The 288,358-nt window shown below is 35.7% G+C and overlaps 1 pseudogene; it reads right to left on the bottom strand.

Annotated features, from left to right (window-relative positions):
- Positions 1-63,552: 63,552 nt before the first annotated feature.
- Positions 63,553-212,197, bottom strand: LOC112922485 (small ribosomal subunit protein uS11-like; annotated as a pseudogene).
- Positions 212,198-288,358: the final 76,161 nt, after the last annotated feature.

Consider the following 288,358-nt stretch of genomic DNA (forward strand, 5'->3'; position numbering starts at 1 on the left):
CTTTATTTCATTTTTATGTGTATACCCTTGGCATCCTGAAATTGACTAAAAAATATCCTGACCTAGATGATTTCCTTTGCCAGCACCACTTAAAAGAATAATTGTCTAATAAGATAGAGGAATCTGAAACTTTTTATAAGAAGGCATCCAAACTGCACAGTAATAGAACCCCTAGACTCTTATAAAAACATTAATAGAAAAATAACAATAACAAATATACTCTTGCGGGTCTATATTATAATCCTATCCTATTTTCATTTTTATTATTTATTTAGGGAGGGGAGAGAGAGAAATATGGGGAGAAGGGATGGAGTGGAGTGGGGAGAGAGAGAGAGAGAGAGAGAGAGAGAGAATATCTTAGCAGGCTCCACACCTTGTGTGGAGCCCAACATGGGGCTCCCTCTCACAACCCTGAGATCATGCATGACCTGAGCTGAAATCAAGATTCAAATGCTTAATTGACTGAGCCACCCAGGTGCCCAAAATTAAAGTTCTATTTTAGTTACTTATTTTCTTGGCAATTTAATTATTTTTCTTCTACCACAAAAAGCTTCACTAATGAACACCACAGATACTGAACAACATCAGGTAGAACTATAATGACAATTCGTTAATTCTAGTTTTCCAAAATTATTTACAAATATTAGGAATATTACAAAATTGATACCAAAAATCATCAAAAACTTTTAAAATTTTCACTCCAAAGATTCATGTAGACCCATTTTAGTAGGTTCATAAAGTTACATCTTGGAGCCACATATAAGAATCAGAATATCTGGACCCCCCCCAAAAAAAAATCCTAGAAATATAAAAACTAAAATATCCTTTATATTATAAAAACTTCCTTCAGATGTTGTTATTTGCCTGTGCTCTAGTGACAAAGCAACCTTAGACATCGATTTTTGTGACTTTGGTTCATCATCTGCTTCTAGCACAAACTACTACATCTTTCTACTATATTTAAGATTTTATAATGAACTACATCTATTGGGTTCCAGCATCTTTCTTAACTATTCCTACATCCTCTATGCAAATCATAGGCCCTGACAAATTTAGTTTTCTCATTTTTTCCCAACTGTGCCTGTGATTCCCTACCTCTATGTTTTTCACATAGATCTTTCATCAGATGGCCTCTCCTGAAGTCTATGCCTGTTTGAAGAGCTGATGCAAATAAACCATTCTCCTTAAAGATGTCCCTGTTCTTCCCAACTGGAAATGATCTTCCTCTGCTGTTGTATGTGCTACGTATTACTTACTATTCACTGTCTATTCCACTTGTTCCCCTTCCTAATAGATTTTAAACTCTTTGGCCACAAAAGTTAATTTGGTATACCATGCATGGCATTCTAGGTGATGAATAGGAATAAACTTAGGTTTTATTTCCTGACAATAGAACCATAAGTAGTGAAGAGGTTGCATGGAATCAGGCCCCCACATCCAGTTTCAGCTCTACTCTTTGGAAAAGTCACCTTCTCTGATGTCAGTGTTCTCAGCTCTGAAAGGAATGGAATGAACTAAATAAATTTTTAGGACTCTTCTTGCTCCAAAATTACTTCACTTGGTAATAACTTTCTCTTACTCTTTACAAATGAAAATGCACTTTGATTGCTCATCATGAACTGTTTTAAATTTGAAAAATATTTTGCATGAATCATTTTTCATTTGACAAGAAATTATTGTTAGCAACTGAAAACAACTATATAGGGAGATATATTTAAAAATATTTGGATTTCTTACAAAAGGATTTAGTTATCAGAAGTATGACAAGAATTTCATTTTATTGTCATCTGTTCCTAAGACCTCAAAGATGCTGGTTTAGAAAATAATCTCCCAAACATTTAAAATATATATTAAAGGCCTATAACTTAGGTTTAGTTGCTTTGAAATATGACTAAAGAAAGAAATGTTCATCTAGCCTATTAATTTAAAGAAGTATAAAATATTCCTTTGATATCTTCCCAAAGTTTGTCAGCTATGTCTTTAAAAAGAAAGATTAAATTTAATTTCTGGTAGACTCTTACTTTTTTTTTTCCTTTTGCAATTGGAATATATTTTAGCTCACATGTTCAAAAAATCAAGCAAGGAAATGTAAAATTATGTTGATTTTTAATAACATCTTAAGACTTCACCATATCTGAATTGCTTACTTTTATACAAATTTAATTCTAAATCAGAGAAGTCACCTTAATTGCAATTAAATAGAATCTTAGCTCTTAATGAATATAACATTGAAGATATGTTACCTAAATTACTTCATTTTCACAGAAATTAACATTTCAATGTGTCCTGCTCTGAAATGAAAATATCTTTGAAGAAAACAATTATTGATGAATCAAAACATCTGGTGGAGTTGACTCAGATTCTCTGTAGAAACAGACACCTTTATAATCAACAGTTCTGGCAAACAGTTTTGATGAAACACTGACTCAAATAAAGATTTTTAATATGCCACAAGGTTTTTTTTTTTTTTTCTTCCCCAGTGTTTTTTCCAGGCTCCTATTACCACCAAGAGCTTGAACTGATAGTATGAATTTCTTCTTTAATGACATGAAACATTCTCAGGAAACATTATAAATATATATATGTATATATACATATACATATATGTATACATTACATATATGTAATGTTATTTATGACATTATAAATAAATATATATTTATATATTTCCCCCCATAAACTAGTAACCTCAAAAGTTCTTGTTTTCTAATGAGCTGAATTTGTTTCTTTAGTTTACGTGGAAATGTAAAACCAATTCATTCCTCTTAGAAGGGAAACCATCACTGCTTGTGGGCTCAGCTCCATCCCTACCTTGTCATGAGGTTTAGAAAAGATTTTACAGCTCATTCTATTTTAGCTTGATGGGGAGAGATCTCTCATTTAGCCTGAGGGATTGGTAATGTCCAACAGTCCACTCTGGTTTGCTATTGAATGAATTTCAGGTTTTATGTTAAAGGTTTTCTCAACCCTGGTACTACTGACATGTTATTTTGGATAATTCTTTGTTATAGAGGCTATTCTCTGTATTATTGTAGAGAGGTTAGCAGAACCCTGGCCCCTATCCTCTAAATGCCAATAGCACACATCCCTTTGCCCCTCAGTCTGACAAACAAAAATGTCTCCAGACATTGTTAATATTTCCTGAAGGGTGGGGTCAAAGTTACCCCTGGCTGAGATTACCATCTTAAAGTACTACCATAGGGCTAATTCTGAAGACAGAGTATTCACACACACACACACACACACACACACACACACACATGAATTTGAAGTTCCCCCTGTCTGGGAAGGTGATCAAAAAGACTTGCCATGGATCAACTGGCTTTTATCTCGTCCCAGGCACTTGGAGGTTCCTTGCCTCATCCTTGTCCTTGGAATGTGAATTCCACTAGCCTTTCCCACTCTCAGAGGCTGCTCCCAAGACAAAGCCTTGAAATAGTGATGTGATCTTGAAAACACCTGCATGGTATATGTGATTGAGCCCAGGTAGGGCCTCTTGATAAGCTTTTAAGATTTGGAGAGTGGTTTCAGAGATGCATCTTGCTGCTGAAGACAAATCTGGTAGGTAAATTCCTTTTTCTATTACTAAAACTACCACTTAACTAATCTGGAGTAGCCTCTCTCTTGTCTCTTCCTGCCCTTCCCTCTATGGGTGGAGGGGCAGGATCAGAGGTTTCAGATTACACCAGGAAATTTTCCGGGGGTGGGCTGTGGATGTACCCTGTCCCCTTCACAAATTTGAAGCCCTGCTCCTATACTTAACTAACAATGTGGCCTTGAGCAGGTTCATTAACCTCTCTGAGCCTCACGGTCTTCATCTGTAAAATAAGTAAAATAATTACTTACCTCCTGGGGTCATTATCAGGATTAAATGAGATGCTGCACAGAACCACTTAAAAGAGTGCCTAGAACATTGTACACCCTTCAACAGCATTGGAAATTATTTTTATTATAATCCCCAGAGCCTTTGACTAAAACTTTAATTTTCGAGGTAATGCAAGATTTAAAGGTTTTCTTACCAACTCTGAAAGTTATATAATTGATACTAATTAGTAGATATTTTTTCTTTTTAATCCGAGTTAAAATAATGGCATAGACAATTAATTTCTCTAACTAATTTTCAAAAAGGGACATGTGCCATAAGCCTCCCTAGGATGATATATTGCCCAACATCCTGAGGATAGAATACAGAATGCATTAAAGGAAAGCATTTAATTTTTTAATCACAGGCATGCTCAAGAAGGTCTAGTGGGCCAAACTTTCACTTTAATAGTAATTGATACAAATGTTAATAGCTCAACATCCCTAGATTTTAAAACACAGCAGTAGTTGAGACTGCATTTAAAATCTCAGCAGGACCTGCTCTTATGCTTCCCATAAAACCTGAAGGTTATAATAGAAATAGGTGTGATTAAGACCAGTGCTCAATAACACCGTGGGCAGCCTTGGGTTTGGAAGTGGCAACTGAACCCTTTCTTTAAATTTGAGCTTAAAAGAGTCACCTGATATCTTATCAAGATAAGATAACCTGTGTTTATAGGTTGGAATTTAAGAAAATATGGCCCTAATGGTGCTGAGATGTTAAGGGAATACTTAAATCATCTCTTTTGATCTCATTATAAATTGCATTAAAATACAGACACTAGCCTTCACCCTCTGACATTTTGATTCAGTAATTTCCGAGGTACAGCTCTGGAATTAGATGGTTATGAAGCTCTCCAGGTGATTCTCAGATTTTCAAACAGATTTGGAAGATACTGCTGAAAGAAATACCTATAGAACTCAAGTAAATGTCGCTGAATAAAATAAAATTTCCCTGGTGAATCTGATCATCAATCGAATGATTAATTTATCCATTTATTTCACATATATTTATTGAGAACCTACCACATGGCAAAAACTGAGCTAGCCAGAGGTAGCTCAGTCACGAATAAAATAGGTCTGGTTTCTGCCCTCATGGAGATTATTATTTATGCAGATGGCCTTAACATGCCTGCAACCTGACTAAACTTTAGGTAGATTTTTTTCCTGATTATGGGCCGCTGACATCACTTTTATTAGAGCATTTATTTCAGAAAATTCGCAGTAGTACATTGTTTTTCTGTCCCTTTGATATGAAACCTTCTACAACCATGAAATGTCTTTCTCAATGAGCTGGGGGCCATCCTTTTGAAACATAATCATCAAGAAAGAATTCGCTCTCCCAGTTTCTGTGGGATGGTGGGAGGCTAACTTGGGTAAATGCCAATAAGCAAACACAGATGGCTTGATCACATTGACCAATCTCCTTCTTAATGTTCTCTAGTACTTTTCCAGAGCTTACCCCAGCATTTAAAAAACTTCCTGCCTTTTTCTTCAGCACAGTTGAGCTCCATCTTTGTCTTCTATTGCAATAGTCTTGAATGAAATCTTCCTTGTTTTTTCTTTTACATTATCTATGTCATTGATTTTTATCCTTGTTGTTCATGAGAATTATCTAGTTTGTTAATCTAGTAGGTTTGGGTATAAACAAGGAATCTGTAGTTGTAAGCCCCTAGATGATATGAAGAGGGCATAGAGAGACCAGATACTGAGAAATATTGTGCCAATAGTCCCACCATACATTAAGGAACATGCCATCTTGGGGGCCAGATGCCAGCTTCAAGCATCAACGAAGGTCAACTCTTAGACGTTTTGACCACAAAATAACTAAATATAATAACAAATTCAGAAATGTTAAACAAAATGGAAATCTATGAGTATATACTTATTATAAATAAGTGAGCAAATAATTAGGGAGGAGGAAGGGTGGCTCTTGATTATAGAAGAAGGCAGAGTGATGACTGTCATTGTGCAGAGAATGCTGGAGTTTAAAAATCATCATTTTGCAACCATCACAGTAAAGTTCGGAAGGATCATCAGAGAATGACAAATCAAGGGGGAAATTTTTGATGCAGAGCAGGATAGATGCATAGTTTTAAAGTGTCTCTCTACAGATTGCTTGTTAATTATAAGAGAAAAAATAAGTACACAATAGTGTAACTGGACCATATCTTGGTCAGGTGACCAAAGTTAACATCAGCAATGAAGGGCAGATAGACATAATGTCCTTCATATGTAACACCCTAGGACGGACATAAAATTACTTGCATAATCTTTATACTAAGAATGTTAATCTAATCATGATGGAACATGAGAAAAATCCCAAAATGATAATCTTATATTAAGAAAGGAAGAGGGAAAGGATGTACTGTTCAAAGATGTCAATGTCAAAGACCAAAGATCTATTTTGGATTAAAGGAGGCTCACAAAGCCTGAAATTAAATGCACTTTGTGATTTTAGTCTAGATCTTGTACTGAAAAAAAAAAAAAATGCTACATAGGCCTTTGTTCTGTTTATTGGTAAAGTTGCAGTATAGTTGGTAGATCACTAAAAGATAAAAATTATATAATGATTATGTAAGAGAATGTTCTAATACTTAGAAAATACCTGTTGAACATTGAGGGTAAAGGGTCATGTTATATGTAACTTATACTCAAGCAGTTCTGATAAAATGTATAGATAGCAAATAACAGAGGTAAAGCAAATGGGGTGAAATGCTAACAATGGGTGAAATCTGTATCAAATAGTTACAAGTATTTGCTACACTATTCTTGTAACTTTCCTGCATGGTCATTAAAATACGCCATTTTTTTCTGAAAAACGTGCTTATGTAATTTGAAAACCAATAATTCCATAAAGCAAGTCATTGCATGGCCTTAACCCAGCTGCAACTAAATTAGCCTTTATAGAGGATAGATTGAGGAAGTGATTTTTGAATATTACTTAGCCTATTTATTTTTTTGAAAATCTATGCATTTCTCTAAGGCCGTAGAACAAGGGAAGAGCTTAGTTAACTTTAATGGAGGAAAACCCAATAAATTAGTTAGACTTTCTTTTCTTCACCAAGAGGGCCTTTAGCCTTGACTATTTGGAGCCAACTTTGCTACGTCACAGTACTTCTTTTCAGCCAAGCTTTGCTGGAACAAGAGATGGCATCTTTTATCAAACACCTGTTTTCTTCTTATTTTTGTTTTAAGATTTTTATTTATTTATTCATGAGAGACAGAGAGAGAGAGAGGCAGAGACACAGGCAGAGGGAGAAACAAGCTCCATGCAGAGAGCCCGACGTGGGACTCAATCCTGGGTCTCCAGGATCAGGCCCTGGGCTGAAGGTGGTGCTAAACAGCTGAGCCACCTTCTTATTTGTTTATGTATTTTCTTCATGTTAAAGTCTATACTAATGGGCTTCAACTTTTTGAATGACATTTTGGCAGTTAAATGGTGAAACAGTTGCATTATAAATAAATGTAAAATTGGAAACACTGCTGAAATTTTAAAAAATGCAATTTTTTAAAAAATTAAAAAAATAATAAAAAATAATAAAAAAAATAACTAGGCTGGTCCTCTGGAAGTTAAAGGCAACTTTCAGATGTTACTCAAATTCTGAAATCTGGGGAGCTTTCTGAGGGGTATACTTCAAATAGCTATGTCCTTCCCCACTCTCCCCATTGTGGTCATTATCATTTTATCCTGCTTTATCTAACAGCTTAGAATTTGTCACCAACTTTCTACATGTATTTTTATGTATTATCTGTCTTCCTCTAGAACATAAATTCTATGTTCATAAATTCAGCAAGAATTTTGTCTGTCTTTTGCTTACTGCGAATGTTTCAAAAATAAATGAATGGGAGAGAGAGAGAGAGACAGAGACAAAGTTGTATGTTCCTATAAATTCATTCTCCGTTTTTTAATTTAAGAACCAAAGTAAAGTTTCCCATCATATCACAATTTTTATCTCTGTAACAAGGTATAAATATTCAATATACACATGCACATATATGTGTCTATATATGTGATTTACAAGGCAGGAATTATCTACTTCCTCATCCTTACCCACAAAGGGACAGCAATTGAAGAACTCTGCTTGTGCATGTATTATTATTATACTTATTTATTTTACAGAAAAACTCCCTAGGCCTTAAGGAAGGAGAAAATATCTGAGTCTAATGATCTGTTTAAAGCCCATTTTGTTGTTGATGTTGTTTTTGTTTTGTTTTGTGGCTAGTGAAACAGGACAATGGAGGGAATATGAAAAAGAACAAGATAAAGAAGAAGAGGAGCAGGAACACAAAAGGCTTCAAAGCTCCAGGTGTGAACAGAGAAGGAGGCTGTTGTCTGGGAAATGCTGAGCAGAAGCACGTAAAGAAGGAGGAAGGGTGTACAAGTCACAAGTCATCAAAAGCCCTGTTGGCTACGAGTCCTCACCAGCTAATGACCCGGTCTGTTGACTGCCCAGGTATGTGGGAGTAGAGCATAGAGAATGAGGGAAAGAGGAAGGGACAAGAGGCTTACAGTTAGACGGTGTGTATTGTGATGGGATTATTTGTCATGCGGAGGATTTGGGGTTTTATCCTGTGGGGAGTCACTGAAGAATTTTAAGCAAAGGAATCCTGCAAACACATTGTCAATTAAAAAAGTTGGGGAGATGGATATGTTAATTAGCTTGACTATGGTAATTACTTCACGGTGCATATGAAGATCAAAGTAGCAAGTATATACCTTAAAATATAGAACTTTTATTTTTCAGGTATATCTCAATAAAGCTGAGTAGGGGGTGGGAGATTGAAGGAAGCTATCTGGTGGCAGGATGGAGACCAGGTTGGAGCAAAAGAAGACCAGAGGCAGGGAAACCAGGCTATTGATAAAAGCTCAGGGCATTTTAGCCATGGCAGCCCTTTTCCATGCACATGACTGAATTTTCTGAATTAAAAAAAAATTATAGAAAAGATAAGTAGATACAGATTTTCTCTAAGTGAAAAACATTCTTGTTTTTTAAAAATTAATCATGTTCACATCTCTGTAAGTGTTGGGTTTATTTAGAGTTTTTTTGTTGTTATTGTTTCTATCCATGGATCATTAAAATAACCAAATTTATTTTTAATTCCTTAATGTATAGGGTACTAATCTCTTCTGCCAAGCTACTGATAAATTTGTTTTTAGATCCTTTGCCATTTCAATTGATGGTATGATAAAATGATGAAATATCAGGCTGTGGCTGTTATTTTCTTCTGAAGAGTTAATCCATTTTGTTATTTGCTCTGAAGTAGTGGATCTATAGCTATAATACTTCATTGTTCTGTTGATGGTGACAGCCACATTCATTATAAGCAGCCAGGAATCCTGTGATGCTTCCTTCAGCTCAAGTTCATCAGGCACCATTCTGGTTTGTAGCAAGAAGCCATGTTAAATGAGAACACAGATGCATCAGTTGAAAATTTGACTATTTTTGTAACAGAATTCAGAGCAAGCAAACAGAACTGGGACACACTGCCCAGTATATTATTAGGCAGTGACAGAGTATACACCAACTAAGGAACCTAAGCATGATGTGAGGGGAAGAGAGAGACTTTCCAAAATGAATGGTCAGCAAACTCCAAAGGTAGTTATGGACATCTCTCTAGTCAGTGCATGATAATGATCTCAGGATGCCTACTCTTGTCTGTATTTGAAGCTTTTACCATTTTCTCTCTGAAAAGAAAAAAAAAAGTCAGTTTGTTGAAGCTAAGAAGTCTCAAATCTAACAAATGGGGAGGGGTTAAATAACACTGAGATAGTTACTTTCAAGACTTTTCTTCACTTATCATGAATACTAAGTGCCTCTTGCTCCTTCCAGCCCTTGTCTTAGGTTATTAACTTGTTTATACAGTTGATTCTTGAGCAACACAGTGGTTAGGGCATTGACATCACACAGTTGAAAATCTGCCTGTAACTCTTGACTCCCCCAAAACTTACTAATAGCCTACTGTTGGTCGGAAGCCTTACTGATAACATAAACAGCTGATTAACACATATTGTATATGTTATATGTGTTATATACTGTATTCTTACAGTAAAGAAAGCTAGAGAGAAGAAAATGTTCTTAAGAAAATTATAAGGAATAGAAAATATGTATTGAAAAAATCTGCATATGAGTGGACTTACACAGGTGGAATCTGTGTATTACACATGATTGCGTCTTAAGAGTGTTTCTTGTCTTTACAACTACTAATCTATACATTAATTGTGCTTGGTGTACCCTATGGGTTTTATCTGCCCCATTTGATTTTCTTATCCTCTGTGTCAAAATTGAAATTTTAAATAATGTAGCAAATATGCATCGCAGTAGTTACTCAAAATGAGATTTCTGATCATGTTATTATAATTATGGACTGAGTCATAGCAGCAGTGACTAATAAATCTAAGCAATTTAGATAATAAACCAAAAAGGGAGAATTATGGGATGAAAAAAGTACCCTTTTAACAAGATTTAAAAATTACTTACTTTTATGCGATTTCCCTTACTTAACATGAAGCTGGCCTTATTATTTTTTCAATCTATTTCTTTAGTTTGTTTTAGTTGGAACTAAGCCTGAGTGACAGTGAATACTCAAAATGACAGGGGCCTAAATAAAGTAAAAGTTTATTTCTTTGTCGTGTGTTTGAAGAAAGTTTTCTAGCCAGCAGAAACAAGGGAAGAAAAAAGGAGGGTGAAGCCTTTTCTAGGAAGTCAAGCACAATGTATAGGGCATTAGCTAGAACTTAGTCATATGACATACTTAACTCAAGGGATGCTGAGAAATGTTGTCTTTCGTTGGTTATGAGGCTAGCTAAAAATCAGGGCTTAGGGAAAAAAGAGATGACTATGTCACAAAAGTCTCTGAACAAAAACAAAGTGCAAAAATGTGATTGACCTGAAAATAGGATGAATGTCCTGCCACTTTATGATCTCTGTGATCTAGAACTCAGAGTAAATCCAAATCTATGTTATTACAACTACTCCTAAAAAGTGCATAATTATGATCACGTTAGCATATGATTAAACATTTTTCTCTAAGACTTTAGATTCAAAACAACCAATAATTATCTTGTGCAGCACACTTAGCAAATGCATCTTATTACCATAATAATATCAAGATCATATCATTAAACCAAATATAAACCTTTGAAAACAATTAAAAATGAACCCAACACTCCCTAAACAAGTGCGTGCTTTTCTTCTGTATGTCTAAAGAACCCCACTCTTTTCTATTTCCTTATTTCCTTGGGTTGTTTCTCCCCCAAACTTTATATTTTCAGAAAAGTACATTACTCATCTGTCTTTAAACATGGGCAGAGTAATTGTTGAAAGCTAGAAATTTATATTTCTCTTCTAATCATTGGCTCTAGTCAATTTAAGGTGGTTGACCTCTAAATTTCCTTTTATCTTCTTTAGTAAGAAATAGCCTCCATAGTCCTTTTAATTGGTTTCTACATGAAATCTGCACTCATTGAAGTTTCCCTACAAATAAAATTCCTGGCACTTTCTAACTTCTCGATTGACAATACCTACTCCACCTGCTTTGGGAGAAAAGATCTAAGGGGGCTGTGCAGGGGAGCTGTAGAGCTGTCTTCATTGTACCCAATAACCCCTGACGTCCACAGGGAGGGATCTAACATTCATTGAAACAATGATTCATTGCTGGGCACTACATATTAAAGTTTTATTTGGTATACATTAGTGGAATTTTCTGAAATAATCATACCCATTTTTTGTTAATCTTATTCTTGGGTATTTTATGATTAGTTGTCATTGAGGTCTATTTTCCATTATATTTTACAGTTGATTATTCCTGGAATTTAGGATAGCTATTGACTTTTACATATTAATGTTGTAGCTAGCTATCATATATACCTTCTTACTGCTTTAAGTAATTTTTTCACTTGATTCTCTTGGGTTTTCCAAATATACAGTAGCATGATCTTCAAAGATTTGTGTCTCATATTTTATTCTCATACTTATTTTGTTTTAGAAATTTACTGCTGATTCCCATGGGGAAATAAAGCTCCTGGTTTATAACTTCTGACCCCATCTGAGATGTTAGGAACTTTATCCTCATTTGCTGAATGAAGTTCCACAACTACTTACAAAGTAGGTATTGTCCACATTTCAGGAAGAGAAAATTGCCTAAGGTCACAAAAGTAAATAAGGAAAGTAAATGTTTTTACTTTCCAGATTTGTTCTCAAATGTCATGTATTTTCTACTGTTTCACAAAGTAATCCCAAAAGAAAAAAATATATATATATATATAAGATTCAGTGAAAAGATAACATTTATTCTCCAGCTAATGCTGGAGATTTTCATCATGGGAAAATCATAAATCAGAAAAGTACCTGTTCCAGTTATATATTGCTGTTTAATATGTAACTCCAAACTGAGTAGTCTAAGACTTACATACACTTTATTATACTCATGGATTCTGCAGGGCAGATATTGGACAGGGCATAGTGAGGATGATTTGTCTCTCCATAGGGTACCACCCAGGATTCCATGTTCTGTAAAAAACACTGTTTGCTTACTGCTGATGTTCTAGACTTGGCTATGGACGTGGCAAAATAGGGTTAGACAGAAAGTGAGGTGATAGACTTTGGAGGGTCTTGCCTAGTAGGCCAAAAACTCAGTATGCTATCCTGTAGGCATCCTTTAAAGGAATGTGAGAAAATTGGCATTTCAGTTTATTCTAGCAGCATTGGAAAGCTCTATGGGAAGGCATTGAAGCAAGAGGCAGGAGAGTATGTTAGGAGAAATGATGAAAGATTTTACTGGGCCAGAGCAATGAAAATGGTCATGACCTACTGGTGGATTACAGATGGAAGTTTGGGAGAGGGTGAGTCCAAGAAGATTCCCGGGTTTCAGAATTGAATTTCCTAGTGCATGGTGATGCATGCAGGAGGCCGGAACAACACCGAGGAAAAGCAGAATGACATGGAGGGGGCCATGATGGATTTCATTTAAAAACATTCAATTTGAATGTTCTGTGAGAAATTTCCCTCCCATTATAACCAGGGGAATGGCCAGGTAGGTAGTTGGATTTCTGAGTCTAACACTCATGGGATTAGCTTGAGGAGTCAACCAGCGTACATATGGAAGCTGAAGTCCCACGTGTGGATGCGGTGGTGAGGAGAGGCTTTAGAGTAATAATGAAAAAGGAATAAGGACAAAGCACCCTGGAAAGTATCAATATTTCCATCTGGGGTAGGCCAGAAAGGTAAAAGAAGAAGAACCAGGAGAAAGTGGTATCCATAAGATCATTAAAGGAAGATTTTAAGGAATTTGGTCTAGTTTCACTTGAACTTTATTAAGACTGAAGCAAAAATATTCTCTGTATAATCCTAAGGACAAGGTTCCTTAAGTCATCAGAGAAAGACTTTTTCAGTGATGACAAAGGATGTAGTTAGTGGTTCTTGCTTTTGTCTGCCCATCCTTTTTCCTTCTGGCAACCTGACTGGCTGCATGAGTAGAACTGTGACCTGGGCTGAGTCAATCATAGGAATCTCTCTTCCTGGCTAGAGTGACTGATTCACAGTATATGGGTGGGAGAAATATTCTGAGAAAATTGAGTCTTGAGAGGCAGAAAGTGGGTAGAACTAAATCGTTTTTGGCAGTACCCAGAAAGAAGTTTGAAAATGTTTTACTGCTAAGACTTCTAGACCTGCCCTTGTTCTTGTCCTTCCAAAGTACTTTTTTTTTTTTCTGTGAGCTACCCTTTTTTTTCACTTAATTCCACCCCCCCGCCCCCTCCAGTTTCCTCCCTTTCTGGAGTTGTTTCCTTTCGCTTGCAATTAGAGTTGCTATTGGCTGGAGTTTTAAAAATATGATCTGTTCCATTTGGTTAGCTGTTGAATATGTTGACTGTGACCCCTGTTGCCACCAACACATGTTACCTGATTCAGATGTTTTGGCTAACTGTAAAACAGTCTGATCTGAAAGGAAGCTGAAAAACACACAACAGGGAACCCCTCACTTATGATCCAATTATTTTCTGGAAATACTGTTCAAAGGTGAAGTTTTGTAAGTTGGAAAATGCTTGATATTTCCCGGGTTTTTGCATCTGAAGGGCAAATGAGTGAACAGGTTGAGGGTGTGGTCCAGGGAATTGTTGAAGTGATGTTTTAGGAAGGAAGTAGAGTCAGATAGGGGCTCTTTGATTTCAAGACAAATGTGGGGTCAAGACACTTGAGGTCTCTTGGGGCCGTAGTATGAGGGCTAGAGTGCTAGTATTTAAAATGTCTAGCAACCCTAGTTGATGGTAAGTTCTAGGATGGAAATAAGGATTGAGTTAATGAAATGGCATGAAGTAGAAGCTCACAGTGACTAGTAGAGGAGAAACAGTGAGGACAGGACTTTGTATGACTTTGCTATACGGATGCCCAACAGCTTTTAGGTGTCATTCGGAGAAAATTGAAATGAAATGGGTATGTGTGAATTAAGAAATATGCATCATTACTATTGCATTCTCTCTCACTATATCTTTACAGATTAGATTTCAATTTGTTTAAAAATATTTCCTTGACTCCTAGCTTTCTTGAGGATGGGTCTAAATATCTAGTTCCTCACTTATTCATATTATTAAGTTTATATTAATGGGACAAATATAATGTGAATCTTGATGGTCAGATATTTTATAGATGAACATGCTTTTTCAAGACTGAAGTTTAATGTTTCTGAATTTGTAATATGTTATAACAATATTCCCTCCAAAACAAAAGTGAGTGGATTGCCTTGATGAATTATTTCCTCTTCAATATATAGTTTTCCATTTTTCTGGTCTCACTTACTTGAATCATTTTACATTGTTAATGGAATAATAGTGGAAGTATTTATAAGTTATGGACATAGCCACCTTGTTTTGAAATGTACTTATAAATCAATGTGTTGAAGTGCTAAATTTTCCTAATTTAAATAATGACATCAGCATTTATTCGGGAAATATTGATTTAAAATGAGGAGGCAATTACAGTTGCCACTGAAAGAATAAGAGTACAAAATGGAAAGATGGTAATTCAGAGATAACTGGTAAATGCCCATTGTAAACCAAGCATACTGACACAATGTTTGAGACTGACCAAAGAAAATCCAAAAATGTTTGAGTCTTCACTCTAATGTTCTTTTTAATGAAAGCAGTTTGTCATAAAATTCATAGCTTCCTGTATGTATTAATAAACTCTCAAGAGGTCATATACTTTTATGTTCCTGTTTTCAGGCTCAACACTGCATTTTTTTTCTCAAAATATTACCAGGAAGAAATTCTGAAATATTTATCAAGTATTTTCCCATTTCCTCATAAGGAATTCTTCTCAGATTCTAATTCAAAGTTTCTGGTGTCTTTAAAGAAAGGAGTTACATGGATTTAGTGTTTGCTGTGGGAATAGCTTCTTTGAAATCTGGATAACTCATGATACTGATTCAAAAAACTAAGCAAAAATATTGAGTTTGCCTTTTGGTCCCTAAAAGGATAGCAAATGAAGTCACTTATCTGGGTTTCTGATGAGCTGGGTGAAAAAGATGGAAAAGACCTGGGGCATGCACTATAGAGCTGTAGGTCTTTATCTGAATAATGCTCTTCTTCCAACAACTTGTATCTCTGCTCTGTAAACTCAGAGCACAAATGTCTATACTCTATCAAGTATTCATTCATTCACTTCCCTAGACCACTTCATCTCCTTGCACACATCTTTTCATATATATGCGTATGTGACCCATATGTGCTGTAATTATTTATTTAACGTCTTTCAGACCATCTGGATAGTAAGGTTTCTCCGGAGTCCTTTGTGTCTAGTTCAGTACTGGAAAAGTTAGATTCATAATAAAACACTTATTATCATTAGAATGGTTATTTAATTCAACACATTAAAGCAGCCAAGACAGCATACTTTCTTCCAGTGGTAAAAGGATGTGGATAAAATTAGACATTAAAGAAATTAGATCTTCTTTACTGTAATGACTTTTAGTCCACCTGTCAGAATAAGGCAAGAGTGGGAGCCATCAACTGACTCAAATGATTGAGATTTAGGACTTCCAGAAGTCACAGGGAGAGAGATAGGAATGGGCTGAAGATGTACAATATTGGCCACTTTTTATAAAGGAGTGATAATCTGGGAGGCATTTCTGACAGCTTCCTGAAGTTAGGGATCAACTCAACTGTATATGCTATGGTACTGGTATATGCTATGGTACATTGCAAGGTAACGCTGTTAACATTTTAGAAAGTGCTTTTGTGGATGAAAATTCTCACTATTTTTCAAGATTCTAAAGTGCATTGTCATTTTTACTATGACCAGTGTTTCCTTTAGCTCTCATGTTATGTAAGCACAGCAGTACTAGCCAACTTAGTCACCCTGGCCTTCAGGTCATGCTGGCAAGTCATCCTGGCCAGCAAGAATCCTGTTAGGTCAGTTGAGCAAGAATTTCCCCTGCCACCAATGTCTCTTCTTGGTAATAGTCCAACCACTGGCCCCTCATTCTTTTCCTTGACTATAAATCCTTATTTTTGTGTGTGTGTGTGTGTATTTAGAACTAGGCTTAGTTCTATACTGCAGTATCTTTTCTCCTAATCTTTTTTTTTTTTTTTACTGCTTAACTACTTTTCAGCTTTGATTCTCTTTAACAATATATAAATGTTAAATCTATTTTTGTGCCCACAGAATGTTGCTCACCACAGTACCTACTGTGCTTACCACATGTGTACATTTTTATGAGTAAGTAATCCAGAGAAGGTGACTTCTTCAGAGTTCTGTGTGTGGGCATTTTAAAACACCTCAAAATATTTAATTCTATTTTTTGAAACTGCCTCCCCCATGATCTCAGTGCTTCTGAATGGTAAGAATAAAGTTTTCCTAGAAGTCTGTTTTTTTTTTTTAAATGCATTCTCTTGTGTCCCCCATTCCACAGCCCCTGGCAAATACTTTTGCACTGCCTGTTTCTATGAGTTCGACTTTCTTTTTTAGTTTCCACATATAAATGGTATCATTTAGTATTTTTTTTTCTGTCTGGCTTATTTCACTTATCATCATGGCCTCAAGGTCTTTCCATGTTGTTGCAAAGGGCAGGATTTCTATCTTCTTCGTGGCTGAATAATATCCTATCATATATATTTATCCGTTGATTGACTGACACTTTGGCTATTTCCATATTTTGGCTATTGTCAATAGTGCTGCAATGAACATAGTGGTATAGGTGTCACCTTGATATCCTGTTTTTATTTCCTTTAGATACATATCCGGAAATAAGACTGCTGAATCATATGAGAGTTATATTTTTAACATTTTGAAGAACTTCCATCCTATTTTCCATAGTGGATACACCAACTTACATTCCCACAAGGATTCCATTTTATCTATGTTCTTGTCATAGACTTGATGTCTCTTCTCTTTTTGATGATAGGTTTTCTAACAAGTGTGAGGTAATATCTCATTGTGATTTTGATTTTCATTTCCCTGATGATTAAGGATGTTGAGCACCCTTGCATGTACCTGTGCCATTGTATGTCTTCTTTGGAGAAATGTGTATTTAGTTAGTCTGCTTATTTTTTAGTCAGTTTTTTTTTTCTAATGAATTCTTCATATATTTTGGAGATTAACTCCTTATCAGATATATGATTTGCAAATATTTTTTTTCCAATTCCACAAGTTATGTTTTCATTTTGTTGGTGGTTTCCTTTGCTGTGCAGAAACTTTTTTGTTTGATGTAGTTCTACTCATTGGCTTGTTTGTTTAAAAATTGCCAAGGTTTAGATCAAGAAATTTATCCCCTATACTTTCTTCTAGGAATTTTATGGCTTCAGATCTTATGTTCAAATCTTTAATTAATTTTGAGTTGATTTTTGTGCATGGTTTAAAATAAGAGTCCAGTTTTATTCTTTTGCATATAGCTGTCCAGTTTTCCCAATATCCTTTATTGAAAATTAACCATCCTTTCCCCATTGTATATCCTTACTTCCTTTGTCATAAATTAATTCATATATGCATGAATTTATATCTGGGCTATCTATTCTGTTCCATTGGTTTATTTTTTGTGTTTATGCCAATATCATGCTGTTTTGATTACTATAGCTTTGGAATATAGTTTATAGAAGTCTTTGTGGGACACTAGGCCAAGTGCCATTGCAATTTGTAATATAATATCTGACAGTCCTTCAAACAGTGTATGTTCTCATTCATTTGGGGAATATGAATAATAGTGAAAGGGAATATAAAGGAAGGGAAAATAAATGTTGGGAAATATCAGGAAGGGAGACAGAACATAAAGACTCCTAACTCGGGGAAACGAACTAGGGGTGGTGGAAGGGGAGGAGGGTGGGTGTTGGAGGGGAATGGGTGACGGGCACTGAGGTGGACACTTGACGGGATGAGCACTGGGTGTTTTTCTGTATGTTGGTAAATTGAACACCAATAAAAATTAATTTAAAAAAAAAAAAAACAGTTAACCCCCCCCCAAAAAAATCTGACAGTCCTTTATATATATTCTTGAACATGATATATTCTTTATAAAAAAAAAACTTTTTGATTGGTAAGTGATAGCATATCAAGTTCAATGCCAAAGAGAAATTTGTTGAGTCATGTAACTTATAAGTACCTGGCTAAGGTCAACTTCAGACAGAATTTTATCTAGAAATTCAAAAATATGAGCAGCTTTCCATTTTTCTTTGTCTTTGGCTCTATTAGTGTTATTTTCATACCCAGGCTCTGCATGATGGCTTCCAGCTGTTCTGGGCTCACATCTCATCATAACTACTGGCACTCCCATTGAAGAAAGGAGAATATCTCTTATTGGTAATCCTCACACAAGTCCAGTGATTTACCATGACAGGGTCCTTTTGAGTTACTTACTCATTACTGTAAGGGAATATGAACCTTTAATTGATCAAGCCTAGGATATATGTACCATTCCTAGTCTGAGATACATTGATGAAGAATAGGAAGAAGTGGTTTTCTAAAGGAAATAAGTGGTTTTCTAAAGGAATTATATGGTATCATCATCAGAAGAGGGAATGAATCTTAGGTGGTGAAAAAAAAAACAAGAAAGAAACAAACAAAACTTATTTCTTAAAATTCTTTTGTGTCTCTGGGACTGTTCTTTCCTTATTTTCTAGAAATATCTTCTCTACTGTCTTTCTGATGACTTCCTGTATATCCTTTAGAACCAAGTCAAATGTCTGAATCTACTTAAATATTACCTTATCAAGGAGTCTTTACTAACTGCCCTGTTGTAAGTTTTTATTTCTATGCTCATTTTTTTTATTCTACACAGTACTTGTTGCTACTTGACATTATATATATATATAAAATTCTCCCTACTAGAATGTTAGCTAACAAGGGCAGAAATATTTTATTCTGTTGGTCACCATTGTATCACAGTGCCCATGAATAGTACCTGGTACCTAATGGGTGCTCAGTAAATATCTGTTGAATGAATGAATGAATGAATTCCTCTCTTACCCTCTTAGTGAAAAGTTGGCATGTCATTTCTCTATGTCCTGTTAATACTTTGTAAACATTTCTATTCTAGTCCTAGCATATCATACTCTATAGGAATATATGTGTCCCTGGCTGGACTCATCAAACATCTGTTTAATTGTGCCAATCCCTCTCTACTATTGGGACTTTAAGCCTTCATGAATTGTGCCTTCACTGCATATTAAGGCAACTGTCTTATTTTCAAGATCAACTTTCTTAATTGGCATCATTAGTCTGACTATCAGCTTCTGGAAATGTTGACATTTTTCAATTACCCCATTAATATATTCATGTTCAGCTGGTATTTATTGAGGCTATATTAGAATGTTGGAAGAGTATAGAAGCTTAGATTACAAAAGAGAAGGAAAAATTTGTAGCCATGGTATATAATTGCAATACTTACATGTATTTTGGATTTTATTCTATTCTCACATTAAAAATCAACCACCATGACAAGGTGATTATTAGCTTAATTTTCTGAGACAATTGTTTTTCTACCATCAACTGTGCTATATATTTAGCCAAAAAAACGGTGGCAGGAGGATGACTAAGAAGGCAGAAGACTTGCATTTTAGTATGGATTCTACTATGAATTAGTTTCATGGCATAAAATAAATCACTTTACTTGCTGAGTTTTCAGGTGATTTCCACCTCATTCTGCACAGCCCCTTATGCTTCCTCTTCTTTATTCCATATAATCCTTTCATCCATCTGTTTCTCTACCTCCTAATTTTTGCATCCTCTGTAGTCAACTCACCTGTACTATCAATCTATTCTTTAAATGCTTACCAGATCTTCCAGCCTTAAGCTAGCATTTAGGAGACACCATTTCCCCAAGAAGGTGAAGTCTTCTTACTTTCTAATTCTATTTCTGAATCATTTCTCTTTCATCCATTTAAAAACATCCTTCTCTTGAGACTTATGGCATTTGGCACTCAAAACCTCTGACTTGCTTCTGTGCCTTCATTAGATGCCATCTGCCATCTGTCAACTGATCAGTATCTTCTTTTGATTTATGGGAGAAAATGATTCAGAACAATCTCCATCACCAAGTTTGATGTTACCACCATTCTGGATGAGCTCATCATCCATATGGAAATCTTCCTTGACATGTCTTTACTGTATGATTCATCTATTCATTCAGTCGAAAATATGTACTGATGGCCAGCCCTGGTGGTGCAGCGGTTTAGTGCCGCCTGCAACCCGGGGTGTGATCCTGGAGACCCAGGATCAAGTCCCACGTTGGGCTTCCTGCATGGAGCCTGCTTCTCCCTCTGCCTGTGTCTCTGCCTCTCTCTCTCTCTGAATAAATAAATAAATCTTAAAAAAATATGTACTGATAAGTTCTGGGATACTGCAATATACAAGATAGATAAAATCTTCAACCTCAAAGAACTTATATTCTAGTGGAGAAGACAATTATCAAATCATCATAGAAATAAATGTAATATTGCTATTGCGATAAACACACAGAGTATGTGGTGATACAGGAACTGATAACATATCAATTTGGCCTGGTCAGGGAAGTTAGAAATAGTTTTTTCTGGAAAAGTGATGCCAGAACTGAGATGTTGTAGGATAGAAGTAAATTCAGGGAAGAGGAGAGGACGAGTATTTCAGGTGGAGGCAATGACATGAGAAATTATTGTGTGAGTACATGTGTGTGTGATTGGGAAGAGAGCATGATGAGCACACAGAATTAAAAGAATGCCATGATAGCTTCTTATTTCTTGACTTTGTTTCCTCAGATGGGTTCTTCCTGCAGAGTTGCAAGATGGTTTCCAGTAAGTCCCAGGTAATAATATTCCTCTTTTGCATCTAGTTGGTAGAGTCAATTCTTGGTCTTCTAAGACAAGGAGGCTGTTCTTTCCCAGAAGTCCACCAAACTTTCCTTAAGTCATTTGATTTATGTGAGATTATGTGTTCTGAAGGTAAAATAGACTGATTACCAGAATTAGTAGTGGATATGGTATCAAGTATTCACTATTTGAGAGGTTGCCATGTATGGGAGGAACACTGTGCCTGTGTGATTGTCAAAGATGTAACAAAGACCAATAGGTAGTAATTTCACAGAAGCAAATTTTGACTCATTATAATTAAGAATTTTCTCATATTCCAAGCTGTCAACAATGTAATGGGACCTCAGGAAATTGTGAAGTCTGTAAAACTGGAAGTGTTTATGTATTAATGTCAGATAATTACATAGAAGCTGTTGGAGAAGGATTTTATGCCTCACATGAGGACTAGCAGCTAATGTGTTTGTTATTGCCCTCTCGACACTGACTTCTAACTAATCACTATGGTGGCCTCTGTGTAATGCTCTTCTCAAAAGTTCTTTTTCTTCCATTGTTCAACAATAAGCCACTTACCTTCCCTACTTTTGATCTTTTTATCCCCTGCAGCTTTCATTTGATCTTCAAAATTTTGACCGTTTTTGCTTGTTGTATTCTTTTTTCAGACCTTGTGTTTGGAGAATATAACCACTTGAAAATTTATAAATATATTAAACAAAATTCATTGTCCATTTTAGCAAAGACATGTGGCATAAAATCCACGGTTAAGTTATAAGTGATGGATTCTTGCTAGCCCAGAATACATTATTTTCAATGGAGGGGCTGCATGCTGCCATGATTTTATAACATTCTGTTCTTTATTTTATTTATAAATATCATTAACTTAGCAAGAATAGTGTCCTTCTAGATATGCTGCATTGGAAAAATTTCTAAAAAGAGTTCACAGGCATATTTGGAAGCTTTTGAAATGAATCAAAAAGTGTATTGCCTTAGGGCTTGTATTAGCTTTAAGTTAGAGCCATTTCTTTTGTTATTTCTAGCAAATGATTAGCCCACAAATATTTGTTGAACTTCTGCTATAGGTGAGGGACTTTAGGGGATGCATAGCAAATAAAAACACTTAGGGAATTTATATCCTAGCTGTCGAGAAAAGGAAGACAAGTAGAAATTTGAAAAATGCATATATTTAGCCTCATTTAAAAATATCTTTTGCTTTTTCTTCTGACTAATGTAAAAAGAAGCTATCTGGCTTTCGTCAGTTTGGAAGTATTACAAAGACCAGGCCAGACTAAACTATCTGTACTGGTGTTTGACATATGCTGCTGTGTGTCTTTATTTGTCTTTATTAGTGTAATTGGAAAGCAATGTGTATCTAAGTTGGAGATTGATTTGCCCCAAAACTTATTTTGTAATACCTTGGGAAACACATATTGCTCAACCCATTGGTAAATACCAGCAAATGAGCTTTGGGGGTTCTGATTATGTTTAAAACATCCATCCTGCTGACATCCATCAACTAGCAGAGGAAGGTATTTTTGCTCAACCTCTGACAAATTTTAAAAAGAGACTGATTTTCTTCTCTGTTGATCTGTCATTCTTCAATTTATCAGCTAGCTCACACTTGACAGAAAAAATGATGTCCATTTTTTTAGATTGAGGATTTCCTGTTTCCATCTCACACACACACACACACACACAAACACAAAATAATAAAAAGTGAACTTTCTAAGTGTCTAAGCCAACATCAGTTTTTCTTACATTTTTGGAAGGAAAAAAAATCTCAAGACAACATGTGCTCTGGAATAAAACAAATTCAGAAACACTAGCAAGGATTTAATATGGCCCCTTTAGAGGCTTTGTTATTAACAAGTCTTTTACAAGGGGTTCACTTGGTCTTAATGAATGTATACCAAATTATCAATTTCAGATGTAGCATAAACAAAATACTACCATGATTATATATAAATCAAACAGCTCCCTCCTCCATAGAACTCCAAGTTCATCAGTTAGAATCCAGTACTACATAGGATGTGCTTTGGGATTGCTCAAACTAACTCCGTTCTTGAGCAACTGAAGACATGGTTCAGTCCAAACATGGAAGAATCCAAAGAAGATGGTGTCTCTCAGATTAAGAGCCTATATTATGAGCTGTGGCCCATAAGAGTCTGGATCCATAAAGATATATAATTGTCATTTGAGCAATTAAAATTTTGACCAACATTAAAAATCAGGATTTTTAAACACAAAAATCTAGATTCAAGGGTATCTTGGAAATCAGTAACATCTAGCTCATCAAGGCCATTTGTTATAGAAACTTTCCTGTTGGTGTAATTTTAAACAACTCACACAATGTATGCACATGCTTCTACATCTAGCCTTTGGTGGGCATTTAGGAATGTGACCCCTGCCTTGGGATTTGGGATTAGGGAGGATGTCTAGCATATTGCACATAATGCTATAGGACTGTTCATCTTGCCAATGCTTCTGTGGGTGGAGATGGTTCTCTAGGATAGTTATAGTTGTTTTGGAATCATCTAGATAGGTTTGTGAAGTTATGGATTTTTAAGTCTGGCTCCCAGAAATTCAGACAGTGGATACATTTGAAATGGTGGTGGTAGGAGGTAAGGAGTGTAGATAGGATCTGAACTGCTTGGATTCTCTCCAGGCCTATCTAATAATTATTTAGATTGAGAAGCTACTTTGTATTCAGCAATCTCAGCATTTTGTTATGCCTTAACTTGCATAGGGAGGTCAGAGACTATAGAGAAAGCCTATGAATGGGAACGGGGCTTTCTGGGCTTTAGGTCATTGTTTATTATTTATTATTTGTGGGAGTTTGGCCAATTATAGGAGTTAAGCTTCAGTAATTACACTTGTAAAATAAAGTCAGAAATGTAATTGTGTTTTACAATGTTCCTAAAATTTCTATGAAAATAATAAAACTTTAGGAATGCAATGAAAATAAATTGAAAGTTATCTGTAGGAAAAACATACCAAGAGTTTTTGAACAAAAATTGACATTTTCTTGTTTTAAAAGTTCTCTAAAGCCATAACATAACATAAAAATTCAATTGAAAATATTTCTCTTGACTGATCTGTTTAAATGATTCTGGAATTGTAAAGATTACTAAAAGATCTGATATGACTCCCTCTTATATCTTTTTCTCCTGCAACTTTATATCAGGGAACATGATCAAATTGCACTTTAGCAGATTAGCATAGAAGCAAATACAATTGAAGGGAAAGACAAGCAAAGAAACTGTCATCATGTCAACATACATTTTAAAATCAATAGCATTAAGAGATTTAAAATGTCTCTGGAAAGATTCATAGGCTCTGCAAATACATGATTTGTTTAAATTAACCAAAGGCAAAAGCAAGTATTGAAGACAGAAAAATATAGTCAAGCCACAAGAACAAGAAGAAAAATACGACTAAATCTGAGAGGATTAAAATGTATTAATCCTTCCTTGTTAACATTGCCAAGTGCAATGATATAGAAAATTATGAGTCACTCAGGGACACACAGTCACTTAGGCAGAATAATGCAGTGCCCTTAATTCCCTTTCTTTTTTGGAATTGAGAGCAGTTATAGGTAGAGACATGTGCGTATCATGCCATATGCATTCGTTTTTAATTATTTAGATATTCTCCATTTTTAAACATCATACTATAAACTACATTAAGAATGAGCAAGCTACAACAGTAATACTTAAAAAAAAAAAAAAACCTTGAACCCAAAAGTTCGGCATATAATTTATTTAAATGTAAATAAGATGGAATTTATTAATACCTTCTAAATAAAAGTATGCTTAAGATCAATGATGATGCTCTTAAATTCCATATATACAAAAGAAAACAGGAAAAAAATTCCAGGTGTCCTGGTAGTGAAACAATGTGTTTTTTGATTAAGAAAACATAAATTTGCAATTTCAACCTTGCTGGTTATTAGATATGTAACTTTGAACATGCTGTTCACTCCCTCTGAGGCTCAATGGGGAGCAAACAGTTTTGAGGCAGCCTGACAAAGAAGGACAAATAGAATTGGTGGTAACTATGATTATGAACTTAAGAGGCAGAAATAAGCCAGAAATATGTTCTTACTCTGCTTTGGCATGTGTTTTTCTTCTATGAGACTTTTTGGGAAGAACTTAAAACATTTACAAATATATTGCGTTTCTCTTATGTATGAATTGTGAAAATTGCATTCCTTTTTGTCTTAGAGTATTATTAATAAATAGTAAAAATTGTTCAACCTGAGCTCTAGATCTTTATCTATTATTAACTATTAGTAGGACTGGGCAAATCACAGATAACTAAATTATCCATAATTTTGTATCTTGGACAAAAAGTGATGCAGACACTCATGGATATTTAGCAGGAATATACATCTGGAAACTTCTTTGGTCCTCTCACATTGTTTCTGTAGCCTGGAACATACCAGTAGTCAATAAAAAGAAATTACTGCTGAATGAAACACGTGAGAACAGATTGCTGAACTGGATGCAAACACTGAAATTGCAGGCATACATACCTTCTCATTTGTGATAATGTGAGTTGTTAGAGTAGCCAGAGATGTGTCCAAAGTGAAAAGAAATTCAGTAATTTGACTAAGAGTATACATTATATAAACCTCAGTCAAAATAAGCCTTGAGAAAATATACTAACACATTTTACATTGCCCAAGGGGATCAAGAGGCTAATAATTTTTTCCAGAGATAATGTAAGTTAGAATGTTTTTAGTGATTATATATATTATGGGTATAGAGAATACTATTTATCCTCACATATACATTTTCCCATAGTAGTAAAACCCCTCATTTTTGACTGGGTTCATGACTACCAAAGTAAAGACATTCCTTAGCCAATGGAAAAAAGTTGTGGAATCTAAATGGAAGTGTTGCCTGGTAATTTCCAATTAAAAAAACCCAATCTTATAAGCAGATCCATATACACGGAGAACAAACTGATGGTTGTCAGAGGGGAGAGGGGATAGGGGTGGAAAAATGGGTAAGGGGGAATGGGAGATACAGGCCTCCAGTTATGAAATGAACAAGTTATGAGGATAAAAGGTTCAGCATAGACAATATAGTCAGTGGTATTGTAATAGCACTGTACAGTGACGGATGGTAACTACACTTGTGGTGAGCACACCATATTGTATAGCCTTGTTGAATCCCTATGATGTACACCTGAAACTAATGTAACATTGTGTGTCAAGTCTGCTTCAATAAAAAAAAAAAAGAAAGAAAAAGGAAAAAGATAATCAAGAACACCAGCAATCAAGTAGATGCGCTTTTAAGTGGACTACAGATTTCGCCATAAAGAAAATAAATGCTAATGGAAATCTTTAAATAACAAGTCTGTTCAATAGGAGTCTCTATAGAAGCTCTACATGTGAGGGAAGCAATATGAATGTGATCCCATGGGTAAAAATAGAAATATGAGTTTCTGAAGGTGACCAAGTAGGCATGGCCAGACAGGTGTAATTATTCTCTTCTCAGAATAAATATTAGTGGGCCTATGAAATTCCTTTATTATTTGCAATGCCCTTGCAAAGTTTTCTAAAGAAAACTCATTTCCAATAGCACCAAAAAGAATAAAGAACTTAGGGATAAATTTAACGAAGAAAGTAAAAGATCTATACACAACTGATGCAAGAAATTGAAGAAGACACAAATAAATGGGAAGGTTTTCCATGCTTATGGTTTCTAATAATTAATGGAACTCCTAAAGACCCTAAAGAAAGGAAGCAATCTTGAGAAAGAAGAGCAAACCTGAAGACATCACACTTCCCGATTTCAAACTATGCTATATCACTAAAATAATCAAAATGGTATGGACTTAACACATAGATGATGGAACATATAGATCAATGGAACAGATTTTTAATTTATTATACTTTTATATCAATTTAACACTTCCATATTTTTAGTAAATATATATATACATATATATGTGTGTGTGTGTGTATATATATATATATATATATATATATATATATATATATCAGTGTTCTTGAAGTTAGTGTTTTCATTTTTTCCTGGTTTTTATTGCTTTTTAATAGCGCAATATTTAGGGGCTCTCAGGTGGCTCAATCTGTTAAGCATCTGATTCTTGATTTCAGTTCAGGTAGTGATCTCAGGGCCTGAGGATCTAGCCAGCATCAGGCTCCTTGCTCAGTGGGGAGTCTACTCAAAGATTTCTCTCTCTCTACCCCTCTCCCCACATATATATTCTATCTCTCTCTCTCAATTAAATTTAAAAAAATAATGTGATATTTATGGATTTTCTATTAATAATGGCCTTGGCTGTGTCCCCATACATTTTGATAATTTGTTTTGTTATTTTCTAAATAGATGTATTTGGTTTTAGTTCCTCTATGATCTAAGAGTGCGGTAACTTTTCATCCACAATTTGGATTACCATTTTTTGTACAAGTGTGTCCATGTTTTTGCACTGTGTTGCTCTACAAGGTGAGATCCTTTTCCTTTTTCTGGCCTCCCTGACCTTCTTTGACCATGCCCCACCTCCCCTCCATGTCTTCCCATCTGATTCCTTTTTATTCCTTCCTCTTATGGCATATCTCTATTTCTTTTACTACTTTACTATCCTCGTGCTGTTTTTATTTTATATTGTGATTATTTATATGGGTCTCCAAGTCCTAGCTTATAAATTCTTTTGGTGCAGGATAAATTTTTGATTTGCCTTGAATTTTACGGAATAAAAACTTGGTAAATACATATGTGCTGAACAAATGCCTGTTTTTGAGTGACAGAGAAATACAGGATACTCAAACCAGCTGAACTGACCCAGGAATTCAGTAGAAAGAAATCCCAACTTAACATGTGGGGAGTAGCTCCAGAAAGTAATCAATGCCAAATTGGAACCAGAATGCAGTAGGCTTCAAGGGTGCCTTCAGAAAGATGAATGGGGAATCCAAGCAATAAACAGAATGACAAATGAGTTGGATGATAGTAGCGACACAGTGAAGAAAGCATATGCTTCTTCTCTCAAAAATAAGAAATGAGACAAATAGAAAGTCCAGGAAAAATAACAGCTAAATGTGGCTGAGAAAGTCATTGTCCAAATGTGGGATAAACTACATAAGGCATGTTTGAGCAAATAGTGAAGTATAATTAGGGAAAGTTCACTTGACCTGGATGCTTAGGACCATTACACATTGATTAGTGGTACAAGGGTGGTGATATTGGATCTACCGTGAAGGAAATAGAGTCTTAGCATATTAGTTGGCTCTCCATTGAGTATTTATGTAGTCATTATATTGTAACTGCTGTTAGTTTTCAACCCTCAAAACACCTCTATAGACAAGGCATGAAGATTTAATTATGATTATAGAACAGAACCTAAGTTAATAATCCTTATCATGTAAAGCTAATTATTTTTCTGATGCAAGGTAGAAGGTAAAGGGGACATATAGGTGAGAGCTCATTAGAAGAGGGTCAAGTAATTAAAGTCTGAGAATTAAATAGAGGATTGAGTATATTTTTTAGTTCAGAAAGTTTACCAAAATGAAAACTAGAAATTATAGAACTAATCTTTTTGTTTACAAGGGGGCTTAATAAGTAACACTTCTCATCCTCACATGGGTTCTTGGGTAATTGAAAAAAATAAGGAGCTGCATGGAGAAGGAAAAATACCACTTTGGTTACTGGTGCAAAATGTATGAGTCTAAATAGGCTTGCAAAGTGAACCTGAGTGATGGACAGACTAACCATCCTTCAATGCAGGGCTACAATAGGTCCATACTCACAGTAAAGAATAGCAGAGAGCTTTTGGAGAAGTCCAGAAAAAGAAGCAAAGGATTAGGAGAGAACCATGCTTAGTTTATTGTTTCTAATTTTACCAATTAGATACTCCTTCAATATTCTTCAACTCCTACGGCATGGAGTAAAGACACAGAGAATGATCAGGAAAGTTGAAGTCAGTGGAGCCACAAGAACACAGTGAATTACCTAAAGTGGGAGCTAAGATTGCTTCCATACCACCACTACTATCACTATCCCCACGGTGATCACCACCATCACCACCACCACCACCACCACCACCACCACTACAAACTTGAGGGGAGTGGGGTGAGGCTAGTGGGGTGAGGTTAGTGTAAATGAATTGATTGTCTTTTGTAGTTGGCTCTCGGTAGCTATCATCTAAAATGAATAAAACAAGAAAAAGCAGATTTTCTATTTAGCAGTGAACAAGTTTCCTCAGAAGAACTGGATATTTAAGCAAATTAAATTTACTCTATATATTATAAACTCTTCCACTTGAGTTTTTTTTTTTTTAGCACTATGTATGTCTTATTGTGGTTACAAAAGGACAATAAAGTGTTATATTCTTATAATTAAAGTTTAGAATAACATTCTCCATGATAGTAATATTTTGTTTGTTTGCTTGTTTGCTTGCTTGATTATTTATCTATTTATGTATGTATGTATGCATTTATTTATTTATTTTTAAAGTAGTCTCCAGGCCCAATGTAGGGCTTGCAATCACAATCCTGAGATCAAGACCTGACCTGAGATCAAGAGTTGGATGCTCCAACTGACTGAGCCAACCAGGGGCTCCCATATTAGTAATATGTTAGGATTAATAATAGAATTTTATCTGATCAAAGTTCACTTTCCTTCTCATTTCACCTTCCAAGGTTAAAGACAAATATATAATGCTCTAATTATCATGCTACTTTTATAAAAATGAAAAATCCTAACATTTGTTGTATGCTACACTGTGTGTGAAGAGATTTTTGTGAAGGAGATTTCTATTAATCTAGACAACACTGCCACGTCACAGATGAGGGATGAGGTGACTTGCCCAAGTCACAGTGCGTGAGTGCCACAGCAGGGAATTCAGCTCAGTCTGACACCCCAGCGTGCAATCTAAAACACGTCACTACACAGACCATATTCCATCCAGACAACCCCAGCAATGTTTGTGGGGATATACTTACTGTGGAGAATAATTGAATTAAACTGAACATTTTCTTTTCAATGGCTTTATTGGGGTTTAATTTATATGTCAGGAAGTTCACTCACCTGCTTTAAGTGTGTGAGGTTATCTGCTGCTACAGATGACCTGTGAGTGGAGGTGAATGTCTCAAGATTAACTAAATGGCCCATGCTCAAAGTGTTTACAGTTTAGTTGGGGACACGGGAATGAGTACAACCAATAAAGATATAATTGCACAGATATAATTACAATTGAGATGAAAAATTCACTCTGTCAATGCTAGAGTGAAATTTCAAAATTAACACTGCGGATCCTACTAAGTATTGAATGAGTAACTAGGTTGCAATTTTAATTTTCAATTAGGAGTCATCTCTCTCTTTAAGAGAGAGTAAATAAATCTCAGCTTAAATAAAGGACTAATTCCACTCTTAAAATTACCCACAGGAAAGCAAGAGTAATGAACATAAATGTCTTTTCCTTAGAACAATTATATTAAATTTTACAAATATTTTCCCACAGGCACTAAAATCACAAATTGGAAGAATAATATTTTATGCAAATTTTCTGGTAAAGAGAGAAACTCCTTTGGCATATATTGACTCAAAATGACTCAAAATGAGGAAATGAATCCTAGGATGATTTTGAAATAATCCTCCTGGAGAATTGAAACAAAATCTACATACAGAATAAGAGGATGAAGGCTTAATGAATCCATGTGATTAGAACTTACGTAAATGTGCTGAATGCATGTATTTACTATTTAGTATTAAACACTTGGTTTTGCTGGGATTTTTTGAGGAAGAAGATCACATGTAGTATCTCTATTTTGGGAATTGATACCAAACCATATGAAATATACTATAGTCCACAGAAAACTAATTTTTAAGGAAACTTATTCCAATATTTAGCATTTTTTTTTTTTTTGGTAATTTTGGTTCAGACTGAATGACAGCTCATCCTGAAATGATTGTTATTGAAGAGGTATTATGTTTAGAATATTTTCTGGTATTAAAGTTACATAATGAAGCTAATTTAGTCACTAGTGGTATATGATGAAAGTGGTAATTCTTGATACAAAGTGTGAACATCTACCGTTAAAAAAACTTAACAAACTATAAAAAGAAAAAAATTGCTATTCTCAATACTTCCCCTTAGTGGCACACTGTGCTTTGATTCGTACATATCATCTCATTTAACTATCACCGTAACATTCTAGTGACATATTTATGTTTCCATTTTACACATGAGAAAACTAAGGCTCTATGTAGTGAATAAACATTCCTAAATTCCCATTACTAATATGAGGCAGAGGCAATCTGCAAACAGATTTGCCAGCCCTGGAGCCCACAGTCCTAATCCCTGTGCCACATTGCTTGGGTACATCCTGATTGGAATATTTGGAATTCTATTAGCATTTTATAATTTATGGTATATATTCTTTCTGTGCAAGAGTCCCCTGGGTCTCTGGATGATGTTTGATGGCATTCTAATTTCCCTTGAAATTTACATGTGATGGCAGTTGCAGAAATCTATCCCTTAAAATAGGGGGATTATGAACAATTTAACACATACAGTGAATTCAAAGGGAATGTGTTTTTCCTCACCAAGGACATCAGGGAATTCCCCTAGGTCTTGAATGTGTATATTTTTGCCAAAGCACAGCAGTAGGTGCTTAGTACCAGTGGGATGTATCAACATCCTACCAGGTGACTGCATGTTTTGTAGTCAACCTCCTAGTTCAAATGTGAAACAAGCCCAGGCAATGTGGAAGTCAGGGCACTGCTAGAGCAGGTTGTGAAAGAAAGGCACTTTTCTGGTTAAGATTTAATTTGTATATTTGCAAGGGAGAGAGAGAGAGAGAGAGAGAGAGAGAGAGAGCAGGAACGGTGGGAGGGAAAGCAGACTCCCGGCTGAGTGGGGAGCCTGAGGCAGGGCTCAATTCTAGGACACTCAGATCATGACCCAAGCCAAAGTCAAAAGTCAGATGCTTAACCAGCTGAGTGACCCAGGCACCCCAGAAAGGCATGTTTTAGTAAGAGCTGCTGCTTCCTCAACCGAAGCTCCTTCTCCTCCTCCCACCCCAAGCTCCCTCTAGGCTCTCTCTCTTTGATGTTAAAACCTGGTTAATGCCTTTTCCTCTGGGTTGTTCTGAGGATTAAAAGAGATCATCTGTGTGAAATGATCACTCCAGTACCTGACACATAATAAGAACTCAAGAACTGCTAGTCATTTTTGTAATTACATGTGCTTTGCAAACTACTTTTATACGGTCTCCTTTAATCCTGATTATCATTCAGTGAGGTAAGCATTCTCATCCCCATTTTTCAAATAAGAAACTTGAGGCTCAGTGATGCTAGCTAGCTATTAGCTATTTCGACACAGCCAAGCCTAAAACCACCATCTTTTAACCCAATCTTGCATTTTTTCCTGCCATATCACAAACATTCTAAAAAAGACACCAATCCTTTTCTGGTTAAATTCTCATACCTTTTAAAATTAAATGAAATTTCATTTTATTTTTAAAAATTTATTTATTTTTATTTGAGTACAATTGGCACAAAAAGTTAATTAGTTTCAGATGGACAATTTAGTGATTTGACAAGTTTATATGTTATGCTATGTTTACCACATCATCACCAACACTTTTTATTTCTTGCTATTTTCATTTTAGCCATTCTAACTGATGTGAGGTGATTTCTCATTATGGCTTTGATGTGCACTTCTCTGATAATTAGTGATGTGAAGCATATTTTCATGAGTCTGTTGGCCATGTGTATGCCTTCTTTGGAAAAATGTTTGTTCAGGTTCTCTGCCTATTTTTAATTTACATTCTCTGCCCATCAGATTGTTTGGGCTTTTTGTTTTTTGTTTTGTTTTGTTTTGGTGTTGAATTGTGTTAAGTTCTTTATATATTTTGAATATTAACCTCTAAAGGGATGTATCATTTGCATATATCTTCTCTCATTCAGTATATTGTTTTGTTTTGTTTTGTTGATGGTTTCTGGTTCTTTTTTTTTTTTTTTTTTTGTTTCCGGTTCTATGTAAAGCCTTTTTATTTTAATGTAGTCCCAATAGTTTGTTTTTGCTTTTGTTTGTCTTACTTTACTAGACATATCTAGAAAAATGTTGCTGTGGCCAATGTCAAAGAATTTACTGCCTATATTCTCTTCTATGACTTTTGTAGTGTCAGGTCTTACATTTAGGTCTTTTAATCCATTTTGAGTTTATTTTTTTGTCTGATGCTAGAAAGTGGTCCAGGTTTAGTGTTTTACATGTAGCTTTCCAGTTACCCTATACCATTTATTGAAAAGACTGTCTTTTCCCCATTGTATATTCTTTCCTCCTTTGTCATAGATTAATTGGCCGTCTAATTGTAGGGTTACTTCTGGGTTTTCTAGTGTATTGTCGTGATCTATGTGTCTAGTTTTGTGCCAATACCATAGTGTTTTGATCACTATAACTTTCTAGGGTATTTTGAAATCTGGCATTGTGGTATCTCCAGCTTTTTTGTTCTTTCTCAAGATTGCTTTGGCTATTTGGGGTTCTGTGTGGTCCTATACAAATTTTAGCATTATTTGTTCTTGTTTTGTGAAGCTATTAGTATTTTGGTAGGGATTGCATTAATCTGTAGATTGCCTTCGATAGTATAGACATTTCAACAATGTTAATTCTTCTAATCCATGAGCATGGAATATCTTTGCAATTTTGGTGTCATCTTCACTTTATAGCACTTCACTATAGCAGTGTTTTACAGTTTTTGGAGTACAGATATTTCACCTCATTGACTAAGTTTATTCCTATGTGTTTTATTGTCTTTGGTGCAATTGTAAATAGTATTTAAAAAAAATTTCTCTTCCTGTTACTTCACTATCAGTGAATAGAAATGCTACATATTTCTGGGTGTTTGTATCCTGCCACTTCACTGAATTTGTTTATTATTTCTAGCAGTTTTTTTGGTGCAGTCTTCAGGATTTTCTATATAGAGCATCAGGTAGCAAATAGTGACGTTAACTTCTCCTTTATCAATCAATACCAATGCCTCTTATTTCTTTTTCTTTATGATTGCTGTGGCTAGGACTTCCTATACTATGAGGTGGTGAGAGTGGACATCTCCTTGTCTTGTTCCCCACCTTACAGAGAGTTCCCAGTTTTTTACCATCGAATATGTTAGCTGTGGGTTTTTCATACGTGGTCTTTTATTATGTTGAGGTATGTTTCTTCTAAACCCACTTTGCTGAAATTTTTTTTTTGTCATGAATGGATGTTGAATCTTGTCAAATGCATTTTCTACATCTACTGATATGATTATATGATTCCTATTTTTCATTTTGTTCAAGTGGTATATCATCTTGATTGATAGGCGAATATTGCACCATCTTTGCATCCCTGGAATCATTGTGAATCATCTTTCTTTTTTTTTCATCTTTCAAATGCATTGTTATATATGGTTTGCTAATATTTTGTTGAGGATTTTTGTATCTATGTTCATCAGGGATGTTGGCCTTTAGTTTCTTGTGGTGTCTTTGTCTGGTTTTGGTATCAGGGTCATGTTGGCTCATAGAATGTATTTGGAGGCTTTCCTTCTTTTCTATATTTTGAAATAGTTTGAGGAGGATGGGTATTAACTCTCCTTTAAATGTCTAGTAGATTCTGGTCCTGGAATTTTATTTTTTTGGTAGTTTTCTGATTACTGATTCAATTCTGTTATCTGTAATCAGTCTATTCAGATTTTCTATTTCTTCCTGGTCCAGTTTCAGAAATTTATCTATTTCTTTTAGGTTTTCCAAATTTTTGGCATGTAATTTTTCATAGTATTCTCATTCTTTGTATTTCTGTGGTGTCAGTTACTTCTCTCTCAGTTCTGATTTTATTTGTTTGAGTTGCTTCTCTCTCTCTCTCTCTCTCTCTCTCTCTCTCTTTTGAGTTTGGCTAAGAGTTTGTCAATTTTCTATATCTTTTCAAACAACCAGCTCTTGATTTCATTGTTTTTTTCTCTATTTTTCTTAAATCTCTGTTTTTTTCTGCTCTGATCTTTATTATTTCCTTTCTTCTATTCACCTTGGGCTTAGTTTGTTCTTTTTAAAGTTCCTTTAGTTGTGAGATTAAATTGTTTACTTGAGCTTTTTAAGAATTCTTGTGGTAAGCCTGTGTTGCGATATGCTTCTCTCTTAGAACTGCTCTTGCTTATATCTCAAAGAATTTGGTCATTGTGTTTCATTTTCATTTGTCTTCATATATTTTTAAATTTCTTTTTTGATTGATTTGTTGATTCAATGGTTGTTTAGTATCATGTTATTTTCTCTTCATGTGTTTGTGTTTTTCTAGTTTTTTTTTTCTTATGACTTATTTCTGGTTTCATACTGTTATGATAGGAAAAGATCCATAATATGTTTTTAATCCTCTTAAATTTATTGAGGCTTGTTTTATGGCCTAGCATATGATCTATTCTGGAGAATGTTCATAAGCACTTAAAAAGAATGTATATTCTGTTTTGGGATGGAACTTTCTGTAAATATCTGTTATGTCCATCTGTCTAATGTGTCATTCAAAGACATTATTTCCTTATTGGTTTTCTGTCTGGATGATCTATGCATTGGTATTAGTGGTGTGTTAAAGTTCCCTACTGTTATTGTAGTTCTATTGATTACTTGTTTTACTTTGTTGATAGCTACTTTATGTATTTGGGTGCTCCCATGTTAGGTGCATAAATACTTTTTTAAAGATTTTATTTATTTATTCATGAGAGACAGAGAGAGAGAGAGAGAGAGAGAGAGAGGCAGAGACACAGGCAGAGGGAGAAGCAGGCTCCATGCAGTAGCCTGATAGCCAGACATGGAACTCGATCCCAGGTCTCTAGGATCACACCCTGGGCTAAAGGCAGCACTAAACCACTGAGCCACCTGGGCTGCCTGGTGCATAAATATTTACAATTTTTATAACCTTCTGTTGGATCGATCCCCTTATCATTATGACATACCTTTCTTTGTGTCTTGTTTAGTCTTTGTTTTAAAGTCTACTTTTTCTCATGTAAGTACTGCCACTCTGGCTTTTTTTTTTTTTTTTCTGCTTCCATTTTCACGATGAATGTTTTTCCATTCCTTCACTTTCAGTCTATATGAGTCTTTAGATCTGAGGTGAGTCTCTTATAGGCCACATATAGATGGTCTTATTTTTTATCCATTCTATTACCCCATATCTTTTGATTGGAATATTTAGGCATTTATATTTAAAGTAATTATTGTCAGGTATGTATCTGTTGCCATTTTAAAATTTGTTTTCTGGTTGTTGGGTAGTTCTCAGTTCCTTCCTTCTCTTGCTCTCTTTCTCTCTGATTGATGAGTTTCTTAAGTGTTCTGTTTGGCTTTCTTTCTTTTTTATTTTTTGTGTATTATCATAGGTTTTAGTTTGCTGCTTATCATGAGGGTCACAGGTAATCCTAAGTAAATAGCAGTTTATCATAATTTGATGGTCATTTAAATTTAAACATATTCTAGATAAAACAAAACAAACCAGAAAAAAAAACTTCTTTCATTTTCTCTTCCCTTTTTATTCCTTTCTGTACATTTTATGTATGTTATCATATTTTACATATCTTTTTATTCATAATTTTCTTATGTCTAATTGCAGACATTTCTTTTTCACTTAAAATGAACATTATTAAGTGAACATAAAGTGTCCCTTTAACATTTCTTGCTAAACTGGTTTAGTGGTGATAAATTCCTTTGTCTTTTGTTTTTCTGGGAAACCCTTTATCTTTCCTTTAAATCTGAGTGATAATCTTGTCTGGTAAAGTATTCCTGGTAGTGAATTTTTTTCCCTTCAGCACTTTGAATATATACGTTCTGGCCTGCAACTTTTCTGCTACAAAACCACCTGGTAGCTTTGTAGGTTTTCCTTCCACGGGTAATTTTTTGTTTCTCTCTTGTTGCTTTCAAGATTCTCTCTTTATTTTTAAACTTTGGCATTTTAATAATTATGTGCCATGTTGTGAATCTCCTTGGGTTTTTCTTGGTTAGAGCTATTTGTATTTCTGGGACTTCAATGTTTATTTCCTTTTGATGCTGGGAAGGTATTCAGTTTTTATTTCTTCAAATAATTTTTCTTCACTTTTCTCCTGGGACCCCATATATTGCAAATGTTTGTTTGCTTGACGTTGTCCAAAAGATCTTTTAATGTATCTTTATTAAAAGAATTCTTTTCTTTTTGTTTTTCAACTTGTGTGTTTCCCATTACCCTGTCTTCCAGATTGTGGATAAACACTTCTGTATCCTCTAATCTACTGTGGATAACCTCTAGTGTGCTTTTTATTTCAATTATTCATTTTTTAACTTTGAATGGTTCTTTTTAATATTTTCCATCTCTTTATTGAATAAAATTCTCACTGAATTTTTCCACTTTTTTCTCCAGACCAGTGAGTATATTTACGGTCATTACCTTAACTTCTTTATTAAGCATATTGCTTATCTCTGCTACATTTATCTCTTTCTGAAGTTTTCTCTTTTAAAGTATATTCTTCTGCTTCCCCATTTTTATTGGCTTTTGTTTTGTTTCTGTAAGTTAGGTGGAAGAGCAACTCCTCTGAAACATGAAAGAATTATCTTGTATGTTTTCCCTATACAACCTGTGTGTACTTGGTGACTTTTGGTGGCTGGCTAGAGCTATGACTGTAGAGCTTTTCAACTGTAGCTTTTTACAGAAAGAAGAAAAAAGAATAAAAGAAAAAATGAAAAAAATTTAAAAAGAAAAACAAAACAAAACAAAAAAGAACAAAAATAAAACCAAACAAGGCAAATTAAAAAGCATCTTAGTTAAAAACAAACAAACAAACAAACAAATCAACCAACACTAAGCTCAAGGACCATGGAGGCTGGTATGGGCTTATGGTCTTTGGGCTTGCTGAGGTTGCAAGTTCCCTGTGATGATTGGACCTGCCTATTACAGTATTAGGACCCACCAGTTGTGGTATCTGGACCCTATTCTGGTCTGAGTTCTTAAGGTAGAGGGGGAGTGAGCATTCCCACAGTTCCTCAGCCCTTTTACACTCTGGATTTTTTTTTTTTTTCTGTGCTCTAGCTCATCTGGAGCTAGTGTAGGCCTACAGACCCTCAGCTTGCTGAAGTCGCAAGCTCACTGTGAGGACTGGACCTGCTCATTACAGTGTCCAGACCCTGCTGTGGTCTAGACTTTTAAGGTGGGTTGGGAACGTAAACTGTGTTCTCTAGTTCCTCTGACCGGGAGAGCATTCCCACATTTCCTCCACCACTTGAGAGGGTTCTAATGTTGTCTCTTTTATATGATAGTTGCCCTTTTAAACCTTGGGGTTTTTTTGTTTTTTGTTTTTTTTTTTTCTGTGCCCAAGGAGAGAGGAACCTATTCTTGGTCCCTCAGTACTATTCTTTCCCACTGAAGTCTGCAGTGTTATCTTTATTACCTTTTCTCCTACTCTTGTGCTGTTCTTTTTATCTTTGATTGTACAGTAATTGTTCAGTTCTTCAGGAGGGATTGGTCTGTTAATAGATATAATTTTGTGTTTTCCATGGAGGTGAGTTTGGGATCTTCCTATGTTGCCATCTGGGACTGATATCTCTTAAATCTGTTGTATTCCACTGTGCATTACTTCAACTCTCCTCTCTGGCTATGCTGTGTCTAGAGGGAAAGCTTACTCTGTAGAACTACCAAGGAATTGATGTTATTATCAGTTTTCATTGAGCTATGAAGACACTTTTGTCCTTTCACTTTAGTATTGGTATTGTTTCATATTTTCCAGTTAGTCTTTTATCTCTTTATTTATATTTGAAATTCTCTCAAATTAGTGACTATATCTAACAATTATTTGATTCTTCCACCATATCTTAGATTCAGTCATTCAGCCAACCATTCAAATATGCTTATTTATTTCCCGTATGCCAAAGATATATTTCTGGATAGAGCAAACATATTCTCTGCTCTTATCCTAGTGTACAAAGGAGAGATTAAGAGTAAACACACTTGTAATGTATTTGAAAATATTTAAATTCTGACTGAAAGTGAAGGGATGGAAAAAGACATTTCGTGCAAATGGAAGCCAAAAGAAAGCTATGATAAGTATTCTTATATCAGATGAAATAGACTTTAAAAGAGACAATAATAAGAGACAAAGATAAATATTACATAATGATGAAGGAGTCAATCTGACAAGGGGATCAAACATTTGCAAGTATTTATGCACTACACATAGAAACACATAAGCATATAAAGTAAATGTTAACATATCCAAAGGGAGAAATAGGCAGGAATATAATAATAATAGAGAATAACAGCCAGAAAATCAGTAAGGAAATATTGGTCTTAAATGACACATTAGAGCAGATGGATTTAATAGATATATACAGTACATTCTATCTAAACACAACAAAATAGGGGCATTTGGGTGGCTCAGTTGGTTAAGCATCTGCCTTTGGCTCAGGTCATGATCCCAAGGCTTGGGCTCGAGCCCCATGTCAGGTTCCTTGCCCAGTGGGGAGTCTGCTTCTCCCTCTCCCTCTGCTCTCCCCCTGCTTGTGCTCTCTCTCTCTCTCTGTCAAATAATTAAGTAAAATATTAAAATAAAATAAAATGAAATAAAAGCAATAGAATACACATTGTTCTCAAGTGAACATCAAACATTTTTTAGGATAGATCTGTTGTTGGGCCACAAAACAAGTCTTAAATTTTAGAGGATTGAAATCATATTAAGCTTCCTTTCTGACCTCAATGGTATGAAACTTGAAATTAATTACATGAAGGAAACTGGAAAATTCATAAGATGTGTGGAGATTAAATTTTATGCTACTGAACAACTATGCGCCAAAAAAGTTAAAAGAGAAATAAAAAATGCCTTGAGATGAAGAAAAATGGAAATACACCAAAATTTATGGGATGCAGCAAAAGCAGTTTTAAGAAGGAAGTTCATAGGGGTAAATACCTATCTTAAGAAACAAGAAAGTCTCGTATAAACAACCTAATTTTACACTTCACACAATGAGAAAAAGAAGAACAAACAAAACTAAAAGTTAATAGAAGGAAGGAAATAACAAAAATTAAAGCAGACATAAAAAGATTAAAAAGATAAGGGAGAAATTCAATGAAAGTAAGAGCTTGTTCTTTGAAAACATAAACTCACCAAGAAGAAAAAGAGAGGACTCAAATAAAATCAGAAATAAATATTACAACTAGTATCACAGAAATACAAAGGATCATACGACACTACAATGAATCATGAACTACCATTATCAAGTGGGATTTATTCCAGTAATGCAAAGATAGTTGGATATGTGCTAATCAATCAATGCGAGACACCACATTAACAAAATGATGGATAAAAATCATGAGATCATCTCAGTAGATGCAGAAAAAACACTTGAGAAAAAAATTCTACATCTATTTATTATAAAAACTCTCAACAAAGTGAGTATAGAGGGAATATATCTCACCATAATGAAGGTCATATATATGACAAGCCCATAGGCATCATACTCAATGGTGAAATGCTGAAAGTTTTTCCTCTAAAATCAGAAACAAGATAAGTATGCCTACTTTTTCTACAATGTAGTATTGGAACTCCTAGCCAGAGTAATTAGACAAGAAAAAGAAATAAAATTTACCCAAATTGGAAAGGAAGAGTAAAACTATCACTATTTGTAGATGGCATGAATTATATGAACAAACCCTACAGACTCTATTAGAAAACTGTGAGAACTAATAAATGAATTCAGTGAAGTTACAGAATATAAAATCAGTACAGAAAATTCTGTTGCATTTCTGTACACTAATTACAAACTATCAGAAAAAATAATTTTAAAAATCCCGTTTATAATTGCATCAAAAAGAATAGAGTACCTAGGGATAAATTTAATCAGTGAGGTGAAAGATCAGTATATTAAAAACTACAAGATATTAATGAAAGAAATTGAGGAAGACAGAAATAAATGGAGAGATTTTCTGTGGTCATAGATTAGAAGATTCAATATTGTTAAAATATCCATACTACCCACCAACTACAGATTCAAAGCAATCTGTACATTCCATGCAATCCTTTAAAAAATTCCAATGGCAGTTTTCACAGAGCAAATAATTCCCAAATTTTTATGGAATCACAAAAGACTCTGGATAGCCAAAGCAATCTTGAGAAAAAAGAACAAAACTGGAAACATCATGCTCCCTGATTTCAAACTTTATTACCAAGTGATAGTAATTAAAATAGTATGGTATTGGCATAAAAATAAATACAAAGATCAATGGAACAGAATATGTGGTCAATTAACTTATTACAAAGAAGTCAAGAATATACAATTGGAAAGGACAACCTCAATGAATGATGTTGAAAAAACTGGATAGCTACATGAAAAAGAATGAAACTGGACCAGAATCTTACATCATTCACAAATATTAACATAAAATGAATTAGAGACCTACATGTAGGCTCTGAAACCATAAAACTTTTGGAAGAAAACATATGTGGTAAGCTTTTTAAAAGAGGTCTTGGCAAAGATTTTTTGAATCTGATACCAAAAACTAAAACAACAAAACCAAAAATAAACAGGTACACCAAACTGAAAAGCTTCTAAACAGTGAAGAAATCATCAACAAAATGAAAATGCAACCTACTGAATGGAATAAAATATCTGCAAATCATAAATCTGATAAAGAGCTAATATTAAAAATATATAAAGAACTCGTACAGCTAAATAGCAAGAATACAATCTGATTAAAAAATACATAGAAGATTTGAATAAACGTTTTTCTCAAAAAGACATACAGATGACCAGCAAATATGTGAAAACATGCTCTACATCATTAATCATCAGGAAATTGCAAATCAAAACCACAATGAGATGCCACTTCACACCTGTTAGAATAGTTAGTATCAAATAGAAATAATGAGGGTCGACAAAGATGTGAATATAAAAGGAAACCTTTGTGCTCTGTTGGTAGGAATGTAAATTGATGCAGCCATCATGGAAAACAGTATGAAGATTTAATTTTCAAAAAATTAAAATACAATTACCATATGATCTAGCGGTTCCACTTCTGGGTATTTATCTGAAGAAAATAAAAAGAATAACGTGAAAAGACATACACTCTTCATATTCATTACAGCATTATTTACAACAATTAAGATATAGAAATAGCCTAAGAATCTACTGATGGATGAATGAATAAAAAAAATTGTAGTGTGTGTGTGTGTGTGTGTGTGTATGAATATTAGCCATAAAAAAACAAATCTTGCCATATGTGACAATATGGATGGATCTTGAGGATATTATCTTAAATGAAATGTCAAAGAGAGAAAGACAAATACTAGGTGGTTTCACTTATACATGAAATCTAAAGAACAAAACAAACAAAACAAAATAAAAACTAGACTCATAGATACAGAAAATAGCTTTCCTGTTGCCAGAATGGAATGGGGTTCAAGGGACAAAATGAATGAAGGCAAACAAGAACTACAAACTACCAGTATAAGATAAATAAGTCATGGCGATGTAATGTGGAATGGGGAATGTAGTCAATAATATATTAACTTTATATAGTGACAAGTGGTAACTAGACTTATTGTGGTAATCATTTTGCAATGTATACAAATGTCCAATCACTGTGTTGTACACCTGAAACTAATATCTATGTCAGTTATATTTCAATTAACAAAAAAGACACGGCAAATACTTCTGATTTTTCAAAAACTCTTATTTAAGCAATTTTCTGCCAAATACTCACAACTTAAAATTATTTAAGACCTCTTTTATGCACATAGTTCACATAATTTAAGGACCATAATGTATCCTCTCACACCTTAATTTAAAAAACAAATAAAATATCTTTCATGTAGGGAGGTATGAGCTCAGCACGATAATTTTATGTCTTATTCAGTTGCTAAAAGTGATGTATTATTTGTATTTAGTTTTGTGTGTTATTTACCAAAATAAATATTCAAGATGCCCTTCTGAACAGCTCTTTTCTGTGATAATAATAGGTAATGATCTCAAGTGAACAGATTTCTAGGCAGTGTTGCAAAATCATAAAAATACATTTCACACAAATCGGTAAATAATTTAAACAAGGCTAATAGTGCTCATAGTTACCTTAAGTCATTTCTCAAAATAAATATGAAGAATTTTTAAAAAGATATAAATAATATGCAAATAGTTCTTCCTTCTGGCATGTGTTAGAGGCAAGAAGCTTCAGGGAAGTTTTCAAACATTAACCATTCATTTGGCCCAACTCAAGGTTCTGGCACCAAAGTGATATTCATAATAGAATAAAGGTGAAAAGTTATGTTCTTATGTAATTTGCGAGTTTGAAGGCATTTTCCAAAGGATACACAAAGAAGGAATACATATGACTTTAAATAAATGAAAACCATAGCTCAAACAATGAGTGTATTTATCTCACTCAATGAGAAGTCACTCATTGAGCGACTCATTGACTTCTTCACTCAATGAGAAGTAAGCCATCAGTGACTGGAGCAGTATTCCTGCTATATTGTCAAAGACTTAGCATTTTTCTAACTTCTTGCTCCACTATCCCAAGAACGAAGCATTCATGATCATGGTTGCAATATGGTTGCCCCATTATGGAGTATTTAGGATAGGTTGTCACAGTGTATGGCAAAGTAGTGATCAAACCCTATCCCAATACAGGTCATAGTAATACCTGGGACCTGATGGTAATGTTAACTAGCTCTCTGTGAGCTCAGGGTATTCACTTGTGTTTTGTTCAAACATTGCTGCACACTAGGGGTGGTAGTAGACACTGGAGAGGCAAAGACTACTATCATACTGGAGGATGGGCAAAGATTTTAGCTAATATGTTAGTTAGATTTGTTATAAATTTGACACAGTTGTATTTACCCAATTGTATTCTATATTAACTACTTCTGATTGGTGGTTTTCCTTCCTACAAAGAACATAACTTAAATGTGTTAAAAAGCATAATTTTATGTGCTAGTTAATACATTCAACTCAATAAAACAAACAAATATACAAAAAGAGACACTATGACAGTAAATATTAAGTTTTCAATGAGATTTTTGGGCATCATGAAATTCACACTGTTTCTAAAATCTGATAGTCCTTCTTAGCCCTAGAAACTTTACTGCTTTCCTGTAAAGGCCATTGATAAAGACCTGCTTTTCCTATTTGACTTTGGAATGGTTGGTTTCCCATGTCTCTTTCATTTCTTCCTCTTGGTGATCTTTTTTTGTTTTTGTTTTTTTTTTTTTTTAATCTATGATAGTCATACAGAGAGAGAGAGAGAGGCAGAGACACAGGCAGAGGGAGAAGCAGGCTCCATGCACCGGGAGCCCGATGTGGGACTCAATCCCAGGTCTCCAGGATCACGCCCTGGGCCAAAGGCAGGCGCCAAACCGCTGGGCCACCCAGGGATCCCCTCTTAGTGATATATTGCACTGAGTCACCATCCAAAGATCTGTTTTTTGTTGTTGTTGTTCTTTGTTGTTGTTGTTGCTGTTGTTTTAATAAGGTGGTCTCCACTGTCATACTTCTGTGTACCTTTATCAGGCTGCAGTTCATCTACTCAGTTTGGGAATAGAGGAATCCTTTGGGAAATATAGAAGTAATAGATGTTTTGGTTGGCCAGTGATTTGTTTCATAAGGGAAAATTGATGTCCACAATGGCCCGTAAGATAAAACACTGCATTACCACAAGGACAACATCTTAAAATTTCTGTAATCCAAAGGCTTAAATCACCTTATTATGGCAGAGCAGTTACATCATTCCTGTGACCCTCTTTTTATAAAAATTCATAATTTTCTTCTAATACTTACAAGTTTTAGAAAAATAGTTGAACAAATACCTTGTTCCTATTCTTTAGTGAAAACAGAAGGAAGAACTTAGTTTTTGTTTATTCTTTCTGTCTCTTCTGGTTTGATTTTTAACAGAGGATATGACTCATTTTGGAGTTGAAATTATACAAACCAAATTTACTGGTATTTTAATACTTTCTCATATGGAATAAGAAAACAATTTTATGACTGTGTATTGTATGAAGTGCTTGGAAACTCCGAGAGACATCAAATGGCTTGTTTTCAGTGTGCACCATTTTGCTTCCTGGTGGCACTTAGAAATAAGTTACTTCCCTTTGCATCCCACACCCTGGAGATTGAATCTTAAGATTGAACCTCAGGCTACTTTAAGATGGTTAGAGCCAGCAATTTGGTCACATCCAGCATTTTTTTCAACCAGGGGAAAATTCTCCTCAAATAACCATCATTATAAATAAATTGTTTTATGACTTTCTTGAAATTATTAGAACTGAGCAAATTTCAAGAAGTTGTGGGCTTTTGTAACTGTCCTTGTTCACAAGAAATTTGCCTGGATGTCTCCTGATGAGAGCATATTGTCTAAGCTTCTCTGACCTCATGTTCCTGGAGCTGGCTCTTGGGTCTTCAACTTTTGGCAGGAGTTTAATACATGTATTGATCTGCAGCATTATTTTCAGCAATTATCTTAGATTAAGCATGATTCATTAACGCTAACTTCAGATAGCATCAGAGATTTGACAAACGTGAATAGGCCTGATACTCCTACTGTGCCATGTACCTGTAAGTCTTATCCCTTAAATGATTTCTGAGATATCAAGCTTCTAACAGAGGAATTAAAGAAAGATAAATCATGCCATCTATGGCTTTCTGCAACAAAACATGTGAGTTTCATGTTTAATGATCCTTTGTCCTTTCAGAACAGGTTGCAGGATAGTTTCATACTTCTTATCTGGTTGCCTCTGATTCAAAATGGCCTTTTGGGGCAGCCCCAGTGGCCCAGTGATTTGGCGCAACCTTAGGCCCGGGGTGTGATCCTGGAGACCTGTGATCCAGTCCCATGTCAGGCTCCCTGCATGGAGCCTGCTTCTCTCCCTCTCCCTCTGCCTGTGTCTCAGCCTCTCTCTCTCTCTCTCTCTGCCTCTCATGAATAAATAAATAAAATATTTTTAAAAAATGGCCTTTTGCCAGTCTTCTTGATGCATTCCTCTTTTCTCCATTCCCATAGCACTTTATTTATATTGCTATCCCAACATTTCATCTTAAATTATGGTGATTGGTTTACATGGCCTATATTCCTCATTGGTCTAGGTTTCTAAGAGCAGAAATGCAGTCTAGAGTGCGGCCCTGCAGTGCCTGAGGCTTAAAAAGTATTCTATAAAGTTGTGCTAAATCCATATTGGGCTTCTTCTCAGTGGTCTAGTTATTTCTTTTTATTTTTTTAAGGATTTATTTACTTTAGAGACAGAGTGAGATAGAATGATTTGCGGGAGGGACAGGGGGAGAGAATCTTTAAGCAGACTCCCCACTGAGGCTCCATCCCACAACACATGAGATCACCACCTGAACTGAAACCAAGAGTCAGATGCTCAACTAACTGAGCCACCCAAGTGACCTGTTATTGATTTTTAAAGAGACTGAACTGTAAAAGAAAAATTTGAGAGTAATTTCCTTATAATATACCTTTTTTGTCATAATGAAAAAGATAAATACAATATAATTTAAAACTTGATACATACTTAATAGTATTTAAAAACAAGTATATATTTTAAAATCCAACATTAATATAGAGACCATCATTTCTCTTTATTAGCAAGAATTGGAAGCATAAAAGTTGGTTTTAGTCAGCAGTTCAAATAACTTCAGAGGTACTGGTGTGTGTAATTATTTAAAAATCTAAAATAGTGACTTTGTTCATTTGGCATTTGCATTCACAATATTTCAGGGAAACCTAAACAGAAGAATAGAATCTCAACCCTGGAAGAAACTTCAAGGAATGGTTAGTCAAATGACAGGTGTTCATTTCTGTATGCACCCATGAACCATCACAGAGATAACATGGAAGGGTGAGGATCAATAACCAAATGATGGGTCTTAGGAGATAATGAGGTAGATGTGGTAAATGTCTATAGAAAGATGTAGCAGACTAGAAGGTGTGCAGTTCAGATGTTTCTTCAAGAAAGCCCTTGCTGTCCTGCTGCAAGGAGTGTGTTTTGCAGACAGTCTCTAGCTATTGATTCCTAGTTTGTTCCTGCTTTAAGTTTTGGACCAACGTCTCACTCTTTCATGGTAATTTTGGAAAAATGATCGGACAAGGTGGTGGCATAAGGATCATTTACACCCATAATGGAACTCCTGGAACGAATAATCTTCATCCCAGAACTCCCCACTGGGCTGGCAGAGACCAGGTCAGCTCTGCATGACCATCTGCTGGCTCCTCTTGCCCAAGCTGGCTTCTGCCTCTTTTCTTCTATGGGGGTTACTCCCTAGTGGACTTTGTGCATTTCTAACTAGGTCTCAGGGCCTGCCCCTTGGAGAATTCAATCTGCCTTCTTCACTCAGTTTCAGTATTTTCTTCCCAGAAAACTCCAGGCTGCAACAGAGTATAATAATACCATATGCAAAAGACCCAACCTGTCCCCTAGAGGCAGCTGGGCCATCTAGTGATTGCTTCGTGTAGACAGCACAAATGGCTGGCCCAGTCTGCTTACCTCAATTAATGTAACTTTGAAGCACCATCCCACTTCCAGAGCTCCCTGTAGGAAAGAATAAGGCCTCTGTTGTAACTGCATCACAGTGATGCTTTCCTCACCTGTCTTAGCTATAGTTTCTGAGAACATTCCACAGTCACCTCTTGCAGAGAATCAGCCTCAGAATCTGTTTCTTGGGGAACTGCAATATTAGTAGTACTTTCAAATGTTAACACTACCCAAGAGTGTAAATATACAGTAAGTTGTAGATAAACATGTATCCCAGTATCTATAATGAGTTGTTGCAAGGTAGGTCACAAAAATATATCACCGTCCCTCCCCATGATTTTGTGCCCTCCTATGTACAGATCCTATGCTTTGTAATAGTCCAACTGAATTCCTTGTTGTTCCCCAAGGTTTTATGCCATTGACTCTACTTTTAGACATTGGTTTATGTAGTTTTCTGTTTTTGCATGAATCTTCCTGTCTACCTGGAGAACTCTTCCTCTTCCTGCAAGACACAATTCGAACATCATTAAAGCTTTCTTTAATGCCCTGAAAAGAATTTGATCATTTCTGTTTTCCACCACAGTACACCTGGTATATGCTTCTGACTTTGTAATTAATCACTCAAAAACCAGGAAGTCAGAGGACACAACAATTTTTAGAAAGCAAGTATAATAATTATTTTTTAAGCATCTTCAATTTCAAGAGACATCTAAGTGCATATGTTTAGAAGGCTGTTGAAAATGAGAAGCCCAATATACTGGTTCAAGTATCATTGCTTGTTAGCACTTAAAGATCATTATAGAAGGCATAATTGGAGTTTAATCCATTGTGAAATATATGTTGGAAGCAACAGCATTATAAATAGACTCTATGCATGGTTAAGTGATTAAGATGAACTGAAAGTTGGAAACATCTAGCTCTGTTACTTGAATCTAGTGACTAGTCGCCTAGAAACAGGAATCATGATTGACATTACTAGGCAACTCTCCTTTGAGATTACTTTTAATAATCCAACTAAATTTGCAAATGAGTTTCTTTGAGGAGGAGATAGTTAAGGTTGAGAAATCCTAAAATCATAAATGATTTCAGGCTGGGAATCATTTAAAGCAAGAGGCATAATTGTGAATCAGCCAAGGAAGTAAGAAAAAGGAGACATGTGCTAACCGCTTTATATATATTTTCATTCTATCCCACACAAACCTATGAGGAAATATAACCAGCTTAATGAATGAGGTCAGCTTGATAGAGGCAAGCAGAAAGCAACTTTATTCTTTCTCCTGTCTCCTCAAATTTGCTGTCTTTCTCTATTAATAGCCTTGTGGAAGTATAATAGATATACAATAAACAAACTGTATATATTTAAAGTGTACAATTTGATAAGTTTTAGTATATGTCACATACTTGTGAAACCACCATTGTGATAAAAATAATGAATATATTCATCACCCTCAAGTTTCCAATTGCTCCTTGCTAGTTTATAGAAATGTAGCTGATTTTCTATATTTAATTTTTTACCCTACAATCTTAAATATTAGTTCTAGTGGAATTTTAATAGATTCTAGAGAATGCTTATAGAGACAATCATGTCATATCTGAAAACAGACCTGTTTTACTTTTTCTTTTCCCCATCTGGATACCTTTTATTTATTTTTTCTGGCCTTACAGTACTGGCTAGAACTTTTAGTGCATTGAACATAAGTGTTGGCAGTGGATATCCTTATCTTGCTTTCAATCTTAGGACAAAGCATCCAGTCTTTTACCATTAAGTGACATTAGCTATAGGTCATGGTAGATGACCTATAGATACAGATAGATATCTGTATAGATACAGATATCAGATTTTATAGATACAGATATCAGATTGAGAAACTTTCTATTTTTAGTTTGCTGAGTGTTTTAATTAGGAATGGATTTTTTTTCAAGTGTTTTTCTGTGTTGACTGAGATGATCAAAATTGTTTCTTTGGTAGTCTTTTAGTAAGCTGAATTACATGGATCCTCATATGTTAAATGTGTCTTAATTGCTTGCAATTCTATGCTGAAGACTGAACATCTTGAGGGTGGGGAGAAAGGGAACCCTCTTACACTGTTGGGATTGCAAACTGGTATAGCCACTCTGGAAAGCAGTATGGAGGTTCCTTCAAAAGTTAAAAATAGAACTACTCTATGAACTACTAGGTATTTAACCAGAGGATGCAAACAGTGATTTGAAGGGGAATATGTACCCCAGTGTTTATAGTAGCAATGTCCACAATAGCCAAAATATGGAAAGAGCCTAAGTCCATTGACAGATGAATTGATAAAGAAGATACACATCCATATAGATAATAAAATATAATATATAATTATATATAATATATATATATATATAATATATATAATTCACCCATCAAAAAGAATGAAATCTTGCCATTTGCAATGATGTGGTTGGAACTAAAGGGTATTATACTAAATGAAATAAGTTAGTCAGAGAAAGACAAATATATGATTTAACTCATATGTGGAATTTAAGAAACAAAACAGATGAACATAAGGGAAGGAAAGGGAAAATAAAATAAGACAAAATCAGAGAGGAAAAGAAACCATAAGACTCTTAACTATAGGAAACAAACTGAAGGTTACCAGAGGGGATGTGTGTAGGGGGATAGGGTAATTGGGTGATGGGCCTTAAGGAGGGATGTGGTGTGATGAGCACTAGGTGTTATGTGCAATTGATGAACTACTAAATTCTACCTCTGAAATTAATAATACACTATATGCTAATTAAATTGAATTTAAATAATTTTTAAAAAGAGTGAACATCTATTACTATGTCAATTCATGTACTATTTTGTTCATGCTTCCTAAAAATCATGTACTATTATAGATGTTGAGATGGATAGTGAATGGAATAGAACAAAGAGGAGAGGGAGACCATATACTAGTTGGGTAAATAGTTGATAAGTAAACAGTTATACACTATGTAAAGTACTAATGGGTTTTATTAAGAATAATATGGAAGAACCACCTTGCTCTTTTCCACAGTGAGTATACCAATTTACATCCTACCAACAATGCACGAGGTCTCCTTTTTCTCCATATCCTTGTCAATTCTTGTTGTTTCTTGTCTTCTTGATTTTAGCCATTTTAACAGGTGTAAAATGTCATCTCATTGTGGTTTCGGTTTGCATTTCCCTGATGATGAGTGATGTTGAGCATCTTTTCATATGCCTATTGGCCATCTGTACGTGTTCTTTGGAAAATGTCTATTCAAGTCCTCTGCCCATTTTCTAATCAGATTGTTTATATTTTGGCATTGAGTTGTATAATTTTTTTATATATTTTTGATACTAACCTATTATCAGATGTATCACTTGCAAATATCTTCTCCCATTCACCAGGGAAAATAAAAACACTAACTTGAAAAGATAGATATATGCACCCTTATGTTTGCTGTAGCGTTATTTACAATAGCCGAGACATGGAAGTAACCTAAGTGTCCATCAATAGATGAGTGGATAAAGAAGATGTGATACACACACACACACACACACACACACACACACACGCAGATATTATACAGCCATAAAAAAGGGTGAGATTGTACCATTTGAGACATCAGGGATGGATGTAAAGGGTATTATGCTAAGTGAAATAAGACTGAGAAAGACAACTACTCTATGACTCCACTTATAAACGGAATCTAAAGGAATGAATAAACAAACAAAAAGCAGAACAAGGATTATGAATGCAGAGAACTTACGGTTGCCAGAAGGGATGGGGGGTAGTGGGTTGGTTAAAATGGTTGAAAGGGAGAGGAAGATATGGGCCTTGAGTTATGGAATGAGTAAGTCATGAGAATAAAAAGCACAACACAAGCAATACTATTAATGATACTGTAATAATGACATAATGGGACAGATGGTCGCTTTACTCATGGTGAGCATAGCATAATATATAAATTTCTCAAATCACTAAGTTGTACACCTGAAACTAATGTAACATGTTTGTCAACTGTATGCAAATAAATAAAAAGGAAAATGTATAAGAGTAAATGAATGAGTACATTAGAAGTGAGGCAGGTGGTGTGCTCTTTTTATAGTAGATATTGTTAGACCTCTCTTACAATGTGACATTTGGGCAAATATCAGCACAAAATGAGAGCAACCATTCAGACACCTGGAGGGAGGGGATTTCAGTCAGAAGTAACAGTAAGTGCTAAGGTGGAAGGTGTTTGGCATGTCTATAAAACTACAAAGAGATCACTGTAGCTGGATTGGTGTGTGGAAACATACCTCTCCATTAATAAATTCAAGTAAAAATTGAAGATAGAAGACAAGCTAACTAGATTAAAAATTCAAAGTGATATTATTTGCTGAAATTCCAGTGAAATATTCAAATTGGTGATACAAATATATTAGCATATATTTAGTGCTTCTTCCTTACTTTGACCTCATCCTTTTTAAATCTAAAACTGAGACATAAGAAGCAGAATTTAATAACATTAATATATTTTTATATCTGGACCAGTCTTAGTCACACATCACTATTTAATCTCTAATAATATTTTATTATGAAAATTTTCCGTGTGAACATTTAGTTTTACTTATCTGACATTATATGTTACTTAACAGATTTGATGCTTCAAATTTTAACTACCAAGGCTACTGGAGATATTGCTTTGAAGAAAGATTGCAAATTGATGGTCATTCTTCTCATATAATCTTTCTCCAGAAGGAATTATTTACACTGAAAATTTTTTGGAGAATAGAAAAAGCTTCTGAGGACAAATGAATAGAAGTAAATGTTGGTTAAAGAAGAAAGCTAATTATTTTTCTTAGCTGTGGAACTTTTAGGTGTTTATGAAATGCTAATATAGGTTGTGAATCTTTAAGAGGATGACATCCTATTGACAAAAGAAAATCTACCAACCGCTCAAGAAAGCTGTGTGCGCCAGAGAAAATTTTGCAAAAATCTTTCCTGGAAAAAGGAAGGACATTTCAATCTGTTGAGTTTTTCTTGACGTTGATGGGAATGGTAAACAGCTGGGGTCTGGATGGCACACCATGGGATCACAATCAAAAGGTCGAAAATGATACCATTAAAAAATTATAAGCAGAAGCTTATAAATTTTTATTACTCACTGCTTTTAATTAACCTTTAAAAACTATTCATGTAGGTCTTGGCTTTTGAAGAAAGCAAGGTTTAATATAGCTGTGTTTTCTAATGAGGACCCATGGATGCATTTCTTCCAATGTGGCTATGACATTTCAAGTTTCAATAATACCATGCCTAGTCAAAGTACCACTAACTGAGTTTCAAGATGGGCACCAGGTAGAAAATGGCATTTTGCTTTCTTAATCATGTTTCCTTTGCTCTCAGACATTTCAAAAGATTACTAATTATTTTTAAGATAGGATCAGTATAATTGCATAATCAGACAGTTCAGTTCCAAACTCTATCAAGTTTCCCATGAACTTATAGATTAAATCTTTAATAATGAGCTGTACAACTTATCTTTAGGGAAATAAACAACTAAGAAAGGACAATGTATTAGTTTTCTATTGCTGCATAAGAAATCACCACAAGCATACCAGTTGAGAGCAACACATATTTATTATCTACTGGTTTCTTGGGTCAAGAGTCCAGGCAGAGCTTAGCTGGAACCTGGGCTTAGGGCCTTACCAGGCTATAATTAAGGTGTTGGCTAGGGTGGTTTCTCATCTGGAAGCTGGACTGGGAAGAACCTCTTCCAAGTTCACCTTGGCTGTTGAGAGAATTTATTCCCAATCTGTATTTATTCTCAATCTGTAGGATTGAGACCCCTGGCTTCTTGCTGGCAGTCAGTTGGAGGCTACCTTCTACTCCTAGAGGGTTACATGGCCCTCAAATCTGGAAAGAAAGTCTCCAGACTTTCTTTATATAAAGAAACTTAATTAACACTCTATCTAACACTTGATAAACTTAGTTAACACTCTTGGCTCACATTTTAAAAGTCACTTTCATGTTCACTGAGCGTATTGTAGGAGATAAAATGAAAACAGTAACTTTGCCTATATACACATAAACTTAAAAGCACATACCCCAAATGGCTTGGCCATAAGATGTATCACAGGTAGCAGGACACCAGGATCCATCAACCTAGTAGCCATGACCCTGGAAAAAACAGTGTTTCCTACAAGAGGTTGAATGCTGGTGTGGCTCACAGGCACTTTTTTAGTATTCCTCCTAGGTTTTTAGTTTTACCGATAACCTGGCATCTGCAGTGCCATGGGAGCCTGTCAAGGTCCCTGACAAGGCTTGACTCAGACAGGAAAAACCTCACAAAGAGTTTCATAAAACCTATCATCTTATATTCCAGGGTCTCTGCCCGATTCTTCCTCTTTCCATAACCATGGCAATGCCTATTAAAATTGGGCCAAGAGAGATTTTTATAATTTTTCGTTCCTGGGATCCCTAGCTCATCCCTACAACTAGACGGGGCATACCCAGACTCCAAACTATCCCACATCAATATTATACAATCTAAATCACCTCGACTTTATATGCCAGGTTGGTGAAGCAATTTTTCCTTTTCCTTATCTTCACCTTATTCACATAAACTGAAGCTGGCTGAACAGAAAGTTAAATAAACACCCAAACACTAGTCTCAATCACCTTCTAAAGTGATTAATTAGGGAAAAAATGAAATCCTCTAGGTAGGCCAGCAGTCTCTTGGCTTAACAGAGATTGCGAATGGACACTAAATCCTACCATCTCAATTCACTTTGCTTCTGTTGAAGATTAGTCTATTGTAATACCAGGCTCCTGCAAGTTTAACATTTTAATATTTTCCATAACATAAAGTAGATTGAATTCTTGAGTCAGAAATATAAAATGCCTGTTGTCTTAGCCAAAATTTTACATTAGTTTTGTGTATACACTCTGCATGGTATATTTAAAGGGTGACTGTATGGTACATGCTGAAGGCTGCTTTGTACCAACATACTCTGAATGTCCCTGTGATTACAACCTTGGGAGTGCAGAGATCCTGTCCTTCCTCTATGTTCCCATCAAGCAGACTGTGTAGAAGAAAGTGTTTAGCATTCAAGGTCAGGGGCTTGGGAGTGGCCAACCTAGAGTATTTCCCTTGTAATGAAGAATGTCCACTTGGCAGGCCTTGATCTCCTTGGACCCCTGGCAGGGCAAGGAGGGAAGGGCTACAGATAGTTGCTAGGCTGAGTTGCTATACTATAAAAGTTTGCTGCATATAGATCCCAGGAGCAGATGCTTTGTCCAGTTGGCTGCTCCTGGACTCCCTGTAGGTAGTTCCCCCCAATAAACCTGTATCTTGATTGCTGTCTCTGGGTCTTTTTTTTTTTTTTTGGTCTCACTAGACCATCATCCACTCTTGGCTTAGAGTCTGCTGGGGTGTGGCTGTACAGTGACTCTTAGGCAAGGTGGCTGTTTACCCACCAGAGGAGCACACGTGCTTCCTGGTGGGTAGTGCCTCATGTGGGATAGCCATCCCTAGGAAGACTGCCATGGGATGAAATATATTCCAGAGTCTAGTTCTGCATGTCCTCAATGGTGCAAAAGCTTAATAGTATAAAAGGGGATTTGGTATTTCAGAGTTTGTTTTTTTTAAAGATTTATTTATTTATTTATGATAGACATAGAGAGAGAGAGAGAGAGAGAGGCAGAGACACAGGAGGAGGGAGAAGCAGGCTCCATGCCAGGAGCCTGATGTGTGGAATCCGGGATTCCAGGATCCGCCCTGGGCCAAAGGCAGGCACTAAACCACTGAGCCACCCAGGGATCCCCTAGGGATTTGGTATTTGTAAACGACTGAAGAACATTGATTCAGAGCCATTTTTTTTTTTTATTCAGAGCCATTTTAATTAAATAAGTGACCATGGGAAAGAACACTATGTGTGGCTGATATGGAAATAAGAGTTTGATGTGAAAATGATGGTCATATTTTGCTTTTAAACTCTCGCTGAAGGCAAATACCAAAAATGAACTACATATAAATTTTCATCAATGACAGCAGTACAGGAGCATGGTCTATCCCTAGTACTCTTTCTAGGAGACAGTACTTACTGTATAATCTAGATGTATATGCTAAAAGCATATTTCATTACTTACAGATACTTTTATGCTATCTGTTGGGCATAGTGTTCTGTGATAGTTTCCTGCTTGCTTGCTTTCTTATTAGAATCATACACACAATCTAGCAGTAGTCCTTTTTATGAAGAAAACTATATTCCATATGTCCAAAGGTTAAGAAATGAATAAAGTCTTTTCAAAGAGAATAAGTAAATCAACATATAATTGATTTACAATATGAATTAGGGTTCATTAAATTAGTATATATGAGCAATTTATGTAATTGCATAATTGTGGTTCTTGCTTTCTAAAATGAAGGAAATATGAAAGATTTTTATAGTCAACTCAAGAAAAATTACATTTTCTTATTCCTTTTTTTTTTTTTTTTTACTATTTTAAGTCCATCATAAAGCTTAATTGCTTTACATTTTCTTATGAACTCCTGGATATTGATATTTTTAGAAAATTCAGAAACCTGTTCTGTTTCTACCTTCATATATTATTTTAAATTGGTTTTAAAGTTGTTAATAATGAAAATATTTAAAATAAGTAAGTATAAATTTGTTAACAATATGCCTTTGTGCACAACGCATTTGGCATTCAGTTATTAACAAAATATTCATATAATGTTGTGTAAAATTACCAGAAGTCTTTCTGATGACTTTTCTCATTTTATCTTATATCAGCATTATAATCTCTACATTAAAGTTGAGGAAAATAATGCTCTACAGAGTTCAGTGATACTGAAGGTCTTGAGGCCAGTTAACAATGGAGTCTAGACTACACTTAGGTGCAGTTCTGGATACTGGCTTATGTTTTAGAGCATTCTTTACTGACTCCCTCAACATCCATAGGAGCCTCCTGTCTTCTTCCTGCCACGACCAAGTAAATAAACTAAGTATAATCCAAGCTTGATGGTTATTTTTTATTTATTCCCTGGATCTACCTAAAAAATAATTTGATATGATGGTCAATGTGTAAAAATTAAAAAAAATAGAAGAGGGCCAGGAAATTGGGTAAAAAGAAAGGAATAGAAAAAATAAGATTTTACATTGGTGTAAAATGCAGGTCCTAAAACTATTCCATCTCATGAACTTGACAGAGTACGGGTTGGAAATCAATCTCTGAACATCCTAGCAACCATTGAGAGAATCAAGCCATAGTCCTTTATACAAATTTTAGTACTTGTAAGGTGAAAAACAAACCGGGGACAAGGAGAAGCACAAGTATCCCTAATAGGAAAAACTAAACATTTTTTTCCCTGTGGAAGTAAGAATCTGCCATGCTTGCAACTAGTGATGGTCCTAACCCAAACCAAGCATCCTTGCAGACAAAGCCTGCGGAAAGTTTCTAACCAAACATAGACAAGACTGTACTACAACCATAAAATGAATTACACTCCATTCTTGCGTTATCTCTGCTTCCTTACAATGACAAGACATTCTTTGTTCCCACAATTATCATTGTCCTGCTTCAGGGGTGAAAAAAAGGAAATCATTGAGATATCCAATCACTGAATTGCCTCTGCTTCCTCATAGCATCCAACCCACTCTCCTAATCTGTCCTCAGAATTGCCCAGCCCATGGCCAAATTCTATAAGAAGCCCCTCCAGTCTTCCCTCTGCTAAGATGCTCCTAACAGTCCCCTGGCTGCCTTTTCTCTGCTAGGGCAGGCTAAATAAAGCAACTGTGTAATTTGTACTTTTACAAAAGTACTTTGCACATCTGTGTGATTATAGGTGTTTACTTGGTATCATTTGATTAGCGAGTTTTGACAGATGTCAAAAATACAAGACTGTTTAATGAAGTCGAAAATATATTCAACAATATAACCAGAGGAAATGAAATAAATTTCACATGCCATTTCCTTACACAATTCCTTAATTTAGGCCAGCATCATTATACCAAAGGGCAGTATCACGTTAATAATAATAATGTGGTATAGAGCAAAGCAGTTTTCAGACGGCCTGACCTAATCCAGAGAAGCATCTGATATCCATGCCTAAAATGTTTTTAAAGAAAATGCAAGGAAACCTGATGGATCTTAGATTTATTCACAATATTTTTAGGAGAGTTTTTATAGCTTGAAACATATCAGCCTTAAAACTTTCTCCTCGTAACTGAGTAACCGACTTTTCATATAGTTATAACCTGGTAACGATCATTTCACAGTGGGCTTAAATCACACTCAGATTTTCAGTATATACTGAGACTAGAGGATTTCTTCCAAGGCCTTTGCTGAGATAATATATTTTTAGAGTCAGAAAAACATCCGTATAATTCCTAGACCAAAAAAATGATTTTGAAATGGAAGCCATTCAATTCATATCATAGGGAAACAAAAATTCTCATGCCTCATGCCTCATCCCCCCTGAAATTCAGAGAGTTAATTGCTTCTTTAAGGCTGTATATAAGGCTGGTTTTTAACTAAAGCTTATTTTTATTTTTAAAATGGTAAACCGTAATATTTGCCATATTGTAGGAAGTGAAAACCAGTATAAGTTTTTTTAATGAGTTTCTCTAAAATCCAGATATATTTCTCCTCTCTACTATTGACAGAATTTCATTTTTATTATGTAGTTAATAAGTTCTACCCCCAAAGAAAGAACTTTTTTTTTTTTTAAATCTGAGTTAGCCACCTATAACAAAGACTTTTATTTTCACAAGAATACTACTCATATCATTGATTTAAACAATTCACCATTCTGTTTGGGACTGTAAGCAGAGGGTGAAACAGCACAAAGTAAAGAAACCTTGGGAAAATGTAAAGACTTGTTAATTACCCAGAGACTGAAGCTGAAACGGAAGTAATGGACATTTGGTTTTTAATTTTTTGGAAATGATTCCCATTTCTCAAACATGCTTTCTGCTTTCCATAAAACACTTGCTAGAGTTTTCCATCTGCCTGTCCTTGTATCTATCCATGATTTTCTAAATATGAATTTTCTGGCTTTAAAGACCAAGATTCAATGTCAAAGCTATTTTCTACAAACACATTCCAACGTTTTCCGGTATCATGTTAGTGCTTTATGTATTTCTGCGATCTCTTCAGAGGGAATGTAACACAAATATTATATTCTCATTTCAGAACTGAATTCTCAAAAATATTTCTCACCTATTTGGGTGAGAAATCAATCCCTGGATAAATGTTTATTTAGTCAAACTGTATATATCGATACTCAAAAGTTGGAAGTCAGTCTTACCTCCAACTTTTAGAAAACAAGATGAAAATTTTGTTTTGGCATGAAGATGGTGTTATAACTGGGGATCCAGAAATACCCAAATCCTGTATCTGACCAAGCCACACTTTCTGACAAAACCTCTGGAGGGAAATTAGGCACAAGTAACAATGTGCAAAGAAAATAAAGGTAACTCTTTATTGATTTCCAGACTGGAGACACAAATTCCAGTGCAGTAAATCTTAGTAGCTGTTGATTGGACATCCTCTTGAGAGCTTCTCAGGTGTAATCTCAAACTACTCCCATAGGAGGAGGGCAGGGAGAGACTAGAAAAGGGGTGGGCCACTCCAGGTTGGTAAGTGGCAGTTTTAATAAACAAAGGAACATACATTTGAAACTTGTCTTGGGCAGAAGCTAGACTTGGTCGCGCATCTGCCCACCAATCTTAAAAGTCTATATTGAGACCTTACCTGGGTTCAGCCATATATAACCATGCAGGCATTTCCAACACAGCATCATTATCTCAAGGCTATGATCCTGGAACAGCCTCTGGGAGCAAGAAGGTAAATATTCTAAGGACAGGGGAAGACATGAGGAGCCTCTGATCACCAGGGTCCAGCTCACAAGTCAACTGGCAGTCACATCTTTTTGATGACCTTCCACAATAGTAACCCAGGCCAAAAGACATAGAACATCTCTTTTTCCAAGCTTTCAGCTTTTCAGCAAGTATCTGATGGCACCTGACAGCATCAGGAGAAAAGTAAGTTTGGATATTCATTCATTAGCAATGTAAAGAATGTTACTTATAAGATTTGGTCTGGAGATTCAGTATTGTAAGATTCAGTATAAGATTCAGTATCTTCCCACAGGGAGATCAGGGAGTAGCTACCAGGAAATGGGTAAATGGATAATAGAGGAGCAAAGCAACAGTTGGAAAAATCACCAGTTGAGCCAAGTTGGAACAGAATGTACATCTCAGGACTCAACTTAATAATGCTCACTGCACTTTGTTACTCTGCTGCTTCAGAGAAAATTCTAAAAACTCTGATGAAATTTGAACATCTTATGAAAATACTTGAAAAAAATTCACATCTAATTTCTCATTTTGTGGGATCTAGCATCATTTGGGGCCTCCAGAAAATTCTATGTGATGATAACAGAAAATCACCATATACAAAGTGGCTGGATTCTCTCTCTTCTGAATTTCTACTATAGCTAGAATACTTTTGAATTTCTTGTAATTATTCAGATAAAATTTAATATTGTTTTGTGTCTCTAAAAAGAGAAGGACTTTTTAAAATGCTTTAAATCCTTAGAAGGATCTCTGGATTAATAATTTCTAAGGCATATTTCCCTTTTATTAACATTTTATAATACAGAACGTATTACCATGGAGTATACCACATAGGTTGATATTTATTTGGATAATAACCATTTGAAGACAATGTGTTCAGCAAAGTGTTCAATGACATTCAAAAACTTTTTCAGATCAATTTGACTACCTTGAGTAACTTGATAATTCAACCTGTTGAAATAAATGGTCTATTGAAAGTCAAAATGTTTGTGTACATAGACATGGTCAATATGGAATGGTGAGAGCAAGAGGACCATATATTAATTTATGCTGCTGTGCTTCATTATTGCTTCATGACATTCAAGTGTACATGCGTGTGTTGCTCACGTATTTACCTATTCAAATAGGAAGGATTTGAGAACTCTGTAAGAATATAACTTACATATATAGGACCTTTAATTCGCATACTTAGAAGAGCTTTGCATTGGCTTTTCCTGTTTTATTGTCTGGTAAATTACCCCTTATAACTCTTCTTTTAAATATTCCTGACTCTCAATTCACATATAACCTCTGTCCTGCCACCTTTTGCGTTCTCTAATGAAGACTCATTTTTGTATCATTCTATTTTCACAGTGAGACGTGACTTTTATTAGTTTGAGAACACTGAGTAAATTGGAATGCAATTCTAATATATATAAAGCCATCTACAACAACAGGATGACACGAATCTGATTAAATAAGAAACTACAAGGTCAGTCACAGTAAAAGTCAGAGTTGGTAAATAAAAACACAATAATTCTCAGAAATAAAAAAGAAACAAAAAAAGAATATAATAATATTAAGCCCAAATGAAAGGAGCAGGAAATGCATATAAAGAAGATATTTTAATGAGGAGAAATTAGAAATAAAATTCTGGTAGCAAGGCAGCCCGAGTGGCTCAGCGGTTTAGCACCACCTTCGTCCCAGGGCATGATCCTGGGGACCCGGGATCGAGTCCAACGTCAGGCTCCCTGCATGGAGCCTGCTTCTCCCTCTGCCTGTGACTCTGCCTCTCTCTTTGTGTCTTTCATGAATAAATAAATAAAATCTTTTAAAAAAAATTCTGGTATCAATTACACTGTTTTGTCAGGAAGACTAAATGAATGCCTAAGGAAGATTATAGCTGCGTTGTCAAACTAACAAGAAGACGACTGGGGAGATTTTTGTAGTTAATAATAGTTATAATTCACGCCTAGGATACTTAATTAATATCAACACTGATTAATGCTAGATAATCTTTAAAATTTAGCAGCTGAAATAAAGCATGAATATGAAGTAATCTGGAAAAATAGCCAAAAAAAATCAAGATAGACTAAGAAATGAAAGAAGTAATAGGTGAATTTCAAACACAGCTCTATATTGTAATGTAGAAAAAAATCTAAACAATTAGGGACATTAAAAAGCACATACAGAAAGCACATAAAACAGAAATATACAGAACTAAGAGATTTAAGAGAAAGCCAATATCCTCCCATACTCCAGAGAAAATCATAATTACAAAGAGAAAAAAAAAAGAAAAAAGAAAGAAAGAAACTGCTGACATCAGGGACGAAATCTTGGGTGAAGGTAACTTCCACTTGGAAAGCAAAATAGCAACGTACACAAAACAATGAACATTGTCAGAATGAACATTGTAATTTACCAATGAGCTCCATATCACTAAATGTAATGGCTGGTTTTCTTCTCTTTTTTTTCTAAGATTTTATTTATTTATTCATGAGAGACACAGAGGGGCAGAGACACAGTCAGAGGGAGAAGCAGGCTCCCTGCGGGGAGCCTGATGTGGGACTTGATCCCACAACCTCGGGATCACGACCTGAGCCAAAGGCAGATGCTCAACCACTGAGCCACCCAGGTGCTCCAATGGCTGGTTTTCCAAGCTCATTTCACTTGACCCATCATAGGGTTTTTGTTTTTGTTTATAAAGAGTTTATTTATTTATTCATGAGAGACACAGAGAGACAGAGACATAGGCAGAGGGAGAAGCAGAGAGCCGGATTGGGACTCGATCCCAGACCCTGGGATCACAGCCTGAGCCGAAGACAAATGCTCAACCACTGAGCCACCCAAGTGCCCCCCATCATAGGTGATAACCAAGGTGATAATTATTCCTTGATGCACTTTCCTCACTTGGATTCTAAGAACACCTACCATCCACAGATTCGTTCCTAGCTCTCTGGTTGCTCTTCTTGGGCACCTTAGTTGACGCTCTTTATCCTGACCTCCTCATGGTAGGCCAGGCTTGGCTGTTGGTCCACATACTAGCTCTTGGTCTCATCCAGACTCGTGGCTTGCAGTACCATCTGCATGCTGATAACCTCCAGTCTAGACTTTTCACATGAACTCCAGGCTCATATATCCAACAGTTCATTTGTGTCCATCCTAGATAGGCTTAATGTCCAAAGCCACTCCTGATCTTCCTCCTCTAAACCCCTTTATGTAGTTTTCCTCATTTAACTGTGGGAAATTCCATCCTCGTAAGTTCCCAGGCCAAACCTTTTGGGGTCATTGTTGGTCCTCCTCTCTGGCATGTATCTTTCTTAAATCCACTGAGAAGTCCCTTTGTTCTGACTTCAAACTATATCCAGAATTTGTCCACTTTTCAGCCCCTCTCCACCAATTTTCACCCTGATCTGAGCCACCATCAGCTGTCATTGCATTACTGCAATGGTGCCCTCATTGGTCACTCTGCATTTATCCTCATCTCCCTACAGTGTCCTCCATACAGCAGTGGAGTGATCCATTTGAAACTCACATCTGAGTAAATTTTTTCTCTGCTTGGAATTCTGCAACGACTCTTCATTATACTCCGTAAAAGCTAAAGCTCATGCAATCATCTGTCAGGCTCTATGCTATCTAGTCTGCTCCCCCATTACCTTTTCAACCTGAATTCCTACAGCTCTTCCCTGCTGGGACTACTTCAAAGAGCCACATTTATCCACTTGTTTTCCCAGAACACCAAAGGTACGCTCTTACCTTGGGACCTTTGCTCTGGATGTTGCCTCTGCCTGGAATGCTCTTCTCTTATTCAGCTGCTTGGCCAACTTTTCCAACCCCTCAAATCTTTGCTCAAATTTCATCTTGATGAGTCTTACCTTGACCACTCCTTTTAATATTGCAACTTGACAACAGAACACACCCAAGCCATTCAAAATTTCAAATTGTCTTATTTTGCTCTGCTTTTCATTTTGTTCCATAGCATTTATAGTTTTCTTCCATAATACACAATATTTTACTATATCTATTACTGGTTGTATCCTCCTGCCGAGATATAAGAGAGGGGAAGTTTGGGCTTTTTTTAAGCCTACAAGAAGAAGTCAATTTATTAATAGAAAACAGTAATTTGAGGAGTCCTGTTCACAGAGAGTGACCACAGTGACCCCCCTACTTCCTGCAGGTGTTATTGGAGGGCAGGGGGGTGACATACTCAATCTTCCTGGATCATCATCCCTGAGGAGGAAAGGGCTCTGAGGGCTGACTGAGACTCAAGCCCAGGGTCGTGGTTCCCTTTCATCGTGTGGCCTGGAGTTTGATGTGGAGGGCAATGATGCCCAGCTATGGTCCATATCCTGGATGGCCAACAAGGCAGCATATGGAGAAGATTCACCTTAACCAGCCTTCACCTTCATCCTACCAGTCACATGGGCAGATGGCTTCCTTGCCAGAAAGATCAGTGCCATAGACAAAGTGTCATCGAAAGATACAAAGGTGTGGTGGACACCAAATACTTTTTCTCCTTCAGCCACCTGAGGTCTGAGATTGATGATTTGTTCTTTCTTCTTTTCCTTCCCCTTTGCAAGGTGCTGTTTCTGTACAATCTTCTTCAGACTCCATCACCAGAAAGAGCGAGAGTAGAGGGTTTTTACTGTTTTGTTCCCTGACACACTAAAGTGCACTGGATTGAATTACTAGCCAAATCAAGTGAATTTATCTTCATGTAATGAACTTTAAGGGCTATAATCTACATACATATGTTTTTTAATACCACTGGGGATGCCGCAAAACATCCTCCAAATAACATGCATATTCAATACGGGTTAAAGGCTCATCTCTGTCATTGCTTACATAGTACTCAGTGCTAGATTCCAAATAAAAGATCAACACTTAGATATGCCATTACATTTGCAAGAATATATTTAGTAAATAATAGATTCAAAACTGCGTGTTGTGAAAAACACAATAATGTAAAAACATAGTCTCTAGAGATTTACTATTCAGGAGGGAAAAAGAACATAATTTACATATTTATCTAATGGCTGAATTTCTTCCCAGCTATAATCCTCCATTGTAAAACCAAATAAAATAGTATCTTTTTTTTTAGGAGTTTAGACAAAAAAATTTATTCTCCCTATTTTTTCTAAGGCTCTTTAGAACTAGTAGTAAATGAAATGTCTGGTTACCTGGTTAACTCTTCCCTGGATGCTAATAGGATTACAAATTCATTTAAATTTGGCTTTTTAAGGAGTTCCCTGGAGGCCAGGCTAGCATGCTGAGCTCAAGTAATAGACTTTCAGCATCACAATCTAGGTATACACTTTTTTTAATGCCACAGGGACCTTAAAATGGTTTAAAGTAGATGAAATATTGTCATTATGTTCTTATGTGATGTTCTGTAGTGCTGGGATATTTTTAAAATGTTTGAGTGGTATTTTAAACAAAGTAATAAAATACACAATCTGTCCCTGGTTGGTACAACTGAAACTATATCTATGGAAACGGAACTCAGTGACCATGAATGTTAATCCATCTGCAATTTCACAAAGAGGTACAAAATGAAAATCTCAATTCCAACCACGGTTTTTTGCAAATGCATTCTCTTTTTAATCTAGTGGGTGACTTGATGTATTTGATATGCAAGAATAATGTTTTCTCCCTAAGGTGTGGATATTAATGTCCTATCTTTTTCAATCTTTTAAAATCTAGGGGGCTGGCCTTACTCTTAATGAGTAGACAGTTAATAATAATATAATTTTGGCCCCTGGTTGAGGACTTATGTAATACCCCAATGCTCACACTTGTGTTGTGAAGTTTGTTTTAAACAGAAAAGTAATGACCTCATTACCCAAATACCTGGTCGTTATTACCTATCAATCTGAGTCACTGATTTTATTTTGTCATGCTGTTTCAAATTCCTTTGACCAAAATATACATTTCTTCCTAAAGCTGCTTTTAAGATGAACTTCTATGACAGCACTTTCTGATACTACTAGATGATAGCTAGGAAAAGGAAAGGACAGATGCCTAGGAAAAGGAGAGTTTTAACTGAGAAGGGAATAGAGAGAAGTCCATGTATAAAATGGTGTAGGGTACTAGTGACATATGTGTATGCCCATGTCTATGCCCATGCCCATGCCCAGGTCTTTGCATATACCTGTGCCTGTGTCCATGCCTATACTCATGCCTATGTCCATCCCTATGCCTTTGCCCATGCTTATGCCTATACCCATGCTTATGCCTATGCTTATGCCTATGCCCATCCCCATGCCTATGCCCATCCCCATGCCTATGCCCATGCCTTTACCCATGTCTATGTCTACGCCTATACTCATGCCTTTACCCAGATCCATGCCCATGCCCATATTCATGCCTGTGCTTATGCCTATACATATGCCCATGCCCATGCCCATGTCTATGCCTATACTCATGCCTAAACCCAAGTCCATGCCCTTGCCTATGCCTATATTCATGCCCATGCCTATGCCCTTGCCTGTGCCTATACCATGCTTATACCCATGCCTATGACTATGCCCATGCCCTCACCCATGCCAGTGTCTATATCTATGTCTATACTCATGCCTATACCCATGCCCACGGTTATGCCTAGACCTATACACATACTTATGCCTATGCCTATAGCCTATCTATACCTGTGTCTATGTCCTTGCCTGTATCTATACCCAGGCCTATGCCTATGCTTATACCTATACCTGTACTTATACCTGCTTCTGCATCTTCATCTGAATCTCTATTTGAATGAAAGCCAATTAAAAAATATAAACATTCTTAGGGACCACATTTTTTCCATTCAAGATACAAGTAGTTAATTTTTTTTTTTATTTATGATAGTCACAGAAAGAGAGAGAGAGAGAGAGGCAGAGACACAGGTAGAGACAGAAGCAGGCTCCACGCACCAGGAGCCCAATGTGGGATTCGATCCCAGGTCTCCAGGGTCACGCCCTGGGCCAAAGGCAGGTGCCAAACCCCTGCACCACCCAGGGATCCCCAAGATACAAGTAGTTAATATGGAGTTCCATGGAGGAAAATGGATATTTTTACAAATTATACATTATTTTATAGAATATGATGATTTATTTTATTGAATAGAAGAATGCCAATGAGAAACTTGATACCATTTTCTAGCCATCAATATCTTAGCATCCTTTGGGCACATTTGAGAATCTTGTAATCTTGAGTCTTTTCTTGCGAACCAAAATGTGATTTAGAGTAGGCTAGACAGGTGGGATCACCAGACACTGTGCATGAGATTGAACTGGGGAGCTGGAAAACAGCATGGACAGGTCCCGGAGTGGAGGGGTGAAGGCTCCAGAAGCTGGAGGGGATGATGAGAGGGTTTCACACACAGTTCTCAGCTATTTCATAATTTTTCCAGTGTCCCACACATCATCCATATTCTTTTTTTTATGATTTTATTTATTTATTCACGAGAGAGAGAGGGAGAGAGAGAGAGAAAGAGAGAGAGAGAGAAAGGCAGAGACATAGGCAGAGGGAGAAGCAGGCTCCATGCAGGGAGCCCAATGTGGTACTTGATCCAAAGTCTCCAGAATCAGGCCCTGAGCTGAAGGTGACACTAAACCTCTGAGCCACTCAGGTTGCCCAATTTCTTTTGTTTTAATATGTAATCTTGGTCTTGAATTTCTCCCTTATAAAATTGCTTAATATAGGCTTCACAATATACATAACTAAAATGGAAAAATTTCTAAGAAGTAAAATGTAGTTTCTCCACCTTTAAAAATATAATTGCAACATTTACAACTCACCTTTCAGCTTAGCAAGCATATTTAGAAATTCATATTACTCACTCTTCTTGTTTTTTTGCCCAAAACAGCTGGAAAATGGGACATCTTACTTTAGGAGGGTTCAGTGTCACACTCAGTAAAGTTAGAAAACAGGTCAAAGGTAGTTTTTTGGGGTAGTTTGCTGTTGCGCATGTGAATTATTGTTTTTAGGGAAATGAGTTTCTGTAATTTTGGCTAATCTGTGATGATAGCTATTTCTATTGACAGGTGGTCTAAAACTGTGAATAATAAATCATCTTGCAAAAGAAGAAAAACTGTTGTGGGTTAATAAAATATCCCATAATCAATATTTGATCATCTCATACTCAGGTTGCCAGCAAAAAAATGTATGATATATGTATGCTATTGCTGACTTATTTTGGGGTCATAGTATTTTGTAGAATGAAATGATTACAGGTAAAAAATGTGGTGCATAAAATACTTATGTTTTTTAATTGGCCCAATACCAATCTCTGTCTCTATTTCTACCTCTATAAATCTATAGTAGCATATATCTATATCTATATTGATGTATGTTCCTAATCTATATCTCTATTGGTATAGATGATAATACAGAGATAGGTATAGATATAAGTATTAGGTAAGGGTATAAGTGTTGATATAGATGATTTTCATAGTTTACCCAGGTTGCTATAACAAGGTACCGTAGACTGGGTGGCTTATAAACAACATAAATTGATTTCTCACTGTCTGAAGCTGTAAGCCCAAGATCAGGAAGCTACATGTTTGGGTTCTGGTGAGATCCTTTTTTTGACTTGCAGACTGCTAACTTCTCATTGTATAGTCATGTGGCAGAAAGGGGGTGAGACAGTGGTTTGGAGCCCATTTGTGAAGGCACTAATCACATTCAAGAGATCTGCACCCTCATGAAATAATTAGCTACCAAAGGGCTTACCTCTTAAAACCATGACACTGGGGACTAGGATTTCAATATATGAATTTTGAGGACACATAGACATTCAGTTCACGGCAATCACCATTATCCTAAACCATTCTACATGTAAATCAAAGTAACTGGAACTGCTTTCCTCATGCTATGGGTGTAGTGTAGTAGCAGTGAAAAATATGTATCAGTCACCTTTGTCTCCTCTAAGTTGCACAACTGTAGTTTTGAAGTCTTATAATTTGAATTCTGAATCTTCCAAAATCTGCAGCTTATTTTTGTCAAAGCTGGCAATTTTCACTGACTTATTCACCAAACACATAATGAGCTCTCACTCTTTACGAGGCATTGTACTAGATGCTGAGAATACAGAAAACAGGACTTGGTCCATACCTTTATTTGTTTTCTGGTAGGAAAAAGGCAAATGTACTAGTAAACATAAAATTAAAACACATGATATAAATGAGGTGCCATAGTAGGAAAATAAGGGACATGAACCTAAACCTGACTTTTACAAAGAAACTCAGGTTTATCAAATGGTAGGGCCTGGAATTTCTCTGTGTGGCATAAGCTTGATATGCTAGGAAAAACCCTTACTATTTGGGATTCAAGATTTACCTTTCCTCTATCTTTCCTTTACCTTTCCTCTATCTGAGGAAGAAGGGGATGAAAGCACAGACTGCAGGGATTCATTTTTTTTCTTGAATATGTTTAATGATTCATTCATCTTTTGAGTATAAAGCTGGGCTCTGTTTAGCCTCCTTGCTCCTAAGGTACCTTTTCCCCAGGTACTGGGCTCTGTTCCTCAAATCTAATCAGAGTCTGGGAATCTGAAGGACTGCAGGCTTCAACAGAGAAGGGAAGAAACTTCTTTCCTTTCTGAATTTGTAGGGTTTGCACAGCAGGCACTCACATATCATAAGCCAGAGATTTCTAATACGATAGGATCTCCAGAACAACTCTGAATGGTACCACTTCCTGGAATCCTTTTCATCTTTTCTCATGCCAGACTGGGTGGTGACCCTAGTTGAATTTTCTCAAGTTAGCTATGCCCCTTGACCAGGATGAGACAGTCTATAAAATTTAAGAGGCACTGTGTTAACTGCCATCCCCTCCCTCAAACTATCAACTTCACTATTTCTCTGCTTGTTAGCACTAAAAGTTAAGTGTAGGATAAAAAAAAATGTTGAAACGTTTATTATTTGATTTACTTATGGGGCTCCTTTGGTAAAAGGCCAAGTAGGGGGAAAATGTTAAAATTACTGTTAATAACTGTCTTTGCAAGTCAGCTCACACTAGCAAAATAAGTTACAACTACCATGTAGCCCAAATTTCTACCATGTTAAAATGTCACTTTTTGCTTCTGATACCTTATATTTTCAAGTTTTGCAGTCGAACAACTTACTTTCCATAGCCCTAACCCATAGTTCTAATGCATTATCAAGTCGATAAAATATTCTTAGGTCAGTTTTTGTGAAGACATTCATTTTTTACTGATTATGAGAAATTATCACAGTATAACCTATTTTTTAAATGAGCGTGGTTGGCAGTTACAGAGTAGATCGAGAATGTAGCTTTCTTTAATTTAGAACATGTGTGAATTATCATATTTTTACTTGGAATTTCTTTATTTAGCCTCCCCCTATTAGCCTGTTCCTTGTCTAAGCTCCATCTTTACCCAGAACCCAAGAGATTTGTATTCTCAATTTATTTATTTGAATTTCCATCCTTGGACTACCTGAGAGTTATAACCCCTTCTGATACTCTGGTTCTATTGAACATTTTCTTTTTCTGTTCTCTGCCTCCAACCAAACTACCTTGAGTTGCTCTTTTTTTATGGTGATTTTGGGGTCCTGGAACCTTTTCTCTTTTTATTTCCCCACTAACAACAAACCTTGAATGGTGAAACTGATTACTCAAGAGTCAATGTAGTTGAAGTGGATATGAACACAAAGATTTGTGTTAGACTGCATGTGTTCATACTCCAACTGTACCCCTTACTGGTTATGTGACTTGGGCAAAATTACTTAGGCTTTCTGGTCCTTAGTTTTCTAGGCTGCAAAATGTCAATAATAATAGTATCTACCACATTTAGTTGTAAAGTTTAAATGAGTTGATATATTTACTGCATCCCGTGGTACATAGTAGGCACTGTATAGTGTTAGTTATTATTATTTGGTTTTGGACCTAATCATAGCCACTGTTCTAAAATAAGATCTTAATAATTTATATCTGTGAAATCTGAGTCTCAAATTAAAATTTGACTTACATCTTATTATCCATACCATGATCATTGACCACCCTTAGCAGGATCAAATCTATAGTTTCTTTTCCCAGGTACTTTTAGAAGGATCATTCTGAGTCTTTGCCAGAATTGCCATTTCAAACACTTTGTTCTTTTTCACTCACAATTACATTTATAATTATTAGGCATCTCATCTCAATTTTTATTTAAGAGAGTACAATTATATTTAAATAGATGAACATAAGTGTGAGGTAATTGTCAGCAGAGTTACTTCTTTGCTACTTTTTTGTAGCCCATCACTACCTTAATGATTTGATCTTTAACTTTACTATCATGCTCTTCTGAGAATAATCAAAATAGGGAAAATTTGGTTGATAGCCAAGATTTACACTAGACAAACATATATTTAAAAAATGCAATTCTTCCTTTGATTAAAAAGTATCAAGTTATTGATAAATCACATGATACAATAGTTAAAATATTATAAGACTTAATAATGAAATATATCCATTCCCTGCCATATTCCTTTCTATCAATGAAGTCCTCTTCTTAATGTCTTATATCTATCCCTTTATATTTCTAAATAATAAACTTATACCAGTGTTTCTAGATTTATCAGTTTTAGAGTTTCTTGACTTCCTGCCAGGAACAGAAGAATCCACTACTCTGATTATTTATTTCCTGTTTATTTCTTTAAAGATGTAATTAGATTGAAAATCATTCACACACACACACACACACACACACACACACACACCACACACACATCCTAGTACAAGCATACCTTAAAGAGATTGCTGGTTCTGTTCCAGACCAGCACAATAGAGGAGTATTATAAGTGAGTCATGAATTTTGGTTTCCTACTGCATATAAAAGTTATCCTTAGGGGTGCCTGCGTGGCTCAGTCAGTTAAGTGTCTGACTCTTGGTTTGGGCTCAGGTCATGGGTGTGAGATGGAGCCCCACATGGGGCTTCCTGCTCAGTGAGGAGTCTGCTTGAGATTCTCTCTCTGCCCCTCCCCCCATGTGCATGCTTTCTGTCTCTCTAAAGTAAATAATATTTAAAAAAGTTATCTGAACACTGTATTGCAGTCTATTAAGTAAGCAATGATATTATGTCTAAAGAAACAATGTACATATCTTAGTTTTTAAAATGCTTTGTTACTGGGGCACCTGGGTGGCTCAGTGGTTGAGTGTCTGCCTTTGTCTCAGGTTGTGATCCCAGGGTCTTGGGATCCAGTTCCACATCAGACTCCCCACAGGGAGCCTGCTTCTCCCTCCACCTATGTCTCTGCCTCTCTCTCTCTCTCTCTCTCTCTCTCTGTGTCTTTCATGAATAAATAAGTAAAATCTTTTAAAAAATGATAAAATAAAATCCTTTGTTACTAAAGGTATGCTAACCATCATCTGAGTTTTCAGTGAGTTGTAATCTTTTTGCTTGTGAAGGACCTGCTTCAATGCTGATGGCTGCTGACTAATCAGAGTGGTGGTTGTTGAAGGTTAAGGGGGCTGTGGCAATTTCTTTTTTTTTCTTTTTATTTGATTTTAAAATAATAGGATTTCATCCATTTATTCATGAGAGAGACAGAGAGAGAGAGAGGCAGAGACATAGGAAGAGGGAGAAGCAGGCTCCATGCAGGGAGCCCAATGTGGGACTCGATCTGGGGACTCCAGGATCACGCCCTGAGCCAAAGGCAGATGCTTAACCGCTGAGCCACCCGGGTGTCCCTGATTTTTTAAAATTTAACTTCAATTTGCTAGCATATAGTAGAACACCCAGTGCTCATCACATCACATGCCCTCCTTAAGGCCCTTCACCCAGTTACTCCATTCCCCCAGGAAACCTCCCCTTCAGCAACCCTTAGTTTGTTTCCAAGAGTTAAGAGTCTCTCATGGTTTGTCTTCCTCTCTGATGTTTCTCCATTCAGTTCCCCCTCCTTCCCTTATGGTCCCTTGTACCATTTCTTATATTCTACATATGAGTGAAACCATATGATAAGTGTCTTTCTTCAAGTGACTAATTTCACTTAACATTATACCCTCCAGTTCCATCCACATCGATGTAAATGGTAGGTACTTATCCTTTCTGATGGCTGAGTAATATTACATTGTATATATCTACACCACATCTTCTTTATCCATTCACCTGTCAAAGGACATCTCAGCTCTTTCCACAATTTGGCCATTGTGGACATTGCTGCTATAAACCTTGGGGTGCAGGTGCCCCTTCATTTCCTTACATCTGTATTTTTGGGGTAAATACCCAGTAGGGAAATTGCTGGCTTGTAAGTTTGCTCTATTTTTAACTTTTTGAGGAACCTTCATACTGTTTTCCAAAGTGGTTACACCAGCAATTTCTTAAAATAAGACAACAATGAAGTTTGCTGCATCAATGGACTCTTCGTTTCACAAACAATTTCTCTGCAGCATGCAGTGCTCTTTCATAGCATTTTACCCACAGTAGAACTTCTTTCAGAACTGGAGTCAATCTTCTCAAATGCTGCTACTGCTTTATCAACTAAGTTCATCTCATATTACGAATCCTTTGTTGTCATTTCAGCAATCTTCACAGCATCTTCACCAGGAGTAAATTGCATTTCAAGAAACCACTTTGTTTTCCATAAGATGCAACTCCTTCTGCATTAAAATTTTACTATGAGATTACAGCAATTCAGTCCCTTCTATAGGTTCCACTTATCTTTTTAGTTCTACTGATTCTATCCCCGTCTGTAGTTATTTCCTCTGCTGAAGTCTTAAACCCCTCAAAGTCATCCATGAGGGTTGGAATCCACTTCTTCTGAATTCCTGTTAGTGTTGATTATTTTGACTCTTCCCACGAATCACAAATGTTCTTAATGGCATCTAGAATGGTGAATCCTTTCCAGAGGTTTTTTATTTACTTTACCCAGATCCATCAAAGTAATAACTACCTATGGCAGCTATAGCCTTGCAAAAGGTATTTCATAAATAATAAAACTTGCAAGTAAAAATGTCTTCTTGATCCATGGGCTGCAAAATGGATGTTATGTTAGTAAGGCATGAAAACAACATAAATCTTGTACATTAGAGCCCTTGGGTGGTCAGGTGCATTGTCAGTGAGCAGTCACTTATATTTTTAAGTTTTTTGAAATTTATGTGGAAGAATGAGGGCATGTGAGTGCATGAGTAAGGAGAGGAGCAGAGGGAGAGGAAGAAGTAGACTCCCCACTAATCGGGGAGCCTGACCTGGAGCTCGATCTGAGGAATCTGCGATCATGACCTGAGCTGAAGTCAGATGCTTAACTGACTGAGCTACAAAGGTTCCCCAAGCAATCATATTTTGAAGGGAACCTTTTGTTTTGTTTTTGTTTTTGTTTTTTTGTCTCTGAGCAAATTTCGACAGTAGCCTTAAAATTTGGTAAACCATGTTGTAAATAGAAGTGTTGTCATCTAGCTTCCATTGTTCCATTTATAAAGCATAGGCTGAGTAGATGTAGCATACTTCTTCAGGGCCCTAGGATTTTCAGGATGGTCAATGAGTATTGGCTTCAACTTCAAGTCACCAGCTGCATTAGCCTCTAGCAAGAGAGTCAGCCTGTCCTTTAAAATTTTGAAGTCAGGCTTTGACTTCTTCTCTCTAGCTATGAAAGTCCTAAATGACTTCTTCCAATAGAAGGCTGTTTTGTCTACCTGGAAAATCTGTTATTGAGTGCAGCCACCTTAATTAATGATCTTAGATCTTCTGGATAACTTACTGCAGCTTCTACATCGACACCTGATGCTTCATATTGCACTTTTATATTGTGGTGACAGCTTCTCTCCTTAAACTCCCTGAACCAACCTCTGCTATCCTCAAACTTCTGCAGCTTCCTCACCTCTTTCAGCCTTCATGGAATTGAAGAGAGTTCAGGCCTTGCTCTAGATTGGGCTTTGGTTTAAGGTAATGTTGTGGCTGGCTTGGTCTTCTATCCAGAGCACTTAAACTTTCTCCATATCAACAATAAGTCTGTTTCACTTTCTTATCATCCATGTATTCACTAAAGTAGCACTTTTAATTTCCTTTAAGAAATTTTCTTTTGCATTCACGGCATGGCTGATTGGCTCAAGAAGCCTGCCTTTAGACTATCTCAACTTTTGACATGTTCCTCACTGAGCTTAATCATTTTAGCTTTTGATTTAGTGAGAGATATACAACTCTTCCTTTCACTTGGACATTTAAAGGCCATTGTAGGGTTTTTAACTGGCTTAATTTCAATTTTTTGGTGTCTTTTGGAATAAAAGGGCCTGAGGAGAGGGAGATATAGGGGATGGGCCATTGGTGGAGCAGTGAAAACACACACACCGGTTATCAATTGAGTTCACCATCCTATATGGACATGATCATGACACCCCCAAGACAATTACAGTACTAACATCCAACACCATAGATCACAGATCATTATAACAAATACGATAATAATGACAAAGTTTGAAATATTGTAAGAATTACCAAAAGAAACAGACATGAAATGAACCAGTGCTGTTTGAAAAATTGGACTGATAGATGTGCTTGATTCAGTATTGCCACAAACCTTCAGTTTGTTAAAATAATATCTGTGAAGTGCAATAAAGTGAACAGAATGAGTGAACCATGAGTGCACCATCTATTATGTAGAAACAGATAAACTGGTTTAAAGAGTAATTGGGTTAAGGAGGCATATCTGATGTGCCTATATGGTGAAATCACTTGGTGGTAGGCATTCGAGAAGGTGAGGCCAGAGGGTGAGGCCATGGGCAGCAGCTGCTTGCTCACCAGTAGAGATATATCTCAACATTTTAATGAACTATACAGCTGTCCTCATGTATGCAGGATGAATGTCAGCCATAGAATCAGTATATTGAACTTGGATTTATTTCTTTTGTGGCTTATTAGTACAAGCTTCATTAGAAACAAATCTTTAGGTAGATTTCAAATCTGTATTTTTTAAAAGTATGTATTTTTTTCATTTTTTATTAAATCCAATTTACTGATATGAAGTAAATAGGGGATATTAATAAATAATAATGGGGTGGGTGAGGGCAGACTGCTGCCTAGAGTTGCCAGGGCAGGTTCTTCTGGAAATGAGGCATTAAAACTGAGACTTGGAGGTCAGAGGCTGAAATGCTGGGAAGAGTAAAGGGAATGCTATCTTAGGTAGAGGGAATGGCAAATTCCAAGTCTCTTTGACAGCAAAGAATTTGGTATTTCCGAAGAATTGACACAAAGACAGAATGCGATTTTTTAAAAGATTTTATTTATTCACGAGAGACACAGAGAGTCATAGGCAGAGGGAGAAGCAGGCTCCCTGCAGGGAGCCTGATGTGGGACTTGATCCTAGGACCCCAAGACCACGACCTGAGCCAAAGGCAGATACTCAACCACTGAACCACCCAGGTGCTCCTGAATATGATTAATAAAATTTTCAAGATCAGAGTTCTATGCAGCAATAGCATCACATATAAGAAGGTTATATAAAACTGTATAAAATTATTTGCACAATGTGGATCAAATACATTCATGGAGAATCTTTTCTAAGGGGCATAATGTACTCTGATGGGTATAGTTGCCAGATATCTCCAGTTTTCCCTGATATCTCTGATTTAAAATATCTTAATAAGTTGAAAACTTATGTCACACAAAAACCTAACACACAGATATTTATACCAACTTTATTCTCAATTGTCAGAACTTGAAAGCAACCAATATGTCCTTCAATAGGTGAAGGGATAAATAAGCTGTGATACATCCAGATAATAGAATATTATCCAGCACTCTAAAGAAATGAGCTACTAAGCCATGAACAGACATGAAAGAACCATAAGTGCTTATTACTAAATGAAAGAAGAAGCTTAAAAAATCTACATACTGTATGGTTCCAGTTGTATGGCACTCTGGAAAAGGCAAAACTATGGGGACAGTAAAGAGATCAGTGTTTGCCAGGGGTTGGGGAAGAAGGAGGGAAGAGTAGTGGGGCTCAGAGGATTTTTAGTTCAGTGAAACTATTCTATACATGTCGTTATACCATTGGTCCAAACCAAAAGAATGTACAAGCCCAACAGCAAACCCTAATGTAAACTATGGATTCCAGGTGAAGAAAATGTGTCAGTGTAGGTTCATGGTTGGTAACAAATGTACCATGCTGGTAGAGGATGTTGTTAGTGGGGGAGGCTGTGTGTGTGGAGGGCCAGGGAAGTATGTGGCATTCCCCTCAGTTTGGCAGTGAACCAAAACAATTCTAATAAAGTATATTTTTTCCTAAAAATTAGTTTCTTTTTCTTCATAATTACAAAAGATAGATCATGGTCCATGAATGAATGTTGCTCTGGACAAATGATTCCTGTTTATATAGGTCATACCTAAAATGAACTGGGTAGATGTTCACACTGGCTAATGCTGAAGTTATCTAAGGATATTTTCTATCAAGTCAGTCTAGACTGACTGCCCAGACTTCTGGGCATTTCTCAAACCTTCTCAAATGGCGAATGAGTTAATTAAATCTGCCACCTACAATTACCACTCACAAGCATATCAGATTCATAAGAGAAAAAATACACAACATCACTTGAGGATAAAAAGCTACATGCAGGAGTGCCAGTAGAATACATTCTACCCTGGTCTATATTTTGCCAAAACAAATGGTTATTTGTAAATTCATGGGAAAAAAAAATTTGTTGACACTCTACATTTAAAATGGCTCCTTTGCCATTTTAGACATATTACCAGGAAAGGCTGAGTTCTGATAAATGTAATAAAATTCCTGAATGGGTAAAATAATAGTGCCCTTCGTGCTTTCATTTGATGAATGCCTCATCATGAGTAAGTAACTAATGTGAAAGCTACCTGAAAGCTATCAGATGCCAGAGAACTGTATGTCAAACACCTGTGCCAGGGCATCCTGCCAATGCTTCTTCAGGTAGTTAATTCATCAAATAAACCCTTTAACAAAAGCAAAGGTGTGTTGGTAAATGTGTAACAACCAGCTTCCTAATGCTTTGACTTGTAGCATTTCATAATTTCTGGGGTGTAAATACAGTAGTCTCCCCTTACCTGCAGTTTCTCTTTCTGTAGTTTCAATTGCCAGAGGTCAACTACCATCTGGAAGCTGATGATCCTCCTTTAGAGGAATCGGTGGAAGGTCAATAGTAACCTAACACTACATCAGAGTGCGTACATCATTCATTTTGCTTCATCTCATCATGTAGGTGTTTTATCATCTCATATCATCACAAGAAAAGTGAGTAGAGTACAATGAGATATTTTGAAAGAGAAACCATATGCACATATTTTCATTTCAGTATATAATTATAATTGCTCTATTTTACTACTAGCTATTGTTGTTAATCTCCTACTATGCCTAATTTATAAATTGAACTTTATCATAGGTGCATATGTATAGAGGAAAATATAGTGTTATATAGGGTTCTGTACTATCTACAGCTTCTGGCATTCACTGGGGTGTGGGGGGTGTCTCAGAACCCTCCAGATAAGGGGGACTACTGTACTCCCACCATGTGGATTTGCAGTAACAAATGTGATGGCACTGAACATAGAGTTAGGAAGAGATGCACACAGTTGGCTTCCCTGATCAAGTACAACCCGGCTCCAACACTCTACTGGTCCAGAGGATCCTTTTTCTCAGTTCCAGAAATAGGAAGGGGCTACTCATTATTTTGTTTTGTAGAAACCACCTCGTTTTGCCTTTATGGGTTGCAAATTCTTCTTTATTGGCTTAAAAAAACTGATTTTTTTTATACTCCTTGAAGTGTATCTTCCCAGGAAATCCACATACTACCTTCCTCTGGTGTATCTCTCTCTTCCCCTGATGCAATGACCTGCATAATCTTATGTCTTCTGCTATTTTGAATGTGTAATTCAGCTGTGAAGTGGCTAATTGGAGCCAGTCTAATTGTGCCTGTGCTATACATGTAGCATTGAGTAGAGGGCCAGAGCAGTATTGATTTGGAAGAAAGGCAAATTCCCTGATGCACTGGCAGTGGCTACACTGTATCTAAGAATATGTCATTGATCCATTGAGTCAGATGGGAGAAAAACAACTCTTACAGTGTCATGAACACCATGTATCTAGTGAGACAATTAATATCTGTATTAATATATTAATATCTGGGCAGCCCAGGTGGCTCAGTGGTTTAGCACTGCCTTCAGTCTAGGGCGTGATCCTGGGGATCCAGGATCGAGTCCCACGTTGGGCTCCCTGCATGGAGTCTGCTTCTCCCTCTGCCTCTGTCTCTGCCTCTGTCTGTCTGTCATGAATAAATAAATAAAATTAAATTTAAAAATACATTACAATTATTAAAATATATATATTAATATCTGCCATGTATATTATTTAATGCAAAAAAGTAACTTATTTTTACAACATTAAAAACTCAGGTTTCTATCTGCCAATAATTGTAGCAGAGTATGAACAATAGGTGATGGATATGGTTTAAGATGAATAGAGGTTGAAATCAGACTTGTCCATTCTCTTCCAGTAAACTAGTGACATATTTCAGAGGGAAGAATTTCCTTGAGGAATGGTGAAATTCAGATGCTGTACTGTGGAGGAAAAAAGAGAATCCTGGGATCATAATATAGATAATGAATATCTATTGTTTAGGAAGTTTTCCTATTTCTCCCCACAATCTCCATTTGATTCTGCAGACCATAACTCTAAGTGTTGGTTCTATATATTCTAAGCTTGGAAATGATAGCCCTCTTAAAAATCAGCTGAACATATTTACTTCTTCCAAGTGCATATTTTTTCTTGAAACAGGGTTAAGTTTGCCTCAAAAAGCTTTAACACATATTTCAGAGTCTCAAAACTGGTTATGAATAATAGATATGCACTTCATAGCAAAAATATAGGATCATTTCAAAATGGTATGATTTAGTGTTCATTATTCTCAGATGCATATTTTGCTTTTTAGGGAGATAGAAAGCAAGAGAGAAAGTGCGTGTGATAGCGAGTAAGCTATTTAAGCATGTAGCTAGAGATATTTAAGAAACTTTAAAACCTTTAGACTTTTGAAACTTTAAAAATGTCACAGCAGAACTGTATAAATGACTCAAGTAGAAAAACATTTCTTTTGTTAAAAAGTACATAGTTTCAATGTTTATTAATTGGATTTTGTAATGGTGATGAAATGCTCTCAACATATTTCAGCATCACCATTTCCCCCTCCTAGAATTCTACTAAACACTATAAAAATGGCTCCTTAGAATCTTTAGAAAACTGGAAAATTTCAAATAAAAAACAACTTTCCTCTTCACCATGTCTAATGGATGGGATTAATAAGTGATAAACAAGATTCATCGAAAAACTGAAAGGTCTATAAATTATGAGAAAATATAAAATTCCTTCTGCATAAAATCACATTTCTGGTAATTATTGTAAAATGAATTCAGCAGTTGATTAGAAGGCAAATCTATAAGCAAATAAAACTTTGATAAAAGAAAACTTTTTTTCCCTTTATAATTGCTCTTTCCATGTTAATCATGATGACAAATGGATTCATTATTTGGTTCAGATGAACACATTTCCAACATGAGTTCTTATTGACCTTACCCAGTCAACTTTCAGGAAGGCACAAGGCTTAGTTCTAATGAATATTTATGTCCTGCACAATCTCATGGGGTGACTATGTCATTAGTGAGATCATGTAACTTTCTTTGGCTTCCAGGGTAAATGTCAATAAAAGTAACAGCCCCATGAAATTGGAAGGCGCATTAACTGCTTTCCTGGAGGAGGCATATGAGAGGTCATCCTGGGAGAGCAGTAGCTCTACAGTGGCTTGCACATAATTCAAAGAAAGTATGAAAGTTTGGACCGCCCTTGTAGGAGAGCACATCAATATTTCATTGAAACTAAAGATTGAATCTGTTGTTATAAAGGAAAACCAGAGTGAGAGACAGGGCAGCAGGTATCTGTGGCCTGGGGAAGAAAGTGGTAATGAAAACAAAGTGTGAGGGTCAGGAGGACTGTTAGGCATGACCCTTATTTTCTAGCACTTGCCACTACTTTTAACCCAAGCCTCCGATAGTCTATTTGGGGAAGGCCAGCTGTATTGCTTTCTCTGCTCCATCCGAAGCTGGTTTGCTATAAAACAGACTTCCTTATGAGGCAAGCCATGACATTCTTTCAATTCTTCAAGGTCTCAATGAAGTAGCATTGTCAGTTGGAATATAGCCGTCTTGATTCCCTCTCAGCAATTTATTTACTAGACCAGTGTGTGGTTCAGGGTCCTGGGAAAGCAGTGCTCAGGACAGGAATTGACTCAGATTTGGGCTAGTGCATGAAGAAGACAGAACCAAGAGTCAGGGTATGAAACAGGGAGGAGAAACAGAGGGTACTAGTGTGCAGGTCATCAGCGTGGACCCCAGGGATCAACTCTTCAGGGGACCTTCTAGGAGAATGGGAGCCTGGGCATATCCTTTTTTTCTTTTTCTCATTTCCTGAGTGTTGCTTGTAGGGCCATTACCTTCCTGGCACTTCCACCTTGCATCTGAGTGCAGGGTGGAAGCTCCTGAGGTTCTGGAGAGAGCTCTCAGGCAGAGAGAACAAGCTCTCATGGTGGGAAACCATCATTCAGCTGGGAACTGTCAGCAGCCCTTAGAGAACTCAGGCAGACAGAGGGGCTGTGAAGTTTCAGCCATTCTCATAAAGTTTAAGCATGACTAGAAGTAACATTATGTAATTTCCCCACTGCTCTTGTTTCGACTATCTGGCAAACGATCAGTATTGTACCCCTAATATACATTGCTTGCCTTTAATGGCTCTGTGATACATTTAATTTTTTCAATTTTCTCATCTGTGTCATGGAGATATTAATATACAAAATAGGGCTGCCAGGTAAATTACAGGATATCCAGAGAAATTTGATTTTCATACAAATAACAAATATTTTTTAAAAAAATTCAAATATTTTTCAAATAATTTTCAAATACTTTTTAAAATTTGAAACTTCACTGGATGTTTTTTATCTAATTTGCTAAATCTGACAACTCTATAAAAATCATGCTATAGGGGATCCCTGGGTGGCGCAGCCGTTTAGCGCCTGTCTTTGGCCCAGGGCGCGATCCCGGAGACCCGGGATCGAATCCCACATCGGGCTCCCGGTGCATGGAGCCTGCTTCTCCCTCTGCCTGTGTCTCTGCCCCGCTCTCTCTCTCTCTCTCTCTCTCTGTGACTATCATAAATAAATAAATAAAAATTAACACTTAAAAAAATCATGCTATAAATAATAATGATATATAATAATATATAATAATGCTATAAACAATGATATTATAATAGAATTAGTGTTAACACACTTCAAGTACATTGCTTTTCTTTTAATAGGTCTGGCCCATTCTTTTCTATGCTACACTATTGTCTGTTAAATGAAGATAAAAAATGAGTATTGGGAGTTTATTTGCTAGTTTGTATAAAACTTTTAGCATAATATAAGAGCATAGTGGACACTAGATATTGTTATTGAGTGTCTGGTTCATAGCCAGCATGGAAGCCATCCTACAAAAAACAATTCAGTCTGTGTTTCTAATTTTCAAATATTTTTGAAGGTGTGGATTGGGTTGGAGGAGAGACTATGATTATAACTAATAAAAACTTTAGGACAAAGCTATCCTACTCCACCAAAAGGGAGAAGGATTATGTTAAGTGTTTCTTTCTGCTTTCAGTAGAAACAGATCATATCAGGTTAGTAGTTCAAGTGGATTTGTGTTGATTTTCACTTGGTGGTTGAGAAAGTAAGAGTTGGAGAACAGAATTTTTCTTATTTTCCTTTGTCAAATATAGTTACCTGCCTACAAATTAATGATCAATTTATTTCCTAGCTAGATGAATAATTTTAATAAAAATTGGTTGGACTTAGTGGTTCTGATAAAATTAATAGGCATAGATGAGTAAAAGCAAATTTGCAGCATGGCTTTTGGGTTAAATTTTGTGCAATTATGGATTCCCAGGTCAAGGCCCTATAATATCTATGTTTATAACTGCATGCTCAGTTTTTACAGAAGAGTTCCTAATTTTCATAATAGTTAATGCTTTGAGCCAATCTAAAACACTGCCTGTCGTTCTTATACCCTCCTCTTCCTGAGTCGTTCTTTAACCATGTCACTAGTATGTTCTTCATGCATAAGCATCGTGCAGAATTTATGCTGGAGACTTTACACAGTTCTGAAATGCTGAGCAAGGACTTCAGTGGCAGAACTTGGTGACAGCAGGCAAACGTCAGATAGCAGATATGCCCACCTGGATCAGAGGCTGACATGAAACTCATTGCACTTAATTCTGCTTTCACTACAAAATAGGACAGCAATGCAAAAGGAAACAAAAAACAAACTAGGCTTTTAGCTCTGATGTATAAAGAACTTGGGAGTCATCACTCTCTTTTATAAGAAGAAAAATCTGTATATACTGAAAAGTCAATGAGTTTTCTTGGACATAAAACTGAGATCAAAAACTTCAATATGAAAAGTGGGGAAAAAATAACTTCATAGTGGAGAAACGCAATAAGCACTACCTCAGATCAAGATCAACACTGAGAATGTTAAATCATGTTGATAGTGTGCACCTTTGACATAATGTAATGAGAATGTCACTTTCCTTTCGTGGTCTTCCTCCTCCAAACCTATAACGTCGTTCTAATCATGAGAGAAACATCTGACAAACCTCAAATACCTGACCAGTACTCCTACAAACTGTCAAGGTCATCAAAACTCAGGAGATTCTAAGAAACTAATCTAGTCAAGAGAAACCCAAGGAGATATTACTAATACATGAAATGTGATGTCCTGACTAGGATCCTAGGAAGGAAAAAGGGCATTAGGGAAATGCTGAGAAAATCTAAATAAGGTATGGACTTTAGTTAATAATAATGTATTGGTTCATTAGTTGTGACAAATGTATCAGAGAAAACTGCTGTGGGATATATGAGAACTCTATATTATCTTCATGATGTGTTTGTAAATCTTAAATTGCTCTAAAATACGAAGATTTATTTAAAATATTAAAAACAAATGAAGAAGTGAAGCAAATGAAGAAAAAATATACACGAGTGAAATTTAGTGGAAAAAAATAATCAGGGGATCCCTGAGTGGCTCAGCGGTTGAGCGCCTGCCTTCAGCCCAGGGCGCGATCCTGGAGTCATGGGATCAAGTCCCACATCGGGCTCTTTGCATGGAGCCTGCTTCTCCCTCTGCCTGTGTCTCTGCCTCTCTCTCTCTCTCTCTCTCTGTGTGTGTCTCTCATGAATAAATAAATAAAATCTTAAAAAAAAAGAAAAAATAAACAGCAGTTTTGGAATCTCAAATAAAACCAGTTATATTTAACTGGTTTTTAAAAGATAATATTTTAAAAACAAAAGTAATATTTTAAAAACAGATAATATTATTTAATATTTTAAAAACAAAAGTAAGAGAATGAAATAAATAATCACCAAAAAGAAGAGAGCAGATTTTTTTTAAGTACAGATAAGTACTTTTAGAAAAATAAAATGTGATTATTGAAATTAGGAACTTTTTGGGTGCATTTCGTAGCATATGAGGCAAAGCTAAAGAAAGAAATTCTGAATTGGAAGACATAACTCAAGAAATTTTCCAGAATCCAGGTCAGGTAGACAAGAAAATTGAAAAGAAGAAGTTGAGATAGGGATAAGAGATTAAGAATGCAACATACAGCTACTCTGATTTCCAGAAGCACAGAAGAGACTTACTGTTCTAAAGGAAATATTTAAGGAGTTAATGGTTTACATAAAAATTGTATCACCTTTTATTTTTTTTTTGTATCACCTTTTAAAGCATTAACTAGATCCATCTATTAATGGATATAATCAGTATCAAGCTTTCTTTATATTACTGCTAGACCTAACTACAACTACCATGTATTTCTTTTGTAAATATAACACAGAATCATCAATACTACTGGAACCAGTTGACTTAAAGATATGCAAAAAAATTAATGCTTAGCACTTGTGAAAATGACACTTGTTTGTGCAAGAAGTTATTGCATTTATGCCATTTAACCTGTTAATTAATGTGTCTTTTCTCTTTAAAAAACGTGTTAACAGACTGGCTAAGTTTAGGTCTCTCTGAATGGACTACATTGCATGGTCCACAGTCTTCACTGATAACTGATTAAAATGAGAAATTGCTCCAAAATGTCAATTTAATGGTTCTTGACAGTGAGCAATTTACCTGGAGGAAGAGTCAGAAAGATGTTTCCCCCTTATACTTTCAGCATGTAATACTATTAAATGGAGGCTGCACAGATACCACTTACTGGTCTCTTGTCAGGCCCAGATTAAAGAAGAAACAATTGAAGAATTAAGATCAAAACCCATGAAGAAAAGCTAAAGTGTGGCTAAAGCAAGTCCTAAGCAAAACTGAAATAGAAGCTATTATACTAGGGGAAATTGGGAATATTGTTCTTGTGCACTGTTCACCAACCATTCATCGTGTCCAGTGTTCAAGGAGGAATCACCTGTATCTTCCTACCAATGCACCTGCATTTGAACAATCACCTTCTATAAAATGTTGCCTTTCTCATCCTTCTAAGGTGCAATTCTGTGAGGATCGATTTCAGACAGCACAAATGGAATTGCTAACTAGGCCTGCAGGGTTAGCTCAGCTATGCAGTTTACGCATACTTCTGAAGGCACTCTTTGGAAGGTGAAGAAAGAAGTAAGGTAAGCAGAAGCATTTTTCATTAAGTGTCCTCATTGAAACAAACAAACAAACAAAAGGAGTAGTTTGTGGAATTTTTTTTTTCAAGGAAAAGCTGAGTTAATTAATTATATTAATTGAATATTTCTGATAAGAAATACCCTGCAAATGGAATAACCAGGGAGCTAGTATCTTTATAAACATTGCTGAGATTATTTCCCCACTAAGGACACAATGTGAGGTAATGAATTGAATGTCCCATTGTTCTTCTTGAAGCCTAAACAAAAACAAAACTGAAACACAAACAAAAACTGGAAAGAAAAAAAGAAAACTGAAGTATGATTCATCTCTTCATAGTTCACAAGTCATAAAAGTTCTACAAATTGTCCAACAGGAAGGGATTGTGAGACTAGACACTTGGAGTTCCATGCAAGGTTTTAGGAGAGCAACTGTGGTTTCAGTTTTAATCATGCAGCTGACTTTTAGCAATTGATACAACAAAGCATAAACACAAAACTACCCCATTTACTCAAAAGCGTCTGCATTCTAATTTTTCAGCGGTAGTTTGAAGGAAAATAGTTTGATAGTTTGAAAGTTGAAGGAAAGGTTAGGTTTATTCACATTTACTTAATACACACTTAAAGAGAATGTGTTTTGTGCCAAGCATTGTGGGCATTGGACTTATAAGGACAATTAAAAACTCTTCTACTCTCAAAGAATTCGTAGTGGAAGAGATTGGCTGAGTGACAGATAAGGTAGCAAATGCATGTGAGACATTAGCATAAGGGGTTTAGTGAGTTGAGGGAGGTGATTCCAGAGCTGTGATGAAAGAATAAGTGGCAAGTAGCTAAGGGGAGCTCTGGCAGCAGGAGAGAGGACCTTCCAGGCTATTTGACCTCTAAAGGTCCTTTCTGGCCCTGCGCTTCTAAGCACATCAACATAATTAATTCATTTCACTATTCCCCAAAGTCCTACTGTTTAATAAGAAAAGTTGGAAAAAATTTGAAACAATCAATTAACAGCTAGAGAACTCAAAACCTAAATTAGCAAAAGACTATTAATAGATGTATGCCTCATTTAGCTAACTTCTTTGGAGAATAATATATACTGTACAAATGAAATTTCCAACTAAATGAACCCTTGAAATATCAGCACTTTTAACATTTAAATATATTTATTATAATATATTTTTAAAACTTATAGCTTGACTTCTTGCCTTATGTGGAAGGTATTTGAAGGTATTTCTCTCTAGCTTTTGTGAATGTCCCAGGATCGTAATTATGAACTCCTGCTCAGTTTCCTAGCATGGATGCAGCTCTGGCCCTTCTCTCAGTAGCAGAACATTGCTTATCTCTACTTCTGTTGGGTTAGTTGGCTCTCAAAGCTCTTCCAACACCTTTTCCAGTTTGCTGCTTCCGATTTGTGGTGGGGCTGTAACACTGGCTAAGCCATCAATTTCAAGTTCATAATGTTTGGTATTATATAAAAAGGTCTCACATTAGGAAGGATGAGGGAGAAAGGAGTACTGACACAGATATCTCTTGGGTATCTGATATGTGCCAGGCCTTCTGCTTAGTACTTGTGTCTCAGTCTGCTCAGGCTGCCGTAACAAAATGCCCTGGTAAAGGGGGCTTACACAACAGAAATCTGTTACTGTTCTGGCAGGTGCAAGTTCCAGGCCCAGGTCCCACGGGCTCAGTTTATGGTGAGAGTTCTCTTTCTGGCTTGCAGATGGCTGTCTTCTAGTTGTGTCCTAACATAATAGAGAGAGTGGGGTCTTTGGTTTCTTTTCCTATAATGACACTAATCTTATTGGATCAAGGCCCCATCTTTATTCTCTCATTTAATTAAAACATTCTTTAAATGGATATTTATTTATTTACTTACTTATTTATCATTTACCTAGTTACTTCTATAAAAGTCCTATCTCCAAATACAGTCACATTGGCAGTAGGCGCTTCTACATGAATTGTGGGGGAATACAAACATTCAGTCCATAGCGCCTTCTTATTTCACCTAAGCCTTGCCTTAGTCCTGAGATTCAGACATTATTATCTGTATATTCAGGTGAGGTTCAGAAAGGTGAGAGGCTTGCATATAGCTTAAGACCTCGTATGTGTCAAAGCTGGGAATTCAATCCAGGTGTTTCAACTCCTGATCTGTCTCTTGCTTTGCCATTGATTGCGACCTCCATAAATAATATCAACGCTTCCAGTTGTTTACGCCACTAACCTCAGGCTTATTTTGAACTTCTCTCTGTCACTTAATACCCTCCTCTCCAATCTCAATCCATTCATATCAGAAATTCTCTCTCTTTTTTTTTAAAGATTTATTTATTTAATTGAGAGGGAGAGAAAAAGTATGTGAGAGCATGAGTGGGAAGCACAGAGGAAGAGGGCAAAAGAATCTCAAGCAGACTCTGCACTGAGTGTAGAGCCCAATGAGGGGCCAGATCTCACAGCCCTGAGATCGTGACCTGAGCTGAAACCAAGAGTCAGATGTTTAACTGACTACACCACCCAGGCACCCCACAAATTTTACCTTCTACATATCTCTCAAGTTAAACCCATCTTTCTAGATCTATTAGTTACCTTAACTAAGCCCTATTTTTTGTGCATTATTACGAAAGCATTACAACTGATCTTGCCACCTTCCATCTTCCCCACTTCCTATTATCCTCATACCTGTAGCCAAACTGATCTTCCTAAAATGCGAATAATGGAATCATTCCCCCTAAACACTCCTTGATGAAGCAATACCTTTAAAATAAAGGTAAGATCCCTTATTTGGCATGTAAGACTCTTTATGATCTTGCTCTCAAGCTCTATCAATTATGGATATTTGTACATGCTACTTCTGCTTTCTAGAAACTCTCTTTCATGTTCTTCATTTAGATAGCTTCCATTTAGGTAGGTGTCCTAACAGACATCTTCAATGTCTGTTCTAAAAGTCTTCCCTAAACTTGGCTAGATTAGAAACCTCTCCTCTGTATTCTTTGATTTCATTGTCATAACAATTTCTATACTATATAGAAATAATGTTTAACTGACTGATCTCCAAATTTTAACACTGTGATATAGAGCACCTATTTTTATAATACTTAGGTTTTGTTCTCACTCTGTGTAATAGAAAAACACCCCCAAATATTAAAAAAGGAAGAAAGGGATTTCTTATCATATAAAATATATGTGGAGGTTAGGACATCTTAAGTTTATATACTATCCTTTCCATTGTCAAAATGTAAACTTTCAAATTCTTACCTTGCTCTCTTTTTTCATGGATTGGTGAAATAGTACCCATTGGGCAGCTACCTGTTTTATAAATAAAGTTTTATTGTAAATGTTCAGTTCTAATAGGCATTGTCTGTGGCCGCTTTTTTTTGCTATAATGGAAGAATTGACTAATTATAATAGAGACCATGTGGCCCATGAAGCCTAATGCTATTGATTGGCTTCCTTTTTTAGTATCTTAGAGAATGGTTTTATTGGCCTTCATTCCTCTTCGTATTCCAAAATGGCTGCTACTACTCCAGCTACTTTTATATAATTGAAAGCAGGAAGAAGGAAATGGAGAAATGTGTAGCTTTTCCTTTTTAAGGAAAGGGTTTCTCAGGAGTTCCCCATCGAAGTCCCCTTATATCTCATTGGGTATAATTCAGTAACATGGCCATCCCAAGAGGCAAGGGAGTCTGGGAAATGTAATCTCTTTTATAGGCAGTGATGTGTTCATTAAATGTTGGAAGAAAGTGTTGGAAGGATGGTGTAGTAAACAACTACAGTTTCTGGTACAATCTTCTTAAACATTTCTCATCAGCATCAAGTACTTGCTAAGTATTCAATAAATTTGTGATGAATTAGACTTGTCTGTAAAGTACTTAGTGAGGAATATTGTTTCCTGTGCTCAAGTCAGTGACTTCTGGTTTATGCTATAGAAAGCCAAATTGCCAAAAAGTTCGCCTCGGGTTAAGTATATTGTGGCAGCCCTGAAAAAAATTTTTAGTAACTCTAACATTTCAGTTTGTCTTTTTATGTGGTACGTTATTTTGTTAGTGACTTATTAAAATCAAGATGCCTGGATGGCACAGTCAGTTAAGTGTCCAACTCTTGGTTTCAGCTCAGGGTCATGAGATCCAGCCCTGAGTGGAGCTCTGTGCTTGGTGTGGAGTCTGCTTGAGATTCTCTCTTGCTCTCCCTGCAGCCCTCCCTCTCATGATTCTCTCTGTCTCCCAAAAATAGATAAATAAATCTTTAAAATCATATATTTCAGCCAGTAGTCTAAAATTTAGTGATACAAAATTTAATATCATTACTTATTTGCTTCAATGAGAATCTCTTTTTCTTTCTCCTCTAAGTAGATCATGTGAGTTGAGTTTAGCAAAAGGTAATGTTTCTGGGTTAGGCATACAGAAGTCAGAAAGGACCAGCTAATGATTGTTTTCTCTAATCCATTGTGGAAGCACAAGTACTGAAGAGTAGGAAGATGTCTCGCTCTTGTAGGTCTTGTGGTTTCTAGAGTCCTCAGTGCTCCTCTGATGCTTTCTATAGATGTTTAAGGTGGCTTTGGTCTTAAATGCAAGCAGTGTATGGTCAGCAATCAACTCTCATAGAGGGACATAAAACTGTGGGTTGTGAGCAAGGCTGTGATCCTACAGACATCTCCCACTCTTTTATTTTTATGTCTCCTTTTCACTCATCCATCCTCTTTCTCTTCAGCATTCTTCTTTCATAACTTTGTGTGGGTCCACATTCTGGGACAGTAGTGAGTGGACCAAAAAGAGACATTGCATGTGATTTTGTCTGAGGCTCCCCTACCTTCATGGGTTCCTGTTGTCCACAGACAAGCACTCAGCTATATCTTTACCACCAGTTGGTTTTTGGTATACAACACTTCGTGTAATGATTGCCTGTCCCCACAGGACATCTTGCAGTGACTAGAGGGGAGAATTAGTCTTCTTTCTTCATATTACTTCATGAATGCAGTAAAGGTCATGCTAGTCAAACAAACAGTTGAACAAAAGAGTGAGTAGTGCTGGGCCAGCTAATCTAGTTTGGCTGTGGATAGGAAACAGCCTGCCAATTCATTCTTTTCTTGCTCTAACTGCACTGCATTGAAATTTTCTTTTCCACATTTGTAGCTTCTAATTAGCTTTGAAATGATTCTGTGGTTCCGTTTAAAGTCTGCCTTCCCCCTTCAGTGATTCCTTTGGGACTGGTTGTTCATTTTTTGAAAAAAAAAGAACATTTTGCATTTTTATAGTTCTGTGTGCTGGACCATGGAGGGGCAGCAGATGTTGCTTGAATGCTCCCACCCACGCATCCAAATGCGAATAATCTTGGTGCTCCTGGCAAACTTCTACCTCATGTAGCATTACTCTTCTAGCATTGGCAAAGACTTCATCCTACAAAATGTTCATGAAGAACAAATTCAAACACTAACATTTAAGGGTGATATGTATAATAGGTAGCTGAAGGAGCTTTCCACTTGAAATTGGGCAATCCTTGATCTGCTAGATAAGCTCTAAGACCTTAGGTAAATTTTAAATTCTTTTTTCGCCTACATTTTCTTATATGTAAACTCAGTTTCACATTTTTGAAGTGACTCCAAACACTTTGCATGTTCTAATCAAACACAAAAGTTAATTGTTGAGTGCCAAGTATGTGTCAAGCACAATCTTACACTGTGAATAGCATTATCTTGAGTTTACACATTTGATATTGTGATATTGTGATTCAGAGTAAGAGCTTTGTATTTGCTCTCCATCCCTATTTCTGGCACAGAGCTCCTAAAACCCTTGGAATTTCCTAAGTAAGGAGAGCAATAAAGAGGTCTTTTGTTATGTTAATGAGGTGACTTTTGGATAGCATCTACAGTTGGGGCTGGGTGTCAGTGGAGTCAACCAGGTGATGAGGTTAGAACTTTCAGCCTCACCTCCTGACCTCTGGAGAGAGGGGAGGGCTAGAGATTGAATTTGATCACTAATGGCCCATGAATTAATCCATCATATCTGTGTAATGAAACCTCTACAAAACCCCAAAAGGGCGTGGTTCAGAGAACTTGCAGGTAGGTGAACGTCTGGAGATTCAAGGAGAGTGACATGCCCAGAGAGATCATGGAAGCTCCATACCTTGTCCTTTCCCCATATACCTTGCCATATACATCTCTTCCATCTGGCTGTTTCTGAATTAAGCCTTTTATAATAAACTGAGAATCTAGTAAAAAAAAAAAAAAAAACATTTTTGAGTTCTGTGAGCCACTCTAGCAAATTAATAAAACTGAAAGATGGGGTTTGTTGGAACCTCTAATCTATAGCCAGTTGGTCAAAAGCACAAATGATAACCTAGTTTGTGGATTGGCCTCTGAAATGTGTGTGTGTGTATAGGGGGGTGGGACAGTCTTGTAGGACTGAGCCCTTAACTGTAGGATCTGATGGGTTAAATTGTAGGATATCCAGGTGGTGTTGGAAAACTGTTTGTATATGTGGGGAAATTCCTCCCTCCACACATCTGAATTGGGTCCAGAACCCCTTAGTTATTAATAACTTTCTCTCCTCAATACTTCATTCACTTTTGACTTTTGGGGCAGTAGTCTTTTATCCTCTTGTTGATACTCTAACGTTTTAATTTCCTTTAAATAATCCTTTAACAGAGTATTCCTCATATTTCTATCTATATACACATCCTTATTATATTTATAATAATTTATTGATTTTCTTCCTTTTGGCTATTTCAGTATTTCCTAGATAGGTGTTGTGGGTAAAACATAGGTAACTTAAATATGAGTCCTGTCTCCCAGAATACTGATGCTGCTGATAATTCTACTTATCATGTTCTAGGAATTTATATGCATGACTTTGTTTAATCCTTCCACTATCTATTTAAAAAACTACTTATAAGGGGGCACCTGGATGGCTCAGTGGTTGAGTGTGCCTTTGGCTCAAGGCATGATGCCATAGTCCTGGGACTGAGTCCCACATCAGGCTTCCTGCATGGATCCTGCTTCTCCCTCTGCCTGTGTCTCTGCCCCTCTCTCTCTCTCTCTTTCTCTGTGTCTGTCATGAATAAATATATAAAATCTTAAAAAAAGAAAGTACTCATAAGTATTTGTTCAAGTCCGCATTAGTGGCCTAGTGAATAAGTAGAAGGGTAAACTCAAGACCCAAGTCTGAGTTTTTCAACAACAAACTCTTATAGTCTTAAGCATTGCACGATAGGACCCTTAATCTTTTCTTCTGTGTTTTGTGGAAAATCTTATATTTCAATGATTCAGATGATTTCTATATATATTTTCTATCTTGATCTTTTTAAACATCCTTTTGCTAGTCTATATTTTTCCTTCAGATTCTTATATAATTTATCCTTAGCCAACTTTAATTCCTAAAACCCATTTCAACTTTTAAAATTTTCATCTTGAATTCTCTAGTACTGGACATTTTCATTGTAAAATAGGATCAAGATTTTTAAATTTTTTCCATCATACTTTGATTCCTCACTTAAACCTTCAAACTTTTAAACTTTTCCTTCTATCTCAACTTCTGTGGGAATTCTAGCCCTTTGGCATTGTCTCTACCATTGCACACCTTGATCACTGATAACTTGCTTCTATCTTAATTGCAATCCATCTCCTGATTTTTGCTGAAACAGCTTGTGCCAGGACATTTAGAAATATCTTTCATCTGCCACTCTGCCACCCTGCATATAACTCATAATTTACCTCAATTGTTTTCAGGAATTCCTGCTATATTTCTTATTGTAATATTTGGGCCTCACGTGTTGGGTTGAAGTTTTCATATTCTTCAGTTCATGGTAATCTATCATCATTGGTCTATGCCTCTTTTTAATTTTACTCATGTTTTTTTCTTTTCTTTTTATATTCTGACTCTCATTTCCTTCACACTACAAAATATATTCTAATTGTATATTAGAAATGGGTGTTCATCTAGAACAACAGGACATCTCATTCATTGCTGATGGGAATGCAAAATGGTATACCGCATTTTGGAAGATGATTTGGAATATCTTAAAAAATTCAACAGTATGCTTCTAGGTGTCTTCACAATTGAATTGAAAACTTATGTACACACAAAAACTTGCACACAAATATTTATAGTAGCTTTATTTATAACCTCCTAAACTGGAAACAACCAAGATGTTCTCTAACAGTTAAATGGATAAACAAATTGTTTCTATACCCATACAGTGGAATATTATTCAGTGCTAAAAAGAAATAAGCTACCAAGCCATGAAAAAAACATAGAATAACATTAAATGCATATGGCTAAGTGAAAAAATCTACATATTGTATGATTCCAGCTATATGACATTCTAGAAAAGGCAAAACTCTAGAGACAGTAAAATAATCAGTGATTGCAAGAGTTCAATGGTTAGGGCAGAAGGAAGAAAAGATGAAGTACAGGGGATTCTTAGAGCAGTGAAATTATTCTGTTTGGTACTATAAAGGTTATCAAATGACATATTCATTTTCCAAAACCATAGAACTCACAACACACAGCGAACTTTAATGTAGGCTGTGGATTTTAGCTCATAACAATGTTTCAACATTGATTGACTAATTGTAATAAATGTACTATAATAATGCAAGATGTTAATAATAAGGGAAATTGTATATGCAGGGAGAGGGTATATGGGAATTACCTATACTATCTGCTCAATTTTCCTGTAAATCAAATATAAAGTAAATGTGATATCTAAAACAAAGCCAAAAAAAGTTATCTAGATTATACAAGAAATTCCCAAAAATAAAGATGAAAAATCAGAAAGTATAATAGAAAAATTGGGAAGGTTACAAACTGACATTTCATAGAAGGGGAACTCCTTAAGGTAAGGGAACAAATATATAATGATACTTAATTTTGCTAGTATTAAAAGTAATGCAAATTAAAACATCAAGGAAATAATTCTGTATACCCGATAGGCAAAAATTAGAAAATCAGATACTATCCCAATTTTAAGGTTGTGAGAGAACTATAAAACATTTATGTAAATTAAAAATACATAAATATACAAAACAACATATATATTTAAGGATATATACATATGCAAAGACATTTAATATACAATTAATTAATTAATATATATATCTTATTTGGTGGAAAATCTGCTTAGATTTTTGACCATTTTCTTGTTAGATTGTTTCCTTTCTTGTTATTGACTTGTAAGTGCTCTTTGTATATTTTGGATACAGGTCTTTTATTAGGTATGTGTTTTGCAAATATTTTCTCCAGGCCCATGTCTTATATTTTCATCCACTTAAGAGTATCTTTCATACACCAAATATTTTTAATTTTATAAAATCCAATTTATCATTTTTTTTTCTTTCATGAACCATACTTGTGATGTATCTAAAAAGTCATCAACAAAACCAAGGTTATCTGTATTTTCTTCTATGCTATTTTTTAGATATTTGCAGTTTTGCACTTTACATTTAGTTTTAGGACTTATTTAAGGTTTATGGCTTAAATTTTGTGATACATGTAAAGTCTGTGTGTAAATTTTTCTTTTCATATGGCTATGTAATTATTCCAGCTCCATTTATTGAAATGCTTTTGTTACATTGTCAGGGGTCATTTGTATATGCTTACATGGGTCAGTTCTGGGGTCTCTGTTCTGTTCCATTGATCTATGTGTTTATTCTCTAGCCAATGCCACTTACTTTATCTCTATATTAAGTCTTTTGTCAGTTAGCTTGTGTCCACTGACCTTGTTCTTCTTCAGAATTGTGTTAACTATCTTCGGGTTTTTACTTTTCCCTGTAATCTTTAGAATCAGTTTGTCAATATCCACAAAATAACTTGCTAGGATTTCTATTACATTAAATCTATAGACCAAATTGGGAAAAATTGGCATCTTAACAATATCAAGTCTTCTTATCAATGAACGTGGATATCTCCCCATTATCTAGATCTTTTAAAAATCTTGTTTTAATTATGTATGATGACAAATGATAACTAGAGTTACTGTGGTAATCATTTTGTAATATATACATACATCAAATCATTATGTTGTATACCTGAAGCCAGTATATTGTTTGTTAGTAATACTTCAATTAAAAATTGTTTCATCAGGGCACCTGGGTGGCTCAGTGGTTGGGTGTTCACCTTTGGCTCAGGTCATGGTCCTGGGGTCTTGGGATTGAGTGCTGCATTGGGCTCCTTGCAAGGAGCCTGCTTCTCCCTTTGCCTATGTCTCTGCTTCTCTCTGTGTCTCTCATGAATAAATAAATAAATCTTAAAAGAATAAAAATTCTTTCATCAAAAAGTTTTGTTGTTTTCCTCACATATGTATTTTGATAGATTTATGGCTATGATTTATATCTATTTCACTTTTTTCTGTGTTAATGTAAATAGTAAATTTGTATATTTAATATCAAATTTCAGTTGTTCATTGCTGGCATGTAGGAAAGTAATTGACTCTTTTATATGTATCCTGCATTCTTTCTGTAATTGTTTATTAGTTCCAGTAGGTTTTGTTGTTATTATTTCTATCATTGATTCTTTAGGATTTTATACATAGACAATCATATCATCTCTGAACAAAGAGTATTATTTCTTCCTTTGAAATTTGTAAACATTTATTTTCTTTTTTGTATTCTTGCATTAGCCAGGACTTCCAGTACTACGCTGAATAGGAATAAAGAGAGGAGGCATTCTTGCCTTGTTCCCATAGGGGGAAACCACATAATTTCTCAGTAGAAGGTCTGATTTTATTTGTAGATTTTTAATTTTTTTTAATTTAATTTAATTTTTTTTGTTTGTTTTATTTGTAGATTTTTTATAGATGTTTCTTTCAAGTTTCTGGTTTGCTGAGAGTTTTTATCATGAATAATTATTGGATTTCTCAATTGTTTTTCTGCATCAATGATATGATCATGTAGTTTTTCTTTAACCTGTTGAAGTGACAGATTATATTAATTAATTTTCAAATGTTTAACCCGGCTTGCATACTTGGAATAAATTCCAGTTGGCCATGATATATAATTTTTATATATATTATTGGAATAAATTTGCTAGTATTTCATGGAGGATTCTTGCATTTATGTCCATGAGAAATTTTGGCCTTGAATTTTCCTCTCTTTTCATGTCTTTGTCCAGTATTAGGGTACTACTACCTTCATAGAATGAATTATTTAATAAGAATGAGTGGAAGTGTTCCCTCTGGTTCCATTTTCTGGAAGAGTTTGTAGAGAAGTTATACCATTTCTTCCTTCCTTAAATATTTGGTAGAATTAAACAATGAAATCATCTAGACATGGTACTTTCTTCTTTGGAAGATTATTAATTTATTGAATTTTGATTCAATTTCTTTAAAGGATATAAGCTTTTCAGATTGTATTTTTCTCTATTATGAGCATTAGGAATTTTGTTTTTTAAGGAATCAGTCCATTTCACCAAGTTATCAAATTATTTTTTATTATCTTTTTAATGTCCATAGCAGCAATAATGATGACTCCTATTCTATTTCTGACATTAATAAATTGTGTCTTCTCTATTTTTTCTTGGTTAGCTTTGTTTAAAGTTTATCAATTTTACTGTTCTTTTCAAAGAAGCTGTTGGCTTCATTAATTTTATTGTTTCTCTGTTTTTAATTTCATTGATTTCTGATATAATTTTTATTATTTCTTTTCTTTTGCTTGCTTTAAGCTTACATAGCTGTTATTTCTCTAGTTTCCTAATGAGGAAGCTTAGATTATTCTTTTGAAATATGTGTGTATTCAATGCACAATCAGCCAAAGAATAACAGATTTATGTCATTTGACTAACTTAGATGAACTCAGTAGAATTGTTTTCTAGACAATTATATAGCATCTGATCCTAAAGTTAATCACAGAAACCTATTTTCACCTAAAGATATTGCATCTACTACATTGATAAACCTTAGGTTTTGAAGTGTTTAGGTCATATTTTTACCATAATCTGATAGCTGATTTGCTTTATTGCTTGAGTTTAATTACATTATTGGTACTTCCGTGATGGTGTGGATTATGTGGAACTCAGTACCTTTCTTTTATTCTTCCTTTTTGATATTTGATTTATGACTAATGGTCCACCAGTATTAATAGAATTATTTATTTTTTTTAAAGATCTTATTTATTTATTTATTTATTCATGAGAGACACAGAGAAGGACAGAGACATAGGCAGAGGGAGAAGCATGCTCCCTCTGGGGAGCCCAATGTGGGTCTTGCTCCCAGGACCCCAAGATCATGACCTGAGCCAAAGGCAGATGCTCAACCACTGAGCACCCACGTGCCCCTATAATAGAATTCTATAACAACTCTTTGATTTCTATTCTAGGACTATTCTTAACTTTGCACAATTGAAGTAACTATAGAAATAATAAATTTTATTTGAGACTGCAATTCAGGTTGCTAATCTTGGTTTAATGAATGACTCTAAATAACCTGCCATTTGCCAAGTACTATTATTAAAATCTATAATTAAAAATAATATGTTATTTTCAACTGGTGGTGTGTGCATGCATGTTTGTGTAATATGTGTATATTAATTTTGACTTAGTACATAACATAAATGTAGGTAAACTATTTCACGCAAACAGAAATATTTTCTCCCATTATTAACAGTGGTATGTATTTTTCAAATGAGATTCTTTTAGGTGATAATATAACAATTGATTGAAATGTACAACTTGAAAAAATTTGATGGAAGTTCATTAGCTATATATTTTTCTTCTTAGGCAAAACTCCTTGGGAATTAATTCTTCATTCAATGAGCAAGAGATATATTTACTTAAGGAAAGAGTCTTACGAGATAAGTGCCTTGTAATTCTAAGATCAGGCTCAGTTGATCATTTTTCCAGTGTTGATTTAATGGCAAATCACAGGTACAGAATGAACCAAAATCCTCCCAATTTTTCTGGGCTCAATGTGTTGATTATGAAGTTTGCGTGATAAGAGTAGCTGGAAAATAGGACATGTTAGAAAGGTTGATGCAAGAAATCATCCTCTGAATCACAGGGGCATCAACCTGAGAAGGCTCAAGGGGAATACTAATTAGAATAAGCAGTAGCTGCCTCTTGAATTACACTGTTGTTTTCTGCAAGATTTTGTGAGCATATGCGATCAGACTACCCTTTCTCCCTTCTTTGGGGAAATGCCTTCTAATAAGAAACACAGGTGGCAGATGTATAAAAAGCATCCTAAATCTGTTCACAGGGTGACTAGAAGATCAAAACTGATTATCCTACTAGGAAGTATAACCTTGTGCAGAAAATGTCTGAACATTCTCTCAACTAATTTATTTTGTCAAATACATGAATACATTCTATCTAATTTACATTTACTCCTGATAGATTTTGTCAATGGTCATTGGAAATGACATCATTGATTTACCATGTGCACAGTGTCTGGAAGGGTGGGAAAGTATACTTATTGTCAAAAAATATATAATTGTGTAGGAAGTCAATTATAAACATACAGAAATTTTTAGTGGTTGGTGTAAAGTTTTTGGTGTTTTGGTGGTAATATTTCAGTCAACACTGAGTCACTTTGGTTGGATGCTTGGTTCTTTGGAGTTTCTTTATTCTCTGGCCTCCCATAATCTCTCTTTTCTATTACCCCTCTCTACGTATCTGCTCTCTGGAATGTCTGCTCCATCCTGAAGATTGTCCTTCCTGATTTGGTATGGCAGCAGTGGATCTCTTTGGACAATACTAATCACAATCATCTATAGCACTAGATTGTTTAGAGCATCTCTGAGACAAATTGTCATTTGCCAGTGTTTAATGCCTTTCATAGGGATACCATTAACAAAATTTTGCACAGAGACTCCACTTTCATCAGGGGTTAGGAGAAAAGAAATAAGGGGTGAGAGATATAAAAAAATTCTCTTCTGTTGCATTAAAAAAAAAAAAGCCCTTGGAAAGAAGGTTGTCATTACAAACCACAGCTTTTAAAAGATTAGCATATAAGGCATTTGTCAAGGTATGGGTTTGTGGAACAACGGAGATATCCTATATTAGGCTTTTGACCCAATAATGTATGAAATCCAGCATGTTCCCAGGAGCTAGATTTCATAGAGGAGTAAAAAGAGTAAAAAAGAATAGTATAAGGAGGCAGGAATGAAAGAGACTGTGCATTTTTAAAACTGTTTTACATGAATAGCATATTTCAGAAGTACAATAAATTGTACTGGTAATTCCTATACATAAAATCCTTCAACAACAAGATCCTTTTTGATACGTTAGTTATTTTTTATTGAAGTGTAGTTGGCGGGGATCCCCGGGTGGCTCAGCGGTTCAGCGCCTGCCTTTGGCCCGGGTCCTGATCCTGGAGACCCGGGATCGAGCCCGTGTTGGGCTCCCTGCATGGAGTCTGTTTTTCCCTTAGCCTGTGTCTCTGCCTCTCTCTCTCTCTCTCTCTCTCTCTGTGTCTATCATGAATAAATAAATAAAATCTTAAAAAAAAAATGAAGTGTAGTTGGCATACAATGTTATATTAGTTTCAGGTGTCCAACAGTGACTCACCGATTACATACATTATGAAATGTTCATGATAAATGTAGTTACTGTCTGTTACTATACAAAATTATTGCAATATTATTGGTTATATAAGCACAGCACTTTTCTATGATAGAATATGCTAGCCTCCCCCATTCATTTTTTTCTGAGTAGTGTTGATATACATATTCTAAAACACATGAATATTTTAACTCAAGATACATTTTTTCTGAGAACAAATTTATGAGCCAATGCATGTGACTTGCCAGAGATGACTTCCTTACATAAAGAAAGATAGTGTGTCTTTAGTTTTGTTAGCAACCATTGGGTTTAACTGCTTTTTGACTCTAAAGGAGCATATATAGAGGAGAAATATAGAAAAAATTGAGTGGGGGAGTGGGGAGGAGGCAAGTGGGAAAGATTTTACAATTAATTTAAAATGAATTTTATTATCTCTTTTTAAATATAGCAAACCTTTCTCATACCAAATAACAATATAGTAACTATGAGACAAATTATTATGATATACTTAAAAGTTAGAGATAAGAAAGCATAAGCAATGAAGGCCCTCCTTAGCTAAATAGTTAATTCATTTAACTGCTGAAGAGGCAGTTTGCTAATGAGTAGCTGAGATTTGAGAAGTAGCTGCATAAATCCTAATCTTCTTGGTATGTACAGCTGATAATCTCATTAAGAAATGGTCTCACAGGGTTAAAGAGGTGACTTTATGAGCTAACTCCAGGAGTTCACCAGGATTTTCATACACAGTGCATGTCAAAACAGTATGAGTAAGTGGGTTCATTGCCTAATTAATATTTGTGGGAAGGAGAATGGAATTATGATGGCTTGTATTAGAAAATCTAGGATACTTTAGAAAGAGCTTCAGAACTGTAATGGCAGTCTTCCTAAGGAACAATTCAATAATAGTTTGTTGGTTAAGCAGTTAAAAGTGCCAAGTCATTCAGTAAGTCATTAAAATTAAGTCTTAGAATAGTCCCTCTTGTGCTGTTAGACTAGCAGGCATCTCACTTCTTAAGATTGCAATGAGGTTGAGTTTACTACTTAGGAAAACATGGTAGTGAGAAAAATCCCATTGGAGAGATCCTCCTGTACATAAATGACCTTAGAGTTGGCTGTGAGTTGGTAGGTGTTATTTATACCGATTCTCACTACTTAAGGATAGAGATTTGAGAACTAATTAACTCTGGCATGGCAGAGACAAGCTAATTGTTAATTGAAAACTATTATTATTTCCTCTTTGGTACACAGCCCACCTACTTTTCCCAACTTTTTTTGTTACTAAGTGGGGCCATGTGATGGAGGACCAACCAATGAAATGTAGGTGCAAGTGATCATACCACATCCAGGCGTGACCCATTCAAACCTCTCATGGTTTTCCTCCATTCTCACTCTTCCTCCTCCTAGCTAGATGTGGACTCTGAGGAAAGAAGACGCTGGAATTTATATGAAACTTGGTCTCTGAATAGAACATGCATTGTCACATATTGAGCTTCCTATGAATTAAAAAAGAAAAGTATACTGTACTAGGCCATTGGAATTTTTTTCATATAGATCATACATTTACCCTAATATAACTGGAATCTCTACCATCTCCTTTACTTACTACCTTTCATTCACACATGTATTGAAGTATTTATTGAATCTACTCTATGTGTCACAGACATTGCCAGCAACTAGAATATGAACAAGAAGGTGGCAAACAGAGGTAGATAACTAATATTAGAGCTTAGATATTTCTGTAATGTCTTCAGGACCCAGAATGTTGTTCTGAGGCAGTTTTGTTAAGCCAAAGGCTTTGTTTCCTTTGTATTCAAAGACAATGGAATACTTCTGTCCTATCTAGATTTAGTATTTTTACTACTGATATGTACCAAAATCGGTAAGTTCTGAGTTTCTTATAGTCAGAGAATATTGATTTGCAACAGTTATTTGTTTTCAGCTTAGGTAAATATCAACTAAAGATTTTGCCTCTTGTAAAATTCACAATATAGAGAACTCTTTTTTTTTTCTTGTCCTAGAGGTTGTCTTTCCTTGCACAATTTTATTAACCAGAAATAATTAATGCTTTTTATTATTAACCTAGAATCACAGAGTTATAAATGGCTGTCAGTTCATCCTTATTCACTTTCATTCAGCTTCATTTCTTCTCTTGCTATAATTTCTCTGTGCAAAGACTGCCACATATCAAAGGAGACCTAGAATATTGTCAGTGGGATAGTGCCTGAAGAAATATTATGGGTGATTTGAAAGGAGAAGCTGGGATAAACAAATAACAGGTATGAAATAGAGGGTGTATTTCCTAATCAGAAATTTAGCTATTTCCTGTCCTTGGTATGGATTTTACATTCAGCTGATAGAACATTTAGAACCAGACTTCTGATATTAGGTTGATGATGAATGTGCATGGCATTTTACTTGAGAAACAGGTGATAATTTAGGAAATGAAAAACTTATGATTAAAAAGCTGCACAGACATTTTAAAGACTACTTCTTCTCATCAAGCAAATGACCTGCTGTCCTGACCATGGTAAATGAAGCCTCCAATAGAATTAATCAATTATAATTAGATGGATAACTTTGATTTCTTTAGTCCAGTGATCCTTAAATTTGGGAGGGAGATAGGAGTTATATGAAAATCTGATAAGCTAAAGAGCTTCACCCCAGAAAAATAGTGAAACTCCTCATTTTATATATAGTTTAGGGGATTCTTAATCTTCCAAACTTAGCCCAAGGTAATACAGAATTACTGCTTTTGTACATGCATAAAATTCATCTAGAGAAGATTAAAAAGAAAAGATGGATTTGGGGCTGCATTTCAAGAGATTTTGATTGAGTCATTCTGAATGAAACTAGGAATCTGCATTTGAAATAATCTTACTGATTCTTATGAGGATTGAGGATTGCATATGGGCCACATTTTGAGAAACACTATCTTGGAAGTTCTTCAAACCACTGGCCAGCAAAAGAACCATCTCTCACCATACTACCCTTGGAACTCCTGTGTGTCCCACTTCATACTAAGAGCTTACTTGGGCTGAATACTTCAACATTGAACAAAGCACAGTTTTGTTTTTCACTCTTCCACAGTGAACAAAATATAATGTCTCAGCAGAGTGTCCTTAAGTAGCTAACTCTTCTGGGTGACCTTAGTCTGCCATTGTCAATAATTATAGAAGAAATCATTCCTGATCGTCCTGATAAGTTTCCTAATATCATAACTATCAATCATTGGAAGAACTTTCATCAATGTTTGAAAGAACTAGATGGCACCAATTAATGGGCATTATGACAAAACCTCTAGGGGGACATGGAAAGATGAATCTAGTCCTCTCCTACATTACTGTTTCTTCCCTTTTCCACATGTTTCTTTGGGGTAAGAATTGCATAAAGAAAAAAATCAATATTTAAACATGGTGAGAAAATGTCCACAGCTAAAGTAATAGTTTTCATTTTACCTTCAAATATAATTTAGAATTTCTACCTTCCAACAAAAGTTTCTCTCCAATAATTAGATCTCAGTATTCTGGGTCCACGAGAGTGTACATTATGTCCTTAGGTCTGTCTTTTGAATAATAATAGTAATATCATTAATATGATTATTATATTAACTATTATTATTATATATAATATAAAAATAACAATGCAATACTATATTATGTAGTATTACAGTATTCTAAACATTAATATATTACAAATGCATTGATAATACTTTTAACATATTAATAAATACATTAACGTTCTTCCTACCTTACTTGTTTCATTTATTATCTTATTAAAGAGATTTATAAAAGAGTTTCCTCGAGGGTGCCTGTGTGGCTCCATTGGTTAAGTGTCTGCCTTCAGCTTATGACCTGATACCAGGGTCCTGGCATTGAGCCTCATGTTGGCTCCCTGCTCAGCGGGAAGTTTGCTTCTTCCTCTTTCTCTGTCCCTCCCCTCACCCATGCTGTCTCTCAAGTAAATAAATAAAATATTAAAAAAAAAGTTTCCTCAAAATAAAAACAGCATATAAAGCAGATAGTTCGTAAGTGTCTAGAGTTGAAACCACAGTGTTCTTTTACTTGACAGAGAGCTTCTTCATAATTTCTTGCTCTTCCTAAGGAATTAATTTGCCCAAAAATTTTCATCTGATAAGTCCTCCATCAAAATCTAATAGTATCTTGATTGTTTAAATGCATGAGCTGCGTGACTGTGAAATAAACAAAACTTGCTTTCTACATTTCATTATGTTCAATATGCACAAAATAATCAAATCTTATTAATAATCAAAGGGAAAAGAAAGTTTGCCTTATGAAAAAATATCTTTTTTGCTAAGCATAAATGATGTAAAACCTCCAGAAGTTGAAAAGGTCTTCAGTAGAAATATTGAAACACAGCTCAGAGGCAGTGTTTGGTAAACTAGTCTGGATAAAAGCTAACAAACATGGCCACTTAGGGGACGTACAATCTCAAAATTGTAATGTTCACGGATGCTATTATACTCCAACAGCAGAACAGAGTTGAATAGTCCCGAAAGGAGCTAAATGAACCTCAAAGCCTATATAGTTACTGGCCTTTTATATGAAATGTTTGCTGACTCCTGATCTAGAATTGACAGGATTTTCAGTTTTTGGAAGTAATGTAAGTAAAACAAATAGTCTCAGGTTAACTTATTTGAAACCTATACCTTTTTAAAGTTTCAATATAGTCAATTATACACATCTACCTAGAATTTTATTCCTGAAAATTTTAGAGTAACATAACACTACCTATGTTTTTTTGCTAAGTATTTATCTTGATATACCTGTATTGATGTCTTGGGGGAGTGTTCATTTCTTCCAGGGAGATGGAATCACAACAGCCTCTAAATATGCATGTCATGCATGTGGAATGAAAACCTTGATCACTGGATAAGTAAAAGTCCTATTTCTCTGGATGGGCAGCAGCTATTTGAATTTGGTATGTCTGCCTTTGAAACAAATCTAAGTTTAAAGTAGTGATTTTTAGGTGATTCAACATTTGATGACTCAAATAATGCAATCTTTGTAAGTAAATAGAGACACAGGGAGATTTGTTTTGGTGGAGAAGGGGAAGGATTCTAATCAAGCAATGGTATTTGCAAAGGATTAGAGGAAGAAATGAACAAATCTCATGCAAGAGACAGCAAACAGCCTATTTGGCAGGATCAACACCCTGCTCCAGGGCTTTTAGTTAGAGGGACATGTTATTTTGTCCCTTTCATTTCTGGGGGGATGATTTTCACTGCCCTCCCCAGCAGAGGACATATTGAGAGAACATTACTGGCCCTCCCTTCTTTAGAGGTTCTCTCCATAGGGGGTGAAGTGATTGATCTGATGACTGGGATTAAGGAAAAGGGGCTGTGGTCCAATTGAACTGTCCCTTCTTGCCTGCCATTTGTTCTGCTTCCAGACTACCTATCTGTAGGCTGAATATGTTCTCTGTATCCTGTCTCCTGTGCATTAAGCACAGGAAAGCATCCCAAGAAGTACAAGGAGGGGTATGAGAGTCCAAAGTAAACTTTAGCCTCTTCCTTAAATTACAGTCTCCAGTTAGTTTTGTGAACAATCAAGCTTGTGTTTTGAATCTTGTCTGAATCTACTATTATTCAAATGATTTTGAATTCAAAGATGAGGCTGATTAATTGCCTTCTCAAATCCTCAACACTTATTATTAAGACTGTAGGTTATAGTTGAATGATGACACCTAGTTTTATGCAGATCTGTAGAGATTTATCTGGGCCTGTACTACTTATTTTTAAATCTAAGGCCAGGAAAGGATTGGCTCTGACTGTCTCACAGTAGAAAATCTTCCCCCAGTGTCTGACCTTCAAAATACAACCAAGATTTCAAATGACGTCCTGAGTCTGGAATGATGATCTACAACCAATAAGACATCACTGAATAAAAATTAATGCTCTGTGTTTAGGCACAAGAATTAAATCACCATCAACAGTAACAACAAAATCACTAGCTCAGAGATAGAAATGGATAAACCTGACATGAGAAAAGTTTATATGAAAAATAAAGACACGAACTCAATATAAGACAAGAATATTATATTAATGTTACCAAGGCTGATTAAACCTTCAGGCAGCCTTAATAATAGAAGATTATCTGAATTAATGGAGGTAATTATTTCAATGTACTTTACCAATTAGGCTGATTTAAATTATTTGCAGTTTTTTTTTTTTTTTATAAGAACTCCATATACCTTGAGTGTTCACAGGGATGACCAAGATGAGGGATTAAATAAACCGCCCTTGGCAAATGATTGAAAAGACTTTTAGAAGGACAGACTAACTCTTCTCTAATGTTTGACAGGTTATTGTGGGACAAGATTGTTTTATTTTCTTCTTTTCTAGATTAAATGATTTAAGAAGTATATTTCAAGTCAGATGATTTTGTAAAAGTTAAAACAGTTCAACTAATGAAATAGCTGATTTTTGAAGTAATATGATCCTGACCCATGTTTGGGTAAAAGGCTGAATAAACCTTTTAAAGGAGATATTGCTGAAGTGATTCCTTCTTAGAAGATTCCTGAACAGGATGTTCATTCAAGACACAACTGCTTCTTCAAGTGAAGATTCCATGTACTTCATCTTGACTATACCACTGAGGAGTGGTAACCTTACCATTCAGCTCCTCTAGGCTTCAGTTCTTGCATTTTTAGAATGCGAAGCATGTTACCTGCTCATGCTCACAAGATTAGTATAAATGTTAAATGAGAAAAAGGAATATTAAAGTGTTTTGGAAAGAATCTGTCTGTATAGAGGCAGTCTACTTTTTAGAGTGGAGACTAAAGTAGCAAATTATAAAAAGATAAGTGGAAAGTGAGGTAGAATAGAATTTCTTAAGCGATAAAGTACAGACAGATGTCCTGTGGAATCTTTAAATACAGACTCTATGTCAACAGTTCAAAAGTATCCCGTGAGGGTGTACATCTCTTTTAAGTGCCAAGGTGAAGATGATGCTGTTCCATGGACTAGTCTTTGCTTGGCAGAGATAGAAGACTAGGGTCATGCCCTTGCATGCCCATCTAAGTAGCTCTCAGCCCACTCAATCTTTTAGCAATTCTATCCTGGCAAAATTCTCAATGAAGCAATAAACAAAATTTATAATTCTAGAATAGGCTGACAGTGAGGAGGTTGCAAACACACCCACTTACTGTATATTTTCCTTTTCAGAATGACTCTATTATGACTATTCTGGCTTAAGTAGCTGTTTGCTATGATAACGTATATGTGAAGCAACAGTTCCTGACATTCAAGTGTGAGAGCTATTTGTACAAGGAATACGATGATTTAGAAGAAAAGTGAGTTTTAAGATGCAAGAAAAACATATAGGTGTGGTTACAATTACTTGCAAGAGGACAATAAAAATAGACTGGGTAATTTAACTGGAAAGAGAATTTGTTACATACAGATGAGGATTCTTAAATTAGGCTGAAGACAGACTAGGAGTTACAGGTTTTAAAAGTGAGAAATACTCAGTAGTCATTATTACAGCGAATACACTGCAGCCCTTTCTTCTGTCCTTCAGTCATTAAAGTCAAAAGCCAAACTCGCAGGAATGAACATTTGACCCAGCTTAGGTCATGTGTTTACTTCCTGATATAGTGGAACACGGAGGCGAAGTATCTGGTATCCTGCCGCAAGCAGAATAGGGGACATGGGGCTGCTCCAAGGGAAGGAACTACTGATGCTAAGAAGCCAAATATTGATATGAATATAACTCACTGAAATATATATATATATATGTGTGTGTGTCTTTAAACATATAAACATACATACATATATATATCAATGTAAATGTACAATGTATATCAAGTGATTTTACATCTTGTAAATAAATATTTTAGAAATTCAACACCAAAAAATGAGTTATTATTTCATGTTTGTTTATAATGTTGGTTCCTCTTTTATGAAACATTTATGTTTTTCCTATTTACCTATTAAAGTTCAGTAGTTTCCCTATCACTTCCCATTGGTTCTTTATATAGTAAATCATTAAAGCTTTCAAAATAGAACTAATCATTTGTAAATTCTAAAAGGTAGGACCTGTTACTAATTATTATTATTATTGTTATTATTATTTTTTGCTTTTGGAAGGGAAGAAGTGATTGGAAGGACTGTTGGAAACCATTGCTTTGGAAGTTACCAGTGTAACCCAGAAGTAATGGATGGTTTATGTTGTAGGATGTCTTAATCACAGAAACAGTAGTCAGACAGAAAAAAATATTATTAAAATATGTTTAAATCTCTGTTAGGTATCTCAAGAAAACATCAAAGTTGAGAGGGAGTGGGGTTTGAGTATTTATAATAAACTCTTAATGTTTAGAAAACATCTAAAAATTTCTCTTTCCACATCAAACATTTTCTGTTTCCAACCGAAACTACTCTCCAACATATAGATATATAGCTACTGTGTGTTTTTCTCTAAACTTACACACTTACAATATTGCAAAAACAGAAACATTCCTTTTGATTTATCCACACAGTTCCATTGCTGGTCTCCTGGTCCTGTTACCTCCAACCTAACCACCATATATTGCATATCAAAACAGAACCCAACTCCATGTGCTTGACCCCAAGGGAGTGTGGGGTGGTCTCCAGCTCTACTTTCTCCTGACCACTCATCTGCATAACAAAGACTGGCCTACAGTTGACCCAACAGTCTAGAAAGCAGGAGTATGGAACAGAGAAGTTCTGTATATTCATTTTTCTGTTGTCTATTGCATCCTTGAGATTATCTTAAGAGCTGAGAAAGTCAACATAATATGTTAAATTAATTAAACTTCTAATGGCTTTGAATGTCTCTAATGGCTTCTCCAGGGTTTGAGCATATCCACTGTGGGCAGATGAATTTGCCTAGCTTTAAAAGAGAAAAGGAGCATGGGTCTTTTTAGAGACATTTTCATATTAGTGTTATTGGTGAAAGTGTGTCTTTTTTATTGGTTGAGTTAACTTTAGTCTTTGGAAAAGAGGGCAAAGTTTTAATTTTGTTAACTCTCAGACAAGAGAGAAGACCCCCTGAGAGCCATGCACCTAAATCTCAGTGATGTCCCTGCCTGTCTGGGGCATAGTACCCACAACATTCTTCCTTTCAGAGATCCCTTTCCTTTTCTGTTGCTGAAGAAAGAAGGTCATATCCTGTCAGCTGCAAACTTCACTAATTGCTTAGAGCAGAAGAGACGTATTGTCTTCACAATCTCCTAAGGGGAAAAGAATTTTGAATCTAGGCAAAATAAATTATATTTAATACTAATACACAGGTAAATAGTATTTTTATTTAGAGAAGATATATTTTGTGGATAAATAAAATATGTGTAGTGTCTACATTATGCTCTATTTTCCTTCCAGCTGAATGAAAGATGAGTTGAGTTAGAGTTGTCTGGAGTTAGTTAATTTACTCTTTTTTTCCAGCATTACACTCTGAAGTAGAAGGTACTAAAGTTCAATTAGCTATTTACAATCACTGTACAGTTATTTCCAAAGAACAGGTAACCTAGAAAGTTGCCTGAGTTGCAGGAAAGAAAGAAAGAAAGAAGAAAGAAAGAAAGAAAGAAAGAAAGAAAGAAAGAAAGAAAGAAAGAAAGAAAGAAAAAGAAAGAAAGAGAAAGAAAAAGAAAGAAAAGAACAGAAAAGAAAAGAAATACCACAAAGGCTTGTAAACATAGGGATTGTAATTAATGAAAACAATTGTCATAAAAAATACGGTCAATTGCAGATACCTGGCAAAGTCATTCTAAAGACTGAGGCTATTAGAAAAAAAAAAAAAAAGGTATTTGGACCAAGTTTATATCTAATTGAATTTCCCCTCCTCTACTGAGATAAATTTGGTTTAAGCTAATCCACATGATTTAGGATACAGGTTTCTTCAAAGCCATGGTCAGTGTGTATGGAGTGGGCTCTGTGCATGGGTCTCTGGGATACTTTTACCTCCTCAGAAAATCTCTGCTATATAGTCTTAGGCTACTGAATTCCCTGGCAGAGTGGAAAAAAAGAGATTTTGATTTCAGGAGAAAAGTTACCTTCATGAGACTTAGACAATAATGGTTAAGAATCTGGGCTTTGGAGTTAGGTCCAAATCAAAGCTTCACCATCTACTTATTGTATGGCAATGTGGAGGCCACAGTGTTCTCAGCTGTAATAAGAGACTAATACTAATACTAGACTTAGTCCTCATAAAACATGTAATATGGTTCTTGGAAATGAGCCAGCATGCAATAAATGGTAGCCATCAATATCATTGTATATTGTTATTCAATTCCTTCCACCTTTCTCTTTAATGCTTCTCTCTGCTCTTTTCCTGCGGAAATGTAGTGACACCTGTCCTCATCCCTATGCCTGCAAACAACAGGCACCATATATGCAATCCCTATCTGACACAGTGGTGAACTACACGCCATCTGTTGTTTGTCTCAGAGACAATCCCATAGCTTTTGACAAGTTTCCATCCTAAGGGATTTGGTTGAACTGTGCATATTAAATTTCTCTTCTGTGGAGGTATTACAGATGTGTTGCATTAGTGATTCACCAGGCCCATTTTATGAAAGAGATATAGAGCTGAAAGATGTTTTTCTGAAATGGATAACATTAGAGGAGGAGCAGAAATGAGAAATAACAGGGATGAGAGGATTTCTTCAAAATGTACACAAAAGGATTTCATCACTTGCACAGATACAAGTTATAATACAGAGACTTAGGTGGTAAGGTTTGGCAAAGTTTCTTGTTTCCTGCTATGGATAGGACTGTTCCCTGGATGTGCAAATGTCTGGTTGCAAAATCAGATATGGTTGGGGAGCAGAATCTGGTAACTGATCAAGTATGTCTCTTATTATTTTTAATGACTCACAAATCCACTGGGAGTAGTTTGGGTTTGTAATGAGAACAATTTATCAGACTCCAGAGGACATGTCATATTTCAGACTGACATTTTCCTCTATGGTGGTTTCTCTCATACAGCCCTAATGCTTGTGTGGGTTTTGAAAAGCCATTTGGGGAATTTTATTTAAAATTGTTCATATTTTTTATTGTAATATTGTAGAACATTGCTGAAGTCCAAAAGAAATAGCGCCAAGCTGGTTTTTAGCAATTTGCTATAGAAACTTGGACATATTTTTCATCCTCTTCCTACCTTTGATCTTCATATTTAGAAAAGGGAGATCATACACACACATACACACACACACTTATATGTATGTATGTATGTATATATGTGTGCATATATATGAGTATATGCATATGTGTATATATTTGTATATGTGTATGCACACATACATTGCTACTGCTTTTGAGGGAGGGATAGAGAGATTGTTATGCTAAATTTTGCTAATTTTTTCACTACTAGCAGAGTTTCTGATATATATTAAAACATAATATATCCATTAGTGATAATAAAAATCACTGACATTTATTAAACATTTACTCTATATAATGTCTTGGACATGATTATAGCAAAGCAACCATTATCAAATGAATAATGGAATGAGTGCACTATGAGAAGCCATTTATTTGCATGCCATCAACTAGTCTTCATAAAAACAAAAACAAATCAAATTAAAATTGTACTGGGTAGGTAATAATATTGTGATGCCCATTTTACAGATGAGAAAACCGAGACTGAGAGAGGTTAAGGCCAGGGGCCCAGGATAACACAGGTAAAATATTATAGAATTGGACTTAGAATCCATATTTGTCTAATTTAGATGAGGATAGGATGGTGAGATGGAGAGAAAGGATAAAAATAAACAAATTTATATAACAACTGGAAACCAGCAGCAATAATAGTGCAGTAGGCATAGAGCACATGTGAGACATTTTTTTACTCCCAAACAGATCTCCTCTCTTATAAATTTTCCTTGACTGGCATCATGATGACTGACAGATGAGTCTATGTAATATCCAATTCACAACCCAAGTTAATGGTAGCTGCCAAAGAGATTTGTAGCAGAGTATCACTTCTAAAAGGAATTATTGGAAACTAGAGCAAGCAATTTAATTATCTTCCAAGCTGACCCAACATCAGAAGTATCACTGCTTTATCTCTGTGCCCTAAGTGATAGACTGTCCATGATCTGCAAGGAGACACTTGGACATGAGTCTATAACTGAAAAGAGGGAGAAGTACCTTGGAGTGTGAGATATAGCAGAATAGGAATAAGATTGGCTAAGAATTCTTCAGTGAGCTGTTCAGTGTGTGTGTCCATTATGTGTGTGCGTGCATGTGTGTGTGCATGCACGGGCATTTCATATTAGGCAATGATTCCAAAATAGTCAAGATGTCTATTCTAATGCTAATGATGTTTAGATACCTAGAAGATTGATATCAGGACTCAGGGATGATGAGAGAATTTGAGGAAAATGAGAGTACTCCTATCTGGCAACAATGACAACATGATACTTTTTGCCAAACTACAAAGGTTGTTAATAAAACATCTATTTGCTAAGTATCAGTTTATTTATCCTACTTCAGGGCTGTGAATTGGATACATATTTTAAAAATAATCAGACTATTTATTTAAATGTATTCATTCATGATAGACACACACACACACAGAGAGAGAGAGAGAGAGAGAGAGAGAGAGAGAGAGACACAGGCAGAGGAAGAAGCAGGCTCCATGCAGGGTCTCCAGGATCACGCCCTGAGCCAAAGGCAGATGCTCAACCGCTGAGACACCCAGGCATCCTGTAATCAGACTCTTTAATGATGAATTCAGATATTCCACTATGTAGGACCTGTGCTATATTTTTAAAGTTGGTAAAACTACAAGGTGTTGTGAAGCATGGAAACTTGAGTCTTAGGTGGTTTGGAAAGGGTTCCCAATTCCTTCTTTGGCATGTATAGACCCTATTTTTATAGGAAATGCAGATCACAAGCACTTTATCTCAGTTGAAGCCTTTTCTCCTCCTCCTCTCCTCCTCCTCCTCTCCTCCTTCTCCTCTCCTCCTCCTCTCCTCCTCTCCTCCTCCTCCTCCTCCTCCTCCTCCTCCTCCTCCTCCTCCTTCTTCTTCTTCTTCTTCTTCTTCTTCTTCTTCTTCTTCTTCTTCTTTTCTTCTTCTTCTTCCAGTTGTTTGCCTCCCTGGCCTGCCTCCTCCATCTAATCTACCTGATGGCAGATTTGTTCATTCATTGTTCATTCACGGATGTATCCCAAGTGCCTAAAATACTGTTTGAACACAGGGGCTCTTAAAAATATTTATAGAGTGCATAAATGAATCTCAATTTTTACTTTTATTTTATATTTGTTAATTGTTTTTTTAAATTCCAGTTAGTTAACATACAGTGCAATATTAGTTTTAGGTGTACAATATAGTGATTTAGCACTTCTATTTAACACCCAGTGCTGATCACAAGTGCACTCCTTAAATCCCATCACCTGTTTAACCCATCCTCCCATCCACCTCCCCTTGGTAACCATTGGTTTGTTCTCTGTGGTCAAATGTCCATCTGTTTGCCTCTCTCTTCCCCACCCCTTTGCTCATTTGTTTTGTTTTTTAAATTCCACATATGAGTGAAATCATATGGTATTTGTCTTTCTCTGATTTATTTTGCTTAGCCTTATATTTTCTAGCTCCATCCATGTCATTGCAAATGGCAAGATTTCATTTTTTATAGGTGAGTAATATTCCATTATATACATATACCCATCTTCTTTATTTATTCATCTGTTGAAGATATTTGCAAATTACAAAGCCTGATAGTATGCAAAATATATAAGGGACTTATAAAACTCAACACTCAAGAAATAATCCAATTACAAGAAGACATGAACAGACAGACATTTTTCCAAAGAAGACATCCAGATGGCCAACAGACACATGAAAAGATGCTCAATATCACTCATCATTAGGGAAATGAAAATCAAAACCACCATGAGATATCACCTCACACCTGTCAGAATGGCTAAAACCAATAACACAAGAAACAACAGGTGTTGGGCAGGATGTGGAGGAAGGGGAACCCTCTTGCACTGTTGGTGGGAATGCAAACTGGTACAGTCACTCTTGATTTTTACTTTCATACTGCAAATGCTTATGTTACATTACAAATTCCATATTCTTCATTTCCTATTCTCCTCTTCAATTATTTTCTCCCAAATATTTCATTATTCTTTCCTAAACATTTTCTCTTTTCTGTTTACAATATTATGTTTCAGCTGTCTTGATTTCTGCTTGTTCTACCTTAGAGTTTTATGTTCTCAGTCTGCAAAGAATTTCTAGGGCTTTTCCTGCCTACACAGTGGAGGATGTTGCAGCTGCTTGTCAAGCTACACCCTGGTTTCTTAAAGTACTATCTGAGTTTATGTTTGCTGGTGGCACCAGATCCTCTGTTCTCAGGGTGTGGCTCCATTCTGATCTCTTTGTATCAGGAATACTAGGTAAAGCAATATATCTCAATTTGGCTGATGGTATCTGAAAGTTGCTAATAGTGTTCTTACTCTAGGGTTGAAGGCATCCTTTAGCCTTTAGAATAGTCAAATTTTTAATCTTTTTTTTTAACGATTTTTTAAATTTATTTATTCATGAGAGACGGAGAGACAGAGACAGAGACACAGGCAGAGGGAGAAGCAGGCTCCATGCAGGGAGCCCAACGTGGGACTCGATCCCGGGTCTCCAGGATCACAACCTGGGCCGAAGGCAGGCGCTAAACCGCTGAGCCACCTGGGCTGCCCTAGAATAGTCAACTTTTATTTTGAAAAAAAAATAATAAAAATTTCCTTTAAGTTTCAAAAAAAAGTCTATTGTTTTTGGAAAAGCTATGATTGAAACGAATGAGAAAACTGTCCTGTTTAAGTATAGCAGTAAAGTCATGTAAATTGGGTGACCTTTAGCAGATCTGTGTATTTGCAGCAAAATAAAATATTACATATTTCTTCTAAATATTGATTTTGACTGAATTTTCCCTGAAAATGATTCTCTATACTTTGTATCCATGAGGTTACATTTCCCCAGGGAAGATATATATATACACATATATATGCCTAATGTTCCCTGTGTCTCCTCCTGTAGAAAAAGTTATGAAAGAAACATATAGGGCTGGCACAGGCTCCCTGGTCTGCAATACTACTGTCCTATTCATGGCCTTATATTAGCCCACATAAGCCATTGTTTGGTCAATGGAGTCTTGGGTGCGCTGGTTTAGGCCAGGTGGGTAAGTCTACACCAATGTGAGGTGATTAAAGTTTATGCTTCCACTATCAACTACGGGTTTGAAGAATGAGGTGAACTTACACTGAGAGATGGAAACTTTTTTTATCTTCTCTTAGAGCTCAAAACACAGCTGTGGGACCAGGACTCTGAAGTACAGAAATACAGTACAAGTTCTGTGTGTGTGTGTGTGTGTGTGAGAGAGAGAGAGAGAGAGAGAGAGAGATTGAGCTGGACCATCATGGAGCAGCCATTAATAGCCATTTCTTAGTGCAAGTGAGCCACTCACTGTGTCAAACTTTTATCATCCACATGGTTGTCATAAAGGGACATCTGGGGGACCATTAGTCAGAGAGTGAAAAGTCTTCCTGTGTTTGGAATTGACTTTCTTTAAAGTACCTCTGCTAATGATGATAATCAGGGTCAAAGGAAAAAAATCCAACCTTTGAATTCCAATCTTGCAGGCAAGATTGGTGAGTGTGTGCAAAATATGTAGCCTCATTTGTTTTGTGTGTGTTTCTGTTCCTCTTTTGCTCTCTCTTGCATATTTCTTTTTTTCCTTTCCTTCCCAATGGTTCCCTTTCCTTTTTCTCTGTTATTTTCTTTTCCCTGCCCCCACCAACATCCCCCTGCATATTCCTTTCCTTCTGTGTCAATTTGGGTCTTCTGAGAAGACAAAATTAGATGTGCAAGACATGTATTAAGAGAAACATCTGTGAAGAATAAAGTGGAAAAGGAGTAGAATTTGTAGGAACACCTTCAGAAAGCCGTATCAGGAGAGAGGGAAAGGAGGAGGAGGGATGGGAGGACGAAGCCTTAGACTGTAGCAGGTGTGTGGAAAGGCCTTGGCCAGGCTAATGGAGAGCCTAGAGCAAAATCTCCCCAGTAGAGGAGTCTTGTAGTCTTGTACAGGGGTAGGAATGGCCCTGCTGTCAGATCCCCACAGTACTTAATCATTGGCTGGGGATGGCTGAGGGTGCGTGGCCTGTGTGGACAATGCAGCAGATCCAGGAGTGCTGCAGTTAGAGGCTGGCAGCCAACTGCCCTCTTTGTAGCAGGTTCTCTTGAGAGGAGACCTGAGCAGCACAGTTTCATGACTGCCATGTCATCTTTCTTTCCTCCACACCTCCCTCCCTCCTTCTTTCTTCTGACCTTCTTATCTTGATTAAACGTTGAGCAGATTTCTTCCTGACTCTAGGCTCCTGACCTTTTCTTAGAGCACTTACTTTAGAAAACTTCTAACTGTAAATTAGTTCTCTGTCCCTGTGAAATGTATTTTTAAAAATTTCTTTCTAGTTTTACAACCCAGGAATGCCTTTTTCAGGGACTTGGGAACCATTTCTTTGTTGTTGTTGTTTTCACTTTTCCCATCTACTTATTTATTCTTTCTTTTTTTTCCCCAAATTTTTATTTAAAATCTAGTTAGTTAACATATAGTAGAATTTAGTGATTCATCATTTACATGTAAGACCCAGTACTCATCACAGTAAGTGCCCTCCTTAATGCCCATCCCCCACTTACCCCATCCCTCCTGCCCACCTCCCCTCCAGCATTCCTCAATTTGTTCTCTATAGTTAAGAGTCTCTTATGGTTTACTTCCCTCTCTTTTTTGAGCTCCTTCCCCTTTGTTCATTTGTTTCGTTTCTTAAATTTCATATATGAGTGAAATCATATATGTATATGTTTATGTTTGACTTATTTTGCTTAGCATAATGTGCTTTAGCTCCAACCATGTCATTGAAAACGGCAAGATTTTGTCCTTTTTGATGGCTGAGCAATATTCTGTTCAGCATATATAATACACCACATCTTCTTTATCCATTCATCAATTGAGAGATATTTGGGCTCTTTCCCATAATTTGGCTATTATTGATAATGCTGGTATAAACATTAGGATGCATGTGTCCCTTCAGATCAGTGTTTTGTATCCTTTGGATAAATACCTTGTAGTGTAATTGCTGGGTCTCTGTCTCTGCAAGAAGATAGGAGTCCTAAATTCATGGGGCCCCTTGCTCTAAACTGTAAAACTACCTCCAATCATAAATATAGGAGATCATGTACTTTTCTTTTGGATAAAGACAATTAGAAAAATATCAGTCCCCCATGCTAGCTCTTAAAACTACTCCAGCCCTTTTTTGTTTCAGTGGAGCTGAGTTTTAGCCTCTCTTGATCCTATTACAATAGCTTTGAATAGAATTTTCCTTGTGTGTTTAACTTTGGTACAACTGCTTTGATCATTCATTCCTTCCTTTCTTCTGTCCCTTCTTTCTTTCCACTAAATATTTTTGAGTGCCAACCGTGTGCCAGGAATGCACCAGGTATACTGATGAAAAAGGTAGTCATAGTCAAGTTCTTTAGGCTATATAGAAAATAAGTGAGTAAACAAATAAATGCAAATTTTGTAATGTAAATTTCCTTTATAAAAGGAGATCAAGTTTGTGGTGTGAAAATGAGAAGGGGGCTTTCTTGGCAAAAGATATTCAGGGCACTCAGAGACCTAGCCTTTTTTCAGGGTAGAGCCAATATTCTGGGGTATAGCAGTTTATTAATATAGTACATAAATTATCATCTGCAGTCATGATTCTAGGTCTACAAATATCATTTTTCTCAGCTATAAAATTAAGATAATAGTAATAATTGTTTCATGGAATTATTTGGAGAATTAAATAAGGTAGTGCATTGAACACTTATTATACTGCCTGGGTGGGATCCCTGGGTGGAGCAGCGGTTTGGCGCCTGCCTTTGGCTCAGGGCGTGATCCTGGAGACCCGAGATTGAATCCCACGTCGGGCTCCCGGTGCATGAAGCCTGCTTCTCCCTCTGCCTGTGTTTCTGCCTCTGTCTCTCTCTCTCTCTCTCTCTCTCTCTGTGACTATCATAAAATATATATATATATATATATATATATATATATATATATATACTGCCTGGGTACCATAAATGTTTGATAATACTGCTATTGGTGAAATAATTTGCAAAGATAGTATTCAAGAAGGAGAAATTGCATGGCTTTCCAATATATTTGATACCAGAACATTTGAAAAAAAGGAACTCCTTTTAAAGATTTCTTGGAACACAGTTTAGGGAATTCTGGTTTATAATCTTCATTTGGGCACTTACTCATATGCTTCCCAGAATTCTGATTTAACAGTTTAACATTTACATGTCTCACTTCTCTCATGAAATTATAGTTTCTTCAAAAGTATTGATGATGACTTACATGCTTTCTATGTTCCAACAGCACTTAGTACATATATTAAGCACATAGAAGGTACACAATAAAAGCTTATAGTATTGAATTTCACAGTAACAGGGAAAAATATTTATTGTGTGAGTTACTAATTCAGAGTTCTTTCTGTTCCTATAAGTGTTTTTTTTTTTTTTCTCTTTGAAAGAAAACAATGTGGTTTTAGGAATATTGGTTGAAATTAATTCTAGGAAAAACACTTTTTTCTTTTTATAATAAAAGATTGACATTTAGAATTTAAATAAAACACAAAGAGCTTGAGAATTAATTAAGAACATTTTTCATATTCCAAAACCATAATACAAAATGTTTCATACTGGTGAGGGGTTATGTGAAGCACAGAATAGAGAAATTTATTCTGTTAGATAATTTCACACTTCTTTGTCTAGGGTGGCTCTAATTCTTCTTGATTCTGGAATATGAGACCCTGTGCTCCTTATTGTCTTATTTCTAAAAACAGATATTGGTTTAACTAAGCTGTCCCAAACAGTATTCTATGTTTTTGCTTTCTGGTTTCTTGCTGAAGTTGCTCTCTCTGGAACAATGTTCATCTTCTAAGGGCAGTATATTAGAAATTCACCATAGGCCATGGAGTAAGCCTGATTGGGTTAGAGTCCCAGTATTTTGTCCTTGAACAAATCACCCACTTCCCTTTGTCATTTATAAAATGGAAATGGTAATAGTTTCATCCTTATGGGGTTGTTGTGAGAGTTGGTAGGTTACACACGTAAGAGTAGCAGCAAATGACTCACATAGAACACCCAGCTTATAGGAAACACTCTAAACATACTGCACTTCCATTATTTTTCCTATTGTAGATGGCACAGTGTGTAGTCAATTTGCTTTCTGTCCTGTCTTCCCATAAACATAATTTATTGCGTACATTTTGCCTAAATATAAACCAGGTCCTGTGTATTTGGCCATTTAGAATCTAGGATCAGTATGGTAGTAAAATTACTGATTATCTGTTACCTGTCTTTTTATACTTAAAGAGGTCAGTTGATTTAATTTAAATATCTTCCATATATTTCAAGAGACTTTTGTCATCTTTCTCCAGGTATTGGGCCTTAAGACTTTAAATTATCCTTCTTTCCATGATGTGCTCTGATGAATAACATCTTTTTGTTTACTGGAAACTGACCCTTACAGCTCCTTCACTGGGAGAGTGAGATGTAGACAGACTTTTATCAGCATATGTCATCATCAATTTCCGATTAATTTTATTGCCCTCTTTTTAGGAGCCAGGTCCCTTTAGGTCATCTGAACTCCCTACTTCCTGATTGCTTTCCTTATGAAAGCTTGATTTTTCCCATATCTTTTCTTAAAAGCATTTTTCCTACCAAGGCTCCGAGTTAAAAAAAATGATGTGGTAAAATGTTTGGAAAATGTTGTTTCTATGTTATCCTTGTGGCAATTTGTTTTAACAGAAACAGTGTGATGTACAGGTGTGTAAATTTTAATCTAACCTCTAGAGTTGGCTCATCAGCATGGACCTACTCTGGTCAGGACCCCACACTCCAGTGGTGGCTTGACAATTAGCATAAGATGTACTGTTAATAAGTTTTCATTCATGAATTTAAAAATCTTCTAGACCTTCTAGACTTTCTAGACCTTTGAACTAGACCTTCAAAGCGAAACTCGAGATTAAGAGATTTAGTTCCATGTACTCCTACTTCAGAAAGATCTCTACTGACAGATCTGATTTAGTGGTCTCTGAAGCTATGAAAGCTCATTTGGTCAGCTTACAAATAAACATCTATGTGTTTGGCAGAATTTTGTCTAAAACTTGCATTTCTTGTAATTTTCCTCTTGACATTAAGGCGGTAACGAAGGAATGTGTATTGGCCCACTTACCTCTAATAACTGATTTTTATCAAAAGAACCCTAAAGAGGGGATCCCTGGGGGGACTCAGTGTTTAGCGCCTGCCTTTGGCACAGGGCACGATCCTGGAGTCCAGGGATCCAGTCCCGAGTCGGGCTCCCAGTATGGAGCCTGCTTCTCCCTCCTCCTGTGTCTCTGCCTCTCTCTCTCTTTCTCATAAATAAATAAATAAATAAATAAATAAATAAATAAATAAATCTTTTTTTTTTAAATAAATAAATCTTGAAAAAAAAAAAAAAAAAAACTAAAGATTTCCAAGCAGCCAGTATGGCAGAGCTTAGTGAACAATAGCTGCAAAATACATACCTTCTTTGGGAATTCATAATGTATATGAGAATGTCTCAGTAAAAAATAAAAATAAAAAATAAATTGTTTTAATTTATTTCTTGTTTCTTGGTTAAAATTTTCTTTCAAAGCTTATTTTAGCACAGATTTCTTTTTTCTTTGGTAAATGTCTATTTTTTTAAAAATATTTTATTTATTTATTCATGAGCAGCAGAGAGAGAGGCAGAGACATAGCCAGAGAAGAAGCAGGCTCTATGCAAGGAGCCCGATGTGGGACTTGATCCCAGGACTTGGGGATCATACCCTGAGCCAAAAGCAGATGCTCAACTGGTGAGCCACCCAGGTGTCCCAGTAAATGTCTATTTATCTTGAGTGACAAGTCTATTGTCAAGTCTATTATCTTGAGTGACAGTGTGGTACCCATGATCAAAATTTGGAAAATGTTATTTTAAGCCTATCCTCTCTTCCCTTTTTTTCATCAAAATTCACTTGTAGTCTTCCTTCCTTTCTGAGATCATTTACTCTCAGAGAACCCAACTGCCATGTCATGAAGAAACTCTACAAGCCTTGTGGAGAGGCTCATTTGGCAAGGAACAGAGACTTCCTGCCAACAGCCATGTGGGTCAGCCAACTTGGAAGTGGATTTTCCAGCCCCAGTCAAACCTTCATTAGCTGCAGCCCCAGCTGACATCTTGACTGAAACCACCCTGCAAAACCCTCTCAAAGACTCACACAGACAGTGAGACAATAAATGCCTTACTTAAGCCACTAAGTTGGAAGTAATTTCCTATGCAGCAATAGATAACTGAAACAGATTTTAATGGTTTTAATAAAACATCAGATAAGTTATATCCAAGAGTCCTAATGATAGTGATTCTATTTTGTCTCCTAGGAATATCTGCTTTTTAGCTGTGGTATACTCTGTAAAAATGCATAATTTAAAGAGAATTTTCAGACTGGAGAATCAGTGAGTCTTCAAAATATGTCATAAAGTTGGCTGGCTAGTCTGTTCTCAACTAAGGCTGCCCTGCTAATTGCCCTGAATTCCACTTTCTTGTCATCCTTCCTCCAACTCAACTATATACCATTCCTTCCAGCCTTCTTTGCTCCAATTCCTAGTGGAAATATTATCAAATAATACTACAAATAAGTTTTCATGTCTTTGAACAACTCAAAAGAGAAAAAAAGAATATATAGTTGGTAAATATATTTTTGTTGCCTAAAATGAAAGAATGATTATGAATCTGATGTACTAAAATCAAAGACAGGTATGTGGGATTGAAAGAAGAGCTAGGAATGATTAAGCCCCTCCATTATCTCGATCAGCCCCCACTAGGCCATTTCAATAAACATACCATCCTTGTGATACATATACATCTTTTAGGTGCTTCTTATACAAATGAAGCCTCAAAACAAATATTCTAGCCTATATTCCAAAGGGAATTGCAACCCCTAACTGTTTAGTTGTGGAAATTCCATGCTATCGTTAGCCATAATCATACCTATTATTTAAAGGTATTACTAAAATCAGCACAAGTGCTGGAATATTTATTAATAAGTTAATAGGATGTTCAGTTTCAGATAGTCATTAATATTTTGACCAACGTAGTTGCTAGGTCGATGATACATTTAATTATCTTTGATCAATTAAATTGACTAATACAAGAATCATCCTCCAAGTTTAGCAGTAAAATGTGATTTAAAATAATTAATGTACAAGGATGGCTTATTTCCAAGGAACTTCAATGATTTGAATCTCTTTAAAAGTTTTGCTTTTGAATTATGAATTAATTGGCATCTAACCTTCAGTTATACAGAATCAAATAGAAGATATTAATTATGCAGCTATGACATAATTTATAATACAAAGTCACCATCACTGAATATTTCTTTATGATATAAAACCCAAATGCTAGGCCAAATGAGTAAATGATAAATATTAAAAAGGGCTATAATTTCTGTTGGCTATTTATCAGGATTTATTTCCATGTACCTAAGTAATTCTCATAGGACTTAAAAATTTTTACTTTGATGTTAAGTACTACCTGCTGAATCTTCTCATTAATAAGTTTTCAGGCAATTAATTCTATCACAAATGGAAAGTATTGACTGAGTTAAAGGCCATTTCCAGAATTAGACAATCGTAATTAATTTCCTGGTTTCTGTGTTAATAACTTACCATATATTGTTTGGCAGACATTGATTAGAGTCTGTATCAGCCATGCAAATTAACACAAGTCTTGGCCTCCCTGTTGGAAAAGGTGAGGCTGAGCTTTAAAAGGAGAAAGACAGGAGATCAAATCAGAGCCAGCTACGTTGTTGGGGAGGCTATATTTTCTCATTCCCAAAGATATATCATTATTAAAGACTGTCAAAACCCTTTCCAGGTCTCCACAAATTCAGTGTAGAATATTTTCTTGGCTGCTCTGAATTAAACCAAGCGTAATCACATTTCTAGTTTAATTGCAACAAGTGTAATATTAAGCATGAGGGATTTTTATGCCTTGGGAAATTTTTATACTCTGAAATAGAAAAGTTATTGCTATTAGAATAAAATATAATATCAAAGTATTTGAATTACATTTTATAAAATATAAAATATAAATTTATTTTTAAATTATATTCACTAATATAGGCACTGTTGTATAATTTATTAATTTTTTCAGCCAGTTTTGTATTTTTGCCAACTCAATGTGTGTCTTTGTGGTATATATATATATACACATATATATGTATATAGTATATATACATGTGTATGTATATGTGGATATTAACATAAGATTAAGTATGTGTGTATAAATGTGTGTATGTATCTATCATCTATCTAGTCCTATGTCCTATAACAGACTTTAATTTTTTTGTATATGCTTTTATAGGAGTTCAATTTGCCAACCTATAGCATAACACCCAGTGCTCATCCCGTCAAGTGCCCCCCATCAGTGGCCGTCACCCAGTCACTCCATCCCCCCACTCACCTCTCTTTCCACTATATAACAGACTTTTAAAGTATTATCAATCCAATGACTATCATGTTTTTTATTTTGTATTTTCAATAATGAATTTTAGCATCTTTTTTTAGTGTTTATTGAATATTAATTCTGTTCATCTGTGTGACTTGACTGTTCATTTCTCTTTGCCCATTTTTTAAATAGGGTTGTTTTTATTATTGGTTTGTAGTAGAGCTTTATATGTTCTAAGGCAGATGCTTAACTGACTGAGCCACCCAGATGCCCCTTGACAGATTTTTTTAAATTATATTTTGTAATTAGTTATTACTGGTATGTGTGAATACTATTAATTTCTGCATATTGATGTTGTATTCAGCAATCTTGCTGAACTTTCTTATTAGTTCTAAGAATTTCTCTTTGGAGGTTTTTTGGTTTTCTATGTAGGCAATCATCATATCTGCAAATAACAATAATTTTGCTTCTTGATTTTCAGTTGCAGTTTACTTATAAGAAAGGTATTAAATAAACTTTGTTAATAAGATCAGGTTTTGGGAAATTGAGAGGATGGTACTTGCTGAAATTTTAGTGCTGGAAGCTACCATATACTAAATATATATATATATATATATATATATATATATATATATATATATATATATGTGTGTGTGTGTGTGTGTGTGTATATATATACACTAAAGTTTTCCACTAACTAGTGGAAATATATAGTATTAGTATATTTATATATACTAATACTATTAGTATATATATACTAATTAGTATATATATACTATTTATATATACTAATACTATTAGTATATATATACTAAAGTTTTCCACTAACTTCCATCCACCCTACTATTATTAAGCCTCTTCCTTGTCATCTTGTGTTAGGTATTTTACTTCAAACATTATTTTACAGTATTTTTTTAGATGAAAATATATTAAGATAGCCTATGAGAATCAGTGCTAATGTGTCAAAGATCCACCTTACTTTTCAGAGGACCTCCGTTGTAGGCTATTCACATAGTGAATGTGATTACTGGGGAGTGAGAGGTTGGATTTTATCCCTCTGTAGCAACTCCAGAGTCTCCTCCAGGCCAGACTGTGATTCACTTTTTTTAAATGTCCTGAAACAAAATAGAAATTAAGTAATATTTTTGGTAAATTGCCCAAATATCTCCCTTTGTTTGTCTATCAAGTCTTGAAATGTCACTGTTAGAAACTCATTCCTATGTGATTTAGGGTTTATTAGTTTTTAAAGATTTTTCCAGAAAAAGTAAACATTCTTAGTACATTTTATTTTAATTTACTGTCCCTATTCACCATACCTCATTCCTCCTTCCTATTCTATCCCAGTACTGGCACAGAACATTTGGTAAGTTGTGCCTAAGTTTTGTCATCTACTTAATTGGCATAAAAAAGTACTTTAAGTGTTGTCATGAAAATTCAATGAAAGCATATAAAATTTTAGGGCAATGTCTGGTCTATAGTAAGCAATAAATAACTGGTACTTTTATTAACAAGTCATCATTATCACTGACCTCAAATGCTTGGGGGGGAGGTAATTTCTGACTCTACATTTGCCTTTCATTTATATCAAGTACACTATAATATCAAGACAAGTAATTTTCCTATAAAATAAGAATGAGATAGCACTCTGTACAAATAAGAATAACATAATAACATAAACACACATAAAATATCAACTGCTTTTTAAAAGCTACACTTAAAATATTTATGTAAAATAATAGATTTCCATCTATGGCTCATTAGCTTGAATCAGAATGGTTCTTCTGAAAATAAGAAACTAGAAAAGATGAACAAATTTTAAAAGATATATTTGAAGAAATTAGAGTGCTACCAAGACAGCCCAGTATTAGAGAACCTAAGATTTTGGAGAGAAGAGAAAAGCAATGAAATGAGTCTGACATTTTACACTAATTTGCTCTGCAACAATTTTGCCTATTTTTGAGTGTCAAGTCTGAGAGAATGAGAGAATAAGCAGGAAGGGACAGGTAAAGGTCTAAGAATCTGAGTAGAATTTTCACCATTACAGGACTTAAAAAAAAAAAAGAAATTTAAGATTCAGGAGTGAAAAGGCAACCAGTATTTATAGCAGAATAAAATTCTGAAGAGAAAGAATGTAAGAAGAAGCGAGCCCACATTTGGGCTAATTTTTAATGGAGGTATTTTTTTTTTTTTTTGATTCTTAAGTAGAGCAGAGCAAAAGTCAAGAATTCAACAAAAAGCAGAATGTAAGCAGATGAGAAGCTCAACTAACATTTTAGAAGTCTCACGGGGTTGGAAAGAATAAATTTATAGTCTAATATCCACTAATGAAAACAGACACTTGCAAATATCCTAAGCTTTCAACTGAGATACTGAATAGCTAAATTACGTGGCTATGAGCAAACCAAAAATAACCCCTCATAAAACTAACACCACCATATGAAATCATTTCAATTTGAGGTCAAAAGGATCGGCTCGCACCTTTATTTTGTATCATTTTTAAAAATATTTATTTATTTATTTATTCATGAGAGACAGAGACATAGGCAGAGGGAAAAGCAGGCTGCATGCAGGAGCCCAATGTGGGACTCAATCCTGGGACTCCAGGATTATGCCCTGAGTTGGAAGGCAGATGCTCAACTGCTGAGCCACCCAGGTGTCCCTGCTCCTATCTTTATTTTTTTATTTATTTTATTTATTTTATTTTTATTTTTTTTCCTGCTCCTATCTTTAATGTTCTCTTGAAGCAACACTAAATTCTCATTAAAGGAAAATAATGTTACCCAAATCTTCCGAAGTTTTTCATATATCCAGCAGGCTGTAAAAAATTACATGCCAAGACACAAAACCAAGAGAACAAATGGGCACTAGGAAGAGACTCACAGATATAGATATATACAAAGTTGCATATACAGACTAGCCTATGCAATAAATAAATGTCTAGATGAAGAATTTCAAGACAGAACAAAATAGATCTATGAAAATATCTTATGGAAATCTTAGGACTTAAAAATATAATAAAACCTCAGGAGAAGTTTTATGACAGATCAAAAGAGCTATATGGAGAACTATTGATCTACTTACAAAATATATCAGAAGAAAATAATAGTGTAAAGCATGAAGTAAAAAAAAAAGGAAGGAAATACAGACTAGTGAGTAGGAGACAAATGGGACATGGTAAAAATGTCTTAGATATGTATAACTTGAGTCCTAGAAGAAGCAAGAAAGAAAAAATGAGGGCGGCTTGGTGGCATAATTGCTTAAGCATCTGCCTCTTGGTTTCAGCTCAGGTCATGATCTCAAGGTTGGAAGACTAAGCCCTCATAGGGCTCTGCACTTGGTGCAGTCTGCTTGGGACTCTCTCTCCCTCTGCCCCTCCCCTCTGTTCTCTCTCTCTCTAAAATAAACAAATAAATGCTAAAAAAGAAAAAAAGAGAGAGAGAGAGAGAAAATGATAGAGGCTATATTTTGGAAGATGATGGCCAAAAATTTAATTAAGTAAAATCTCAATTCACAGGATCAAGACATATTATAAATTGGAAGCAAGGTAAATACAAAAAAAAAAATCTAGGCATACCATAATAAACATTTTTAGATAATACAACATATATTTGTAGTTTGGCATTCAGCATCTATTTTTCCAAAAATGCGTTATGAAAGGTCTTCTATTCTTAAACTAGATATATTTGATATATAGTTTATTTGAAGTAAACAATATTCAATTTGGGAGCAATCTTGTTGTTATGCAATTAAATATGCTCATTGTATCTATGATGACACTGAGGTCCAGAAAACTTGTGTGACTTATCTAAAAGTATTTCAATATGGAAAGCAACATTTTAAAAATAGTAATTTTTTAAATATTGAAAACACTGCAATATAATGAGAATATTTAAAATTTAATTCAAATCCTAGTTATCTTCAGAGAGTTAGAACAAATTATTTTAAGATTTGTGTGGAATCAGAAAAGACCCCGAATAGCCAGGGGAATTTTAAAAAAGAAAACCATAGCTGGGGGCATCACAATGCCAGATTTCAGGTTGTACTACAAAGCTGTGGTCATCAAGACAGTGTGGTACTGGCACAAAAACAGACACATAGATCAATGGAACAGAATAGAGAACCCAGAAGTGGACCCTGAAATGTATGGTCATTTAATATTCGATAAAGGAGGAAAGACTATCCATTGGAAGAAAGACAGTCTCTTCAATAAATGGTGCTGGGAAAATTGGACATCCACATGCAGAAGAATGAAACTGGACCACTCTCTTTCACCATACACAAAGATAAACTCAAAATGGATGAGAGATCTAAATGTGAGACAAGATTCCATCAAAATCATAGAAGAGAACACAGGCAACACCCTTTTTGATCTCGCCACAGTAACTTCTTGCAAGATACATCCACAAAGGCAAAAGAAACAAAAGCAAAAATGAACTATTGGGACTTCATCAAGATAAGAAGCTTTTGCACAGCAAAGGATACAGTCAACAAAACTAAAAGACAACCTACAGAATGGGAGAAGATATTTGCAAATGACATATCAGAGAAAGGGCTAGTTTCCAAAATCTATAAAGAACTTATTAAACTCAACACCAAAGAAACAAACAATCCAATCATGAAATGGGCAAAAGACATGAAGAGAAATCTCACAGAGGAAGACATGGACATGGCCAACATGCACATGAGAAAATGCTCTGGAATACTTGCCATCAGGGAAATACAAATCAAAACCACAATGAGATACCACCTCACACCAATGAGAATGGAGAAAATTAACAAGGCAGGAAACCACAAACGTGGGAGAGGATGCGGAGAAAAGGGAACCCTCTTGCACTGTTGGTGGGAATGTGAACTGGTGCAGCCACTCTGGAAAACTGTGTAGAGGTTCCTCAAAGAGTTAAAAATAGACCTGCCCTACGACCCAGCAATTGCACTGTTGGGGATTTACCCCAAAGATTCAGATGCAATGAAACGTCAGGACACCTGCACCCCGATGTTTCTATCAGCAATGGTCACAATAGCCAAACTGTGGACGGAGCCTCGGTGTCCATCGAAAGATGAATGGATAAAGAAGATGTGGTCTATGTATACAATGGAATATTACTCAGCAATTAGAAACGACAAATACCCACCGTTTGCTTCAACATGGATGGAACTGGAGGGTATTATGCTGAGTGAAGTAAGTCAATCGGAGAAGGACAAGCAGTGTATGTTCTCATTCATTTGGGGAATATGAATAATAGTGAAAGGGAATATAAAGGAAGGGAAAAGAAATGTTGGGAAATATCAGGAAGGGAGACAGAACATAAAGACTCCAAACTCGGGGAAACGAACTAGGGGTGGTGGAAGGGGAGGAGGGCGGGTGTTGGAGGGGAATGGGTGACGGGCACTGAGGTGGACACTTGACGGGATGAGCACTGGGTGTTTTTCTGTATGTTGGTAAATTGAACACCAATAAAAATTAATTAAAAAAAAAACAAATCCTAGTTATCACAGAAACCATTATTTCTTTACCAAAATATCCATTCCAATCTTCATACTAGTAGGGCTCTGATTTTTGTGTGTATTCAACTGTTGGAAGACAATTGTCTATGAATATTTTTATGTCTCTGCATTATTGGAGATTTCTGAGTAATCCACTGACAAAGTTTGTTAAAGGAAGATCAAAGAGCTTATATGTCTTGAAAGCTAGCAATAGTTTTACCTCTTAAGAGAGATTTAGAGATTATCTTCCCAGAGATAATCACTTACATTCCAGGGCAAGAAACCCAGGGATATTTAACTCATTTCTCCCCTCCCCAGAGAATGTTTTTTTTTTATATATATATATTCTAGAGTAAAAATCTAATTCTCTTTGGAGGTGAAGATGGGTAATTTGTGAGAATTCTCTATATAAATGTTGAGCCTCATGATTTTGGTGTTCCTTTCCTGTGATGCAAATACACTGTATATTTAGATTTTTTTTTCATATTTAGATATTATCTCAATTCCTAGTCATATTGTCTTGTGAGGAACTGGGTCCTGGGGAACTGAGACTGAGTAATTAACTGTCTTAAATTACAATACAGAAATCTTGTAGCTCCTGTCAGTACTTAAATATAAAACTTTGGCAAGATTACTTGCTAGCTTGTAAATATGGCAAATTTTTCATCATTTTAATTTAACAGTGCAAATGCCTAACTAAAATACTGTTTCCTAGCCTTCCTTGTGGTTAAAAGTAGCCAAACAACTAAATTCTAAGCAAATGATATGAAAGCAAAAGTTGGTGTTTGGGACTTCCAGAACATGCTCTAGGTATCTATATCTATCTATCTATCTATCTATCTATCTATCTATCTATCTATCTATCTATCAAGATTTTTTTGAGCAAAAGAACGCCTGAATTTGTAATCTCAGATGCAATATGTACCACAAGTATTATTTTAAAACTATCTAATTTTTATTATAGAATTTGGGAATTTGACAAAAAAATCTTGTAAACTTAGAACTCTAGTGTGAAAATGATCCGTCAAACCACTAGTTAAAAAGTAAGATACACTGTTTAAAGATTCAATAAAGTGCACTTTAACAATAAGTGAGGAGTCATAAGGTACATTGGCCTTTGGGAGGATACTCTAATCAATGGATGAAGTAATGGGGCTCAGCAGGTACTTAGAAAACTAGAATTTCATTGTGGTGCATTACATTGAAGTTAGCATGCAAATCAAGTTGGATTCTTTCAGTGCCCATTTTAACTGATACTAAATATGTATCCCAAAGGAGAAATTGTCAGCTAACTAGAAGTTTCATATTCCAGACTCCTAAATGTTCTGCTTTTACTTAATCCTAATTTTTTTTTAACTTCTTTGCTTGATATAACCTTGAATAGAATGCAAGGATGTTGTTTACCTGTGTAGCATACCCGGATGTTCAAGATCAGTGATTCCCTAGCGTCCAAGCCAACCAGAAACAAGCCTAATTGAATGCTTTTCTTTATTCCCTGACTAGTTTTCACAGCTTGATGTACCATTAATTTCAAGATTCTTCTAAATTTAGAAAATGAGTTTGACCATAACTTGGCATTGATGAGATCCTTTCCCTTTAGTTTCTGGAAACATGACTACTGAAGCAAATAAAGTACTATCCTATTTGCTTCTAAAAAGAGATAGGAAATGAGGGGAAAGTACATTGACTATTTTGCTTCCTCAAAAATATACTCTCTTGGGGTAATCATTGTGCTGTCTGCTAATGAATCTGAAAGCCTAATCTGACATTGATGTTCTTTATGCATCATTTAATTGTTTCATGTTTAATTGCATTACAACAAAGCCAACATCTGTGGCAATGAAGATATAAAGGATATTTTGTAAACTCAGAAAAGTGGAATGGAGTCACAGAGCAGACCTCACCCTTAAGGAAAATTTCCATGGATTAGACTAACCATCTTGATTATATTAAAGACAGAGCAGGTCATAAGAAAACAAAAACCAGGAATTAGTAAAATATAGAGAATTTTAGAACCAGCAATGGATCTCAATTGATTAGCAACATAAAACATTAATTTCTTTTGTTTTAGAATAAGAACAGGGTTAAAATTTTATCCTCATTTCTTCTATCATATGTGGTTGTATTAGACAGTATAGATATAGTATTAATGTACCACAAAAATTTCAGGTAATAAAATGCAATAAAGTGAAAACTTGTTGATGTCCAATTATTTCTTCTATCATATGTGATAGTATTTGATAGTATAGGTATAGTATTAATGAAGTACCACAAAAATTTCAGGTAATAAAATGCAATAAAGTGAACAACTTGTTGATGTTCATTCTTGGAGGTTATAGTAGTTTAATTTCTCCTTCATGAAACAAGTAATTCATTTTTAGATGACATACAAATGGCAATTCTAACATTAATATATACATTTTCACCACATGGAAATGATTTTTATTAAGATTTATGGAAAGAAAATATTTGATGTGAGTAGAAAGATGATATATGTTTCATAAGTGGAAAAAATAAACTAATAAATTGTCTTAGAGATTGGCATGGGGTATGTAAAGAATATACTAGACCAAGATACTGAATTTGAAAAGAAGCATGTAATCCTGAAAGTCAAATTTTTATTACTTATATTTTTACAAAGACAAGAGATCTTATGAAATTTCTTCTTGAAGAGCTAGGGGAGCCCCAGGGAGCAGATTTTAGAGTAAAGAAGTGATTAAATTGAAATCTCTTAGACATAGCTTCTATTTCTGTGGGCTTAGAAAATATAATCTCATATGAACACACTTCCATTGGTGGATCCTATAAGTTGTTATTGCATTTTTAACATCTAAATTTCTATAATATCATGAAACCAATTTATTTGAAGTTTCTCCTGTGGTGCATAGAAGCAAGAATTCTTCCAATTTTACCATCCTTTTGATTAAACAATTGAACAGATATTGTTGAAAAAACACAACAAAATTGTATTATGAGTGGCCATTCTGGTAGGTAAGCAAATACAGAATTCCTCTCTAGAGGTAGTTTACAAGCTAAAGCAAAAGACAGATGTGGAATAGAATTCACAGTGTGCTGAGTATATAGTGCTATCGGATACATGATTAACCTGGCCTGGGCATTTGTGAGAATTCCTTGAGAATGACTTAAAAAAAAAAATGAGCAAGAGTTAACTAGGAAAGAACAGAGGAGAAAATGGGTTTAGGCAGAAAGAAGAGCAAGGCAAAGATCTGGAGGCAGGAACATGGCATATCCATGTATTCCCATGCTGGGAAGTCCAGCATGCCACATATTTTGATGTGCAAGAGGGAGACTGGAAGGAAATGAAATAAGCAAGGGAAGGCCACTGCCTCATACAACACTATTAAATGAAGATTACAAAGCTCATAGCATTGCATGATTCCCTTGAAATGATCTCAGAATGAGTTATGTCAGTGGACATCAGTGTCCAGTCAAAAATCTACTTTCTCTCTTGCTTTCTTCTTCTGGGAAGATCTATACTACACCTTCCCACCACACTTGTAGCTACGTTGTGCATAGCTCTGGGCAGTGAGATATTTGGAAAGTCTTGGTGGAGGATGTCAGTTGAACAAAGCCTCATTAGAAGGATTTTTTTTCATTCCACTTGTATTTCCCTGTTTTTGCCATCTGGAAAGTAGATATGAGGTCTGGAGATGCACCAACCATGTCAGGACCAGTTCCTGCATGTTGAGGATGGTGATGCCCAAATCAGAAAAAGCCTGAGACTAGGTGATGGAGGATTGGATTTATTTTGCAGTTAATGTCACTGGTAGCTGCTAGTACTATGCAATGTGTAGCATATGTGGCCCCATGCAGATGCCTTGTCTGGATTCCCAATAGTAAATGCCCTTGAATCTCCTTATCAAAACTGAGCTGTCTACTCCTACACTTATTTTTATGTGAGACAAATAAACTCCTATCTATTTAAGCCATCTAGGTTGATTTTTCTGGTCACTGCTGCCAGTCATATTTCTAACTTTCAACAATGTTCCATTTTACCTATTTATGGGTCAGATATCTTTGCTGAAAGCCTGTATATTGCCTGAGGAAAAATATTTTTGACAGTCTGCTCTTGCCCTCTATGTGAATAGATAATTACTGTCCTGGAGTACTACTTCCTCCCCCAGGCAATGTTCTTCTAAACAACTCAAATGTCACCCTCATAGAGTCTCCTCCCTGTTTTCTCCAGGCAAAATTAGCCATTTCTAGGGCTTCTTAAGAAATCCTACCCATTGACCACTTATCACGCCATCTTATAAATCTTTGTTTATATATCCATCTTCCCCATCATTTTGTGAGCTCCACAAAGGAATCATTCTTAATTCTTATCATCTGTATTTTCTATCCCTATTGCTAGAATATTATACTACTAACTTAGAATATTAGTGCCAGTAAATGTTTTTTGTTGTTTTTGTTTTTAAAGTAGGTTCCATGCCCAGCATGGGCTTGAACTCCTGACCTTGAGATCAAGACCTGAGCTGAGATCAAGAGTCAAACACTTAACTGACTGAGCCACTCAGGTGCCCCTATGCCAGCAAATGTTTTTATTCTCCAAATTACATTTAAATTTTAGTTTAATAAGCATTTATATAGTGCTGACCATATTCCAGACACTATTTAAATAATTATATTATTTAATGAATTTAATATTCATAACCACCCTTTGATGTAGACACTATTATCCCCATTTTATAGAAGAGGAAACCAAGGCCTGGAGGCATCCCAAGCTCACTGATCTAGTAAGTGAATGGTGGAGCTTGGATTAGAACCTAGGAAAAGATGTTCATGTTTGAAATAGAATCTCAAGGTCAAATTTCAGATAGAGGGAACCTTAGAAATAATCTACTCTCCTTTCATATACAAGGAAATATCGTATAGTAGAGAGACATGGAGGGACTGGGTGACTTATTGAGTATCAGAACATAAACTGATGTAAGAGCTGGGACTTGTCAGCAAATCTAAAGTGAGGCCCTTATGACATAATCTCAATTCAACGACCAAATCAAAGGTATGGTTGAAATAGTATTTGAAAGAAGCTGGGAAGAATTTAAGAGCATATTTTACTAAATATTCTTTTAATTGGGAAAAAAAAACTTCCATTAAAACTAAAGACATAGTCACATAAAAACCCCAGGGGTCCAAAATACCTACAGAAAGAGGTATGCTTAAAAAACAACTGTGGCGGATATTTTGGCACATATCATTGACTAGAATCAAACATGTTGAGAGCTATGTTTGAGACACAAACTTTTGAGAGAGCTGTGGTGGCAAAACCTTTGCCAGCCTAAACTAAGACAATCAGAGATGTATTAGAGTTGCAGAAGGATCTCTTATTCCCACCAAAAAAGCATATGTTCTCCATGTTCTCTGCACAAGTAGATGTCTAAAATGATTAAAAAAAAAAAAAGAAGAAGAAGGAGAGTAGAGCCAAGAATTATGGGAACAATGGACCAGGGAGCTCTTTCCCGCAGAGTAACTGGTGCCAAATGAAGAAAAATTACCCACCCCATGGTAGAAGAAACAACATTTTCCAGCAGTACCTCAGAAATTTTGGGGAGTGGAGGCTGCTATGTGCCAGGAAGTCATCTGCTTTTTGAATGGAAAATATTATTATAGTTATTCTGTCCTTCCATACTGGATGTTGAGATTGTAGGGATCTATCACTTGCCCTTTTTGTTTCTGTGTCTCTGAATCAAGAGGAATTGAATTTGGATTTTAAATATATAGATTTCCAAAAAAGTGTGTGTGTGTGTGTGTGTGTGTGTATCTCACAGCATTTTTGGACTTGAGGTCTGATGCCATATTGGATTGTGACATTTGGGGTGTCTTTTCCTTTACTTTGCTCCAGAGTGATCTTTTGCATGGGGAAGGCACCTACATATTTTTGAACAAGAAAGTGGAGTGTGGTAGATTAGATTATTTAGCAAATACTTTCTCCAGAAGTATCTTCCCCGGCTGTACCGCTATTGGACTTGGCATTATAACTTAACTTAGCCAATAGAATGTAAGGAAAAGGTGGTAGTGTACCGGTTATAGGCCTAGACTTTAGGAGGCATCAAATGTTTCTGCCTGTCCCTGGAGGAGCTCTGGAACTTTCCAATAGGAAGAAAATGGCCCGGAGTGGCAGTTGTTCCTTCAGCCTAGATCCTTAACGAGTTAGATCAACTAGTAACCTAAATACTTAATTAATGCTTAATGTTTTATATGTAGATTCAAAACAATAATAGAAACTGTGTATTCATCCAATGAATACTATTAAGTATATAGGAGTAAAGGACCTCGATGCATGCAACCAGCTCTCAAAGGTTAAAAATAATGTGTATATATGCAGGTGTATGACAGGGAAAGGGAGAGGTTGAATTTTGACCACCTAAATCTTTATTGTTACCAGCGCATCTCTCAATGTGTGACCGTCTCGAGGTGGGTAGGGAAGAAGAACAATAAGGTACAAGGAACTAGAAAATAAAAAGTTATAAAATTGTAAACCGGGAAATATACTTGTAGTTACATTTGGAGCAACTTAAAAGGGTCCTCATCTTTGTATACCTTGGAATGGGGAGAAGTACACAGATTAAATCTGTTCTGCCTTCTTTTGTTAATGTTGTTAGTGTACTTCCTGAACAGGAGGAAAAATTTCTATCTCTTCTTGTCATGTTGACAGCTTTTGCTACATAAATAGATAGCTATGTAGGCAGATACCAAGGTGTGAACCTCCCCCATGCATTTTAATTGGATGTTTGAAATGTGGGATTGAGTGTTTAAATGGTAAGGGTGCCCATCAAATGAAGTCCAGATATGTACTTTAAGTCAGTGAAGTGGCCACTGCATAGTTAACAGTGGGACTAGTTTCTTGCACATTAGTAACTAGCTTAGAGATCCCAGAAGCAGCCCTAAGGAGGGGTGTTTCTGTGATTTACGGAGAAAATACATCTCCTCACATCATTTTTCCCTTAAATCATCCCTGGAAAGGAGCACTTTAGAAAATGAACTCTAGACATCAAGTTTTCTGCAGACCAGAAACAAAGCGCTTTAATTAAATTTTCCCCTAGAAGCTTTTTTTTTTTTTATTTTGGCACTTATGAAATATTAGTGTTAATTGACTTGTGATTAATTAATTGAGTAATTGATGAACAAATATTTACTTAGCATTTACAATGTTATAAGCACTGGAGTCATCAGGTAAAAAGCACAGAAGTGGTCACTGCTATCCTGAAGTTTATATTTGAAAAATCAATAAATTAGTAAAAGAAGAAATATATGAAATGTTTGTAAATTGTAATATTTTATAGAAATAAGAGATTACAATAACAAGCCAAAGAAGTCTTCCCTGAAAAGGTGAAATTGAAGCCAAGACCTGAAGTGAGAGAAAGGAGCAGGCATGTGCATATAGAGGGCAAAACATTTCATTAGAAAGTGGGGAAAAACATGTCTCCAAGGAAGAGCAAAGAAAATGATGACTGGGTGCCCAAGGACAGGATGATAAGAATTAAGGCGGTGTTAACAGCCGGGGGCTAGGTCAAACAAAACCTCATTTGTGATAGTAAGTTTTATTCAATGCGTAATAGAAGGTTGGGCAATGACAGGATTGCATTGTGTTTTAAGATAGTTTTGGCTAGTGTGTGGAAAATGTATTGGTAGGTCAAGAATGAAAACGGGGAGACCAGTTAAAAGGGTGGCCTCTAGGTCAGTTAAAGGGGGTGGTGACCAGATTAAGGTGGGGAGAATGGAACAGAAGAGACATGGATTCCAGGTAAGTTTTAGAGGTAGATCTGATGGAACCAACTGATGGATTATTTATCAAGGGTAAAAGATAGAAAAAAAATATGCCTTATGCCTTATGGATTTTTTGATTTGGGCAATTACTGAAATGGAAATTATAAAGAGCAAAGGTCAAAATTTCCATTTTAAAATGTCTGTGAAGCATCTAAGTATTAAAGTCAAATAGTTGTGTGTTTCTCTTGGGAATTCCAAGAAGATTGTACTGGAGATTTAAATGTGGTAGATATCACCATGAATGTGTGTATTTAAAGTTGTGCACTGGTAGAGTCAGGAGAGTAAAGAGGTAAGAGGTAAGAGAATGCCTGTGACAGGGCCCTGATGAACCCGGATGTTAATACTTTGGCTTTACAGTGATACACTAGCGGTGGAGATGACATTGTTAGTGTAGGAAAAGGAGGGTAGTGATCAAATGCACTCATTCCTTTAAAAGAGTAAACTCATGAGCTGGGGAGAAGTTCCTACATTCACAGAGCAGACACAGGGAACAACAAATGCCCTTTGAAACATAGATTCTGGCCTCAAAGAATAACTTCTTAAAGCTTTACCTTGGCATTAAATGTCTTCAGCAATCTCCCTAAGATATTTCTTTTCATGTCCACATGTAAAACTTTTCCTTTCTAAGCCTTCTTCTTCTATTGTGAAGAGAAACATAGAAAGAAAGGTCTTTGGTAGGGTGATCATAAAATTTATGGACCAAATTAGGACGTTTCTGAGAGTGAAAAGGGAGTTAATAATAATTAAAACAGGTGCAAACCTGGAATGTCCTGCACAAACCTAGATTTGTGCCCACACAAATCTTTGGCAATATTTACATAGGGTATTTGTTGTCTGTATTGCCCTCTTCACTTACTTTTCCACATTCCAGTTCTTGTTAGGGTGCTACCCCAAACTCTGAGAGTTTAGTTTCCCTCTTCTGGATTATGGAAAACTATTTTAGAAGAACAGTTGTGCCAGTTGCCCTCAAACATCTCTTATGTGTGTACTGAGATATAATTGACATACATTAGTTTCGAGTATACAACATAATGATTGGATATTCATATATATTGCAAAATGATCACCACAACAAGTCTAGTTAACATTTGTCACCATACATAGTTATATAACTTTTTTTCTTGTGATGAGAACTTTTAAGATCTGTTCTTAGAACTTTCAGATATGTAATACATATTAAGTACAGTTACCATACTGTACATGACATCTTCATGATTTATTGATTTTTAACTGAAGTTTTCTATATTTTGACACCTTCACTCATTTCCTACATTGCTTAAGTTTCTAAATTTTATTTTGTTTATTTTCTTAAATTTTTTATTTTTTTAAATTTAATTTTATTTTTTTGCTCTTTTAAAAAAATATTTTATTTATTTATTTATCTATTTATTTATTTATCTATTTATTTATTTATTCATGAGAGACACACAGAGAGAGAGAGAGAGGCAGAGACACAGGTAGAGGGAGAAGCGGGCTCCATGCAGGGAGCCTGATGTGGGACTCAATCTTGGGTCTCCAGGATCATGCCCAGGGCTAAAGGCGGCGCTGAACCGCTGAGCCACTGCGCTGCCCTAAATTTTTTATTTAAAAAAATATTTTATTTATTACTTCTTTGGAGAGAGAGTGTGCAAGCAGAGAGAGGCACAGAGGCAGAGGGACAAGAAGACTCTGTGCTGAGCATGGAGCCCAACATGGGGCTTGTTCCCGTTACCTCAGGATCATGATCTGAGCTCAAATCAAGAGTTAGATGCTTAATCGACTGAGCCACCCAGGCACCCCTATTTATTTATTTATTTATTTATTTATTTATTTATTTATTTTATTTATTTAGAGAGGATAAGAAAGATCAGAGGGAGAGGGAGAGATAGAATCTTAGGAGATTTACACCCAGCGTGACTGATTCAACAGGTGCCCCTCCAATTTTATAAATCAAATTGTTTATACTCAAGTACACACTAACATGTGATTACCAATTGGCTTATAGTGTGTATATATATATGTATTTAATAATAAAATTTGTATTATAGAGAGGATATTCAGAAATAATGCATTTAATACAGGGCATTATTCATTGTGAAATATTCAGGCATTGAAAAAGACAGAAGATAATTTTGAGCATCCGGGTCTTCTCATGCTTCATTATTTCTACTGTAGAGTTTGCTGCCTATTAAATGTTCTGATAGTTCCAGCTCTGGGCTACATTAAATTTAGATGAGACATTAAAAATGTCAAATTTCTTAAAGATGTCTTTAAGCACATTGAAATCAAACTCTATTCTTCAAGAAGCTGGATCATTTACTTATTGCAGGAAATATTTCTCTATTTCTTGTTCCATAGAGATAGGGAACCCTTAGAGACAAAAGTATCCATGCCTACTGTAAAGGTCTAACCTTCCACAACAGGACATAGAGATAATTGCATGGCCTTTTCACTGTTTCAGTCTATCCTGTGCTTCTCATTGTTGGCTATTGTCTGCCATTCCCTTATGTGGTGCTGCCTAATCCAAAGACTAAGGCTAAAGCCATTGTCTGGAAGCAACTTAAACAATTTAATTCCTTTTTTTTTTTTTTTTTTTTTATTCTTAGAATTTGCCCAAGCTTCTCTCCTGATAGGCACTTTTTTTTTTCTTATATTTCCTTTTGAAACAGCTGACTCTTGGTTTCTTATTTATTGTCAATTTATTCTATACTCATTCTGTTTTCCTCCTACTCAAGGGGGAAACATTCTTAAAGTCCAGGAAAGAAACAAAACCCAATGAAGTTCTATAGTTAAAAATCTCTAGGGTCCAATGATAATAGTTTAGATTTGAGATGAGGATGTAACAATAAAGTTTGGATTGGGGCTTGTATATTATGCACATGGAATAAAAGATTATCAGCTGTTTTTTTTCAAACAGTTCTCTAAAACACATGCCAAGTGATTAGACAAAACTCTTGCATTTGTTCATTGTCACTAACTTTCCAGAATAGAATAAGATTAATTAATGTGTAGGCAAACAAGTAGGAATGATGAGAGAGATTGTAAAGTAGGTTAGAAGAAAATCCTTAACAACTCCCTTTGTCACTTGAATCCATTCTGAACCTCATTGTTGTTGTTGTTGTCTTTTAATTGTCCCTTTTTGGATTGAGAAAATAAATTAAAGTAGTATCAATTGTGCACTAGTTTCCCTTTCTCTGTCTATCTTTGGTCCACAGTAATAGTGACCATGCCAAAAAGGGATATATTATTAGAAAGAAAGTTCATAAATCAAAAGAGCTGACTCTAGAATTTGCTAATAAGATGGTAAAAACTCAGTTGAAGCAATGTCCTGGAACTGAGTGTCACATTAAGGAAATGGAAGTGCATAATTATGAAAAGCAGAGAAGATAGAACTTTTGGAAAGATACATCTCCACTTGAGAGGGTCTCAGGAATGCTCTTAAAGAGAGAATGTGAAACCAGATGACAAGTTCTATGTGAATTGGGTTACAAAACACACTGCAAAGTCAGCAAGCCCTCCTGTCAGCAAAAGTCTACAGAGTGAATGCATGCTCATAAAAATGGAATTGAGAAAAGAATATCTAATGGTGGCTAATTAAGTGAACCAAGAGTGGAAAGAATACAAGTTCCAGATTTAAAAATGTAAATCCTCCCTCTAAGCCACAAATTTCTGATACATGGTTAAGTTTAGAGGTCAAAAAAGGAGCCAGCAATTGTGTCACTATATATGTGATACTTTATTTTTTGGAGCAGAGGTCTATAGCTGTTTTCAGATTCTCAAAGAATTTTTGTGATGTCAAAAAGATTTGAAGTCTCTTTGAGCCCTATAAATGCATATACTTTTAAAATTTTGTGGAATTTAGGAAATATTTTGTGTCATTGCAATTTCCCTATTGCTTAAAAACAAATTACTTCAGGGATAGAGCTTCTATTACTCTATTCTCGGAGGGGTATGTCAACTAAGAGGAGCGATTAGATTAGACACGATTTACTTTGGGTAAGAAGAGAAATTAATATCTATATGCTACTGATTTGGAAGATACTCACAGCCAGAACTTCTAAAAGTCCTCTACTGTCTGTATATGTACCCCCTAGGCCGCTCTCTTGCTCTGGTGTTCATTGGTAATTACAGAAGGCAAAGAGCATTTCACATTTGTTTACGCCTTCTCTTTATTGTATTACCAAATGACCCATAGATAGGAATGTGTAATTGAGCCCCATTAGGTCATTGAAACCAGATTTTGCTTGTAAGCAAATGCCTCCTCTGGAAAATATGACTGACCTAGAATAACTTGGCTTTGGTCCCTTTTTCCTTCCTACGCATAATGCCTTAGGGATGACCCTTTATCAGTTAATCATTTAAATTCTCATATTCAGGAACTTTTAATGAAGGGCGAACTCTACATTGCATTTTCATCTTGCTGCATGTTATGGTACAGATAGTCTTGTTTTATAAATGTTTATCAAAACTGTCAGATACTAGAGATTGAAATTGGCATTTCTATTCTTTCCTACCCAGTGACTCATAGAAACTTATCCTTTGACTCATCCATACACTTAAAATCTTTTCACACATTAAAAAAAATGTTCTGGAAATAAAAATGTAGGCTATTTGTGTTCTTTCCAAAATTAGTCCGAGGAGTAGGTACAATAAAGCTGCATGTATCAGCACTCTCCAGATGGTAAAAGGAAAATAAAGTGCTAGATCTGCATTCTCTCCTTCTTCTCCCTTTTCTGAATATACAGTATAATTATGGTTATTGATCTGAAAGTCAACAACATTTCATTAGCCTTTAAGCTGTACTAAAAACAAGAATTAAATTAAAAATATTAGTTTTAACCAGTTTTTGTTCAGAAAATATCTGTTTTTTCCCTGTGTGGCAAACCCATCCATACTTTAATTACTTCCTATAGGGCAACAAGTTCCAAATTTTGTTGCAAACTGCCTTCTCTTTTTGAGTTGTAGGACAATACACCCAACTCCTTTCCTGATAGCCATATTATAGTTAGAGTGATCTTGTAAAACTGCAAATTAAATTATACCACTTAAAGTCATCCATTCACTTCCTATTTTTTTAGGTATAATACAACATACTAGTGGACTATAAGACTTTGTATCATGTCATACCTCCTTAGCTCTCTGGCCTTAGCTTTTCTCTTTCTTCTCTCTTTGTAGTGAAGACTGTGTAGATATGCACCTTTTCTAAGCATAAAAGGAAGATTGTATTTCTCATTCGCTTTTGCAGCTAATTGGGAACAAATGAACAGATTCCATCAATGGAATGTGAATGGGAGTGAGGTACCCCACTTGAATGCCAACTTTTCCCATGTGGTCTACTTTGTCCCTTGGGAGAGAATTCTGAAATAACAAACATACCCAAGGGAAAGAGTCTGTATGTCTGAATCACCACTTGGAGCTTAGATACCTGCAGCAATAATAAACACTAATTCATTAGGTTAAGTTGTTGAAACTTTGTGCTATTTATGAGAGTATTTGGGTTTTTAAATTCTAATTAATAAGCTTCCATTATAAGATTTCTTAACAGTTTCTTGATCACGTCAAACTCTTTCTTGCTATAGTATCTTTGTACACATGAATCTCACTACTAAGGGATGCTCATTCATCTACTCCTCATTGATTAATTACTGCTTAATTTTCAGTTATCAGCTTAAATCTGAAATCTCGGGAATTACATTTCCCTAGGACACTAAAAATATGTATTTTTCTTTTGTAAAACTCATTAAAATTTGCATTGCATATTTCCTGTATTTAAATAGAAAACTATAAGCCTCCGTTTTCTTTGGTTTAGCCCTACTTAGTAAAAATTCTGCTGATGCCAGAGATTGCAACCTTAAATTAGTAGTTGTTCATAAAGACATTGGGGCAAAGAAAGAGTTGTTGACTCAGCTACAGTGGGGAGATTTGATTCTGAGATAAAGAAACATTTATAGACAGTTGACAAAATGAAGGCTGAGCTCTCAAAGCCCTTTGATTTAGATGTTAAGACTATACATCCTTTTCCTGTATTGAAGTCCTCTTCATATCAAACATATAACTATTCTGTATCTTGTAATCATAAACATGTGCTAGGTAGATTTTAAGAAGTCCACTTGAGACATCTGGACTTTATAAGTTGAATGTTATTTTCTGTGAAATATCAATATGCACCAAATGGTTATATTGGAATAAAATCTGCGCTTAGCCAATCAGCTGTAATTTCACATATATAAGCAATTTTGATTATTTTATTGAGTGGAAAAATATAAACTACTTAGGAATGTCTTCAGGATTATAATAACAATAACAATAACAACAATAATAATAATAATAATAATAATAATTTAATTCAACATAAAACAGTATGGGATTTTTTTTTTCCCTAACAGGGGTTCCTTTGACCATAGATTTCTAAAGTTTCAGCAGAAGGGAGTCAAGATCAAAACTTCTCCAATTGAAACATATATTCATATGTAAGGAGACAGCCAAAGCCACATATAGGCTTCTGTGAGAAGGATTTTTTTTTTTAATATTTTATTTATTTATATAGGAGAGACACAGAGAGAGAGGCAGAGACATAGGCAGAGAGAGAAGCAGGCTCCTCGTAAGGAGCCCGATGTGGGACTCAATCCTGGACCCTGGATCATGCCCTGAGCTGAAGATAGATGCCCAACCCGTGAGCCACCCAGGCATCCCATATCAGAAGCATTCTAATCTTTTGTCCCTCTCCTGTTGGGCATCATATCAGTGTGAGACTGCTTTTCCCTTGGGAATCATTTTTAGTCATTAAATCAGTGAAGAAAATATGCTTCTGCCTTGGAAATGGCAGAGAAATACTTCCCCTTGGAATGGCTTAGAAGTACTGTCCACAAATGCCTTGCATTGTTTTTAACATAATGGGGAAAAATTGGTCCATCCTTCCAGTGTGGCTACTTTCTTTCTATTAAGTATTGTTGGGTCCAATGATATTATCTGATTGATTCAAAGGGACTGTGGAAAGTCTTTTGTTATTGAGTGAGTTGGGGTACAAAGCTTATAAACCAAGGTAGAAGGAAAAATCTTCAGGTTCTAAGGGATGATCCATGTTCCAAGCGTGGCTATTTATCCTCTAAAGGGAATCCTGCCTTTGAGAATAAATTTCCAAATAAAGATTATGATGTACAGGGAATACACAGGAATTGACGTTCTAAATGTGTATATTTTTCCTAAGATTCAGTTAAAGAAGGGGCATAGAAGAGAACATTCTCTTTGATTGGAGTGAAATACCTGAATATGAGTAGAAGTTTCTTTGGTTAGAGTTAAATTTAAATATATACAAATCGGAGCCAGTTCATGAAATATAAAAGGTAAAGTATGCTTAGAAAAGAATGATCACTTCTTCAAAAGCTGACCCTGAATTGTGACCTAGAAAATATCAGTTTATTGGGCTGAGTTCATGGAATAGTCTTCTAACCTATCATTCATTCATTCATTCATTCATTCATTCATTCATTTAATTAGTGCATATTGAGTAACTCCAGGTATTGCTTTATGCATTACATATACAATAGTGTACAAAGCAGACAAAGTCTTCTGCTTTTATTCTATTATTCTAGTGGCCCTATTATTCTAGTAGTGGAAGACCAACAATAAACAAAATAAAATGAATAAATTATGACTAAGTTAGGAGGTAATAAGTGCCATAATAAAAATAAAAATAAAAATAAAAAGGAAGCAATAATATAATATAGATTTGTTGGAGGATTTACATGTGAAATTTTAAATATTATGGCCAGGGAAGGTCACACTAAAAAATAACATATGAGCAAGACTTGAAAGGGGTGAGGAGGTCACATGTATAGGTATCTGGGAAAAGATAAAACCAGTAGGTAGAGGGAATAGGAAGTGCAAAATCCTGTCGAGGATCCAAATTTCTTTTCTTTTCTTTTCTTTTCTTTTCTTTTCTTTTCTTTTCTTTTCTTTTCTTTTCTTTTCTTTTTTTCTTTTCTTTATTTTCTTTTCTTCTTTTCTTTTCTTTCTTTTCTTGAGAAGGAAAAAAATCCTTTTCTTTCTTTTTTTGAAAGAAAATTCTTGAGTGTAGTTTTTTCCTCATTAATTTCACACATAGAGTTTTAAAAATATTGTGGATGTTCCTATTCATAAATTGGTTATGGAATCATGGTTGTTCATGTTACTACTACCCTACTACCCTTTATTAATTATGGGTATGCATATGTTCTATTGCCTGTGTGCCATATATATATATATATAAATAGCACACTCACATATCACACTCACACACATTTCTGTCTAATGCTGGATGCTAACCCAATATCCCCGATACTATAAAATACAAGTTTATTCTTTGCTCATGTAACAGTTTAATCAGTGTTCCTAGTTAGGGAGTAGTTTTTCTTTCCATAATAACTCAAGGACACTCTTTCCATCTTAGAGGTCTGCCTTGGCGGAAAGGGAGAGAACTGAGGCTCATTTGAGGATTTTTTAAAAAGATGCCAATGTTTTATTTAAATTGTTAAATGTATGGTACATACAAAAAAGTGTATATAAGATGTATATAATTAATTTAAAGATGAATGAAATAAATATCCATATACTCTTTATGCAGTTAAAGAATCAATTATTACTGTGGCCTTCAAGTTGCACCCCAAAAACATAGCCTTTCACTCCAGAATAAATCATCCTCCTAAATGTTCTGGTAATCATTTTTTTGCCTCTCTTCTGGAATTTGCCACATTCATGACTGTCTCTACTCAGTATACAATTTCATTCTTTCCTATTTTTAACTGATATAGTTGGAATGTGATTGTGTATAGTCATCTCTGATTTGGTTCTTTCATTCAATATTGTTTTATAATTCATCCATGTTGATATTGTTATAAATAATTTATTTCACAACTACTTTTTATTCCACTGTGTGAATATACCATGATATATGTTTTTATTTCTCCTTAGAAGGACATTATTTCACTTTTTTTCCTCTAGTTTTGAACTTTTTTTGTGTGTGTTCAATCTTTTATTTCAATTCTTATTAGTTAACATATATGGTGAAATTGGTTTCACGTATAGAATTTAGGGATTCATCACTTACATATAACACCCAGTGCCCATCACAAGTACCCTCCTTAATACCTATCAGTCATTTAGCCCATCCCCCACCCACTTCCCTCCATCAGCCCTCAGTTTGTTCTCCAACGTCTCTTATGGTTTGCTTCCCTCTCTCTCTTGTTTTTCTCCCTTCCCCTATGTTCATTTGTTCTGTTTCTTAAATTCCACATATAAGTGAAATCACATTATTTGTCTTTCCCTAACTTATTTCACTTAGCAGAATACACTCTACCTCCATCCATGTCATTGCAATAGGAAGATTTCATTCTTTTTAATGGCTGAATAATATTCCATTTTATGTGTGCATGTGTGCACACGTGCACGCACACACACATACCACTTATCACTTCTTCTTTACCCATTCATCAGTCAATGAACACTTGAGCTCTTTCCATAATTTGGCTATTGTTGATAATGCTGCTGTAAACGGTGCATGTGCCCCTTCAAATTAGTATTTTTGTGTCCTTTGGGTAAATGCCTGTTAGTGCAATTACTGGGTCATAGGTAGTTCTATTTTTAACTTTTTTGAGGAACCTCCATACTGTTTTCCAGAGTGGCTGTACCAGTTGGCATTCCTACCAACTGTGTGAGAGGGTTCCCCTATCTCTGCATCCTGGCCAACATCTGTTTCTTACGTTGTTAATTTTAGCCATTCTTATAGGTGTGAGGTAGTATCTCATTGTGATTTTGATTTGTTTTTCCCTGATGCTGAGTGATGTTGAGCATCTTTTCATATTAGCCATCTGTACGTCTTCTTTGGAAAAATACCTGTTTGTGTCTTCTGTCCATTTCTTTGCTGGATTATTTATTTTTGGGGTATTGAGTTTGATTAGTTCTTTCTAGATTTTGGATACTAACCCTTTATTAGATACGTCATTTGCAAATATCTTCTCTTATTCAATAGGCTGTCTCTTAATTTTATTGACTTTTTCCTTTGCTGTGCGGAGACCTTTTGTCTTGATGAAGTCCCACAATAGTTTAAGTTTGTTTTTGTTTCCCTTGCCTCCAGAAATGTGTCTTGTAAGAAGTTGCTGCAGCTGAAGTCAGAGAGGTTGCTGCCTGTGTTCTCCTTTAGGATTTTGATGATTTCCTGTCTCATATGTAGGTCTTTTATCAATTTTGAATTTATTTTTGTGTGAGGTATAAGAAAGTGGCCCACTTTCATTCTTCTGCATGTGTCTGTGCAATTTTCCCAGCACCATTTGGTGAAGATACACTTTTCTTCCATTGAATATTCTTTCCTGCCTTGTTGAAGATTAGTTCACAGTATAGTTGTGGGTCCATTTCTGTATTTTCTATTCTGTTCTACTGATCTATGTATCTGTTTTGATGCCAGTACTATATTGTCTTGATAATTACAGTGTAATATAGCTTGAAGTCTGGAATTGTGATGCCTCCCACTTTGTTTTTCTTTTTTCAAGATTGCTATGTCTATTTGGGGTTTTTGTGGTTCTGGACAAATTTTAGGATTGTTTGTTCTAGTTCTGTGAAAAATGCTGGTGGTATTTTGGCAGAGATTACATTAAATGTATAGATTGCATTTCTATACCAACTAACGAAGGAACAGAAAGAGAAATCAAGGAATTGCACCCATTTACAATTGCACCAAAAGTGATGATACCTAAGAATAAACCTAACCAAAGAGGTAAAAGATCTGTACTCTGAAAACTATAGAATACTTACAAAAGAAATTAAGGAAGACACAAAGAAATGGAAAAACATTTCATGCTCATGGATTGGAAGAACAAATGTTGAACTGTCTTTTGTTACTGTGTGTAGTGATTTTCTAGGGTACTCTTTTGGGCATCTCTTATACACTTCTTCAAGTTCTTTTAATTTCATGTGTATCTCCAGCATCTTATGAACCCAAGTTGTTGCCAAGCCTGACACGTTTTCTTGATCAGCCACACACCTGAATTCTCTGGCTCTTCCTGGTACTTCCCTAGGCTTGAATGAAGTGACTGTCACAGAGCAAGGAATCCAGCTTCCCAAGGTTCAGTGAAAGGTTCAGTGAAACAATGTAAAGCAAGACTGAGTGGACTCATGGGGCAAACTTTGACCAAAGAAAGAAAGGAAATAAAAAGGAATGAATGGATAAATTCCTGTCCCTTTCTGCATCCAGTAAATTATTCTAATGCATATTTTCTTCTCTAGAGCCTCTTCATAATCATCCCACATGACCACGTAGGATGCAGCAGTACAAAATTAGCCTTTGCTCATTCTCAGCTCATTCTGAAGCAGTGGCCAGTGGAGTAACTCATCACTTTGTATTACTTTCCATCTTTCCCTGTCTCACTTTTATTTTCCCTCACACTCTTTGTCCTGGGATTGCAACTCTCAAATTAACCACTGGTATTAAGGTTCTACTTTTCAATCCAGGTGAAGACAGTTATACCTAGACAGTAATTTTAGAATCTTGGGTTATTAACCTGTTTTCCAAAATGGTTGTCCCAACAGCAATGGATAAACGTTCCCAGTTGTTTCACATTAGGAATTGTGGGAATTGGCCAACTTTTATACTTTAGGGGTTTGAAATTATATCTCACTGAATCTTAACTTGTACAACCATCTTCCATTACTGTTCTAATAAATTGGAGATCAATTAGGTAAAGTATCGAGCTGTCTGCCTACATCTTAGGTACTCAGTGGTAATTAGTTTCTCCTGCTTTCCCAGTCAGTTCTTATTGCCATAACCCTTTTGAAAAGTTGATGACCTGAATTTATACCTCACTACTGAGACGTTTTTACCTAACGTCAAAGAGGGTCTGACAATACAATAGTCCCCAAACAAGCTAATCATTTACTGTGGGCTGTATCCCCTTAATTGTGCTTCCCCTCATCCCTCTAAGTTGGTTAACTTCTAGTCATCTAAGATAGAGCTGATACTTTACCTTTCTTTCCACATATTCACATCTATTTTATGAGTAAAACTCATTTATCAAATTTTATAATAGGATTCACAATTCCATGTTTATTCTATTGTTTAAGAAACTTATTTTTTTTCCATATATGATCTATTCCCTGAAACTTCTTGAGAATAGAGAGATATCATTTACATTTATATTTGAACCTGGGGGACTGGAGCTGGAAGAAAAAGGCTTATATGATCCATGATGAAGAAATTTCTAAAAGAGTAGCTCCCTTTAATTACTTTTCTTGCCTTTCTTTTTCTCACATTTGTGCCTGTAATGACTTTTCACTATGGTCTTAACCACACTAAACTTCTGTATAAAGTTCTGTATAGTAGCCCATACACTTTTAAAAAAAAGTACATCTGCATCACTTATTAAGTTCTGATTTTGAATGGAAAATATCTAGAATACTGAATTAGTACTTAATATAGAAAATTAACATCACCCTTCCTTCATATTTGTAAAGACTCAAGTTCTTTTATGTGAACAATGCTATCTTCCTTTGTTAAATATTTCTGATCCAATTTGTGCCCTCATTTCCGCCTTTTTGCATTGCACTGATTCTCTTCCCCTAAATTTATTTTTCTCTTTATCCAACTTACTTAAACATTTTCAGCTTTTCTTTTTTTTTAAAAAAAAAATATTTTATTTATTTATTCAGGAGAGACACAGAGAGAGGTAGCGACATAGGCCGAGAGAGACGCAGGATCCTCACCAGGACCCCGATGTGGGACTCGATCCCAGACCCCAGGATCACAACCTGAGCCAAAGGCAGATGCTCAACCACTGAGCCACCCAGGGGCCCCCATTTTCAGCTTTTCAATGATAATAAAAAACTTGTACATCATCATGGAGAAATTTTTATCTTGGAAAATGACCTTAACATTTTGACTTGTGATTGTCTGCCACTCCATTCGATCGTAATCTTTATATTAATCATTACTGTAAGGAAAAAAATGTTTAGATTTCAAAAGCTCAGAAAGAAATGTGAGCAGTTTCTTTTCACTTTTGGTGCTGACAGAAGCTGCAACACAAGCTGCCTTTGTTGCAGGTAATTTAAATCACAGACACCTACCGTGTTTAAATTTTGCTCTGAATAGCAGTTTGTATTTTGCAACTATTTATAGCATGCAATTTCATTCCTGGGATTACCACCGCAGAGGACAAAATGCCAGGAGAGGAAATGTGTTTAAGAGGGTAAAATATGAGAGAACAATGAAGCTGGATGGACTCAAATGGCTAGATTATTTAGCCTTGATTTAAGCAAACACCTAAATCACCCAGATCGATGTTGAACTTCAACCTTTTTGTCCTCACAGCCTCCCCAGATGAGGTGAAATGTTAATCATGCTGCTGGTGAGGCTGCCCATGTTTGAACAAAAATCAACTATTTTTACTCTTTTTTTTTTTTTTTTACTATTTTGACTCTTGTGCACCAGAAACTGACATTATTTTTCTCCCTTTCAATTATTTGGGGGAGCTAGAGAAAAAATGCAGTCATTATCAGATTCATTTAAAAAAAATTTTTCACATTCATTTTTCCAGGATTTGAAATTGTTGGCACTTTCGAAATCTTGATTTGCTGCTCTCTAGACAACCTCCAGGCCTTTCATATGCTCATTCTAATCTAGACACTAAGTTTTATGCAATCCTTTAGAGGAGAAATGATGTACAGTATAAAGAATTCTTTATATGCCTTGATGTTGCTTAGTCTGGTCACATCATATCACTTTTCTATTTTTTTAAATGTTTTCCAAAAGAAGTATCAAGTTATTCACTTAATAAAGTTATAGGTTCCAAACTATTGTGGCCCCTTCTCAAGTCAACTGAAAAATATCCTTAAATATTTGTAAAATATCAAGGCCTAGTAATCAATAATGTAAATCACTGACTAAAAATTTAGTCATTTTAACCCAAATGAGATTGAAGATTCAGCCAGCCTCTCTGGAGGATTAATTAAGATGGCTAAAACTTCAGTTCAGCCAACCAGCCTACTTGAACTGAAATGTGAACATAAATTGCTTTTTAATTGAGTTACCTGGTATATATATAGACACACACACACATACAAAGGCATAGACACACATCTATATGCACGTACACAATCCATAAATATAAATATTTAAACTATGTAGCATTGCCAGTAGAATTTTTGCATTCTACCCATTCCTGAGATCTATTCATTTTTTTTCTTTTTAGGATTTTATTTATTTTTAGAGAGAGAGAGAGAGAGAGAAGAAAGCATGCGTGTGAGTGGGGAGTGGCAGAGGGAGAGGGAGAAAGAATCTGAAGCAGACTCCTCACTGAGTTCAGAGCCCAACAGTGGGGCTCAATCCCACAACCATGAGACTATGACCTAGGCAGAAACCAAGAGTTGGGTGCTTAACCGACTGAGCCACCCATGTGCCCCTACTGGAATCTATTCTTGATGGAGCTAGAAATTAATTTCAGAAGTTTGTTATCAGATTGATGAAGTTTGGGAATATAGGTGATGTCCAGAGCCAATGACCAAGAAAGAATTCTTGAGAGGTCTTTGGTGCAAGATGGTGGTTTTATTAAAGCACAGGGACAAGACCCAGGGACAGGAAGAGCTGCTGCCCCAATCCTGTGAGGGGTGGCTGATTATATACCTGGGAGTTGGGAGGGGTTTGAGGATAACATACTCTCTAAGGAAATTTGGAAGCAAGGTCCCCAGGACCTTGAAGGGGGCTAGCTATTGTTGGAAAAAGTCACTTATTACCATCTAATAAAACCTGAGTCATGAGACCCTTCAGATGTGTATTGGTGGGCCATGTACTTGGAGGATGATTGCCAACATGTATCTTGGGGGTTGATAAAGGAGATTTCTTTCTTTCTTTTTTTTTTAAGATTTATTTATTTATTCATGAGAGATACAGAGAGGCAGAGACATAGGCAGAGGGAGAAGCAGGCTCCTCACAAGGAGCCTGATATGGGACTTGATCCCGGACCCAAGGATCATGACCTAAGCCAAAGGCAGATGCTCAATCACTGAGCCACCCAGGTTTCCCAATAATAAAGGAAATTTCTAAAGGAATTTTTATATGTTAAAGTAGACAGGCTTCTGGGGTCAGGCTAAGATTGCCTTCTGCCCTTAGCAAAGTATGAACATTGAGGCAGTTGAGTCCGTAGAGGAATGTCCCTTTGCCTGTTTCAAGGACTTGTTAATGTTAATGTGCTACCCCAAGCTTCTGCCTTGTCCTCAGCCAGCCTGTGTTCCCCCATCAAGATAACTTACATTTGAATAAAGTTAATGCCAAACACAGCTTTGAATAGTTACTCTAAATGATGATGAACTATAAGATTACTTAAGTAAACTCAGAAATCTAAGTTTTAATTTTTTAGTTTTGCATGTGCTAATAATATGTGAAATTATGGCAAGGCCCACATTTGAGACACATCCTACATATTCCACCTCTATGTTCTCAGCAAAGTCACTGAACATATCTGTGTTTCAGTGCTTTTACTCTTAAAATAAGGAAATTAGACTACATGATGTAAGTTTTTTTCTAATCTTATGTCTTATACCACTTATCAAATTTAGGAGTGTCTGAAATATTGGGCTTTATATCATGAAATGATAAACCATAGCATGTTTGAAATGAATGTGCAAAGCAAATGAAAGTATCTTCAAGGTATAGTATTAAATGAAAAAAACAGTTATTACCTACTTATTGCATTCCATCATATTTTTATATACTTTCTCAAATGTCACCTCACCAAATTGTTCCTGACTACCCTATAGTAAATATTCCAACTCCTTGACCCAAGTCATTTTCTAGCACCACTCCTTGTCTTCTCTTTCTTCATAGTGAGTACCGTACAACTTGATGTCATATTAAATATTTGCCTTTTCTTTATTTCTACTTTTCCACAAAAATAAGTTTCTTATGAAAAAGAAAAGTTCCAAGAGGCCAGAATATTTGCACTGTTCCCTGATGAATTCCTAGAATTTAAAAACAGTGCTGTGCATAAAATATATGCTTGTTGTGTATATATATATATATATATATATATACATGATGATTTTTAGGAACAATAAATAAAAGTTGTTTACCATTTATAGTTTGATAAAAAGTAAAGGGGCTTAATGAGAAAGAAGGAAGCTTTTCATGTTATATCCTTTGTACCATTTGAATTTGTCATATGCCTGCATTGTATTAATAATAAAATAAACATGAATGAAAGCCATTAGACACATCACCGAAACCCTGAGAACTAATGAAAATCTCAGAGGTGATGTTTCTAACCCATGGACCTTGTAGAGGACCTCAAGAGTAGAAATTAGATCCTTAATTTCTAAAGCCAAGAAGGTGATATGTTTAAAAAGTAAGGTAACAATAAAAATTAGAGATAAAATTCTAAATACAAAATGCTTGTTTTCTCATGCTAGAGGTGGTTTAGGTTTACCATTTGCACCACATTGATAATCTGGATAAGCTTTGCCGCTAAAGCAAAAATATGAAATGGTTTTGCTTTCTTGTATTTTTAAATGTACTCTCCAAATTTTCTGTAAAAATCAGTGCAGAGTTTGCAATTATTTAGGGCTGCAAAAAATAAAACTTACCTCAACCCCCCAAATAAGCAAAAAGCATAATAGCTTAAACACAGTAGGGATGTTTGTTTGTTTGTTATTTGTTTTAGTCTAATGTAATAATTTGGAGATGCAGGATATGGAAGCTGATATAATGGTTTCAGGAAGTCTTTAGGGACTCAGGATGCTTCTAACCCAGTCCACAGTCCTTTGCAGAGGCTGCTATAGCTCCAGCTGTCACATCCAAATTTCAAGCAACAGTAACGAAGTAGAGGGAAAAGAAAAAAGAACACACCTCCGTGAAGAATCAGCTTGAACCTTCATGGAGGCATCCGCAGTTTACCTCAAAACTCTCTTTTTACATCATTGTCATTTTTGTCAGACCTTAGTCTCATGGCTATATCAGATAAGAATAGTCGAGTAATGTATTCTTGTGAATGGTCATATTATGATCCGAATTAGTTTAATATAATTACAATGAAGAAAAACGGTCATTTAAGAGGCATAGGGTCTCTGTCATAATCAACTATTGTTTTGCAATCAGAAATATGATATACATATTTATGTGAGAAAAATCAAAGCAAAGTAAAACAAACACCTGATGACAATCTGCTTTCTGGAAATTAATTTTTTCCTCAGATATCCATTGTTAGCCATGAAAACAGGCTTTTCTACAAGGAAAGTAGAAGGTGATAATTGGGACAGTGGGATCTTGTAGTGAATTCTCTGTTTTGTTTTTAAAGGTTTTATTTATTGATTCATGAGAGACATAGAAAGAGAGGCAGAGATACAGGCAGAGGGAGAAGTGGACTCTTCACAGGAAGCCCAAAGCAGGACTGGATCCCTGGACCTGGGATCACATGCTGAGCTGAAGGCAGACACTCAACCACTGAATCACCCAGGCATCCCAAGTTCTCTGCTTTTTAATTAATTAATTTATTTATTTATTTATTTATTGTTTTTATTTTTATTTTTAGTTCTCTGCTTTTTAAAGCAGGAAAGCTTTTTGTTTATCTCTCTTTATATTTTACAAGAAAAAACAAAAAAGAAGAAGAAGAAAGAAATTATGGTCCTAAGATGGACAGGGAATGCTTTATATCTATGGAAACCCAGGATGTTTGAAAGACAGCTGTCAATTTTCTCAATACTTTATCATAAAGCCACTAAGAGAAGAAGCAATGAGTTTAAGGCAGAATAAGGTAGAGGTCTTGGAATGGGGAAGGTGACCATGAATGATGAGAGGATTTCACACTTGATGTTTTCAATTTTTCACATGCAACTCAAATATGTCATGTTTACAATATTATTTTGTTTAATTATATCTTCATATAAATCATGCTTAGAATTTTTTGAGCTGAAGTCTTCAAGGGAGACAATTCTCTTATATTTCTGTATGTCTTGCGAGCAAAGACACCACTTGACTTTTTTTGCTGAACTGTCCTCCAGAGATGTTTGTCTAGTGAGCAACCTTGGAAGACGGAGACTCTTTCTCTCTGGAGCAAAGTTCAGCTTTATTTGCTGTTCAGCATTGTCTTAGTCTGTTCAGGCTGTTGTAACAAACTATTCCAGACTGGGTGGCTTATAAACAACAGAAATTTATTCTCACAGTTCTAGAGGCTGAAAGTCTAAGATCAGGGTGCTTTTGTCATCTGGTGATGGCCTTCTTGTATGTCACAACATTCTCACCATATGCTCACACGGTGGAAGGAGTGAGCAATCTCTGTATGGTCTCCCTTATAACGGTCTCTACCCTCAGGACCAAGCATCTCCCAGAGATTCCATCTCTTGATACTATCATATTGGGCATTAGGATTTCAACATACGATTTGGGGGAGCACACACATTAAGACCATAGTAAGTATAATAAAGGTCATGTCTCCTTCTGGGGAAAAGTTCAGGCAAGCTTACAGTCCATTTAAAGAGATTCCGGCTCCCTAAGCTTGAAGATTCCTCTTGCACAGGTGTCACCTTGCACTCTTCCTGTTGCCCTGTGAAAATTGTGGCTTGGCAAAGAGGTACGCAATGATGATTCTCTGGCTACTGCTACCACGGTAAATAGTAAACTATCCATTGTCTCTGACTCATAAATCTCTTATATTCTGCTGGCAACCATGAAACTATGGCAGGCTAATCTATTAGTTGGGAGTAGATCCTTTATAATTAGTTCTTGAGAATCATTGAAAGGGGACTCTGGGTTCACAATGCTTGCAACTCCCATAAGGAAAGCTAATGATGTGACCACTCCTTAGTGGTGGCTAGAAGCAGGAATGGATTTGTGCCCATGAGCAGCCACACATAAACAGCCATGGACTTGTAAAATTATGACATGGGTCGATATGGGAAGGCTGTCAGAGTTCCTTTGACCTAATCTGATCCTCTCTGTTGGGGGCCTGAGAACACCAGTGGTTGGGAGTGGTGCATATGCTAACAGATGTCCCGGATAAGCTTTAGAATTAGGAGGCAGAGCCACATATTTTTAAAGTCACATTCTTCAACAAGGATACCACAGCTGCTCTTGGACACCTGGGGAAACTGCTAATTCCTGCCAGCAGTAATACTTGTTTCTAGGGTGTGTGACTTGCTTCTCTGTGTTTATTTTTGATATCTCTCTCTGACTGAAAGTAACCAGAATGTGCTTCTGCTTCATTTAACTGGAAAGAGACAAGCTAACAAAGGGGAGAAAAATGATGACTTCCCCAAATTAAACCTGAACTCTGAAGATAAAGATTTATCAGACACAAGCTTTAAGTAAACCATGCTTCTAGTATTTTCTGGATGAAAGGATTTAGAAATCCTGATCTGACAATCAGGTATTAAATCTGCCAGTAACAGATGCTGCTAAAACATGAATTTAAACAGCTTATTTGTGTTGGTACAACATTAGGATCATTTCAGAATAACTGATTATAATGTGCTGTAGATTTTCTACCTATTGTGTTATAACACCTGTCTTGAGAATTAGAAGTGGTATCCCTGACAATTGATTAGGTAAAGTGGAACAACCTCAGAAGTCTTCAAAGAGGGATCCAAGAGGGGATGCCTAGTTGGCTCAGTGGTTGAGTACCTGCCTTCGGCTCGGGGTGTGATCCGGGAGTCCCGGGATTGAGTCCCATATCACAGGGAGCCTGCTCCTCTCTCTGCCTGTGTCTCTGCCTCTCTCTCTGTGTGTGTCTCTCATGAAAAAATAAATAAAATCTTTAAAAAAAAGAGGGATCCAAGAAAGCAAAATGTTCATTGTTTTATATAACTTAAAGTTTTTCAGGTGCAATGAACTCAGATTAAAAACCAAAGAATCAAAAAATGTGGGTTTTGGCAATAACTCCTACTTTGGTCACCTACATATTTCTAGAAAATATTTTACTCAGACAAAACACTAGCAAAAATTCATAAATGATAGTCTACACTGGGAAATGAATACTACAGCTTCTGATTCTCTGTGCTAAAGTGAACATTAAGCTGGAGCAAGCAGGGAGGAAAACTTATTTAGCTTTACTCAACTAATGTTAACAAAATTTAGACCACCTTGCTATAACCAATAGTCTTCATATGTCATGTGCAAGACAATTTCCAGGGAGAAAATACAATCTCACTATTTTACTATTTAGCACAAAATGAATATATAATGCAGAATTAGTGGAATAAGATTGCCAGCTCTGGTGATTTTTGCTAAATATTAGTAAGTAATTTTATAATACATCCAAAGAGGTAAAGATCTTTCTCTCTTACTCTCTCTCTCTCCCCCCCGCCGTGTGTGTGTGTGTGTGTGTGTGTGTGTGTGTGTGTGAATAACTATACCTCGATATCCTCGATCCAGATCTCCTGACTCTATGTTTAATAATCATAGAGATTCCTTATATTGAGCCAAACCATTGTTTCCCAAAGAGTGTTTTTTTTGAAATACTAATTATATTAAATGGAAAATTTAGTATGGAAAATTTACCATGTAAAAATGTTTAGAAATAGTACATTTCAAAACTTGACATATATAATCTGTTCTCATAGACTCCCAATGCTAATGACCCTAATGTAATGTAAGTTTCTGAGAATTTGTGCACCATAGAAACCTGTTTAATTTTTAAAGTCATATTTCCAGTCTTATATAGCAAGGAAATATTTTTGAATAATATTTATTAACCTCTCATAGAACTTGTGTTCTCTATAACTGCTGCTTGCAATTGAACACTCTATAAATTGGGGTGTACAGAAAGTTTCTCTATTTTCTTTTCTTTCTTTCTTTTTTTTTTTTGTAAACAGTTGTTTTAATCGCCACCATAATCACTGTGCTTTGCTAGATGGAGGGATGTGATGAGGTAAGGATCCAATTTAAAAGTGCCAATTTGCTGTACCTGAGACCTTTCCAGTTCAAATAATTTCTGGCAAACATAGACTCTTTTTAGTAAATACTCAGAAGATAAGAGACTCTTCTTGCCTCCAGTTGCAATCCTTTTTTTTTGTTTTTAAAGATTTTTATTTATCCATTCATGAGAGACACACAGAGAGAGAGAGGCAGAGTCACAGGCAGAGGGAGAAGCAGGCTCCATGCAGAGAGCCCGATGTGGGACTCAATCCCAGGTCCCCAGAATCAGGCCCTGGGCTGAAGGCAGGCGCTAAACCGCTGAGCCACCCAAGGATCCCCTCCGGTTGCAATCCTACATGAACCTCTAATCGAGTGAGAATTTACTGCTGCCCATGATGCTTAGATATGGGGATTGTGGCCGGCCTCAGACCTGTAAGTAATGTTGAACCGTTGTCTTGACTGCCTTGTTTGAAGCTTGTCCACTGAACTGTCTGCTGGAATTTACTGTTGGGATCTGCCCTGGTGTACCCATGGCCTGTCCTACTGGCATGGTCAAAATCCTTGATTGAGCAAGGATTGACTTGGCCTCACTTTGGTTTTCATCAACATTCCAGATCTCTGGGTTTCAGCTGGATCTGGCTTACTAACACTTGTGTCAGAGCAGTCCAATGACTGTATTCTGAATTCTCAACTCAGCTGGCTTTCTCTTCCCCTCCAGTACATGCAAGAATTCCTGGTTTGATTTCACACCACAGAGAAGTATAACATAAGCTCTCTCTATGCCTAAACATCAATGACACCATTCGCCCACTGTGGCTGTCCGTGAGTGCACAGGGACACTTGTTTCAGATGATCTTTCAGATTTCTAAGCATGAAACCAGATGTATGACCTCAACAGCTTTTGGCAGCTTCTAACTTTCTCTGAAACCTTTCGGGTATCATGGACCACCCCACCATCCAATTTCCTAACTTTTACCTGAAATTTGACCCTGTGGAGATGAAATTGTTTGAAGTGAGGAAAACCGAAGTCTCTGTAGAATAACAGAGGCAGTAGAGTGTAGTTTCAAAAGCATCAGCTTTGGACCTAGCATTCTTGAGTTTGACTCTACCCTCTACACCTTAAAGCTGTGTTAACTTGGACAAATTAATTACTTAAAGCCTCTTAGTTTCCATATTTCCTTATCTGTAGAAAGATAACACCAGAAAGTTGTTGTAAAGATTGGATAGATAATGTGTATTAAGCACTGAAAAAGTACCTGGCACAGGGAGCTGCTCAATCAAAGCTCTCTGCTCAATCAAAGCTCTCTGTTGACATTATTTCTCTTCCTTTTCCTGCCCAAAGCCCTGTTTCTTCTGTTTGTACAAGGATGTGACTTCATATGTGAAATTCTCTCTAAGCACTTTTTATAGTAAACTTCTGTAACAGGTTAGCCTGACCTAGCTTCAAGGCTGTTGTATTACTTTGGAAAAATAACAGCAATAGTTCCAACAAACTATCTAAATTGAGAATCAAAAATGACCAATGACTTTATTGTTCGACCTAATAGCTACCATTCTCCTGAAATCTTGAAAACCATTGATTTAACCATATTAATAACCACCAACCATCACCATTTAAGTGAAATTTTAAAATCCATGGATCAATATTATCAAAACTACATCTATTATATGTGGAACACATATTGGGAAATGCTGAATTAAACTAATATTTGAATATGGAGTGGGAACATACCACTTGGTCCTGCTTTTCTGTCTCAGTCTTCCAAGAAGCCCCTACCCCTCTGCTCACCAACCTCTCTAACTCTTCTGCCAAGGAAGAAAAAGTTGCAGGTCGAGTCACTGGATCTCATATCAGTGGGCGGGGCTACCATGGCTTACACAAAGAAATCAATTCCATTTTAAGTGCAACCTGGGTATGGATGGCCTTCCTGAAGCTGTTCTATTATCCCTGAGCGCTCTGTTTCAGCTTCTCCATGATTGGTGGGTAAGGTGGTCATGTCATACACAGTCACATAGACTGCCCAGGAAGTAGATTCAGAGTCTGCTCCGCTAACATGGCCTCTGCATTCAAAGAAGTAGAGAATAGTTTGTAAGGCTGCTGCTCCTATAGGAAGAGCCATCAACCACATGTTGGAAGAGCCTCAGGGCAGGAAACCAAAGAGAGAAATAAAAAAAGGGACTTCCTGTGTGTTTTTTTTCCCTTCATTTTTAACCAACTCAGGGACTTAGTACAAAGTCATATTATGCGAAAGGGCATGGATTCATTACTCTTAGAAGTTTAAAATTCTGAAAAGCTAAAAGTGACCTGATTTTACCAATGATGAATCTGGCCCTAAGGAGACTGCTTGGAAAAGGAGAATTTCTTATAGCAGGTGGCTACATTTATTTTCAATATAAATGTAAGGGATTTTCTTCCATTTTTAGCTCCAAGAGTAGCTTCCTATGTTAATTTTTTCTCTAAAGTTTTACTTTCTTAACCAACCTCAAGGTGAATTTTAATGGTATAGTTGACCTAATTATGAGTTTCAGAGAAATGAATGTTATTTAAGGCAATCCCTTAATGGTAAGCCTATTTGCATGCCACTTAAGTCAGTGATTCCTGTCTTTTTAGAACTACAACATGCTCTCATGCTTTGGCATAATTTTAAAAACTGCTAATGTGGTCACCTCTCTTTTTAAATGTTTATTCTAATTTAAAATTGAATGCATTGTATTCTCTGTTTAAAATCTTTCTCTTCCTTCTTCAAATTAAAACATCCAACTTTTTAAGGGAATACATTCTTAGTAAGCACATTATTTTATTACTGTAATTGCTTTGAAAAAGGCTGAATGTCAGACAGAAGGATTCTCAAGAAAAGCAGAAATCAAATCTGAAGAATGTCTATTTTTTTTTTTATATCTACTTTTCCAGTTTCAGGGTTTATGCCAGAAAAAAAGGAATGATCGATGCTAGCATACCTCGGCAGCACCTTTTCTCTTAAAAGCTTCTATAAATAACTTTTCATAAAATGGAATTACTGCATTCAACATGGAATGACAGAACAATTTTGAGGTGAAAAATGGTCAGTTTCATCTCTAAGTTGCCCTTTCCCTTGTGTGGAGGCCACAAAGATAGTTTAGCACTGCCTTCTGTTAAACTTTATTTAGGAAATTAGCCTCATGGACTCAATTCTGACAGTAGCCACAAAATGCACACATTGTAGTGACCACAAGAAAAGAAGGGAAATGGAGAACTTGGTCAAATACCTACTGGGATAAATCTGTGTAAAGACAGGGATTCAATATATCTTCATAGTGGTCATTTGAAGGTGATATTGTAAGATCTTTAAAAAATTCCTATTCTGAAATTTCTGCTTTCATTTATCGCATTGGTTATTGAGAACATTCTCTGTGCAAGCTCCATGCTGGGCACGGGGTAAGAGTGATGGAGAAATAGAATTGGGAAAGGGCATGGAACAGTTTTATAACACTGTGAAGCAACAACTGTTTGTGTCAATTTAAGGTAAACAGCAGAAATTCAGAGATGGGAGAACTATAAATCAAGAATAGGTGGCGTACAACGTAAATCACCTCCCTCCTTCCATCCTTTTCTTCCACCTTGATACCAAACATCCGCTGCTCATCTTACTTTTGATTATACATCACTACTGTCATTTATTCTAGATTATCTTCCTTAACTTGTTCTCTTCACTGAAGAGTTAGATGCCCTTTCAAAGTTTGATATTCTTTAACTCTGCAAGATAGTTGAGGCCCACATTACAGATGTTCTCTGGAGGCAGGCAATTTATCTCACATTTCATTTATCCTGAAAGTAGATAGTCACGTCTACTATGTAGTAGGAGGTCTCCAATTGGCTGGAATGAATAGAAATGACTTTTTGATGAAGTGGGACTTGAGATAAATCTGAGAGAGTAATGTGGTGGGAACTTTACTAAATGCTCTAATGGATCTCCGTCACTTGCTCTTAGGACTATGAAAATGAATCATATCAAAACACTGCATTAGATCATTCAAGCAGAAATATTGGAGGATATAAATTCTGTTCTTCTGTGGAGAAACACTGATGACTATCATTAAACAAATATTCATAAAATCTTCCCTAAAATATATTGAGTATTCATCACTTTCTGTTATTTGTCCTTATTAGGACTGATACTTGTAGGTCCTTGACATCATTTGTTTTGTTCAAATAAGTTATTGTAAATAGTGTGCTCAAAAATGTTGGTGGAAATATTCAGTTGTTTTCCAGGACTGGTAAATGTGCTGTTAGGCCTGTTCACTATTGTGTTAATGACGAATCAACTGTTGGTTTAAAAATGGTTTGGTGCCAGATAAGTTAGGTAATTCATCACAGTAGGTTATTTGTGTAGACTTGTATTAGTTGTGTCTATTAACAACTGGTTAATTCAGGAAAAGAGCCAGTCAATCACATAGACTCTGACTAGCTGAATCAGCGGACATCAACAGATGATTTTTTTTTCCAATCTCTTTGCCATTACATCATTTAGACTTGGGTTTAGGAATGTGCATATTAGTAAAATGTCAAACAATTAAAAGAATTCATGTGTGAAATAATGTATCTGTTTTATAATGAGTAGAAAATTGTGTTGGCAAAGAACAGGATTTAAACACCTTTCAAGATTATTACTAAGGTAACAAAAGAGCCAAAAATAGATTGCGGCAAACTAATGTAGTCATTTCTTTTTTCTTTGTTCTTTTTCATAATACTTTATCATCAACTCAGAACTATTCAATCTTCAAAGCATGAGTAAGAAAAAAGTTCTAGCCACCCTTTAAACTTATTGAAGTGTCTATTCCTCTTCTTCTTCCTCTTTTTAAGATTTTATTTATCTATTCATGAGACACACACACACACACACACACAGAGAGAGAGAGAGAGAAAGAGAAAGAGAGAGAGAGAGAGACATAGGCAAACAGAGAAGCAGGCTCCATGCTGGAAGCCTGACATGGGACTCAATCCTGGAACCCCAGGATCATGCCCTGAACCAAAGGCAGATGCTTAAATGCTGAGCCACCCAGGTGCCCTTATATTCCTCTACAAATGATTATCATTGGCTTAACCCATATAGGTCCTACCTTAATTTGGAGTTTACCTTTTAATTAAAACATCTTGTAAGTAGTGGTGATGAATTGTGTGTTTGGGGAAACTCATTTTCCTTACTACTGTCTTCAAAATAACACATCACTAATCAATTTGTCTTTATATTCTTTCCTTTTTGGAAAAACAAAAGTAGATCTTGTGTCCTTCAATAATTCTGCTTTTGGATTTTGAGTTGATTCCATCTAAGAGCATGATTTTTTTTTTCCCCTTCATTTTCCATGTCATCTTTAAAACAGATAGGGGCCATTTTCAAGGAATGCGGAGGGTGATATAGGGGGAAAATAGATATCCAATAAAGGAAACTATTTCTATTTCTACACTTTCTTCTTTCTATATACTGATTGGGATTTTTAATGAATTGTCATGCTCTGGGTTTGAGTTAGCCAAAATGTGTGTCAAGGAATGATCATCGAAAGATCAGCACTTCCTTCTGGATTCCAGTTATAACCACATGGAAGTTTTATAGTTTCCATATTATTTTTACATTTACCTACTTTGAGTAAGTCAGGGTCACACAAAACCTCTGTGAATTAAATGTAAACATCCCAATTTTACAGATGAGAAATCTGATTGTTGGAGAGAAAGTGACTCAGTTTAGGTCACCCAACCAGTCATCTCTGACAGGATTTTAACTCAAATCTTTTGATTCCGTAGTCTTTTTAGGATTTGTATTCTATTTTATTTTCTTGGTGTACCACAAATCTGCATTAGAATGTAATTGCTTTGTGTATGAAATGTTTTTTTTTTTTTTAGATTTTATTTATTTACTCATGAGAGACACACAGAGAGAGGTAAGGATAGGCAGAGGGAGAAGCAGGCTCCTTCCCACTGGAAGCCCAATGTGTGACTTGATCCCAGGAATCCAGGATCATGACCTGAGCCCAAGGCAGATGCTCAACTACTGAGGCACGGAGGTGCCACATGTATGAAATGTTTTATTGGATTAGCTGGACTCAGTAGGGTGCAAGCAGAAAGCAACCCACCCTCCCCCAACACCACCACACCCACATCACTGCTCTGTTGTTTCTTCCTCATCCAACCCTGGCAATATCTTGGAATTGCACAATCTTTTCTGTTACATTCATGTAAAGTAGTAAATTCAATTTCAGGCATTAAAAACTGATTATAATCTATTGCCAAAGTTCCTATTTTTTGTTCAGTTAAAGCTTTGTATCTCAAATAGGAAGGCTACAGAAGAGGGAATTTAACATAAAACAAAACAACCCCCCCCCACACACACACACACACAACCTAGTTACATGGCAGGCACATACTAAGAGTTAGAGATACTGTAGTGATCTAAACTGAGATCCTGCCCATGGGGAGTTTATGTTCAGCTCACATGTCATGGAAAACAGAAAAAGCTGAGCAGAGTAAGAGAGAGCATACATACGCAGCCTGATGGTGAGTGAGTGTCAGATTGCAGAATTAAATAGGGCGATCTCGGCAGGGCTTTGAGAGAAGTAGACAATTTTTAAAAGTCTTGAATAATGTGAAGGAGTTCATCATGCTAATATCTGGGAGGAGAGCATTCTAGGCGGGGGGGGGGGGGGGGCTCAAAGAGTGGATTGACATATTTAAGACATAATAAGGTGGCCAGGGAGGGTAATGCAGAGTGAGTGAGATAGAGAGTAGGGGAGATAAGGTCATAGAAGCATCAAGAGCCAGATCACAAAATAAAAAAGAGTAAGATCACATCCAGTTTGAATCCCCCAGTATGCAGATGATGAGATAGTTATGAGTGTAAGAAGTTTGTTACCATGGAGGGAGAGCAGGATCCTATGAAAGAAAAAGGAAATGAGGAGATAATTTGTTAGGGAAAGCCTTCAGACTGTAATGCAAATCTATTATCTGTGGGAGGCAAGAGGAAAAGAGAGAATTGGACAGGGGCTATCTTAACTGTGATTCATATTTGACATAGTCTTAGCCAAAACAATGGTTGAGAGCAAAGATTGCCTATAAGAGGAGACATTGGCAGGAACAGCTGGGTGGAGGACCCTCACTGCTTAGTAGGACATTGGCTGGGGACTCCCTGGAAAGGGATTGTGCACAAATGCTACAGCAGAGAGTGAGGTGCTACAAGAAGCCATCAGCTAACTGTACTCTGAGCACCTGGGTTCCAACTTATTTTTTTTAATACTTTATTTATTTGAGAGAAAGATAGAGAGTACATACAAGCTGGGGGAGGGAGGAACAGAGGGAGCAGGAGAGGGAGAAGTCAGAAGCCGGGCTCAATCCCAGGACCCTGAGATCATGATCTAAGCTGAAGGAAGATGCTTAACCAACTAAGCCACGTGGGTACCCCTTAACTTACTTTTTGAAGGAAGATATGAGCAGCACACCCTCATGTCTGTTCCAGGTCTGTAGGTCATTGTTCGGTTTTGATTTTCAATGTGAAAGAAAGGAGGTCTGAGCAGAGGAATACATGGTTTGACTTAATTTCCAAAAAAAAGTCACTTTGGTTGTGTTGAGAAAAGACTTGTGTGGGATACGAGCAAGGATACAAGCAGCAGGGAGCCTGATGCAATAATCCAAAACTGTTCATGGAAGCCTGGTCCAGGGCAGTAGTAATAGAGGGGATAAGATATGGTCACATTTCGGGGATCCCTGGGTGGCTCAGTGGTTTAGCGCCTGCCTTTGGCCCAGGGCATGATCCTGGAGTCCTGGGATCGAGTCCCGCGTCAGGCTCCTGGCATGGAGCCTGCTTCTCCCTCCTCCTGTGTCTCTGCCTCTCTCTCTCTATGTGTCTATCATAAATAATAAATAAATAAATAAATAAATATTAAAAAAAAGATATGGTCATATTTCAAATGCAAAATGTCAGCTAACTGCTCACTGTCTGTTTTTTTCAATACTTACCTTTGCTCATCTATTCTGTTACTCATCCTCAATCATTTCACCTTTTCAGATCCTTGAGTATTGGACCTAAGAGACAAAAGATACAGAAAAGTAAGAAAAATGTTACATGCCTGCTAGAAGTGTGATCTGGTGTGCTGTGCTCTGTGGGTGACAGATATCAATGCTCAAACTCTATACCAGGGATTTTTATTCACTTGGTTGTTATTCTTCTAAGATCCAAGTATTAGGTTCCTCCAACTATAGTTTTCAAGTGGTGCCAAAACCCTCTGCTCTCTGGCTACTTATATTTTCCCCTCTGCTCCTATTTTCCAGCAGCCTGCTCAACAACAGACTTGCCTGAAGGAGGTCTGTGGAGAGAGACATTTCAATGTAACTCAGCCCAACTCTGCAGGGTTTACATGAATCCCCCAGGAAACAAGAATATTTCCCCCACACATATGATCGTAGAGCTTTCTTTCTCTTCCTGTAGCCTTGGTTTTAGTCTTGTCGTCTCTAAGTCATATGCCAGACTCTGAACTGACATCATTTCAAAAGATACAGGACAAGCTCTTCAGGTGGTTCTCCCAGAGTATGCTTCACGTGGTAGGGTAAAGCACAGAATGTCTTAAATTCTCCATCTATTCCTGTACTCACATCCTTGCAATGTGACTTTGTAGCTCCCCTCATCAATGGGTGGAGTCCACTTTCTCTACTCTTAATTGCAAACTTAATCTGGGTTGGCAAAAAGCAATGCTGGACCTATCCCAAGGCTCTGACTCAAAAGGCCTTGCACATTTGTACTCTCCCACTTGGCACCCTCTTCCTCCTCTGCCGCGTGAGCAAGCATAGGCTAACCTGCTGAAAGATGAGAGGCCACATGGAACCTAAATGAGCCATCTCAGTTGAAGTCCCACTTCAGATAAATTAGCCATCTGCCTCTGACCAGACAGCTGAATGCAGAAGCATGAGCCCAGCAGTCCACTAATTGCACTACCAGGTATTCACCAAAGGATACAAAAACACTAATTCAAAGGGATACATGCACTCATATGTTTAAAGCAGCATTATTTTCAATAACAAAGATATAGAAGCAGCCTATGTGTCCATTGACTGATGAATGGATAAAGAGATGAATTGCTTTAGTGGATTGTAGGGTAGTTCTATTTTTCAACTTTTTGAGGAACCTCCATACTGTTTTCTAGAGTGGCTGCACCAGTTTGCATTCCCAACAGTGTCAGAAGGTTCCTTTTTGTTCACATCCTTGCCAACACCTATTGTTTCTTGTGTTATTGATTTTAGCCATTCTGACTGGTGTGAGGGGGTGTCCCATGGTGGTTTTGATTTGCATTTGCCTGATGATCAATGATGATGAGCATCTTTTCATGTGTCTATTGGCCATCTGGATGCCTTCTTTGAAGAAATATCTGTTCCTGTCCTCTGCCTATTTTTTAATTGGGTTATTTGTTTCCAGGTATGGAGTTTTACAAGCTCCTTATATATTTTGGATGCTAACCCTTGATCAGATATGTCATTTGCAAATATCTTCTCCCGTTCTCTAGGTTGCCTTTTAGTTTTGTTGATTGTTTCCTTTGCTGTGCAACACCTTTTTATCTTGATGTAGTCTTAGTAGTTTATTTTGCTTTGATTTCCCTTGCCTCAAAGAACATATCTAGATAAAAATTGCTATAGTTGATGTCAGAAAAATTACTGCCTGTGCTCTTTTCTAGGATATTTACGGTTTCAGATCTCACATTTAGGTTTTTAACACATTCTGAATTTTTTTGTGTGTCTGGTATAAGAAAGTCATCCAGTTTCATTCTTTTGTACTTTGTTGCTGTCCAGTTTTCCCAGCATTATTTGTCGGAGAGACGTTTATTTTCCCTTGGATATTCTTTCCTGCTTTGTTGAAGATTAATTGACCCTATAATTGTGGGTTTATTGCTGAATTTTCTATTCTGTTCTATTGATCTATGTGTTTATTTTTATTCCAGTACCATACTGTTTTGATTGCCATAGCTTTGCAATATGACCTGAAGTCCAGAATTGTGATACCTCCCACTTTGCTCTTCTTTTTCAAGATTGCTTTGACTATTCAGAGTCTTTTGCAATTCCATATAAATTTTAGAATTGCTTTATCTAGTTCTTTGAAAAATGCTGTTGGTAGTTTGATAGTGATTGCATTAAATGTTTAGATTGCTTTGGGTAATATAGACATTTTAATGATATTTTCTCTTCCAACCCATGAGTGTGGCATGTCTTTCCATTTCTTTGTGTCATCTTCAATTTCTTTCATCAGCCAAGACCAGTGTTTTATAGTTTTCAGAGCATAATTTTCATTATTAGTGTTTAGAAGTGCAACAGATTTCTGTACATTGATTTTGTATCCTGCAACTTTACTGAATTTGTTTATCAGTTCTAGCAGGTTTTTGGCAGAGTCTTGGGTTTTCTATATATAGTATCATATCATCTGCAGATCGTGAACTTTTACTTCTTCCTTACTGATTTGGATGACTTTTATTTCTTTTTATTGTCTGATTGCTGTGGCTAAGACTTCCAGTACTATATTGAATAAAAGTAGTGAAAGTGGATATCCTTCTCTTATTCCTGATCTTAGGGGAAACGGATGTTAGGTTCTCCACGTGTGGATGATATGAGCTTTGTTTTTTTCATATATGGCCTTTATTATGTTGAGGTATGTTCCCTCTACTTTGTTGAGGGTTTTTATCATGAATGGATATTGTACTTTTTCAAATGCTTTTTCCATGTCTATCAAAATGATCATATTGTTCTTAAGTTTTCTCTTATTGATGTGATGTATTATGTTGATTGATAATGAATGCTTATTTTAAGCTACTAAATTTTGTGGTGATCTGTTATATGGCAAAAAATTGAATTAATATCCCAAGATTACACTTGAAGGAAGTAATCACACCATATTATGTAGTAGGAAAGAGAAAGACACTACAATCTAAAAGAACTCTTCATTCTAAAGAACTGTTTATTTTCCTATTCAATATTCAAGTCTTTCCTTAAATACCTTCAAGGTCAGTGATAGCTTAATGGTCATCAACCTGAGTTTTAGTGGTTATCACTTAATAAACTCTCTGAGGATGGTGTACTCTATCTAGAATGTTCAGGAATTAAATAAACATTATTAGCTTTGAGGATTCACCCAAAAGTGGGAAAAGGGTAAGTCTTATTTCAGGATCATTTTTAAAGTATAAAGACCATGTATTCTTCAGCTCATAAGAGGTGATAAGTAGTGGTGACATGTATGACTTCAAAGTCTGAGTTAGAAACAAGAGTCCTCACTTCATAGATAACCCAGGCAAATTAGTCAGCTTCTCTGCTACTCAGTTTCCATATAGAGAAATTGGAGTAAAATTGTACCTATTTCATGTGTTGTGTGGACCAAATTAGATACGTCGGAAACAAAGTAGTGTTAGAACAGAATACCATGTATCATGATACTACATATCATTAGTATACTGTATATTATAGTATAGTATAGCATATGTACCATATAGCATATACGGTGTAGTATAGCACACTGATAGATATGACAAGGGTACAATAAAAATATATTGAAAGACTCAGCTTTCTGTAATTACTATGTAATTTCATGTAGCTGTAGAGTTCTATATAATTCTACATAGTTACTATGCAATTTCCATTTGCAGTCATTAGCAACATTGGGTGTCTAAGATGGTGTATGGCTTAAGAATCATTTAATATACAATATCAAATAAATGTAGCCAAATTTATAAGAAATTATTGATGCCACTTGAAATATAACTCCATCAGTGACACCAAGCTTGAGGCTCTGAGTCTTGGCTTTAAATTCTGCAAATGACTGGCTGAAAGCTTCCAACAGTAATTTCTTTCTATTGTACCTTGTTTTCAATTCCCAAAGTAAACTATATATAAAATCAACTTTTTTTGTGGTCAGAAATTTTAATAAATTAAAATGTGGTAAGTAAAATAAATAAATAAATAAATAAATAAATAAATAAATAAATAAATAAAATGTGGTAAGTGAAGATTGTAAGCATCTCTATCCCTATTTATACTTGTTAGTTTGTAGGGTTTTTTAAAAATATTTATTTATTTATTTATTTATTTATTTATTTATTTATTTATTCATGAGAGACACAGAAAGAGAGAGAGAAAGGCAGAGACACAGGCAGAGGGAGAAGCAGGCTCTATGTAGAAAGCCTGATGTGGGACTCAATCCTGGGTCTCCAGGATCATACCCTGGGCTGCAGCTGGCGCTAAACTGCTGCGCCACTGGGGCTGCCCTAGTTTGTAGTTTTTATTAATTATTTTAATTGAGGATTTTAGGTTTCCTACCAGATCTAATACTGATGCTGTTCTACATCAACAATTTTCAATTAATGGCACCTGCCATCCAATACTATAGACGTAATTATTTCAGTGATTACCCAGACCTGTGTCCATAGGATAGAGAGTAAGATAATGCCTACAAAGTATGAATAATTGAATTTTACTTTTGAATGTCTAAGCAGTTTTAAAACATTTTTAAATCAAATACTCCAAGGAGTGATCCTTGCAACTACCACATTAACAGTTTTTAAGTGGAAAAAAAAATCATATGGGAACTCTCTCATTAAATAATCTTTGATTAGCAAAGCACTTAACCATCCATTGTCAAAAACTTATAAGTTGCCAAAGAATAAACTTTTCAGTTACAACTCTGTCATCTGCATGTCTGTAGCACAGTTAGAAAAGCATGGCAAGAATGACAATTTTTCTTTTCATAAAATGTTCTTCCAATGTGAACACGGAATTCCTCTTGTCATTGTTTTCCTCATATAATTTTTCCCATATAATTTTGCATCTTATTACTGCAGATGTGTGACAGAGCCAGTATTATCCTTGGCAGCATCTTATCATTGATTAGTCTTAGGATTGGATAAAGGCTTCAATAAAGCATGAAAGGCACAACCATTCAGACAATACTTACTAAGCTTGTTTAAGTGTTTCCATATACTTCTGAAAGCCTTTTATGTTAAGACACAGGGTAAAACCCTTGCTGTTTTGACACCCTTTTACTTTCCCATTCGGAGTAACTGTCTCAGCTTCAACGTGCCAAAGCTCTGATATACTATGAAAATTGATGCCATCGTCACAGTGGATCAGGAAGCATGCAGACTGTTTTCTTGACAAACTGATGACCTGCTTCTGTAGCACTTCCTATTGGTTATCTTCCAGGCCCCAATGGCAGAGGTTAGTAAGTCAGTAAAGAATTCATGTCATTGTTGAAAGACTCTCATTGATATAACTGTTTGTTGTTGTTGTTTTGTTTGTCTTTAGTTAACCAAAAATCTGTCACTATATAACTCTGGTAGGCAATAAATGTAATTTCCTTTATTTTTCTTTAACTGAACTAAATTTCTACCACAAACTCTCGCTATGTCAAGTGGCAGAAACTATCTGAATCCATTCAGTATCCTCACTGGTTTGTTTCTCTGTGTTGTGAGGGGCGTAAGGATTGTGAAGGCTCTGGAAGTTGGGTTGCCCATACTGATGCCCAAAGACACCTTTTTATTCCTTTGGGGTGTTTGGTTCAGTAATCTTAATGTTACATCCATTTCATCTCAACTGCAAGTGGCCTTCAAGTGCCCTAGGTCTCTGGGGCATCACTATTCTAAAAGAAGAAAATATTTCAATCTTCCATGAGTCCTGCTCATAAGACAGGTATTTTATGATACTGACCTAAACCCCTTTCTTAGAATCTCAAGTATATATCTTCTATTCTTGAAAGAACTATGCAAATAATTGAAAAATTTTTGTCTTGCCACCTTTCTGGACTCTACTCAAAAAAGAGGGATAGAAGTCCCTATGTCTGTATTTCCCAAATTTTTTCAGTAGATTCAACATTTCTGTTCTTTACGTCCATCTGCTCTCCTCAGTTATATATTTTTTTATGTAATGTGTAATATCTTGATATTTATTGATGCTTACAAATCTATATTCTTTTATACTAAGAGAATTGCATTTTCAGATTATCTGTGATTCTAATCCTCTCTTGCTTTAATAGATAGTTCTAAGTCTAGTCTAATTTGATGAATGACTAGAACTTCCAGATGAAATACTAAGAATTAATTTCAAACTTAATCAATTTATTGCATTGATTTTTTTGAGCCCATAACTATGTATAAGTAACATTATGCCTATTATTTTCTCCAGATAATTGTTATATAGGTTAGCCAAGGATAGCAATTAGTCTGTTGGTTTTTAATGTTTTCTCAATTTTCCCTAAGTCAGTCTTTCCCTTAAATTTTGGTTTGAAATTCTTTTTATAAGTATATGTCAAATGTGTACTTCCAGTTCTCCAGAGGACCTCTTAGGTTCTTGCCAAGATTCTGCTCAGGTAGGAATTACTGCAATTAAATATGTCCAATGTAGAGGGGTCAAGATGAAAGAGACACATAGGTACTTCTAAAAAAAAAATATTAGCCTTGTATTAACAAATAAATGATTTTAAAGTGAAAGCTATGAAACTGGGAACCAGATTATAAGTGCTTTGTGGGCCATGGTGTGGGATTTGTATTTATTGTGAAGACTAGAGAGTCCTTTGAGCGATTTTAGTAGTGGAATATTGAATACCCATTATATGTTATTTTATGTATTGTTCACATGCATGATACAAAGAAATTGATAATCAGCAAGGCTAGGAAACTTGTTTCAAAGCCAGATATTTCTTCCATTGTGTCTCTTTGACACTGGTCAAAATAAAGTAGCAATAAGAGGAATAGAAATACAAAGTAAGTAACAACAGGATAGACAGAGAATTCAATAATTATGGATGGAGAAGATAGACTATGTTTTAGACATCTCGAATTTGAAATCCTTGAGGGATATCTACACAGAGACATAAATTAAGAAGTTGGCTATATGATTTGTTGTCCAGGAATTGAAATCTGGGGTAAAGATACAGATTTGGAAGAATAGGTCCTGGCTGATGACATGAGAATGAATGAAAGCACTCATACAAGTTTTCAATGTAAGAACAAGAGAGGGATAAATATATGCCCCAAGGAACACTAGAATGTAAAGAATGTGTCCAAAACTAAGCCTGAAAAAACATCATGAAGAAGTAGCAAGAGAGGCAGGACTTAGACCAAGTCATGTTGATGTTAGGGAAACCCAGAAAGGAGGGAAGATACTGCTACTGATTTGGGCAAAGGAAGACTACATGTCTCTGCCTTGTGTAATAAAGGAAAGTTGTTACTGTGGTGCAAGATGAGAAATTTCAATGGTGTGAGTAACAATCACTAGAAGAACCTCTTCTATGGCATTCTCTGGGGATGAAAACCATACCGAGGACAATGCCCCAGTTCACAGGTGAGACATGAGTGAGGTTTGAGGAAATGGAAAGGATGAACATTATTACTTGGAGGACACCAAAGAGAGGGGAATTAGGAATTTAAATGTTTTCTTTGCACTTAAGCATGAGGAAGACTGCGTGCTTCTCTAGCCCAAGAAAGGAGTGCTAGCACAGGAGAGATGGCTGTACAGAAATGTGAGAGAGGAAATATTTGATTGAGTGAGGTGGATGAGGAGGAAGAATGAGTTAGGAATGAGAGAGTAAGACTTAGAAAAATCATTATCCAGCCTGACAAGTTTTGTTTGGCTTACTGCCATATTTTAAATTCACACTCTAAGAATGAACTGCCCATATGGTAGCTATTGGCCACATGTGGCTCTCGAGCACTTAAGTGGCTGGTACCAATTGAAATGTACTGAACTTATAAAACACACAGTTTTTAAAAATATCTCTGATAATTTTCTATTGAATACATATGGAAATGGAATCATTTTAGATAGTTTGGGTCAAATAGTTTTATGAAAATTAGTTTTGCCTATTTCTTTCTGGTGTGGCTGTTAAAATTTTTAAATTGACTATATATCTCATGATAAATTTATTTTGAGCAGTGTTGCTGTAGCAAGACCCTGTACCTCCAATTAGAACCTATGACCTTCCTTGGCTGCAAAGCATGTGCTCAGCAAGCTATCAGTAACCATCACCACACCTACATTACTCCAAAGTCTGGGTCCAGATTTCTCCTGTGAATCCTTCTTTTTATTTTGTGGGTGCCTCTTTAGGAGATCAAGTCTGACATAGTAAGGTCAGGATAGAGGTCTCTTCTGTTATTTAAATATCCAGGGACATGTGTTTCTTTTTCTTTCTCACATGTCATATTCTTTTCCTGGTTCTAATTTTATTTTGCTCCTAAGCAATTTTTTTGTTGTTGTTGGTGGTGTGATGTCTTTTATTTTTATCCTTTCTTGAGGTCTTTTCTTGTCTAATAATTTGCTCAAGCTCTTTCTCTTCCTCTCAAGCAAAGAGATTGATCATTTTTAGAGCAAAAACAATTCATCCCAGGCCCAAGTAGGAAGACAAATGCAGCCGATTCTACAAATGATTAGATTAGTATCTTCAAAGGGCAAAGGAAGACTACATGTGTCACTGCCTTGTGTGATAAAGGCTAGTTGTTACTGTGGTTCAAGAAGAGAAATTTCAATGGTGTAACAACCACCAGGAGAACCTCTCCTATGGCATTCTCTGGGGATGAAGACCGATTGGTCCACTTTCCTTTGCCTCTCACCATGAACATGTTTCCTGTAAACTGCTGGCCTTTTTGCTGTACCTGTTAATCCTTGGCCAAGAAAAAACTCTTAGCAATTCTTATTTGCAGACTGTTGGCACACTGTTCTCTTCCACCATGCTGCCCCCACTCATAGGCCTCATAGCCCCTGCATACCTGTTGTGAGTTAGGATTTATCAATCATTCCTACCAGCTAGGGGTCATCCTTGTCCAGAAAACAAAACACAAACCATGGACAAAATTCTAAATTTCTTGCTTATCATTCCTTGTCCCTTCTGGGCCTGTTAACTGAGATTTGATGTTAAAAAATACTCTATTTTATCTTGTCTACTGAAGAGCCAATGAAAGTTAAGAAGATTACATGAATATCTATAGTTTAACTTCAGTCACCATAACCTGCTATGGTATCAGTCTTGGTGTTCAATCTCGGTGCTAATCCAAAGATTTTAAATGTAAACTCAAGGTCCTTCTGAGGCTCTGTGTGGAGTCTAAAAACTAGGTCTAAGTTTTAGTGAAGGTAGTTTTTATCTTGTGTGATACAATTCATTTACTACAATGAAACTTTAATTAGAAACTCTCTTTAGTTCCAAATTTTCAATGCTCCCCTCAACAATATTCTTAGCCATAAGAAATGATATTTTGGGCAACCCGGGTGGCTTAGCGGTTTAGCACCACTTTCAGCCTGGGGTGTGATCCTGGAGATCTGGGATCGAGTCCCATGTCGGGTTCCCTGTGTAAAGCCTGTTTCTCCCTCTGTCTGTGTCTCTGCCTCTCTCTCTCTCTCTCTCTCTCTCTCTCTGTGTGTGTCTTATGAATAAATAAAATCTTAAAAAAAGAAATTATATGTTTATTAGTATTAACTAGAAGACAATATATAGCCTTAGTTAAATTCTTTCACGAAAAGATTGGTGTTGCTGTATATGCTCTTTTCCTCCATTCCCTTTTATTATATGATATTCATTGCTAATATATCCCACTTCTATAAGTTTCCTGTATGTTCTGAAAGAAAGGAATGGTTGTCTAAATACCTCTTCGCTTGCCTTTTAGAACAGAAAGAAAACTTGAGGAAGACAACATTTTCCTTTCAGCTGGTTTTTAATTAGAAATCCTTTCAAGATATTATTTTTTCTCCAAACTAGAATTTATATTTGTGCAATTACATGGAGATTTCAATTCCAGATTGCCCATACCATTCACTCATTTGAGAATTGATAAAAAATCTAAATGAAAACATAAAAGTTAATAATTTTTAAGCAGATCTTTTATTGGTGAGTGCTATAACATATACAGGTTTGAAAATCTCAGAGTTTGGCAATGATTCTTCAAATATATATTATAATATATTATGTATAAATATTATATATAATTGGATTTAATTGATCTATAATTATGTAAGCTTAAGGTATACAAAGTGTTGATTTAATAAATTTATATATTACAATATGATTACTGCCATAGCATTAGCTAACACCTCTGTCATGTCTTATAATTATTATTTCTTTTTTTGTGGTGACAACATTTAAGGTCTGGTCTCTTAGCAACTTTGAAGTACATATCACAGTATTGGTGACTCTAATTACAATGCTATGTGTTAGATCTTCAGAACTTATCCATCTTCTAGTTGCAAATTTGATTTTACTATCCACATGTTCAACAAATTATGCTCCACTTTCCAGAGACCTCTAGCTACTCAGTTATGAATGATTTCAGTGTTCAGGCAATCTTTCTACCTGTCATATTTTCATTGAAAACCGATATACGTGTTTCACAAACTGGGACTGTTCTGAAATGCATTAGCTATTGGCCATTAATAGCAAAAAAACTAAAAAAGTGAAAATAGATTAATGCTATTAAAAATGCATCAGCAAATTATTTTTCAATAGCTGCCTTTAAAGTAGAAATGGCCTCAAATGGCTTTCTCTCTTACAAAAAGGCCACTGTCTCTTCTGTAGCAAGCTGTGGCCAGTTCTAGTTCTAACCCTGGCACAAAGATCCCCGAGGGTTACTGAGCTGCATGTGCAAACGCATTCTTTGTCATTCCAAATCAACAATTGTAAAGAAAATTTAAAGCTAGATATCTTATACTATTCTGGTCAGGGAGGTTGTTCAAAGAAGATAGGGGTGGGACGAGGAGAAATTCGTTGGTGCCAAATGTGGATTCTCGAGTGCTGATTATGCCTGTACCAGTGCTAAGATCATAACGTTGTGGTCACCTACCCCTGAGAAGAGAGGGGAGTTCAGCTCAGTTGCTACAGAAAGCATGAAGGAATAATGCCTTTCAGACAATAATTGTCTCTAACAATTAATGAGTTAATTCTAAGCAAATATCCCTGCTCTATAACTCTAGAAATAGCCAAAGGATGTAGACATCAATATTGGAACACAAGGCTCTCTGCTTTATGTAACAGAGGAGGTCTACTGGAAACATCAAGAATTTCTTGGATCATAGACCATTACCTATGCTTTCCTTTGCCATGCTATTGCCAAGAGCAGCAGGTTTCTGAGAAGTTGGTGTTAAAAGGAAGATAAAGGTATGTTTACCTACATTTCAGTTTCAGTGAAAGCCAAGAACAATACAGCAGGTTTCAAGTATTCTAGATCTCATGGCAAAGGTGCTTGAAATATCAAAGTGGACCATGCTAGCATATGTGAAATGAGTTGTACCAGTATTGACTTGTCAGCCGCCTCAAGGCTCCTCCAAGAGAAGATTATAGATTTATTAGGACATTCAGGAGGGCAAGAATATGAATTTCTTTGGAGTAGTGTGCTGTTCATTTCTACATGGGGAGAGAGGATGAGAGTGCTTCTCCACCACTTTGAGTCTAGTGACAGAAACTTAGCAAAAGCTTGACAAGGGTAATAGGTGCTGCTAGAATCCTGCTCAGGCCCCTGTAACCAGCTGTGGAAGACTCGGCCCTTAGCTGAGACTGCCTGCAGCTGACGACAACTGGTACAAAATGTGTGTCTCCTTTGCTTTACATTGATTCCAATTCTGTTCTTGCTCCAGAGGGCCTCACGGGATCAGCTGAAATGAAACCTCAGTTATGATTATGACCTTTCTTATACTATCCTGCTTAACTTTTACTCCCTTTCTTCTGAGAGTCTCCCTGAATAATTTAAGCGTTCTCAACTCCACTTCAAGCTTTGGTTTAGGGAACCCAGCCTAAGAAATAGGTATCTGTAACCTATGAGACATAGGGTCTGGTACCTGATTTATACTTAGAGAAGTCTCAGTGGCGAGGCTGTCATTTGGACAGCAGGGAGTCATACACAGACCCCACACAAGTGAACCAGCTACAGGTTGTCTTGGAAAAGACCTTTCCTGACCAGGCATTTTTTTAAGAAGTGAAACAACCTCTATTGGGATGCTCAGGTGTCCAAGAAGAGAAAGCATCAAAGGGATCAGATACACAGGGTCACATTGTCGTTGGGGATAAATATCCCTAAGGGACTCATAATGATATTCCTTGTGTGAAAGAACCAAGATTGAAAATATGTTACACCCAGATGGTACTACTCTGAGATCATAATTCCAAAGGTAAGATTTAGTTTATGATTATTCTTTCCCATCCTCTGTCTGCTCCTATGCTAGATGGACCTGTCAGTAGCTACTGAGGAGAAGGAAGTAAAGAAGTAGGAAAGAAAACTTCCCCAATCCTTTCTCCTCACGGCAGGTTTCCTTCACTTTTCCTTCAAGGCAGGTCTAAACTGAGTAACTAAAGACATTTCATGCAGAGATAGTGTAAGAAAGGACATAATCATAACTGAAGTTTCATTTCAACTGATCCCATGAGGACCTGTGAAGCAAGAACAGAATTGGTATCAATGTAAATGCTTTATCATTTGAGAGTTAGTTGGAAACTTTGAAATTCTTACAAAAGACAGAGGAGGACAGATTCCCATAGGAGGATATGTAATAAAGTTACCCTTTGTTTGCACCTTACGGATTCTGGCTTGTTCCTGAAACCTGTGGCTTACCTTTATATGCACACCAGATACAAATGAGGCCCTCTTTGCAACTTGCTAATGAGGGAATTACCTTGAGGCCTCAATTCTGTTACCTGAGTGTCTACAAAGTCCTGTCCAAGATTTCCATAGATTCCCAAAAGGATGTACATTCTCATGGTCACATTTGTCTCTGGCAAACTCCATTTCATTCAGGTCAACATTCTTTTCATATGTGTCTTCAACAAAATTAACTCCATGTCAGAAAGGTCTAATGGACATTTCTATACATTGTCCAGGGTATGATTTCTTTCCTTCATTGATGAAAAGTTTGATTCTCCTCTTTTCGTTTTTCCAGCATTTTGGGGAGCTTACTTTAGCTTTATACTATGGGCAGTATAAAGGATAGGTTTGCCCTATCAGTTGTAGCTAACACTGGAGCTAGTGGTATAAAGAAGTAGAGTCAGTGGAGAAATCCTTTATCTTGTGAGTGATGGTAGAAACACCTAGCCACAGGCCTAACGTTATCGTTATGATTGATGTGGCTATTATGTATATATAATGGTTATTATGGCTATTATATTATCATTATGACTGATGTGATTCAAAATTATAATACATATAATGGTTATTTTGGTATATTTAGGTGTATGTTAGCCAAAATTCAGACAAACCAATTCAGTGATTTAAATTTCAGAGAGTGATTTGCTTATCTACAAACAAGTGTTGTTGTTTTTTTTTACATGATACATAGATTCAAAACTTAAACAAGTTATATCAAAAAAAGCCAGAAGACATTTAGAGCCTAGAGATTACTACAAAAAGTAAATTAACTATCTGGTAGTAATCGCTAAAATCGATTGAGAGCTTACTATGTACAACATACATTTCTAAGTGTTCAACATGTATTAGCTTGCTTTTGGGATGTCCAGGACATCCTATAAAGTAAGCAGTGTTATTACTCCCATTCTAAAGATAAGAAGACTGAGGCACTGCATTGATATTTTCAGGCTCATACATCTGGAAGGTTGCAGAGCCAGTTTTCACATCTAGGCTGTCTGACTCAGGAGTGCATGTTTATCAGCCATGAGCAGTGGTGCTTCATGAAGCAAAGTGGCATCAGTACCATACAAGACATAGAGTAAGAATGTGGAAACTGTGTTTTCCTTATTCTTTTGTATCCTTGGACAAAGTTTTATAATTACCACATATATCATGTGTTATCAATTATGTAAGCTTGAAGTAACATCAACTTTCTTTTTTTTTTAAGATTTATTTATTTATTTGAGAGAGAGAGAGAGAGAGCTCAAGTGGGGGGAGGGATACAGGGAGAAGCAGACTCCTGCCTGAGCAGGGAGCCTGATGTAGGACTCAATCCCAGGACCCTGCCCCAGAGGCAGACACTTAACTTACTGAGCCACCCAGGCACCACTAACATCAGCTTTCTTCAACCCAGAATATAATGATACAAGCCATGTGACCACACTGCAAATGTTAGATGGCTTTCAAATACTTGTAATTTCCAAGATTCTAAGCTTACAGTATTACCTGGTCTCCTGATAGCAACACTATTGACTTAGTTTCCATTTCTCTATCATTCACTACATTTTCACCAAGAATTACAGAGTCCCTTCTCCCACAAATACAGTGAAATGCTCATGATAATATTTTAGCCCTTTTGAGTGTCTTTCTTGTCATCCTCAGTCTTGCAGAAACATTTTCACTCTTCCTTCTAGATTCTTTTCTTCCCTAAGTCTATATACTCCCAAATCTTTCAACTCATTCAGTACTCCTCTCATCTATCTTACGTATTTGCTTCTTGTGCTTTCATTTCCTGAACATCCTTAAAAATTTGGTCATTGAACCCATACCCCTGCCTCTCCTTCCAGCTTCCTTTCCTGGTCTCCTCTGTTGTTCTCACACTATTTCCTCACTAGTAAGTATCTTCAGCCCCCATTTTACCTCAGTTATGTTTACAACAAAAGTTGCCCAAGGATACACAACTGGAATGGCCCAGGTGAGAGCTGAACCCCTTCCTGTCTGCCTTCTCAGTCTACAGTCTTAAACTTTATTTCATTAGTTTCCAATCTGATTTACAAGCCTCCTCCCCTGGGATAATCTGCAGTCTCTTTAAATGTAACAAATTTGTCCTTACTTGATTTTTATCTCCCTTTATAAAATGCACTTCACTTTTCTGCATTTTCCCTTAGTATGTAAAATATTATACTCCACATTTTTTCCTGTGACAATTCTTTTAATTTTTCACTGTCCCCACGTGATCTAAGAACTTGCTATCCCAAGCCCAAAGCAAAGAGCTCAGTTTACTTACTCAGTCTTGCAACCCACAATAGTAGAGAGCTGTGCTTTAAAAAATAAATAAATAAAAATAAGGTTTATTTATTTATCTTATAAAGGGAGAGAGAGAGAGAGAGCACAAGTGGGAGAGGCAGATGGAGAGAGAGAGAGAATCTCAAGTAGACTCCATGCTGAATGTGCAGATTCCTGCACCCTGAGATCATGACCTGGGCTGAAATGAAGAGCCCAACACTTAACTGATTGTGCCCCCCGGGGCCCCAGAACTGTTTTTTTTTATTTGATTTACATCTTTGTTATTTTTTATTGAAATGTATTTGATGTATAATACTGTGTAAGTCTTAAATGTACAATGTATTGATTTGGTACATTTATATATTGCAATATAATTATCACTGTAGAGTTAGCTAGCACCTCTATCATGTCACATAGCTATAATTTCTTCTTTGTGGTAAAAATAATTAAGAGCTAGTCTCTTAGCAACTTTAGAGTTTATTTTTATTTTTTTTAATAAATTAATTTTTATTGGTATTCAATTTACCAACATACAGAATAACACCCAGTGCTCATCCCGTCAAGTGTCCCCCTCAGTGCCCGTCACCCATTCCCCCCCACCCCCTTCCCTCCTCCCCTTCCACCACCCCTAGTTCGTTTCCCAGAGTTAGGAGTCTTTATGTTCTGTCTCCCTTCCTGATATTTCCCACACATTTCTTCTCCCTTCCTTTATATTCCCTTTCACTATTATTTATATTCCCCAAATGAATGAGAACATACACTGTTTGTCCTTCTCCGATTGACTTATTTCACTCAGCATAATACCCTCCAGTTCCATCCACGTTGAAGCAAATGGTGGTTATTTGTAACTTTAGAGTTTATAATACAGTATTGTTGACTATAACCACTATACTGTGGTTATGTGTATACAGTTGAATATTACTCAGCAGTGAGAAAGAAGGAAATCCTGCCATTTGTGACAACATGCATGGCCCTTGAAGGCATTATGTTATGTGAGATAAGTCAGACAGAAAAAAGACAAATACTGTATGATATTTGTATTTATAGGTAGAATTCTAAAAAGCTAAACTCATAATAACAAGAGAGCAGAATTATAGTTACTAGTTCCTGGGGATGAGCTGGGGAATTGGGGAGATGTTGTTTAAAGGCACAAACTAGAGTACCTTGGTTCAGTTGTCTGACTCTTGGTTTTGGCTCAGGTCATGATCTCATAGGTCATGAGATTGAGCCCCGCATCAGGCTTCAGGCTCTGTGTGGAGACTGCTTGGGATTCTCTCTCTCTGCTCTCCACACCCCCTTAAAGTAAATCAATAAATCTTTAAGGGAATAGACCTGCAACTAGTAGATAAATAAGTTCTGGAGGGCTTGGTTCCTCAAACGCAACTTTCTTGATGTCACACCCTTTCTTAAGAATTCATTATCTATTACTTGTATGCCTAATTTTCACAGTAGTGTATCTAACAATCTTTTCTTAATGACTCTATTTTATTTAACCAAAATTTTCAGAATATTTCTAACATGGATCCTCTACAGAATGGAGACAGTTTTTTTTTTTCCCCCTTCCTTTCATTTCCAGGCTCATTTCTATTTCTTTGACTTTCTTGCAGTCTACACTTCAGTTCATGTCTATTTTAAATAAAATGGTCTTCTCCTTTTCTGATACCTTACATTATACTACATATTTGATGAAAAATTGATTTGTGCTATTCTCTTTTTTCTTCAACAAAAATATAAAAAGATTGGATGTGAGACTACAGTTGGAAGAAACTTAGGAACCATATGACCTTAGAGGTCACAGAGTTAGGTTGCTCTATTTTATGGATAAGGAAATACGGTTAATATAGGTTCTTTTGAATCTTGAATCCTTAAGGGAACATGATGCTCTTTTTTGGTATTCATCAAAGAAAACTTGATCTCAGGATATGCTGAATAAAATGTGTTGGGTTTATTTTTACTTAGAAATAAGAAGAATGTCTTGGTAAAATTTCACTGGGAAATTTAATTTTCACTGGGACTACTTAGGCAAACTCATTTCAAACCAGCCTCTGGGAACTTTAAAACAGCAGAGTAATGACTCATTACTCTACCTTCCACATTTTGCTAGTATACAGTTTATGACTTTGGCAAATAGCTTTCAATACCACTGATACCATCTGTTACTCTTTCTGGTTGAGTCATCCAACATTGTACTTCTCCAAAAGGTAATATGAACCCAATCAGGACATTTCAGGCTCAGGCCTGAATGAAAAGGGCAAGAGGTATACTAAATTAAAATTACTTACTATAATGAATATTACAGTAAACTTCATATTTTAATTTTAACAAATTGAGTTTCCTAGCCTTGGCAGTATGTATTTTCGTTCTTTGCATATTCTAGTGTTTGGTTTCTAAATCACATTTTCTAAAACACATATTCCTAAAATGAATATTATTCAGGAACAACACCAGGTAATAGCAGACTTGATTTCTATTTGCTTGTACTCATATAAGAGATAAGCTTCTCTATTGATAAAATATTATTCATCATTTCAAAATTCTCTCTCATGTCTTTAAGGGTGCCTGTTAGATAAAACTAGTATATCTTCTACATGTCATGTTACATTATTCTATCATGTCATAGATAATTTCAAATATATCTAAAATATAAATTCCTTGAGATCAGGGACTGTGACTTATTCAACTTCTTTATACATTTACTCCACATTATACAGAGCAGGCATTCAACAAATGTATAACTGACTTGTTTCGTCATTGAATTTGTGGCAAATCAGTGGCCTCCCATACAGTATATAACACCTATAATCTTAACTGTACAGAAAAACCTGCAGACTTTCCAGTGTTCTAGTCTGTGCTCTCTGTTACTTTTTACACCAAGATTATCCTATCTTAATTACTGGCATTTTAGAGTATGTCTTGAAGTCTTGAAATAATACATGTCCTCCGATTGTTCTTCATGAACATGTTGACTACTCTAGGTTCTCTGTACTTTTTGTATGCATTTTGGAGTCAGGGTATGAATTTTGACAAAATGGCTTGCTGTGATTTTGTTTTGATTGCTTTGCATCTTGACATGGAGAATTTTGCAATTACTGTCGGAGTGGTAGGCATCTTAATATCAATTTTTTCAATCCATAAATATGGGACAACTCGCCCTTTAATTATGTTTCCTTTTTATTTCACTCAGCAATGTCTTACAGTTTTCTGTCTCAAAATATTTCACATATTTTTTAGAGATTTGTGACTTGATTTTGGGGGATGTGCTTATATATAGCAGTTGTTTATTTTATTTCCTGATTCTTCCTGAAATACAGAAATAACACTGAATTATGCATCTGTTGACTACCATACCATGTTACTAAATCAAATATTTTATAGAATTTTGAATTCTCTATGTACGCAATCACATACTCTGAGAATAAGGACTTTATTTTTCCCTTTCTAATTGTGCCTTTTATTTCTGTTTCTTGCATTATTGCACTGACCAGGACTTATAGTACAATGTTGAGAGAAGTCACAACAGTGGCATCCTATTCTATGCCTGATCTCAAAAAAGAGTGTTCAGAGTTTTATCATTAAGTATGGTGTTAGTGTAGGTTTTTTATTTTTTCCAATGCCTAGTTCTTCATGAACATTTACTTTTACCAAATACTTGTTCTGTATCTATTGAGAAAATCATATTTTTTCCTCCTTTTGGCTAAATATTTATTATTTCTTACATTCTGCTTTCATTGACCTTAAATTACTTTTATTTTCTTGGCTTTCTAGATGGAAACTTTGATCACTGGTTTTAAAACATTTGTATTTCCTAATATATAACGAAATACATGCTTATTCTCTCTTGACTGAACATTCTATGGCCACTGACAGAGCTTTATTACTCTTTCTTGGGATATCTTAAATCCATTCTTTTAGTCACAGTTCTGAATAATATTAAATAAGATATTTCACTTTCTTTGGAATGATAAAGAAAGAAGTGAAGAGTAAAAAGGAAGACAAAGAATGAAAAATATAGGAAAGACAGTTTTACTAAAACCTTCCTAAAATTTCTTCTGATGCTAAAATTATGACTCCAGATAGCCAGAATAACTTTACTCCATTCTTTCCAATCCTTTTCCTACATAAAATATACAGCCACTGTGAACTCAGTGTGCAAATGGCTTTTACATCTGGAAAGGACAGGTGAACTGCTCAAAGCCTGGCAGAGGACAGCCAGGAGGCTAGGTGTTTATTTTAGAGGTGAAATCAATCACCTGTCTCTTTGGATGGGTATTGTTCTATAGGTGGTAAAATTTACGTATATTCAGCTCCTTGAAGGAGCCGTATTCCTAAAGTCTTAACCTGAAATTTTGCTTCACATTTTCTATGTTGAATCTCATGTACTTTGATCAGAACCTTTCTGACTCAATAATATATATTTTCTTCTGGCATAAATTCAAGGTCATAAGTTCAAATGCCTATGGGGAATATGGGGATAAATGACTGACTTCATCGAGTATAATGGTTGTGATATTTCAATAGCATTATTTGTTTAGTTTTTCATATTGCAACTGAAACTTAGCCTTGGTGTAGATGAGACAGTGAGAAGTGGAAGGGACTTCAGAGACACTAGAGAACATCTAACCCTCTGTTGAAAAAGGATGGAAGCTACTCTGCTTGAGTAAATAGATGGCTGCCATGCAGGAAGATGGACTTATGGCAACACGATATTCCAATTTCTTAAGAAGTTAAGATTTTGATAGGATATTATCAGATTATTTTATTTCTTGCACATTTCAGTAACTATCAGTTAAAATTCACATTTGTTGATATGTGCAATTGTCAGATTAATTTCTTCTCGGGATCAGAGATGAAAAGGAATGAGATAATCTTTTCTTTTATTAGTTCATTAAGTCATTCAGCAAATATTCACTGAACATCTAGTAAGTATCAGGCAGCCATGATAAATACTGGAGATAAAATGGTAAACAAAACCAGACAGGGGTCTCTGCACTCATGGTACTTTTGGTTGAGTGGGGGATATAAGCAGTGGTGAAATAATCATGTACAAAGCATAAAATTACCAGTATGAGAAGTGCTGTGTCAGGGCATGCAAGCCAGGGAGGAGCTTCAACTAATTCCTCCGACCTTGTTCTAGAGAAGAAATGCTATAAACACATCTTTCATGCTCGCCAGCTTTAACGAAAAGTTAGAATTCATAATTTGCCTCCCTTCTAGAGAGGTTTTAAAACAGCATTCTCTTTATATGGAGTTTTATGCAACTCCCTCCTAGGACCCTGGGGAGCAGTGGGCTGTAGGTTGAATTTGGGTTATCTTGAGGAAGCTTTTCAAATAGCCAGTCGTGTTCTTATCTCTGCTTCTTCATAACAGGTCCCTTAACATCTTCTATTTGCTGGAGGAGGGGTGGGATGGGGTAGGAATTTATGTCTACCTCTCTTATGCTCCAGTTCTGTATAAGACTTCTCTCCGTCTTCCTTGAGAGAAAAAAGAAAAGTTTATAATGCATGCAGAAGCCATGAGAGCAAACAAAATACATACAGGATCTAGACTTTAGCACTACATGTCTAACCTAGTTGTCAGGAGAACCTCCCTAGGACTATCCCCTTGGGTTGAGTGACATGCAGGTACTTTTCTTGATTATCATCTATTATTCTGATCCAATCAACTACAAATAGTTGCATTCATATACCTGATTTTTTTTATTGTCCTGTTACTATGTGTCAGATATTGTTCTAAATGTCTCATATACATTAGTTTATGTCATAAGACTTCTGAAGATAGGTGCTACTGTTAATTCCATTGCACAGACTGAAAAACTGAGGAGAGAAATTTAGCCCCTTAGCAAAATCAGGTAGATAATAAGTTCTAAACCTGAAATTGAATTCAGGCTTTTGACTTCCAATTGACGGCAATAATACTTTACTGCTCAATATTACTTATCTTACCTTTTCAGTGTTTTTCCTTAAATTAAGTTTGATTCCTACCTATATTTGGTCCCATTCTCTACAACCTATAATATTACAAATAACTGGCTAATGCTTCCCCAAATATTTTTACTCCTCTGAGACTTTTAATTTCTATTTGATAATGATCTAGGCAAAGAAGAATTTGAGTTACATTAAACAATTAGTGTTGCATAGGGAGCTCTTACCTAGAATAAATAAAGTTGCCCAGAACTGTAATAACAGTATCAGAGTCTTTTATGCTTTTGTTTCTTTAGTCAGGAAGAATGAATTTCTGACTCTTGGAAAAGTAACCCAAGGTAAGAAAAGAGATTTGAAAAGTAGTTGGTTGGTTGAGTAAATTTATGTCTCCTCGCCCACATAAATTATACAGGAGAGACAGGGATTTGAAATGGGAGGTTTAAACATGCTAAAAAAATAGAGATTGCTTTTTCCCCATGCCTCCCAGCTCTTGAGAAGTACTTCCTTATATTGACTCATCCTCTAGTCCTTTCTCTCCTAAGTTCTTTTGATCCAATTGAGGCAGATGTAGAAATCCTAAGATTACTTAACAGGTACCTATGAGTGCCACCTTCAGGTGAATTTCTAGACACATGTCTCAATTGTGATGGGAACTTCAGGTAGTTTAGTCCCTTTGGCAGAAGGAGATGAGCGGGCTTTGGAAGTCAGAGGATCAGGCTCTCCCATTTATTGTCCAGTAAAATGCACTACAAAAGTGCCTTCTTTACCAGTCTATGCTGATAACTAAATGAACCAATATATGTAAAAAGTATTATGACCATATTACCTTTGTCATTAAGACATTAAGAGATCAGGTCTTTTACCATTTATTCACTTTAACCAAAATATTCTAGGGACCCAAATGACCTGCATAGGGAAATTAATTTTTTTATATAAAATGAAGATTTCTAAATGACAATTACTAAATGTTAATATACCAAAAAGTACTCTGCTTTGGAAAAACAAAAACAAAAAACAACACAAACAAAACAGGGCACTGGATTCGTAGCACACTGTAGTTGAAATTGCACTTCTATTATTTAATGTGTGACCTTAGGCAACTGAGAAACAAAGATAGGAGATTATTATTGTTTATTATATTATCTGTAAAAGTTGTATTCCATTGTCTTGAATACTGGAGTCTTTTGTAGCGAAAGTTTCACTTTTGCTGGAATATTTTTGATAAGCCTCTTGGGTGGTAGACTCGAGCCACAGGCATGTAAGGGATGGTGCCCAGACTTTAGGGAAGAGGAGCTCTTTAGCCACATGGATACAGCAGTTTGTGAGGTGAGAAAAGGAAAAGGGAGAAAAAACGAGATGGAGGAGGGGCAAACATTTTGAGAGAATAAGTATATATATGAATGCAATGTGACATCCCTTTTAATTTCTAAATTTAATTCTAAATCAGCAGTAAACTCTCTATTGTTTAGTGATACTTTGTTTCAGAGAATGTATATGTGTGAGTGCATGTCTTTGCATATACCCTGTATTCCATCATTTAAAAGATATGAGACTAAAAATGGTTGATTTAGGTAGAGAAGTGTCTGGATGTCATCTGTATGTTACATCCTCAGTGTTGATCCATGTGTTCTTTGATAAGAATGATAGAATTTGGCATCGGGGTGATAAAATTGGTGGTGAAAGGCTAGGCTACCAATTTGAGTCCATAATTGTTAAATAACCTTGGCATTCCAATTTAATTATCTTCAGGATCTTCTATGTATAACATGTAATTATAGTTAACAGATGCTCACAAAACCCACTGGGATTACCCATCAAGGTATCTATGGTTTTATAACAGTGTAGCAGAGATGCCACAGCTAACAACAACCAAATCAAGAGAGGAATTGGATAAACTCCCTGGCATCTTATAAAGGCTCTCTAAAAATGATCCCAATGATTATTCATGTTTAAAAAAATCTTTCTCTCATAAAGAAAGCTATGAAAGCTTTTCTTATCTCTATATAAATATATAAAACAAAGCAAATTTCACATTATTTTCTACTTTTTGTATATTTTTCTAATCTGTTTACACCCACTTTCTTACCTATCAATCTGTTCTGCCTCCACTTTGCCTGTTTCTTCCTAGCAACAAAGTACCTTGCTCTTCTAGATCCAGTGATTGAAAATCTGGTAGGTCAAAGGCCTGTAGAAGATACAAAGATGACTTAGATTTTGATTCCGTTTTTGAAGTAGACCTGTTGTTTGTGTCTGGCAGGCTCTTCTCCTTGGGGAGCTCCCCTTTCAGGATACAGAGTGAACATGTGACCATAGCTAGGGCCAAGGATGGGTACTGAAGCCAAGCAAGGTCAGAGCCTTGTGATTCACATGGGAAAAAAAGCAAGCATTTTCTGCTGTGTCTGTTAAACTAAGATTATGTGAGCCTACAGCTGCTGACAGCCATCCTGCCTGCCAACTCGACTTCATACAAAATGAATTCAAGTCAAGAATTTCATTGTTAAAGTGTCCACTTCTAGAATTCACAGTAATATTTGGCAATAAATTTTCTTTTAGCTTAAGCTACTTAGAATTGGTTTTCTATCACTAGCAATCCAAAGTGCCCTAATGAACATAGCCTTCCAAGAGTTTATGGTCTAATAAAAAAATACAGCTGGAGTGACAAAATTGTCCTGAGGTGACCAAGTTGAACAGTACAAGTATTTTCTCTTGTGACTGAAAATAATAGCAGTATTGCAATGAGTTATTACCTATTGCACTAGCCTTGTTTCACCTAGATTTGTAGGGTCCAAAGTTTCAAGGGTATCCCCTCGTTTTCGTGGTGGTGCTCAGGTTATATACGTGGGCTGAGGAGAATAAAGTTGAAGCCCTTTTTCCCAGGAACCTCAACTACACCATGATCTCTGTTAGGCTTCCTACACTGCACATTAGCATATGGCCTATGTGAAAATTCATAAAGTTAACTAAAACAGTATGATAACTATATACACAGAATGCCAGCCCCCTAACTGTTCTTTCCAACTGAATTGCCACCCTAAAGCTCTATTTATTTCTGGAGCTACACTTGCTGCATTAACTAAGAACCAGTTTTATACTAAGATCCTCATACCTACCTTTGGACTCTTATTTGTAATATGAAGAGATGATAGCAAATTGTGAAAAGGCTACTTTTTATTTCTACAATATTTAGCTTCCTTCTTTCAAAAAATGCCTTTTTAAGTTATAATTGTAAGTGGCAAGTGTCACTCTTTTAAATTCTATTTTAGAATGTTGATAATAATAAAGATAAAATGATAAAGTTTGATGAGTACAAATTAGGAGAATGCTTTATTGACAAAAGATGACAAATTATAATTTTCTTCCTACTCAAGAATTGAGTTTTCTACCTGTAAATATCATCTTACAGAGTACTGTATTGGTTCGAAATGAACTCTTCAGGTAGAAAAACAAACTGAAAAGCTTCTATAATTGAAGCTTCTATAATTGAAGCAATATGAAGGCAGGGAGGCCGGGCCACTTGGTGAGCGGCTCAGCCCTGAGACACAGGGGACTGGGCTCCATGGGGGACGGAAAGAGGGGACCTCCCCGGGGAAAGGTGGAGGGACCGAGGGAGCCAGAGCAGACTCGAGATTCCCAGTGACTGACTGTTCCTGATGGTGGACGGCCCAGGGGGCTTCAGGAAATGAGGACAGGCCTGCGAGCTGGCCCAGGGGTCTTTGGGGCCATCCGCATCCCGACCGGAGGCCAGCCAGGGCAGATCGGACGGCACTGCAGGGAGTCGTGGCCCTGAGGGAGCCCCACAGGCTTGTATAGGAATAGACAGACTGACCAATAAAATGGAACGGAAAGAATACAAACTAATCCAACCACATTTGGAAAACTAGAATATCAGAAAGGCAGAGTATCAAATCACTGGGGGAAAATGGGTTCTTTAATAAATAATGTTGGGAAAACTGTAGTCTTGTTATGAAAAAGATAAAATTAAATCCATTTCCTACACCATTAAAAATAATAAAGTCCAAAGAGAACTAAATGTAAAAAATGTAAATGTGAATATTAAAGCTGTAGACAAGGGAGCTAAAAGTAAAAAAAAAAAAAAAAAAAAAAATGAAACTGTACAAATACTACAAGAAAATACGGGGAGGGCAGCCCTGGTGGCTCAGTTGTTTGGCGCCTGCCTTTGGCCCAGGGCGCAATCCTGGAGGCCCGGGATCGAGTCCCACGTCGGGCTCCCAGTGCATGGAGCCTGCTTCTCCCTCTGCCTGTGTCTCTGCCTCTCTCTCTCTCTCTCTGTGACTATCATAAATAAATAAAAATTTAAAAAGGCATAGAAACTTGACCATATAACTTACAAAGAACTTTTTTTTTTTTTTTTTTAATTTTATTTATTTATGATAGTCATACAGAGAGAAAGAGAGAGGCAGAGACACAGGCAGAGGGAGAAGCAGGCTCCATGCGCCGGGAGCCTGATGTGGGATTCGATCCCGGGTCTCCAGGATCGCGCCCTGGGCCAAAGGCAGGCGCCAAACCGCTGCGCCACCCAGGGATCCCTACAAAGAACTTTTGTATGAAAAAAATATTCTAAAAAGTCTATAGACAGAGCATATGATAATACATTTTGATAATAACATTGCCATACATTGTTGAGAGCATAGAAACTGATGTATACTGAGTGCTTACTGGGAGCCAGGTACTTCGTAGGTTATCTAGCTATACATTCACATTTAATCCTTATATGTACCCACTTTACAGAGAAGAAAACTGAGACTAAAGAAATGAAATGCATTTCCTAAAGTTCCAAAGCTTTTATTATAAGAATCAGAATATTAATCAAAGCCTTCTGTTGTCCACCACTCCATTCTGAAAATTAAATGATGAAAGAGGTATAAAACACTTTATAATCTGTAAGATACTTATGTAAACAGAATAGATTATTGTAATAAAAGGAGATAAAACAAATACATAAGACAATGATAACCAAATGATACTGATATGATAGCAAGTGCAGTTGGAGTTGGGGGTTAGGGAGGAATCCTATTGATCAGTGTGAAATGGATTGTAGGAGGCTCATGAAAGGGATGAGACTTGAGTAGGGCTTGAAGAACAGAAAGCATTTTGACAAATGGTAATAAGTAGAGAGGGCATTCTACGTAGGCAGAATGGCATGATTAAAGGTGCACTGGAAGGTGCATGTGCTGGAGTGTATAAGGTATTTGCAAAAAATACAAATGAATAGGTCAATTTGGCCAGGTTCAAGAAAGCATAAAATAATTTGCTAGACTGTTCTTTAAAACCAGACTTTTGATTATCTTCCTTTGTGACTTAGAATCATGATGCATCTAAATGTTCATTAAAATTTTGCTGACCTCTCTGCACTGGAAGTAATTTCCCTAATGAATATTGGTGCACTTGGCCCTGTGAGCTTTATAGAGATGAATGTCTATGCAGCCAACAGTAAAGGTCAGTGGGAATTCTGCTTACTAAAAAGCTGTGGAACCAGGCCTTTAACAAAGCATTTTTTATTAGTGAGACCAAGGAAAGGATAGAAAAAAGCTGTTTGATGATGGATTTTATGAAACATAAAATGATAGATTTGCATTTTGAAGTTATGTAAACAATGTCAAAAATAAAGCCCCGCTGCCCCTGTTTAAAAAATATTTAAAGTTTGTGCTTATTATGTCATATATCATACCCCATCCTTATTATATTATATCTTTATTTAATATTTCTCTCTTTAGATAAAATTTTCAGATTAGAGGGTTTTTTCAGCTCTCCAAGGATATATGCTCTTCTCTAGTTTGAGATTTTTAGGGTGCTATATTTTTTAAAATCTGTGTGTAGTAGCTCAGTTTACCACATGGGATAAAGAACTATATTATACACCATATATTTTTCCTTAATTGGGCCAGAAATTTCCAACATAGTACCTAAAACTATGTTGCCAAAAATCTGGAGAAGAATACGTTGACCAGCCATATATATTACATTGCATGTTTTTAAAATGCTGTTTTAGTGAGTAATTACAAAAGGCATAAACATACAATTGCAGTGATTGAAAATTTTCTCAACATAGATGAAGGACACTAAGCTACAGATTTTAAAAAATACTTAGAACCTCAAATAAAGATTGAAAAATCTGGGGGACCTGGGTAGCTCAGTTGGTTAAGTGTCTGACTCAATCTCAGCTCAGATCTTGATCTCAGGATCATGAATTCAAACCCCTCACATTCCAGTGTGGAGCCTATTTGAAACAAAACAAAACAAATCTGAAAGAATGTATGGCCAGTAGACTTGCCTTATAGGAAATACTAAAGGAAATCCTTCAGGCTGATAAGAAACAATTCCAGATGGTAACTGAATTCCAGAGGAAGAAATGAAGAACACCAGGCATGGCAACTATGTATGCTAACATAAAAGACTCTATAAGATATTTCGCATTATCTCTTAATCTCCTTAAAAGACAGAAGACTGTTTAAAGCCATAATTATAAAATTGTATTCTTGGGTTTATAATATACATATAAATGTAACATCTACAATAGTAATAGTGCAAGAATGGAAGAGAAAGCTATATTGAAGCAAAGTCCTAAATTTTGCTGAAACTAACTAGAATTAATTTGAAGTAGATTGTGACAGTTAAGATTCATAGGGTAATCCCTGGAATAAACAAACACTTAGAAGATAACTCATAAAATATAGTTTTAAAAAAGTGAATTTAAATGGTACACTAAAGAATATTTAACACCAAAGAATGGAGGAGAGAAAGAGGATGAGGAAAGACTGAATTCATATAGAAAATATATAATAAAGTGGCAAATATGAAGCTGACTATATCAATAATTATATTAAATATAAATTTTTTCAATAACCCAACAAAGCAGAAATTGTCAAAATGGATATAAAAAGCAGCATCCAACTCTACGAAGCCCATAAGACACACACCCTAAATGCAAAGACTTAAATAGATTGAAAGTAAAAGAATGCAAAAAAATATATATCCTGTAAACAGTAACCGAAAGAGCTGGAGTGGCTATTTTAATACCTGACAAAATAGACTTTCAGACAAGAAATACCACTAGATGAGTTAAAGAAGAAAAGAGATGGGAAATTGGAAAATAATTTGAACTCAATGAAAGTGAAAACACAACATATAAAAATGTGTGGGATGTGACTAGAATATTAATTAGAGGGAAATTTATAGATTTCAAAACCAATATCAGAAAATAAGTAGTCTCCAATCAATAACCTAATCTTCCATCTTAAGAAACCAGAAAAAAAGGAAAAACAAAATCCAAAGTAAGAAGGAAGAATGAAATAGTAATGATTACAGAAGAAATTGATGAAAGAGAAAATAGAAAACTATAGAAAATCAATAAAATTTAGAGTTAATTCCTCAGAAAGATCAACAAAATTGATAAACCTTTAATCATACTGACAAATAAAAAAGAAAGAAATAACAAAATACCAAATTAAAGTGAAAGAGGAAACATTACTAGACTCTACTGAAATGAAAAGGATTGTAAAGATATATTATAAACAGTTTAAAATCAACAAAATAAACAGTTCAAGTAAAATGGAAAAATTCTAAAAAGGAGCAAATTGTCAAAATTGACTCAAGAAAAAGATAGAGAATCTGAATAGATATAAAATGAGTAAAGGAATTAAAATTTAAATTCTTCCCCCAAAGAAAGCCCAGACCAGTTGACATTTATGGTAAATTCTAGAAAACATTTGAAGAACCAACACCATTCATTCCTTTATGAAACTCTTTCAGAAAAGAGTGTATGTGTGTGGGGGGAGGGGGGGAGGGAGTAATTTTTCACCTCCATTTATAATGCCAGTAACAAAGCCAAAGATAATATAAGAAAATAAAACTATAAACCAATACTTATATCCCTCATGATCATAGATGCAAATATCCTTAACAAAATGCTAGCAAATCAAATCCAGAAAAGAATTAAACACTGGGATTTATAGCAGAAATGCAAAATTGTTTTAATATATAAAAATCAATTAATGAAATGACTACTTTAATAAATTAAAGAACAAAAACCACATGATTCAGTCATTAGATACAACACAAGTATTTGACAAAACTCACCACCCTTTTCCAATAAAAACTCTGACCAAACTAGGAATAGTAGGGAACTTCTACAACCTGATAAAGGTTATCTGTCAGAAATTAAACCAAAACCAAATCACAACAAGCAAGCAAAAAAACACAGTTAGCATTATACTTAATAGTGAAAAAATAAGTTCCTTCCCTCTAAGATGGGGAACAAGGCAAGGGTGTCTACTCTAGCTACTTCTATGGCACAATGCAATAGGTACAAAAGATGTATCTAGGTGTGGATTTTACACTGAGGGGAGGTATCCCCTATTTGATTTCATATCTTATGAATGCCTTGGGTTTGTATAAATTAAGAATACAATGAGATGATATTCCACATACAACAGATTGGCAACAATGAAAAAGTTGCAATGACAATTGCAAGTGTTAATTGCAATGACTATTTTGAATTCTGGTGGGAAGCAATGTGCTAATGGTTTTATATATTGGAACAACCAATTTAGAAACCAGTTTGTCCTTCTCTAGTAAAATTAAAGAAATACATTTTCTATGATACCAGCAATTACAACTCCTACATATATACCCTGAAGAAACTCTTGCATATGTGTACCAAGCTATAAACATAATGTTTATAGAAGCATTGCAGGCTAAATACTGGGAATAATCCAAATGTCCATTAACACTAAAATGAATAAACAAATTGTGGTGCGGTTACACTTCAATGAAAATGAGAAAACCAAAACAAAACTGTAACACAAAGATAAATCTCACAAATATTAAGATGAGACAAGGAATCAAAACTCAAGAGTATACATGATACATGTTCAATTTACAGGTTTTAAAATAAATCATATTACTTTGGGATGAATACATGGATGGTGAAACTTACCAGTGGGAGAGTCTGCGTGTGTGAATCCAAGTGTCGGTTCTTGAATTTCCCATGAAAAGATGTACAGTGAGGATCTGAGCTCAAATAAAGACAGCTGGGAGGGAAGTAGCAAGCACAAAGCAGTGTAAACACTTAAGGTGGGGCAGTGGGCAAGTTCTGTGAGGTGGAACTGGCCTGAGGTTGTTTTGGGATTGGATATTTGTTGGGTCTTTATGGACTGGGGGTCCATTGGGTGATCTCTAATGGTGACCACTTCCAATCCTTTGGGGGACTCCTCCCACAGATTGGGAGGGGGATTTGTTGACCCTATAAGACCTATTAAGAACCAACATGGCAGCCTTTTTCCATGGGTTGGCGGCTATAATCCTAATGGAAATGCATTAAAATGACTCTAGGGGCTACCCTGGGGCAGAGGTGGAAGAGCAGAGTGCATCTCTTCCAGGATTTTGGAAGCCACAAGGTCAGGAGGTTGAACCCCGCACACCCCCCACCCCCAGGCTTCTAATATGTAACATAATTATCACTGTCATTGCCTCCCGTTCTTGTCTAACTAACTGCCTAGTTTTTCATTCCTCCCTAAAGAATTTTGGACTCTGCTTCAGGCCACTGTCATATCTAGCTTCCACCTAGCAACTATTTAAAGGCAAGGAATCAATTATCACAACATTCTAGAGAGTAGTTGCCTTTAAGGGGATTGCAGGATCTTCAGATCTTGAACAAGCACATGCAGGATCTTAGGAAGGGTTGGTAACATCTTACTTCTTAATTTAGATTATATTATCATTTTGCTGGTGAAAATATGTGAGTTCATGAAATTGTGTTATATGGGTATTAGCTTTATGTTAAGGTAAACACGTGCATTTTTTTGTGTTTTTAAGAATGCGAAAATGTCTGATGTAATAATGGAGCAGCACTTTAAAAAAAAAGGCAGTACTAGCAGGTGAATTTTTTAAATGATTTGAGCAAATCTCACCATCATTGAAGTTATATCTAGAACAAAAGGTAAAATATTAATAATAATGTTAAAGCTGTTGTCTTATATAATTAAGAAAATATGGTCACAAACTTTAATAAGTAGAATGATACTCATTTAGAGATATAAATTCTGTTAGGTTCAGGAAAAAAATGAAGCTTCATTTTACAGTCATACCTTATTCACGTTGACTTGATTTAAAAGGATTTTCTAGGATATGAGAAATCAGTTGTGATATTCACTCTAATGTTTCTATTGTGCTTCTATACAACGTGATCAAGATTGAAATTATCCAAACATAGGTCACTTTCATGGTATTAACTAATGCCTTAGAGAGTATATAATAAATCTGGTCTTTTGGTAAATCAACTTGTAAAGTCACCCACACACGTGTGTTCTAATGATGTTAGCATTTGAGTAAAATCTTCAGAGATTATTGAAGTTTTGAGGTTGAATACCTCCATTTTTTTTTTCTTGGAGTTAAAATGAAAAAGTCATAGTGATTTGGACACCATAATATAAATTATGTACTGGCTCCAAAAACCACATGCTTCTTTAGGAAGCTCAATGAAAAGACTCTGGCCTGGATTCTGGAAGCAACAAAAAAAGGGAAAATCCAATAAAATATAAATATTTTTCCAGATTAAAAAGAGAGGCTATCTGACAATGTTAATGGAGAAGAGCAAATGATGGGAGTAGGAACTTATTTGTCTTTTATTTTAGAATTCAGAATGGGTTTTTATGTATACCACCCACACAATAACTCTGGATAGAGACATGGCATATATCATGCCCATTTTACAGATGAGAATGTGGAAGTTCATGGAGTGTAAGCATTTAAAACAAGATGGCTCAATTACTTACCCTGTTTGTGCACAAAATCAAGAATGAAGGACCAAGAGGCATATGAAAAGTCTCTGGTGTGAGGAAACTTGAGGTGTGTGTGAAGAACTTACCTTATTCACTTACACAAAGACTGATATTCATAATCCATATACATATAAGTGCTAAATATCATATTCAGATTAAGTACTGAAAGAATGTTCAGAGAAAAAAAAAAGAACAGTTCTTCATCACCTTCCCTACTTTTGTCCTTGACATAGTTCTGTACAATAAAAATTGCTCAACATGATACTGATATTGTACTAATAACTTTCATCCAGGAATATAATTAAACAATGGGTAGTCATATTAAAGAAATCAATCTTGACTTTTCAAGGCTGTTTTTATTATTTTCTTTTTCAAAAATTGCTGAGGATTTGGTATGATTAAATTTTAGAATGTGTTATTCTTTTGATATCTTTTCCATAATAAAGTCTAATAATAAAATTGAGCTCTATTTCATTTGCTGAAAATTAATAAGATTTGCTCAGAATCCAATTGTATTTTATATCTCTTTTTGTTGTTTCAATTGATTATAGTGATTATTTTTTATACAAAAAAATGAATTTAATTCATTTTATTATAAATTAAGGTACTAACCCATCAGTAGAAAGTAAATGTTCTAGGAGATAGAAAGAGAATGCTTAAGCATGCATCAAACTTTCTGCTTCCTGGCAATGTATAGTACACTATTTTGTTGGGGAAAAAAAGAGGAATTACTTTACTCATTGTTTAAGGGTGGGAAGATCATTAACCACAGTTAATTTTAATGCAAACTGATTATTTATAAAACAATCATAGGAGAACCATAAAAAAGTATATATGCTTATTTGTATAGATGGATTTTTGTTAAGACTAGTAACTTTGATAATTGCTATGCTTTGAATTTCAGTTCAATAAATATTTCCCAAAGGGGATGCCTGGATGGCTCAGCAGTTTAGTGCCTGCCTCCAGCCCAGGACATGATCCTGGAGTCCTGGAGTCCTGGGATCAAGTGCCACGTTGGGCTCCCTGCATGGAGCCTGCTTGTCTCTCTGTCTGTGTCTCTGCCTCTCTCTCTCTCTCTCTCTCTCTCTCATGAATAAATAAATAAAATCTTGAAAAAAAATTTCCCCCCAAAACATACATATGCCCAGTTGTTGTCTAGAAACAGAAGCTGAGACAAGGATTCTTGTTCAATTGTTCTTAGGGGAAAGAAATGAGGTATGAGGATAGAACAGAGAAAGAAAATTAAGACAGGAAGTAGTTTTGAAAGAGGTTAGTTTTGTTCTGATCATAGGGAAGCCCTAGAGCACCACTTGTAGCATAGACTTTGCCCCACCTTGAAGCAAGGAGGACGCTCTTTGAACCCCCGTGCCAGTCAGTCAGACTGAGGTCAGCTCTATGTGGGTGTAGAAGGTTCCTTTTGCATGATGTCATTTACTGGAAGAGGACTTGGGGCAGCTATGAGCCATCATTTACTTGGCCCTGGGTTTTATAAAAGAAAGCAGAGAAAACTAATTCTTTTTTTTGTTTGTTTGTTTTTTTAATTTTTTTTTAATTTTTTTTATTTATTTATGATAGTCACAGAGAGAGAGAGAGGCAGAGACACAGGCAGAGGGAGAAGCAGGCTCCATGCACCGGGAGCCTGACGTGGGATTCGATCCCGGGTCTCCAGGATCGCGCCCTGGGCCAAAGGCAGGCGCCAAACCGCTGCGCCACCCAGGGATCCCAGAGAAAACTAATTCAAAACTAATAATTGATAATCTGATTTATAGAGTGATCACCGTTTCTTATTTGGGGTTAGAGAGCATATTTTCCAAAGGGGACTTGTTTCATAGTGGCTTTGTGCTTTGGAGTCTGGGGAGTGGCCTCAGAAGAGAGAGTGACATTCCATCACAATTCTTTCATACTACCCACTTAATCAACAAAAGCCATCCTAATTAAGCCTTATCCATGGGATATACGCTCATGGTTTGATGGGTTTGCTCATGCTCCAGGCTTGCCTAGAGCGTTCTTCCCTGCATTCTCCTGTGGGCAAACTCCTACTCATTCTCTAAGACCCACTTCACATGTCACTTTTCCAGTGAACAATGCTTTTCTACATCTTCCGGAAAGAACAATCTATTGCTCAGCCTTTCAATACCCCTGCACTACTTTGATCACATCTTTGTCATTACACAAAGTTCAGGTTTGAGTTTTGCTTATCAGATAAAGTCTTTCTAAGCAAAAATTGTATCTTTTTTCTTTTTATTTATTTATTTTTAATTGAGTATAATTAACATAGTGTTATATTAGTTTCAGGTGTACAAGATAATGATTCAATAATTCTATACATTTCTCAGTGCTCATCAAAATAAGTGTTCTATTAATCCCCTTTATTTTACCCATCTCCTACCCACCTCCTCTCTGGCAACTACAAGCTTGTTTTCTATATTTGAGATTCTGGGTTTTTGTTTATTTGTTTGCTCTTTTGTTTCTTAAATTCCACATATAAGTGAAATCATATGGTATTAACCTTTCCCTGACTGACTGACCTTTCCTTCTTTCCTTCCTTCTTTCCTTCCTTCTTTCCTTCCTTCCTTCCTTCCTTCCTTCCTTCCTTCCTTCCTTCCTTCCTCCTTTCAGTTTAATTGTGTCCCCACAATTAATACTTTGAAATCTTAACCCCTGGGACCTCAGAATGCAACCCTGTTTGGAAATATGTTTGCAGATGTAATTAGTTAAGAAGAGGTCCTGATGGAGTATTGTGGGGCCCTCAACCAACATGACTAATATCCTTATAAAATGGGGAAATTTGGACACAGGCATTGTTTTGTGCCAGTCTCAGCCTATTTTTTTTTTTTACCAATGTTGTAGCTGGATTGGCCTTTGTGGTTCTTATTATGACTACAAGACATCCTCAGCAATAACCATCAGAACACTTTTAAAAAAGAAAAATTTATTATTTATAATTCCTGGAAATTACATGACTCAACTGGGGTTATACAATGAGTTCTGGGGTAGGAGAAGAGAGAGAGAGCACAAGCCTGGGGTTCTGCTTTTATTATGGTCAAGGGAGGACACTTAGAAGTGAGCTCACTCTTTATTGGTGAATCTAATACATAAAAGCAGGAATTTAAAGTGCATGGACAGTTCTCAAAATCAACCAAGATCTCTAAGATAAAGGAGCCTGGGTGCAGGGGCAGCCTAGTTCTTTCTCTAATGTATGGCTGGCAGTATGTTTATTGGAGATAGCCATCTTTGCAGTGGATGTCTCAAAAATCAAAGCTTAAGTCAGGAGCTTGCATTACAAACAGAAAAGCCAACTTAGACCTGCATAGAGAAAAGAACCAAAGAGAGAGGCCTGGAATAGATTCTCTTGTCATAGCCCTCAGAAGGAACCAATCCTGTTGAACCTTGATTATAGACTTGTAGCTTCCAGAACTGTGAGACAATAAATTTTTGTTCTTAAAGCCACCCTGTTTGTGGTATTCTGTTAAGGCAAATGAATTCTATCTATCTATCTATCTATCTATCTATCTATCTATCTATCTAATCTATCAATCAATCATTTATCTATTTATAGTACAGTGCCTGGAATGTAGTTAATGTTTGAGAGCTACAATAATGCCAACAACACAGGAACATAATAAGAGGGTCTCTGCACAGAATACAGTGATTAATAGGTTATAGTCACTCTTAAGCCAAGACTTTTATTCAATTATATTGTGACGGAAAGTTTTTCCTCTTTTCCTCTTATTTGTATTTTATAATTTAATTTCTACAGTTTTCTTATAGTTGATTAAAATTTGTCAGTATTTTACATGAGTTTATTTTGATGAAAATTGATTCATGATATTTTATATCCCTGATGCATATATACGGACAGAAAGGTTTAACAATTGGCCATGTATAATGACAATATCACTCCAGATGGCTTGACAGCAAACATCTCATATTGAATGCTTGTGCCTTAAAAAGAACATTCCAAATTTAGAGGATGATCAGCTAATGATCTTTCTTCTTCTTCTTCTTCTTCTTCTTCTTCTTCTTCTTCTTCTTCTTTTCTTCTTTTCTTCTTTTCTTTTTTTGGTAATTCAGTTGTGCCTTTTTCCCATACTCCCTCTCATATACATATACTTCAACACCTCCTACACATACACCACACATACACAAATAATATGAATGGCATGGAAAGAACATTGGTCATCTATTGTCATCATGACTCAGTATTCACCAATGCATTATAATAATACCACAAAACTAGAACAATATTAGAACCATATTTAGATCTTCCAGATATCAAGATTGGTTAACATTGAAACCTATTTCTTAGTTTAAGTAAAATGTGAAAAATACATCTGCTTCTCAAACAACTTATGTTAAAAATGCTCTTTTGCCGTGAATGTTCTTTTCTTTTAGGTGAGATAAAGCAAAGTTGTGCAATCATATGTGTCTACCAGAATGGCTTGTGTTATGCCTAACTGTAGGAAAAGAAAATAAGATGGAGGGGGCACAATGAAATTGGCCTTATGTATGTATCATTCTATAATATGCAAAAGTTCATTTAATAGTCCTTCTTCCTTAGATTCTAAAAGTGAGAAGTTAGTGATAGGAAAGAAAAAAAAATTGGTGTCAGAGAATAAGCTCACTTTGATAATTATCCAGATCCTGAGGTAGGAACTAGGATTTGGGCAGTGAGGCAAAATGAAAATGTGGGGCTCTTTGTTTAAATAGTATTAAGAATTTTAAGGCAGCAATAGTGGAGCATTAAACTAAGCATGGTCCTTCAGAGCATCGGTACAGTTCACACACCTGTGAAACTGGCCCTGAGAACAGCCCTCAGATAATAGCTAACACTTAGTTTTTCCCTAGAACATGATGAATACTGCTCTAAGTAATTTATAAGAATCAACTCATTTAGTCCTCACATAATCCATGAAGCATGGTCTTTACATATCCACATTTTAAGATTAAAAAAAAAAACCTGAGGCATAGAAACATTACAATAACTTGCCCAAAGTTACACAACTTTGTGCCACAGCAATAAAATCCTGGCATTTTATTTTCAGAGCCATATTTTTAACTACTAGCTATTGTGTCCTTCTAGATAAAAACCTTTCTAAAAAAAACAGTGTCAAATAAATATATTACTTCACGCTGAAGATTCAGCACATAAAAATATTCCCTAGTCTCTATCCTTGTACTGATAACTCTACATAATGGCAGTTTGTGCTTAGAGTAGGCATATTGCCTTCTCCTAATTGGTTGTAGGTCATTAGAACCACCATTTAAAAAGTGTTTTATGTGTACCACTGATTTTATAAAGCACTGGATCCTATTATGATTGTTTAAATGAACTGAGTTAATTTGGTTTTCTTTGATATTACTTATAATGATTCTGTACACATTTGATCTATTTTTTAAAAGCAAAACCGCAATTAATTTTTTTAGGTGTTATGCAATTAGTTGATTAATTTTCTATCAGTTTCTGTGCACTTACACAGTAATCCTGATCACAGCAGGTTATCATCATACAATCTGGACGTGTTATTAATCAAAAGTAGCACAGCTGGAACCCGAAGCAACAAGGGATTCAATAGCACACCCAAAGACCAATTTTAATTACAAAAGAGAATGAGCACCTCAAGTAGAGGCAGTCACAGTTCAGGCAGGCTTGAGTGCAAAGCATTCCAGCTCCTAGGCAACAAGTATTAAGTTTGACATTCTTAAGATGAGGTGACTGATGGAGGAAACTGACCTTGTTAGTGTGGCTCCAGAGAGAAAAGCCAGACAGACTAACCACATGGCCAAGGAGATTTTCTCATTTCTGTTTTGATTTGTGAGAGTGGTAGGGGCCAAAATATCTAACCTGACAGACTCCCAGTACCTGGTGTCTGGTAGATGGTGTAGAACATTGTTCTCCTCTTGGAGAGCTGGGGTGATGGGAATGACCAAATGAGAAGGAGAGCAGCAGAAGGAGCAGCCCTAGTTTTAAATTCTGTTCTAAATTTATTTGGTAAACATTGATTTGAAATATTTATTTAAATTGTAATCCAATCAGATAAGTAATGCCCACAATTTTTAAAATGATGTATTGCTCTTTCGAGTAGAAAATATTTCTTTCTTACAAGGATGTTGTGATTAGACAGCAAACTTTATCATCAGTTGCCAACAGGATACGTCATACTATAGTAGGTGGTAACGTAGTTATTTGTTGAATGAACGCATAAATAAGTGAATGACAAATGGAATGATGATTTGTTTGGGGAGGTGGGTAGGAAGGAGAAAATTTCAGGCTTATTTTGAAAAATAATAGTCTTTCCTTATGACAAAATCTGTAACATTTCTCAGCTAAAGTACTCTGATCATCTTCTGAACATATATTCCTGCTGTTCAACTTTCCAAATATGAAACAGCCTCTGCCTTTTATGTCTTGTGCTGAAGCTTTTCTCTATCATTTTATTGAGAAATATAGATTAGTGGCCTCATAGACCTATAAAAAAGTAGATTATCAATTTGTTTTGAATAAAAGTTGCCTTTAAAAATGTCGTATTTGAGGTCAGTCTAAGAGAAGGCTTACTTCTCGCAGTTGTTTTTTTTTTTTTTTTTCTATTAATCTCCTATATCTCAATCTTTACACAACTGCCTCCATGAGTTTTGTGTAAATATTAGATGGTTTGCCTTTGAACATCTATGAGAAAACATTTAGTTTGCATATTTTATAAAATCATAACTAGAGGGCTACACTTTGCTCTCATTAAATGTTCTCCAAACAATAGGCCTCATGATAAATTTCTGCAAGAAAAAAATGTTGGTGTAAATAAATATCTATACCTTTTGCTGTTGACTGCCTTGCTTCATTTTAAAATAATCATTTAGTTTTATCTATAGATGCCTTTTATTTTTTTAAAGATATATTTTAATCTGTATATACTTCAAATTATTTTATGAATAGGCAAGAGATCTACAATAAGGCAATTGATGAAAACTTGCTATTGTTTGGAATAAAGGGAGTCATGGTATAAAAAACTTATTGCATGGATTGGGATAGCTTGAGCTCCATGCTAGCTATATGATTTTAAGAAAGTTCCTCAGTCTTGGCTCCTGTTTTTCTTTGATAAAATGGGGATATAAATCCCTATATTCAGTAATGTGCTGAAGCTGATTGACTGCAAGAGCTGATGGGTAAATATTCATGAATTTTACAAGCCCACTTCTAAATCATTGGTAGGTTGAAATTGGCCATGGTTGGAATATCTATGCCACAGAAATTGTCATGTACTATAAATCAGGACTTTAACAAAAAATAAAGCAGCTTATTAGTATACCAGTGCTCACTATTATAAAGAGCAAATGAGCAAATAAGATAATGTATATAAAAGTGTTTTCTAAACTTCAAAATTCTATGCTTAAAAATCAAAGTAGTGAGGCAAAGAGACTTATCATTGAATTGTGTCACATGTTTCTCAATTATTACTTAATCCATAATTCAAAATGTCTGATTTTACTTTTAAAAAGTCTTATAAAAAACAATTTGAAATAAAAAAAAAAGTTTATCTCTGAAGGAATATCAGTGGAAAGATAAGAAAGTAAAGTAATACATTTTTCTCTCTTGGAAGATATGAAACAATTCAAATAAATCCACATAAGACAAGAAAGGTAAATGGATTGAGGTTAGCACAGAAGAAAGCAAAAAGTAGTAAATCCTAAACAGAAAGGAAATTGATCAGGAAACTAATTATTGGAAAAATAGTTTATGTACAAAACCTTTTAAATTATGTAAAGACATATTTTTCAGCTTTTATTGAGGTATAATTGACAAATAAAAATTGTATATGTTTAAGGCATACAATTTGATGTTTTCTTATACGTTGTAAAATACCACCATAATCAAGCAAATTAACATATCCATCACCGCACATAGTTATCATCTTCTTGTATGTCTGTGTGTGTATGGTGAGAACACTAAGGATCTATCCTTTTAGCAAATTTCAAATATACAATATGATATTCTTAATTATAGTCATATAACTGTACCTTAGATCGCCAAAACTTACTGATCTTGAGTAGTTGAAACTTTGTACTTTTTATTAATTTTTTTAAGACTTTATTTATTTATTCATGAGAGACACACAGAGAGAGAGAGAGAGAGAGGCAGAGACATAGGCAGAGGGAGAAGCAGGCTCCATGCGGAGAGCCCAATGTGGGACTCGATCCAGGGACTCAATCCAGGGACTCCAGGATCACACCCTGAGCTAAAGGCAGACACTTAACCCCCGTGCCACCCAGGCATCCCAAAACTTTGTACTTTCTAATCAATAGCTTTCCAGATCCCCTTCCTCCAGCACCTGGCAACCACCATTCTACTCTCTGCCTCTATCATTTGGACTATTTTAGATTTCATATATAAATGAGATCATGAGTTTGTCTTTCTGTGTCTGGCTTATTTCACTTAGCATAAGGACTTCCAGGTTCATTCATGTTGTTGAAAAGGTACAATTTTCTTATTTTTTAAGATTGAATTATCTGTTGACAAACATTTACATTTCTGTACATAAACAACAAACTACTTGAAAAGGAAATTAAGGGCAACCCAGGTGGCTCAGCGGTTTAGCACCCCTAATCCCACCTCAGGCTCCCTGCATGGAGCCTGCTTCTCTCTCTGCCTGTATCTTTGCCTCATTCTCTCTCTCTGTGTCTCATGAATAAATAAATAAAATCTAAAAAAATAAATAAAAGGAAATTAAGAATCACATTTACAATAACAACAAAAATAATAAAATACTTAGGAGTAAATGTAACCAAAGAAGTAGAAGACTGTACACTGAAAATGATAAAACATTGATAGAAGAAATTAAAGAAGATACAGATAAAAGGAAAGACATCTTGTATTCATGAATTAGAAGAATTAATGTTATACAATCTCCATATTACTTAAAAAGATCTAAGGAGTAAATGCAATCTCTATCAAAATCTCAATGGCATTCTTTTAAGAAATGGAATAAACAATCCTGAAATTCATATTGTACCACAAAACCTCAAATAATGAAACCAATCTTGAGCAAGAAGAATAAAACTGGAGGCATCACACTTTCTGATTTTAAAATTGCATAAAAACTTAAAACAAGATTAATCTATTTCTTATGTTATTAGAGTATGCTTGCATACAAATGGAGTGGTTGGCCGTTCCCTCTCAAAAATATTCTCCCTCACATGTCTGTGCTTCAGAGGGACACGAGTGATGAGGAATCGCATTCTCTAGGTCTCATGATCCTCAGCCAATGGAGTATTTTTCATTATTCTGGTCCATTTCTTCTCCAATGTCTTCCATGCTGGGTTTCATTTCTTTTCTTTTCCTTTCTTTTATTTAAGATATTTATTTATTTATTTATTTATTTATTTATTTATTTATTATTTATTTATTTATTTATTTGAGACACAGAGAGAGAGGGGCAGAGACATAAGCAGAGGAAGAAGCAGGCTCCCTGTGGAGCAGGGAGCCCCTTATAGGACTCAATCCCAGGACCCCGGGATCATGACTTAAGCCAAAGGCAGACACTCAACCACTGAGCAACCCAGGTGTCCCCATCCTGAGTTTCAACCTTTTTGTTCCTTTCACAATTATTTTTCTTTTTCTTCCCATACTTCCATCTCCATTCTCTTTTGCTCTCTTCTACTTCCCCACATCATTCATTTATTATTCTAGGATATTAAAAAAAACTTACTTCCTCTTTCTTTCAGACATTCCCAATTCCAAGTCTTTACTCAAGTATTCCCTCTGCAAGGGATGCCATACATCTTGGTCTGTAATAGGCTCTGAATGTCCAGACACAATCCATCCTTCATGATCCAACTCATATGTCATCTCTGTCATGGTATTATTATATTCATTTCCTAGGGCATGCTTCAGAGCTTAAAATAACAGAAATTGTCTCTAACAATTTTGGAGGCCAGAATACAAAATTAAAATGTTGTCAGGGCCCCACTCTCTCTCTGAAGGCTCTAAGGGAGAATTCTCATTTATCCCTTCTAGTTTCTGGGACTCCAGTCTTTCTTGGTTTATGGCAACGTAATTTAATCTTTGTTTTCTCCCTTGTGTCTCTGGGTCTCAAACCTTTCTTTTTTCTTATAAGGACACCAGTCATTGGATTAGGGCCCAAATTAACTTTAAAATTATCTAATCTAGAGGTTTTGTGTTTTTTTTTTTTTTTTTTTTTTTTTTTTTTTTGCTTAATTACATCTGTAAAGGCTATAAATTCCCAAATTAAGTCACATTCACAGGTACTGAGAGTTAGGACTTGGACGTATTCTTTCCAACACAGAATTCAACGTGCTGTAAAATTGAGTTCCTTCATTCTTCAGCCAAAAGTTTTATTTTTATCACCTGAATTCTCCTATGGCCTCATCTGTATTTCACCTACGTGATTGTCAAGTTCTGTCCTGAGTTGAAATTATTTGCAAACCTATCTGATTTTCCTAATAAACTATAAATTCTTTAAGGATTGGATTTCATTCATTTTTATCCAAAGTCTGAAACAGACTTACATGAAGGAGTATCTGACTCATTGAATGGATGCTTATAACCAAACACATTGAAATATCATTTGTATGTATTCCTTTAGTCCTAAGGGAGCTATAATTCCAAATCTTTTTGTTCATAAAATATACAATCCAAAAGCATAACCTTGGCCAGAATAATGCATAGTAAAACTATTGTAGATGAATCTACTGTGTTATTGAGCAATATTTGGAACCAAGTAGAATTTGCATCAAGGAGGAACATTCTAATTTAAAGAATTTCTCAGTGTTCATTTTTTGTCAAAGTAAACTTCCAGTGAATAAAAGCTTGTTTAAAAAAAATCCACAGCACAAAGATCTAAATTTCACGTAAATTTTTACAGTCACATGTCAAAAGCTGGTAGAAAGGCTCATTTCTGAAGACAACTGTCATCAGAAGTGACAAGCCTGTCATATAAATTTAGTGGAGATGGAATTTAATACATTACAACTTTAAGCTGGAATTTAGTTTGACATGAACAAGAAGTCAGAGTAGGTACCCAAGTAAGGAACACGTTCCCATCCATGATAATTTAACATGCCTGCTGTACAATTTCCATAACCTTTAACAAAACGTCTCCCCACCCCCCGCAGGATTTACTGATATGCAATCAAATGTAATTTTTCCCCTTCTCAATGTTTCAAGTTTATTGGTTAATATTGCTTAGTCGAATTCGATAACTGCCATTTATCATTTTGCAAATGTGCAATTTATTCACTTATTGCAGGATTTACATTTATTTCAGATCAGATTGATTGGAATTTCAAATCTCTAAAGCTTTAATTTCATCTAGTTGCAATTATGTAAAAAGCATGAGTCAATTTCCAAATAAAATCAGTCTATATTTATACTTTTACTACATCTAGTGGGAGTTGGCTTTTTTGGAACAGCTCCTGGCAAATGTTCTTGTCACTAGACATAAAGATTGTAAGAGAAAGACATTCTGCACTCTCGCCTTATGGTTAGAAAGCTTCCCAACCATTGTTCCACATTTTAAAAAAAGAAAGTCAAATGTTACAAGCTTCTGTAAGTCATAGCCAGACCAAAGTGCTGTCGTGACAGCATGTATTAAGTTGGGAAAAGACAAATTAGTGGTAATTAATCCTTCTGTATGTGAAAGTAGAAATTTACCACTTGAAAGATTGTCATGCAAATGTCACTGGTGACAAAATACCTCTGGCATATTTTCATAAATTTCTCTTGGGGACATTATGAATTTAAAGTAATAAAGAAAAAGCTGCAGGTAAGTTTGTCCATATGGGACCTGGCATCCTACATTCACATCTCTCTCTATGAAAAGGAAAAGTCCAGGAAGATTACTCATGACAGAAGTGTCTGGGGTCAGTGAAGGACTATGATTTGTGGCACAAGTCCTCCTACAGTTCACACAACAGCTGTTTCTCATTTTCCACATGCCTCAATTTCACAAGCAGTTGTCTGTTCTTTAGGGTTTAGAAACATATTTTATGCTTTTTGTGTTTCCTGTACTGTTGGAGATAGGAGGCAGTGTAACTTAATGGATATTTGGAGTCATCCCAGAACTCAACAATTATTCTTGCAACAGGTAGATGGGCCATGATCCAAAGAAGCAATTGGAATTATGACTGTAGTATGGTTGGAAGTTGAAAAAGGTCTTTTTGCCCTCATGGAACTCACTTGTAAAAACAATTAAGCAAATATAAAGCCATTAAATGTTCTGACAGTAAAGTACATGTACTAGGAAAGCTCATGGCATAGGCACACAACAGGGAGGAAGAGCTATGTCAAAGAAGGTTTGGCAGACAAAGTACCTATTAATCTTTGAAGCATTGAGGAAATATGTCAAAGAAGGCTTCACAGATGAAGTGCCTATTAATCTTTGAGGCACAGAGGAAGAAGGAAGAGATTAAATTCCCATGTCCAAAGGCCTAGATACAAGTGTGAACAGATATTCCCACAAATTTGTGGGGAAATGTTCATTTTGTTAAGAAATAGCCATATTAATTCCACTTTACTGATGACAGATCAATAAGGGAAGGTCAACAGTCTAAAAAATGGCACCATTAAATCAATACTCACCTTTTCACTTCAAATTTAACTTCGCATAAGTGTGATTAGGACTTCTCTTTGTCAGATAATACATATTAGTCACAAAACTCTTTGCCTTCATTGGCAAGTCAATCCCAGTACTGTGTTCCAACTACTCCACTACTCCTAGTCTTAAATGTCTATGAATTAAGACCAAATATATTAGGAATAAAGAAACCACTGTAGGAATATCAATCAGAGGGAATTAAAAGCAATGAGTTGTCTATAAAGGTATTTGAAGGAGTGAAATTGTAAAAGAGAAAGGAAAGGTGACTGCAGAAGAAAAAACTTGAGGGGCACCTGGGTGGCTCAGTGGTTGACTGTCTGCTTTCAGCCCAGTCCCCCTTCTGGGGTCCCAGAATCAAGTTCCACATTAGGCTCCCTGCAGAGAGCCTGTTTCTCCCTCTGCCTATGTCTCTGCCTCTCTCTGTGTTTCATGAATAAATAAATAAAATCTTTTAAAAAAATGGATAATGTAAATTCCAAAGTTGATAATAACTATGGACTAGAGTCTAAGCACCTGCAGCCAAGTTGCCAGATACACCATCATGACCAGTTCTGGATCTGCTAAATGGGAATTACTTTGACCATGGCTGGAACTTCTCAATAGGTACTACCTCCATCCATGCTGCTGAACCAAAAATCATCCTACCTGTGCTGTAGACACTGCAATTTCCAACAACCACCACCAAGTGCCATACTATTGGATTCAAAACAAAAAGCTTTTTCTCAATCTTTTGACCTTTCACAAGTCTTCCTATTGGCAGAACGTAGACTTAATAGAAATCCAGCTAGCAACAGATCATAGGAAATGTAGTTGGCAGATGCCCACCCCATCAGTGCTGAGTACAGAAGAGTGGGCATGGGGCCTAAAACTCAGCTAAATCACCTCCTCAACCTATGTTCAAGACTGGAGTGAGACTCAACATGAAATCAACTAAGAGCCAAGATGGAATTTTTGCTGTTTTAAAAATAAGATTTAGCTGAGTAAAAGTTATACTAGAATCACACTGAGGTTTTAGTTCAATTATACAATTAATAAATATGACTTTCAACTAAATTAAGGGTAGCAAAATACCATAAGGCATTATTCAGGTGTATCTCTGAATGATATTCAAAGCTGAGAGGGAGATACTCTAACAAAACCACACTGAGCCTGGGCTTCAAAATTCTCTTACCACCTTCTATTTTTTTCCCCAACGATAGACACCTGGTGAGGGGTGGGAGGAGGAAAGTGAAGAGGTTTGTTTTCCTGGATCCTCAATCTTGGTATGTATTGGGGTTGGGATCTTTTTAATGATTCTTCCCTCCTCAGCGGTAGGGAAGGTCTAGACCCAGTACCTTTTCCTGCCTCTGTCCCAGGGGTAGAGAGTATTATCTCCTACCTTCCCCCAGCTATACTGGCTCTCTACTGGTGCCCTGAAGGTAGCAGAGTTTGCTGCTCTTGCCACAGAGGTTTAAAGCTTTTATTATATAGTAGGGAGCAGGAAAAAGGATCCTGGGTGGCACTTAATGACTTGTTCATATCCACTGCTATCCCCTCCCCTGCATGCTCCAGGGTAGAAGCTTTCTCCTGTCTTGTACCACCCCAAATCTTTCTTTGTAAACACTCAATGAAGTCCACTGAAGAAGTTTCTGTAAATTGCTAATTTCCCTGTATCTGTGGTTTCTAGTCTTCTATACTATCATGCTAACCAATGCCTGTGGCAATTCATTAAAAAAGAAATTTTAGTGAATTTCTCTTACTTGCTTGTATGTCACTCAATGTCTGTCCCAGGGAAGCAAGTACTCATATCCTTCTCTCCTTGGAAGTATCTGTCTTTACTTAGATTTTAGGTTAGTTGGTTGCTTTGCAACTTTCCCCCTTGTAGGGGTTCAAGAAAAGTTGTGAATTTTTAGGTTATCCAATTTTTTTCTTGTAAATTTGTAGTGATGCTCTTTCACACTCTACATCTAAGCAGAGGCGAGAAACCCACTATATTCTTTTTTTTTTTTACCCACTATATTCTTGATTCACACTTCATTTCTGTGATTAAAGATATTCTGCACGTTTCTCCTCCTTTTTTTAAAAATCTGTGTGGGAAATATCAGAAAGGGAGACAGAACATAAAGACTCCTAACTCTGGAAAAAAAAAAAAAAAAAAAAAGACTCCTAACTCTGGGAAACGACTAGGGGTGGTGGAAAGGGAGGAGGGCAGGGGGTGGGGGTGAATAGGTGATGGGCACTGAGGGGGACACTTGACGGGATGAGCACTGGGTGTTATTCTGTATGTTGGCAAATTGAACACCAATAAAAAAATAAATTTATTATAAAAAAATCTGTTTCTTCATGGATAGTCTTCCTAGTTCAGTGATCCACACATCTTATTTCAATTTACTTTTCTGGTGTTTCCCCCTCCTGCAATGCAATCAATTCTCCCTCTCGCCAATACTGCTGATTAAACTTTCTTAAAGTCTTTCATGATTCATGAACAACTTCTTAAGGAAGTTTGTTGTTGGGCTTTTTTTGGTAGTAATTTTGTATTTTAATAAAGCACTACTATTCTTCATAGAACAATGTTGAATGTGTTGTGGTATCTTCTTAAATTAAATACATAATTGTGCTTAGGAACTTATTCTGGTGATCTTTTCTTTAATTATCAAATATATATATGTATATATATTTGTATATATATATGTATACACATAAATAAACATATAAACATATACTTATATACACAGAGTCTTAAAAAACCTGAGCCCCCAAGTTGGAGGCCTGACCTGGGGTAACTCACTCAAGCTGTCTGAGCTTCACTTAGCTTCCTCAGATTTAAAATGAGAGACAATTATACTATGTACCTCCCCAGAATCCTCCCAACACGACTCTTGCTTGCCTTTCCACATCAGCCATCGTCACTGTCCTTTGAGTGGCCTTTGCTCCAGACACGCCAGCCTCCCTGCCCTTCCCAAATCACAGCAATTATGTTCGTTCATGCCTCCACGCATCTGCGTGTACTGGTGTTTTCTGCCTGAAATGGTTTTGCTTTCCATGCCCACCTGGCGAGCTCCTACCATTCTTTATGTCTCAGCTCAAGAGTTCTGTTCCTTAGGCTTTTCTTGGGTTTCCCAGGCAAAGTTAGGGATTATCTTCTTTACTGTCTCACGATACTGTCCTACCTATAGTCTATTCTATTTTTAATATCTTTACGCTTTCCTTTTATATTTTCTATGGTTTCCTCCGTCTGATTTTCTAATTTACCATTTCATTTTTCTTCAAATTTATCTTGCCATTTATCTCATTATTTACGTCAGTTATATTTTTTTATAGTTACATTTCCACTTGGTATCTCTTATTGATTTCTTGTTCTTGCTTCATATTCCTACTATGTCATCCCATGTCTCCTGGAGGGTCTTTGGCATGGTTATTTCACATTTTTGGATTATCTGTTTCAATAAATCTGCTTTCAGTGTTAAAAAAACTATATTAAAACTTTCATAAAACTATACAAAAAAGATAATGAGACAAACATGTGCATTTATACAACTGCATGACAGTCATGCCAGATCCCTGGGGAGGGAATTCCCAGCACGACCTCATTCATCTGTGAAGGCACAGAGCAATCCTTATTTGGGCATACACATTCAATTACTTGTCCAGTATGGTCAGCACTCTACTTCTTGATGGTTTCCTTCTGTTATGAATGTGCATGTCCAGTTGTCTGCTTCTTAGAGCAGACATTTACCTTCCTCATCCACCAGCCATTGGAGGAGGACTAGGACCACGTAGATGATTAATTTGACCCATTCTTCTGGGAGGGTTTCCTGGTGGCCCTCTTCTATCATCATAACTGAAATCAGAGGAGTTTCCATAGCCTCTTCTCTTTTTCACATCTTGCTGAAGCAGAGTCTTAAAAAACAGAAAGAATATTCCTCTCATGGTTTTAATTACATTTTTTCACAAATATATAATTCAGACATTATTATTTGTGTGATGGCTACTAAAAAATGTCTATAATCTTATAATTTCAAAAACAAATGTCTTTCTTTGCCTCCCTTTAAAAAAAACTATAAATACTTTTGTGCCAAATCTTCATATACTATCACAATATACTTAACACCCTTCCATATTTAGTGCTTTATTTTTCTTAAATATTATATACTATACAGATATTTTATGACATTCTGATTGATCTTAAAATTACACTTCAATCTCATATGCTATGTTATCCATCACTAAAATTATTCAGTCGTGGTAAAAGCCTTGTTTCCAAAGCCATAGGTGACCCTATAAAACAGCTTAGGTAAAAAGTTGGGGAATAGTTGGGAATATTGGAATTATGTGTTTTTCCTGGTTTCAGAGTATCTGAGAGCCAGATATGATCCATCTTTATAGTGATAGAAGGTCATTTAGAAGAGTAAAGACCACAGAATTAGGCAGACATAAATTTGAATACTGGCTTTACCTTTGGTAACTATATGACTTCAGACATGTCAATTAGCATTTTGAGCCTGTTTCCTTACCTGAAAAAGGATATAATAATGGCAACTAACTCTTAGGACTATTGTAATGATTAAATTTTAAAAATCCATATGTATATATACACACACCTACAGACATGCATAGATATACGTATACATATACATATACATATACATACACACAAAGATCTTAGCCAAGACCCTGTATAGTAGGAGCCACTTCATGGAGGGTATAAGTGTGATATTAATGACTGGAGGCAAAAAGAAATCATGGAAAGAAGTGAAGTATTATTTAGAAAACCTACTATGAGACAGGTACAATGGTAAGAACTTCTTTTGCATAACTTTATCTTATCCTCACAATAATCCTAGAGTGTAGGGCACTTGGGTGGCTCAGTGGTTGAAAATCTGCCTTTGGCTCAGGTCATTACCCTGGGTCTTGAGATCAAGTCTCACATGGGGCTCCCTGCAGGGAGCCTGCTATTCCCTTTGCTTATGTCTCTGCCTCTCTGTGTTTCTCATGAATAAATAAATAAAATATTTTTAAAAAATAATCCTAGAATGTAGATGTTAGAATTTTCATTTTATATATTGGCAAATGAATAGAAGGAGGAATTAATGGGAACTGGAGGCATATAATGCTTACATCTTTCTCCCAAGCTCAGATAGCCCAAAGGACAGACCAGTATTCTAAGGACTTAAAATATGTATAGATTCTTCTACATTACTCTGTGTCTTTTCTGTATCCAGCCAGTAAAAAAAGGAAACCTACTTCTTTAAAACAGATGGATTTATTACAGGGCATTGAGTATAGTCTTGTAAAAATTGAAATGCTAACTAGAGATACTGAAGCAGCAGAAACACATCAGGAAGGGGCCACTGTTTTTAGACTAGAAGATCTAGGTGAAGGGATAGCGTTGTGGCACCCAGGCACTTGGAGTCACCTGGTAAGAGCTGGAATTACAATAGAACTATCTAGAAGGATCTGGAACAAGGAAGACATCCCAGCAAATGAAAGACACTACTGTAAGCAAAGGGAAAGCAAGAAAGGTACTTGTTTTCCCTTTCCTCCCTCTGGTTTTCTGATCATCTACTGGTTCCTCCCATTGGCTAAACTAGTATGAGCTGCCTAATTAAAAAACAAAACAAAACAAAAACAAAAACAAAAACCAACCAACCAACCAACAAAAAACAAGGAAAACACAACTTAGAGGATTCTGTGGTGCTGTGATACAAAAAAAGAAGCAAAAGCATGAAAAATGGACCTGAGAACAAACTGCCACAGACAAGCACCATTCCCCCCGCCCCCCCCACTACTCCCTTCCAAAGTGACCCTGCTTTCTATAGCCTATTTTGTGAATGCCTTTGTCAAACACATTCTTTCTTTTTCCACTTGGTCAATTTTCTGTTACGTATTTGACATCACTGTTAATTTTCTTTGTTTTTCATGTCATTTGTGTAAATCTCTTGGGACTGGGGTCCTATCACTCCAATCTAATGGAAACACAGCCTGTCCTCATATTGAGAGAGGTGTTTACTAGATACTGAATGATAATGAAGATGGGTTTTGAAATGTGACAGATGAACACATCTTTGGTGTGCCATATACTTCCTGAAGTGAGTTGCAGACCAATTGTTTACATTGACTCCATGTTTACCTGCTCCTGATAGCTATCATGTTATTTATTCTCAAAATGCCTAAGTAGGACTACTGTACTTTGTTTACTAGCAAAGTTTGTGTTGGTTTTTGTACTTATGAATTCACAACTGTTATTTGTCTTAGTAGTTTTTGATGTTTTGCTTTTTAATTTTTTTGACTGGTTCCCCTGCCTAAGACATAGGCTCCATAAGGATAGAAACTTAGCATACATTTTGCAAGGCTACATGACTCAGAGTGAATACTCGATGTTTGGGATTCAGTAAATGCCTACTGTGTCTAACCAATGCTTCATCTATTATTGTATTTTTATGATTATAAATTATCTTCTATTATGCATTAAATGAATCTTGACAGTTAACTTTATTAGAACTTGTTGTCTTCTTAGATGTATTAGTACCTTTGCTACTATAGCAACCCTATTATGAATGTGTAGCTTTTAAGAAGAAATGAGGTAAAATTTATCTTTGCATTTTCTCTAACATTGATTTAATCTATTTAATCAATATCAAATATTTCATGTTTGCAAGTTTATGCAATACAGTATTGAAGAGAATTCTGTTTTCCCCAGTTTGAAACAATACTTTATCATAAAATAATTTAAACCTTCTTTTATTAAAAGGATCTCATGTGAATCTGATTAATTTCCATAGCCCAATATTGATTTTCATAAGAATGTTGAAATATAGTCATATATTCATTGCTTAAATTATTTATGTCTACCCTAACAAAATTCCCATTTTTTTATGATGCCTATGTAACTAGCTATGTGCAATCTGAGATGAGTTGCTTATCTTCTTACAGTGTCATTATAAATATCACATAACAATCTTTCATGGCTCCTTAAATTGTACAATTCTATGATTTTAGTAGCTACGTATAATATGCTGCCATAAGTACAAATAAGAATGCTATTTCCACTGATTCTAGCACACAAGATATTTGCTGAACATTCCTGCTTAGGGGTTTGGACAAAACCTCCAAACTAATGCAACATAGTAAAATACAGAACAAAGATTCTGAACTAAATTGCCTAGGTTTGAATCTCAGTTCTGCTACTTACTAGTTTTGCAATCTTGGCCAAGATATTTAATCTCACAGTAAATATTCCATTCTATAAAATTGAATGATAATAGTACCTACTTCAAGAGTTGTCATGAGGATTAAATGAGTTAATAACAGATGTAAAGGCATTTGGAATAATTCTTGGTAAGTGCCGTATACATGTAGACTATTATCCAGTTGTAAAAGCAATCATGTGACTTCACTGCTTTGGACCTTTCAGGAATATCCTAATACCCTTAGAATATACCATCCCAATTCCTTATAGGTCATAACCCTATATCACCTAGCCCCTGCCTACCCTCAACTCACCTCATGCTATTCTTTCTTAGTTTATTCTAATCAGTAACTCAAGTTGTCTTCATGTTCCCAGATATGCTAACTTAACTCCCATCTCCAAGTCCTATATCTGTCAACCTGCCCTCCCTGGAAGGTTCTTCACATGAATAGCACATTCTCATTTCTGGGTATCAACTGAAAAATGCCTTCTCCTCAGAAAGGCTTCTCTTGCTCTTGTCCTATGTAATTATTTTATCACCCTGCGCTGTTCTATTTTCTATCATAGAATTCTTTATTTTCTTCCATGTCCTTATGGTAATCTTTTCTTTTTGCTTTATTTTTTATTGTATCTTCCTCAGTAGAATATAAATTCCTCATGGTCAGGAAACTTCAGTGTATTGCACACTATTTTATTTCCAGTGTCTGGAATAGGGCCTGGCATAAAAGAGACACTCAATAACTATTTGTTCAATACATACGTGAGAATATTAATGAGTGAATATAATGGACTGAATGTTGTGTGTTTCAAGCTTAGAAGAGATAAAACCTTGGAAATACTGATAAATAATGATATAGCAAGAGCAATGGGGCTAGATTCTCCAGACTAGTCTTACATGTATAGATAAATAGAGAAGGTTTCTGAGGATCCACTAATTACTTTGGCACTATTTGAGTCATGTGAAAACCCGAAAAAAAAAAAAAAAAAAAGAATCCATGAAAACTTTAGGACTTAGTGTATAATCAAGAGCTGAACTATGAAAAAAAGATTTTCTAAGGAAAAGGAAGTTTCCGAAGTTAAGAAGCTAACTAAAGAGACTTGGTTATGGCTCATGAATGCACTTCCCAATATACTAGGACTGAGTTCTGTCTGTAATTTCCACATCATTGAAAATCCATGAGGGCTGAGATCAAATGTGCTTCAGTCCCTTCTCCGTGGCACGTGTATCAAGCACATTTGGGCTCAGTCCATGGTTTTTAAATGAAGAGGGAAAAGAATTCCTATCTATTGTCCTTATCTTTGGGAAAAGAATCCAAATTATAAATTTACTCAGCAGGAATAAAATATATGGTTATTTAAAAATATGTGGTTAGAGAGGCTTTTATTAGAAATCGTTGCCATGGGAAAATGCATTACTTTATTTAAAGCTGCAAAATTCTATGAAACAGATACTCTTAATATTCCATGTTACAAATGAGATGGGTTTAGATACTCACTGAGCTACAAAATTAAGGAGCTATCGTTGAAACCCAAATTGGACTGATTCTAGAACCAAAAGTCTCAAGCCCTCACTATAATAACCTATTTCCTGTTTGTTTTAAGGATCCAAAATATTCAGGATACAGATTGTGTGGAGCACAGAGCAATAAGGGTGATTGACTACTAACTGTAGGTGGGAATTGTCATATTTATTAGGGCTATGGCACGGGCATCAGAGATTTTGAGTTTTAGCCCTTTACATACCAATTGTTTCTTTAATCAATATGAACAAATATTTACAGTAGTCCCTCCTCCCCACCTTATTTGCAGTTTCACTTTCCATGGTTTCAGTTACTTGTGGTCAACTGTGGTCTGGAAACATATGATTTCCCTTCTGATGAATCCACAGGTCAATAGTAGCCTAACAGTGCATCACAGCGCCTACATCATCACTCACTGCCCTTCATCTCATCACATAGGCATTTTATCACCTCATATCATCACAAGAAGAAGGGTGAGTAAACAATAAGACATTTTGAGAAAGAGAAACCACATTCACCTAACTTTCATTACAGCATCTTGTTATAATTGTTCTATTTTATGTTATTGTTGTTAAACTCTTACTGTGCCTAATTTATAAATTAAACTCTATCACAGGTATGTATGCATAGGTAAAGACCAAGTACCTATAGGGTTTGGTACTATCTGTAGTTTCTGGCATCCACTGGGGGTCTTCTCCCTCATTGACAAGTGGGGATTACTGTAATTGCAAATTCTTTCCTGAGAGGGACTGGAGTCATAACTATAACATCTACACCTTAACTGTGTTAAGGTTGAAGGGATGTTTCTCTGTGTCTATGTGTAAAACCTCAGGTGTTCTCACTCCAATTGTCTCTTAAATGTTAAGTTTCTCTTTTAGCTAAAAATAATCAATGTTGACCTTTCTCATCAGCCCCAATTAATTAAAATGGGGCTTATTTTATTTATTTAAATAAAATAGAACACATAAATGTTACAGCTGCATACCAGAGTTAAAGAATTGGAATTTCTCCTAAGGCTTTTGAAATTATATGGAAAACGAACTTTAACAATTAATATAACTGATATTTCTCTCAAAAAAGGTAATGACTATTTATTTACAATAATTTTTGTAGCTACACTGTAATACACACACATATAAAATCAATCAAGGAACATTAAAAGAGGTAACTCTTGTAAAGTCAGGTGAATGGCTGAAATGCAGCATCTCTTAATAACCCTAATTAAGGCATTTCTTTGCCACAAAGATTTTCTTTCTTCCACATGTCACTTAGGATTACCACAATGCCTTCCCTCCAGCTACTGTCATTTAAGCATATCTATTGACTGACACAGAATGATGCTAATAAAACCCCTCTCATATGAACCCCTCTCCTCAAACACTCTTCAGAGACTACAGGACAGAGAATAATCACTCAGGTTAGATTTCTCACCTTTGCAAATCGGGCTACAGCCTTTCTTTCTGTATATATGTACCATCACTCCCTCTCATGATGTTCTAGTCAAGATAAAATTACCTATTTCTATCCCTCTACTTTTAAGAAGAAAGTCAAGCAACTGGCAAAGTTCTTGTCCAACTGCTTTTTTGTCTCTTTATCAATTCTTGTCTCCAGGAGTAACATCACCAGGCATGTGATGCTTAGAATTATTAGTTAAGACTCTACATCGATTTTCCCATTTATTGGAGTGTAGCTTTGGGCTTATGTTAAATTTAACCTTGTGGTAGACTATAAATCTTTCTGCCTGCAACAATGTGACTTTGCCATGTTTTCCCTGTATGTAGAGTATATTTCTCTTATTGTCAAGATTGACCATAAGATTTGTTTTGCCAATAGCATGAGAGTTCAATAGAAGTTTAAGAAAACAGTGGTTCATGTCTCTCTCTCTCTTTCTTAGTCTCCCTTTCCCTCCCATCTTCTCTCTCTCCCTCCCTCTCTCTCACTCTCTGCCTTTCTCTCTCTCTCACTTTCCATTTACCATATGAATGACATGTTCCAAATGGATTCTGAGCTTCAACATTTTTGTTAGGAGAAAATACATAGTGTAGAATTTTAGCAGCCATTGTGAACAGAAAAATGCTTTGTTGTTTATTATTGAAAAATATTAAAATTCAGGTGTTGTCACTGGAATGCTTTTAAATAAACATTGAGACAGCAAAAGTACCTCCCTCTTACATTTTGTGAAGATTAAATGAGAGACTCCAAATGTCACATTCAGGTCAGGGCTTGGCATATACAACCTCCTACATATGAAATCAACTAAAGTTAACAACATTATTAGAATAAAGCTCTTTTTCCTACAATTAGACACTAAGTATTTTGAGTACAAAAGTAGTGAGTGCACCTTAATTTATGTGAGTACATGGAGGAAGAAAGGAACAAATATTTTTGGCAGACTTACTTTATTCCTGGCCAGGCTTTCTACATAGATTAAATGATTTCATTCCCACAACACTGAATAGTAAATACTATTATAACCCTTAGCAAATAATAAAATTAAGCTACATAAACTTAAGAAAATTTCCTTAAGTCACACATGTAAATAAGTACTGAGCCTAAGATTTGGATATGGCTCCTAAATACATGCTTTTCTCATTGTATAAAACTATACATGTAGTATCTTATGTGTATTCTTATAGGATTGTGCTGAGCTGATTGAAAGACTTCACAGCTTCCACAGAATCTCATAACTGACCTTGCTATAATGCTGCAGCTTTTAGATCAGGTAAGTCCTTGTTGGAAATTTGTTAGCCTGAGAAGACTTAAGATGATAAAAAAGAGCTGACACATCAGAATGTACCTTACTTTGAATTCGTATTATATATTGCATATCTCTAAAATAGATGAGAAGGCCTGGCCCAGGTGAGCTGGTCCCCAACATATTCAGACTAACCTGTGTTCAGAAATGCTCCCACCTTATATATGTAGATATGGACTCAGAAGGACCACTGAGCAACCAGTGGTTCTGAGATCACTCTTAACTCACAAATATATGTGTCCATTATATTTCGGGAGAGACCTGAATGCTTATATTCCACTTGAGGATGGAAAGTATCTACCGTGTACACTAATTGCACTGACTTCCTTACATAACTATTAAGTAACTAACATTTAATACATTCACTGGGCTGGAATCTATGTCTGGTTTCAATGTCAGCCTCAATATACTATTGACAATTGTCGACATTGTGGTTGTGAAATTCTCAATAAGTGAATACTGACTGATTAATGCTTGAATTTTGAAATAGGCCTGAAAAAGAATAAAAGATCTTTTTATTCATCATTATTTCCTGTATATTTTGTTTTAAAATGAAGATCCATTTACACCTTTAACCATTGGATTCCCTGCAATATAAAGAATGTACATACGTATACATATCTGGTTTTTTTATACAACTAAGGAGATCATCTTAGGGGTACCTCTTGTATATTCTTAATTATGAGTACATTTAAATACTTCATATAAGTATACTTTAAAGGGGAAAATACTTGTATTTAAAATTGGTCATTTTTACATTTGAAATCTCAAACTCAGCATACCTCGGTCAGCTAATTTTCCAGGAGGATGTGATAGAGGAGAGGCAGTCAAGTAGTATATGATATAGAAGTGGTCAATAAAAAGATTTCTACATTTGAAAGAGCGAATGAAGCACCTTACTGATGCAATAAAATGATAGGGAAGAGAATTTCTCTTGTGAGCATTGCTTGTGATAGGTCAGGCATCAAAAATTCATTTGTGCTTTATCAAAACAATTTCCAAAAGAAGGCTCAAGGTCTTGAGAATAATGACCCATGTTTGAATGTCACTCTTGAGTTTTTTTTTTGAAACTCACCTTAAAACAGTGAAGCTTCTTCATCCTTATTCCAATTTCATTTTTATTGGAGAACATAACAAGAGTAATAAAAGGAATGCTACAATTTCTTTCACACTCTCTCCAGCCTTTGCAACACGGAAAGCAAATTCCCGTTCGTTCAAGGAATCCTAAAGGCTTTTATAGCATTCCTGTACTCCATTTTAAGGGTGAAAAGTAACCCCCTCTTCACAGAGAATACCGTGTGATTTAGTTATTGACAGCCTATTTCCCATATGTGAAATGGAGATTCTATTTTTCCAGCTGTGATTATTTGGTAGTCTGGAGAAATCTACTCTGCTTTGATTTTCCTTTCTCCATGTTGCTTGCTTCTCTTCTCTCACTGTCTCATTCCTCTTGTCTTTAGCAGGAGACTAGTAGCAGACAAAGGACTTGACCATTAATCCACAAAGTTGACTCATTAAGTTCCTGGCCTGGTGGGACAGGCCACAATCAACTCAGCTAATGGATGCTGAATTATAACGCTTTCAGAACTATAAAAAGCTCTTTTCCCCCAGAGATCTTTATTCTCTTGTTAATGACACTTTCAGGCTGAAGTTTCTGATACTACTGATCTTAATTCAGGGGATATGGTGTGTGCTTTTATGTGTGTGGGCGTGTACAAATGTATGGAAGTGCATATATTTAGAGGTGAAATTTGTAGAGCAAGAAATATTTCACAAGTTTTGTATTATAAAAGGCTGTCTTAAGGAAAAATTTTTCTACTTTTTAAAAATTTATTTAGGCATAGTCTAACATTTAAATATGTGTTAAGAGATTTCTCTAGCAAAGTTTAAAGAAGAGAGATACTGATCTTTAGAAACTCCTTTGGAAACATATGCATTCCCTGTAATTAGAAAGAGGATATCAAGTAACATTTCAAAATGGTGGCAGCTCCCAAAATGTGCATTCTTTATTCAAGTTATATGGTAAATTAATATGAATACCTCCTCTAAGAAAAAGGCATGATACATATTTTGCAAATAGTGTAGCTATATTGTTTATTTGTGTATAAATATAAGATAGACATGTCTGTTTATCTCTGTCTATGATCTTATATTTCTAATTGCATGAGAAAATTCTCCACCTTTTCCTGTGAACCAAACATGTATATTTAGGCACAGAACCATGAAATCTTACACTGAAAGCCAAAATATAAATCACAGATCCACTTGTATCTGTTCTAGTTGAAGCAGGGAATGGAACATTTATTGGAAATCTTCACCCCGATGCCACAGAGGCAGTTCCATCTTAACATATTCATAACATGATTCATTATTCCACCCTTCCTTCCGGACATAAACATCTCTCACTTGATGAATGGCATTATCTTCATCCCTGTCCTCTAAGTGAAAATCCTCAGGCTCATTTTCCATTCCCTCATCTCCCTTTACTGACAGAATCCATCAGTCACCTAGTCTTGTTATTTCGATTTCCTCAAAAACCCTAAAATCATTCTTCTCTTCTCCACGCCAAATGAAGCTGTCTTAGATTAGGCTCTGTATTAGGATACTAGATAAGATTTGGTAAAAAGGGACCTCCAGATGCAAGGAGGGCTGGTGGTCCAGGGAAGACAAGTTACTTTGCTTCCTAATATCATTCAAGAACCAGATTCCTTCTCTACTGTTTCACTTTCACCATGCATGTGATCAGAGTGGGCTTACCCATAGTTTCCAAGTCCTAGCTGGCAGGAGGAGAAAAAGAGAGGTGAGGTAAGGCCAATAAGTATATCCAATTTAAAGTTGTAAAAGTTAGTGAATTTGCAAATATCTTTTCGCAGGAGCCTTTGGAAAAGGTGAATCTTTCCATTATAATGCAAAATAAGTTCATTCAATAGGTCCTTTGTCTGCATATATCAGCTCAATGACATGGGTTTATTATAATTATTTTAGAATTTCTTTTGTGTGTGTGCACATACTCAGATCCATTCCTTCCCTTCAGTGATAATAAGGTTTGGACGTCTCCTACGTTTTTAACAATTAATTCTGGTAGACAGGGCATGAGCACATTCATACTCAGGAGCAATACTAGATTCAACTCACGGCTCTGCCAATTTACTGGCTGCCTGATGTTAAGCAAGTTACTTAAGCCCTTAATTTGTTCATCAGCCAATTGAGGATAATAATAGTACCTACCTCAAAGGATTTGTATGAGGATTGTTAAAAGATAAAATGAGCCATATTAAATTTTCAAGAGTTTATTTGAGCAAAAATCAATTTGAATCAGGCAGCACACAGGAACCAGAGGATAGACTGCAATACAGAAAGTTTGGAAGCAAAGAAAGGAAATTATTTGATTGGCCATAGCTTACAGCTTATGATTATGATTGGCTGTTTTTGATTGGTTGTCTTCAGTATTTCAACTTCATAATTTTGAGGCATTTACAGGCTTGGATTTCAGTTTGTTTACATACGTTGCCAAAACATTAGAGCTTTATCAACCTAATTGTCTCCCTGTTTGATTAATTTGACAGGATTAACTGAATTCAAATAATGTTTGACAAATGATAAACTCACCATGAATGTTAGTTATCTGACAGGAAGACAAGATTCATTTGGAGTTGAATATCCTCAAAACATTTTTGTCACTATTAATACATATACTCTATTATTCTATCTTTTATACCCATGATGATTGAGGACAGTCTCAAATATTTCACTAACTCCTCATACGTAATCATTTCTGGATACTCCCCTCTGCCTCTCCCCACCCGAATGGGAGGAACTTAGATAGAGTGCAATAGGAGGAGGCTATTCCTAGGGAAACTTAAGCAAGATGGTCTTCAGTTAATGGCCAAACTCTAGGCTTCCTGGCAGTCAGGAATCTTTAAATGGCCCCCTCTAATTTCTAGACAGAATAGGTGGTATACATTTCAGATTTTGCTTACAAGCGACAGAAGCCCAACTCAAAATAACCTAAGGGAAAAAAAATATTTTGGATAACGTAACTGAAAACTCCAGTGGTCTATTTCACTTCTGACATGGTTGATCAGATGCTTAAGTGATGTCAGACACTTGACCCTTTTTAATTTTTGGCTCTGATTTTCCTTCCTGTGCCCTTTGCTCTAACTAAGTTACATTTTTCCTCAGATGGTGGTAAGAGCGCCACCAGGAACTCTAGGTCTATATCTTGGTGGGCAGGGTCTATTTCCCAAAAGATTTGGCAAAACTGCCAGTCTGTGATTGCATCATCTTTTTCTGGCTTAAATCATTTGTCTATCCTTGAACTACATATTGTGGCAAGCAAAAAAATATTCTAATTGATTAGTTTGGGTTGGGAGCAGGCAAACGCAACAGCTGTGGAGAATGCCAATAATGCCCTGCTTCTCTTCTACAAGACCCCTATCATCTAAGAAAATATATATTCATAAATACTCTCTCCTTAGAGAAGCCTTAGGAGGGACAAGGTCTTGCAGAAAGCCTTACCATGTAAGAACTTCAAATCATCACTACTCAGCTGATAACTGATAAGCCAAATTTGGTATAATAGAACCTATTCAATAAATAACTTGGAAAGAATGAGTAGCCAACAATTAGGTGCTGGTTGTTCTATTCACTCTACCCGCCCACCCCCCAAATCTTTTTGATATTCACAGAAGAATTTGAGGCTAGAGACATAAAAGCATAAACAGTAGGATCGAGGGTTCTAACTAAAGTGTTGAATTGTCATAAAAATATAAGGACATTCTGAATATATAAAATTATATTTTTGACACAAGAATTTTCAGGATTTCCTGCACATATGCATTCATACTTTGGTTCTATTGGACAAAGTACAAGGGATGAAAAAGAAAAAGTACATCTTACCTTGAGACACATAGGCAAAAATTTTAAATCTAGTACATTTCCCCTGTATTGCCAAGCTCAGAACCCCCTTAGGGGAAGAAGGTTGAAAAAATGACATGTTTACTCCCTTGCCTATTCTTTTGTGTTACCATTGACTATCTTGAGACAGAAAGAGACGAGATAGATTCCAGTGTAAATACTCTATTGAATACATTAATCCTGCCTGAAGAGGGGGAGTATTTTCTTAGGCAGTAAACACAGACCTGTGATAGCTAACATTTTGGGTTTGATTTCCCAATGATTTTTTTTGTGTAAAATAAATACATGAATAAATAGGATGAAATATAAAAAGTTGATATTATGTGACAAGGTTCTTAACTTTATCTGTACATTGTTTGGCTCCTGTTTTCCACTATACAATCTCTACATTAGAGTCAAGCGGTGTCTCATTGGACTGTACACCCATATCATATGTCTTTCCACCCAACCACCATCCCACCCTCCCTGAATATTTCATTCTTTAGTTACTTGAAGGATAAACAGGAATTAGATCATCTATATTAAAATACTACGTGGTAGCAAAAATGTAAATAAATGGTGGAAATAAAAATCCATGGTTGTCTTCATTACCTGCAGTAGTCATAAAAAAAGAATAAAATTGTGTTAATCATAATTGAAAAACCAATTTAGTTTTCAATATATTGCATTGTCAGGATAGTACACTTTTCGTCTTGTTCAACAGATTATGTATAATTAAAATCAGTTTATTCAGAAGTATACTTTCTTCTTACAGGTACTTATGGACAAAAGATCACATGTAGAAAAGTTTCATCAAATGCATTTGCGATGTCTTGAAGAAAGTAATTATTGACTAAAACCAAGGAAACATAAAAGCACACAAAATTTCCAAAAATCTATACTATAATCCATTTAAAAGCATATAAACTCATCCCTAGGTTCTTCCTCTGAAATTTAGTTAAAGATTTGGACATAGCAACTTTTACTTTCATTCTTTTATCAGGTGCAATTGAGTTCACAACTATTTATTTACTCCATCCACACTGAAAAAAAAAAAAATCAAAACATCAGTCTCCACACCAAGCATTGAGAAAAATGAATGTACTTTTCCTGCCATAGTTCCTGTGGGAGTGAATATCCTGAAATACTACATCAGAGGATGTGCTTCTGTTCATCTAACTTTGACCTTGGAACAGTCATAGGCATATAAATGTCACCAAACAGGTTCTGAAGGGTCCAAGAATAGCTATCTGTGGTCTGAGAAGTTCCTGCTAGATTTAGGAATTCAGGGTTTGGGAAGAATCAGCTTATATCACTTGAACTCTAAGATTTTGATCCTTGTGAATGTATTTGCCTGGTGGGAGGTGGGGCAGATACTTTTCACTAGACTAAATATCCTACTACTTTTCCTATTATTTCTATCTTCAGCTTAAATGAATCTAAAGACAACCTAGAAGGACATGAAATATTCAAAGGATAAAACTCATATTATGGTAAATCTGAATGTCCATTTTTAAAACTCATCTTTCCATATTTTTAAAATGTTCCCTATAAATATATAATTTTTGGTTCATTCATTCTTCCAAGAAAATTTCAAGGAGCACCTAACCCCTGTATTTTGTGCCATGGGTTCAATATTACATAGACTTGACATACCCACATGCTAGGGGATTATACTGAAATAGGACTACTGGAAGCAGCTTTCCAAGAATGTACAAACCACAACTTCAAAATACCATAGAAAAGTGGAAATAAACACAAAGTAATATGGACTAGATTCATAATTTAACAAATGACCGGAATTATTATAAAAAGGGGGATCACGGAGGTCAGCCCACAGGTGGATGAAGAAGGTTTAGCAGGGTTTAAATATGTTAGGTGGGATGAACATTTTGGCACCAGAGAATGTTTAGTTAAGACATAGGATGTGTTGGGGATTAGCATGAGCCTGGGTAGACTAGTGGCTAAAAGCACCATTATTGATGTAGGTCAGTAAGTGCCAGCTATTAATAGCAATAGAAATAGGAGGAGAAAAGAAACACAGTTTACAATTTTCATAGACATACATTGGAGAGCAAAACAGATCAAAGTGGATTTAGATTGCATCCCATAGTTCTATAGTCCTGTTGTCTCCAAAATAGAATGGGAGGTGTTTCTCATTGGCATGTTCAGGATAAGATTACTTGAACTTCCTTACACAAAGATAAAAAAGAAATTAATCTTGGAGTACTTGGATGGCTCAATTGGTTAAGCATCTGACTTTAGCTAAGTCATGATCTCAGGGTCCTGGGATCGAGCCCCACATCAGGCCTTTCACTCAGCAGGGAGTCTGCTTGTCCGTTAGCCCCTCCCATCACTCATATTCTCCCTTTCAAAGAAATAAAATCTTTAAAGAAGAGAAAGAAATTAATATTTTTCTGACACTTAATACAAATTGTATTAGCAAAAATTAATACAATAGTATATGTATATAGATTATAAATAAATGAATAAATATACAATAAGCAAATAATTAAGCAAATTCATAAATGGGTATAATGGAGTGGGTGTTTATGTCTCCTTCACCCCCAAATTCATATGTTGAAATTTTTTTGACAGTATTTGAAGGTGGGACCTTTGGGAGGTGAGAAGGTCATGATGGTGGACCCCTCATGAATGGGATTAGTGCCCTTATAAAAAAGACCCTAAAGAGATCCCAAATCCATTCTGACATGTGAAGACTCAGTAATAAGATGTCATCCATGAACCAGGAAGCAGGCTTTGCCAGAGACTGCTTGGTCTGCTACCCTCTTGGTCTCAGACTTCCTAGGCTACAGAACTGTGAGAAAAAAATTTCTGTTCTTTATAAACTTCTCTTAAACTATGGTATTTTGTAGAAGTCCCAGGTATAAAGTCTCAGGAAGTATTGATATTTAGTTTACTGTTTAAATGATTAAGTGCACAAAGTTTAAAAAAATGAAAATGATTACCCTAATTAATAGCATAATGAATAGCATAGAAGAGTGGGGATAGAATTAAAATCTTCTTTGATAATTCCCTAAGTTGAACCTAGGTAGTAGTTATTTGGTTATATACACTATTATTTTAGCCTTCGTGTGTGTGTGTGTGTGTGTGTGTGTGTGTGTGTGTGTGTGTCTGTGTGTAATTATATGGTAGACAGGCAGGGCTGGGCAGGGCTGGACATAATTTTTCCCAATTAATACAAAGATTAATTGCACCTATAGTCTAATATTAGCATTGTCTCAGTAACATAAATTTACTAACATACAAGATGCCTTCTTCCAACATAAATTTACTAACATACAAGATGCCTTCTTCCAAGGAAATTAATGAGAATTATCCATAGCACTGATATAGTAATTCATATTTTGAGACAAAAATTTATTTTTAAAAATTTGAGTATAATTGACACACAATATTATATTAGTTTCAGGTGTACAACTTACTGATTTGAAAAATTTATATATTATACTATGTTCACAGTTACTATCTGTCCCATTACATCACTATTACAATTTCATTGGCTGTATTCCCTATGCTCTGCTTTTTTTTTTTTTAATTAATTTTTAATGGTGTTATGTTCTCATTCATTTGGGGAATATGAATAATAGTGAAAGGGAATATGCTCTGCTTTTTATTCTTGTGACCTACTCATTCCATAACTGGAGGCCTGTATCTCCCATTCCCTTTCTCCTATTTTGTCAACTCTCCACTCTCTTGCCCTCTGGCAACCATCAGTTTGTTCTTTGTATTTATAGTTTTGGTCAAAAATTCAATTTTGAGATACTATTCTAATAATAAAAATAATTATGAGATAAAGAGATCCCTAGATGAGCCCATGACTTCATTCATGTACTATCATTGGTGCTTATATTTTCCCAATGTATCTTACTTCTGAAAGACATTTAAAAGAGCATAATATATAAAGTAATTAAAGCCCATGTAACTACTCTCCAGAATTAGTTCTTGCTAATATTATGTTTTATTTGATTTGTCTTCCTTAAAATAAAAGAATCAAAACATTACAAATAAAGACAGTGTTTCTCATCTCAGTAACATTCCTATTCCCTTTCTCTATCAATCCAGAGTGTCCTCTTCTACCATGAATTTAATATTTGTTTAGATACATATTAAATGTATCTCTTCATCATAAATATATATTATATATATCTGTTCATCATCTATGCACACACACACACACAGAGGAAGTATTGCTTTGTAAAGTTTTTTAAAACCTGCATGTAATTTTATATAGCATACATATCCTGCAACTTGCTTTGTTCATTTAACATTATATTTTTGACATCTACTAATATGGACACTTAAATAGACCTGTGTCAGAAGTCTAGCATAAAAAATATTTATATGTATTTTGTTTCTCTGTTGACGGAACTTAGATTATTTACTTTAACCATTAAACATAGTTCCACAGTAAATAAGCTTCTTTACAACTCTGGGTTATAAAGTTATAAGCCTTCTTTATAACTCCAAGTTTTCTCCAGAGAGTTTATAAATACAATTTCTAGGATGAGGGTATAGATACCAGTTCTTCCAAACTTTCCATTGTGTTTGAGTCCATTGCTATTCCCAGTAGCAGTTTTGGGAAATCCAGTTTGTCTGCAGTTTTACCAGTACTTGCTATTATACTTTTTTTTTTTTTTTACCAATATTATCAGTAAAGTGATTCCAATTTTTTTTTTCAAAGATTTTATTTATTTATTCATAGAGATGCAGAGAGAGAGAGAGAGAGGCAGAGACACAGGCAGAGGGAGAAGCAGGCTCCACGCAGAGAGCCAGACGTGGGACTCCATCCAGGGTCTCCAGGATCATGCCCTGGCTGCAGGCGGCGCTAAACTGCTGCGCCACCAGGGCTGCCCTGATTCCAATTTTAATTGAATTTTTGATGAAATTGATACTCCTATTTTTTATTATTAATAGTGTTCAGCATCTTCTCTAACTATTCAGTTTTTTGGTTGTATTTTTTTTCTTTTTTGTGAATTATCTTTTCATTTAGCCTTCCTTATTGAAATATTGTTTTATTGGATTTAGACCTTTCAGTCTTATGTATTTTAGTAAAGTTATTTAATATATACAGTATAACATTATATGTTACATATACTTACTAACATATGATGTATTATATATAAATATGTATGCACAGCAAATAATACCTGCATATGTATACACAAAACAAAAGTGTATATACATATGTGGATATACATGCATATAAATACACAAACTCTCAGGATCACTCTTAATTTTGTTTGTGGCTTAACTTAATATATCCATGTACTGCTCTCTCTTTGTTCTTTCATAAGGCTTAGTTATATAGTAGAGTTAGCTTTCATGTATCATGCACTCTGCATCTTGTGAATTACTCTCTTGGGATAAGCTGTCATATGAACACTTGCCATGGCTGATTTTATATTAGAACAAGTGTCTTGAGCCTTTTTTTTTATTACATTCTCACCTTGAGACCACATCTCTTTTATGTGAACATTCCATCAGGCATGACAGATAAGTGCAGGAGCTTCCAAAGACAGTTTGGGTTAATGTCATATTCTTTTATCATAAACCCTCTTTGTTCCTGTATGTATCAGAAGCACAGCCTAGCTAAGTTTCCTTGACCAAGGCAGAACTTGTTAATCTAAAATTAGGCCTAAATGTGCAAGTTTACTATTTGCCATGATACATGAAACTTCACAATGGACCCCTTTTACATAGTAGTTCATGCCATGATACATGAAACTTCACAATGGACCCCTTAAAGACCTCTTTCAGTGATATGTGTTGGCTCTTGGAAAAGAAAAAGAACAACTAATTCAAATCAGAAAATTGCAATTCCATTCAAGTCTTGTAGAAAAAATTCATTCTCCAAAATTAACTGTATTTTTTCTTAAAAAAATCACATTTTTCTTTGCATAATTTCAAAGAAAATTCCAGTATCCAGAGTATCATCTTCCAATAAAATAAGAATATCCTTATAGCAAATTTAATTCTAACACAAACAAGAAATCCCAGAAACTAAAATAATTTAAATTTATGGTGGATTGTAAAAGGCTTGTTAGAAGCTTTTGAAATACTCTTCCAAGAGGTGACTAATGCAGTGGACATAAATAGAATAAAGCAGTCCTATTAAGAATTTTAACAGATATAGAATTAGAAATCTAGCTCCCACAGCTGTGGATTATTTTTTCCTAAGTAGCACAGCTGAAATTTTAGAAATGGTCTCTAGGTGAGAGGAAGTGTCTATTAATTAATTAATTCATCCAAATATGCTTCCAATCATATCATAGCCAAGCTGAGTTAGAGGTTTAGATCATTAGCTTATCTTTTAGGGGTAGAGCAAAAAAAAATTGGCAATGGCCAATGGACTTGTGAATTATACTACTTTCACTGTATACCACAATTTTGATGTTATATTTTCATCTTCATTTCATTCAAATATTTTTTCATTCCTCTTGAGGTTTGTTATTTGCTGCATGTGTTATTTGGAAGTGTGCTCTTTAATGTCCAACTATTTGGGGGGATTTTACAGCTATATTTCTGTTATTTATTTCTAGTTTAAGTCTAATATTGTCTAAAAGCATACATTAGTGTAATTCTCTTATAGTCTGAAAGCATATGTTTCCTATTCTTTTAAATTTGTTAAGGTGTTTTCATGGCCCGGAATATGGTCTGTGTTGGTGCATGTCCAGAATTGTATTTTGGAAAATACTGCTAGATTGTTCTCATCATAACAATTTATGTCCTATACCAAGATGACAACTCTGAAGCAGCATCTTTGTTTTTCAATGAGATGTAATCTTTTTTTCCACATATATGATTTCTCTTTCCACAGATATGTGATAAGGACACATATTGCCAAGATATTCCCCCAAACACCAATAAAACCTATTTTAACATTAAGTTTTCTTCGGTACCCCCCTCTGTTTAAGTTTCCAACAACAGAGCTGTAACTGCAGTATGAAGTGCCTAAGGCAAAGCCTGTATGCTAGTCTTTATTAGAAAATCAATACCAAAGACCAAGAGTAGAGAGGAGTGGAATGAGGGAGGGGAGAAGGAAGAGTCAATGTAAAGATGCATTATCAGGCTTCTTACTTCTTTGTATTAAGCAGGAGAGTTGGTACAATCAGATTAACCTGGATAAAACTGATTGTAGAGTATTTGCTTGCCATAGTGGAGCCTCAGAGAGCTGGATCCCTTGACTTCAGGAGTTTGAGATTGGAGTATGCTTATGCCAGTGGGAAATCCACATTAGTTTCAGCATGAATGTGATAAAGCTTCAGGGACAGATCATTATTAAGTAACATTATCTAGCATGACAGCTAAGGCTTGGATTAGATATTTGACATTTACAACAAATATTTACTACTTTTTACCACATTTGTTATTTTCCATTTTATATCCTTAAAGCACAGCTCTTTATAAATTTAAATTTTTTTTCTTAATATAGAAAACTTTAAAAAATGCAAAAAAAAAATCAACAGAATAATGAACTCTTACATAACTATCACCAGGTTTCAACATTGACTGACACATGGCCAATTGTTTACAGAATTATTGTATCCCTTTCTAAGGAATAAAGAGCCAGAGCCAAAATGTAGCCAGAGGCATAATGGTTTTGATCAGGTTGACATTCAAATCAAGGCCATCAATTCAACAAGCTTATCATGATAGTTAACTATGATAGTTAACTATTTACTTGGTGTCTTATCTTACTTATTCAATCAATCACTGCATCAATCCTAAGGGAAGAATCTGCCTCTAGAAGTTGTTTTTTGGAGAAATGCCTTAGTTTAGCTTTTCAGTATATTTGCTGAGTTAAGTATATGAATGGTGACTAAATGGCTTTGAATAAAATCCAGTTTATAAATCTAAGCTAATGATGACTCACAAGTAAATAACATTCAACGTCTCTGATAAATTAGTGTTTCACACCCCTAGCATTACTTAATTGAAGAGAATAAAAATCTAAATCTAGATAAGGCAATTTATTATTAAGGATACTCTGAATTTAATATCTGTGTTTTAGACCTGACCTGTGCAGGCTAGTTGTTGAATAATTAAGAAGAATGATATTCACCAGTCCAGACTCCAGGATGCTGGCTTTCACTAACCATCTGCTAATGAAACCCCTGAGAATTCCCACAGAGCAGAGAAAACAAACGTTATACAATTATGCCAAGCATTTCTCACTTCCTTTATAGTAATACACCGTCCAATTAACAACCTGGTGGGCCTAGGGATTCATAAAATTTTGAATAGAACCTTTAGGCTTTCTCAAACCAACTGCTAGAATTAAATATAAAAAGAAACAAGATCATTAGATGAAAAACTTATCTATAAATATTTAATTCCTTGTCTTGGAATAGAACACCAAGTTTTAGTTCATGGCATCAGGTTACAGATTTGGGAGGGACCTTGAAAGGTCATGCAGTCCAGACCTCTGCCTCTGGGAAGGACTGTGTCCAGGACACGCTGGCAAATAGCTGGATCTCATTTCCCCAAAATCAATAGGAAGAAACAGGCATCCCATTCTTTAGCAATGTTCAAAAGACTCAGGATACAACAGCATCCAGTAGTCTCACTTATTCACGATTGACTTCAAGTCTCAGAGAAAGTCTTTGTTTCTCCCTCCACTCCATGGCACACCAGTACTACTTCCCTAAGATTACCTGTTATGTGCACTGGGAAGGAATACACTTCAAAATGAAAGTTTAGCCAAACATAACACGTGCTCTATTCATAAACAGTGTAGAGTATTGCCAGGTAGCACAATTTGATAGGCAACATATCCTTGAAATGTTTTTTCTTAAGGCCCTTTCATATTATATGGAATCTCACCAGAGAGTATAGGTAATTAACTATCTATGATATTAACCAAGGTCAGTTTACTTGATTCAAATCTATTTTGCCTCCATGAAAGCTTGGAGTAGCTAAGGGTAGTATTCCCCATCAGTTCACTAAATTCATTGTCAATTTTACAATGAAGAGGTTGATGTGGGAAGAAATATCTTCAGTCACGTGTTTGTATATAGTCTACTCTCAGCTAATGTTCAGATGAACAAATGACGAAGGAAGAAATGAATGTACAAAAGATTGGCGAATCAATCTTGAGTACCCTGCAAGTTTAGGAACTGAATTGACTTTGGTTGATGATGCGTATTTTTCCATTTTGTTGCTTCTTTATCCTCTACCTGATTTTTTAATACTACAATTGTGATTTGGCATTTTATCTTCTGAATTTCTCTAATGGTATCTCATGTACTTTTTGCTAATCGTATTATGCCTGCACAATGCAAAAACATAAGGCAAAGTGAGCCTCCTTTCTGACCTCCCTACCTCTGATTGCCTTGCTTACTCAATCTCTGTTCTTCCATTTACACGAATGTCAGTATAATCTCTTCATGAGATTGTAATGTGGGAAATATTAATGAGGACATTTCTTTCAGCATCAGTCTTTTCATTGTAAAACCGAGGATGAATTTGATGAATTGATGGGGAATGTTTAACATAGTCTCAAATAAATTTATTTGGAGGTAATTTAACACTTTTCTTGTTATTGAAAAGCAATCAGCAAAAATACAAGCTAAAGAATTAGTGAGTTAAAAGTGAATATGATCAGTGATCTTATTAAACATTGTGTAGAAGAGAGAATTGCAAAAATCAGCATATAAGAGGTAAGAATTTTAGAATCTATTATATTTAACACTGGGAAAGAAGGGACTTTATGGAGTGATTAGATATGTCTGAGTGTTACAATAAATCAATCCATTTAGAATACTATATGAGCGTGACAAAAACCAATGAAAAAGAGTTTTTAATAACGTCGAATCTTTGTGAACAAACTCACATCGTTTTGGAATTAAATTCTATCAACTTACACAATATCATGTTATTTTTCAACTTCTACAGAACAATTTCAGAGTTGAATGGAGGTGTTAATTATTTTTGTTGGAGCATCATGTCCTAACTTGTTAATATTCCTAAAAGGCTGTCCTTGAAATGAAGTATTGGTTCTCTGTAGAAATGCTTCCTGCTGAAGATGTAAGGGAGGCTACAGCAGAAAATGTGTTTGGTACACATGTCTTCCTTGTTATATGAAGTAGATGTTTTCATAGAAAGAATCTAATCAAAGTTTATAAACCAATATTTTTAAATGATAAAGATTTTTACTTATCTATCTATCATCTATTTATCTATCTATCTATCTATCTATCTATCTATCTATCTATCTATCATCTATCATCATCATCTCTTTCATCTATGTATTGGTCTATTATCTATCTAGATGATATCTATGTATTTATCATCTTATAACTATTATATCTGCTATCCATCTAACTACCTACCTGTCCACCTACTTAGGACTCTTACCATGAAGTCCTCAAGAAACTATAGGCAATCATTATCAAATATGTATGTTGAGTAAATAGTTTTATATGTCGGGTTTCCTTAAACAATGCACAAGTATGAAGTCCCTGTTCATATGCTAAAAGAAATTACCTATCAGCCCTCTCTCACCTATAAGACTGGAAGGTAAAGGCCTTTGGCAGTAAATCTCAGCAAGCTGCTGATAAAACTATGAATGCCTAACCTACAGACAAATGTCCTCTCTAGACACCTAGAAAGGCAACAGAAAGAATTGACAGATGGCCTGGAGCCATTTAATTGAAGCAATTACTAGAAATCAACTAATTCAACTACAAAATGAAAAATAAATGGGATAAGGTTGGATTTTGTTATACTATGAAATCTGTATTAGTTACTAGAAAATGAAACTGTGTGACTATATGAATTTCATTTGCTAAAATGAAGAGAAATCAATATAGCATTTAAGAAAAATACTAGAATTCCCAGAGAGAAACATAGAATGTGCTTGGCCTGCCACTTATTATTATTATTATTATTATTATTATTATTATTATTATTTAGACAACCATTCAGCACCTTGTTTATGTCAAATTCAAGGCAAACTGCAGAGCTGGGTACTTACTGTCCAAAGAAATCTTCTCAGAGGAAAGGTCAGCATCACACTTGGCAGATGGACGCTTTATTTTCCCCTCAGCATTTAAGAATGCAGCTTATATCTGATGAAGCAGTGAGGCTGTCATCAAAGGGACCTGAAGCTGACCTCTTCTATTTGAAAAGATCCAGGACATGATCGCAAAGAAAGATGATTTCCCTTATGCTGCTGTCACCTCTGTGAACTGGTTCCCTAATGATGGGTGTATTTAAAACAATTCTGCAAATGATACCCAAGGGCATGGCTTCTGAGCAGATTTTGTCATCTGCTAGGAACAGGCAAATTTTGAGAACACATAATCTTCCTTTTCATTGCTGAGCCAGCCTGCTACTGTCTCTGAATGCTATCTTTCCAACATTCAGTAGTATCCTTCATCTCAAGAGCATTCTCCTATATTTATATCAGTCTTGGAGATAGTCATCCATACACCTGGCTTCTCTTCTTTGAAATTTTTAACACCTTTACAAATTGATCTTGAGAAATTTAAAATACAAAGAGCAATGCCAACCCCCCCCCCCATTTTATTATTCACCTGTATTCTAAATTAGGAAGTGTTAACATTTTGTTAACATAATTGTTGAATAACTGTTGACATTAGCAACAGTTAACATTCTTTTTGTTGTTGTTTGTCTAAAGCATCTATTATTAAAAATGAAAAAAAAAAGTCCTTTTTGACTTCTACCTCTCATCTCATTGGTCTCTTCTCAACATTGGGCAATATCTTCCAGTCACTAATTTATACTTTGTTTCCATAAATGTGTTATCTCTGGAAATTTGAGTTAGGTTGTATATAAATCACTCATAATTTCATGCATTGATCTGCCTTAGGTTGTATTGTTCATTTCATGTTACCTATGGTTACCACCTGGCAATGGCTGAGCATTGACCCAGAACTTTAAGCAACCTCTCTGTGCAATGATTTTTAAACAAAACTTATCTGCTCTTTCGGAATGAATTTCTTGTTGAAAAAAGAAGTCTGTTTGTAATAATAATATTACTAATAATAACATTAATAGCAGCAACCATTTATTGAGTATCTGCTCTTTACCAGACACTGTTATAAACACTTTATATCCATTATCCCACTAAATTCTTACAAAATCCTGGAATCAGGGGCACCTAAGTGGTTCAGTGGTTGAGCGTCTGCCTTTGGCTCAGGTGGTGATACCGGGGTCCTGGGATTGAGTCCTTCATTGGGTTCCCCATGGGGAGCTTGCTTCTCCCTCTGCCTATGTCTCTGCTTCTCTCTGTGTGTCTCTCATGAATAAATAAATAAAATATGTTTTAAAAATCCTGGAATCATGGAATTATTATGCCAAATTTACTATTGAAAAATAAAATTTTTACCAAAGTGAAATCTTCTTTTGTAAGGCAAAGTAATTATTTTATAATATCTATTTTCCAAAAGGTTCGTTTCTTTCTTCTTTGTCAAATATACTTGTTACCAGTTGTTGATTACTTACATGTGTCAAATATATGCCTTAATTCTGGTCCTCACTGCAGTATTGCAGTATTATTAAAGGTAAATGTTATTAAACCTATTTATAGAAGAAGAAAATCAAAATTCAAAGAGGTACATGCAACTTGCTCAAGGTCACACAGGTAATAATGAGGAGAGGAAGGATATAAGCTTCATTTTTTTTTTCTAAATTCCATTTATTCTCATTAACCATATTATAAAATGAGAGCCTTAGAGCTAGGCTTTCCAAATAAGAGAATTATTGTGGCAAGAAAAAAATTCTGTTTTATTATTTGCCTTTCCTCTGACACTATTACAAATGTTGTAAGTAGATCTTATTAATTTTAATAAATGCTTTTACATGTACAGGGACTTTCCACTCAAGATCCCTTTTCAAACATATTTAAGTGAAGAAAAAATTTCCCCAACACAGTTTTAGCAGGCAGTTTTGTAATGTGTTAGTAAACCTCTGATCCCAGACAGATGTCCTAAAAGTTCATCATAGGAGAAATACACTTAGATGAACATTTCTTTCTCAGGATTAAAATAGGAAATGGCAAATGTGCTTGGCCATCTAGCCTGAAACTGAGAAAAAAAAAAAAATCTCATAAAAGAACAAATTTAAAACATTTATTTTTAACATCTTAAAGTACACATATATTATGCATTCTTTATGATTTTTCCCCTCTGCCCTCAACATCCAAAAAGTCATGGTAAGGAATTTTGAAGTAATAGAATTTTAAGTATTCAGGCCAATTTTATGCCCAGAGACATATTCTGAGTACCTAATAACACATAAATGGCTGAGTGGGCCCCAGATCATCCTAATGTCTGACTTAGACTATTTGGAACAATAATTAAATGTCAATGCTTCATTAAGGCTGACTCCAGAGAAAATGGAATATATTTTATATCCTTCTTTAAGACCATAAGAATAATACATCAAAATCTATAGCTGATAATAACCATAGTGTGTTTCATTTTATCTTATGTGGAATCTTATTTGAACTGAAGAAGAAACTCATGTTTATATTTTGTTTGTTTTTAGAAAAGCTATTATGAAAGGTTTCAAGTAATTTATTTATTTATTTTGAGAGAGAGAGAGAAAAGGGAGAGAGACAGACAGACAGAGAATCTTGAACAGGCTCCATGCTCAGTATGAAGCCCGATGCAGGGCTTGTTCTTGATCCCTGAGATCATGACCTGAGCTAAAATCAAGGGAATCAGACATTTAACTGATTGAGCCACCTGGGTGTCCCAGAAAGGTTTAAAATAATTTAAAATGTGTTTTGGTTACTTTACAAGTTAGTTAGGAAAAACTTTACTGAGCTCCTGAGAAGAACTACAAAGATTCGATGTCTGTATGGGATATAGGAGGGAGATTCTAGTGAGGCAGGGTGAGGAAAGCATCCAGGTTAAATTACAAAGGGATTATATATAAAGGGTAAGAATGCAGAAGGGTGGGAAGATGAAATGTCTCTCATGGAAATCTTTAACTCTCCACTCTCACTTCCAGTCATTTTACAAAGGTTGTCTTTACACAAGTAAATGAAGTATGTTCATCAGGATAGATGCAGAAAAAGTTTGATATAGGTCAGAATTCATTTATGATTGAATGAATTCTAATTCTCGCATATAGAAGTATGAGTGGAGAAAGGAATTCTTTTAACCAGATAAAGAGAGTCTACAAAAACGTACAGCAAACATCCCACTAACAGTGAAATGTTAGAACATTGTATTTGAGATCTGAAACAAGGGAGCCTGATAATGTAAGTTCTTCCCAGTATTGTACTGGCGTTTATACCTACTGCTCTTAGAGAGAAAGAAAAGAAACTGAAGATATGAAGATTGAAAATGAAAAAAGCTATTATTTATAGATTTTGTACATAGAGAATGCCAAAGGGAATCCACTACAATATTAGAATTCATAAGAGAGTTCAGCAAGGTAACTAGATAAAAAGTACAAGATATATTGTTTCCTGTATAACAATAAAAAGTTAGACAATAAAATCTTCAAAGTATCTTGAAAAAAAAAAACATGTTTATAGTTTTGAATACTCAACATTAGGATATCAGTTTTCCCTGAATTCATTTATGGATTTGATGTAATGCCAAAGATGTCTCTACATTTTTGATAGACTTAAAAATATGATTGTAAAATGTTTACTGAAGAATTATATCATGAATAGCCAATGTACTCTTGAGAAAGAATAAATTGAGTAGTTATACTACTTAATGTCAATAATTAATTTTTTAAGGAGATTTGGTGGTAAAGATAGAGAATAATAACTTAATCAGTAAATAGTGTTAGGATAATTAGTTGTCTATAAGGATAGAATAAAATTGGACCCCTATATCAGATCATACTATAAAATCAGTCATAGATGATCTAAAAAAATAAAAGTCCAACTCTAAAGCTTTAAAAATATAATACAGAAAAGCATTATCTTTCATCACTTTGGAAAAGGAAGGAAGTCTTAAACAAGACATAACAGAAAGATGCCTAGGTGGTTCAGTCAGTTAAGTATCTGCTTTTGGTTCAGGTCATGATCTCAGGGTTTTGGGATCAAGCTTTGCATCTGGGCTCCCTGCTCAATGGGGAGTCTGCTTGTCCCTTTCCCTCTTTCTCTGCTCCTCCCCACCCCTTCCACTTCTACTCTCTCACTCTCTCAAATCAATAAAATCTTTTAAAAAGACAAAACATAAAGTTGGTAAACTTGACTATTTAAAATTACAAACCCTGTTTACTTAAGAGTTATTTTATTTTTTTATTTTTTTTAAGAGTTATTTTAAAGATGGTAAAAAGATAATTTTATGAAGAATGAGAAGATCTTTGCTACATATATAGCTGACAAAGGACTATTATCTAGAACACGTATATATGTATGTGTGTTTAATTTATATTGTGTTTGTATTTCCTGTACAAACAAGAGAAAATTTGCTATAGAAAGAGAAAATTTATGTCTCTCTTCAATTCATATATTAAATCCTAACCCCCAATGTGATGGTATTAGGAGACGGGGGTCTTTCAGAGGTGATTAGGTCATGAGAGTGGACACCTTGAACTTTCCCTCCTCCTCTATCAAGTGACTCTATAAGTTCATGGTATGTTCCATGGTAGTTCTACAAAAGACACTATGAAATAATAAAATAATAATATTATATTTAAAAATAATATAAAATATAAATATAAAATATATTTTATATTAATATAAAATAATATCTTATATTTACTGAGTCTTTGTGCTGTCTTTTTTGCTATAGTATATATACACTCAATAGAGGACCAAATCGATCCTTTAAAAGTATACTTTGAATCATGTTACTTTTGTGCTCAACACTTACCAATGGTTACTCATTTTTACATAGGATTCAAGCTAAGATCCTTACCCTGGTCCAAAGATCCTATATGCTCACGTATATGCTACCTTTCTGACTTAATTTCTTACTATTCTCCTTTTTCTTGGTCTCCTCCAATCTTGGCTTTTTGGCTACTTTTCAAATATTTCAGACCTAAGTTGATGAAGTTTTCCTAAGAATCCCTTCTCAAAGGGAAATATTTTACCTTTGAGAGAAAATATAATACCTGTAAAGTATAACAGCAAATAAATGTTAAAGACAAAGTAAGTGTCCATATGAATTTAATTATTTCCCTCTTCCTGAGACATTAGTTTTAGGGTTTCCTATGTTTTTTTCACCACTTCCTGATCTCCCCTACTTTTTTCAAACTATATTTCCAAACTTGTAACTACTCTTGTAAGAGTCACTAATGACCTCCATGTTGCTTACTTCATTGTTCTATTGGGTCTGAATTTTTCTTAAACTCAATAGTATTCAATAGAATACTATTCTCTTATAAGCTCTCTTATCTTTGTTCCTATGAGATAACATTCTACTGATATCCCTCTATCTCCTTGGTCACTCCATTTCAGGTTCACTTGTTGAGGTTCCCATCCTTTGTTTGACCTCTAGGGCTAACTACTTTGTTTTCTTCTCTTTGTTCTCTGTGCTATCTTCTTAGTGACTTCAGAGAGTAAAAGTCTAATGAGAATAAGAGTCCTAATACTAAAAACTCTAAATTTCTCCAGCCTTGAATTTTCGTCTAAATTTATGACTAGAAGACAATCATGTACTAGATATGTCTATTTGGATGTAACAGACATTCAGAAATAATGTGTCTAAATTAGAACAAGTGATTTTTTCCACAAATCTGTTCTCTGAGATTTCCCATCTTATAAATGAACATGAATATTTACCTACCTACTTAAGTGAAATTTAGGATCTATCCTTGATTCCTCTTGCTTTCTTCCACCACATGTAATCCAGGAGAAATTCCTAGATCCTTCTTCTAAAACTTACTGAAGTAGCTCTAGAGTAGAAGATTTTCTGGCCCACAGTAGCTGCTAAATAAATATTTATTAAATTTATCAAATGTGAATATTTTCTTGTTTTACATTTATATCATGAGATTTGAAAACTTAAGTTTTATGAAAGAAAGTCAACTATGTCCCTGGGAAACAATTTCTAAATTACAGAATTTTATTTCCTTAAAATTTATATAAGAGGAAATAAAGGAAGAGATTGATGTCTAGTTGGGCCTAGATTCTTTTTTAACTGAAGATCAATATATAGTGTAGCTATATCATCAGTCTAAAATTGTGACAGCACTGTAAGAAGTCAGGCAAATTCATGTCATTGTTTAAAACAAAATATATGACAAAACTGTTATGTTGAGTTTTCCTTGGAAGTGTTCTAGACAGACACAAACAATATATTCTACAGAGTAACAGAACTGCTCTCCAGATTGAAAGTGGATAAATTTAAGATCTGTTTTATCCAACTTTTATAGTATAGATAGTAAATAATAAGAGCTAAAAAAAAGTATCCAAAATAATTTATAACTTGTTTTAAAAAGAGAGACAAAAATAAATGTAGACAGGAATGCCATTACTCTTTCCGATTTTATTTTTATACATTTTTTTATAAAATAGGTTTTACTATAAACTTTGTATCATAAATACCTTACAAATAATTTTCTGTTTCTACTCTCTTTTATAAGATGACTCTGTTTTAGTTATTAAAAACTGCCCCAATAGGACTTAATATGTCACATGATTTTTGTCCTTTGCCATTTATATTTTCAGAAGGACAAAGAATAAGCTACCTACTTTATTCGTAGGTATTCTTTTAGTTTTCTCATGCATCTTATCGTTAATGTTAAAATTATCACCAACTTTAAGTGATATTATAAAAAAATGTAAAGCTTAAAAAGTTCTGAGGGAGTTTCATTCATAAAAATGGGGTAAAAAAGTTACTTTAAGAATGAGGACTCAGGGCAGCCCGAGTGGCTCAGCGGTTTAGCACTGCCTTTAGCCCAGGGCGTCATCCTGGAGTCCCGGGATCGAGTCCCACATCAGGCTACCTGCATGGAGCCTGCTTCTCCATCTGCCTGTGTCTCTGCCTCTCTCTCTCTCTGTCTCTCATGAATAAATAAATAAAACCTTAAAAAAAAAAAAAAGAATGAGGACTCAGAGTATGATGAAATGTACATAACTGACCTAATAGTGTTTTGGGAGATTAAATTCATATCTGAACTAAATCTCTTTCTCTCTCCTTCTCTCTTGTCATCACTGTAATTTTCAAGTTTGCTACTATCAGTAGAATCTATAGTGACCTCCTGCTATCTCATCTGATTACTATGGGAAATAGCTAAATTGTAATGTTTATTACTTTTTTTTTTTAGTTATAGAATTTGATACTAAACAATAATCTGAAAAAAATTCTAATGTATGAGGTTCTCATCCCAGCACTAGTTATATAAAGATATAAATAATCTAAATACACCAAAATGAGACTGCTTAAATCATGGTGATCTACACTTTGAGATGCAGTAGAGTATAATGCTAAGGCCTTTGGCATCAGACCAGGTTTAAATCTTAGGTAAATCTGGTGAAGATATTGCCAAAGTGTTTTCCAAAATGGGCAGTTTGGGAGTCATCCATGTTGCTTCTTAAATATATAGATCCTGAAAAAAAAAAAAAAAATATAGATCCTGGAAATGACTCCACACATTCTAATTCAATCGGTCTCGGCTAGGGTTGAACATTGGTATATTTAACATACCTAAGCGTACAAATTAGTTGGCCTCTAAAAGTCTGTTCCCTCCATTTATAAAATGGATGACATATAATATCCATACTATAGTGCCTTTAGAACACTAAATTAATACATACAGAGTACTTTAGGGATTTGCTCTGCATACAATAAGTATGTAATACATTTGGATTTGTTGACAACTACTGCTTTTATTGCTACTATTGTTCCTTCTATGACCACAACTGCCACTTATAACATTATTATAATTATAATTATTATTATTATGAATTTATGAACTAATATGCAGCCATTATGTTAAATTCATGGTTTAGAAAAGACTAAATGGCTAATAAATGGTCACAATATATTTAGTGAAAATGAATGTATTTACTGTTTTTTTGCAATTCCCCGAGCTATCAAAAAATGTAAAATTATACAAGTGCATAGAAAAAAAAGCTAAAAAAAGAATTGCACTGAAAATTAAACTTACCTACTACATAGAAATGTTCAAGTGTGAGTTTCTTTTTCTTCTTTAGGCATTTTTGTATTTCCAAAATTTTCTATTCTTGCTAAACTAGACTTAAGATTCAATCCCATACATATTCGATACTCATTCTATGAGGGACACGTTGTTATGCAGTGATGAAGACTGACATCCCCTAGCCTCAAGAAGGCCACAGTGAGGAGGACAATGTCTAGTAACACAAAGTGGCTTTAATAATGACCATCCTGGAATTCCCGCACCCTCATATACAGAAAATTATACACCCACATTTCATGTTTGTGTCACCAAAGATTATATTCCTCCTTCTTTTAGAAAATAGTCTGAGCTGGATTTCAAGCCATGTATTCTTTGCTGTGGTTCTGTCACAAGCTCTCCTTAGTTGAGCCACTACATGAGGCTCTTTTTCTGGGCTCCTTCCTCACATCCTTAGTTGACTTTTCCTCCCTTTTCTGGCATTATCTCCTGATAGCAGGCATCTGCCTTACTCTTGCTCAACAGCAGACTGTAAACATTCCTCATTTGTCTCATGACCCTAGTTATGATCGTTCCCCATCCCTCATTTCAAGCTACCCATCTTTTCCACCCATTCTCTCATCACTGTAGATAATCAAGCATTCACTGCTTCTTGAATCCCTATTTTCATTCCCTTGCTCTCTTCACTGCTAATGAAGACTTTTTCAAACAAGAAACTGTGTCAGGGCTTCTGGATCACCATTTATCCCTCTTGCATGGAATGCAAAGGATGAAACATATTTTGATGCATATATCCCATTTTCAGTTTATATGCAGGAACCAAAACTATAACAAAAGTAAATTTGATTCAGTCTACTAAAGTATCTTTATATATTAAAACCCAAATATGATGTTCTACTTAGACTGTATTTATTTAAGAGAAGGTATGGGTAGATTATACTGTCTCATAAAACTGATCTATATGAAGCCTAAAGTGGATTGAGTAGGTAATTACCAGTTATAATAAAAGGTAGAATAGCAAATGGTTTCTCAGGTGTGAAAAAAACCCAAAACAACTAATGTCATAGACAGGCAATATCCTTAAATTGATAAATTACCTAATTACAATAGAGACAAAAAATATGTGTAACTAGCACTGGAATGTGGCTGTAAAACAGAGAGATTTTTGGTAATAAAACTACCAGCATTAAATTATTAGGGAAAATATTTTAAATATAAGGCACCACATGAAGTGATAAAATACATTTCCAAAGACTATTTAGGATTTACCTCCAGCTATAGAAATACTAAGAGCTTCTGCTACTAATTTTCAGCACCCTTTTCTTGTTCCAAAGTTCATTCTAAACTTTTTTGTCTGAAGATCATCGATTTAAGCATGAATATAGAAGATGATAAAAACAAAATTTGAGAAGCTTCTCATTTTGTCATCCATCATGTTATATCATCTGTGCTAAGCAATGGCTGTAACTCTTCCTTTTCTTACATCTCCAAACATAGGGAAAAATACCATTTTCTTGCCTTTACCTTTTTTCACAAGCCTCAGGTTATTCTAGGATTTCTATTTCTAGAAACTATTCTGAGACATCTGTGCCTTTCTTATATTCATCCTAAATTATGCGCCTTTTTCTCCATTTACTTTTTTTTAACTTTTATTAAATTTGGTCCTGTTAGAGCCACCCTACTGATGATTTTTAAGATATCATATTCACTCCTTTTTCTTCATTGGCATCGCTTACCAACATTTATTAGATTTATGTTTTAGAGATCTTTTCATCCTCTTCTATTTTCAAATCCTGGAAACATGCTTACTTTTGATTGGAACACTTAGAAAGCATTCTTCTCAAAATTTAGTGACAAATTTAATGTCTCTTTTCCTCCGCCAGCTATCATGTACCCTGAAACATATGGCCAACACTTTTGATCACTCTTTTTTGGTTGATATTTTACATGGTGATTTAATCATTTAATACTATGACCTAAGGAAGGTTATGTCTGGATTTTAAAAAGCAGAAACAGAAAACAAAACAAAAAGCAAGCAACTCCCACTCCCCTATCTAAAAAAAAGTTAGACTTCTTTACAGAACATCACTATTGTTTTTGTACAAAAATAGTGTTTGTTGTTGTATACCTAAGGCATATATTTTTTCTTCTGCTTTACTTGGTTTTGTAGAATTTCTATTACTCCTTAACTATTTACTTCTCACACAAAAAGAAAAGGAAAGGGATCCCGGGTGGTGCAGTGGTTTGGCGCCTGCCTTTGGCCCAGGGTGCGATCCTGGAGATCTGGGATCGAATCCCACGTCAGGCTCCTCGTGCATGGAGCCTGCTTCTCCCTCTGCCTGTGTTTCTGCCTCTCTCTCTCTCTCTCTCTCTTTGTGTGACTATCATAAATTTAAAAAAAATAAAAATAAAAATAAAGGAAAATACAAGTAATAGTTACGAAGTGTAGGTTCATTCCCATTACAATCTATTTAACATTTATAATAAATTTAATAAAAAATACATTTATAATGACTGACCACCTATAAAATGATTGAGTCATAGATCCAATTCACTTTTATTACCAAGACAAGTAGCAAGAATCATGTATGATTTTCTGATTGATTGCTCAACAATATCTTTTAAAAAATGTCAAACACAATTTAATGAAATTAAAATGACTAAATCAGAGGTGTCATCAAACAATGGCACTGTTATACTTTCTTTAATTATCTATACGCCTAAAGATAGTGAGCTCAATTTATATTCAACCCACAATTAATAAAAGTTGGCTGCCTTGCAGCAATGTAAGTACTTTGTTATGCCAACTTTTATTTCTTTACATATGACTAATCTAAAGCTCAGAAAAATTTAATTATAGGTATGGAATTCAGTTTAATAGCATTTAGTTTTTTTATGCAAGTTTTACATTTAAAAATATCCCGGAACTACAAAGGAGGTAACATACCTCTATAAATGCTAAATTTTCTATCATGGGTGGACTTAAAGATTGGGAAAATTAGACTCCAATGTTACTATTTCCTGCTTAGTCAGGGGCTATCACATAGGTAGAGTGCTTTTGGAGAAAATAGGCCAAACTTACAGTGGTAGAACAACATTGTGGTGATTTCCTAGGGAAATATATTTCAATTCCTGTTGGCAATCAGTACTGTGTTCAGTGTTACCCATGTGCACTTGGAGATAGGAGTAATTGAAAAGGTAAGAATCAAAAGAGAATGAGGCTAGTGTTTTTCTCTCTGGTTACAGTATTGGCTTAATGGCTGTTCAGAACCAGATGACCCATCATCAGAAATCTCATGTGCCTACAGCAAGTGAAATAGAACACTACCATCTTTATTTTATTTTCATAAATCAAGTTTTGAAAAGAATAATAAAAGAAACAAAGACCGTTATATAATCACAAACAAATACTTCCTAAATAGTACATAATGGTTAATTTATATCACTTTTAAGATGAGTGACTGAAACGACCAATGCCTTATAGCCAAAGACCAGCTGTCTTTGGCTATAGGGCAGCTGTAGTTAAAGAAAGTTAATTTTATGAATTGTCATAATGAGAGTGAAAGGGACGCATGGACAGTGTCTCCATTAGAGTATGTTGTTAGAAAGGGCTTATTGCAAGAGCTGGGTTGGGTTAAGTGATTTTGAGGAGGTTTCAAGGTAGTAAGGCTTTGCTGTGGGTTGGATGCTCTCAGGGACTTAGGATAGTTCTACCATTGGGTATCTTAATAACTCTCATTTAGAAAATGAGAAGACAAAGAAAGAGTAATGCTATAGCTGGTAATGAAGTCACAGTCTACTCATAATCAGTCAGAATAAGGATATGAGTGGTCTTTTTGTCATTTGGACAGTGTTTTTTTTGTTTGTTTGTTTGTTTGTTTGACTTCATTAGTCACTGAATGGCCTTAAATGATGATGTCCTGTGAAATGTTTACATTTTTTAAAAAATTTTTTTTTTAATTTATTTATGATAGTCACAGAGAGAGAGAGGCAGAGACACAGGCAGAGGGAGAAGCAGGCTCCATGCACCGGGAGCCTGACGTGGGATTCGATCCCGGGTCTCCAGGATCGCGCCCTGGGCCAAAGGCAGGCGCCAAACCGCTGCACCACCCAGGGATCCCTGAAATGTTTACATTTAATGAAAGAACATTGCGGGCTAGCTCTGAGTCCCAGGTGATGTCATGGTGACACCAAGGCCTATTTTGGTAACACCAGATTAGCTCCCAGATTGCAGGAGCAGATTTCCTGCTTTTTAGAATATATGAAATAACTTAAAAATCGTTTAAAGTAAATACAATAATCCAAACAAAGACACTAATTCAAAGGGATACATGCACCTCTATGTTCATAGAAGCATTATTATAATGGCCAAACTATGGAAGCAGCCCAAGTGTCTATTGATAGATGAATTAATAAAGAAGAAGTAATGTGTGTGTATATATATATGAATATTATTTATATAATGGAATATTATTCAGCCATAAAAAAGAATGATATATTGCCATTTGTAATAATGTAGATGGAACTAGAGAATACTATGCTAAATGAAATAAGTCAGAGAAAGGAAAATACCATACAATTTCAATCAAATGTAGAATTTAAGAAACAAAACAAATGAGCAAAAGAAAAAGAGAGAGAAAAAAGAGAGAGAGGGGGAAAAAAAAAAAAAAAACAAGAAACAGACCCTTAACTACAGAGAATAAACTGATGGTTACCAGAGGAGAGATGGGTAGGGGAATGGGGAAAATAAGGGATGGGGATTAAAGAGTACACTTATCATGATGAAAAAAATAAATACAAAAAAAGAAAAAAAAAAGCTTTCAAATAAATAGTAAAATAATGAAACTCCAAGTCCATCCATTTACCAATAGGTACAGTGTTCCTTTTTGCCAGGCATGATGATATATGTTGGATTAGAAAAAGAAGAGAAAGGGGGCAGAGGGGGAGAAGGAGGAAGTGAAGTAGACAGAAAAGAACTAGGGATAGCTTTCTGAAGAGTGTAAGAGGGAGTTGGTGAGAAGACTTCTAAGATGACCCTAATGATCCCTGATGCCTGATAGTCACATTCTTCTGCAATCCCCTTTCCTCGAGCGAGTGCTGGCCCCCACGACTGTGTAATAAGAAATGTCGGTTGTTTTAAACCATTGAGATTTGGGATCATTTGTTACACTGTGACAGATACTATTACAGAAGATTGGGGCAGGATTAAGAGGTGAGGTAACTGAGGAATCCAGGACATAGCTTTTAAGGAAGCACTTGTGCTCCAGGCTATGCAAATTCCTCACTTATCCTGGTCCAGCTCTACAGGAGATACAATGCTTGAAAATGAGGCATGAAAGTGATTCTGCAGAAAGAACAGGAACTTCGGTTATAAATTTACTAAACTATTATACATATATATTTGTGATAGTCTAATTCCACTGATACCCAATGCCAAAATTACAAGTATTCTAGGAGCTTCACTGAAAATGATAGCTAGTTAAATAAAACAGGAAATATGAAGTTTTACATAGCACTATACACACCTGATTTTAGGGAAATTAAAAAAAATTAAGTTCTTAAGGTAGGCGGTGGAAGGCAGATGAGAGATAATTCTTTGTTGACTCAATGTTGTAAAATATTTGCTGTAGGAGGACTTCTTGGTAATATCTTATATATACTAATTTTATGAACTAATCTCCCTAAACACCCCAGCAGGAAGTAGACGGAGAAAGGATAAAAGAGCCAACATAAAATATGAATGCACGAATGCACTGTAAGACACAGCGGGAACTACGTGAATGAATGAGTCATTTAAGCAGAACCTTGAGTGTGCCAAGAGCCAAGTTGTGAAAGAAACCACTTCTAAGAACCTCAAGATAAAACTAAATTATGTTCAAATATCAGATCAGGAAATGGTGGTGGCTAAATAAAAGTTAAAAAAAAAAAAGGAAATATTTAATAATATTTTAATAGAAGTTAATTTTGATTTTAAGTGCTTTAAAAATAAAGCTAATTATTGCTTTTGTAGTATATTGATAAAATATATGCCATTGATATGAGCAGGCCAACAGCTCATTATGAAAATTCAAATCATAGAAATTTCAAGAAAACTTAGACCAGGTCTTCTCAAATTTTATTTTGCATATGAATCACTTGGGGATTTTGTTAAAAAGAAAAGTAGGTTACAATTTAGTTGGTCTGGAGTATAGCTTATGATTCTGCATTTTTTTTAAAGATTTTATTTATTTATTCATGAGAGACACAGAGAGAGAGAGAGAGGCAGAGACACAAGCAGAGGGAGAAGCAGGCTCTAGGCAGGGAGCCCAATGTGGGACTCGATCCAGGGACTCCAGGATCACAACCTGGGCCAAAGGCAGGTGCTAAACTGCTGAGCCACCCAGGGATCCCCTGATTCTGCATCTTAACAATCTCCTATATAAGATTTTCCTAACAAGTTGCCAGGTTACCACACTTTGAGTTACAAGATCTCAGAACAATGCTTTGGAAGTGTGGTCCCAGGAAAAGCAGTATCACTATTACCTGGGAACTTATTGGGAATAAAAATTCTTGGACTATAGTCCAGACCACAGAATCAGAAACTTGAGATGTCCAGCAGTTTTCAACCTATCAGAACCTCCAGGTGATTAAAACGTGAAGTTTGAGTATCATTGTCTTAGAATATAGTCATTATGAACCAATTGTACAAATCAGAAACCCCTCAGAACTTTTAGGGAAATGTACTTGCCCAGACATTAGCTCTAAAGAGTCTGATTAAGGTTGTGGGAGGTGGAGACTGGAAAGTTTTTTTGAAAAATCTCTTGTGGGTGGGTAGGGGGTGATAATTTAAAACTGAGAAACAGTTTCATAGCAACTGCTTGATGTTCAATGATTTGCCCAAAGTTTGAGAAGCAAAAGTAAGACTACTGTTATTCTCATATCAGTTCTTTTCCTGGCATTTCAAGATGATACCAGGAGGATGGACATAGTCTGTCTCTCATGGAATGAAAATGATCCCAGCGTGCTGTTGTCTTTCTCTCTTGGGATAAAGAAACAATCACTCATTTTGACTTGCTGTCTGTGACATAGCCAACTCAGAAGCCTGCATCAGTCACTTAATTACATTTTCTTCCAGGAGTTTCACATTGAAATTACAACATAGAAATTGAAGAATTGCTTGAAGCAGAGCTGTGATAGCCACTCAGGCAAAACTTTGAAAGCATGATCAATATAATACATATGCTATTACAAGTAATACTTAAATTTTTCATTACTTTCTAAAAGGTGTTTTAAATATAGGTTATTTTTATTTATTTTCATGTTTTAAATTGTATTTATTTGAGAGAGAGAGAGCACAGAGGGAGAGGGAGAAACAGACTCCTGGCTGAGCAAAGAGACCAACGTGGGACTTAATCCCCGGACCCTGAGATCATGACCTTAGGCAAAGGCAGACACTTAACCAACTGAGCCCCCAAAATGTGCCCCCCCAAATAGGTTATTTTTAGAATATGTGGTTTATTTCCTTCTAATTTCTATGTTTAATAACTTTTTCAGTTTATATTACTATGTAATAAAGATTTATACATAAAGTGAATTCCTTTGAGGTAGCTCTTATTGTTAGAACAGAAAGCATGTTGGCAAGTGTTTATCACTTGCCTATATCTTATTCATGTGCTATTAGAGTACTTAAATATCAAATATATTTAGTAATACCCAGGAATGCAGTTCCAATAGGTTGTCTTGTGCCCTTTAGGATAATAGGAAAGGGATTTTAGGGACTGTTTGAGTTCCTTAGATTCATGGAAAATGGTTCTGAATTTGAGTGATGCTGCTCCACTAAATAACTTTAAAAATAGTTGGAAATCAGGCAGCCCGGGTGGCTCAGCAGTTTAGCTCTACCTTCGGCCCAGGGTGTGATCCTGGAGACTTGGGATTGAGTCCCAGGTCAGGTTCCCTGCATAAAGCCTGCTTCTCCCTCTGCCTGTGTCTCTGCCTCTGTGTCTCTCATGAATAAATAAATAAAATCTTAAAAAAAAAATAGTTGGAAATGTTTTTATTTTTACATTGGCAAATGACACTTAATGGATGAAGACAGGAAAGGCAAATTTCTGATTTGTACTCCTGGTTAAGAATGACTACATTCTAAGACAGCGGTACTCCAACTTCACATGTCTCAGAATCAGGCTTTGATAAGTTGAAAATTGCTGGATATCTCAATTTTTGGTTCTGTGGTCTGGACTAGGGTCCAAGAACTTCCATTCCTAATAAGTTCCCAGGTAATATTGATACTACTTGTCCTGAGACCACACTTCTAAGACCACACTTGTTCTGAGACTTTGTAACCCAAGCTACACTGAGAGAGTCTAGCATAATGAAGAAGGATTCCACATCAAATGGCACTACTTTAGCAAACATTTAAGGAAGGAATCCTGGATTCCACTCTACAGTCTCAAGGAATGGGGTGGAAGAAGAAAATGCCCTGTGGACATATGGATCTCACTATGAAGTGACACAGGTCGTTCTATCTAGGGAACAGCAGCAGATGGAGGCAGTTAGAAGCGAGCCAATCCCAGGCTTTGAAAATACTCAATGAAAGTTCTGTTTTAAAAAAATCCATCCTTCTTAGAATGCTCAGCAGGAAAGATCAACATGCACTTTGGTAATGATGCTGAAAGTATCTCTAACTGAAGAACAGACGAAAGCAGACTGGAAATTAAGCATATAAGGAAGGGACAGGAAAGAGTTGACCCAGACAAAGCCAATGGCATAATTTGTGGTTAGGAAATATGGGGAGGAAAGACAGCTACAATGAATATAGTTCCATAGGCTTCTCACTAATGGTCTGGTTTTATTTCACGGGTGAATTTCATGCTTTGAAGAAGAGTAGTTTCCAGCCAGAGGTAAACATGGTGATCTCAGTGGGTTGCTTTTTCCAAATTAAGCATAGCTTTTCCTTGACCTCAGACCTCAGTTTATAAACAAAAGTCCAGGTATTATGCTTGGGCATATATCATGTGTACTTTAAACAATTTCTCAGATAAATCTGATACCATCCTCAGCTAAGAACACCATTCTTAAAGAATTTATAAATAGCATTTCTTCTTCTTCTCCTTTCCCTCGCCTCCTCCCCCTTCTTTTCATCCTCCCCTCCTTTTCCTCCTCCTCCTTCTTCTATTTTACTTAGTAAGAACATTTAACATGAGATCTATCCTCCACGTATTTTTAAGTGTATAATGCAGTATTGTTAACTTATGGCATAATGTTGTATAGCAGATTTCCAGAACTTACCCAGGTCTGCAAAAAAAACACTAGTTTTCTCTGCCATATTGTGGTGCTGTGGGGTGGTAAATTCCTGGCTACACACTCAGAAAGAGCTTGGAATATAGTTACATAGAGGGGTGGTTTATAGAAATTTAGAATGAAATAGTAAATGAGTATAATTTTTCGGCTATTTTGTTTACTGAGGAGCAAGAAAAACAAGAAATTTCCCCTGCATCTTATGAAAAATTTTGGGCATCCAGAAAAAGTTTTGAATGTTAAAAATTCAACAAAGCAATTTTCTGACTGGGAGAAGGCTTGGAGGGAGACAGAAAGAGAGAAAGAATTGCCCAAGAGAGAGAATTTAGTGTATCTTAAGCAACAATAACAGTAATAGAAAGTCTAATCCGTTCTCTTTAAGCACCTTTTGCCCTTCATCTATACTTGATGCCCAGCTTAAGGAAGATTGTGATGCGTTGCTTATGAATTTAGGAAACTCTAAGTTTTAGTCTTTGAAAGGGAGCTTCAAATGCTTACAGCATCTTGTCTGTTCAGCATATAGATGCATTGTTCAGTAACTCAGAGTAGAGAGCGTCTATCCCATCTTATTAGGGCTTCATGTATTTTTAAATTTGTAAAGCATTGTGCTTATTATTTAGTGTGATTTTTAAAATATTCATTTGAAATGAGTTGGGGGCCCTAGGAGGTCAATTTCATACTAATTACTTTGTCTTGCACTTCCTTCTTCCCAGGGTGGATGATTTTCACTTCTAAATGGAATTTATAAATTACTAAACATTTGAAAGGCATAGTACCTGGAATAATTTACACCTGCTCTGAATGACTACAGCTAGATTTTATATTCAGCAAATGGGGGCTTGAAGTCCATGAAATCAAGGCACAAAATCTTTACTTATTTCCCTCCACACACATCTTTCTAGTTAGTATGTTTAATATTTGGACATAATGGCTGTACATCTGAAAAATGAGTGAGGTACACAAAATCATCCATGCACTATTTTTAGGACTAGAGAGTTTCTTATGACAAAGAGATGATAGATAGAGATTTCTAGATACTTGGATTTCTAGATATAGAGATGTATCTGTAGCTACATAAATATGTACATGGATAGATGGATAGATGACTGGCTAAAAATATTACTGAATTATCTCAATGGGACATAAGTTAGTAACTTCTCTTCATCTAGAATCAGTGATGATAAATATTCCAACCAATTGGGCTCCTCTTTAATGAGTTGTCTCCTGATGGAAGGAGCTCTTGATAATTTTATCAGTGGGTAATGGGAAATGTCATTGTCAGCAGGTGGTGCAGGGGTCTTCTTTTTTTTTTTTTTTTTCTTGTAAACCCCATGCATAAACTTTCTTTGCAGGCTTTTTGGAGGAAGGTTGAGGGTGTTCCTGTCCAGCAACTTCCTAGGACTGGATGAATAATTTCAAGTAAAATGATAGGAGTAGAGAGGCCATTTTCCACCCCAGGTTGAATTTGTTATGTGTAACTCAGTTTCACCGGCAATACAGCTGGGAGTTTGATCCTTATCTTTTCCTAATGTGTGTCTTTAACTAATTGTTTTAATACTTGGAGGGAGTGGAAGGTAGAGAATTACTCCCCTCCCCCATCTCTCATTAGAACAAATCTCTTAACAGATTATGCTCCTATTTCAAATTAGGAATCAACAAGATTTTGATATAGCCAAGGTCAGCAGTGATGGCTTATCATTCCAATATCTCAAATTGAAATACAATTTATGAATAGTATGTGTTATAGTGTTATATGGTTTCTTGAGCTTTTCCTACTAGTCATTTGTTTCAATACTTTTTTTATAGTATCTTCCTTCTTTCATACTATCTTGAGTCAGGTCTTACTTCTTTATTAACTGGTTATAGAGTTATCAAATGGACTTAAATCAAATTAATGTAGATCTTGAAAATTATTTAATTTTCTATTTGAAGAGCATTTTGAATTTTTAGGCAAATGAAAGGAAAGCTCTTAAAATTTGTCACAGCTCTTAAAATTGTGTATTGTCATTCTGGGCCACAAAGGAAGATTATTAAAATTTTCTTATAAATGTTCCATATTTAATGCCCCTTTTCCATTTCTCGCAAGTCAATTTTTAGCCAACCAAAAAGGATGGATTATAGTGTAGTAGAGAAAGCATGGACTTTGGAATCAATATGAATAAGGAACAGTTGGGGCTAGGTAGGGAGAGATGACTAGGCTTATGCAGGGAGCTGTGTGTTCAGGCTCATAGAAATCCCAGATGTGGAAAAATGATAAAGTATACAAAACCAGAGATAAGGGAATAAAATGAGACTAATGAGACTACCTCATTTGTGTTAAATGCCAGAGGCCAGATAGCTCTATAACAGCTATGGCTGGACCACTGAAAATCAAAGAAAAAGTAAACAATGCTATCAGTGGGAGCGATGTCAAGAAAATTTAAGTTCTCTAGTCAGTTTTCAATAACAGACTACCAGTGGCAAGCCACAGTGGCAACCCGTTCGGGATCCTTCCCACTCCAGAGAGCTTTTTCCTTTCCTTTCTGTTCTCACTTTCACTTAATAAACTTTCACTTCACCCTTTTGTGTCTCTGAGATCCATTCTTCGACTCCATGAGACAAGAACCCTGCAACCCTGCAAAAAATAAATGTGTATAAAAGCCTGGTTTTGTTATTTATTAGCTCTTTAGCTATGGGTATGAATTAACCTACTTGCTCTCAGTTTTCTCACCTACAAAATGGGAGTTGTAATATATAGCAGTTAAGGTTGTCACACATATTAACCAGAATTTATTTTTCTCCTCTGCTTATTAATGTTCCTATTTGTCTAAATCCATAACTACATCCCTATTTCAAACATTATATATTAAATAATTCTTGGAGCTTACAATAATTATCTTTTATCTCAGAAAGGCTTCATACCACAAGAATTAACCCTGAAGTGCCATGTTTATATTTCATGTCCCTAAGCCAATGGCCTCTGTTTATTAATGCAGGGCAGATATCTAAGCCAATTATTTCTTTTTCCTAAGAATTTGAAACTGACAGTCACTACAATGAGTCATCTCCATGTCAGGACCCTAGAAATAACATGAGATCCCTGGAGCTACTTAAGTACATGACCTTCCTGAAGCCTGGACATGCACTATTTATGAGCATCTGGGGTGCAGCATGGCAGAGTGGATAAGAGCACAGGGCCAAGAGTCAGGCTGTCTAGGTTTGAATCCCAGATCTGTCACTTACTGATGTGTGACCTTGGGAGGCTTATATAACAGTTTATTGATCTATAAAAGGCATGTTATAGCTGTAAATACCTTACACAGACTATGGAAGAATGCAATAAGGTAATTACATAAAGAACTTAGAATGGTGTCTGGAACATAATGGACACCTACAAGTGGTAGCTATTATTAGGATTCTGGGAGATATTCCAGTCTCCTCCAATGAACAGCCTACACTCTTTTATCTTTATTCTTAGATAAACCATCATAGGTTTTTTTGTTATTGCTTATAACCAAATGAACCTCAACTAACACTTGGGGACGGCTGTCTTTGGTATTTTGTTTGACCCAGTTCCATTTATGCCCCTTAGATGTGTTTACTGCTAAAATGAAAATACCATACAGGTAAAAAAGGAAAATCAGTCTGGAAAAAATTCAATTATCTAAAAGTTGATAGCTTTTATTTATTTTTTTTTTATTCTTCATCAATTCAAAACAATGAAATGTTTAAGGTGAAAGTTTTAAATGAATGAACAAATATTTTGTGATTGTAAAATATAAGCCAACATTTTTACAAATTTGACTTTAATATCAATTAATTATGAACATTTATTGTGTGGTTATTAAGTACCAGGTCATTTGTTAGGTACTAAGCATATAATAGGGAGGAAAAATATCTCTCCCCACATTTGGCTTGCATTTGAGACAGAGAATAATGAAACAAATATTGCTTATTTAATGTAGTATCAGGTATTAGCTAAGGGTCAGGTAATGAAGGAAAAGCTAAAGCAGGGTAGAGTAATGCTCAAGGGCTATATTCATCAAGGGAATCAGAAAGGCTTTTTGAAGAAATGTCATTTAAACAACTAAGTCCTATTGCAGTAGATATCATGAAACCTTATTTTATAGAAAAGGACATTCTCCCCCAGACCCCACAGGTCACACAGCTAGAAAGTGAAGGGATCAGGCACTGAACTCAGCCAGTCTGGCTCCAGTTGACCATTGTTCATGAAGGAAGAGTCTAGGCAAAGGATCTCCTAAGGCCATGGAATCGTAGGAGACAGAAGAAAAAGACTGGCAAGTCCAGCTTGACGAGAAATAGTTTAAGAGGACTTACGGACAGAAGGGTGTCTTGGGCAGCTTCCAGAGGAGTAAATGTCCACAACCCTACTTCCCTAATACCTGTCTTTATAGTCCTAGAGCGGAGGTACTGGTACCACCAGGGGGAATCTTAATGATAGCTTGAGGGCAGATCAAGGATGCTACTATGCCCCAAGGGGATACTTAAGGGTGTGGTCAAACCAAGAAACATGGGGACAGGGGAAGGTTTCAAGTCACAGGGTAGTCATCAGGGAGGATTTGATCAAGATGGTATTAGTCTGGTTCACACAACCCTATTAAAAATGACCCTATATTTTCCAGTGACAAAAGAAAAAGATCACAGTAAATTTGTTTTGTTTTTCTTTGCAGTATAGTTTTTTGGCACCATTGACTTTTCCTATTTTTCTGCCTCCATTTCCCATTCTGCTTTTTATATGCTTACATATCCTAGAACAAAATACCAGTATTCAACTGAGCTTGCTAGCTCGGCTGGCAATTAATTTTACCATGTAGTCTACTTTCTATTTTTTGTCCTTTTAATGCATTATAAATGTGAACAGCATGTCTAAAGGGCAGCTAAACAAACCGACAAACAATTTTGGACACTTGCTGAGTCCTATATATTGCATCCTTTGACTTCAGAAGTTTTTAATATATAATACATTAAACAAGTCAAAACTCAAAAAAGTCACCCACCTTATAGTCCTTCATTTAACTCAGTGGGAATAGTCCTGGCATTTCCAAATATATGCTGCAGAACAAAAAGAGAAATATGTTAATTCATCAAACAGTTGTTTATTTTTGGTAAGTACCAATTCACTGTAAATATGGCTCATATTACTTTTTATGAACTACATCCTTCTGTAAAATGGCACTGTGGATCATTATGATTGAGGGTTAAGGTGAGAAGGGATTGAGCTGAAGGAGTATGTTGCTTGCTGAAATGTTTTTGGGTTATAAAAAGCAGCTGAGTCTGCTTATTGCATCACTTTTGCTTTCTTATGTTACTGCAGATAAAAATGAGCAATTACCAAGAGCTCCCCCTGAAAGTTCTCTCATTTGGCTGGATTTCTCATCACATTAGTACTCTCATATCATATCATTTCACTCCATGGCCTTTAACTTTGACTTGAAGGTACAGCTATTTACTATGATATTAATAATAAGAAATAACAAAAATAATTTTTCCCAATTCAGCCTCTATTACAAGTGATTAATCTCTACAAAAACTCCCAAGCAGGTATGTGTTATTAGCCCTTGTTGAAAAATTTAAGACAGGTTAAATAATTTGTCCACGCCCACACTGCTGGTGCCTAAGTTAGGACTGGGAAGGAGGCTTGTTGTGTGTTAGAGTTCGTGCTCCTTCAACTGAACTCAGGTATGGTTACAAAGATGTCATGTTTTCTCAGCCAACATTTACATGTTGGAGTAGTTAAGAACTGAGTCTGTGAAATCAAAGTTGAGTCTAGCTAGTGGCTCTTCCTTTAGTGAACTTCTATAAATCTGTTTTTCTACCTGTAAAATAAGGACAGTAGTATGACTTCATAATATGACTGTAAAAATTAATGCAATAATTCCTGTCATAGTGAGTATCCAATACATTTCTGTAAACATTATGATTATAATTAATATTTTGTTTTATTTGTATTTATTTTTAAAGATTTTATTTATTTATTTATCCATGAGAGACACATAAAGAGAGTGAGAGAGAGAGAGAGAGAGAGAGAGAAAGTCAGACCTAGACAGAGGGAAAAGCAGGCTCCATGTAAGGAGCCGGATATGGGACTCGATCCTGGATCCCGGAATCATGCCCTGAGTCAAAGGCAGCCGCTCAACCCCTGAGCCACCCAGGTGTCCCCATAATTATTATTTAAAAAATTATTATGATCTCATGTTATTCAATTAAAAGAACACGTTGGACGTTTGCAGATCTCTTCTGGCTGATAACTATTCTGTAGTACATAGATCAATCATAAAATGTTATCAATAACCTACCTCCTATGATAGGGCCAATTGTAAAGCAGAGTTTAAAAGTTCATGATCCATATGTTGTGGTTGTGTTATTTGCCCTTCACAGTTTTTTTTTTTTAATTTTTTATTTAAATTCAATTTGCCAGCATATAGTGTAACACCCAGTGTCCTTCACAGAGTTTTAATAAAATGGCATTTGAAGATGTTTGTGTTGCCCCATTAATACTTTTAGTTTGACTGCCTCGTCCCTATCTTAGAACTTGCCATTAATTTTAAATAGATTCAATCACTTATAGAAATTTAAATGATATTGGTCAATTCATTCCACATCATTCAAAAATTGCTCCGAAGGGGCCTACTCTTTGCCAAACTCTAAAGTGAGGATATTAAACTAAGTCACTTTCCTTTTTTCTTTAAGCAGTGCTTTTCATATTCTAATGGCATTTTAATTACCTAAGGAATTCGATTAAAATTCAAATTTTAACTCAGTTATAGGCTAGAGTGTGAGATTCTGCATTTCTGACAAGTTTGCAGCTGCTGCTACTGCTCTGTGGACCATACTTGGAGTTGTAAGATATTAAGGAGCTTACAGTTGTGTTTATAATCGGAGGTGCATTCTGATGCACAATGTTACATAAAGGAATGCATGATCAGTACTGGATGGAATGGAGATAATTAGGAATACATCGTTGAAAAAGTTTAAGTTGAATTTGGCCTTGAATATCAAGTCATCTTTTACCAATGTAACCATGTAACTGCCAAGTAACAATGTCCAATTTATTTTTTGATGCATTTGTAACAGTATCTCCATTACTCCTGAAGAATGCTTAGTTTTGGATGAGTTAACACTATAAATCTTTGTCCTTATAGGTGTTCCTGGCCTGCCTACCTGTGTTTGCCGTCTTTCAATAAAAAATTCCTATATCAGGGAATACCTTCTAGAAACTAAGAAGTACAGATCTATATTAACAGCTACCACTGAGAGATTCTGTGATACTGCTTCCAGTTTCAAAGACCTTGAATTGCTGTTTTTCAAAAAGATGTGTAAGTTTATAGCAATACTTGTCTAGATGGTAATGAACCATAGTCACCAGAAATTGACTGTAATTCTAAACTGGCCCCAAATCCTCACTAGCCCAAAGTAATCTAAAAAGATTGAATTAGTGAGTAGACCAAAGTTTCTTAGACTTCAGCATACATCAGAATATTTTGGAGGATTTGTTAAAAATGCAGAATGTAAGATCTACCTCCAGAGTTTCTGATGTAGGTCTACTGTAGTGCCTGAGAATTTGCATTTCTAACAAATTTGAAACTACTAGCGTGCGTGAGTGGCTCAGTCAGTTAAGTCTGACTCTTAATTCTGGCTCAGGTCATTATCTCAGGAGTGAAATGGAGCCCCTTGGGGAATCTGCGCAAGAGTCTCTCCCTCCTTTCCCTTTGCCCCTCCTCCCTATGTGCCCTCTCTCTCTCTCTCAAATAAATAAATTAAAATAATTTTTTTTGAAACTACTTTATATGTTTACTAGGGTTGATCAAATAAATAAATATATTTTAGAAAATAAGAATAATATTTTCATTAGAGAAAGAAGCTACAAATAATGAAAGAAGGAAGACTAGAATGATGTTGAATTACAGTAGGAGATGCCAGTATGAACTACTTATAATTATAAACATAGAAGAATCTATGTGCATGGATATATATATATGTGTATATATATATATATATATACACATATATATATATAGTTCTGTTTACTAAGAGAGGCTAGAAGTAGTGATACCTCTACTTAGCAATAAGCACCCCTACTGGTCAAATATTGGTTGCTATATACCATTATCTAATAAAAGGAATCAGGGCTCCTTGGAGGAGAGGTGGATTCCAGGGCCAGGGCATAAAAAATACAAGATGAACCTACAACATATTGTTGTAGTTGCACTAAAGAAGAAAGAAAGAAAAAAAAAAAAAAGAAAACATATCAAAGGGTACAGCAGCCAGACTGGCATAGTTTGAGCAGATAATAATAATAATAATAATAATAATAATAATAGATATGAACGCAAATAATGTCTTTGAGTTTATATGATATAAATGCATACATCTCATTCTAAATAAAAGCATACATACATACATTCATACATGAGGGAAAAAGGATAACTCTTCCTTATAGAGAAATAATTCCAGTTAATAAGTGTAGAAAGACTGAAGGAAATAGAAAATCATCATTAGAACATCACAGTAATAACTTTTGCAAGCAAGATCCACAAATTAAAGCTAAGATTAGTGGGTAGTTGAGTTGCATAATCTCAAAGAAATTGTCAAGGAAAAATATTTATTAATTTCAAAGGACAATATGGTAACTTAGTAGTTGAGAAACTTGGCAAACTGCACTTGACAAAGGGATCAAGGTTAAAATTTCCAATAATAAGAGATATTAATATCAGCGCTCTTTGATAAGATGTACTGAGAAGGAAACATCATATCTGTGACATTCTTCCCAATTATACATAACTTGTGTCTAATCATGAGAAACATTAGACAAATTCAAATTGAAGGACAGTCTATAAAATAAGTGACCTATACTTCTCAAGGTCAAGGTCACTGAAGACAAACTGAAAAATCATCCAGTTTGGGGGTGATTATGGTGACATGACAACTAAATACAATCTGGGATCCTGGATTAGATCCTGGAACAGGGGATGCCTGGGTGGCTTAGCGGTTGAGCATCTGCCTTTGGCTCAGGGCATTATCCCGATCCGGGGTTTGAGTCCCGCATCAGGCTCCCTGTGAGGAGCCTGCTTCTCTCTCTGCCTATGTCTCTGCCTCTCTCTCTCTCTGTGTGTCTCTCATGAATAAATAAATAAAATCTTAAAAAAAAAAAAAAAAAAAAAAAAAAGATCCTGGAACAGAACTAGCCAAAAAAAAAAAAAAAAAAAAAAAAAAAAGTGAAATCTAAATAAAGTCTGCAGTTCATCTAATTGCTAGTATTATAGTAATGTTATCTTAGTTTTGATAATTGTGATATAGTCACATAAGATATTAACATTACAGGAAGCCGAATGACAAACATTCAGGAACTCTCCATACCCTACCATAAGTGTAAATTAACTCAAAATTAAAAATTAAACACAAAAAAATACAGAAAATGTGAAAACAATCTCCATTCTAGTTCCATTGCTAGAGGTTCCCACAACTTTCATTCAGGGCATGTCTTTATAGGCAGTATGATAACTCCTCTAATAATAAAGATTAAGGAGATAGTGAAAAAAATGGTGTCTGATATCAAGCATCTTACAGTTAGTTTAAAAAACATACCTACATATCCTCTAGAAGTTACTAGAAGATATTTAGAAGTTACTAGAGGATAATTACTAGATAAAGTTGCAAAACTTCTACAGTGACAAAAATAGATTTACTATAAACTAAGTATTTCATAAACCTCTTTCTTCAGTGTCCAGTCCTTTGCCTGGTGAACTGCAACCATGGGAGAGACTTCTGCTAGATTCCCCTTGTGGTGCTTCTTTACTTTGCCCTCTCAGTTCAGTGCTTCATGGCTTCCAACTCCCACTACCTTCTTCCTGAAGCAGAGCTGAATTACGTGAACTAATTTACGTGAAATCCTTCTGGGATAGATGATAAAATGCTTATTAGGAATACTTTATGTACAGAAATTTCATTATACAAATTACTTAAATTAATTAAAATAGAGAAACCTAATGACTAATGTTCAAAATCCATTAACTAATTGAGAGAGACAAATGAATTCCCATGCCTTTCTACATGCTCTCCTTAACGCTCCTAGCAGTTGGTAACTTTGTTTATAAGAGTTTAATTTATCTTGAAAAAAAAAAATGACCTTTCTTTTTCAGTCTTAGGCAGAGCCCAATTTGACTACCTCTTTCAGCGTCTCCAAGTTTAAATGATTCAGATTTTGAAAACCTGCCATCTGTTAACAAATAATGTTCTCATCATAAAGGCAGTGATTATGTTTGTTGCAATTTCACAAGACAAGAAACTAAGAAAAATGTAAGAATAGAAACCAGAGAAGAGGAAAATTCTAAAGGAAAAAAAAAAAAAACTATATGAAATGAACAAGCATGAACAAACCGTATCTGCTGCCAGGAGATTAAGGGTAAAAGAATGTGAAGCAAAAATATGGTTAGTTGAAGTTGTAAGAGTGAAGAAGAGAGGGAAATGTTACAAAGGTGAGCTTTTATTTTCAATGGGAATTACTGGTGCACTTCACTCAATACAATGTTAAATATAAATCTTTTGAGGCTCTAGAAATAAGATTCTGGGCAAGATTTGACTGATCCTTAGTATTATAGACATAAAGATGATCCCTTAAGAACATAAGCAAAGAACTACAAAATACTATAGATGAAAGGAAATTCAATAGACTATGTATATCCAACTGTATATAGCCTATTAAGTAAAGCTTAGATATGATGATGATGACAATGATGATAATTTTTACCAGTATCAGAGTTTGTTTTTTTATTGCCTTATTCTCTCTTATTTCTGACACCATCTCTCTTACATCAATAGAAAACCAAAACTTTTGTATTGTCTTTATCACCGTAAAGCCTTCTCACATGTATTGCCCCAAAAATAGGCCCACCGTAGTCTTTTCCCAGCATCCAGCTTGTTTCTTTTTGCTAAATGTATTCAAATTCAACTAGGCCCTCGAAAATTGGCAAAGTTTGTAATTCTTACATTGTTCATTCAGCAACAGTAAATGTTTCTGGGTGTCTACTCTGTGCAAAGCCCTCTTCTAGGCCCCAGGGATAGAGGAGTGAGAGAAGAAAAGAACCCAACTATTGCAGGGCTTACAGTTTAGTGTGGGGAACATAAAACAAACAAGCACATTTGTAAGATGAAATAAGGTGATATGAAGTGAATGTTTTCGGGAGGAGTGCCTTTAGAAAGTGTGTGCATGGAAGACCTCTTTGACTTTTTTTTTTTTTTTTAAATTTATGATAGTCATACATAGAGAGAGAGAGGCAGAGACACAGGCAGAGGGAGAAGCAGGCTCCATGCACCGGGAGCCTGACGTGGGATTCGATCCCGGGTCTCCAGGATCGCGCCCTGGGCCAAAGGCAGGCGCCAAACCATTGCGCCACCCAGGGATCCCATGGAAGACCTCTTTGAAGAATGGGTTTGAAATTGGCAACTGAAGATAGGAAGGAATAAGTAAAACAAAGATCACGGGAAGAGTACTCCAATCAGAAGGACAAGATGTGCAAAAATGTTGTAGTATAAATGAGGCTAGAGTGTCTGAAAACAGACAGAAAGCCAGTGTGGCTGGAAGATGGGAAATGGTAGCGGGGATCGTAAAATATTTAGTTGGAATACTAGGCAAGGGCCTTGAGACCATATTAGAAATTTATTGTATTGTAAGAATAATGGAAATTTTTTAGAGGATCTTAATAGAGGAATGGTGTAATTTTATTTGCATTTCAAAAGATTGCTTTGTCTAAGGATTAGGAATAGATTGGAGGACCAGAGGGTAAGCAGGGAAAACAAGGGACTATTGAGATGACCAATCCAAGGGATGACACAATTTGGTAAAAATTTTAGTAGAGATGGAAAAACATGCATGGACTTGGGGTATATTTTGGAGGCAATCAAATAGGACTCATTAAGACGTTGAATATGGGAATGAAGGGAAGAGAGAAATGGAAGTTGATCCTCAGGTGTTTTTGTCTTGAGCATCAGGGTAGAAAGAAAACATTTATGGAGATGGTGGAAACTGTGAGAATTAAATAGAGATAGCAAATCAAGGCCTGAGAAAAACAACCTCCTGCTATTCTACTTCTCTCCCTCAACCACTCATCCTTCAGTGCCAACTCCTTAGTCAATGCTGACACACTTCCTCCACCACTCAGAACAAGACCAACTGGCATAGGCTCCCTCATGTCCATTTGCTTCCATGAAGTCTCATGATAAATCTCCTAAAGCTAATTGTTCATCTTTAAAATGGATCTCAGCTTTACTAAACTTCATGGAACATTTTATTCCACCAATTATATCTTTTCCCTGTCTAATATTTTTCATTTTGCTTTTTTAATGAATTGTTCCCTTTTACATTCAAGGGTTTATAAGTCTTTGTTAATGTGAAAAAAATCTCTGGATTCTCCTCTTTGGTTATTATTCTCTTTATTAATATTTAAAACATGGGTGTAAGGTCCTCTATCTTGCCTCCATTTGTGACTTTGCTGTTGCTCTTATTCGTAGTTGCAAGAAGTTGTGTTAAACATAAGGCACAGTTCTCAGTACACAATTACCAATGATCTGATTTATTGGTTTGTTTGTTCTGGATTCCTGTTTTCCCCATTCCCTACTCCCATTCCTCTTTCTCATGGGCAATAATTCGAATGTGTTTGACAACTGCATTTTTTAAGGATCTTAGTGTTTTTACAAAATATGTAATGATGCTTTGTGTATATTGAAAGTATAATTCATGCAGTTGTATTATGCCTTAAATTTCATTTTTTTTCTAAAATGCACTATGTTTTAATGTATTCATGTTGCTGCATGTGCATATCACAAGTTTTTCTAATTATACCACATTAGGTGGACACAGATTGGTTTCCACTTCACACTGTAGCAAACAATGCTACCCTGTATATTTTCACATGTGGCCTCATATAAGCCCATATGAGAATTTCTTTGAGCTATATACCCAGGAGGGGATATGCTGGGTCACCATATATAGGTATACTTAATTTGAATGAATGCCACCAGTTTCTTCGACAGAATGGCCTCCAGTCCACACATCTATAAGCCGTGCAGAGGTTCCTATGCAGCCATATCTCTACTAACATTTGTCATTATCCAACTTTATCTAGTTTTCTGTCATATTGGTGGATATATCATTTTTGTTTATTATTTATTTTATTATTTATGTATGAGCGTCTCTTTGTATGCTTCCTACCTTTCTGGAAATTTCCTTTTTTGAAACTGCCTGTTTATAGCCTTTGCTTAATTTTCTATTGGTTTCCTGTCTTATTGCTTATTAATGTGAAGAAATTTTTTTATATTCTAATATTATTTCCTTATATTTAGGGCATAAATTCTACTAATCTTGATTTTTTTATATCATTGAATTTTAATAGTTAATATTATTTTATTATTTAATATTTTAATTTTATAAATTTTAATATTTACATCTATGCTCACAAACAAAATAAAATTATAATGTTCCTGTCTTGCAATAACTTATCAAGTTTTAGAATCAAGATTGTTTGGCCTTAAAAAATGCATGTGTTTTTTATAGGTTTAATGCAGTCCCTATCAAAATTCCAGTAACATTTTTTTGTTGTTGTATGGAAATAGTAAAATGTATCCTAAAATTCATATAGAATCTCAAAGGATTCCAAATAGCAAAATCGTCCCAATCTTAAAAAAAGATTGTAAAGAGGGATGTCTGAGTGGCTCAGCTGGTTAAGCATCTGGCTCTTGGTTTCATCTCAGGTCATGATCTTAGGGTCATGTGACCAAGTCCTGCACTTAGCAGGGAATCTGCTTGACATTCTCTCTCTCCCTCTCCCCAGGTCCCTCCCCCCTATTCTCTTTCTCAAATGAATTAATAAGTATCTTTTAAAAAGGAAAAAGAAAAAGAGGAACAGAGATAGAGGTCTAAAACTCTGATTTCAAAAATTATTACAAAGCTACAGGTAATCTTTCCTTTTTAAGTCTAAATAATATTCCATTGTGTGTATGTACAACATTTTGTTTATCTATTCATCATCCATTGATGGATTCTTGAGTTGCTTCCACTTTTTGGCTACTGTGAATAATGCTGCTGTAAACATAAGTATATAAATATCTTTTCAAGACCCTACCTTCCTGAGCTTAGACTACAAAGGGCTTTTTTATGCCATTGCTTTCTTTCTTGCAAAACTGTCCAGCGTTCAACGTGAACAACTTGGGCTTGTCTGCTGGATGAGAGACACATGGAGCAGACATGAATCTTCACAGCTGAGACCGTTCTAGACAACGATGACCAGCAATGAGGCAGTTCTCCACAAACACATAATTGAACCTAGCTGAACCAGAAGAATCACCAGCTAAGACCAACACAAATTGCCAACTCGTTGAATTATGAAGTAAGCAAATGGTAACTGTTTAAAGCTACCAAGCTTACGGTGGTTTATTACACAACAGAAGCTAACCAGTCCACATCCCTTCTCATTCCATTGGCCTGAGAGGCAGTAGCTTTGAGAACAGATGGGCTAAGTAATGAAGAGGGACAGGATTAGAAAGAGAATGGCTTTGTTAGGAGAAAAAGAGGAAGGATATTGGTAGGGAAACAATTGTGTCCTTTTTAGTAACTCATGCCTTGAAAATTAAAATAGTACTTCTAGGTCAGAGGAGCATTGCACGCAGTGATGGGTTTCAACTAAAGAGCCATTGCTTACAGCTCTTTATGAACAAGGAGGAAATAATTGAATTTTGGTTGGTGGTATTTGTTCAATTTAATTCTGACTCACTCATTAGGGAAAAATGTGCTTTGGGCTATTTTGCAAAACCTAGAACTGGGGATTATAATTTCCTTTACTTTGTTTATGAAGATTTAACTTACATAATTACATGAAAAAATTACCCAGCAGATGTGTGTTTTCAACAGCATTCCATAGGGCTTCCTAATATAAGGTACTTTTCAAACTGATTTTAAATTAAAGTCGTTTAAAAGAGGAACAAAACTTGTATGCATATTCCTCCTGCCAGAATTATCAATAGAGTGTGGGGAGACATAAAGAATAAAAGGAAATAAAAGATTACTCTTCAGTCCATAGGAAACCTATAATTTAAGGTATCATGTCATTCATTTGCTTTCAGAAGATGTGATTATGATGGATTGTGCTTTAAAGCAATCATACAGCTTCCATCAGCTGCATTTACATGGCTTATTATATGAATCTTGTCAACCTTCTGGCCTGCTACATTGTTGCTGTAAAAAATCTGGTGAGTATTCATATACAGAACATTTTTTTTTAAGGGCATGATTATGTAGTAAAGAGGCTCCTATTTTCAGCCTAGGTCTGTTAGGATGTTTCAGCTGGACAATAGTGTCTAAAGCAAGATTGATGCCTCTTCATAGCACAGAACAATAGAAAGTCACAGGGCTCTACACTTTGTTATTATATAAATTCAAGCCTTGAGTGAGGATTAGATATTCTCTGTGTCTGTTTTTTCCCTTGAGGGTTTTCTTTTCAGATAGGGAAAAAATACATCAGAAAAGTTTTTCCTTTAAATTCTCACAAACAAAACGATATATCAACAAATAGTTCAGGTACGGTTTTCCACTGATAATCATCTACGTTCCTTGAAAATCACACATAGCATTTATCACTTTAAACCATCCAGGGGTTACAATAAACTTAAATAAAACACAGGATAAGGGTGAATCTGTGTCTGTCCAATGTCTGGGACAGAAAACCATGGGATCATCAGGATGCAGGCATTTGTGATGGAAAGTCAAGTAAGGAGCTGGGGCCCCTTTACCAGGAGCCAAGTGAGAGTCACATAATAAAGAAACAGGCAAGATAAACCACAAGGAGCTTGCACCAGTGAAGAGGAGCAGGGTATGATGTGGGGTTAATTCCAGGCACAAAACTAAGAGCCAGGATGTTACAAATACCCTGGGGACAAACTGTATTTGTTGTTTGCTGTGTCTTGGGAAGACTCTGTGTCTTGGGGCGTGGGGAGTGTTGGGGGGGAAGGAGAACAGAAATTCAAACAAACAGGAATTACTTGGTCATTAGAAATTGGCATGGCTGCTGGTCAACTGAGAAGAAACACAGGGCATCAACAGCAAAAATGATTTTAATAACAAACTTCCTTGCTTCATCTTAGAGGGGCTCATATTCTTTCTGTGAAGATAAGTCAACACCAAACAAGGTGAGTGGGCTACCACTAGGTAATAGTAAATCAGGATGTAGACATACTGAATAAGTAAAGAATAGGCAGTTTCCGGTTTAGGAGAAATCAAAGGCTATGTTTCTTTCAGCTTCTCTCCCATTTTTTCTTCATTTTTCTGAACCTCCCTAAGCAGTGGTATCTTTCAGTTTTTCCTCGATGGGTGTGCTGAGTTTAAAAATGGGCTTTCTACTCTTCCTATACCCTCAGAGCCATCAGAAGTTGCTAGAGATAGAAGGGAGCAATCCTGCAGGGAAACATGTACTTGGTACCAGTGTAGCATCATAGGCTGCTGCACTGACTGTATAAAACCTCTGTGGCTTGTTCTAGCTTTTTCACATTAACATTTCATCATCACTGAATCAAAAGGGAAAACAAGTCTCGGGTGCAGGAGAGGTACATGAGGTCTTCACAAGGCACTGCATAGCCAGCCACCTACTCCACTTATGCATAATGTTCAATTGAATTCAACAAATGCAATTCAGTTGAGTCAGGCAAATTGTGTGTGTGTGTGTGTGTGTGTTTATCATATAGATCAGGGTTTATAAATAAACTCAAATGCCTTTGGTAGCCAGGCAAAAAAACAAATGTGTGAGGTCACCAGGTATGACAATACATTCACTTCTTATAGATAGGTGGATTTAGGATAGATATTTCAAATAGATACTAATATCTATATGACACACATAAATATATGTGGGTATGACCATACATATAATATGTATTGTATGTAATCACCTAATGTAGATAAAGATAATAGTTCAGTAGGTACAGGAGTGAACTGGAGAATGAAGTTCCTCTGAAAGCCACTCAGATATAATTTTGTTAAAACTCTCTGTTGGTCAAATTTGATCCATGGGCTTCTAGTTTGACAAACCAAAATTCTGATAGTTACTGGAATTTCTAGCATATTTTAGTGACACACCTATGTAGCATGTTTCATTTTTTAATGGAAAAGTCAGGAGGAAATAAAGTATAAAGATATAGATTAGCAAAGAATTTGCCCAATTGTATTCCATGGAATTCTGATTAGCAGGATGATTATAGAGACTACAAGTCAATGAGAGCTGAGTTTCTAGAATGGTGGAGACATGCAATACACGTCTACAAAAAAATACACAATACAATGTGAGATGGTGAAAAGCACTGTGAAAAAGAATGAAGCATGGAAAGGGAATATTGTATGTAAAGGGTGGTGCTGAGGTAATATTTTTGATAGGATGTTCAAGGCTCTCATGAGGGTGAGCTTGGAAGCCGAGCAAAAACTTAGAAGAATGTGCCTGAGGCCCGAGCAAGTTTGGTTTATTGGCAGGATAACAAGAAGGCTAACATAACAATAGCTGAGTGAGCAGAGGCAACATCAGAGCATGGGTGGGCTACATTCCAGAGGGCCTTGTAGGCCAGGGTAATGATGTTAAGCTGTAGGACTCTATGAAGCTATTTTGGTCTAGAGATGGTTCTTTACTTACTTGGGTTAAACAACAACAACAACAACAACAAAAACACATCATGTAACTGCTTTGTGTATTTGAGACTCAAAACAGTCAAATATTGGAGCACTGAAACCAGTCACTGTAGATGACTGGCATTTGAACCCTCCAGTCTCAAAGCCTATTGTGCCCATGCTCCTTCAGCCTTATCTAGGCAAATATTAGATGTTTTTACAACATATGCAATAAACACATAGGTGATTAATGATGGATGAGCTGCTATACATTTCTTATAATGTATAATGCTTTAAGAAAAGCATTAAATATAATCAAAGGAATGAATCTGTAATTGTGGAGATGAGTAAAGGGAGAATTTTAGTATAGGAAAATCTCTTCAGTATTTCAGAGAATCCTATTATGCACATTGACAGTTTCTAAGACCTGTTTTGGCATTGCTAGTGTCTATTTTAAGCTTTTCAACTCCATAAAGTTGAAGGAAGTGCAAAGATCAATGTATTAGATCAGAGTTTTTCAACTAGGGTACCACTGACATTTTGGCTAAACTATTTGACATCTTTTGCTGTGGGGAACTGCCCTGTGTATTTGTTGGATGTTTTAAGAGCATCTCTGGCCCCTACTTATTAAATGCCAGTAGAATTCTTTCTCCTTGCGACCTCGCTCCCCTGCCACAGCCCAGTCAAGACAATAGAAAATGTCTGTCAACATTGCCAAATATACCCAGGAAGGAAAGTTGCCCCTGAGAGAACCACTGTGTTAGATGATAGAGGCAGTCTGTACGGAGTCTTTGCAAACAACTTAAAAATATATATGAACATGACCAACAGCATGTGGAAAGCAAACCTGTACTGGAAAGCCTCTGAAACTAAAGCACTGCTGGGAACCCAAGGCAGATTGCCAAGCCTTCACATCAAGGTCACACCCATCTCGTGGAATCTTGACAAAATCTGTTTGAACTATTTTTTTACTCTAATTTAAGTGGTTCCTATGGTTCAAAGATAACTCAAGCAGGGAGATGACAAATCCGATGTCTTCACTCAACTAGTAACTAGAGGGGTGGAAACCAGACTCAGATCTGCCTGACTCCAAAACCTATATTTTTTTTAGTACATTATGCTATGTTCTGCCAAGAAAACCAAAAATGTTTTTTATGTAGTATGATTTGGATTGTAGTTTGAAAAATTAGATCACAATTAGCCATCTCTTTAACAATGAATTTCTTTTTTTCCCAAATGATTGTGATTATTATTAACAATAATTGTTACAATAATATAATTTTAATAGCAACAAGTGCCATATGTCAAGGACTTACCATGTGTAAGGCTTTCTGACAAATATTTCATAGGCATGATTTGACCAAATCTTCATAATAGACTGATGAGCTAGATTCTATTATTATCCACATTTTACAGATAAAAATTATAGTTAGGCAGAAATATTTCCTAAATAAAATATTTACTAGATAAATGACATATTTCCTAAATGCCTAGCCCTTCATTAAATCCTTTATATGCATTTACTCTTCATAACACTTTTATGAGGCACAAAGGATTTTCCTTTTCATTTTTCAGATGAACAAACTAACCCTTAGAAAAAAGAAGTAACTATTCAAAATTTTGAAGTTACATAGTTGGCATGCAAACCTATCTTTGTGTGACACCAAATCTAGTGTCTAACATCATAAACATTCGTTATCCTTTCCTGGTATTAGTGGTGGGCTAAAAAATTAAGATAATTACGAGTGGATATAAATGCCTTTCCTCTTACAAAAAGCTAGTAGTAAATGCTCTCCAAGTGATTTTTTTCTTTTTCATATTAAATGTCTTTGTAGAGATAGAAACATCTTCCTTAGAAAGGAGTTCTATCTTTGTGTGATTTCTCCCCTTTCCCCCATACTCTCCTACTTCCTCCCCCCCAGGGGCTCAGAGTACAGAGTGCAGAAAGTGAGAGGACACAGAATAAAAGGAAATGTCAACCACTAAGAGTTAGACTTCACTTCCTGTCAGCAAGTACAAAAGGTGAAAAGTGACATTTGCTTTGGCAAGCCAGAAATGCTTATGTTTCTAGTCACACTCTATCTTTATCCCCTTTTCCAGTCTTCGTCTGAAAGTGTCCCCATTAGAAGCACAAGGGAGCCAAAGAACATATTCTCCCTTTAAATATGGGGTGCTGGAACAGATGTTAATTTATTAAACCAAGATTGCAGCTCGATCCTTTCTGTCTCTGTGAAATATTTTGACAATGATAAAAATACATGCATTTGATTTGTCACTTATCATTCAGGGTCCCTTCTGTCAATGCCTCATAGAAACAACAAACATAGGTACTACAGCAGGAAATGTAAGAGGAGTTTATCTTTTCCATTCTAGAGGCATTCTATTTAAATGGCAGCCTAAAAATTTGCATATATATATATATATAGCTATGACACATGCCCTCATGTTCTGATATCAGAAAGATGGCTGTATCAGCCAGGGATAAACCATGATTGATAAGAATTCAGAGTGCCTTTATTAAATCATTAATTGTAAAATGAAACAACAACAGAAAGCAGATGTGTAACTGAAATGGGTAAATTGCCACACCATAAATGATGGTAGAGAGTGGTGGGGAGTGTGGTCTAAATCAGTATATGTACTTTCTCTGAAATCAGGTATTCATGACTTGATTCTAGCAGAATTTTGCTTGCAAGAATGTGGGCTCTGTGTTGCCAGATTTTATGATTTATAAGAGGAACCGGAAATCCATATTTTCAAGTTAAATCTTCAGACTTTAAAATGTTGTCAAATTTCTTTCTCCTTTAAAGAAAATACTATTCACGCTGCTCATATGTTACTTCACTTATAATGGATGGATATTGATTTTAGAATGTAGGAAGCTTTGTGGTAATTTGCACCCTACTCTATTTAGGGAAGCTTTTATAGAGGTTTGATAAACCTCAGTATTTAAATACACTTGACTGGGCATCACTCAGGGAGTAGAGTCTGTTACAAATGCATAACCAAAGAAATTCCAATTGGTAGGTTGGAGGTAAGGCCCAGGAATTCTGCTGTGGATGACACAGTAAATATACTTTGAGCATTTTCTCTTAGAAAGTGAGAGGATGGAATCCATTAGATCAGGGATTGGCAATCTATGGTCTATGGGCTAAATCCAGTCTGCAGCCTGTTTTTATATAAGTAAAATATATAAAATATATAAAAAATAAATAAAGATTTACAGGGACACAGCCACATCCAATTCATTCACATATTGTCTAGAACTGTATCATGCAACAAGGGCAGTGGTATAGTTTTGATAGAGACTGTATGGACCTCAAAGCCTAAAATATTTACCATCTGGCCCTTTTATATAAAAGTTTGCTGACTTCTGCATTAGACAAAGTGGGTCCTATGTCCCTACATCTCAATAAAGTATGACTCTTCAGTATTAGCTGAGTTCATAAAAATAGTGTAAAAAGAGTCATATTACTGATGATGTTGATTTATAATTCGGTTTTGTCCAAACCATTTCTCCTAAGCAAAGACTATCTTGTTGCTATGACAACAGTTACAGAAAGCTATATAGAGAAGAAAAAAAAAGGCAGCAAAAACATATTAAATGTTAGACTAGAGAAAAGGACAGTAAAAGGCTTGCAATTTGGCTTTGACTTGCAGGGGTGTAAACAAGTATGCTCACATTCTCCCCCATAGGTGAGATAGTCCCACATGACTTGGAGGATCCCTGCTCCTCCAACAGGCCATCCCCTATCACCGTCTCCACAAACACCATCTGTATGTACTGAGGAAGTGATTTCACAAATAAGTGAGTCATATGCCAGAACTTTTCACTTGTCAGTAGTGAGGATAATGGGTTTATGGAGGATTAAAAAATAGATCAATGTTGAATTTCAGTTATCTTATCCCAAATATATACCAATCTTATTATGACTGAATAGTTCCACATAGAATCTGAATAGCTTTTATATTTGTCACTTCATTAACAGTTATGTAAGCCAGTTACTCTGTCCCTACCATTTCAGCAAATGGTATAACCGTATACCATTTTCCTCAGGCCCCAAGCCCCAGAGTCAAAATTAATTTGACTTTTTCCCTCTCAAATCAAATCCATACAGCCACATCTCAGCCCCTTCATGCTACTGACCTCTCTGATCCAAGCCACTATTGTCTTCTGTCTGGCCAGCTGTGGTCATCTCCTTACAGACCTGCCTACATGCCTGCCTGCCCAGAATAGAGTCTCCACTCAGCAACCAGACTTGGTATTTTAAATACATAGATCAAAAAAAAAAAAAAAATATATATATATATATATATCAGATGTCATGGCTCCCAACTCTTTCCTTGATATCTTCATATCACAGTTTAAGACCCAAAATCCTTCCCATGGCCTACCAGACCCCATGGAATTGTTTTCTGAGGATATCTCTTTCCTATTGTTCAGCCAGTGCTTATTCCTCTCTAGCCACATTCACCATCTTCTTGCTTTTCAGATGCCTAGGCACACTGAGGTCCTTCCTGCCTCAGAGCCTTTGGACTTGCTATTTCCCTCCATTAGGAAATCTCTTCTTTCAATCCTTTGCTTGGTGCTCTCTCTTAGTCATGTCTCCTCCCCAGGGAGGCCTTCCCTAATCATCTATCAATCTCTATCTACTTTTCCTGCATTATTTTTCTTGATGGCATTTACCATCACATGAAACTCTTATTATACAATAACTTGTTTACCAATATTCAGTGTATCCTGCTCAGTTGTAACTTTCATGAAGGCAGAGAACTTGTCTGTGTTATTTCCTATTTTATCCATAGCACCTAGAAAAACCATGGTAGAGTAGGCATTAAATTGTTACTAAATGAATAAATGAAGGAATGAATGAATATAAATAAAGAATGAATGAGATTGAATTTTGATTGATTTTACCCTTTTTTTTTTTGCAAGATTTGAAGACATCAGTATATTGTATCTTGGGCCTGCCAGGATGGTAAATGCTTTTCATCCAGAAAAACATACTCTGGGTTAGACATCTAAAATGCAGTGAGAGAATTAGATAGAATGGAAATACTTAACATGAAAAAGTCCACTCCAGATTATACAGGCTAATTCTAAAAAAAGGGAAAAAAAGCCATAACTAAGGAAGTAAAATCTGAGTGGTCTGATCAGAAAAACCAGGTGGTGTACTAGTCCTTGTGGGTACTGTAGGTCAAAGGCCATGGTTGGCCATGCATTTCAACCTTCTCCTGCCTCAACTGTTGCCTGTTCTGTCCTTTGCTAACTAACCCCTATTGGCTTTAGTTTCTGGATTTATCCATACGTAGCTGGTCATCTCACAAACATGTGAGGGGCCCCAGGCAGAATGAGGTGAAGAAAGGTGACTGCATGCACACACACACACACACACACACACACACACATAAGGTGCAGGATTCAGTTCATACAGCAATAGCACATTGCACCAGTTAGACAAGAGGAGTTTGGTATAAACATGATCCAGAATGATCCACAAGGCTTAAGGATTTCATATAGTCTTGAACTCTACTTTGTCCTTCCCACTCTAAAAGGTATAGGAGATGCAGATGACTGTGTAAAAATTCCTTGAAATAATCAAATGGTCATGATTATCCTTAGACAATGATCACTTGCATATTAATGATATTGGGATATCATGGAAATTGAGATATACTATAGCAAACTTCACATTGCCTTTAGCAAGGGATTTTTAAGGAAGCTTCCCCCTCCCCCCATGAATTTTTGCTTTGTAAAATTTATAATTGATTTCCTTTAAAAATATAGATGTACACATATATTTGTTATATCTGTATCTATATTTTATATATGTATGTATATATACAGTTCCTCTCACAATTCAAAAAATGTAAATAAACTTTTATCATGTCTTTTCTACAGTACTAAATAATTATAAAATATGGGTTAACACTTCTGAAATGATTGCAAAAACTAATGCAGTAGTTATAATGTCCATATATTATGGACATCATTAAAAGTCAAAAATATGCTATTTAGTTTTAGGCATTTACAAACATTTTATAAGAATTTTCTTTACAACATTTTTAATGGTTGCATAAGATTGTATGAAATATTTAGCATTTATATAAGTAATCTTTTGCTATTTTAATATTTAATATTTCCAATGTTTTTAAATAATTCATGGAACAGACAAAATCTGTTGAAAATAAATTAGAAATTTAAAGATAGAAGTCCCTGAAGCCCACATTCTAAAAAACAAGTAGACATGGTTTAAAAAAAAGGTTTCCAAAATGCCTATGGTATATCACTCTCAACGTTAGGAGGAAAAAAAAAAAAAAACAGATTCATAGACTTTTCATAGACTTACACATTTAGTTTTTAACCAGTATGTGATTCGTAACACAAAGTAATTTCAATACAAAGGAGCAGCTTCCTGGGTAGGACAGGGCCATGCAGGAGCATAGCATGAGGAAGGAAAGAGGTGGTTCTACCATCACCTGGAGTCCTATTTTACTAGGACTACTATTGAAACTGCATTTCTGATTCTTTTTTGGTCTCTGTGTCTGTCCTTAGTTAGTTTAACTAACTGGGGAAGGAAAAGTGTGAAGAACATTCCCAAATTGCTTTTACTTAAATTATTCAAAGACTAAGAGACCCTGCCTGTCTCAGGCCCCAGATTGCTCCCAGAGAATGAGTCTAGCTGGGAACATGGAGCTGTAAACACCTACTAGATTTCTATGCATACTGATCATATTCTCCAAACAAAGCTACAACACATGTTTTATCCATGATATGAGAGACTTGAAATCTGTACTTTTTTGGAGAATCTAGGAAATTTGGTCCAAATTCAGGCATTTAATTTTTGGACTTGAGTATTTGACTATAGGGTGAGATTTATATAAATTTAAGGTTTCTTTCTGTTGCTAGAATTTTGTAGTTGGAGAATCTTCATGCAATTTATTATTCATTAATGCAATTCTTCATCTAATTTATTATTTATTAATATTTTAATTTAATCTTTTTTGCATATGGAAAATGCAGTTTTGATATGATCTGGGATGGGAAGTAGTTTTGAGTAATGCTCTATTCTGATCCCTTCCTAGGCATCTGGAGACAAAATCTGCACTGCCCACCAGCAGTCATGGGAAAATACCCATTGGAGAATGGTGGGGGTTGATGGAGTGGCCTCAAGAAGATAGGAGTCTCTCCAAGGGACTAGGTATATTCCTACATGAACATAATATGAAAGGTTAATCCCAATGGTCTATAGAAATAAAAGGGTAGGGAATATTAGTGGTAGATTTTCATGAGAAGTGATTTTTACTAAATATTTTTACCTCTTGACTCCCTAGTCTTTCCATGAAAGTGAGATGACTTATCTGGTCATTAGGCTATAGCCACTGGTCCATGTACTCAAAAATATATAGCTTGTCTTTCAAAATTCCTAAACAGGAGATTTGATTTCTGATGTTTTGTCTCTTTATGAGTCAGTAGGATGAAGCAATTATTTTTAAGTGAGACTGTTCTTGAGACTTAATTTCCTCTCCAATGCCCTATTCAAAGATCTAGCTGGAGTGGACAGGCAGGAACAATTTAATGTCATCGCTCACCTTTAACTGATTTTTCCTACTGAGGCTTTATGATATTTAGGTTCTCTGCTGATTCTTTCGTCTTATTTCTCAGTCGGTTCAGAACTTAGGTGGGGAAGGGAGATGCTACTTGTTAGATTTTTCCTTCTCAAAGATGCTAAAAGTAGGTATTATTATTAATCTCAATTTTATAGTTGAGAGAACTGAGCAGAAAAAGACTATGGAATATGTCCAGATTTGTCCACATTAATCTGAGTTCAAATTGATTTTGTCTTTCATGTTCTTAACCAGGGCAAGATGCTACCTTTCAATTATTATCAAAGAGCTTAATAGTTATCCATATGATGATCTATTTAATTCCATTTTACAAAGCAATTAGCTAGAGATATGAATTATTACTACTTGGATCTTTACTACATGGTTCTATAAATCTTCATCTTGACACATGAGAGTCTCTGTTAAATGAAACTCTAGGTAGTTACTCCTAACAAAAATCAAATGAAATTTATAACATCAGTCTTATTAACTTTATTTAGGAAAAAAAATTAGAAAAATAACACATATTTGTACAGATTCAGTCTTACCCGCAGGGAATTGACATGTCAGGAGATGTTATTAGCTACCAATTCAAATAGCAGCTGCCAAAAGCTTAATTGCCTACACACAATTTTTCACTCCCTGGGATGCATTTTTCACTCTTCTTCAATTTGCTATTTTGAGTTCTGATTTATATTTGTGTAAGTGACTGCAATAGAAATGTATTTACATTAGGACTCTAATGTTCTCAAGTACTTTGTCCTTCTGGCCCAATTTCTTTTGTGGCCCTGAACACCAGAGAATGAGTTTCTGCTGAGGGACAAGCCAGATAAACAGGTATTGTCTAGTCTATAAATAGCCAGAGGATGTTTCTGCTATACTCTTTTGCAACTGACTTCCCAGTTGTTGAATGTAGCAACCACTTCTCCATCTCCCTTTTGCTACCAATTGCCCACCGTACCTAGAGATAAATTTTTCCTTTTTGTAGTAGCAAACACAAATTCCATATAGACGTCTTTAATCCAAATCAGTAATTGCAGAAATGATCCTGATACAGTCTTGATCACCTTGACAATGTCCTTCTGAAGAGGAAAATGATCCTTGATCATCCACAGAATCGTTGGACCAGAGAAAACCATCACCAAAAACAATTTGTGAAGATCATTACCATAAAAAAACAACATGCATAATCTCTCCTCCAAATATATGGTTTCTTTGCAAAGCAATCCATTTCATTTCTTGGTAATTACATTGTACATGTGTTTATGCTGTCAAAAATCAGAATGATGAGCTATTAGATGTTCTTGTTTCACGGACCCTTTTCCCTTTCATCAGAAAACATTGATTCTTAGTTATCCTGCCTGTGTTGTTTTCATTACGAATCTATCAAAAACAAATGTTCTGACTATGTTAGCTGAAAATTTTAATGAAAGCCTATTAGACTTGGCATAATTTCATGCTGAATCTGCAGGAAAGAGCTCTTTCAGAGACAAGCAGAGTGAGGTGGATGTACCCTTTAACACAGAAGTGCTTCTCGTTTCCCTTTGCACATTTTCATCCCAGCAAATGCCCTCATTAATGTCTATGGTTATTGGGACTGAACAGTGAGGCACATGTTTAATATTAGCCCTCAGATGATTCATTTGGGTTCAAGGAGGTCCTATATTCCTCCAGGAGATTGGATCAGCATTTCTAGTATTTGCCTCACAAGCAAAAGGGTGAAAAACAGGGAGCAAGAAAAAGAAAAGAGCATGGCAGAAAGGGATTAACTGGATGGGGCCATTAGGAGGATACACAATTACAGTAAGAGGTACTCACAGAAAGAATGTCAAGCAATATTACTAGGGGGACAGAGGTCAAAAGTCCCAAAAGGGAATATTGACATTAGGGCTCCTGATAAAACTCTATGTTTCTGTTTCTACATTTCACTTCTTTGTTTATACTATCATCATATGACATATTTTTATTGAATTCTTACCAGGTCCTGGGCACTGAACTTGGCTCTGAGAATAAAGGAGAAAATAAGACAAGAGAAGATTTTTGCCCTTATGGTCTTATATATAATTTAATAGATGATTCTGTAATTGCATCGTCAAGAAAATTACTATCTCAAATAGAGCTCTAGCAACACTAACAAACGCTTCTACAAAGCTGAAGATTATATAGATTTGTTATGGAAATGAACAACCTATACATACTCAGAATTGACCCCAAGAAAATCATCTCACATTGGACACTAAGCTCTGGACACCTGATCAATCTACAAGTATCTAAAATGACACTTTATTTTTTTTTCCTAAAAATTTTATTTATTTACCCATGAGAGACACACACAGAGAGAAGCAGAGACACAGGCAGAGGGAGAAGCAGGCTCCATGCAGGGAGCCCGATGCGGGACTCGATCCCCGGACCCCAGGATCACGCCCTGGGCTGAAGGCAGCGCTAAACCACTGAGCCACCCAGGTTGCCTTAAAATGACACGTTAGTCCATTACTCTCATTAGAAAAAGACAAGAAATTTATTAAATCTCTCCCAAATTGTTTTAACTATTACAACTCTTCCTTGGGTACCAAGGTGAAATAGCCCTTTAATTTAGGACCTGGCACTAGGGCATTTTTATTATGGTTGTTATTTTTTGTCTTTTTTTGTTGTTGTTTTTGTTATTTGGGGGCTTTTTTTTTTTTTTTAAGCCAGGTGCTATTTGATGAACAACAGGATATAACATGAAACCCTAAAGGCTTGTGTTTCAATTAGAGTCAAAGCAATAAGAAGAAAATTAAGCTTCTCTTTATAATAAAAAGATAGAAATTTTGTATTTGTTTCTTGAGCTCCTGAAGGAAAAGAACAAATAGAGGAGAAGGAACAGCAGCAAGATGGTTGGATGCTTGAGTAGAGGAAACGAAAGTCAGTAAGAAACCTCTAGTGGCGACGGGGCTAATGTGACAGTGAACTGACATATCTTATATATGATTTAAGCTGTGGGACTCAAAATCTGTAAAAATTGATTAAATGTTTTTCTGTGTGTGAGGTTTTTGTTTTTGTCTATTTGTTTGTGGAAAAACCATGAAGAAGGAGCCATTTCACATCTGAAGTACTCAGTAAGAGGCATCTGGGTGGCAGTTAGTTAAGCATCTGCCTGCAGCTCAGGTCATGATCCTAGGGTTCTAGGATTGAGTTCCTCATCAGGCTCCCTGTTCTGCAGAGTCTGCTTTTCCATCTGACCCTCCCCCTTGCTTGTGTGCTCTCTTTCTCATGCTTCTCTCTTTAATAAATAAATAAAATCTTAAATTAGAAAAAAAGTACTCTGTGAGAAATAGGGAAAGCACAGGGAGAAGGAGGCATAAGAAGAGATAACCAGGAGAATGTAAGTTTACCACCCATCTGCAAAAGTCTTTAAAGGACTTTCAGTTCCCTCAAGTATGAATTAGAGTTGAAGTCAATCTCTTGAGGATAGACCCTAGATTTTACCTACAAGAGTTTCACAGCAAAATCAAGATGAGATATACTTGTAGTTCAAGTGCATTTCGTGTGACAACCAATAATCAATGACCAGAGCAAAATATTTTCACTACTTTGAAATTTAAAACCCATTTGCAAATGTAATGCCACCTGTGCTAATTCTACTGAGAAGGACGTGTAATAACAGTAAAACAGGTAACATTTATCCTAATTTTACAGGTGAGAAATGGAGGTCTAGAAAGATTAAGAGATTTGGCAAAGGTCACATGCCTAGAGAATGGAGTTGTTTATGAACCCAGACTCACTAGGTCTCAATACTAAATGTTGTCTATTGTTGTCTATTGGGTAAATTTTAATAACAATTATCATGACTATAATTACAGGGGAAAGAAACTAATTTACATCTTAACTATGAAAGAAATAATTAACAGATTCCTAAATTCAAAAGTAGAATTTTAATAAAAGTTTCTAGTGTGAAAACTAGGTCATTTGCATATTTTTCTTTGACTTACATACCTAATTGCCAGGGTATTTGCATTTTTCTATCTGATTTTGCCAGCATACCCAATTCATCCACATATTCCTCTTAGTTTAGTTGCTGAAAATGGGTGGCCTTTCCTACCCATAATTAGAATTAACTTCAGCTTCAGCACACTTCAAGGAAGGGAATTTTACAGAGCATAAAGAAGAAATACTTTCAGGATCAAATCTAGTCAATGCTTTTAAACAATGAGTAGTTATTGTGATATTCTTCTCAGCATGCCTGAGGCTATATGAAGGAGGGTTAATATTAAAGGTATTTTAATAACACATTCATACAAAAACTTAGAGGTGAATAAAAAAGATTTATTTTTGAATATACTAATATTTTAACCCAGGTATGTGGCACTAATGGGTTATATATCCTCTCTCATTTCTTATAATATATTATCCCCTTTAGCTCACTTTGATATTAACTCTCTAAATTTAATATCTAAATTTAGAATTAAATCTCTGAATTTAGAAATTAAAAAGAATAGAAATATGATTTATTGAAGAAGCTTTCCACCTATATAATTAACACTCCACAAGTGCTCACAAGACCTTTTTTCTGCACGTTTTGTGCTTAAATTCCACTAATATCTATCTGAAAGAAAATAAATGTGAAATGCACATAATTTTACTTTAATTCATTGTCTCCACGGTCCATGTACATTTGCAGTTACTTTTACCTTTCTCTGGAATATCATGAACAAGAGGCCTTCCTGTTCCCCTCAGCATAACTCAACTTCCCATAGGCTTCTTCCTCACTCTAGGCTCTTGACCTCTCTTTTCTTAGAACATTTACTCTAGGGCACTTTTAGTTGTAAATTCTTTTTCTGCTCCTTTGAGATATAAATCTTCTCTTAGCCTCTGGCAGTCTTTAGCCAAGATTGTCTTTCTCAAGGCCCTGGGAGCCATGCCTTTCAAATGTAATCATCAAAGGAGATATCACTCCTATTTCCCAGCCTCTGTGGGAGGGTAGGACCTTAGCTTCTGCCAATTAACAAACATCCCTGGCTCAATCACATTGACCAGCTATGCCTCCAACATTCTTTAGTACTTCACCACTAGCTCACTCCAGGGCTGAAAAACCACTCCTGCTTTTTGATTCAGTGGAGCTGAGTTCAACCTTCCTCCATCATTGCAGTAGTGCTGAATAAAGTCTTTCTTCCTTAACTGTCTCTGGTGCATTTTATTTCTTTGACAAGCTCCACCATTGTTATTGCTATCATTTTTGGATGCATTACCATGTGCTAAATACTTTGTTAAATGCATCGCTATAGGGTGTCTTATTTAAACTCACAATAACCTAGAGCTTATCCTTGGGACCATTTTATGGATGGGGAAACAAAAGCATGCAAGAGTTAAGTAACAGTATTCTCTCTGTAAAGGGGCATCTAGCAGTTTTCAGAGAGAAGGGGGAAGGGAGTGAAGGAAAGGAGAGGAAGCTGAAAAAGTGAGGAAGATAGATGAGAGACAGAGAGAGAGAGAGAGAGAGAGAGACCTGAGACAGAAAGGCAGAAACATACAGAGAAAATATGTAACTAGGCAAATAGTTACCTTCCCTGGAAATTCTGGGGTCTAGGGTCAAATCACATTGCCTCTACCTACTGGTCATCTCCACATAAAGTTTTCATGGAAACAATAATCATGAAGGAAAAGCTTAGGCCTCAAAATTAGTTAAAATTTCAAATCAAGCCTTATCAGAGTTCTACTATGAGAAATTATACAGGAAACTCCAATACAATAAGGGGTAGATTTACTTCTCATTCTTTATATATCTTTGGCGTATAGTTCCACTGGGCATTTCATGATTTGGAGAGAAGAGAGGCAACACAAGATCCAATTCAACTCTTCCTTGGTCTCTGGATATGAGTGGCACATATTAAAAGCAACAGCAACAACTATCTGCATAGCAACAACTCATTTTAAGTTCTAATGCACTGCGTCTTGCCTGCCCATTTTTCTCTATTCAAATCATTGAATCTTCTATAAATACAATTTTAGTAGTCTAGTGTACACACCTGGATGGGGTACACAAACCTGAGTGACACAAAGATCTGTTAGAGCCCAAATCCCGATTTTACCATTTTCCACAGTTATCCCCATCGTTGTTGTAGACCCAGTTTTAACAATGTTACATGTAATGTCATACTATATTCTGTTTTCCAGACACCTCTTTGTGTGTGTTTATGTGTTTGAGTGTGAAGAAGATCTGCTTTTCCTTGGACTTCTAAGCACCTGGGTATCCACTTTCAGACACTTGTTTATATCATAATTTTAGATGGTTATAATCTACACCTTTTATATTCTTTCCTACATTTCTTTGGGACCATGTCTACATGTCTCCCTGACTGTAGCCTATGAAATTGCATTATTTGCATGACAGAAGAGTACTTTTACTGTACTTCTTACCACAGCATAACTGACCCACTTTTCTCTTCATAGCGGAACTTGCCTATAACAATATGTACTGTTCTTCCAAGTGAAATATGTTCTTCAACATCAGCTTCCATCTCTGTTTTATACCTAATGGGCAGTATCTGAAAAAAAAAAAACATAGAACACATGAAAGAGCTTTCAGAAACAATGAAACTTAAGGGAGAAATTCTGAGTGGGATATGAAGTTTGGATTTGCTTTAGGATATGGAGACAATATGTCTAAGCCGGAAGACAGAGAATCCTATGTGAGGACATCTGAGTTGTGGAGTTTTTAGCACTGGGGGCTGCCGACTCTGGCTCCCACTTTGAAGTGGATCTTGTGGATCCATTTCATGGTTCACAACTTCAGGCTATGTGTCACTCATCGAGATCCCCATGTTCTACCTTGTGTCTCGGTCCTCAGGACAAGAACTCATGTATGACACAGAGGAAGCACTGACATCTCAATAGTTTCCCAGCCAGTGGTAGTGTCTGGTTTACAGAAAGAGGATAGCTGAGAGGAGTGAGTCATGGGGAATGTTTTTTGGCCTCAGTTCTTACTTGCATGTGTTAGAGGCTTCCACTCAGATACTTCAGGGAAATACTGACCTCACCCTATTTGAGGAGAGGATTAAGAAGAGGAGGTAGTATTGACTCTGTAAAGATCTCTGCGTCCCATATTTTTGTGTTAGCCCAGACCACTATATGTTTTGGTTCTCCCTTGCTCTAGAAACTATTTGGACCTCAGTATATTTCCATTTCCATTATGGTTTTGCAAAAATATAGTGACCCATCTTCTAACTGCTTATTTTTAGGATTCCCTTGGCTTCCAGGTCCCATAACAGTGAAGAAAAGACAAATAATGTTGGTCGTGTTAGTTCCCTATTATTGCTGTCTAATTACCACAAACTTCATGGCTTGAAACAATACAAATCTGTTATCTTAAACTGCTGGAGATCAGAAGCCCATATTGGCTCTCACTGGGCTAAAAGTAAGGTGCTGGGAAGTCTGCATTTCTTTCTGGAGAGTCTAGAGTATAATTTGTTTTCTTACCTCTTCAAGCTTCTTAGAGGCCACTAACCTTCCCAAGCCCTTAGACCACTTCCCCCATCTTCAAAGCCAGCAATGTTGCATGTCTCTTTGGCTGTCCATTTGTAGTCCCAGTTTTCTCTGACTCCTCTACCTCCCTCTGACACTGTAGGGATCCTTGAGATTATCTGGGCACACCCAGATAATTCAGGATCATTTTATTTTAAAATCAGCTGGTCAGAAACCTTAATTCCCCTTTTTCATGTTACCTAACATATTCACAGGTTCTAAGAATTAGCCATCTTGGGGGCGGGGTGGGCATGATTCTGCATACCACATCAATCAAGCCAGTCACCCCCACAGCTTGTCTCCAGTCCTGCCTATTACAGGCAGGTAAATCTGCTGTCAATTTTCATTACTTGCTTCTTGCAGTATCATTAGGATACAAACATCGATGTCAGGCCTGTCACTTTTCTAGTTTTCACTGTTTTTGGTATTCACTTGATCAACATCTCAATTTCCATCTGTTTTTAATATACTGTGTTTAGTCCTCCTAGATTTCTGTTGCCTGGGAGACACTTACAGGATTGGAAACATGTCAACAAACCTGAAGAGATGTTGGACTTTACTTGGAAATGTGAAACCTATGTTTGGTGTCAGGTACATAGTTTGGAGAAAAAGCTACAAGTATGTAAAGGGGCTGCCCTTCCGAGAAGTAGTTAAGGGAAGTGAGATGTTTTTTACATGTGGTAGTTAAAAGATTTTTCTTTGTGATTGAATAATACGACCGAAAACAGGTACTTTGTAAGCTGTCATTTTTATTCTTTTTAATGAAGTAAAGTTATGATGGCTTTAAAGAAGGTATAGAATTGTAAATTGAACTATTTAATTATTATATGCAAAAGCAGCAGGTGCATGGTACAAATAAAACTGTGGACTAACAAGAAATCACTGGTTGTCACTTCTGTAAAAACAAAGGGAGAGCACTAAGCAATTACATAGTTTGGTGCTGCCTATCCAAGCACAACGATTCTTGTTGATTGTCTCTCACAATTAGCATTTTCCATTTCACAGAGCAATTATTTATATTTTTTGTCCTAATGGGTTTTATTAATCACATCCATCAACCATACAAACAGCATTTATTAACTCCAGCAGTAAAACATTTAAAAGGTTGCATTTATTTCTTAATCAGAGAGGCAAATGCTAATTGAAGAAATCTCTAGAAACTAAGTCTTTCTGTGTGGATTAGGTGATATTGGCAGCCCAGAAAGGGAGTAATGAAACAAGCTCTGCAGAAATCAGTTCTGGTTCTCTGCTGAACTTCCCATCTGGATCTCTCTGTTAAGTGCCCCAACCTCCTTCAAAAGCATGCATTAAGGATCTCTGTGTGATGGATGGCTGCAATTAAAAAAAAAAATTACCATCTGCTATTTATAAGTCAGTATCCTAGATGTTAGAAGGATACGTGTAGATGGATAAGAAATACTAAATGTCCTCAAAAATATTGAGGATGAGAAAAATCCTTGCCCCTAAAAAAAAAAATGAAAGTAAACTGTCTGAAATATGACAGAGTGGTACAAAAATGTTCTAGGTATGAATGGATCAATTGAAAGTAAGGGGGATTAATTCCTGGAGGCTAATATGATCTCTCAGAATCTTCTTGAGTTTAATTGATGGTTAAGTTTGG

This window comes from Vulpes vulpes, chromosome 14 (genome assembly GCF_048418805.1).
Source record: "Vulpes vulpes isolate BD-2025 chromosome 14, VulVul3, whole genome shotgun sequence".
Lineage (NCBI taxonomy): Eukaryota > Metazoa > Chordata > Mammalia > Carnivora > Canidae > Vulpes > Vulpes vulpes.